The sequence below is a fragment of the Pinus tabuliformis genome, chromosome 8, assembly GCF_031772625.1.
Source record: "Pinus tabuliformis cultivar Carrire ecotype Pingquan chromosome 8, CPIR1, whole genome shotgun sequence".
NCBI lineage: Eukaryota > Viridiplantae > Streptophyta > Pinopsida > Pinales > Pinaceae > Pinus > Pinus tabuliformis.
In genome coordinates this window covers 18,680,057-18,968,414 of record NC_142294.1, presented here as the reverse complement: position 1 = coordinate 18,968,414, position 288,358 = coordinate 18,680,057, and the positions used below count along the sequence as shown (strand labels likewise).

Here is a 288,358-nt window from a genome sequence, read left to right as displayed (position 1 = left end):
CAAAGAGGGGGAGCAAGATCCCCCTGCAGACTGTGTGAAGGCGATCATGCCATCCACCGTTGTCCCTTCTTAGACGAAGCGAAGAGAGTTTTGGAAGATCTCCCGGTTTCACCGTTGAGACTTCCTCCTGGATACAAAAAACTCGTGCCAAGTCCTTCGTTGGTTGAAAATACAGCTGGCCCACTCAAGTGGTCAGCTGAAGCGTCAGTCATTGAAAATGAACCTACTGAACCCAGACCAGACGAAAGTCTAAAGGTCGATACGGCAGTTGACCCGGTTCTTCCTTCAGAGGTTTCATCTTCAAATGACACCCTCACTGAAGAGAATAAGGATGACACCATCCAGATTCTTTTCATCAACACAGATTCTGATGAGCATCAGGGCAATGCGCCCATTCCTTTATCGCAGGAAGGAACATCGTCAGGGTCACATCCGGCCGTATATTCGGTCCCACCACCAAGCAACCTGGTTGTGTCCTTTGATTGGAACCAACTAGGCAGACCCCGGTTACCAGCCAGTATACCGTTCAGAATCATAGTCCAAATCTACAGAATGGTAATGGCTGGAACTATCATTGATGAAGGGGCATCTGTGAGTATCCTTTCCTCTATTGCTTGGAAAGCACTGGGTTCCCCGACGCTTTTGCCTGAGATGAGAAATCTCTCGGGTTTTGATAAAGGAACCAGTCGACCGTTAGGGATCCTCCCCAATGTGCCTGTCACATTGAAAGGGAAGACCGTTCAAATGAACGTGATGGTCGTCCAAGGACCCTTGGATTATAACCTACTCCTTGGACGAGACTATATATATTGCATGGGAGCTATAGTCTCCTCACTCTTTAGAGTAATGTGTTTTCCACACGAAGGAAGAATGGTCAAGCTCGTAGACCAACTTTCATTTCCGGGATCACGCATCGCAAATAGTCACATACCAACCCTCAATGGTCTATTCACCCAAGAAATGTCTCCACCCCCAGTCCTCCTTCCCGATGAGTGCGAGTGATTCGGAAAGATAGGGCTGGAACCCAGGGGGCATGCATCCTGGTCTGCTTTGGGCAGAGAAAACCTTGGGTATAGAGTAGATTTCCGCGGGAGAATATGACTAGTCCGTACCCCGTCCGTCTAGGAAGAGGGGTTGTTCTGGAATAAGATTCTTTTGTCAAAGTTATGTGAGTGAAATAATCTGTTTTTCACCCACCTTTGTCTATTTCGGTAGACATCGCCGAAGAAGTGTTCAGTTTGAAAGATTAACAGAACAATCTTTGGGTAACCTGAAAGAGGTAAGCCTCACCCTTTAAAACAAATGTTTTATCAGATAAGTAGGGGCAGCCTTGAAATTGTATTTTATACCTGGGGGCATGCAAACCTTTTGGAGTGCAAGCAAAGAGTGGTTATTTATCTGTTTTTTGGATTAGTCGTTTCCTAACTTGCGTAAAGAAAGGATGTGGGGCAAAGGTCAAAATTCGCCAAATTAGGAGCATAGCTTCGTGAGATAAAGCTCCATAAAAAATAGCTATCTCACAGGAGACATTCTTATCTTACGACTGGTATAATCGAGCAGTTTTACCGCGGAATTTATGCTCGTTAAAAAATAGAAAAGTGAGATCCGAGCAGTTTTAACGCGGAATTCATGCTCGTTAAAAAATAAACATAAGCATTGAGCAGTGTTTTGGCACATTCAAGCTCTTTAAAAAATGAACCCAGTACCGGTAAATAACCATTTGTGATCGTAAATTTATTAGCCATAAAAAGCCTTGGTCGTGTTTACACCTGCCACCTCCATTTCATTTGGCCAATCGTTCACCTCCATATGATTGTTTACCCATTTTGAGGAACAGCTGCGAAGAGTGATTTCACTTAGCCATCCTTGTGACACTGCCGTGATTGGAAAATTCCAACCTGTACCTGGAATTTGCTGCTATCCCTGTTTATCACTCGTTCCTCAAAAGACGAGTCTTCTTTGAGCTCTTTTCATCTGACTCGTAAAATATGAAAAGTTTGCCGAGTTTTGGCCTTCCAGCTCGTTAAAGTGACCGGAAGAGCTATCCCTCCTCTAGATTTTAATCTTTTTGGACCTGAGGGATTATTGCACAAAAAGGTCGAGCGCTTGTTTTATTCGGCTCGTTAAAATTATCGAAAACTCATCCCTTCTGTATTGTTTTATACTTTTTCGGACTTAAGGGATTAGATGACGAAAAAGGAATTTTGGAGTTAACTTTCTGTACCTTTTCAGACTCTCTAAAAATGAAAAGGACCGAGTTTTCATTGTCGTTAGACTCGTTAAAATGATTAAATAGCGACAAACTTGTCTTTAGACGAGAACGAGTTTCCCTATCGCTAAGCTCGTTAAAACATAGCGATGGGCTTGCCCGAAGGGCAGGTTATAGAACAAGCATATGTTATCCTCCTCAAGCTTGACAAAAATAAAGAGGTACTGGTCAGAAATGATTGGGGAAAAATTGGGAGAACCTCAAAGCTTTAATGGTAGCAAGTCGCTCTTGAACATGACACTTTGTCCTCCGTATCACATCGGGTTGGGTTGTTTCATTCACCGGTCTCATCACCATGGTCCTCGCCAAACCATCCACATTTGGGGTAATGCTACCAATCCATCACATCAGTGTCGTTATATGTTCAAGAGATGTGTTCAGAAAGAGTCAACCGTGTCCCATCCACTGCCATACATTATCCTTCATCCACCCATGATCGCCACCCTGAATCATATTTCACAGATTGTTTTCACCTCCACTAAAATCATTAGCTCCGTTCCATGTCATTGATGTGGGATTCATTAAGGCCCTCCTTTGACGGATCGCTTCTTGTCGACTTCAGCTCATTATCCAAGAAGTTGATCTAGGAACAAACCCCCCCAGTACTTTGAAGCTTGCATGCCTCAAAGGCAAGTTTCTCACTTCCGGCGACAGGTATACATCAATGACCTTCGACCAGAAGATTTTGCGTGGTGTTCGACGCCAAGTCCTTTATTCACACCACGTGAATTGTACTGCAGTACCTTGAGGGTCATTATCATTATCGGTGATTCCTCTCGCGCTTGTTAACGGTTTACATTATTGACCGGTAATCAAGCGATGTCTTTCCATGTTCGAATTCAGCGCAATTCTCACATGGATCGACTTGTACTTAGAGTGAAGATCGAACGAGTTTGAAGACCCCGGATCTAGTTTCATCCATCCGGGCTGCGATATATATTCAGGAAATATAAAGACATTTGATATGTACATCATTGCAGCAGATGATCATCCTACTCAAAGGATGATAATTTCAGCAGATAATTATCAGTCTACCATCAGACGATCGTCTGTTCTATGTACCAAAATGAATTTATAAAGCTGAGCATGGGAATGCCCGCCTCAGCTAGATCATGAAAGCAGAATGAAAAATAATGTATTGTATTGTATTTTATTACAGGGCACCTCTCAGCGATTGAATGAACTTCGGATCCTCCTGATAAAGCATTTCACCTGATAAACGACCTCATACTTTAGGGGGCAACTGTTATAGACATTTTTGTGCCTAACAGCATGAAGCAGAAATGTCGATAATCTAAAGGATCCAAAGTCCCTAAATATGTTGTTCCTACCCCTAGAGGAACAAGGTCAGCAAACCACAGCACTGAAAATCAGTTCTCCACCTGAAAACACTCAAAAACAAGCTATTTCTGGATCATGTCAGCTGCTCCACTGAGCATCTGCGCTGAATGTCAACTGCTCCACTCTGTACCTACGCTGAATGTCAAAAGCAATGAAGGCTACCTACGTTGGGCGAGATTGGCCAAGTGGCACAGTCATTCTGCAAGGTGTCAAATGCCCAGGAAGCTTCCAAAATGACACTTGGATCAGGGAATTCGCCTTGTGATGAGTAAGAGGATCTAGATCTCCAAGTGGAAGCAAGAAACTCCAAGTGGACTCAAGAACCGAAGTATAACTGAAGTGGGAGAGGACACTAGTCAGCTTCATGCCAGCCTCAAGCTGACTCATCCTTTCTCCAAAACTCCTATATATAGAGCTCTCTCATGAGGTCTAGGGAGGCTGGAATCTTGTGAATGTAAGGAAGTGCTGTTGGTTTGAGTATAGAACTATTGGGTGATTGCTTTGAAGGAGGTGAAGAGGAGATTTCTTTCTGCTGGGAGGTGTTGCTGGATTGGGCCTCTTATGGTTGTAACACTCTCGGAACTTTACTTCTTCCGTTAATAAAGCATTTGAGGTTCTTCTATATGCATGTGTCTCTGTGGCGTATTGATGCTTGCATATTTGATTTATTCTAATCCTTGAATCAATTATGGGTGTATGCTTCTTGTAGTTTCCCTTTCTTGTGCTTTTGCAGGATCTTTGTGTAGCTGGGCCAGTGAAAGAGCAAGGAGCTGGGAGCAAGCAGCGAAGAGAGAAGATTGGATCAAACATTAGCGGAAGACAACGGTTAGTGGATCTCTTTCTCCCCTCTCTTACATCTCATAAAGAAGTAATCTTGAATAGCTTTGCATTCGGTTGTTGCTGAGGTACTATCACCCTTAGAGTGGGATAGGGTCATTCCGTATTGGATACTTTTCCCAACAACAGCTTGCACCAAGATACCTAGATACACAAGAACAAGAAATCACACATTTTGAGAACACCTTGAGATTGCTAGGGAATGAAATCCAACAAGCATGCCAAAGGATATGGAGCACACTACCATACAATCTAAGGATCAGGGAGTATCATTCTCCTGAGAGGATGAGAAATACACTAGAAAGGACCCCATTGTATAAGAATGCACTGCAGAGACTCAAAATCAATTGGATTGGTTTGAAACTCATTCCACCCTTACTATAGGGTATGCTAGGAGGTAGAAAGGAGGAAGAGGAAAGAAAGGAGTGGGAGGAAATAGAGAAACATACAGGGTTTTATCCACAAGAGGAAACTCCATCAACAGAAGCCTGAGATGTTAGAGATGCCACAAGAGCTATGAAAGATATGGACATAGACTAAGTTGCTTAGAGGATGAACAACACTTTCAGTAGGGGGGTGATGATGAGGCTCATCAATAGGTAAATAATATGGGCCTTAATTCCACTCTCTAGCTTATTAAGATAGACATTTCTCACATTTCTTAACATATTTTATTATATTTTTCTTAGTGAGAAGGGTAAAGGTGAGATGTTATGTCATGTGGCCTAATGTGCATTAATTGTAGTATTTGGAGCAATTTTGGGCTAATTTAAGTGAAAGAACTCGAAGTAGACAAGCAAGAGGGATTTTAGGAGATTGGTTCTCCCTCCTTAACTCCTCAATCACTCGAAGATTCCTCCACCAGATCTCATCAGCTCATAGTTACAAGCAGCGAAGCCCACTGAGTTCAATCACAGCGAAGCCAGTGATAGTTGAAGACAAGTCAATCTTGAGTTTGGGAGACAAACCTCCTTAATTTTAAGGAAGTTGTTGGTAGTTTCAGTTGTATAAATAAGAAGGCCTAGAGCCTCATCAGGATTCGACTTTTTATTTTATCCAAGAGGCAATTTCGAGCTAAGATATTGTGATTTTTATTCTCATGTTACCTTTAAAATTTTGGTGATAATGAAAAGGGTTTCTTTGATCCAACACTGAGTTGACTCAGAGGGATGAAGCTCTTGGGTTAGGGCACAACCCTAGAAGCAGAGGTTCCTCTTTTTGTACATGTATTCTTAGATTAGAATCATAGATTAGCTGCTGAATTTATCTTTGCTTTGTTTAATTTACAAGTCTTTGAATGATTAGTTAGTTTTGCTTCCATTAGTTGGAGAAGTAGATCAATGTTAGAAAAGACTTCAGAAAATCTTGTGACAATGCCTCATCCTCATCTCCCTCATGGGATCATGGTTTGAGGGCCCCACTATCATAGCCCCAAAAACATATTTATCTTTTGGTTATTACATAGCTTAGGATTTCTTGTTGAGTAGATAATTGTTGATAATTTCTTAGAAGCACCTGCAATTTTCATTTTGTTTTCTTGAGTTTGTTGTAGATTAGAAAGAATTCCATTCCATAGATTTAATCCATTAGCCATTAATAAATCAATTTCTCAAATTCAATTCATCTTTTCCACATTTACATAAAGTTGTGTATGAATGAAGAAAATAATATGTGTTGTTGTAGGAGTCGCTGATCTGCAGGGAGGAACTCATTCCACCAGCCTCATCTAAGTCTTCTCCACCCCTCACCCAATCCTACCAACCAGTAATTCAAATTTATATTTTGTAGCCACCGTGGACAGCCACCTTGATAAAATCCAACCATCCTGAATAGTTGGGTGATCCTTGGGTAGTGTGCACCTTCCACATACCTTATTCCACCATCATACATCTTCCTGACATGTCCTTTCACCTTCCCTACCTTCCTACAACTTTTAGCTAGGTTTCCTATAGTAAATCAGGACATCCTGTAGTAACTTCATGAAATTGTGTAGCAATTACAGGAAACCCTGTAGCGGCTTGTTTTAGACTGTTTTGGTAATAAATGATGATTAGAGCCGAGGGTAGGTCTTAAAATTGACTTCCATAACCCTCAATGCCATTTTGGACCAGTTTTCCCGTACCTTCCTCCCCTGCAAAATATCATCTTGTTTAGCTTAGAATTTACATTTCTAAATTGAAAACCAAAAGAATATTTTCTGCAATATTTAGCTAGTGCATGCATACATCAGTCATAGAAATGTTAGGATAATTTCTATGCCTACTTATTCTAAATAGCTATATGATAGAATGCAAGGTTAAATTAGGTCTCTTTTGAAAAGTAATGTGTGTTAATTATTAGCTAGGTAATTTCATGTAATTTCATAGCACTTTCTATTCAACACTTTCATTTCCTTAAAATAGTCAAGAATTTACTTTTTGCATCAAAGGTAGCTTTGCATTCATTGTCAGTAGTCAGCCTCCTTCTAGTCAATAGAATACTAGCTTGAAAAACCCTAGTGGTCTATCGCTCCAGTTGAAAAGTGACAAAAGTAGACTGTTGCATCTATTGTGGATATAACATTGTCACCTCCAAGTTTGTACAAACCCCGGGTTGATAAAGTAAATTTGGTCACCCTAGGAGTTGCAACATCCTTGCTGCAATACTGGGGCTCATCAAAGGCTACAAAGTAGACAAAGGAAATATGCTCCATTTATTCAAATTCCTTGGCATGCAGGTCCCTTGCCCGGAATTATGCCTTATTTTTAGTTGAGCAATACTTATTTCTCAAAGTAAAAGCCAAACAGTCTGGGAAAGCATATGAATTCATAAATGTACTGGATTTTATCACTACTTTCCATAAACAAGATGAGTACACAAAGTACCTTCTTTCTGAAGTATATATGCACAATTTATTTTTGGAGGAACATGTGAATGAAAATCTTGTTCCATTTATTGGAGACATTTAGTTCCAAGCCTTCATATCATTTTCCCGAAACTAGGTGAAATGGGAAAAATATTACCACACCTTCCAGAGGAGAGAGAATGCGCTTGATCTCTGGGTCAGAGGAGAGCCCCCAAATCCTTTTTGCACTCTTATTCATCATAATAATTTCATAGAGAAACCTGGACTTTCATCTGTGCTTGCACAAATTCATAATGATGTCCTACATTCAAGTTTTACTATCTGGAAGATGTTAGAGGTGAGGCTATTCGTGGATCCAAATTGAGATGGTAGGCATCATCTAATGAAGTAAAAGTAAAGAACCCTTTTGCTTCCATAATTTTTAGTTTTCCATGTCTAGAGTACATGACTATGTTCACATCGTATTGGAAAAAGGTAGAAAATCGATAGGGCACGGGTATAGATGTCCCATGATATGGTTCCCTCAGTCTTATCATAAATTTGACTATGATTTATCAGAGATAGGTAAGTATGTGGCCTTTAAGGAACTTCTAAGTAGGAATGGATTTATACATAGAGGAGAAGAATCTTATGAAGCTTACTCATTAACTGTCTTGCGTGTTAATCATTTGTTTGCATGAGGTCATGCAAAAATGTCAGTTGAGGGTCGATGTTGGGCCTCATAATTGTTATAATTTCCTTACCTTATTTCTTAGTTTTCATATTATTTTCTTGAGCCTTTATTTCATTAAGGATATGATAATTTATGTAATATAGATTCTATAACCCCGGATGCGGGTGCTTAGACAGATTACATTGTGGATGGGACAGAGGTGGTGCTAGGTGGCTCAACACATGCCCACACGGTACAACACCACCAACAAGCAATTTAATGAAGGATATGGAAAAACGGTTACTACAGAGTTCATTTGCTCAAAGTACATCGGCTCTGTAACACTACCCTTGTCCTGCACCATGTTCCATGCGCGCACACGCGCTGGCTCGCTTCACACCAGGGAAACATTCACTACGGCATTCAATTGGGATGATTCTCGAGACCTGTAGGAGATCAAGATTTTAAAGCTCAATTGCGAACCAGAGGGTGTGCAATTCTTGGTGTTTCAGTCGCAGAACAGTCCAAAAAATGGTTGGAACTTTGAGTTTGGCAAAGGATATGAGAGTCTCATCCTCCCTGAGGATAATGGTAGCTTAAATGAAAGGGTGACGCTGTCTCCAAGCTCAGAAAGCATGACAGGGTAGCCTCCGTCCTCATTTCGGTTGATTTCTTGGGCACCAGGCCTACGAATTGCTGTGGTCTAGTTATCAGATAGCCTGGTCCTTGTGGTCACGCGCTCGGCTGGCTCAAACTGCATCGCCTCTCCGCCTCGCTCACTCACCACTGTTTTGGACGTCCCGATGCCTCGATGTCGCCATCGTATGAGGTCCCGTCGGGGACAGCACAGGAGGGTGCCTTCCAGCCCATCCACTGAGTCGACCTCCCCCTCTAGCAACTTTTCTGTTGGGCATTATCCGAGCATGCGAAGCGGAAGAGGGCGTCCCACTTATGGCTCGACGATCTTTACATTCTGCAGTAGGCTAAATCGACCAAGGATTACGGTGCATATTTCAGTGGTTTTTCAGGAAGAAGCCCAAGAGGGCGAACCAAGTGCTCCTCAGGAAGGCCCGGTACCTGTTTCTGCTCAGGCAGCGAATATCCAGTTGGAGATTGGCAGAGAGCCTCTGCAGGCTCCTGAGGCTCCTGAGGCTACAACAAGCAACGTTCAGAATGTGGACATGGCAACGGATGACCCTGGACCATCCAACGCAGCAGCGGCTCCTGAAGGAAACATTTATGATACAGGTTGGTGCCGGATTATTGAAGAATCCCCTGATGTTTAGCTTGTTTTTTCATGTTATGACAGTTCGACAGGCGGCCCATACTATTGGGCATGTTTTTGTTCAGATGGTGAATGGCACTTCAGCTCTTTTTGCTTTTTGTAATCCCAGAAAAAGGTGCAAGACTGAGCTCCCTGTGCTGGAGCAGTCACATTCCATGTATATCTTGACACCTTTGCCTCTATGCAGGGCAATGTTTCAGACTTCGGTCTTGCTGTAATTTTATCTCCTTTGTTAATAGATTAATCATACTTAGAAAAAAAATATATAGATTCTATAAGTATTTAATGTACTTATATTATTCTATTTCTTTAATGAACTAATTTGATCACAAAAGCATTATTTACTCATAGTTGGATCCTTATTTTGAGCGAGAATCTAGCAATGATATGGCACCTAATGTTATTTCTTGGATTGATCATAAAATATCGGATAGCTTGATTTCGTTCTTACCATATTATAGTGATATTAATGGAGTTGATTTCTATTTGGAGAAATCGATTAAGGATAAGATTCAGACTTTGTTATCCAGGAAATATTAAGACTTTTTGTAGCTTAAAATGAGCATCTTTATCAAAAATATATTTAGTGTTCTTATCTTCTACAATCATAGTATAAAGACTAGGAATTGAGCCTCGAGAGAGGTTGTTCAGTTGTAGTATTTTTTGACATAAGTCGTGAACTTGCAGAGACATTGATTTTAATCGATCTTTTGTAAGTCAATGAAAGCTTTTGTTCTCCAGAGTTGATCTATTGCATCGATTCCTTGTATAAGACAGTTTGATCCCAGTTGTTTGGGCCCGATCCTAGAAGCAAAGTTTTCTTCACATATACTATTAAATCTGCATTTTGTTCTTTCGCTTTAGTTACTTATTTACTTAATAATTCTCAATTTGAAATTTCCCGTTAGTTAAATTAATTGTCAGATAGCATGTTTTTTTTTAATAGAAAATACAGTTGGTTGTTGAAGAGTTGGATTTACGTTAGATAATTTATTTGGGATTTTTGTTACTCCATTGCTGCCTCTCATAGATTATCATATGATCATTACTTTGTGTTTCTTACTCTAGAAAATTCCTTTTTGTAATATAGTTTTATAGTGTTGTTTATTTTGTTTTGTAGTTATTGTTCCTTAATTAATAACTAAAAACTTGGTAGTTTTCCTTTGCCGCTTCCTGTAGAAAGTATTTAGGGTTTGATGCTTTGAATGGTTTGGTTGATTTAAAAGCATATTTCTCAATTGCATTATGAATTGGTTCTTTTATCACTGCAGTTTCACTTTCCATTAGGACAATAGTGATTAGTCATACTAACATTTCTCTTGCATAAACTATGCAAATAACCTTGAAATAGATAGATGCGACTTCAGGTTAATAATCTAATATACATTGGTTAGTTGGTCCTTTGGGAACAATTAATTGGCTCAACAGTCATGCACACACTTCTTTAATAAAGACACATGAAAGACATTGTGTACTTTTATGTTTAATGGAAGGGAAAATTGTTAAGAAACTGGTCTAATTTTGGCTAAAATTTCAAAGGGTCCATAATATCTAGGTGATAACTTGGCACATTTTCGAAGTCTAGGTGTGCTTGTCCTTGGTTTCACTTTTAAATACACATGATCTCCCACATTAAATTCCTTTTAAATCCTATTCACATTTTCATAACTCTATTGTCGATCTTGTGCTATTTTTAAATTGTGTCTGACTTGTTTAACCACTTCCTCCATCTCCTTTAGCATATATGACCCCAATACCAACTGATCTTCAAGATGGTCCCAACTTAGAGGTACTTTGTATTTTTTTCCATATATTACTTCAAAGGGACTCATCTTCAAAGAAGTTTGGTACCCATTGTTATAGGCAAGCTCAACTAGGTGAAGGTGGTTGTCCCAATTAATTGGTTTGTCCATAACATACATTCTTAACATATCTTATAAGATCTGATTATTTCTTTCAATTTTCCCATTATCTTGGGGATGATAAGTTGTAACAAAATTCAACTTTGTCCCCATTTCTTCAAATAATCCTTTTCAAAATTTTGAAGTGAATTTGGCATCACGGTCTGAAATTACGGTTTTGGGCATACCATGAAGCCTAAATGTATCCTTCATGAAAAATTATGCTATGTTGATAGCTTTAAAGGTATTAACAAGGATAAAGTGTGTAACTTTACTAAGCTTGTTTAGCACTACCATGATTGAGTCATGTTTCTTTCTAGTCCTTGGTAATCTAGTAATAAACCCATGGATATGGTTTTGCTATTTCCATTCTGGAATTGGAAAAGGTTGTAATAATCTTGCTGGGTGTTGATGATATGCTTTCACTTGTTGGCATTCTATAGATCTGGCCACATATTTTACTGCCTCTTTTTTCATATTAGGCCAATAATAATTCTTTTTCAATACAATTATAGTCTTTGATATCTAGGATGACCAGCTATTGGTTTATTATGTAACCCATCTAATACAAATGTTTTTAATTCTAGTTCATTAGGCAAGTAAATTCTTCCTCTAAACAACAACAATTTTTCATCATTTACTAAAAAATCAACTTCTTTTGCATTTAATAAATCAGTTTCATCAAATTTTGTTGTTTTTATCATTTTAGTCAAATATGTCTACCAATTTGTCGTTGAAAGTGTGCATATTTGATGTAGTTTTCAAATCAAAGCATCAACAATTTTATTTTCCTTGCCTTTAATATGTACAATTTCAAAATCATACTCACTAAGAAATTCTAACCATCTAACTTGCCTAACATTTAGGTTTGGCTGGTCAAAAATATATTTGAGGCTAACATTGTCTATTCTTAGTTGAAATTTTCTCCCAATCAGGTAATGTCTCCACATTTTTAAGGCATGTATTATGGCTACCAATTCCAAATCATGTGTAGCATAATTCTTTTCATGGTCCTTTAGTTTTCTAGACTCATAATTGATTACATGGACCTCTTGCATTAAAACACCTCACAATCCTTCTTTACAAACATATGCACATTCAAAAAATTATTTACTTAGGTCAACTAGTTATAGGATGGAGTAGTGATTAATAACTACTTCAGCTTCTCAAAACTATCTTGACACTTTTGAATCCATTCAAATTTTGTCCCCTTCTTTTGCAAAGAAGTAATAGGATAGGCCAATTTAGAAAACCCTCTATAAATCTTCTATAGTAACCTGTAATCCCCATAAATAACCTAACATCAACTACATCTTTAGGCACTGGCCACTCAATAATATCTTTAATATTTTTTGGATCCACAGAAATTCATTCCTTAGATACTACATGTCCCAAATACCGAATCTGTTCTTGATAGAATAGGCACTTACTAAACTTAGCATATAGGCCATTCTCTCTAAGTGTTTGAAGAACAATCTACAAGTGTTGATCACGTTTTTCCTTACTCTTAGAGTAAACTAGGATATTGTCTATAAATACTATGAAACATTTGTCAAGAAAAGGACTCAACACACTATTAATCAAACACATGAAATTTGCTAGTGCATTAGTGAGTCCAAATGGAAACACTACAAATTCATATGCCCATATATTGTTCTGAATTTTGTTTTATGCATGTCTTCATCTTGATCCTTCTTTGATGATATCCTGACCTCATATAAATTTTTGAAAAGACCGATGCTCCTTGAACTTAGTAAAACAATTCATCAATCTGGGGTAGAGGGTATTTGTTTTTACTTTCCATTTTATTCAGTTGCCTATAATCAATACAAAGCCTCAATGTTCCATATTTCAGTTTCACAAATTAACCTGGTACATTCTAAGGAGACACACTAGGCCTTATGTACTTTTTATCCAACAACTCTTGAAATTAAATCTTCAATTCCATTAACTTAGGGATACTCATTTTATATGGAGCTTTGGACACCAGAATAACTTCAGGAATGAGATCAATAGTTAAATATATATCTCTCCTTGGAGGATGTCTTGGTATATATTTATGAAAGACACTGCTCTAAAACATGATAGTCTTCTAGCGATAGTTTTTGTTTATTTTCAGCTAAATCCTCAACTTGAACATCAAACATTTGGAAAACATTGTGAGCACATTTCTTCAGTTGTAAGGCTGAAATTTGCTTCATAGAAATAACTCTTTCACTATACAATCCTCCCCTTCATCATCGACATAGGTGAAAGACTTCTCAAAGCAATTCAAAATTATGTTTTGGGGTTCTAACTATTCAATTCCAATTAAGACATCACATGACCCTTGAGGTAAAACATTTATACCCAATTGAATATTCATTCCATTCAAGTTTAATAAACAATTTCAGTTGATTTACGTTACTTTTTTTTTCCCCTTGGATTGTTGTATTAACCAAGGTTTTGTTTAGTTTTTCTTTCTAAGTTCACACTTTTCAATTGTGGCAGGGGAAATGTAACTTAAGGTAGAGTTAGGGTCTGTTAATACTAAAACATTATGTTCAGAAATTTTACCTTGGACTTCCACAATTGTGGACTGGTGGTTTGCATGTCTTCCATTTAACACTGCATTGATCCTCAAAATATTGCAGATAATGCCATTAACTATTAAATCTTCTTGCAAGTTATTTACTATACCCCTTTTATTTGCTGGATTTTGTGGATCGTCTCTCCACAAATGATTTTTACTGCACCCCCAACATTTAATTGATCGTATGGTAATTTCTGCAAAAAAAATTATTTCCTGGTCCAATTCCTTGACCACTTTTCTGTCCAAAATTCCTTGGTTGGTTCACACTTCTACTATAATTAGTCCTTGATTATTGTCGAAAGTGTTTGAAAAATATATTTTCTTGAAACCTTTTTTCTTAGTGCTGAACTTTTCGAGCTTTTTTGCCATCCAACTTTTTGAATTGTCACCTTTCATCTATTTTGATTAAAACATAGCTTTGCCTTCCTTATAATCTCATCCATGGTATTTGGATTATAAAACTCAATTCTTTCTATGTATGATAAAGGTAAACAACTATCAAATCTTTGTATTTTGGCCATATCTCAACAACTAACAAGTATGGTACATATCTCAACAAACTCATAAACTTGTTAACAAACTCATCCATGGTAGACTATCCTAATATTAACTCATGAAACTCTCTATATTTTTCATCAAAATACTTTTCAATTAGATATTTCTTTTTAAATTCTTTCCTAAAGAGTTTCCAAGTCATATTTTTACTTTTGATTCTTTTAACAACTTTATTCTCCTCCCACCATAAGGTCACCTTACTAGTCAATTGGTAGGTTGATAATCTTGCCTTCAATTAATTGAATATTTATCGACCTCAAACTATTTTGACATATTAAGAAGTCATGCTTCTACTCCTTTGATTCACCATCAAAATTTGAAGGCCTAATATTTTTAAACTCCCCTTGCAACTGAGATGTAGTCCTCTTCTTTCTAGATGCAAAGGTACTACTTTCAGATTTCTGTTCTTCTTCCTCATCAAACTCATGAGTTATTCTTCCACTAGAAGTTATAGAATCTATTGTGCCTATTGAATCAATCCTAGCTTCCTTCTAATGAGTTTCTATTATTTTCTTATTGGTTCTATCTTCTTCTAATTTCCTTAATAGATAACCATTAATCTCCTCCTATTCTTCTTTAGCTTTGGATAACCTTTCTCGATTTTTCTTTATGTTAGTAACTCAACCTTCAAGCTACATAATACTTGCATCAACTCAGATTCTTGGTTATCTGCATTACTAGTTCCTTCACCCATCATTCCAATCTCAGTATTAGGTTCTTCACCACCTCTAGGTGATCCTATGGAATCTTGCCCATTGTATTCCTAGCCATACTTAAAACATTTTCTAACAGTCCTTTAAAATTATGAACATGACACATAAAATAATTTTTTTAGTTTTAGGATTCATGAAAGGTTCAATGTAGTAACCTACAAAACTTATACCACTTGCAATGTACCTCATATACAAAAAAGCTTTTTTTTCTCTAATATAGATCCATTGTTTTTATTAATACAATCATTCTTATCATTTTAATGAGAATTTTTCTCTCAATATATCCAAGATGTTGGAAATAATATTGATAGGGGGGGTGTGAATCAGTATTAGCAAGTCAATAATATTTCATTTCCATATTCAGATTCATATACGCTACTTCAGTTAATGAAACTTGCGTGTATACGCAACTGTATGTAAGGAAACTAGCGTATACCTTGTAAACTTATAATTTAGTTAATTCTTCATATGTTGATCTAAAATCTGTGCATCAAAACCATATAAAAAGTAACTAGGAGTAGTAAAAACAAAACATACAATCACAAACATGAACACAAGATATAATGTGGAAACCCAATGTGGGTGAAAACCACCTGCTGCAATCATCTCTATCTTCATTTTAATAAGAAACTTCTTTTTACAATTTTTATACTGGTGCAGTCTTATACCAGTACACAAGCTTCTACTTGCAGAAGGCTACAACCTTCTCTCATTCTCCAGCTTCTCTTGGAAGGGAGCTACAACCCCCTAGCTCTTGTACTAGCTGATGTGTTTACTAGTACGTAGGTGCTGGCCTACAGAAGGCTACAACCTTCTCTTTTCTTCCGGGGACCATGTTTCATAAATTTTCAGACTATATCCATTAATAACATCAATCAAACATCAAATATATCTGCATCAACCAATTTCATTTGCACGAACCAAAACTGAAACAAACAATCACTTCTCAGAATGCTGTAACCAGAATACAGTAACAGTAACCAGAACCCAAGCCAGATCCCAGAGCACTGCAACAACAAATAGAAGTAGCTAAAGCATATTTTATGAGGTGTACGCTACTTCAAAGTGTTGAACCTGTGTGCATATGCTCTTTTCTCAAGGCGAACCTGCGTATACACTATTTTGAAATGCCAAACCAATGTGTATACGTGTCTTTTCTATAGTGAACCTACATACAGATTTGTAAATGATGATTTAACCTTTTCAACTACTCAGACATCAGATATACCCAGATCATCATATTTACAGATTACGACATGCGCCAATTATTTCGATAAAAGATCAAAACCACACAAAGATACTTCACTTCAAGCCTTAAGATCTTGACCCATCAATAGATCTTATCCTTCATCAAGCGCTGAGGTTCATCCTTGATTCAGATTCAGCTGTGCAGAATAACCGAATGACCTTGTATTCTAGATCTTTCTCTTCATTAGATATCCAACTCATGAGTGCCTTTGCCTAATGATCTTCTCCTCCTTTTATAGTCTTAGGCCTTACTCAATACCATGGTCCAAAACCACTTAGAATCAATACCTTGGACCAAATACCTAGGGTCAACACTTTGGACAAGATACCTTAGACCAATACCATGGATCAAAATACCATGGACCAAATACCACGTACCAAAACCAAGTTTTCCAACATGTACACGCCTTTCCTTCCATGAAAGTGCGTGCATACGCTATACGCGCCTTTTAGTTTGTATACCTGTGTGTCAATGGGGAAACTGCGTATACCTTTCTTTCTTCATTCTGTGAGCCTGAACTATGATTTATCATCTGAGTTAGTTTCCATCAAGGACAACACCTATGTCATAGTGCCAAATCTATAGCATAATGCCAACAATCTCCCCCTTTGGCAACCCCAAGTCACTCTCCCCCTTTTTCATCAAGGGCAAAGGGTTATGCTCCCCCTGAGTACATGCTAAATTCTCTGATATGCTGAAGTGTTGTCCATGCTCCCCCTGAAAATAAGCAAGGTCTACAGAAAGATGACTTTATACATACATCATTAATGACTCATACATACATCCATCTCCCAACCAAGTGGGGATATACCAAGTTTGACTCATCCACCCAACCAAGTGGGTATATACCAAATGTTTATACATGTCAAAACAAGAACATTACATCATCCATCCCATGCATAGTGGGGAAACAAAATAGGTCGTTTCATGACCTTGACAATAAAAGATATACATGACATAGAGACCAAATATCTAAAACAAGACTATGATAGTTATTAGAAACTATCATCCGCAACATCTGTCAATCACCATCCAAACCAGTGACCATGTTTTCCCCCCAAACCTATTCCACCTGAATAAAAAACAATTGTGAAGTTGTACCAAGATCTTCTAAGATAATGCCAACAATGCATTACTATAAGTATATGCTCCCCCTGAACCTATGCCAGATGATCACTGTCAGACCCATATCAGACTCCTTTCATCCACTGTTTTTCTTCAAACCAACATATACGCGACTGTATCCATAGCAATCGGCGTATGTACGTGGATACACTTCATGAAACTCGCATACAACCACTTTTCTCTGAAATAGATAATTTTTAACAGCAAGATAATGCATCAACTACTCCCAGCTTCTGTCTGAGATATTCAAATGTCTCTCTGGGTAGTGGTTTGGTGAATATATCAGCCACTTGTTCTTTGGAGGGAACATACTCCAATTTTACTTTTTGTTCAAGCAGTTGTTCATGTAGAAAATGATATTTGATGGGTATGTGCTTGGTCTTGGAATTGCATGACTGGATTCTTTGAAATGCTGATTGCACTTGTATTATCACATAGAATGGAGATGGGTGGACTACATGTGATTTGAATGTCTTACAAAGGTTGTATCATCCAAAGGAGTTGTGTGCAGCAAGATGCAGCAGCCACATATTCTGCTTCAGCTGTAGATAATGCAATTGAACTTTGTTTCTTGCTAAACCAAAGCACTAATATGGAACCCATATAGAATCCACCACCACTAGTGCTTTTTCTATCATCCACGCTTCCTGCCCAATCTACATCTATATATGCATGAAGTGTAAGATCTGTGTCCCTAGGATACCATAAACCAAAATTCTGAGTTCCTTGAATATATTTGAAGATTGTTTTGATTGCCTGAAGGTGTGATTCCTTTGGATTTGCTTGGAATCTTCCAACTATTCCCACTGCATGTATGATGTCTGGTCGTGTACCTATTAGATAAAGAAAACTGCCAATCATGGATCTGTAAGTTGGTTGGTGTACTACTACTTATTCATCATTTGAGTTGAGGCTGCATCCTGTTACCATAGGGGTACATACTAGTTTAGAATCTTCCATGCCATATTTTTTCAAGATCTGCCTGAGGTACTTGGTTTGTGATAGAAAGATAGCATCTTTATTTTGTTGAACTTGTAAACCAAGAAAATATGTGAGTTCACCAAGCAGGGACATTTCAAATTCTTTCTGCATTACCAAAGCAAAGTTTTGACTCATGGCTTCTTCATTGCTACCAAAAATGATATCATCAACATACACAACAAGTATTAGCAATTTATCATTTTCTATCTTTGTATATAGATTGCTGTCAGCTGATCCTTTTGAAAAACCTTGTTGATGGAGGTATTTGTCAAGACGGTAATACGAGGCCCTTGGAGCTTGTTTTAGACCATAGAGAGCCTTTTTGAGTCTACATACAAGTTTTGGATCATTTCCAAGGATGAATCTATCTGGTTGCTCAATATATACTTCTTCTTCTAAGTCTCCATTAAGAAAGGCAGATTTTACATCCATTTGGTATACTTTGAATTTCTGAAAGCTAGAAAGAGTAAGGAACATTCTTATGGCTTCAAGTCTAGCAACAGGTGTAAAAGTTTCTTCAAAATATATATCTTATTCTTGAGCATACCCTTTACAAACAAGTTTGGCCTTGTTTCTAATAACTTCTCCATTTTCATTCAGCTTGTTTTTGAATATCCATTTGGTTCCTATGACATTCTTATCATTAGGTCTAGGAACTAATTCCTAAGTATTATTCTTTCCAATTTTCTCAAGTTCTTCATTCATGGCCTTGACCCAACATTCATCTTTGCATGCTTCATTTACATTTTGTGGTTCGATGGAGGAAAGCAATGCTAGATAGCTTGAAGCTTTTGTAATATTTCTTCTTGTCTCCACACCTGCCTCTTTCTGTCCCAAAATTTTAGTCTTTGGATGATTTTTCTGAACGTACCTAGATGGAGTATTTTCTTCTATCGTTATTTGTTCTTCTAGTGCTTCATTGGCTTCTTCTTCTTCAAAATTTGTCTGATTTAATGTGGAAGGACAATCCTCATATTCTTCACACTCTTTGATTTTTACCTGCTTTGGATTTTTACCTGCTTCATCAACCACAACATCAATACTTTCAATAATTTTCCCAAGTCTTTTATTATAACACTTATATCCTTTACTTCGGGAAGAGTAACCAAGGAGAATGCCTTCATCTGCTCTAGGTTCAAACTTGCCAAGTTTTTCATTAGTCCTTTTGATGTAACATTTGCTTCCAAAAACTTTGAAGTATTTTACAGTAGGAGTCTTACCATACCAAAGTTCATGTGGAGTTTGAGTGCTGTTTACCCGAACATTTGCTTTGTTGAGGATAGTGACGGCAGAAAATGCAGCTTCACCCCAGAAGGTTGCAGGAGTTCCAGACTCATCTAGCATGGCACGAGCCATTTGTTGAATAGTTCTGTTCATCCTTTCTACCACTCCATTTTGCCGAGGAGTCCTTGCGGTGGAGAATTCTCTTTTTATTCCATGTTCTTCACAAAAGTCAAAGAATTCATTTGAGGTAAATTCCCCTCCTCGATCAGATCTGAGGCATTTGATTTTGCGATCTGATTCATTTTCAACCAAAGCTTTGAAGGCTTTTAACTTTTCAAATGCTTCATCTTTATGCTTTAGAAGTCCTATCCAACACATTCTGGAAAAATCGTCAATGAACAATATAAAGTATTCTTCTCCACGAGGTGACTTTTTCCTTGATGGACCACATAAATCAGTATGAACAAGTTCAAGAGGCTTACTAGCTGATCCTTCCTTCTCAGGGAAATGTGCTCTGGTTTGCTTACCAAATTGACATGATTTGCATATTGTATTTTCTAGAATGCTGATATCTGGAAGATCACGAACAACTTGGAATTTACGAGAGCACATTTCCCTGAGAAGGAAGGATCAACTAGTAAGCCTCTTGAACTTGTTCATACTGATTTATGTGGTCCATCAAGGAAAAAGTCACCTCGTGGAGAAGAATAATTTATATTGTTCATTGAAGATTTTTCCAGAATGTGTTGGATAAGACTTCTAAAGCATAAAGATGGAGCATTTGAAAAGTTAAAAGCCTTCAAAGCTTAGATGCCCCAATATTCTGTGCCATAGCCAGTGTTCATCATTTTTGCTTAGATAACATTTTTGTTGTCCTCCCTTGAGTATGTATAAGTTGTTTTGAGTTCTTATGCCTTTGATCATGGTTTCTCCTGTATCAAGCTCACAAACAACACATCCATTTGATTGAAATACTACTTCATTTCCTTGATCACACATTTGACTGACACTCAATAGGTTATGCTTTAGACCATAAACATACATAACATTCCTAGCTTTAACCTTTTCCTTTTAGAGAACAAAACCTTTACCTTTTATGACAGTAGGAGTGTCATTTCCAAATGAGACCTTCTTTTCCTTTTCTAAGGCATTATATGACTGAAGTTTTTCTTTATCACCTGTCATGTGTTTTGAGCATCCACTATCGATGTACCACTGATTTGCTTGTCCTTCTGCATACAAGGCTATACCACATCTTTCTGTTTGCGGTTCTTTCTTTCTCCATGTTTTGTGACCCAATGAAGTTTGCTCCTTCTGAGATGTTTTCCGAAATTTACTCCTGCATTCAGAATCTTCATGACTGAAGTTGTTACAGATAGAGAATTCTATTTCATTTTCAAGAGGAGAAAAGTTATTATAAGTTCTTTTCATGATCCCAGTCACATTCCTTTGATTTTGTGCTTCTCTAGTCATGATGGTCTTGTAGGCAACACATTGAGTGGCTTTGTGTCCAAATTTATGACATGAAAAACATTGGCCATTAAAGAAGTTCCTGCGAATATCGAATCTACCAACTGGGTGATTGTAGTTTCCATTGATATTCAATCTTGAAGAAAATTGAGTATGGTTTGCCTGAGGTTGGTTGTAACTTCTGTTCATCCTTGAATTAGATTGAACCCGATTTACCTCGTGATCTACTTTATGCCTTTGCTGACGATTGTCAAATTGTTCACTTCTCTTTGCTGCATCAAGATAACTTTTAGTGGAGGTAGACGGCTTATGTGCTTGAGATGCTTCTTCATTATATGCAAGACCTATCTTTATCAGAGGAGAGTGCTACACTTTGATAATTTCATCTAAAGTTTCTGATCCTTTAGAAATCTGAGATTGAGAGCTTTTGTTTTCTCAATATCTTTTCTTAGACCCACAATTTCACATTCTAGTTTTTCATTGTGTTTTTCTCTTTCAACAAGCTGGAATGTCAGAGTATCTATAATCATATTCTTTTATTCTAAGAATACTTTGAGTTTAGAGATTTCTTCATAAAGGTCATCTTCATCTAAAGCATCCAAGAAATCATCATCTTCAAAAGCCATTAGAAGTCTATAGTCATTCATATTTTCATCTTCATCACTATTTGATAAACCATCACTATCTTCATGAGTATAGTAGCTCTTCTTACTTACACTTGGTTTTCTATTCCATTTTACTAATTCCTTACCTTTATCAAGCTTATATTTATGAGGAAATTTGGTATCATAATGACCGACTCTTCCACAAGAAAAACATTTGAAAGGTAGTTTACCTTTGAATCTCCCAGAACCCCGTTGAAGGTTCTTGACAAATTTTGCTTCCTTTTCTCCTTCTGAAATATATCCTGATTCATGGAATTATTCTCTTCCTGAAGCTATGAATGAGGCTTCTCTCATATATGATGGACCTCCTTTTCTCATTTCGAAGGCAATTAAGATTTCGTGCAGCTGTGTCATAGTAATGGTCGGAAGATCCTGCTTTTCTTCTATGGGAGATACTTTTGATTCAAACTTAGTAGACAAGGATCTTAAAACATTTTCAACTAAAGTAACTTCTTTTATCTCTTCACCCTAGTTATTCATGCAATTAACAATCACATCTATGCGTAAGAAGTAACTAGCGATACTTTCATCATTGTTCATTTTGAGAGTTTCATATTGAATTCTGAGAGATTGCAGTTTTGCACGTTTTACCTGATTGTCTCCTTCATAGCTTAGAATGATCTTGTCCCATATTTCTTTGGCAGTTTTGAGCTGCATAACTTTGACAAATTCTGATTGTGACAGACTCCCTAATAATGTATTGACAACCTTGGCATTGGTTTCATATTGCTTCTTACCTGTCGTATATGTAGGAATTGATGATGGAAATGTATATCCTCCTTCCAAAATTTCCCAGACATCTGTTCCAAGAGATCGAAGATAGGCTGTAGTCCTTACCTTCCAAAAAATCAAGTTTCTCGCATCAAATATTGGTGGTCTAATGGATCCCTCTCTTTCGTAGTTACTCATGATGATAGATCTTACTTCAAGCGATCAAGCTTCTTCTGAAGGACCTGCTTCCATTCCAATTGTTGGAAATAATACTGGGGGGGGGGGGCGTGAATCAGTATTAGCACGTCAATAATATTTCATTTCCATATTCAAATTCATATACGCTACTTCATTTAATGAAACTTGCGTGTATACGCAAATGTACGTAAGGAAACTAACGTATACCCTGTAAACTTATAATTTTGTTAATTCTTCATATGTTGATCTTTAATCTGTGCATCAGAACCATATAAAAAGTAACCAGGAGCAGTAAAAATAGAATAGACAATCACAAACATGAACACAAGATATGAGGTGGAAACCCAATGTGGGTGAAAAAAACCTGCTGCAATCGTCTCTATCTTCATTTTAATAAGAAACTTCTTTTGACAATTTTTGTACTGGTGCAGTCTTATACCAGTATGCAGGCTTTTAATTATATAAGGCTACAACCTTCTCTCATTCTCCAGCTTCTCCTGGAAGGGAGATACAACCCCCTAGCTCTTGTACTAGCTAATGTGTTTACTAGTAAATAGGTGCTGGCCTACAGAAGGCTACAACCCTCTCTTTTCTTCCAGGGACCACGTTTCATAAATTTTCAGATTGGATCCATTAATAACATCAATCAAACATCAAATATATCTACATCAAACAATTTCATTTGCACCAACCAAAACTGAAACAAACAATCGCCTCTCAGAATGTTGTAACCATAATACAGTAACAATAACCAGAACCCAAGCCAGAACCCAGAACACTGCAACAATAAATAGAAGTAGCTAAAGCATATTTTATGAGGTGTACGCTACTTCAAAATGTTGAACCTACGTGCATATGCTCTTTTCTCAAGGCGAACCTGCGTATACGTTGTTTTGAAATGCCAAACCAGCATGTATACGCGCTTTTCTATAGTGAACCTGCGTATAGATTTTTAAATGATGATTTAACATTTACAACTATTCAGACATCAGATATACCCAGATCATCATATTTACAGATTACGACATGCGCCAATTATTCCGATAAAAGATCAAAACCACACAAAGATACTTCACTTCAAGCCTTAAGATCTTGAACCATCAATAGATCTTATCCTTCATCCATCGCTGAGGTCCATCCTTGACTCAGATCCAACTGTGCACAATAGCCCAATACCCTGTGTTCTAGATCTTGCTCTTCATTAGATATTCAATTCATGAGTGCCTTTGCCTAATGATCTTCTCCTCCTTTTATAGTCTTAGGCCTTACTCAATACCATTGTCCAAAACCACTTAGAACCAATACCTTGGACCAAATACCTGGGGTCAACACTTTGGACAAGATACCTTGGATCAATACCATGGATCAAAATACCATGGACCAAATACCACGGACCAAAACCAAGTTTTCCAACATGTGTGCACCTTTCCTTCCATGAAAGTGCGTGCATATGCTATACGCGCCTTTTGGTCTGCGAACTCGTGTGTACACGCGGCTTGGTCAATGGGGAAAATGCGTATACCTTTCTTTCTTCATTCTGTAAGCCTGAACTCTGATCTGTCATCTGAGTGAGTTTCCATCAAGGACAACACCTGTGTCATAGTGCCAAATCTGTATCATAATGCCAATAGAAGATGGTATTTTGAGTCTTAACTTTAATTACACCACCTCATATAGTTCTTGTTCTTACTTTGAAATTTATCTCCTAGTTTACATATATGTATAACAAATCACTAAATATACATCTATCCTTAATTCTTCCCAACTCAAATATATAGTTTATAAATTTCCTATTTAAAAGCTTTAAACCTTTATAAGTTCTGTCATAGATTTATTTTAACCAATTCAATATTTATATTCTTAATATGGTTATTTGGGCCTCATAGATACATATGTAACTAATTAAATCCATGGTCACACCATATTAACATAAAATATGTTTCACCATTATATAACTTATACTTGAACTTACACTCTACCTTTGAACAATTCCACATATATGACCCTGTGCGTTAAACCAATTAAAAAAACATATATGCATCCCTATATTAAACCATATAACATCATATATTTAGGACCCTATATGTTAAACCATATATAAATACCCAACACATCTTGTTTCCTTGCATGCCATCTACAGTCTATGGCTTTATGTCCAAAATTATTGCAAGAAAAACAATATCCATGAAAAGGATTTTGATGAAAGAGGTTACCTTTTATTTGTAGGCTTTGTCCTTAAGTAGGAAAGGACCTCTGTTGGCTCTTCATGTGCCTTCTATGATAACTTTCATTTCTATCATGCACTCTTCCTTGTAGCTTCCTTTTCCTCTTCTGCTGCACTTCCTATTGTTGCCTCTTAGCCTTCTGTTATTGCGTTTTCTTCTTTTGTTGTTGTTGCTTTGCTTGTTGTTTATGTTGTCCAACAACCTTTGTTTCTTTGTTTTTGTTGGAACCTTGGAATCCCTTTACTTGGGAATTTGACCTTTCAACCTTTTCATTATCGGAACTAGTTTTTCCATTAAAAAACAAACCATTCTTGATGAGAGGGGATATTTTCTTGCCAAGCATCTCATCCAAGACTTTATTTCTCCCCTCAAGAGATAATGAAACAACTCTTTATTTGACTTTTCTAAGTTATGTCTCAATGAGACTACTTCATTTTGTAGTCTCTCATAGCAAGATTCTTTCTCGCTTAGTTGATTGGTTAACCTCCCATTCAATCTGCTAGCCTTTCCTTGTTGAGAATTTAGTTCAACCATTGTTCTGCTCAACTTCTCATTCTCAAGCTCATAGATTTTCAATTGCTTCTCTTGCTTGAGATTTTCCGCTGATAGGTCCTTGATCTCCTTTATAGAAAAGATCAACTTCTTTGTAAAAAATATCATTTCATTTAGATCCTTTTCTTCACTATCATAGGTGCTAGCTAAGTTACCAAAGGGATCTAAGCCTGTCTCTGTGTCCGTGGGGTCTTCCATAGGTCTAAGGGTTGTCCCTTATTCATCAATTTCAGTGATACCCTATTCTCTTCTCCTTCAGAGGGTTTGTCATTTTCTATTTCTACTAAAATAGGTCTATCTTCATTACAAATACTAGATGCATGGCTATCTCTATCTTCAAGTGATTCACATGAACATCTAGATAATGAATGACCTATTTCTTTACATTTATCAAAAAGAAATAACATACCTTCTAAGCAACATCATCTCTTCTCTGAGACATCTTCATCATCAACACAAGTGTGATGTGTAGAGATTCTCCATGTTCTGGTTCATTGCTAGAGCAGCAGGGCTCCTCAGCCTCTTCTTGGGCCACATGGCTATCTTCATCATGTAGACATTGTAATTTGTCCAACACTTCCATTGTTGACTTACAATTCCTTACTTTATCAGCATCTGGCTTAGACAACCCTTTCATGATGACCTCCTTGGATTTTTCATTATGCTCATTCTTTTCTCTACTCTCAATGGAGATATACATATCATCATCCCAGAGCACCAAATAGGCCACTATTCTAACCTTCCAGACTTCATAGTCGAAACCATGGTCTGATTCATTTAAGAATGGGACTCCTTCTGCTGTTAGCCAAAATTTATTAGCCATTGTTTCCCTTTGATATACCTTCTAGTGATTAAGATATTCTTGAAGTAACTTGGCTCTGATACCAATTATGGGAAACAATGATAATACTAAGAGGGGGGTGAATCAGTATTAAGGCTAATTTTAAACTTTTATGCCTATTTACTTTTCTTATTCAAGCTTGGCACCCATCCATATAATTAGCAGCAATATGTAATATGGAAGCAACGTGAAATCAACATATAAGCATGCACACCATGGGTATCATACAAATGAGAAACAAGTTTTTTCACGTGGAAACCCTTTCAGGAAAAGACCACCAAGATTGTTGTTGTTATTGATGTAAAATAAGAGCACCTACTCTATTACATCAATCTTTTTTGTGAGCACCCACCCACAGGAAGCACCAAATCCCTTTGGTCATTTACTAGCACCGACTAGATGGAAGCACCAACTCCCTCTTTTTCTAGACACCTATCAAGCTACCAGAAGCATCGTGTGAGGCTGTTGGCATTATGACACAGATTTGGCACTATGACATAGGTTTTGTCCTTGATGGCAACTCACTCAGATGACAGATCAGGGATCAAACTCGAAAAATGAAGAAATATAGGTATATGCAGGCTCCCCATTTACCAAGACACATGTACATGCAGGTTCGCAGACCAAAAGGCACGTAGGCATACACACACACTTTCACGGAAGGAAAGGTGCGTACATGTTGGAAAACTTATTTTTGGTCCGTGGTATTTGATCCATGGTATTGGTCCAAGGTATCTTGTTTGAAGTGTTGACCCTAGGTATTTGGTCCAAGGTATTGGTTCTAAGTGGTTTTGGTCCATGGTATTGAGTAAGGCCTAAGACTATAAAAGGAGGAGAATATCATTAGACAAAGGCACTCATGAATTAAATATCTGACGAAGAGAAAGATCTAATATACAGGCTATTGGGTTGTGGGGCATAACTGGATCTAAACCAAGGATGAACCTTAGCGCATGATGAAGGATAAGATCTAATGATGGGTCAAGATCTTAACGCTTGAAGTGAAGTATCTTTATGTGGTTTTGATCATTTATCTGTATAACTGGTGCATGTTGTAGTCTGTAAATACGATGATCTAGGTGTAACTGAAGTCTGAAATTGTTGTAGAGTTTAAATTGTCATTTACAGATCTATACGCAGGTTCACTTTAGAAAAGGTGCCTATACACGCTAGTTCGGCATATCAAAACAGCGTATACATCTTAAATTTGATTTGCAGATCTGTACGCAGGTTCACCTTGAGAAAAGTGTGTATACATGCAGGTTTGACAAAAGGAAGTAGCGTATATCTCACAAAATATATTTTAGCTACTTTTGTTTGCTGTTGCAGTGTTCTGGGTTTTGGCTTGGGTTCTAGTTACTGTATTTTGGTTACAGCATTCTAAAGATTTGTCAAAGTTATTGGTTGATTCAATTTTGGTTGGTGCAAAAGGAGATTAGTTGATGCAGATGATTGAATGATGCTATTTATGGATCCAGTCTGAAAATTTATGAAACATGGTCCCTAGAAGAAAAGAGAAGGTTGGAGCCTTTTGTAGGCTGGCACCTACGTACTAGTAAACATTTCAGCTAGTACAAGAGCTAGGGGGTTGTAGCTCCCTTCTAGGAGAAGCTCGAGAGAGAGAAAAGGTTGTAGCCCTCTGTAGGTAGAAGCTTGCATATTGGTATAAGACTACACCAGTACAAAAATTGTAAAAATAAGTTTCTAATTTAAAAATAAGATAGAGACAATTGCAGTAGGTGGTTTTCACCCACATTGCGTTTCCACCTTATATCTTGTGTTGTTGTGTGTGATTGTCTGTTATGTTTTTACTGCACCTGGTTACTGTTTATATGGTTCTGATGCACTGATTAAAGATCAACATACGAAGAATCAATTGAATCTTAAGTCTGAAAGATATATGCTAGTTGCCTTAAACACAGTTGCGTATACACACAAGGTTTATTAACTAAAGTAGTGTATATGAATCTAATTATGGAAATGAAAAATTATTGACTTGCTAATACTGATTCACCCCCGCCCCCCCTCGGTATTATTTCCAACAATTGGTATCAGAGCAGGTCCTTTAGAAGAAGCTTGATCACTTGAAGGAAGATCCATCATCATGAGTAACCACGAAAAAGAAGGATCCATCAGACCACCAATCTTTAATGGGAGCAACTTTTTTTATTGGAAGTTAAGAACCACAACCTATCTTCAATCTCTTGGAACAGATGTCTAGGAGATCGTGGAAGGAGGATATACATTTCCATCGGCAATTCCTACAGATGCGGCAGGAAAAAAGCAATATGAAACCAATGCCAAGGCTGTCAATACATTATTGGCTAGTCTGTCACAATCAAAATTTGTCAAAGTTATGTAGCTCAAATCCGCCAAAAAAATATGGGACAAGATCGTTCTAAGCTATGAAGGAGACACTCAAGTAAAACGTTCAAAACTACAAACTCTCAGAATTCAATATGAAACTCTCAAAATGCACAATGATGAAAGTATAGCTAGTTACTTCTTACGTATACATGAGATTGTTAATTGCATGAAGAATTTGGGTGAAGAGATAAAAGAAGTCACTTTATTTGAAAAGGTTTTAAGATCCTTGTCTACTAAGTTTGAATCAAAAGTATCTGTCATAGAAGAAAAGCAGGATCTTCAAACTATTACTATGACACAACTGCACAGAATCTTAACTGCTTTCGAAATGAGAAAAGGAGGTCCATTAGATATGAAAGAAGCTGCATTTAAAGCTCCAGGAAGAGAAGAACTCAATGAATAAGGACATATTTCAGAAGGAGAGGTAGAAGCAAACTTTTTCAAAAACCTTCAACGGGGTTCTAGAAGATTTAGAGGTAAACTACCTTTCAAATGTTTTGCTTGTGGAAGAGTCGGCCATTATGCTGCCAAATGTACTCATAAATATAAGCTTGATAAAGGTAAAGAATTGGAAAAATGGAATAGAAAACAAAGTGTAAGTAAGAAAAGCTACAATATGCATGAAGATAGCGATGGTCTATCTAACAGTGATGAAGATGAAAATAGTAATGACTATAGACTTTTGATGGTTTTTGAAGATGATAATTTCTTGGATGCTTTAGATGAAGATGATCTTTATGAAGAAATCTCTAAACTCAAAATTTGCTTATAAGAAAAGAATATGATTATAGATACTTTGACATTCCAACTTGTTGAAAGAGAAAAACACAATGAAAAACTAGAATGTGAAATTGTGGGTCTAAGAAAGGATATTGAGAAAACAAAATCTCTCAATCTTAGATTTTCTAAGGGATCAGAGCATTAAATGAAATTATCAAAGTGTAGCATTCTCCTCTGATAAAGACAGGTCTTGGATATACTGAAGAAGCATCTCAATCATAGAAGTCGTCAACCTCCACTAAAAGCTATCTTGATGAAACAAAGAGCAGTGAACAATTGACAATCATTAGCAAAGGCATAAAGAAGATCACCAGGTAAATTAGGCTCAATTTACTTCAAGGATGAACAGAAGCTACAACTAACCTCAGGTAAATCATACTCAATCTACTTCAAGAATGAATATCAATAGAAACTACAATCACCAGGTCAGTAGATTCGATAATTGCAGGAACTGCTTTAATGGCCAATCTTTTTCATGTCATAACTTTGGACACAAAGCTACTCAATGTGTTGCCTACAAGACCATCATGACTAGAGAAGCAAAAAATCAAAGGAATGTGATAGGGATCATGAAATGGACTTCCAATAACTTTTCTCTTCTTGAAAATGAAATAGAATGCTCTATCTGCAACAACTTCGGTCATGAAGAATCTGAATGCAGGAGTAAATTTCGGCAAACATCTCAGAAGGAACAAACTTCATTAAGTCCCAAAATATGGAAAAAGAAAGAGCCGCAACTAGAAAGATGTGGTATAGCCTTATATGCAGAAGGACAAGAAAATCAGTGGTATATCGACAATGGATGCTCTAAACACATGACAGGTGATAAAGAAAAACTTCAGTCATATAATGCCTTAGAAAAGGAAAAGAAGGTCTCATTTGGAAATGAAACTCCTGCTGTTATAAAAGGTAAAGGCTCTGTTATCTTAAATAAAAGGTTAAAGTTGGAAATGTTATGTATGTTGATGGTCTAAAGCATAACCTGTTTAGTGTCAACCAAATGTGTGATCAAGGAAATGAAGTAGTATTTTGATCAAATGGATGTGTTGTTCATGAGCTTGATTCAGGTGAAACCATGATCAAAGGTATAAGAACTCCAAACAACCTATACATACTCAAGGGAGGACAACAACAATGTTATCTAAGAAAAATGGATGAACACTGGCTATGGCACAGAATATTGGGGCATCTAAGCTTCTCTCAAATAAGGAAAGCATGCAAATTCCAGGTTGTTCGTGATCTTCCTGATATCAGCATTCCAGAAAATACAATATGCAAATCATGTCAATTTGGTAAGCAAACTAGGTTGCATTTCCTTGAAAAGGAAGGATCAGCTAGTAAGCCTCTTGAACTTGTTCATACTGATTTATGTGGTCCATCAAGGAAAAAGTCACCTCGTGGAGAAGAATACTTTATATTGTTTTTTGATGATTTTTCCAAAATGTGTTGGATAGGACTTCTAAAGCATAAAGATGAAGCATTTGAAAACTTCAAAGCCTTCAAAGCTTTGGTTGAGAATGAATCAGATCGTAAAATCAAATGCCTCAGATCTGATCGAGGAGGGGAATTTACCTCAGATGAATTCTTTGACTTTTATGAAGAACATGGAATAAAAAGGGAATTATTCATTGCAAGGAATCCTCAGCAAAATGGAGTGGTAGAAAGGATGATCAAAACTATTCAACAAATGGCTCATGCTATGCTAGATGAGTTTGGAACTCCTACAACCTTCTGGGGTGAAGCTGCATTTGCTACCGTCACTATTCTCAACAAAACAAACGTTCGGGTAAACAACACTCAAACTCCTCATGAACTTTGGTATGGTAAGACTCCTACTGTAAAATACTTCAAAGTTTTTGGAAGCAAATGTTACATCAAAAGGACTGATGAAAAACTTGGTAAGTTTGAACCCAAAGTAGATGAAGGTATTCTCCTTGGTTACTCTTCCCGAAGTAAAGGATATAAATGTTATAATAAAAGACTTGGGAAAATTATTGAAAGTATTGATGTTGTGGTTGATGAAACATGCAAAAATCCAAGGCAAATAAAAACCGAAGAGCATGAAGAAGATGAGGATTATCCTTCCACATCAAATCAGACTAATTCTGAAGAAGAAACCAATGAAGCACTAGAAGAAGAGATAACGGTAGAAGAAAAGACTCTGTCTAGGTATGTTCAGAAAAATCATCCAGAGACTCAAATAGTGGGACAAAGAGAGGAAAGTGTGCAGACAAGAAGAACTATTTCAGAAGCTTCAAGCTATCTAGCATTACTATCCTCCACCGAACCTCAAAATGTAGGTGAAGCATTGAAAGATGAATGTTGGGTCAAAGCCATGAATGAAGAACTTGAGCAAATTGAAAAGAATAATACTTGGGAATTAGTTCCTAGACCTCATGATAAGAATATCATAGGAACTAAATGGATATTCAAAAACAAGCTGAATGAAAATGGAGATTTTTTTTAAAAAGAGTTTCGGTGTAAATCACATGTAGAAAACACTTTGTCGACGCGTTTCAAACCAACTAGTGTGGTTCATCGTCAGGACAAGTTGAGGAGTCAGATCATGGTTTCAAGTTAAATAGGGAGAGCAGATCTTCCAAACATCTAGGTGTGACCATTAATGGCCATAAAAAACGGCTAGATTATATAATAGTAATATAATAATGTAGTCAAAGAAACCAATTACCTTCTTAATCAATAGTTCAATCATCTATATTATATAATAGAATCTCATTCTATTTCACTTTTATTTATAAATTATGTTATTAATTTATTCAATTTTTTTTAATTTATTTAATCAATCAAATAGGGATAAGATTCAAGTAACGGGGTTTGCTTATCATTTTATTAACAAATTTTATTTGGTTACTAGGTTAATTTATTGAATTCTTTTTAATAAATTTAATCATTTAAATCCAATAGGGAAAGGATCTAGTCAATCTAGGTGGTTATTATTAATTAATTGATTGATTGATTTATTATTATTATTATTATTATGATTTAATATAACTAATAATCAAATGGAATTAATAAATTATTATTAAACATTAGTTAAAAAATCTTTATTATTATTATTATTTTTATTTATTTATATATATACATTTATTAACATAATATCAAAATTATGAGAAAAGCCAACTAATGGATCTAGGGATGATAGCACAAGCCCGGAATGATCATATTAAGATATTATTGATAAGGTATAATTAAAAAGTACCTTATCCTTATTTTTAAGGTACTTTTTAATTGTACCTTATCAATAATATCTTAATATGATCATTCTGGGCTTGTGCTATCATCCCTAGATCCATTAGTTGGCTTTTCTCATAATTTTGATATTATGTTAATAAATGTATATATATAAATAAATAATAATAATAAATATTTTTTAACTAATGTTTAATAATAATTTATTAATTCCATTTGATTATTAGTTATATTAACTCATACAAAAAAAGAAAAAAAAAAGGAGAGAAATAATAATAATAATAATAATAAATAAATTAATTAATTAATAATAACCACCTAGATTGACTAGATGCTTTCCCTATTGGATTTAAATGATTAAATTTGTTAAAAAGAAATCAATAAATTAACTTAGTAACCAAATAAATTTTTTTAATAAAATGATAAGGAAACCCCGTTACTTGAATCTTATCCCTATTTGATTGATTAAATAAATTAAAAAGAATTGAATAAATTAATAACCAAATTTATAAATAAAAGTGAAATAGAATGAGATTCTATTATATAATATATTATAATATATAAATGATTGAATTATTGATTAAGAAGGTAATTAGTTTCTTTGACTACATTATTATATTACTATTATATAATCTAGCCGTTTTTTATGGCTGTTAATGGTCACACCTAGCCGTTTGGAAGATCTGCTCTCCCTATTTAACTTGCAGCCATGATCTGACTCCTCAACTTGTCCTGACGATGAACCACACTAGTTGGTTTGAAACGCGTCAACAAAGGTTTTCTACATGTGATTTACGCCGAAACTCTTCTTAAAAAATGTTATGGATCACAGAAGCCTCAATTCAACAATGGAGAAGTTATTAGATAAGGCCAGGCTTGTTTGTAAACAATATGCTCAACAAGAAGGTATAGATTTTGAAGAAACTTTTGCACCTGTTGCTAGACTTGAAGCTATAAGAATGTTCCTTGCTCTTTCTAGCTTTCAGAAATTCAAATTATACCAAATGGATGTAAAATCTGCCTTTCTTAATGGAGACTTAGAAGAAGAAGTCTATATTGAGCAACCAAACGAGTTCATTCTTGGAAATGATGCAAAACTTGCATGTAGACTCAGAAAATCTCTCTATGGTCTAAAACAAGCTCCAAGGGCCTAGTATTACCGTCTTGACAAATATCTCCATCAACAAAGCTTTTTAAAAGGGTTAGCTGATAGCAATCTATATACAAAGATTAACAATAATAAATTGCTAATACTTCTTGTGTATGTTGATGATATCATTTTTGGTAGCAATGAAGAAGCCACGAGTCGGAATTTTTCTTCGATAATGCAGCAAGAATTTGAAATGTCCCTGCTTGGTGAGCTTACATATTTTCTTGGTCTACAAGTTCAACAACATAAAGATGGTATTTTTCTGTCACAAACCAAATATCTCAAACAGATCTTGAAAAAGTATGGCATGGAAGATTCTAAACTAGTATGTACCCCAATGGTAACAGGATGCAGTCTCAGCTCAAATGATGAATCAACAGCAGTACATCAACCAACTTACAAATCCATGATTGGCAGTCAACTTTATCTAACAGGTACCCGACCGAACATCATGCATGCAGTAGGAATAGTTGGAAGATTCGAAGAAAATCCAAAGGAATCACACCTTCAAGCAGTCAAAATGATTTTCAAATATCTTCAAGGTACATAGAATTTTGGTTTATGGTATCCTAGAGATACAGATCTTACACTTCATGCATATACATATGCAGATTGGGCAGGAAGCATTGATGACAGAAAAAGCACCAATGGTGGTGCACTCTATATGGGTTCCAGATTAGTGTCTTGGTTCAGCAAGAAACAAAGTTCAATTGCATTATCTACAGCTGAAGCAGAATATGTGGCTGTTGCATCTTGCTGCACACAACTCCTTTGGATGATGAAAACATTGCAAGACATTCAGATCACATGTACTCCACCCATCTCCATTCTATGTGATAATACAAGTGTAATCAATATTTCAAAGAATCCAGTCATGCATTCCAGGACCAAGCACATAACCATCAAATATCATTTTCTACATGAATAAGTGCTTAAACAAAAGGTCAAATTGGAGTATGTTCCCTCCAAAGAACAGGTTGCTGATATATTCACCAAACCACTGCCCAAAGAGACATTTGAATATCTCAGACAGAAGCTGGGAATACTTGATGCATCATCTCGTTGTTAAAACTTATTTGTTTAAGAAAAAAGTTGTTATACGCGAGTTCCAGGAAGAGTATCCGCGTACATACGCTGGTTGTTGTGGATACAGTCACGTATATGTTGGTTTGAAGAAAAACAGTGGGCCAAACTCAGGATGAAAGGAGTCTGATATGGGTTTGACAGTGATCATCTGGCACATGGGGAGAATATACTTCTAATAATGCATTATTGGCATTATCTTAGAAGATCTTGGTACAAATTCACAATTACTTTTTATTTAGGTGGAACATGTTCAGGGGGAGATCATGGTTGCTGGTCTGGATGGTGATTGACAGATGTTGCTGATGATAGTTGCTGATAACTATCATGGTCTTGTTTCAGATATTTGGTCTCTATGTCATGTATATCTTTTAATGTCAAGGTCATGAAACGACCTATTTTGTTTCCCCACTATGCATGGGATGGATGATGTAATGTTCTTGTTTTGACATGTATAAACAATTGGTATATCCCCACTTAGTTGGGAGATGGATGTATGTATGAGTCATTGGTGATAGGAAGGTCATTTATGATGTATGTATAGAGTCATGTTCTTCTTTTAGAACATCTTTTTGCAGACCTTGCTTATATTCAGGGGGAGCATGGACTCGAGCATGGAGCTCAATCAACACTCTTCAGCATATCAGAGAATTCAACATGTACTCAGGGGGAGCATAACCCTTTTCCCTTGATGACAAAGGGGGAGAGTGACTTGGGGTTGCCATCAAGTCCAAAGGGGGAGATTGTTGGCATTATGACACAGATTTGGCACTATGACACAGGTGTTGTCCTTGATGGAAACTCACTCAGATGACAGATCATAGTTCAAACTCAAAAAATGAAGAAATATAGGTATATGAAGGCTCCCCATTTACCAAGCCACGTGTACACATGGGTTCGAAGACCAAAAGGTGCGTATGGCATACACACGCACTTTCACAGAAGGAAAGGCGTGTACATGTTGGAAAACTTAGTTTTGGTCCGTGGTATTTGGTCCATGGTATTTTGATCCATGGTATTGGTCCAAGGTATCTTGTCCGAAGTGTTGACCCCAGGTATTTGGTCCAAGGTATTGGTTCTAAGTGGTTTTGGTCCATGGTATTGAGTAAGGCCTAAGACTATAAAAGGAGGAGAAGATCATTAGGCAAAGGCACTCATGAATTGAATATCTAATGAAGAGCAAGATCTAATATATAGGCTATTGGGTTGTGGTGCATAGCTGGATCTGAACCAAGGATGAACCTTAGCGCTTGATGAAGGATAAGATCTAATGATGGGTCAAGATCTTAAGGCTTGAAGTGAAGTATCTTTATGTGGTTTTGATCATTTATCTGTATAACTGGCGCATGTTGTAGTCTGTAAATATGATGATCTGGGTATAACTAAAGTTTGAAATTGTTGTAGAGTTTAAATCATCATTTACAGATATGTACGTAGGTTCACTTTAGAAAAGGTGTGTATACACGTTGGTTCAGCATATCAAAATAGCATATACATCTTAAATTTGATTTGCAGATCTATACGCAGGTTCGCCTTGAGAAAAGTGCGTATACACGCAGGTTCGACAAAAGGAAGTAGCATATATCTCACGAAATATATTTTGGCTACTTCTGTTTGCTATTGCAATGTTCTGGGTTCTGGCTACTGTATTTTGGTTACAACATTATGAAGATTTTTCAAAGTGATTGGTTGATTTAGTTTTGGTTGGTGCAAAAGGAGATTGGTTGATGCAGATGATGGAATGATGCTATTGATGGATCCAGTCTAAAAATTTATGAAACATGGTCCCTGGAATAAAAGATAAGGTTGGAGCCTTCTGTAGGTCGGCACCTACATACTAGTAAACATTTCAACTAGTACAAGAGCTAGGGGGTTGTAGCTACCTTCCAGGAGAAGGTGGAGAAGGTGGAGAAGGTGGGTCTCTTACCTCTGCCTAAGCACTCTTAACCTTTCTGTACAGAACACGCTCCTTCGCCTCACAAAAAAATGCACACACACACAAAGCTTTTTCCACTTAGATCTTACTGGAAACTATGCTACTTCCCCCACATTGCTTATCTGAGCTTCTGGTTTTTTCCCTCTACTTCGCCCTAATTGATGCTTCCACTCTATCATGTATTCACAATGTGCGAGTGTAACTTCGCATGGATCTACCATTCTGTTGTCGTTTCTGACTTCATCTCTACCATTGGATTCGCCATGAGAATGGGCACCTGACTATTATTCCATATCGAGTATTAATTCTCAGTCCACCTGCACACTCCACTAGGAACAATCCTCTCTATGAACAAATCTCCTATCATTAAGGCTCTCCATGCTTATTCATGGTTTCGTAGTACTTCAGCATGGCTTTTTTGTTGATCATTTTCCTTGTTTCCTTATCTCAAATTTTTCTGCTGATCCATCTCACTTGGTTTCTGCCACTGCATTAACCATGAGAATGGGCACTTTGAAAGTCTCCATTTATTCCAGCGATCAACTCCTCTGCACTCATTTACTCTTAAGTTTTCGGCTCATCCAACTTTCAATACTCCTTTGTGTTGCTATATCAGAGATTATACACCACAGTGCAATTTTAGAGCCCAAACATCCTGTAACTCTATTAAGAAGATGTTACAATATTACAATATTTCAATTGGCCTTTAGCCCTTTCTACTTAGCTCCATATCGCATCTCCACCATAGGACCACTGCCTGTGACCATTGGTATAGCACTTAGGTGCTAATTCCTTTAGCATCCTGCCGAGGGCCTTTCTCCTCATGTTATTGCTCTATGCCCTTGGTTTTCTGGGTTCCACAACCAAGCCCCAACAACATCAAAACCTTTGTTTGTGCCATCATTTGATAGTAGTGCCAGATGATTGCAACATGGTGTGAAACTTGATATAATGTGGCAACAAGATATATTGATTCTTGATGCTTATTCATTCATGAAAAACTCAGTGCAGTGACATGCAGTGACAACCAGTAGATGTGCAGTGACAGTGGTTATGCATTGATGACTATTCATTCATGAGCAGTGACATCCATTGATAACCGGTAGTTGTGCAGTGATATATGTGTGTAGTGAAATTGATGTGCATTTGAGTAGTGACAGTGATGTGCAGTTGAGCAGTGATTTCAATGTGAAACATTGTCCAATGATCGATTTGAGTGTGCAATGGTCAGTGGCTACTAGGATTTTAAAGATATACAACATCTTCCTTACATCTATTCTACATTGATTCAGATTAGAAGGGATTGAGTGTGAAAATTGTGAAACGTGATCTACTGACTCTTCTGGGTAATTGGAATCACCTTTAGGTTGTGGATTGAGAACACTTCAGGGTAGCAGTCTGGTGATATCGCAAGTTGTGGCTTGCACAGAGCGTTGTGGCATCCATTAAGTTGTGGCTGATAAACTAACAGGGAAGTGACACATCCTTTCCGAAAGCAGCTGGTAAACAGAGTGTTGGTGCACTCATCAGGTTATGCCCTGATCTACAGGGCGTTGGGGCATCCTTCTGGTTGCAATAGGATATTAGGGTCTAGTAGTGTCCTACAGGTTGTAGCCTGCAAATTAGGGGGTTGACACCTCCCTCAGTTGGTGCTGAAATCTTGGTGTAACCAATTTTATTTTAACAGGGAGAAGACAATTACTAAAGAAGCATTCGTTGGTTTTTGACTTGGAGGGGGTTTTCCACATAAAAATATTTGGGTCCATTGTTTTATCTTTCTGCATTGTTGTATGGTGTTGTCTAATGTTGATTATTGTTTATGATCATCTGAAGAAGAACAATAATAATAACTAAAAATTAACTAATGCTCTGAAAAGGATTAAAAAGTGTTAATAGCTAAGAAATACTGATTCACCGCCCTCTTAGTATTTCCAATAATTGGTATCAGAGGGAGGTTCCTTCAGTAACAACATAACCACTAGAAGATATTTTTCAGAGCATAGAAATGGGAAATTCAAAAAGGCAGGTTGCAAGGACTTCAAAGGAAGGTACATGTATAACAAAATCTGAAGAAAGTGAGTATTGTGTACCAACCCCTAATTTTGATGCAGATAATTACTGGATATGGGAATCCAGGATGGAAGTACATTTGTAGGCACATGGCGTATCAAAAGCAATTGTTTATGGAGACACATCTACTGACGAAATTAAAAGGTACAATTCAAAGGCCATGAATGTAATTTTGAATGTTTTGCCAAATTCTGTGAAAACAAATGTTGGTCAATGTTCAACAGCTAAATCTATTTGGGAAAAGCTTCATAATCTCTATTCAACAAAGAAATCAGGTCAAGATGTTATTGAAAATTCAGATCCTTCTGAATATGATGAAGAAATTGGATAAATGAGTAAGACAAAATTTCAAAATCAAGTGATCAAGGTGATAAAGGAACTCAAAAGTCAAAAGGAAAATACAACACTTTTGGATGCAGAATTGAAAACAACAAAAGAACTCATCAAGGAAAATGAAGAGTATGAGAATATTATTAGCAGTCTTGGAATTCAATTGGAAGAAGTCAAGAATATAGAGAAACAAGAACTCAACACAGCTTTTTCAGAGATTAATAGGCTCAAACAATAGATGCAGGAAGTAGAAATTGAAAGGAAGGAATCTAATCAAAGATACATATCCGCAATTGGCCAAAAGAAAAAGGAATTAGAAACAACTTCAGCATAAATAAGAAGGCCCAAGATTGAAAATGAGAAGTAGAAGGAACAGATGCAAGTTCTCAATGAAGAAGTAAAGAAGACTACTCTTCTCAAGCTACAGGTTGAGGAGGTAGAAAAAAGAAGGGAGATCTAGAAAAGATGGTTTCAAGAAGATCTTGCTCAAAAGCAAGAAGAACTTGATGCAACCCATGATGAGATCAACAAACTCAAGGGATCACAAAAGAACACTTGCAAGATAAGATAGATGAAGAAAAAATGAAGGTAGTTAAAGTTGGTAAAGCTCCAGTTGATGAAGGTACAATCTCCACATCTTTACAGGATGATTCTAAGAAGGAAATTGATCTAAGTGAAAAACCAAAGAATAATGTTACAGCTCCAAAGAACAAGACCAACGCAGTTAAGTGCAAAGGATGACAACAGACTACAACATTGCCTCCAAACAAGAATAATAAATCTTCCAGGTATGTTCGTTTATTTAATGGTTATTGCTTTTTATGTGCTAACTATAGACATATAGCCAGGGATTGTAAATTTTTTGACAGGTTAAATTATCATGGACCATTGCATCCAAATGAATTATCTAAGTACACACGTTCATTTGATGGTTACTGATTTTTATGTGCTAACTATGGACATATGGCTAGGGATTTTGAAGCTTTTGATAGGTCCAATTATTATATGTAAAACCTTGGAAGCAAGTTTGTAGGATCACAAGACAGGTTCCACGATGATTTTTTCATAAGAGAATACATGCTAGATGGGCCAAACATTGAATTTTTCAAATACCATAACTATGGCCACAACGCTCGTGATTGCAGATGTCAGATGGAATCACCTATGTACAACATTGAATGATTCAAGTGTCATAACCTTGGACACATAGCTCATCACTGCAGGTACAAGATGGAATCAACCATGAATAAAAAGTTTGAGGACGAGAATAAGAAGTTTTGGGAAATAAAACAGGTATGAGATGAACAAGTACAAGATGAGCAAGAAAAGAAAGAAGGTAAGAAGGTCTTAGAAGTTAAGATTTAGGATTTGTAACAGGTCATAAGGAATCAACAGTTGCTTCAGTTAATGACTCGAGCCAAGATGGTCCATTAGAAGACTCACTATTCTTTGAACAATTCAGCTCATCAACTCCTTGAAATTTGAAGAGGATTCGTCTATGCAGCAATATATGGCACAAGTCAATGATTGACATACAGATAGTTTGAACAATATGGAACTTTCATTACAAGTTCAAGGGAAGCACATACATGACACAGGTTCATAGGGATCATCACTAATATACTATTACAAGAAGAATTCTCGTTAGAGGGAATGCAAGAAAATAAAAGGTCCACATGAAGAAAGCAAATTCTTAGGGGAGTAACCCTTTGCCATTGATGTCAAAGGGGGAGAGAAAAACCTGATAAGGAGATTGAAATCTCGAGAAGGAGGTGAAGCATGAAGGAAGGGAGAGTTGTATTCGCAGGGGGAGTACGTGTGTTGCCATGAATGACAAAGGGGGATCTTGTTGGATGGCATTGTCATTGATGTCAAACCATGGAGTTGACTAGGTTTGAATTTGACCAAAAACACCAGTCATTGATGTCAAATGGTTAATGAACGCTTCTTAGTAATTGTCGGATTACATCAAAATGGTAGTTATATTGTTGGATGGTTAAGAACCCACGTCTTAGGGTTTGGGTTCCCTGGACTAAGGATGTACCCCGACTTTGTCGAGGTTTTTTGGTAGGTCAAATAATTGAGTTTTGGTCTGAGATCTATGTCATTAGATTCTCCTCAAAAATATGTTTTTGTTTATATGTGATACACCCTGAGAAGCCTCCTAGTTTGAGAAATATTCACAATTGAAGTTGGTGACCCCACCTTTTGGGCTAAAACTTGAAGGGGTGGTGACTTGGCATAATTTTATTGGTTGTAGCTACAAACGCCACAAGGATAGTAACGTAGCATAAAACTATTAATTAAATAATTTGGATGTCTTATTAATGTAATTCCTAGAACATTTGATGATGTCGCACCTTTACATTGGCCTAGATGGATTTTATTCAAGGTTGTGCTTAGAATACACCTTAATAATTATTTGAAATTACGAAAGGAATTATACTCCATCAAAACATCAAACTCCCATTTCCTTAGTCAAAAAGCTTCTAAGAAATCTTAAATTTTAGTGAAATAATTTACTTGGAGGACCCTACAAATATATTTTAAAATTAGAAATCAAAATGTTAAGGGTGTTTAGGCCTAAAAGACAAACGATACTAGAAACTTAATCTTATCTTAGGGCTTAAGAAACCATTCAATAGCTTTTAAATAACACTCACTAAGAATTTAGTTAAGCCTAAAGCCTCTCCAATGTATATCCTATGAAGCTCTTACCAAACAATATTAAAACAGACCCAATACCTAAATGGCTTGCTTAGGAATAAAGACAATTATTTAAAATAATAAAATAATATTAATAAATATAATAAGAAAAGTGTGACCCTAACGGCTATCTCCTAAGTTCCTCTAGCTAGCTTCATCACACACTATAAAAAGAGACTCCTAATCTCCAAAACATAACATCTCAATGAATATTTTTATCCTTGATCTCTAAGGACAAAGAAGGTTTGTTTTTTGGTAAGGATCTTGCATTGTTATCTCTTGATCCTGTGTAGTTTAAGGTTAAGACTTTCCTTTGCTCCCCTTTACGAATTTGCAAGTTCTGTTCCTAATTTTATGGATCCGTTGGTCATGTTCTAGGCATAAACTTACTAGTCTAAAATCACTACAATTGTGGAGCTCCTGTGAGTCATTACAGACCTTGATCACTTTATAAAAATTCAAGACGTAGTCTTCAAGAAATCCACGACTTTTGTGGTGCAATTCTGTTGTAACTGGCTCTAGCATAAAATAATGTTAATTCTACCAATATTCATATATGTGTGCGAGTCATCCTTGTAAGCCGAAATCATTTAGAACCTACTCGGTGGGCATCTACAACACCTTTTTGTAAAAGTCAAATTTGAAGTCTCTTTGTTTAGACATTCATATCTATAGGAGCAATAATTTTGCAGTAGTATAGGTTTACTCCAACAATAGTTTAAGGCTAAGGCTTTTGTCATTGTTGAAGCATAGTACACACATTGGTTATTAGGATGATGATGCAATAATATTTGACACACTGTATCAGTGATCTAATAATGTGTATGGACAATGACATGTCTAAAAACACCGGTCCCCTTTTCAATATATGATGTTGATTCTTATCACAAGACAGTGGCAGTAAGCTCATATTAAATTGAACAATTTTAAGCATCATGCACTAAGCCAATGATTGATTCAACATCTTATTGAAAAACCTCTCATTGCAATTTTGAACCAAAACATAGACATACTTTATGTGATCTTACAAAGCAGTAAATGATATGACAGTAACTTAACATGACAAGGACACATAGATAACTGTGGTATATATATGGGCTTGTAAGTGACACTTAGTAACACAAATAACATAGCACTTATTTTATGTGACCTTGCAGTAATAGACTTAACCATGACTTGACATCTGATATTACATTGACAATGATCTATGCATCAAATTTGTGAACAACAGTGCACATACACAGTGAACCTATCTACCCTACAGTGATATGACCTCAACATTTGACTATACTTAACTGAGATATCATATTTGACTAAGAATGATACATTGACATATTGACTGTGACACTTGTTCATCAATAACCTTTATTCTATCTTGACTTCAGTGAACTGAACTTTGAAGTTAGTAAACAGTGGTCCACTTACCTTGTTAAGATATTAAACTTGTTGCGTGAAAAACCTAAGTAATCTAACTACTGTGACCTTGGTTCCCTTAATAACCTGTAGTTTGACATAATCCTCATAATTGACACTTGACATACATTAAGTATTGTTGAAGTTATCAGTTAATTGGACAAGGAAATTGTTCAAGCAGTGCAAGGGTTTAGTTTGGTCCTAGGGTCTAGAGTTTTATCCTAAGGTGTTATGTCCTAGGGTTTCATTGAAGAAAAGGGTTGCATGTGCTTAGAGAAACACTTGGGTAAATTTGGACATAAAACAAATTGGAGACATCTAGAATTCAATATAAGAAGCATATTATTTTGACATTGACTTGTAAACTTGTTAATTGACAAGACACTTGACAATGGTAAATAACTTGTCTGTAACAACGTATTGACATGGTACAAGGGCAGAAGTGTTTAGACATATGCTGGTAGTTCTCTATGGAAAAATCTTGAGAGCATTGGTAGCAGGTCATAGGGATGACCTAAGGCACCTTTGTTTGTGCCATCATTTGATAGCAGTGCCAGATGGTTGCAACATGGTGTGCAACTTGATACAGTATGGCAACAAGATATATTGATTCTTGATGCTTATTCATTCATGAGAAACTCAGTGCAGTGATAGTGGTTGTGCATTGATGACTATTCATTAATGAGCAGTGACATGTAATGATAGGCAGCAGTTGTGCAATGATTTATGTGTGCAGTGAAATTGATGTGCAGTTGAGCAGTGACTTCAATGTGCAACATTACGCAGTCATCAATTTGATTGTGCAGTGGTTAGTGGCTACTAGCATTTGAAAAATATACAACATCTTCCTTACATCTATTCTACATTGATTCAAAGTACTGGGATCTAATGTGAAAATTGTGAAACTTGATCTACCGACTCTTCTAGATTATTGGAATCACCTTTAGGTTGTGGCCTGAGAACACTTCAGGGCAGCAGGGTAGTGCTAGGGCAAGTTGTGGCTTGCACAGAGCATCATGGCATCCATTCAGGTGTCACTAATAAACTAATAGGGCAGTGAAACATCCTTTCTGATAGTAGCTGGTAAACAGAGTGTTGGGGTACTCATCAGGTTATGGTTTGATCTATAAGGTGTTGGGGCGTCCTTCTAGATGCAACAGAATATTAGGGTCTAGTAGCGTCCTACAGGTTGTAGCCTGTGAATTAGGGGGTTGACGCTTCCCTCAATTGTAGCTGAAATCTTGATGTAATCAATTTTCTTTTAACAGGGAGAAGAAAATTACTAAAGAAGCATTCAGTGGTTTTTGACCTGGATGGGGTTTTCCACCTAAAAATAGTTGTATCCTCTGTTTTATCTTTTTGCATTGTTGTATGGTGTTGTCTACTGTTGATTATTGTTTATGATCATCTGAAGAAGAACATAATAATAACTGAAGATTAACTAATTCTCTGAAAAGGATTAAAAAGTTCTAATTGCTAAGAAATAATGATTCATCCCCTTCTCAGTATTTCCAACAAAAACCGTTGATAATGTGATGCATCGATAATACGACTGTTGATATCTCTGACCTCCGATATGCGATCATCAATATCTCTGGAGATCTAATGTTGCACAATATACAACATATACAACATCTTCCTTACATATATGGCACAAGTCCACGATTGACAAACAGATAGTTTGAACAAGATGGCACTTTCATTACAGGTTCAAGGGAAGCACATACATGACACAGGTCCATAGGGATCATCACTGATAGACTATTACAAGATGACTTCTTGTCAGGGGGAACATAAGCAAATAACAGGTCCACATGAAGCAATAAAATTATCGGGGGGATTAATGCTTTGCCATTGATGTCAAAGTGGGAGAGAAAAACCAGAGAAGGAGATTGAAATCTTGAGAAGGAGGTGAAGCATGAAGGTAGGGGGAGTTGTACTCACAGGGGGAGTACATGTGTTGCGAGATATACAACATATTCCTTACATATATGGCACAAGTCTACGATTGATAGACAAATGGTTTGAACAAGATGGCACTTTCATTACAGGTTCAAGGGAAGCACATACATGACACAGGTCCATAGGAATTGTCACTAATAAACTATTACAAGAAGACTTCTCGTCAGGGGTAACACAAGCAAATCACAGGTCCACATGAAGCAATCAAATTATCGAGGGGAGTAACCCTTTGCCAATGATGTCAAAGGGGGAGAGAAAAACGAGAGAAGGAGATTGGAATCTCGAGAAGGAGGTGAATCATGAAGGTAGGGGGAGTTGTACTCATAGGAGGTGTTAGCCTCCTATTGCAACAAGTATTCATCTTTCATGATCGACATTTTTACATGCCAAATATGTCATACTTTGCATGCTGCAATGTTCCATATTTCCTTAAGAGGCCAAAGAAGAGGCCATGAGAGTGTGCTAGTCTAAATGCCACTGCTGTATTCCTAATTTTGATGAGTTAGTCCATTTTGATGAGTTTTTCAGCTAAGGGAAGTCCAAACAGCTTAATCTTGGCTTCCCTAGGTTTCAATTTCTTGTTGTAGAATATAGAGAATGAATATTTGTCCAAACAGCTTAATCTTGGCAGATTTGTAGATAGGTAGAGAAACAAGGGTGCTCAACAGCTTAATCTGAGCCCATGAATGCAATAAGTGTAGATTTAGATAGGAGGACAGCAAGAAGAAAAGAATGAAAAGTTGGGTATGCTAGTTCAAGTGCACCCAAACCAAAAAGAAGAGAAAATGCTAGGTGAGTAGGCCGGGTAGGTAGCTTTGTGGTTGCAGAATCATGGCTTGTGATCCATTTCATATTTTCAAGTGTCATATCTATTCACATCTCAAGCATGAGGCAGTTTTCCATTTGAAGGAGCTCAAGCGAGGCATGTCTAACTTCCCCTTCTTCCTCTTCCCCAAATCACTCACTAACTTCCCCTAAAGAGGTCAAGATCTGCTTGATATCTCTTAGTCTCATCATTTTCATATCAGTTGCCTTGGTAAAGATCTGCTTTACTCAAGGAATGTCCATACTTCCTCTATGAGTCATTTTCCCCCTTAATAGCCTAAGATCTCATACTTAGCACTTTTTCTTATCATTATCATGTTAACTACTAACCTTACTATGTAACTCACTATCTATCTCCCCTCCCCTTACTATAACAATGTTAATAACTCCATTAGATACTTATCCCCTCCCCTTGGTTGAAAAATAACCATAAGTGTGCCTGGGAATTGCTAAGTTTACCTAAAACTTAGCAAGAGCCCTCATTTCCCCCCTCAAACCATATTCTCATGCATTTTGGACTCCTTCCGATGCATAAAACCCCTCATCACTCCATACAACCTCCCAAATTCTTTGGGACTCCTTCCCAAAGCATAGATTTCCCCTCAAATGTATAAAAACCATCCTTTTTGCTTTGTTTTTACCTTCTCAAGGAATAAACCCCTTGTTTGGCCTTAAAACCCTCCTCAAAGTGCATAAAATTCCTCTTAAGTGCCTTTGGACTCCTTCCAAGGCATGAAAATCCCAAAAATCATGCAAAAAGCCATGAAAATCCCTCAAATGCATGAAAATTCCTCCTTTTTTGGGCCATCGGACCCCTTCCTGTAGGAATTTACAGGGTAAGTTCCACAGAAGAATACCAAAAGGACACCGCTCACAACCAGATCTCAAATCAATACACCAGTATTTTTGACGTGGTTAAAACCCTCAGAGTGCAAGGAGGGAAACAGTCCACGGCCTGTCCCAACGTGGGTACAGACAATTTATTAATCAAAGAATGAAAATTTACATAAGCTTCTCTCATGCACGGATTACCCGAACAATGACCCTCCATGCGCTTTAAATAGAACTCATGGACCAATCGGGTGTCAAGCCACGGATCAAGTGTCGGTAATACCGAGGTGAGAGTGAACCGTCGGATCACTACATATCGTGACCGTCGGATTGTAAGTTACAAAATGTACAACGGTAAAGAAACACACTTTACCTAACTCTAACCTAACTCTATACTAGACCAAGTTGAACTTAACTATATCCTATGTGTCGGAATATCCTAACATCCCTCCTTAAGAACAACTTGGGATAGGATTGAAGGATTTACAAATATGACACAATAGGAGAAGGAAGGAGGCACTAGAGCCTATCCCCCCTTAGTGACAACTTCCTGAACTCCAAGCATATATCGAAGTTTAGTGAACTTCGCCTCTGTGAGAGCCTTTGTGAAGATGTCTGCAACCTGATCATCCGTTGGACAATATTGCACTTCAAGAACATGGTCAAGAATGAGCTTTCTGATGAAGTGCATGTGTAGTTCAATGTGTTTGCTGCGCTGATGCTGGACTGGATCTTTGCATAGCTGAATGGCACTTTGATTATCACACCAAAGTGTGGTTGGATGCTGCTGCTCAAAGCCAAACTCTGATAGGATCTGACGAAGCCACAAGGCTTCCTTACTAGCTTCCACGGCACCACGATACTCTGCTTCTGCTGACGAAAGAGAAATGGCAGCCTGTTTCTTACAAGCCCATGTAATAGGTCCTGAACCAAGAGTGAAGACATAACCGGCAGTAGACTTCCGATCATCAAGGTCACCAGCCCAATCAGAATCAGTGAAACCAACTAACAGAGGAGCTGCTTTGGCACTGTAATGAATCCCAAACTGTATTGTACCTCGAACATAACGAAGTATTCTTTTAGCTGCTTTCCAATGACTTTCACGGGGGTTTTGCATAAAACGAGCAACAAGGCCAACAACAAAGGAAAGATCAGGACGAGTATGGGTTAAATACAAGAGTTTTCCGACAAGTTGACGGTATAAGGTAGCATCAACTTCAGGAGAAGTACAAGAGACTGAAAGTTTGACTCCAGACTGAAAGGGAGAAGGGGCTGGCTTACAGTCTTCCATGTGAAAATGACGAAGAATATCACAAGCATACTTGGACTGGGAAAGGAAAATACCCTCTTGGGATTGCAAGACTTGAAGACCGAGAAAATAGTGTAAGTGTCCTAAGTCTGTCATTTCAAATTTCTTTTTAAGGGTGGACTTCACATGGTTTATAAGGTTGGGATCACTACCAGTAAGAATAAGATCATCAACATAAAGAACAAGGATGATGAGAGAGTTGCCCACTTTCTTGGTGTAGACAGTATTGTCAGAATGACACCTAGAAAAGCCAGATTCTAAAAGAAAGCTATCCATTTTGGCATACCAAGCTCGAGGAGCTTGCTTGAGGCCATAAAGGGATTTCTTAAGGCGACAAACTAGGCTGGAGTCTGTTTGTATGAAGCCAATGGGTTGTTCCATATAGATTTCTTCCTGCAAGTCCCCATGCAAGAAGGCAGATTTAACATCCATTTGATGTACTTCCCATTTTAAAGAGGCAGCAAGGGAAAGAACAAGGCGGATAGAGTTCATTTTGGCAACTGGAGAGAAGGTTTCAGTGTAGTCAATGCCTTCAACCTGTGAAAAGCCCTTAGCAACTAGACGAGCTTTATGTTTGTCAACTTTCCCATCTGGTCCATACTTGGTTCTGTAAACCCATTTGCATCTAACAAGTTTGCGTCCCTTTGGTAGAGGAACAAGATCCCATGTATCATTTGTCATCAATGAATGATATTCTTCATTCATAGCTGTTTCCCACTGTGGATGGCCTGAAGCTTCTGCAAAAGTGTCAGGATCATGATTCACTGGAGCTTGAGCCAGTAAAGAAGAGGCTCTTTCAAACTGAGAACGTGTACGTCGCTGATCTGTAGGATCACCGGCAAGATCACCTGCTGCATCCCGAGTAGCACGGACCCATCTTGGAAGTTGAGGATCCTGAGAAGGTGGGGAAGGATTATCATCCTCGCTTTCATCATCAGAAGAAGAAATGTTCTCAAAGATAGAAGAGATGGGAAGAGGTGGCACATCCGCCGGACTAGGCTCGCAGGCCGATTTATTTTCATCAAATTTTACATCTCTTCTAATGATAACATTTTTGGACTTAAATGGAATAAGTCTATAGCCTTTTACATCTTCAGAATATCCAACAAAAGTACATTTCTCACTCTTAGGTTCTAAGGCTTTATGCTTTTCATCTGGAATATGGGCCCATGCTTCACTTCCAAACACACGAAAGTGACTTACATCTGGTTTAATGGAACTCCAAGCTTCTTCTGGAGTGATATTCTCTAGAACCTTAGTAGGAGTGCGATTGATTATATAATTTGCACAATTAATTGCTTCGGCCCAAAAACTAAGACTGAGTCCTTTAGATTGCAGCATACAATTAGCCATTTCCTTTAAAGTGCGATTTTTCCTTTCAGCTACACCATTTTGTTGTGGAGTGTATGGAACAGTATGTTGCATTTGAATTCCATTTTCGGTGCAAAAGGTGATGAATGCATTTTTAACATATTCTCCACCATTATCAGTTCTTAGCTTAAGAATTTGATGTCCAGATTGTTTTTCAACGAATGCTTTGAAGGCCAAAAAGGTGGTAAATACTTCGCTCTTGAGTTTTAAGAAGTATACCCAAGTGCGTCTAGAGAAATCATCAATGAAAGTTAAGAAGTACTTGCAGCCAGAGAAAGAAGCAACAGGAAGAGGACCACATAAATCACTGTGCACAAGCTGTAAAGGGGCTGAGGCGTGCCAAGAGGCACGTTTGTCAAAACTGTCCCGATGATGTTTTCCGAGTACACATCCGGAACAAACACCATCTTTGCAAGATACCATAGGAAGACCTGTCACCATGTTTTCTTTACATAGATGCTGAAGGGAGCGATAGTTTAAGTGACCATACCGCTCATGCCAAAGTTTGCTCACTTCATCATTATGAGCAACAAATACTGAGGGAAGATGGGATGACCCAAAGTTGTGAAACTTATACAACCTTTTGGAATCATCAGCAAGACCAGTAGCTAGAATCTGTTTAGGATCTTTTAGATCCTTGATTACAACATCATGAGGTGAAAATTCAACGATTTTACCTTCACCTGAATGAGTTATCTGATAGACAGATAGAAGGTTGCAGGATAAGTTTGGAACACATAATACATCATTGAACTGACCATTGTCTAGATGAACAGTTCCAGTCCCTACAACATTAAGAGATCTATCATCACCAACATATATATTTTTGGTGTTACAATCATTTAAAGAAGAAAACATGGCTTCGTTTTTGGCCATGTGACAAGAGGCTCCAGAATCAATGAGCCACTCATGAGAATGAGAAGAAGAAGAAGATACATTTAATGCATAACCAGACTGAGATGATTGACGATGACATGCAGAAAATGCCGTTCCGGAAGTTGAAGTTGAAGTAGGCTCCAGATGGATGTTATGTTTCTTCATTGCGGCTTCCAAGGCTTCCATCTTCTTAAAGCATTTAGATTCTAAGTGGCCATCTCGATTACAAAAGTTACAATGTCTATCAGTCTTCTTCCATTTGTTTTTATTGGGCTTATCATATTGCTGAAATGATCTTTCATCTTGAGGCTGAGTTGGTTTAGGACCATTCCTTTGAGGATAAGACTTCTTAGGATTCTTTGAATTTGGATACTGCTGGGCGGCTAACGCTTTTGTGGAAGAGTTTCCAAGATTAAGAAGACCAAGGTGTAAGAGTTTTTCTTGTTCTCTTATTAAGGAATCACAAAAGGAGTCAAAGGAAGGGGGCTTGTAGTCTTTGCCTTGACAAATGAAAGCTTCCCTGGTAGAATGGAAAGTGGAAACAAACACAGAGTAGGCTGGTCCTAACTTAGTGAGGATGGAATAAATAAGGTTACCATCATCTTTCTTAACTTTAACACCTTCCAAGAGATATCTAAGGTTCTTGAATTTTGACAAGAAATCTTCAATGCAAGAAAAATTATTAGGATCCAAAGTAAGCAGCTCATTTTCAAGTTGATGGGATCTAATTTCATTTTTAATCCCAAAAACTTTAGCAAGTTTTTCTAATGCTTCATGAGGAGTTTCAATTTCTGCAATGTGGAATCTAAGATCAGGAGAAACAGACATTCCTATCAAGCCTCGTGCTTGATCTTGTCGATTTTCCCATTTTTCGGCCTTGTCTTCATCTTTGGGTTTCTTCTCTTGGTCTGTGGCTATTCTGAAGAGACCTTTACTTCTAAGTAAATCTCCCATGTAGGCTACCCATTGGAAGTAGTTAGTGCTGTCAAGAATGACTTGGCATGGACTTTCCATTTTTGAAAAACAACTGAAGCTGAAGATGCTGAAAGTAAGTGGTCCAATGGATAGATCTCGAAAAAATAGGCGGTTTTAAAAAAAACGGCTCTGAAAAAGGCTTCCGGATGAAGAAGTTATGGCTTTTTGAAAAAAATTTGTTGACGTTGCCGGCAAAGTGCGCGAATGTGCGGGAATGAAAAAATCCGCCCCCACAAAATGGAGACTTGAACCCAAGACCTCTACTCTCTTAAAAGGTCTTTGAACCAATTGATCTATACAAAATATTTGAGAGAGAGAGAGAGAGAGAGAGAGAGAGGGGGGGGGGGGGGGGGGGGGGGGGGCGCCTCGATTTGCGTGCTTGCCTTGGGAAGACTCTTTTCCCTACAAAACACAAAACACAAAACCCAACACGAATATCCAAAGAAAAACGAACCTTACGGCTCGAAGTTAGCTTTAGCCAAAAAACTAGAAATTTAAAAAAAAATCTCAAAGTTAGCTTTTAGCCGAAAAACTAAATATTTTCCTCAATGTTTCTGATTTTCCGAGATCACACTAAGGTGCAGGGAAAAGAGCATACGCATGAGAAAAATCCTTTCTTTCTGTTTCTGATTTGCCCAGATCGCACAGAGTCGCAGGGCAAAGAGCATACGCAGAAATGAAAGGTATAGATCCGGGAAAAAAAAAAAGGTTAAATAAACCGAAACCGAAATAAGCAGAGAGAAAATGACAGTAAACTGCAAAAAAAAACACTGTATACCTCCCGATCTGAAAAATGACGCAGCTAGGGCTACCGGAAACCTTTTCGCGTGAAACGAAAGGGGTTCCTCACTGAAACAGATGCTCCGAATGCAACAGAGCAGTCCTCTCGGCCCGAAAGCAGTCAGAAACAGCAGATCTAGGAAACGACAGCCGCATGCAGTTCTACCGGCTTCAGATTTGGATCACCAACGGACGCGGCCCTCAAATAGCTCTGATACCATGTAGGAATTTACAGGGTAAGTTCCACAGAAGAATACCAAAAGGACACCGCTCACAACCAGATCTCAAATCAATACACCAGTATTTTTGACGTGGTTAAAACCCTCAGAGTGCAAGGAGGGAAACAGTCCACGGCCTGTCCCAACGTGGGTACAGACAATTTATTAATCAAAGAATGAAAATTTACATAAGCTTCTCTCATGCACGGATTACCCGAACAATGACCCTCCATGCGCTTTAAATAGAACTCATGGACCAATCGGGTGTCAAGCCACGGATCAAGTGTCGGTAATACCGAGGTGAGAGTGAACCGTCGGATCACTACATATCGTGACCGTCGGATTGTAAGTTACAAAATGTACAACGGTAAAGAAACACACTTTACCTAACTCTAACCTAACTCTATACTAGACCAAGTTGAACTTAACTATATCCTATGTGTCGGAATATCCTAACACTTCCGATGCCTTATAAACCATTCAAAATGTTAAAGAATACCCCTCCGACTTCACAAAACTTACCATTTTCAAAGAAATCATGGTCCGATTGCATAAAAGCCCCTTTTGGTCCCCCTCCGAAGCGATATCGCTATCGGGAGGAGGCAATCATACATATAAACATGATATAATACTCCTCCGAATGCATGGCCCTCCCTCCGACGCGATATCGCTGTCGGGGGTCGGGAAGTTATGAATGTTGACTATTTTTGCATATGCGATGAGGTCCGGCGCCGATGGGTTTTCGCCGATCGCATATCGGCGATCGGCGTGTCTCAAAACATCCACACCATATTACAATGCCCCGCCATTTTGCCGATAGCGATATTTGTTTTACATCGCATTTGTTTTATATCACATGCCATTTATATATATTATCGCATATGTTACCATATCGCATCGCTCCAACAATAAAGCACCGCACCCTCCGCCTCACCGATTAGCGATATGCCGATTGATCCAGAGCCGTTGGATCGGGCCCTCGGATCAACGACCCCGATCGTATCGCAGCGCCCCCATATATGGCTCCAACTAGCGGAGCCGAAATAACAAAAAATGCGGCATATATAGTTTTCGGGTCTGCGGACCCATTTTCATCAAATCCGCCGATTGGGTTCCGCTGATGGGTCGAACCCGATTTCAATAAAAGGGGACCTTAATGCATTTTCGGGTCCGCGGGCTGTATCACTCATTGGAGGTTTTTGTCATTGGATCTGCCGATCGCCGATTTAGCGCCAGCCATTGGATCAGCCCGCGCCGGATCCAACGACCACGATTTAATATTTTGAAAAGTGCCCGCCAGTGCTAAAATTTCAATGAATTTTCAGGTTTGCAGGCTTTCCACCTGTTTTAAAGGGAAAAGGGCATTTTTTGGAGTTTGTTCATGTGGTGCCCGCGCCCGCCCAATTGCAAAGGAACGATGCTTTCCTTAGCTTTTTTGAAATCGCTCCAGGTCAAAACATATCCAAATGCAGGTATTTCTCCTCAGTGTACCTCTAGAGCCCCTTTTTCCTCTGTCTTTGCAGCATTTTACCAGTTTTGAAGCATTTTTGGAGCGGCAAGGGCCGATAACAGCTCTTAAGGCAACAGAGGGCCAAACAACAACCATAAAGTGTCGATGGGACAGTTTAAAGCATTCGGAGGCTAAGAAGGGACCAGGTGCATGCCAAAGCATATCAAGGAAGCGACAAAGAGTATTAGTGAAGCATTTTCAAAGCAAATGAAGTCATGAATGCCTACAACAAAGTCAACAAACAGTCTTGGGCCATAAAAGGCTCACCCACTCATAAATTTTGGCTTTAAAGCACTTGAAGGCGCAGACAAGGATTCAAGGCACAGTTTTTAGAAGAACAATGCATCCAGCCACATTCTGGAGCAGTATTGTTGAGCCCCATGCACAGTTATGGCCATGAGGCCAGCGCATAGCTCAGAGGACAATTTTTAATTCATTTTGTGAGGTTGCAGGCCCAATGCGCAGCCTTGAGTGATCATTTTGTGAGGTCCCTGCCTCCCAGCGCACCTCAAGTAGATCTGTTTACATTTATTTCCAGCATAGAATAGGACTAATAGCATTGATTTCCACAGATTGATTTTAGATCTGTTTTGAGATATTTTGGGATATTTTTCTCCCTTGACATCTGTTCAAGGGCAAGTCTGTAAATATTTTTCTTTATATACCGCCCTATGCACTGTTTTAAGGGTTGGTTGGTTGATTCGCTCCACTAGAGACTCGCTCTGTATGTTTGATGATTTCTTTAATCAAAGACTACTGAAAGCTTGGAAGATGGATTGTTTGCTGTGTTATTAATGTTTTGAAGAGTGAATTATGGAATTCTTGTGCTGCAACATGACTCAATAAGTGTTTCCTACCTCTATTTTCCATTGATATATGCTCCTATCATACATATGTCACCATCTAAAATAGCAGGAAAAATGAATAGCTTAGACTTTGTTTAACTACACTCTATGCTCAATTTCTACTGTTTCTTTATGTTTTCATTTGAATTGGTAATGAATATGAATTCCCTTTGGCTCATATTTCCCCTAATTCACCCATGTTTGACAGTTATCTAGGGATTCTTTACTTTTCCTAGATAGAGTTCATTCACCTTCCCTCTCTTAAGCTGAACGAAAGATTCTTAATTGCCTCTCATTCCTTAGTGTTCAATCCACCTCCATTTAGCTTGAATGTTGTTTCATGTGTAGCTATCTTGCTCCATATTCCTCTTGTGACCAAGAAAACGCACCAGCAATCTTACTCCTTGACTCCATGCCCAATGGTTTGAAACTCTCATACTATACCTACCTCTCTACTTGAAAGCATCATCCTTCCCATCAAAACTTAAACAAAACCCCTTGAACTCAATAACTAGCCTAAAATCAACCCAAAACAAAGCTAAATTACAAAGAGAGAGCCCTCTCTGATTGCAGGTGGGCTAGAACCTGCAGTCCAAAGATTGGTTTGTGGTTACCTCGGTCGTATCCCTTAAAGAGATTAGGGACAACCTGATTGTTAATATAGTGGCGACTCAACTGGGGAAGAATCATTGGTTTATGACTGTAAATCCCCAATTTTGATCAATTTTCCTCTCAAATAAGTCTTAAACTTGTTTTGAAAAATTCCAAAAAATAAAAAAATCCCAAAAAATCTCAAAAGATTTTGTTTCCGGAAGAAAATTCCCCATTTTCTTCGAGTTTATTTCATATTTAGCTCTGGTCTATGTTGGTGGACAAAGATCAGACCCTTCAAAGTTGATTTATCCACCTGAAGACTCCACATAATCCTCATAATAAAGACTCCGCTAGAGAAATGAACCCAAAAGAAATATATGAGAAGATCAGGCTATTGACCCAGATTATTATCCAAGAGGTCATGTTCTTTCTCTTCCATAAAATTTTGCTGTGTATATTGTATTTTAAAGACGAATTTAAATTTGATTTTTATGATTTTCCTTCTGAAAATGTTGAGGAAAGCCCTCCTTGCACATTAGAAGAGCAGCCTCTAAATGTTGCTGAATATCATCATCCAGTCAAGGAGGAAACAAGTGTCAAATCAAATCATCCTATCCCTGTTCATATCGAGCCCATTCATTCAATCCCTGTACATAATCCCGTGCCTCGTAAGGTTCCTGATAGATATAAGCCTCTCATTTTTCCTCTCGTGCTCAATCCTTTGCCTAAAGATCATCCTGAGTATCTCCCAATATTTGATGGAGAGAATGGAATTACTGCGCAAAAGCATATCCAGGCTTTTGAGGACTATCTTAACATTTTTGAAGTAGAAGACGAGGATGTTAGTATTAGGCTGTTTGCCCTTTCTTTGCAGAGAGAAGTTAGGACTTGGTTTAAAGCATTGCCTGAGGCTAGCATCTCTAATCTTAAGCAGTTATTCAAACTCTTCCTTGATAGATGGATGATCAAAGTCAATTTCCTCATGCTCATAGAAGAATATAATCAGTTAAAAAGGCTTCCAAATGAATCTTTTCAGCAATTTTAAGACCAGTTCAATCAAGTTTATCATTCTATGCCTTTGAATATAAGACCTCCTCCTGATTTAGCTCTATTGCATTATCCAAGAGCCTTTGATGCAGAGATTGAATTTCGTTTGAGAGAAAGAGGCCCGTCCACCATGAAACAGATGCAAGACATGGCTGTGGACGTGGAGGCAAATCTGAAGATGAGGGAGGAGTAGCGCAGAGCAGAGGAAGAGGAAAGACTTCATAGTGTGTTACAAAAGTCAGAGGAAATGATGCAGCTGATCACAAAGAAAGTTGAATGCTTAGAGCACCTGAACACATCTGTTGTGCATGAGGAAAGTAGTGACATTCACGAACAAACCTACCACAAATCAAATGACATATTCATAGAGCCATATGTGAAGGAGCAGTCTCCTGATATACTGTGTGAATATAATAGCTTCTCTTATTTCAACTGCCTGCCCAAATATGATCTGTATGATGATGATTATGAGCCTAATGACCAAATCAGCCTTATAGAGGAGTCAGAGCTTATTTTGGCAGAAAGCACAGTTCAGGATCAGCAACTTGAATCCAATGATCAGCATGCCCATTTCAGCTATGAAGAGGAGGAGGAAAATGCAGAAAATTTTGATTTCAGAAAAGGAACTTTACCTTTGTGTTTTGAGTCTTTTCAATTTATTAAGGAGAATTATCATGCTGTGTATAACCAAGTGTCAGCAAGTGTCGATATTGACCGTCTGGAGGATAATCAAATCATTGTTAAAAATGTATTACCTCTAGATTTGCAGCCCCAAAGTACCACTGAATGTCAGATTGACGAGGAAGACTTGGAAGCAGTAGCATGTGATCAAATGATCCAAGTAGATCCCCTGCCTCTTTGTTTTCAGTCTTCTGAATTATTTGAAGAAAAAGAGGAGCAGCCTGCGCAAATCTTTCAAGTCCCTTCTGAGCCTGTTTGTAATGAATTACAAGTATCATTCCATGTTTTGTATGATCCATCAGCTGACAGGCTGAGTGATGGAATAAATCAATGTTCTTCTCCATTAGCAGGTTGTGAGGCTCAATATCAAGTTGCTGATGATCCCCCAATTCCAAAGCATGATAGTTGCCCCAAACCTTTGTACAATTCTTTAATTCAGTCCAACAATAATGTATATATGCTGCAGGACCCTTTTGTACAGTTTCTTGTTTCAGCAAAGAATATTAGGACCATCCTTGTCTTTGCAGGGATTAACAAAGCTATATCAGATTCCAAGATCTCCATCTCAAATACCAGCAAGCGCAAGCAGCAAAGCTCATTGATGTTTTTAATACTTAAGTGGCTGCATTGGCTGTTTCATTTCACCTAACCAGCAAAGTAAGTGCTGATTAGAGTAGGTAGGTAGGATTTCAGTTTTCTGTTTGGATAGCAAGCTTGCTGCAATTGAAGCCCGAAGTGAAGGCCCTAACCTCTTCAAGTCTGATGTCATGTTCATAAATAAAGCATCCAACAAAGGGAAGTTTTCAGAGTACAACAACAAATGAATATCAAGGCAATCTGACCTGTTGTTCTTGGCTTTTCACAAGGAAAAGCCATCCCCAAGTGGAGCCACTGTTAGCCTCCTGTTGCAACAGGTATTCATCTTTCATGATCGACATTTTTACATGCCAAATATGTCATACTTTGCATGCTACAATGTTCCATATTTCCTTAAGAGGCCAAAGAAGAGGCCATGAGAGTGTGCTAGTCTAAATGCCACTGCTGTATTCCAAATTTTGATGAGTTAATCCATTTTGATGAGTTTTTCAGTTAAGGGAAGCCCAAAAAGCTTAATCTTGGCTTCCCTAGGTTTCAATTTCTTGTTATAGAATATAGAGAATGAATATCTGTCCAAACAGCTTAATCTTGGCATATTTGTAGATAGGTAGAGAAACAAGGGTGCTCAACAGCTTAATCTGAGCCCCTGAATGCAATAAGTGTAGATTTAGATAGGAGGACAACAAGAAGAAAAGAATGAAAAGCTGGGTATGCTAGTTCAAGTGCACCCAAACCAAAAAGAAGAGAAAATGCTAGGTGAGTAGGTTGGGTAGGTAGCCTTTTGGTTGCAGAATCATGGCTTGTGATCCATTTCATATTTTCAAGTGTCATATTTATTCACATCTCAAGCATGAGGTAGTTTTCCATTTGAAGGAGCTCAAGCGAGGCATGTCTAACTTCCCCCTTCTTCCTCTTCCCCAAATCACTCACTAACTTCCCCTAAAGAGGTCAAGATCTGCTTGATATCTCTTAGTCTCATCATTTTCATATCAGTTGCCTTGGTAAAGATTTGCTTTACTCAAGGAATGTCCATACTTCCTCTATGAGTCATTTTCCCCCTTAATAGCCTAAGATCTCATACTTAGCACTTTTTCTTATCATTATCATGTTAACTACTAACTTTACTATGTAATTCCCTATCTATCTCCCCTCCCCTTACTATAACAATGTTAATAACTCCCATATATACTTATCCCCTCCCCGTGGTTGAAAAAGAACCATAAGTGTGCCTGGGAATTGCTAAGTTTACCTGAAACTTAGCAAGAGCCCTCATTTCCCCCCTCAAACCATCTTCTCATGCATTTTGGACTCCTTCCGATGCATAAAAGCCCTCATCACTCCATAAAACCTCTCAAATGCTTTGGGACTCCTTCCCAAAGCATAGATTTCCCCTCAAATGTATAAAAACCATCCTTTTTGCTTTGTTTTTACCTTCTCAAGGCATAAACCCCTTGTTTGGCCTTAAAACCCTCCTCAAACCACATAAAATTCCTCGTAAGTGCCTTTGGACTCCTTCCAAGGCATGAAAATCCCAAAAATCATGCGAAAAGCCATGAAAATCCCTCAAATGCATGAAAATTCCTCCTTTTTTGGGCCATCAGACCCCTTTCGATGCCTTATAAACCATTCAAAATGTTAAAGAATACCCCTCCGACTTCACAAAACTCACCATTTTCAAAGAAATCATGGTCCGATTGCATAAAATCCCCTTTTGGTCCCCCTCCGAAGTGATATCGCTATCGGGAGGAGGAAATCATACATATAAACATGATATAATACTCCTCTAAATGCATGGCCCTCCCTCCGACGCGATATTGCTATCGGGGGTCGAGCAGTTATGAATGTTGACTATTTTTGCATATGCGATGAGGTCCGGCGCCGATGGGTTTTCGCCGATCGCATATCGGCGATCGGCGTGTCTCAAAACATCCACACCATATTACAATGCTCCGCCATTTTGCCGATAGTGATATTTGTTTTACATCGCATTTGTTTTATATCGCGTGCCATTTATATATATATATATATATATATATATATATATCTTATCACATATGTTACCATATCGCATTGCTCCAACAATAAAGCGTCGCACCCTCCGCCCCGCCGATTAGCGATATGCCAATTGATCCAGAGCCATTGGATCGGGCCCTCGGATCAATGGCCCCGATCGTATCGCAGCGCCCCCATATATGGCTCCGACTGGCGGAGCCGAAATAACAAAAAATGCGGCATATATAGTTTTCGGGTCCGCGGACCCATTTTCATCAAATCCGCCGATTGGGTTCCGCCGATGGGCCGGACCCGATTTCAATAAAAGGGGGCCTTAATGCATTTTCGGGTCCGCGGGCTGTATCGCTCATCGGAGGTTTGTGTCATTGGATCCGCCGATCGCCGATTTAGCGCCAGCCATTGGATCGGCCTGCGCCGGATCCAACGGCCACGATTTAATATTTTGAATAGTACCAGCTAGCGCTAAAATTTCAATGAATTTTCATGTTTTCAGGCTTTCCGCCTGTTTTAAAGGGAAAAGGGCATTTGTTGGAGTTTGTTCATGCGATGCCTGCGCCCGCCCAATTACAAAGGAACGATGCTTTCCTTAGCTTTTTTGAAATCGCTCCAGGTCAAAACACATCCAAATGCAGGGATTTCTCCTCGGCGTACCTCTAGAGCCCCTTTTCCCTCGGTCCTTGCAGCATTTTATCAGTTTTGAAGCATTTTTGGATCGACAAGGGCCGATAACAGCTCTTAAGGCAACAGAGGGCCGTACAACAACCATAAAGTGTCGATGGGATAGTTTAGAGCATTCAGAGGCCAAGAAGGGACTAGGTTCATGCCAAAGCATATCAAGGAAGCGGCAAAGAGTATCAGTGAAGCATTTTCAAAGCAAATGAAGTCATGAATGCCTACAACAAAGTCAACAAACAGTCCTGGGCCATAAAAGGCTCACCCACTCATAAATTTTGGCTTTAAAGCACTTGAAGGCGCAGACAAGGATTCAAGGCACAGTTTTTAGAAGAACAATGCATCCAGCCACATTTTGGAGCAGTATTTCTGAGCCCCATGCATAGTTATGGCCATGAGGCCACGCATAGCTCAGAGGACAGTTTTTAATTCATTTTGTGAGGCTGCAGGCCCAATGCGCAGTCTTGAGTGATCATTTTGTGAGGTCGCTTCCTCCCAATGCACCTCAAGTAGATTTGTTTACATTTATTTCCAGCATAGAATAGGACTAATAGAATTGATTTCCGCAGATCAGTTTTAGATCTGTTTTGAGATATTTTGGGATATTTTTCTCCCTTGACATCTGTTCAAGGGCAAGTCTGTAAATATTTTTCTTTGTATACTGCCCTCTGCATTGTTTTAAGGGTTGGTTGGTTGATTCGCTCCACTATAGAATCGCTCTATATGTTTGATGATTTATTTAATCAAAGACTACTGAAAGCTTGGAAGATGGACTGTCTGTTGTGTTATTAATGTTTTGAAGATTGAATTATGGTATTCTTGTGCTGCAACATGACTCAATAAGTGTTTCCTACCTCTGTTTTCCATTGATATATGCTCATATCATACATATGTCACCATCTAAAATAGTAGGAAAAATGAATAGCTTAGACTTTGTTTAACTACACTCTATGCTCAATTTCTGTTGTTTCTTTATGTTTTCATCTGAATTGGTAATAAATATGAATTCCCTTTGGCTCATATTTCCCCTAATTCACCCATGTTTGACAGTTATCTAGGGATTCTTTACTGCTCCTAGATAGAGTTCATTCACCTTCCCTCTGTTAAGCTAAACGAGAGATTCTTAATTGCCTCTCATTCCTTAGCCTTCAATCCACCTCCATTTAGCTTGAATGTTGTTTCATGTGTAGCTATCTTGCTCCATATTCCTCTTATGACCAAGAAAACGCACCAGCAGTCCTACTCCTTGACTCCATGCCCAATGGTTTGAAACTCTCATACTATACCTACCTCTCTACTTGAAAGCATCATCCTTCCCACCAAAACTTAAACAAAACCCCTTGAACTCAATAACTAGCCTAAAATCAACCCAAAACAAAGCTAAATTACAAAGAGAGAGCCCTCTCTGATTGCAGGTGGGCTAGAACCTACAGTCCAAATATTGGTTTGTGGTTACCTCGGCCGTATCCCTTAAGGAGCTTAGGGACAACCTGAGTGTTAACAGGAGGAGTACATGTGTTGCCATCAATGACAAAGAGGGGGATTATTGGATGGTGTTGCCATTGATGTCAACCCATGGAGTTGAATGGGTTTGAATTTGACCAAAAACACCAGTCATTGATTTCAAATGGTTAATTAATGCTTCTTAGTAATTGTTGGATTACATCAAGATGGAATCTATACTATTTGATGGTTAAAAACCCAAGTCTTAGGGTTTGGGTTCCCTGGACTAAGGATGTACCCCGAATTTATCAAGGTTTTTTGGTAGGTTAAATCATTGAGTTTGGGTTGGAGATCTATGTCATTATATTCTCCTAGAAAATATGTTTCTGTTGATATGTGGTAGGCCCTGAGAGGCCTTTTAGTTTGAGAGATATTCACAATTAAAGTTGGTGACCCCATTTTCTAGGCTAAAACCCAACGGGGTGGCGACTTGGCACAATTTTATTGGTTGTAGGCACAAACTCTACAAGGATAGTAACGTAGCATCAAACTATTAGTTTAATAATTTGGATGTCCTATTAATGAAACTCCTAGAACATTTGATGATGTGGCACCTTTACATTGGCCTAGATGGATTTTATTCAAGGTTGTGCTTAGAATACACCTTAATCATTATTTCGAATTAAAAAAGGCATTAGAATCCATCAAAACATCAAACTCCCATTTACTTAGTCGAAAATATTTTAAGTAATCTTAAATTTTACTGAAAGAATTTACTTGGAGGACCCTACAAATATATTTTAAAATTATAAATCAAATTCTTGAGGGTCTTTAGGCCTAAAAGACAAACGATTCTCGAAACTCAATCTTATGTTAGGGCTTAAGAAACCATTCAATAGCATTTAAATAACACTCACTAAGAATTTACTTAAGCCTAAAGCCTCTCCAACGTATATCTTATGAATCTCTTATCAAACAATATTAAAACATACCTAATACCTAAATGGCTTGCATATGAATAAATACTATTGTTTAAAATAATAAAATAATATTAATAAAGATAATAAGAAAAGTGTGACCCTAACATATATCTCCTAAGTGCCCCTAATTAGCTTTACCACACACTATAAAAAGAGACTTCTAACCTCCAAAACATAACATCTCAACAAATCCATTTATGTTTGACCTATGAAACTACTCGATCTTCCTAAGGTAGATTAGCGAAATTTTGTGAGGAAGAAAGTGTGATTCCTATGGCAAGGGAAACAAAGATCTCTAAGAAAATAAAGTGCAAATCTCTAAGGACAATGAAGGTTTTTTTGTGGTAAAGATCTTGCCTTGTTATCTCTTGATCCTGTGTAGTTTAAGGTTAAGACTATCCTTTGCACCCCTTACAAAGTTGCAAGTTCCATTCTTAATTTTATGGATCTGTTGGTCAAGTTTTGGGCATAAACTTACTAGTCTAAAATCGCTACAGTTGTGGAGCTCCTGTGTGTTGGGTATACGACCAAAGTCCCACATTGACTAGAAGTGGGAAGGATCATGAGTATATAAGGATGGACAAATATCTCCATTGGTATGAGGCCTTTTGGGTTAAAGCCCAAGAGCAAATCCATGAGGGCTTAGGCCCAAAGTGGACAATATCATACCATTGTGGAGATATGTGGTGTCCAGAGCCCTTACACTGTGAACCATTACAAACCTTGACCACTTTATAAACATTCAAGATAGAGTCTTCAAGAACTCCATGACTTTTATGGTGCGGTTATGTTGTAACTGACTCTAGCATAAAATAATGTTAAGTCTACCCATATTCATATATGTGTGCGAGTCCTCCTTTTAAGATGAAATCATTCAGTATCTACTCGGTGGGAATCTACAACTCCTTTTTGCAAAAGTCAAATTTGAAGTCTCTTTGTTTAGACATTCATATCTATAGGAGCAATAATTTTGTAGTAGTATAGTTTTACTGTAACAATAGTTTAAGACTAAGGTTTTTGTCATTGTTGAAGCATAGTACACACATTGGTTATTGCAATGACGATCCAGTAATATTTGACACACTGTATCAGTGATATAATAATGTGTATGGGCAGCGACATGTGTAAAGACATCGGTCTCCTTTTCAATATATGACGTTGATTCTTATCACAAGACAATGGTAGTAAGCTCATATTAAATTGGAAAATTTTAAGCATCATGCACTAAGACAATGATTGATTCAACATCTTATTGAAAAACCAATCTACCCTACAGTGATATGACGTCAACATTTGACTATGCTTAACTGAGATATCATATTTGACTAAGAATGATACAATGACACATTGAATGTGACACTCGTTCATCAATAACCTTTATTCTATCTTGACTTCAGTGAACTGAACTTTGAAGTTAGTAAAGAATGGTCCACTTACCTTGTTAAGATATTAAACTTGTTGCGTGAAAAACCTATGTAATCTACTGTGACCTTGGTTCCCTTAATAACCTGTAGTTTGACATAATCCTCATAATTGACACTTGACATACATTAAGTATTCTTGAAGTTATCAGTTAATTGGACAAGGAAATTGTTCAAGACACCAGTGGCTCAATATTGGAGAAGTTCATCTCTAACTTCTCTTCTATAGCAGCTCCTCACAAAATTTCGCTAATCTACCTTAGGAAGATCGAGTAATTTCATAGGTCAAACATAAATGGATTTGTTGAGAAGTTTTTTGGGTGTAGCTTAATATTGGAGGAAGTTCATCTCTAACTTCTCTTCTATAGCAGCTCCTATGCATGCAGTAACAAGTGTGAAGCGTGCTTTCCAATGGGGAGGCAAGCAGCAAAAAGATTTTGAATCTTTGATAGAGAAGATTAGTTCAGCTCCAGTCCTTGCATTACTGGATTTGAGACAGCCATTTCAGATACAAATTGATGCTAGTGATTATGCCATGGGTGCAGTTCTTCTACAACATGGTAAGCCTATTGCTTTTCATTCTGAAACTTTTAATGGTGTTGTTGTAAATTATCCTACGTATGATAAGGAGTTGTATGCATTGGTACAAAGCGTCAAAAAGTGGAAACACTATTTGATGGGCAAAGAAACTGTTATACATACCGACCATCATCCATTACAGTACTTGCAATCACAAAGCAAGTTACAATAGTCACGACACTTCAGATGGATGGGCTTCTTGCAACAGTTCCATTTGGTAATAAGGTACAAGAAAGGTACTCTGAATAAAGTTGTTGATATGATTTCAAGGCCTATTATTGGTGCTGTTACTTTACTTAAAAATGATTCCATTATACATGATAGTTACATAGAACAATATGCATCTGATGATGACTTTAAAGATGTGTATGCTAACTTGAGTAAAGGGAATCATGTAGAGGAAAATGACTATCACATGCATAAAAATTTGCTGTTTCATTTGGGCAAGTTGTGTATACCACAGGGGAAGAGAATAAATGTCAAAAGAGAAGCTCATTCTTCTCTTATTGCTGGCCATTTTGGTGTAAGCAAAACATTTGCACATCTACAGAGGTATTGTTATTGGCCTCGCATGGTAGATTCTGTTTCAAGGTTCATTAGAGGTTGTTCATTATGTGCTACAAGCAAGCCTAGTAATAGGAAGCTTGGCTTGTATACTCCTTTGCCGGTACCTTCTAGACCATGGGAGAGCATCTCTATGGATTTTGTAGGAGGATTTCCAAAATCTAGAAAGTAGCATGATTATTTATATGTAGTAGTTGATCGTTTCAGCAAAATGTGTATACTTATGCCTTGTAAGAAAACTATAACTGCTGAACAAACTGCTGAATTATTTTTTCATCATGTATGGATTCACTTTGGTTTGCCTACTTCCATTGTTAATCACAGGGATTTTATATTTGTGGGGAATTTTTGGTCCAATCTATGGGAGATGATGGACACAAAGTTGAAGAAAAGTACTGCTTTCCATCCACAAATAGATGGACAAACAGAAGTTGTGAACAGAACCATTGTGCACCTCTTGGGAGGTTATTGCAGCAAGCATCCCAAGCTTTGGGATGAACATTTGCACTACATACAACATGCTTACAATCGTGCCAAGCACTCTTCCACAAACACCTCACCGTTTGAAGCTTGTTTTGGTTACTTGCCAAAATCACCTCTTGATTTCATTCTTGAGAAAGATGTCGCCATTGAGGGACATAGTGATATTGACAAAGCTCGTTCATTCATTGAAAGAATTCAGCAAATACATCAGCAAATTCAAGAACAACTTGAGAAGAGTCAAGGCAAGTACAAGGAAAGACACAACAAGCATAGAGTCGATCACAAGTTTCAAGAAGGGGATGAGGTATGGCTGTACATTAGTAAGGAAAGGATGCAAGGAGAAGGTAAAAAGCTGAAACCTATTCGTTATGGTCCATTCAAAATCCTGAAGAAGGTTGGAAATAATGCTTTTCAATTAGATTTGCCTTCCTACATGCAAATGTATTATGTTGTCAATGTGGAGAACTTACGTTTGTATGAACCTCCTTTGATCGTTGATCATGAAAGTGTTGTGTGTGGTCTAAAATGCATATGCAAATTAGAGTTTAATTTAATGTCAACCCGGGAAGGTAAACTTAGAAGTGCTTATCTAAAATATATAGATCTATAAAGATTCCTAATTTGTCCAAGATCTTAAAGTCCCCTTACAAGAACATATTCATTAAGATCTCTTTCAATAACTAATCAAACTTAGATCTAACAATTGTTTGAGATCTATTATTCTCTTACAAGAACATATTCTACAAGATCTCTTCCAACATTAGAACATCTAATAAGAAATAAAAAGCTGAAATAAAATAAACCTAGATCTAATAATTGTTTGAAATCTTACGGTCCTCTTACAAGAACACCTTCAAATAAGATTCTTCCAATATTAGAACATTTAACAAAGCTTGAAAGTTGAAATCAAACAAAAACATAAAATAAATTATAAACAAATAAGCTTGCAAGTGAGGCCATGGGGGCCCTCCACAACTCCACAAGCATACCACTTCAATGGAGACTCAGATGTAGAAGCAAAATTGAAGTATGATCCTTTATTTCAAAATTCTAAGATTACAAAAACTTCCAGATTACAAATGGAGGAGATTGTACTCCTATTTATACAATGGGATGAGTAACAAACTCATAATGATCATCCACTAATCTACTTTCCCATTATTACAAAATATGATCCCACAAATCTCTCAAGCATTTTTAACTACTTTCCCATTATTACAAAATATGATCCCTTTGAATCCTGCATAAATCTCTCACATATCTTGGATAAGATATGCCAACCAAATCATCCATGATCTTCTCCTTAGGAATTGGATAAGATATGCCAACCAAATCCTCCATGATTTTCTCCTTAGGAATTGGATAAGATATGCCAACCAAATCCTCCATGATTTTCTCCTTAGGAATAGGCTTGCATAATTATCTTCTTAATATGGTGTAGGGGGTATTAATTCTTCACATATTTCCTACACATCACAAATCTCACATATTCTTGAGATATATATAAAAATATGTATATTTTCTAATATTTAATCATAAATTCACTTGTAATACAAAAATGAATAAAATGGAAAATAAGAAGGTGAAACCCAAATGTATGTATGAAAATGATATGATAAAAGGTTAATGGGATGATGAAATGTAAGGAATAGTGAAGAAAAAGGTGGATGAAAATATGACATTTATGAGTCCCAACATGTTGTTCAGCTGCCATCTATAGAAGATTTCTCGCCAGAATTATTAGATGAGCTTAAAGAAGATACAATCCTTGACAGAAGGACATGCACTTCAAGGAGGGGAAATGTAGATTATGTTCGGGTTGGTTTCAAAGCCAGCAAACCGAACAAGGCAAAGTGGATGGAGATGGACAGAGTGAGGGAGCTGTACCCTCACCTCTTTGACAGGTAGTTGAAGGATTTTGGGGTCCAAAAGCCCAATGGGGAGGCATGATCAGGGGATCATGTCCCAAGTGTCGTAAAATGCTCAAAAATGAAAGTGCTTAGAACTAGTTCAAAATTGAATGACTGGAAAGAGCTTGTCCTCCTGATTCCGGCACTGTAAACGGTTCGAAAAATGGTCTCTGTATGAGGAAGTTATGCCAAAGAGAAAAATTGTCCAATAACATTGAAATTTTGAATTTTTTTCAAAAAAAAAAATTAAAATAGAATATTCCTTTTCAGGCAGCGAATGGCAGGCTACCACGTGGCAGGCCCGGAGGCCACCACATGGCCCAGGATGACATCATCATATCTATATTTGGCGCATATGTAAAACTTTTGGCGTTGGTAAGTTTTGAACACGGGACCTCCCTTGCATCAATGGACAGTCTTACCGATAGGGCAGCGCTATGGGTTTTGATATGGAAGCGGCGAATTTTTTTTTAAGTTTGAATTATTATGAGGTGGGGCCCGAAGGGGGCCAGCCCCTAAGGGCCAACCCCCATACATGTGACCACCATGCGCCCAAATTCAAACGGTCATTGCCGATGTGTTCACATATGCAAGAAATCCGGAGGTTAACACTCAATTTTATTAACTGTTCATTAAAAGGCATGGCACAGAATCCGATGGAGAACCTAACCACCACCGAACTTCGTTCACATGCATTAAATCAAACGGATAATTGGCGGGTAATGTGCGGTTAGACTGGCAGATTTTCGGCAAACCGCCAAATTTGGGCGGTCCCGCCATAATTGGCGGAGTTAACTGGACTCAACTACAGTTAGCTGGAGTGATTCTATGCCTAATTGGGGGAAAAATTTAATGAGCCATAACTTTGGCTAGGGAAGTCCTTTTTGGACGATTTTATTTTTGATTTTGACTATTTAGATGATTTGGAAGCCATTGGCACAGGTTAGAGAGAAATCATAGGTCGTTTGCAGGTGTTTTTTCTCTGTGGAAGTTCTAGGACCCATTAGGACCCAGTATTGTGGGAGCTGTATAAGGTTGCAAGTACCCATTGGAGGAGAATGAGTAGTCGTTCCTGACGGATTTGAGTGTTCTGAATCCAGGTTTACAGCCTATTTCACCTGTTGAGGCTTTTATTCAGCTGTATATTCATTTTGAGCTTTTAATCTAAGCGAGGACATGCCCATTTGGGAGCCTTGGACCCAACAGATGTAGCCCAGGAGGGGTGAACTACTTTATCAACTTCTTTTGCATCTGTGGTTGAGTTATTTTGCAGAACAAATTCGTTTTAGTGTGTTAAACAGTAAAAGGAAATAATTCTACTATACTTAAATGGGTCATAAACAGCTGAAAATTTCATTTGTTTTTAACTGCAAGACATGTACATCTTTTAAACATGTATGTTACTGAATTGAATACCTTGCAAAGCATTTACAAGTAGTTTCAATTCCAGATCACTCTTGGATCTCCTGACCTTTGCTGTGAATCCTGTGCCTGACCCTGATGCTTCCTGTTGTGCTTCCTCTAACAGATAATCTATCCCCATATTGTGTTCTTCCTTGTAAATAGTAGCTTTGACCTTCTGTTTCTCATATTTGTTTTTCCACATGTTTTTCTCTTTAAGCCACTTGAATGCCTATTTGCAAAGTATATCATTATTTATCTTTAGTTTGCCTACCTCCTCATTTAATTTTTCATTCTCCCTTACTAACTTTGCATTATTTTTCTTCCATGTTTTATTTTCTTTCTTTAAGTGATTTTCTAGGATCTTGTTTATTTCTAGTTGATCTATCAATTCTTTGATTTTTCTCAAGTGCAACTCTTTTTCTAGTTCCTGTGTATCTTTTGCAAATGATGTGGCTTCCACATTATCAAAATATGAGTCTTTTTCTAAAGCTTCTTTCTCCAATCTCTCAATTATGTCTTCTACCTGTTTCTTTGTAGAAAATGTTTCTACAATCTGTACTTCTTGGTCCTTGCTACTTGTTTCTATTGGGCTCTTTCTCATATGCCTCCTAGGAGTGGATATGAAGGATGTTTCCTTTTCAATCATAACATTGTTGTTTTGCTTCTTAGACCTGGTTCTTGGATAAAGCGGTGAATTCATGATGCCTCTGGTTTCCTGATCTGTTTTGTATGTTCTTATATTACTTGTTCTTCATGCTGGTTTTGGACTAAAAACTCTTTCCAAATTATACCCTAAGTTTTTACTTGATGCTCTACAAGAATTTTTATTAGTCCTTAATGATAAAATTGGGCTTCTCTTGGTTTGTTGTCATTTCTCACTGACTCTATCATCTTGATGAGATTTCGGGGGAAGAAATATGGAAAGTTTATTTTGATTTCTCCCTTAATGTGTTGAAGCATCCTGACATGGTACAAATGTGCCACATTATGTCCTCTATCACATGTGAAGAATTTTTGAATGATCAAAACTAACTCTCCCCATGGCTCGTTAAACCACTCCCTAGGTATGTATTTAGTTATGTCAAAGGCTCCCTTCCTGTTTTTCTCTAAGAAGAAATTCCATGCTTTCTCCTTGAAGTGTAGGCCTTTATGATAGTTTTCTCTTGTCAATGGAAGATCTAATGCTTGGGAGATGTATTCTGGAGTCAATGGAATGATTAAATTTCCTACCATTGTTTGATCCTGGGTATAGTTGTTTACAAACTCCCTGGTTATACTCTCACTGTGACCATTAAACCTCTGAAGAAAACTTATAAGCCCTGCTTGATATAATTTTTCTACTATTTCCTTCTTCCACTGTTCAATCTGAAATTTTGGTTCTATTCTGGTGGTCATGTTTTCTGAAAACCAATTGATATACCCTTCTACTGTCATTAACTTCATTTTTGAAAATGAAAATAACAATCATTCATGCATAAAGATATTTTTGATTCAATTAGTAGTAGGGCTTACCTTTCTCCTGATACTTTAGAAACAATAAAATCGGGCTTGTTTAATCTATGTCTCACTACAACAATAAATCATTGTTCTGTTCAAAACATTACCCTTTGTAATGAAAAACAAAAACAAACATCCTGCTTATGCTATGATGCAAAAACCATTATCGGTTATGTTCTTCTTTCAACAAAACTCTACTATGTTCATATAAATGAAGTGCATATCAATCATTGTATTCTCTGTTTATAAGAAAAGAAATGGAAAATCAAAACTCTGTTTTGATGTGAAAATTTTTCTATATATAAAAAAAAAGCATACCAAAACTTCTCCTTTCGGTTTTTTTCTTATAACTTTCCTATGGTTATCAAACTCATTTATATGTCAAACTGAAGTCATTCTCTCGTTCACTGTTTGTACAATTAAGGCCACTGTTTGTGCAATCAAACCATTGTTTGTGCAATCAAACTATAACTAATTCACTGTGTATTCAACCAACTCGGCGAAATCATTTGTTTTATGCAATCAAACTACAAATTTAACACTCTATCTTGTTAACCAATTTGGCGAAAACATGTGTTTATGCAACCAGACTTCAACTTAACATTTTGTCTCATCAACCAATCTTCGGTGAAAACATGTGTTTATGTAATCAAAACTACAACTAAACACTCTGTTTCATCACTCAACTCGGTGAAAGCATTTACTTATGCAATCAAACTTTAACTAACATTTTGTTTCATTAATCAATTTCGGCGATTTCATGAGTAAACATGGAGGATCTGAGTTGATTTACCTGTTTGCAATGGAATGCCATGATTCTCTCTATGTCGTGGCTCAATCAACCTGCATTTCATAATGTTTGCCACTATTAAACTTCATTCAAAAACCTTATTTATTTACTGATGGAAGACTTAATGAATGACAGCTTAACAAATAGTAAATGGTGGTTGGAGCACTCTCTTATATCTTGGAGTCAAACTTGTGTTTCATTTAAAAATCCTAAGATTTCCTCATCAAAACATCTGCTGCATTTATTGAGAGAAATTGAGTTTTGGTCTTACCTTCTTTCTCACGAGATCTTCCTTAGTTAACTCCGCTTGCTTTGCTAGTTTTCTCGGCTTATCCCTCAATCTACTCCACTTTTTCTTCTTATCGCTCTGATTTCCCACTGCTATATCTCTTTCCTTTCCTCTCTCGGTTTGATTTCCTTTGTTTCCGCGTTTTCTCTATCAAACCATTCACCTCAGGCTCTCGACTGTGTGCTAATAGCTTATGCAACACTTCATTGTTCTCCCTGAGCCTGCAAATGGCTGTGATGGTGGAGAGAAAGCGATTTTTACAGTGTTCTATGTGTAAAAATGGTGGAGGTGTATTGTATGAGTTCTGGTTGAATGCAAAACTCATGGTGTTTTTTTTTTGAAACGTTCACTACTGTGTTTTCAAATTTTGGTTTACCGTTCATACATGTTGCGTCCTCTGACTGCTTCCCTTCATGGTTGTCCTTCATTTCTTCGTGGTCGTCCTGCATACCTACCCACAGTACTTACCTCCACGTCTCAGCTTTTATTACTTAACCTTTGACTGTTATATTACTCATTTTATTGTATAGTCTGCCTACCATACGTTTCATTTCCACCGGCTCATATTGTTATTCCATTTCATTCTTATTCCCAATGCAATGCGATTTGATCACTATGCCTTTGAATTTCATTATAGTTTTATTACATGGATTATAGTTTTATTGAATGGCCTTATCCCCATTAACTGTCATCGTACCTCCTCTTCATATCCATTTCCCATGTCTTATACCTCTGAAACATTTTCATAATGTTTGTTTTCATTGCATGGTCATCACATTATTTGTATTATGATAACCTTTACACTTCATAGCATCATTTCTATGCGCTTTGATTATAATTTGTCGAAATAAATTATTTCAATTTCCTTTAGTTATCTTATTTCATCATACGCATATTTCAATATATGTATTTCAATATATGTATTTTAATTTTAAAATGACCATGTTTAGGTCATATTTAAAATTAAATTCATGATACTAACTTGTGTATGGTTTTGTAGGTTCTAGGGTTTCAACTATTGGACCCTCTATTTTAATCCATTTGCTTTTCAAAAGAAAAATACTTAGGGTTATGGAATATGAAATGAATATGGAATATGTGAATATATGAATATGAAATGAATATTTGGAGTATGTTTATGGGATTAAATGTAGAATAATGGGTATGAATATATGAATAGGATAATATGATGAATAGAATAATGAGGGTAGTGAAATGAATATGTAATAAAATATGCATGTCAAGTACTAACTTAATCTTGTTGGGTTGTGCTATATTCTTTCCACAACTAGCCCACATAGTTAATCAGGGGGTTAGAGGGGGGGCGGAGCCTCCCTTTGTTGCACCGATTGTGTAGCGGGGGGGGCTCACAAGGGGTTTGAGGCGTACCCGTAACCCCACTTTATGGGGTCCCTCGGAAAATTTTGGTTTTGTACCCTCTGTTAGGATGGGTGGACCCACCTATGGTTTTGTGCATGATTTTCACACATGTTTTTGGACACGATGGTTTTTGGTCCATGGTATTGGACGCGATGGTTTTCAACCCATGGTATTGGATGCTTCGGCATGTATAAATATGTATTATAACATTGAAAGGAACATAATGAAAAATCAATCTGGTAGTCTCGATTTTGGGAACCAGGGGAAAATCTCTGTGTATATGTGTTTTATGTGTTATGCTCTCATATTGTTTATTTTATGTGTTTTAGAATTCGTATGTAGGTAATTTCTGTACGGGGTTAAAACCTACATTTGGTATCAGAGCAATTTTGGCTTCAAGGGGATGCCTTTGTTGTTGAGGGGTTTCACTTGGGCCTGTGGTAGACCCTGTTCAGTGGGAGATCTGCAAGATCGATTTTGGTGGTGAAAGAAGATGGCGAGTAGTGGAAAGATAGAGATAGAGAAATTTAATTGTCAAAGTTTTGAGTTGTGGAAACTCAATATGGAGGATCTATTGGTGGGTAAAGATCAGTGGATCGTGGTAGATCCGGGTACTAAACTAATGGGAGTGTCCGATGAAGAATGGGAGAAGTTGGATCGGAAGGCAAAGAGCATAGTACGATTGTGTGTCTCAGATTCAGTATTGCTGAATGTATCAGGGGAAGCTACAGCGAAGGATTTGTGGGACAAGTTAGGGACTTTGTACCAATCTAAGTCTCTGGTGAATAAACTGCTCCTGCAGAAAAAGCTATATAACCTGAGGATGAAAGATGGAGACTCGGTGACAAAGCATCTGAACGCATTTAATACTGTGGTAAGTCAGTTAGCATCTATTGATATTAAAATTTTAGATGAAGATAAGTGCATCAGTTTGTTGTGTTCTCTACCAAATTTGTGGGATAGTCTAGTTATTGCGATAGGTAGCAATGCAACTGCCTTGCAGTTTGATGAAATAGTCTCATCCTTGCTGACGGAGGAGATGAGACAGAAAAATATGGAGAGATAAAATGGTGATGCCTTGTCTGTACGACGACGGTCCCAAAACAGAAACAAAAATAAGTCATCGAGTGGGATATCTAAATCTAGAGGGAGATCTAAATCTCTAGGAAAACCTGAAAAGGTTGTGTGTTGAAAATGCAGAAAGGAAGGGCACTAGAAAAGGGATTGTAAATCTAAAGCTCCTAATAAAGGAAAGGGATCTGATGATGCTCCTTCTGCAAAGGCGAAAACCACCTCAGATGAAGGTGGGGATGTGTACTTGGCTTATTCAAGTACACATGTAGATCATGAGGCATGGTTGATTGACTTAGGTGCATCCTTTCACTTCACTCCCCATAGAGAGTGGTTTTGTGAGTATGAGAAATACGATGGTGGTGATGTCTCCTTAGGGGATGATAGGAAGGATATAATCATTGGTCACGGAAAAGTAAAGTTGAAGTTGCAAGGTGGAAGGATTAGAAAACTTCTGGGTGTTCTGCATATTCCTGCATTGGCTAGAAACCTGATTTCTGTAAGCAAGCTGGATGATGCAGGTGTAAAAACAATGTTCGAGAAGGATACCTGCAAAAGGGTTCAGGGAGCATTGGTATTGATGCGGGAAGTTCAAATTGGAACTCTGCACAAGCTACAAGGTAGCACCGTTATTGATGGGTGCAATAGTTCTGTGGTTCCTGAAAGTGGAGCAGAAAATCTAGTGGTCTCTGGAGAGAAGACCATGTTGTGGCATCAAAGGCTTGGACATATTGGAGAGAAGGGCCTTCGAATACTTCATGGTAAAGGTATGGTAGAAGGTATGAGTAATATCTCTCTGGATTTTGATTTCTGTGAATATTGTGTATATGGGAAGCAGAATCAGGTGAGTTTCCCCTCTGGTGGTAAGAGGGCGAAACAGATATTAGAACTTGTGCACAGTGATGTGTTTGGAACTGTGAAGCTTCCATCACTGGGTAAGTCTATGTACTATGTATCATTTATAGATGACTTCTCAAGGAATACATGGATATATTTCCTTAAGAACAAATCTAAAGCCTTTGACAGGTTTAAAGAATTTAAGGCTCTCATGGAAAATCAGACAGAGAAGAAGATAAAGGTGCTGAGGATAGATAATGGTGGAGAGTTTTGCAACAAGGAATTTTAAGAATTCTGTAAGAAGTGTGGTATAGAACGACAGAATACTACTCCATATACACCTTAGAAAAATGGAGTTGCAGAAAGAATGAATAAGACGTTGATGGAAAGGGCAAGAAGCATGCTCAGTGGTGTTGGGTTAGGACAGGAATTCTGGGTAGAGGTGGTGGATATTGCATGTTACCTGGTTAACAGGTCACCTTCATCAGCATTGGAGGATAAGACTCCACAAGAGGTATGGATTGGTAAGAAATCCTCTCTTTCACATCTAAGGGTATTTGGATGTGATGCATATGTACATGTTCCAAAGGAGAGACGAACCAAGTTGGACAGTAAATCTAAAAAATGCATCTTTATTGGGTATAAGGATGGTTTAAAGGGTTATAAGATTTGGAACCCAGTCACACGGAAGGTTGTGTACAGCCGATATGTGGTGTTCAGAGAGGTAAAAGATGTTATTATACATGAAGTCCAACCAAAGGAACTTGTGAATAAAGAGTTTGAGCTTAAGAAGGAAGAATCAGACTCTACAGCAGAGGAGGAATCAGAAGATGAAGAGCCACAAAATCCGGGTGTGAGAAGATCAATTCGAGAAAGAAGGCAACCAGAAAGGTCTAGTCTAGCTAATTTCTATTCAAATTTTGCTTTATCTATTACTAACGATGATCCCAGAACTGTGAATGAAGCAGTAGATTCAGAGGATGGAAAACTCTGGAAAGAGGCTATGGTTGATGAAATGGCATCTTTGCAAAAAAATGAGGCTTGGGATCTGGTGGAGTTGTTGGCTGGAAGGAAACCCATTAGCAACAAATGGGTGTTCAAGACGAAGACAAATGCAGAAGGAAAGGTGTAGAAATACAAAGCTCGGTTGGTAGCAAAAGGTTATTCCCAGGTGCCGGGAATTGATTTTGGTGATATTTTTTCTCCTATTGCCAAGGTAACTTCTGTTAGATTACTTTTATCTGTTGTTTCTGCTTTTGATTTTGAGGTAGAATAGATGGATGAGAAGACAACATTTCTTCATCGGGATCTGGAAGAGGAAATATACATGAAGCAACCTGAAGGCTTTGCGGTGAAGGGTAAGAAAGAACTGGTATGCAAGTTAAAGAAGTCTCTATATGGGTTAAAACAGTCACCAAAGATGTGGTATTAGAACATTGATACATTTATATGGGGACTTGGCTTCACCAGAAGTAAAGCAAATCACTGTGTGTATTTTAAATTAATTGGTGACCGTGTTATTTATTTGGTCTTGTATGTGGATGATATGTTGCTGGTTGGAAATGACAAAGAAATTATCCAGGATTTGAAGACCTAATTGTCCTCCAAATTCGACATGAAAGATCTTGGTGCTGTAAACTATATTTTGGGCATGGAAATTAAAAGATATCAGGCAAAGAGGAAGCTCTAGTTAAACCAGAGGAAGTATGTCGAGACAATACTATAGAGGTTTAATATGCAGGATAGTAAACTGGTGAATGTTCCTATTCCTATAGGTGTGAGGTTATCTGTTGAACAATGTCTCATGACATAAGAAGAGGAAGATGACATGTCTCGTGTTCCATATGCAAGTGCAGTCGGTAGCCTAATGTATGCAATGGTCTGTACTAGACCAGACATTGCACATGTAGTGGGAGTATTGAGCAGGTTTATGTCAAAACCAAGGAAGGAGCACTGGACAGCAGTGAAGCGGGTTTTTAGGTATTTGCGTGGCACTAGTGATTATGGTTTGTGCTACCAAGGAAGATCAGGATTTGATAGAATGTTGGATATTCGTGGCTTTGTTGATGCAAACTAGGCTGGAGATCTGGATCAGAGAAGATCTACAAGTGGGTATGTGTTTAACCTATTTGGAGGTGCAGTCAGTTGGATGAGTAAGAAACAATCTGTAGTGGCACTATCAACTACAGAGGCAGAATACATGGTAGCCACTCATGCAAGCAAGGAAGCATTTTGGTTACAGAGATTGTGTTCAAGTATGGGGTTAGTACAGGGAGCTATAAGGATAGACTGTGACAGCCAAAGTGCAATTTTCTTGGCAAAGAACCCTGCATATCATTCAAAGAAAAAGCACATTGATGTTTAGTATCACTTTGTGAGGGATATGATAGAAGACAAAAAGGTGTTGCTGGTAAAGGTGGAAACTTTGAAGAATACTGCAAATGCATTGACAAAATCTGTGAGCTTTGAGAAGTTCTCTTTGTGTAGAGAGACAATGGGCATTTCAGGGCTGGAAAAATGACTAAGCTCTCTTTTGGCCCCTGTGGAAAGAAAACAACAAGTGGGAGAATGTTGGGTTGTGTTATATTCTTTCCACAACTAGCCCACATAGTTAATCGGGGGGTTAGAGGAGGGCAGAGCCCCCCTTTGTTGCACTGATTGTGTAGCAGGTGGGGGTCACAAGGGTTTTGAGGCGTCCCCGTAACCCCACTTTATGGGGTCCAGGGCAGCGCCCTAGAAAATTTTGGTTTTGGACCCTATGTTAGGATGGGCAGACCCACCTATGGTTTTGTGCATGATTTTCGCACATGTTTTTGGACGCGATGGTTTTTGGTCCATGGTATTGGACGCGATGGTTTTCGGTCCATGGTATTGGACGCGATGGTTTTCGGTCCATGGCATTGGATGCTTCAGCATGTATAAATATGTATTTTAACATTGAAAGGAACATAATGAAAAATCAAGCTAGTAGTCCCGGTTTTGGGATCCAGGGGAAAATATCTGTGTATATGTGTTTTATGTGTTATGCTCTCGCATTGTTTATTTTCTGTGTTTTAGAATTCATATGCAGGTAATTTCTGTACGAGGTTAAAACCTACAAATCTTAACAATCTCTACAAAATTTATAAAAAATTTGAAATTTCAAGAGCAAAACTTTTTACTCACTGTACTTTACTCCCTAATAGTATTTGATGATGTCTTTTGGTCAAATGGCTTTGATGGATCGTTTAGGATAGATTGAAATGTAGACTTTATTTCTGCTTCATGTTCTTGCATTCATCATTGATTCAAGATCATTGATTGTTGATGTCGTTCAAGTTCCTTCTGCAATTGGTACTTGATGATTCAGGTCCCTACTGTCATCTATATTTTTATGCAGTATTTGTCATATGATACATGTTTTTTTCTAACATTTCAGGTCCCTTCTGCACAATGTTTCCAATAATGTTTCAGGTCCCTTCTACAATACAATTCAAGTTCCTTCTTCAATTCAGCTGCTCAAACTTTCAACTACTCAAACTGAGTTTCTTTTGCAACTTCCCCCTTGCTTATCTAAAGACTTGTCCTCAAGTCTTGTATTGTTTTGGAGGTTCATTCTGCAAAATCAAACTGTCGTCAGAGTAAAACAAAAATTTGTGAATTCATACAGGCCAAACTAGTTGGTTTTCCTCCATGAATTCTTGTTTTCTTTGTGCTAGTTGCCTGGTTTTCACAAGCAAATTTATTATTATTATTATTATTATTATTATTATTATTTCTTGTTTTATATTTTTTATATTTTATTTTTTGTTATTCTTCTAGAGTACTAAAAGGCATATTGCTATGTTGTTCCATTACTTCCAGATCAGTGTCTTTTGACATTTGTTTCACAAAATCTTCTTTATTGATAGGCTTATTGTAGACTTTAAGCCTATGTCCATTAACTAGAAATGAAGTAGATTCTTGATCAATTGTTTTTATCTGAACAACTCCATTATCAAAGATTTCTTCTATCTCATATGGCCCCAGCCAATGAGTTGTAAACTTTGCCTTGAAATCTTTGAATTTGGAGTCAAACAATAATGCCCAGTCTCCTTTGTTGAATGTTTTGTTCTTGATGAATCGATCATGCCATTTCATCATTTGTTGTTGCACAAGTGTTGTGTGTTCCACTGCTTGTTGTCTCTATTCATCTAGTTGATTCAATTCCATTATCCGTTGTTGTTGTGCTTCAGACAATTCTAGTCCTAACTTTTCTGCTAACTTGAATGTGTGTATCTGAAATTCTATGGGTAACAAGACTTATTTTCCATACACTAACTGGTATGGACTGAACCCAGTTGTGTTTTTCCATGTTATCTTGTATGCCCATAGTGCATCTCTTAACTTTTCTGACTAGTCCTTCCTGTTCATTTGTACTGTCTTTGTCATGATATTTTCTAGTACTTTGTTTGTTGATTCCACTTGTTCGTTTACTTGAGGATGGTACGGAAATGATTTTCCATGTTTGATCTTGTACTTTTCTATAAGATCATGAACAATTTTGGAAGTGAACTATGTGCTTTGGTTAGTTACAATCTGTCTTGGCACCCCAAATCTCACAAAGATTTCCTCAAAGAGGAATGTGACCACTGTGTTTTATGTTTCTCTTGCTACTGCCTTTGCCTCAACCCACTTAGTAACATAATCAGTACATACCAAGATGTACTTCTTTCCATTTGATGGTGGATTTATTGGTCCCACAAAATCTAGAGCCCATTTCTCAAATGGTTCTATGAGCACTTGTGGCTTAAGTGGAATTTCATCTGATATTATTGGCCTTCCTATTCTTTGGCAACTGTCACACCTCTTAACATAGGCTTTGGATTCTTTGAATATTTCTAACCAGTAGTAGCCGAGTTGCAACACCTTGTAGGTTGTCTGCTTGTTTGAAAAATGACCACCACATGGCTCGTCATGACATGCTTTCAAAATTTCTAATATTTCGTCTTCTCTAACACATTTTCTTATTATCATATTAGAGCTAGTATAAAAGAGATCACCATTCACCCAACTATATCTAGAACTTTCTCTAATTATCTTTCGTTTTTGTTTCTTTGTGAACTGGGATGGTAATTTTCCAGAGGATAAATAGTTTGCTATATCTGCAAACCATGGTGTTTTGACAGTTATTGCAAACAGATGTTCATTTGGGAAATTATCTGAAATAGGATTTGGATCACCAGGTGTATGAAGCCTTGAAAGGAAATCAGCTACTTGATTGTCTTTCCCTGGTCGATCTTGAATTGTAATGTTAAATTCCTGCATTAACAATAACCATCTTGTAATTCTACCATTTGTGATTGCTTTGTTCATTAAGTATTTGATTGTTGAATGGTCTGTGTGAATGAACACTTGGTAGCCTGTTATGTAATGCCTGAATTTGTTTACTGCATGTACTACAACTAACATTTCTTTCTATGTGACTATGTAGTTCAATTTTTTTGGTGTTAAGTTTTTACTTATGAAATATATAGCATAATTAAACAGGTTTTCTCTCTGTCCAAGTGATGCACCTATAGCGGTATCAGATGCATTAGTGGAAATATGAAATGGCAAAGACCAATTCGGTCCTCGAAGAATGGAGGCAACTGATAATTTTTCTTTCAATATTTGAAATGCATTTTGACAATGATTTGTCCATTGGAATTCAACATCTTTTGCATGTAACTTGAATAGAAGTTGTGCTATTTTACTAAAATTTTCAATAAATCGCCTATAGTAGCCTGCATAACCCAATAAACTTCTTACCTTCTTTTGAGTTGTAGGTGGCATTAAATTCACAATGACTTGTATTTTTCCTAGATCCACCTTAATTCCTGATGAGGAAATATGGTGTCCCAACACTATCCTCTCTGTTAACATCATGTAACATTTTTCATTACTTAGGGACAGATTTGTCTCTATGCATCGTTTCAGAACTTTCTCAAGCTTTTTCAAACAATCATCATATGTGTTTCCATATACAGTGAAATCATCCATATAGACTTCTACACATTCATGGATCATATCAGCAAATATTGCAAGGACTGCTCTTTGGAAAGTAGCAGGTGCATTACATAGCCCAAAAGGAAAAACAATGTATGCATATGTTCCCCATGGGTAGGTAAATGTTGTTTTGTCCTAGTCTTCTATTGCTATTCTTATCTAATTATACCCACTAAAACCATCTAGGAAAGAAAAGAATGTATTCCCTGTTAATGAATCTAGGAAATGGTCAATAAATGGTAGCGGGAAATGAACTTTTAATGTTTCTTTGTTTAATTCCCGGTAATCTACACATATTCTCCACTTCCCATTTTTATTTGGTACAACCAATGAGGGTGAAACCCATTGAATATTAGAAATAGGATAGATGAACCCAACTTGTAGTAGTTTCTGTAATTCTTCTTTCACTATTTCCTTCATCATGGGGTTCATCCACCTTTGAGGCTGCCTTACTGGTTTAATCTAGTCATCAGTATAAATGTGGTAGATACATGTGTTGGGGTGAATTCCCGGCATATCTGTGTAATCCCAAGCAAAATATTTTGAGTACTTCTATAATAATGCTATTACCTCTTGTTCTTGTGATGATCGTAAGTTATTACCAATGTTCAAATGTTTTCCAGGATAAATCTCAATTGTTCTAGTTGTTGAATTGGTAATTATGTTTACATGAAAAATATTTGTGAACGATTCTTGCAGTGATTGAATTGTGTAGGTTTCCTGAAAAATAGTGGTTCAAAATATTACTTGTAGCTTCATACTGAGCTACTCTAAGCTGCTCTAAAATATCAGGTTTTGAAAAGAAAAGATCCAATAGATCTCCATTCTCATCTTCTTCTCTAAGGTCAAAGACTTGGTTAATACTCAGAACTGATTTAGTTCGCTATTGTTATTTTCCTTCAAGAAATGATACTAAAGAAGGTGCTTGTGCTGGAGAATAAAGTGTGATGTGCTTTCCCTCATCCCCATGTGCAATAATCATACTTCCCGATCTGCATCCTATAAAGGCATCAGCGGTGGCTAGCCACGGTCTGCCTAAAATTAGAGGATGTCCTCCTAAGTTTGTTTTTGGCTGCAAAATGGGGAAGTCTATAGGATACTCCCATGAATCCAGAGAGATTATGATATCTTCTAATATTCCTTCTGTTATAACTTTAGATCTGTTCGCTAACTCTAAGATGGTAGTAGTATATCTAATGTTGTTTAAATCTAAATGTTTCATTGTCTCTATAGTCATTACATTTATAGTTGCTCCCAAATCTATTAATGTGTTTGGAACTGAAAATTTGTTTATTGAAATAGTAACCATAGGGATACCAAGGTCAATATATTTTTCAACTATTGTCTTTGTAGACATGAGGCTAGCTAATTTTTCGATGACTTGGATTGTAGTAGGATCCTTCTTCTTTTTACCAGTTTTCTTGATGCATAATTCCTTCACTGTTTTAGCATAAATTGGTATTTATTTGATTGCCTACAATAAAGGAACTTTAACATAAGAATTTTTTAATTCATCCAAAATACCAATTTCAAGAAAGGACATTTGAGTTTTTTTCTTTAGTAACCTCTCTGGATAGGGTGGTGTTTGAGTTATTACAGTTTTTCCTTTATGAATTTGATTTTTTGAATGTGATGTTTCAAGTTGTTCTCCTTGTTTAGCTAGTTCTTCTATGATCAGAGGAGAATTTTTATGCAGTACTTTCCCAGGCCTTAAATGGACATCATTTATGGGAAGAATGGAGTATGTTGGAAAATATGTTGCTTCTTCCACATTTTATGCAGGTTTATCCATTTTGTTACTCAGATTTTTGTACTGGTTGAGCTGGTAGTTGAGTTGGTCTACGCTGGTTTGAAGGCAGCTGTAGCTGCTATGGTTTTTTTACTAATGGTGCAGGATTCTGTTGTGGAAATGGCATGGACTGTGGATATTGTTGGAACTGTTGGTATGGGAATGGTTGTTGATATTGTTGCTAGTATTGGTATTTTTGAGGATAAATTTGTTGAGGTGGCTAGTTTCCATAACTATATCCTCTCTAACCTTGTGCAAGTTGGTTTTGATATTGTTGTGGAGGCCAAGCTTGCCACGGCATTGGAGTATTCCAAGATTTTTGAGGAGGATACTGATAGTTTTGTGAGGGAATTGTTGAGGAATCCTTGGTTGCCAAGGCCTTCTTGGTGCCACATAGTAAAAACCTTCTGCTCCTTGTACTTCTTCCATTGGATTCATTTGCAATTCTTTCAACTTTAGACAGTTTTTTGTTGAATGGTTTTCTGTGCAAAGACCACATACCTGAACACTATCTAAAGGACATTCTCTTAATGCATGCTTCTTTCTACATTTGGGACAAAATATTGCTAAGATTTGTTCTTGTTCTTCTTTCTTTTTGTTTGCTTTCAGAACATCTACTTGTGTCCCTAATGTACTTAGAAGATCAGTTTTGAAGTTTTCCAGCAAGCTCCCTATCTCTGCTCTTGTTACCCCTCCAGCTGCTGATTTTGCTACTTTTGAACTAATATCTCTCCTTCCAGTTTTTGATCTTCCTCTTGAATATTTTTGACATAGATCTGCAATTTCATGGAATGGAAAGTTTGAAATATCACCCTTACCCATTACATTCAAAATGTCAAGATATTCATCTCTTATACCTTTTAGAAAGATTGTACAGATGGTGTCTGAGTTTAGAGAGTGTTGTTTAGATTTTTTAAGGTTGTAAGAAAATCTTTCCAAGTATTCTTCTAAACTTTTGTCTTCTTGTTGTTATTCTAAAAACATCTTATTTCGAGTCCCTAGGCCTACAATAGGCTTGATACTTTTTATTTTTCTTCATGTCATCCCAAGAAGTAAGTGTACGTTCTCCTAAACCCATGAACCATTTTAATGTTGCTGCTTTCAAAGTAGCAGGAAAGAGGCGAAGCTTGTGTGTGTCATTTGTGTATCCATAAGTTCTACATAAGATATCGAATTCAAACATAAATGAGTCAGTATCTTCTGTTGACATTCCATAAAAGTTAGGTAATACAAAAGGTGGAATGTTTTTCATTTTCACTTCTTCTCCTAATATTGCACTTGTGTCTAATATCGGAAAGCCAAATAGCTTCCTGATCATCTTGTTCATTATCATTTAATCTTTTGTTGTCATACTCTGTTTTTCTTTCTTCTTCTCTCTTTCTACTAGCTTCTCTTCTTGCTTCTTCCTCTCTTTGTCTTCTCCATTCTCTTTGTTGTCCTTCATATTCAAGTCTCTGTTCTGGAGTAAGAATAACAAATCCTTTCCCTTCTTCTGTTATAGTTTCAACTATTTCGATGGAAAATTGAGATTCCTTGTTTAATAATTTTCCTTGTTTCCTTTTGTTTTTCTGAAGTAGATGTTGCTTTTGGAGTTTGTTTTCTTTTTACCTCCCAAGCTAACAAAGTTTGTCTTTTAATTAAAGTTAATCTTTGTCATGTTATTTGTTTTTCTTCTAATTCCTCTATTGTTGGTTTACCAACAACTGATGTAGTTAGTCTTGATGGTCCTACTTCTATGGATGGGGGTTTTGTTTAATAAATCTACCTTTCTGATCTCTATTCCTAGGCATAAAGAAGCATAACTAAGAGAAACATAACATAACTGAATTTTTATTGTTTTGTTTTCTCATTTTTTTTAGATTTTTTTTTTTATCTTCTATTGACTATGTTGATGAATGCCTCCTCAACAACGGTGCCAAAATGTTGGGCTAATTTATTAACACAAGTATTTCATTATCAATCCAGGTTTGTAAAACTTGGAGACATGTCCAAATGTAGGGATATTAGATGTAGTCAAGTTTAGAAGATACAATATGAAGAACTAAGGAAATACATATTATAAATATAAATCTAATCAAATAAAAACTAATTCACTTCTGCAATATATGTGAGATGAAGTAGCTCCTAACTTAGGAGATCCATTTATGTCCTTCTTCTACAATATTACTTGATGAATAGAAATAAAAAATCATTAATTGACAACAGCTTAAGATGCATAAATAAACAATGAAAGAGGCTCTTAACTTAAGATATCCTTGATATTCATCATCACAAATTCATTCATTATTATGATATTGTTAGAAAACTGGAATTGCATAAAACTATTTGAAAACAAGAAAGATGAACTCTAGTTTTTATTCATTAATCCAATAGAAGGAGGGTTCAACTTGAACATTGTGTTGTCCCTTCATATCAAAATGATAAATAAACCAAGATTCATCAGAAAACATAAATTATCACACATCAATTCAAGTAAGAAAATCTGAAGAAAAACAAGTAAACAAATATGAAGCAACTAGTTCATGAAAATCAAGCTAGTTTAACAATGAAGTGTACTTAGCTTGGAGTGGGGGTCCTCCACCCTTGCCTTGCACACTTGAAGAGATTATCAACTACTGCAACTTCAGTCAATCATCCACACCATTGAACAACAAAATGAAAGTAGAACAAGTTCTTCAAATTAACTTCAAATATTCAAATGTCTCAACATAAAATTATACAAATTCTACATACATAAGCCTTCAAAGTTTTGGCTTAAATAGAAGATCATGAAACAAACTGATCTAAAGTATCTCTAACAAATATATATATCCATATCCACCTATCCAAGTCAAATTCATCCAACCTATCACTAAAAATATGGAAAATCCCATGAAATCATAAAACTGCCCTATTTCCTAGGGATTTTCTGAATGACTAGTCTTGTTTGACTAGCTTTGACCGGGCCTGATTTAGCTTGGTTTGATCGAACCAATTGGAGTTAGTTCAGTCCTAGTTCCCAAGCTTTCCATAAATGTATCCAGCTTGTGCCTAGGTGTCCTGAAAATATGACATCCATATAGCTATTATGGGAATTTCTGATTCTGTCCAAAAATTGCACTTGAAATTCAATTTTCATAAAAACTTCTAGAAATTGCAAAATTAAATTTAAATACATGAATATGCATAAAATACATCAAAATGAGGTGGATGTGATGGTAAATGGATGGAAAAGATATAAACTAAGTATGTTTTCTTAAACAAAACTGGACCAAAAATGAGGGCCAACAATGTAATCCAGGTGTCATAATATTTTCACTTTTGTTTCTTTGACATGTGTCACATTCTGCTACATACTTCTGAATATCGCAACTCATCCCCTTCCAAAATAATGATTGACGTGCATTGTAGTAAGTTTTAAAGAATCCTACATGTCTGGATGACAGTGAATCATGTGACTCCTTGAGTATCTTGGATTTAAACTTGGAGTTTGCATTCAGATAGATTCTTCCTTTGTACCATAGAATATCATTCTTCCATTCAAATTTTGAGTTGTCTGGAAGGTTATTGATTATCGCAGTTATTTCTAGATCCTTGGCATACTCACTTCGAATCTCATTAAGCCATTCAGGAACAACAATCGAGACTACAAGTAGTGTTGGTTCTTCATCTTTCCTAGATAGGGCATCTGCTATTACATTGTCCTTTCCCCTTTATGTAGTATCTCCATGTCAAAGGTGACAATTTTTTTAACCATTTTTGTTGTTCTTCAGAAAGTGTCTATGTTGAAAGAGGTGTTGGAGATTTTTATGGTCTATTCGTATGGAGAACTTACTTCCCAAAAGATATTGTCTCCACTTAGCCAGTGTGTGCATAATAGCGAGCATTTCCTTATTATATGTGGACTTAACATGTTCTCTTTTATTGAGCTTCCTACTTTCAAAAGGTATTGGATGCCTTTCTTGCATTAACATTGTGCCTATACCGAATCCAAAAGTATCACACTCGATGATAAATGGTTTAGATAAATCTAGAGTTGCTAATACCAGGGCATTAGACACAACTTCCTTCAGTTCTTCAAAACACCTTCTTGCTTCCTCATCCCATTGAAATGAATTCTTCTTTAAAAGGTTAGTCAGAGGTGCAGTTATATGTGCATAGTTTTTAATAAATCTTCGGTAATATCCAGTCAATCCTAAGAATCCTCTTAGCTTGGATATATTAATCGGTCTGGTCCATACCTTTATAGCTTTGATTTTATTAGAGTCCACTTTTACACATTCATGGGATATAATGTGTCTGAGGTATTCTACTTCTTCCTTTACAAGGTGCATTTGGATTTTTTTGCATAGAACTGATGCTCTTTCAGTAGTGTAAGAACTTTATCCAGATGTTGTAAGTGCTCCTTCCAAGTTTTACTGTAAATTAAAATATCATAAAAAAACACCAATACAAACTTCCTAAGATATGGACGAAATAATTCGTTCATAGTGGCTTGAAACGTTGTTGGTGCATTGGTTAACCCAAATGGCATTACTTTAAATTTATAGTGACCTTCATGTGTTCAAAATGTCGTTTTTGGTATGCCTTCCAACCTAATTCTGATTTTGTAATAGCCTGACCTTAAGTCCAATTTTGAGAAGTATTTTGCGCCATGTATTTCATCCAACATTTTGTCGATAAAGGGGATTAGGAATTTGTTTTTAATCATTATTTTGTTTAATCTTCTATAGTCAATGCATAGCCTGAATGAACCATCCTTCTTCCTTACCAATACCACTGGAGCAGCATACAAACTTTTACTTTTCGAGATGATCCCACACTTTAAAAGATCTTGGATTAATCTCTCAATTTCCGTCTTTTGGTGATGTCGATATCGATACATCTTGATGTTGATGAGGTCTAACCCTACTTTGACTTCTATTGTATGCTCAGTTTCCCTGTTAGGAGGCATTTTCATAGGCAAGTCTTGAAATACCTTTTCATGCTTTTGAATTAGATCTTGTACCTCTAGTGACTCTTCGTTGATCATGTTTGCAGATAACATTTATAATTAGTGACATTGTACTACATAAGCTGGTGATCCTTTCCGAATCATCTTCATCATCTGAGCTGATGATATAATTTGATTCTCTGGTGCTTGGAATCCGTATAACTTGTACCTCTGCCCTTCCCAATCAAATCTTATGAAATGTACTTGATGGTTAGTAGCATAAGTGCCTAGAGTTTGTAGCCATTGGATCTTTAAGACCACATATACTCCTTGATGCAGGAGCATCCAACTAAGGGCATCATGACCAGGTGTTGGTCTCAGCCAAGAAGGACAGGTTCAAAGACTTCTCATTTCATTTACGTTTAATGAATAAAACAGTGTCTAGAAACTAGTTTGTTTTATTATTATTAGTTAAGGAATATTAGGAATAGTACAGTTAGGATAGTGTCATAACAGTTACATTTTTTTGTCATTTTATTAGTCCATCTTACAGATGTTTGTTCATAAACAAAAGTATAATATTGTAAATCCTACAGCACAAGAAAACCCAGCATGATCATCGACTATGTAACTACAAAGAGTAATTGTATGGTAACCGAGAACAGTTTGAGTAACTGTTTAAACATAACATAAAAACCAATGTAATACATTTTGGAGGGGTTCAGTACATGAGAAGAGAAAATACAGTACACAGAGTAATTTCTTTCATCCGCAATATTTGAGTCCATCTGTAACAGCTTGTTGTAACATTTATTTACTTTTTCCTTAATCATGGAGTAAGCAACACTAAGCAAATATTGTGCGTTCCTACCTATTACATTTTATTTCCTTCCTAAAGAACAGAAAGCGAACAAAGAAATTGGACAAGCATTCCCAGCACGGAGTCTGGCAGCAAACATACGAAGTTCCACAAACAAAAGCCAATCACATTATGGGCAGTTTGAAAAAGAATGCGAATGAAAACGTTGAGCAACGACCCCAGGATAGAGGTAAACGAAATATAACCAAATTTCCTGTTAATTCTTTTTCATTACCAACAAAAAAATATTTACATTCAACAGTCCTGAGACACCCATTCAAACGGTGGAAAGAATATTACGAACCAGTAGAACCCTAAGGGTGAGGGTTTGGTCGGCCACCGTCCAGAAGGTGGTTCATAATTACAAATTTCCCAGAATACAAATAAGGGTTCTTGTACAAGATTGAGCCGGGTCGTACAACAACAACGGGGAAAATTGAATGGAGGAGAACTGGGACTCTGCCCAGTAAACTGACAAAGACCACCTAACAAAAACAAATTGACAACAGTAGCAAAGAACGAGCCTACCGAAGAAAGGCCCATAGTAGTTTCATTGACCATGCCAGTGAACGAACCCCCACCTGCACAAGCAAGCCAAAGGAGCATTGTTAGCCATATGCAAACAAAGTAAAGACAAGAAGTGACCTAAGAATGAGAAACTGAATGCATAGTTAATAAAATTTATTTACCTGGAGAGTAGTCACGTGGGAAGAGTGAAACCCCATTGAGCCACAGCCAATGGTGACACCTTGAGACTAAGGAGCAGACCTTGTTAGAGCCGGAGGAAAACGAAGAGGGTAAGCAAATCATGGAGGAACAACTTACCTGAACAGAACTGCAAAGCTGAGGAGGCCACCGTGACCGTGACCTGTAGAACGTAGCACATGCACCCATTAACCAAAGCTAATAACCAGAAGAACTACAATGAAATGAAAACAGTGGAGCAGGGACAAGTATGGTAACCAAGCAGACGGGAACAGCTGAAACCCTCTTACACAGATGAGAAGAACCTTCACACTGTGCCCAAGTAACCAAGCAACGAAGTCACCAGAACAAACGAAGGTGTCACACCAACAAACAGCATAACCCATAGCTGGGCGCACGCAGAGCCTGTTACCAAACTCCATACAGTCGCAGCACAAACCCTCACTACCAGTCCAAACCCTCAGCGCAGAGAAAATACAAGTGCAAAATGAAGAAATGACAAAGAACGCAGGGTTTTGGCATAAACCAAGAGCAGGAAACAATAACCGAGGCAAGTACCGCCAACACAACATCATTAAAATATGACATAAATGCCATCCAATGAATATCCAGAACAATCCTATGATTAGCGCCTAATCACATGTATTAAAACCCAAATCATTTACTAATCATTCAATTGTTGATTAGAGCACTGTTATATCATTGTTAAATATTATATAGTGGAATTACGGGCTGGTCCCATCATAGTGGTATCAGAGCAAGGTTTTAGAGTTTTTCCGAGAGATGGAAGTTGGAAGACGAGGACGTGGAAGGGGTGCTCAGAGAGCAGCAGATGAAGGATTGCGGGAGGAAATCAGGATCCTTACTGCCTGTTTGGAGGCAGTTGAAGCAGGAAGGAGAAGGGATCCAGAGGTAGGAGATGATAGCAACGAAGAAGCTGTAGTGACAATAGATGGATCAGATGAAGAAGGGCCGGAAATGAGATTGTTGAGGTCGATCCTATTGGCGAGTAGCAAGCCTAAACCAGAAATCCCAAATTATGGCGGCAGCTTGTCCACAAAGGTTATGTTGGACTGGATTAGCGAACTTGAAAAATATTTTGAGCGTGAAGAGGTCAGTGAAGATCAGAGAGTTAAGTTCGCAGTGACAAAGTTGAAGGGACACATAGCCTTGTGGTGGGACAGTGTCCAAGCAGAGAGAAGAAGGATGAACAAATTGCCAATAAAGAAGTGGCCAAGGATGGTGGCCAAGTTGAAAGGCAGATTTCTGCCCAAGGATTACCAGATTACACTATATCGACAAGTACAGAATTTGCAATAGAAAGGGATGACAGTAAGAGAGTACACTGAAGAATTCTACTGGGTAAATTTAAGAGCTGGTTATACGGAGGACACCCCAGAGAAAACAACAAGGTATGTAAATGGTTTGAGATTAGAAATATTAGATGAAATCAACATTCTTTCCTCGAAAAACATAGAAGAAGCATACCAGAGTGCTATGAAGGCAGAGGAGAAGATCACCAGAAAACAAAATGCTAGGAGAGGATGGGGAACTGGCAGAGGAAGAGGACAGTCTTATGGTAGAGGGCGAACTACCAGCAATAGTGAAGAAGGTAGCAGTTCCAAAACTTCTGGGACAACCAAAAAAGGTGACAACACTAGAGGTGGCAGGCCATATCAGTGAGGAAGAGGAAATGGCCAAGGCAGAGGAGCTAACTATCAGTGCTACAGGTGCCACAAGTGGGGCATAGATCTTTTGAGTGTCCTGAAGCAGAACAAGCTGGACAAAGAGGTGCATATGTCGCACAGCCAGAGGAAGCGGAGGCACCTCCCCAAGAAGCAGAAAATGTGCCGGAAACGAGGGAAGCCTTAGTTTTGAACAAAGTGTTGTTGAAACCAGCCAAAGAAACAACTGAACAAACTCAAAGGAAAGCATTGTTCCGGACAGTTTGTAAGTCACATGGAAAATGCCATAAGCTGATTATCGATAGTGGAGCATGAATAATCTGGTTGCCACGGAGATGGTAGAGAAGTTGGGGTTGAAGCGATTGAAGCACCCCACTCCTTACAAGGTATCATGGCTGCAAAAAGGCCATCAGCTGTTGGTGGATGAACAATGCGAAGTTAAGTTCCATATTGGCAGATATAAGGATAAGGTTATGTGTGATATAATGCCGATGGATGTATGTCATATATTGCTAGGCAGGCCATGGAAGTATGACAGGAAGGTAGTACATGACGGTAAGACATATTGTTATAAGTTTGTCAAATATGGGATTAAGCACACGCTTGTGCCCATCAAGGAAGAAGAGACAACGGAAACAAGCGGGACGAGAGTGTTACTAATGGGTGGAAAATAGTTTTTGAAGCAGATGGGAGATAGTGAAGTGAACTATGTTGTTGTTAGAAGAGCAAAGATGGTGTTGTTACACACAGATGTGTCAAATTTTCCTACGGAAATTCGGCAGATGCTGCAAGAATTCAGCGATATAGTAGTGGACGACTTACTAGATAAATTGCCTCCCAAAAGAGGTATAAGTCATCATATTGACTTTATACCCGGAGCAAGTCTACCGAATAAGGCAGCGTATCAAATGAGCCCCAAAGACAATGAGGAGATCAGAAAACAAGTGCAGGAATTGCTAGATAAAGGGTTGATAAGGGAGAGTTTGAGCCCCTGCACAGTTCCAATAGTTCTCACTCCCAAGAAAGGAGGAGAATAGCGAATGTGCATAGACTCGAGGGCCATCAACAAGATTACCATTAGGTATAGATTTCCACTGCCACGGATGGATGACATGATGGACTGCCTGAGCGGGGCAACATATTTTTCAAAGATTGATTTAAAGAGTGGGTATCATCATATTCGAATCTGGAAGGGGATGAGTGGAAGACGGCCTTCAAAACCAATAAAGGACTGTATGAGTGGCTGGTAATGCCATTCGGACTGAGTAATGCACCCAGTACCTTTATGCGACTGATGAATGAAACACTGAAAGAATTTATGCAAAGTTTGTAGTAGTGAACCTGGATGATATATTAATTTTCAGCAAGACGAGGGAGGAACACTTTCAACATGTTCGAGGTGTGCTAGAAAAAATGCAGTAGAATAAGTTGCTGATAAATTTGAAAAAATGCACTTTTCTACAAAAAGAATTGGTTTATATAGGTTTCGTGATTGCAAAAAATGAGTTGAAGATGGAAATAGAGAAGATTGCAGCAATTGTCAACTGGCCATCCCCAAAAAGTTTGTTTGAGGTACGTAGTTTTCATGGGCTGGCAAGCTTTTACCGAAAATTTATAAGATATTTCAGTGAAATCTACGCACCTATGTTGGACACTATAAAGAAGGAAAGTCAGCCTTTTCGTTGGGCCGAGGCAGCAGAAAGGAGTTTTCAGCTACTGAAGAAGAAGATCACAGAGAGACCCATCTTGAGATTGCCAGATTTAAAAAAAAAAAATCAGGTTCGTTGTGATGCAAGCGATATGGCCATTAGAGCTGTACTTAGCCAAGAAGACAAACTTGTTGCATTTTTCAGCGGGAAGTTGAATGAAAGCAGGCAGAAGTATTCATCCTACGACAAGGAATTTTATGCTGTCATCCAAGCACTGAAAAATTGGAGACACTATCTGCTGGGGAATGAGTTTGTTTTATTCTTGGATAATTCTGCACTGCAATATGTGATGCAGCGACACAAGTTGAATCACAAGCATGCTAAGTGGGTGGAATATTTGCAGAGTTTCACCTTTGCGTTGAAACACATTAGCGAGTAGGCCAACAAGGTGGCGGATGCGTTGAGCAGAAGAGCCTTACTTCTGTAGGAGAGTACGATACAAGTGTTGGGCTTTGAGCATTTGAAAGACTTATATCAGACCAACATGGATTTCAAAGAGGCTTATGAAGCCTGTCGAAATCATTTGCTAAGAAACAATAGTCCGTGGTTGGACTATAATTTGCAGGAGAAGCTATTGTTTAAAGGGGGACAGTTATGCATCCCTGATTGCTCAATGAGAGAGAATATCATTTGGGAGAAGCATGGTGGAGGTCTAGCAAGACATTTCGGCATAGACAAAACATTAGAACAGTGCAACCATTTTTATTACTGGCCAAAAATGTGAAGGGATGTGCAAAGATTTGTGACCAGATGTAAAGTGTGTCAGTTGGCAAAAGGACACAGTCAAAATACGGGACTCTACACGCCATTGCACATTCCAAGTAGACTGTGGGACTTAGTCAGCTTGGACTTCGTCTTGGGTCTACCAAGTACACATCAGGGTTCTGATTCAGTGATGGTAGTAATAGACTGGTTTTCAAAGATGGTGCATTTCATCCCTTGTAGAAAAACCAGCGATGCCACTCATGTGGCTCACTTGTTCTTTACAGAGATCGTCAGGCTACATGGTCTACCTAAGTCCATTCTCTCTAACAGGGATGTGAAGTTTACAGGGCACTTCTGGCGCACCTTGTGGAAGAAGATGGACATGTAGTTAAGTTTTAGCTCTACTCATCACCCGCAAAACGACAGGAAAATAGAGGTAGTAAACAGGAGTTTGGGGAACCTACTACGAAGTTTGATCGGTGAAAATTCGCGAATGTGGGATCGAGTACTTGCCCAGGCAGAGTTTGCTTACAATGACTCGCCCAATCATAGCACGGGTTACAGTCCTTTTCAGATCTTATATGGCATGCATCCTTGCGGAGTGCATGAACTACGAGATCTAGGACAGCAGGAAAGACGAAGTGCTAATGGGGAAGATTTCGCCAAGGCAATGAACGATCTCCACGAGTAGGTGAAAATAAATTTGCAGGACAGCGATAAAAAATATAAGCAGCGAGCAGATTTGAAATGGAGAGAAGTTCAATTTAATGTGGGGGATGAAGTCCTCACGCATTTGCACAAGGAGCATTTTCCTAGAGGTGCATATAACAAGCTGAAGTACAAGAAGATAGGCCCCTGCAAAGTTCTCCAGAAATTTTCAGCAAATGCTTATGAATTACAGCTGCCACCAGGAATAGGCATCTCGCCCATCTTTAATGTGGCAGACCTGTTTCCATACACTGCTGATCTAGAGGAAGACAGTACCGCACGGCCTACATGGGACACACAGGAGGGAAGTGATACTTGGATGAGACAAATGCCTTACGCTCAACCCCTCGAGATCGAGAGGATCCTCGACACTCAGGTGGCCAAGCGAACTCGGCGGAAAGAGTATCTGCAATATCTGGTCAAGTGGAAGAACCGTCCTATTGAGGACAGTTCATGGCTTAACGCTAGACAGATAGAGCAAGTGGGTTATTCAGTCAAGAAGCTCATGGACTGGAGTCATGAATTTTTCTTACCCCGGGAGCCTGATGCAGGAGCATCCAGCTAAGGGCATCATGACCGGGTGTTGGTCTCAGCCAAGAAGGACAGGTTCAAAGATTTTTAATTTCATTTACGTTTAATGAATAAAACAGTGTCTAGAAACTAGTTTGTTTTATTATTATTAGTTAAGGAATATTAGGAACAGTACAATTAGGATAGTGTCATAACAGTTACATTGTTTTGTCATTTTCTTAGTCCATCTTACAGATGTCTGTTCATAAACAAAAGTATAATATTGTAAATCCTACAGCACAAGAAAACCCAGCATGATCATCGACTATGTAACTACAAAGAGTAACTGTATGGTAACCGAGAACAGTTTGAGTAACTGTTTAAACATAACATAAAACCAATGTAATACATTATGGAGGGGTTCAGTACATGAGAAGAGAAAATACAATACACAGAGTAATTTCTTTCATCCGAAATATTTGAGTCCCTCTGTAACAACTTGTTGTAACATTTATTTACTTTTTCCTTAATCATTGAATAAGCAACACTAAGCAAATATTGTGCATTCATACCTATTACATTTTATTTCCTTCCTAAAGAACAGAAAGCGGACAGAGAAATTGGACAAGCATTCCCAGCACAGAGTCTGGCAGCAAACATGCGAAGTTCCACAAACGAAAGCCAATCACATTACAGGTAGTTTGAAAAAGAATGAGAATGCAAATGCTGAGCAACGACCCCAGGACAGAGGTAAACGAAATATAACCAAATTTCATGTTAATTCTTTTTCATTACCAACAAAAAAATATTTACATTCAATAGTCCTGATACACCCATTCAAACGCCGAAAAGAATATTACGAACCAGCAGAACCCTAAGGGTGAGGGTTTGGTCGGCCACCGTCCAAAAGGTGGTTCATAATTACAAATTGCCCAGAATACAAACAAGGATTCTTGTACAAGATTGAGCTGGGTCGCACAACAACAATGGGGAAAATCGAATGGAGGAGGACTGGGACTCTACCCAGTAAACTAACAGAGACCACCTAACAAAAACAAATTGACAACAGTAGCAGAGAACGAGCCTACCGAAGCAAGGCCCGTAGCAGTTTCATCGACCACGCCGATGAACGAACCCCCACCTGCACAAGCAAGCCAAAGGAGCGTTGTTAGCCATATGCAAACAGAGTAAAGACAAGAAGTGACCTAAGAATGAGAAACTAAATGCACAGTTAATAAAATTGCTTTACCTGGAGAGTAGTCGCATGGGAAGAGTGAAACCCCACTGAGCCACAGCCAATGGTGACACCTTGAGACCAAGAAGCAGACCTTGTTAGAGCCGGAGGAAAACGAAGAGGGTAAGCAAGTCATGGAGGAACATCTTACCTGAACAAAACTGTGAAGCTGAGGAGGCCACTGTGATCGTGACCTGTAGAATGCAGCATAGGCACCCATTAACCAAAGCTAATAACCAGAAGAACTACAATGAAATGAAAACAGTGGAGCAGGGACAAGCATGGTAACCAAGCAGATGGGAACAGCTAAAACCCTCTTACACAGACAAGAATAACCTTCACACTGTGCCCTAGCAATCGAGCAATGGAGTCACCAGAACAAACGAAGGTGTCACACCAACAAACAGCATAACCCATAGTTGGGCACATGCAGAGCTTGTTACCAAACTCCATACAATTGCAGCACAAACCCTCACTGCCAGTCCAAACCCTCAGCATAGCAAAAATACAAGTGCAAAATGAAGAAATGACAAAGAACGCAGCGTTTTGGCATAAACCAAGAGTGGGAAATAGTAACTGAGGCAAGTACTGCCAACACAACATCATTAAAATCCGACATAAATGCCATCCAACGAATATCCTGAACAATCCTATGATTAGCGCCTAATCACATGTATTAAAACCCGAATCATTTACTAATCATTCAATTGTTGATTAGAGCACTGTTATATCATTGTTAAGTATTATATAGTGGAATTATGGGCTGGTCCCATCACTCCTCCTAATGGTACAATGAAGAACGGGGATTCTAAATTAAAGTCTTGCATTTGCAATTTAACCTTATGGCATTTCCTTACCTTTTCAATCTACTTACCATCAGCTACCACCACCTTCATGTTTGGTGAGGAAAATGAGAAAATGTTGAGTCTCTTTGCCACAGTTGCATCTAAAAGATTGTGGGTGCTACCAGAGTCGATGAGAACCACTACGTTGTTCTTATTTATATGTCTTTTCAATTTTAGAGTCTGAGGTTGTGATATACCTGTCATAGCTGATAGTGACACTTGCAGAATACTTCCATCATCTAATTCTGGAGAGAATTCTAAGGCACCTTCTGTTTCTTCTATGTTGGAATCATCATTGTTTGAATCATTAGTTGCTTCATAATTATATAGGTTCTTTGATTCTTTTCCTTTAGCACTTCTATGTTTAGGGTCCCACTTCTCACCACATTGTTTTCATTTGCCTTCTTTTATCTTTTGTATTTCCATGTTAGATTTTTCACCTTCACGACGATGTGGTGGAACATATCTTGTATTATTCGTATCCACAGACTGGGGCATTCTTCGTCTCGAATATACTTTTTCCAGTTTTGACCACAGTATTTTTTCAAATTTCTTTTCAACGGTTTTTGCTTTTCGTCTTTGCTACTTCTATTGATGTAATGTCATGAAGCTCAAGTTCTACTTGTATATGAGTTTTAAGTCCGGAGATGTATGATTGAATTAGACGAAATTCTAATAACCGAGGTACTTGTGTTGCTAAGGTCTCCCATTCTCGAGTGTACTCATCCACACTTCCTTTTTGTCGTAATCTGATGAGTGTTGAAAAGAACTCTTTTTCCTTTACACCTTGGAATATTTTAAAGAATGCATCCTTAAATTTTCTCCAATTGATGGTGATTGTCGTCTTCTTCCACCACATATACCAATGATATGCTTCTCCTTCCTTTTTCATGGCAGCGTGCCTAATCTTTTCATCATCATTGTCGATGTTGTAGAACTCGAAGTATTCTTCTGCTTCATTCAACCACGCAACGTTGCATTTTTTGTTCCCATGGAATTTGGGCAGCTCGATTTTTTCCTTTCATTGATACGTTGCTAATGGTGGAGCGAAAAGAGGGTGTTGATTGGTGAATGTATCCCAGAGTTTCTTATTTGAAAAAGTCGCATTATTATTTCCTTGATGGTGCGTGGATGATTTTTTTGGAGATTCCGCTTTTTCATGAGAATCTGCTGAATTTGTTGAATCTGATGAATTATGCGGTTGATTACCTCCATCATCTTGAAGTAGTTGTTCGGGTGTAACCTTCATCCTTCCACACAAAGTGTTCAACAATGCTATTGTCTGATTATGATTCATTTCAGATTGGATATGGTTCTGCCCAAGCTGTAATTCTATCCGATTTGTCGTATCCTGAAGCTTCTTGATATTGTCAGAATGTCTGATAACCTTACTCTCGAGATTGACTAATTTTTTGTTGAAATCATCAGAGTGGCTAGTAATCATATTCTCCAAATCAATCAATTTTTTGCTGAAATCGGCCATTGACATTGACGACATTGAATGAGTTTGTGGGGGTGTATATTTGTCTGCCAGCTTAAATTTATTTTTTTTAATATGTATTTTTTTTAATTAGTAACTTTTTTTAACTATATATTATATAATTATATTAGTATATATAGTTATTTAAATATTAATTATTATATAATTAAGAATTACATAACAATTAATAATCAACTATATAATAATTAATGTATATGTATAGTGTATGCAACTATATAATAATTAGTGTAATCAAGTGGAGAGTCATCACGGTGACTGCCGAGGTCAATGCCCACCGAACATGAATCGAGCTAGCCATCATTGTAATGCCCATAAACTGGAAAACAGGAAGCATGAAAATATAATTTGCACTTACCTGAATTGCTAGCTGATCCCGTGAAGTTGTCGATACCGCTGATGTTGAGCTCCAATTACCAGGAGACCAATTCCACCCAGCCTGATTGAGCAGAGGCTGGTTGCTCAATCCAGCAAGCTTCTCACAGAAGCCCACTGTCCCCCGTGCCCAAAACCTTAGACGGATTCAAGTTCTTCTGATAACAAATCTCTCACACTGAATTCCTCCTCTGGTTTCACTGTTCCATCTCCCCCCCTCTGCCTGGCTCAGCCCTGTGGTTTTATAATTTGCGGGCTTGGCGGTGGCCGCCCTCCCCTTGCGGCCACCGCTCTTCCTCCTTCCGCCACGCCTCTGCATGCATTTTCCGACTCACTGCTATTTATTCGCCTCAGCTATATGGTATACAAGCATTTGTTACATAGCCATGCGATATATGCGTCTTTTATATAAGGTCTGAATTATTATTTTCATTATGAAGGTTAGGTCTATTTTTATTATAAATTTAACTTTTATGAAGTTTAAATTCTATATATTTTATAAAGTTTTAAATTTATATTTATTATAAAGTTTAATTTTATATATTTTATAAAGTTTTAACTTTATAAAGTTTAATTCGTATATTTATTTTAAATATGAAGTTTTAGAACTTTAATTTAGATGGCTCATTACAATCATGGTGACTGCCGTGGTCAATTCCCACCGAACGAATTGAGTTAGCCATCACGGTGACCGCCGCAGTCAATGCCCATTGAACATGATGTAACATTCCGAACATGTTCGATGTCCTCCGAATGGATGTGACTACCGATGTAATAAATTGTTGAACGGTTTAACAAGAACAAGATGCGACAAGGAACGAGGTGGACAAAGATCGAATACAGACAGGGTTGCAAATGCGGGTAGCGGAAATGGATGGCGGGTACGGACAATGGTGTGGTGTTGAGGAACTTCTGTGTAGCATCTGCGGGAGAACCAAACTTGCTCTGATACTAGATGGAACACTGAACTTAATAATTGACAACCATGATAAATATTTTATTAATAATTGAATAGATGATGTTTACATTTTGTGGGAGGCCCTAACTATACACTGCCTTGGGTGCCTCTTGGTGAATGGGAGATCATGCCCTTTGCCTAATAAATTATAAACTAACTATTTTTTTATATAGCCCCAATCAAAGTCCAGGTGTGTGACTGCTTGGTAACAACATGGGCTCTCATTAGACAATAATCCAATTTTCACCTCTGACTATGCTTACATAATTTTGACAAATAGCAACCACAATCAAAGTCCAAGTGTGTGATTGCTTGGTAACCACATAGGCTCTCATTTTATAGACAATAATCCAAATTTCACATCTGACTATGCTTACATGATTTTGACAAATAACAACCCCATTCAAAATCCAAGTGTGTGATTGCTTGATAACCACATGGGCTCTCATTTTATAGACAATAATCCAATTTTCACCTCTGACTATACTTAAATAATTTTGACAAATAACAACCCCAATCAAAATCCAAGTGTATGATTGTTCCGTAACCACATGGGCTCTCATTTTATAGACAATAATCCAATTTTCACCTCTCACTATACTTACATAATTTGCCAAATAACAATCCCAATCAGATTCCAAGTTTGCCAAATAACAATCCCAATCAAATTCCAAGTGTGCGATTGCTGGGTAACCACATGGACTCTCATTTTATTTATTTTAAACATATGCATATTTGTAAGTTTATATCATATTGAAAAATAACAACATTAATCAAATTCCAAGTGTACGAGTCCTTGGGTGACCACTTGGCATGAAGTCGACAATTCACGTGGAAAGCTTGGTTGAGAACGAGTCAAAATACATGTAAGTACTAGAAGGAACGTGCATACGAGAATGCGGTGGAACCTAAAATTCCATGAGAATCAAATGAGGCGTGGATATTTGGCCTCCAAAGACATGTGTGATATTTGCCCACGTCGATGTTGGATAGCCCTCGCCATCTCCGAACCTAACTCTCGTGTGACTGCAGTGCTTCGCCCTATCTCCCAACCAAAAGCCACGCCCTATAAACGCAAGCCCGTCGCCTCCCTCTAACTTCTCTCAAACTGGATTACAGATGCACCGCATGTCTTTCCCAGGCGGCTGAGAACCAGAAAAACGAATTAAGCTACCGATTTTAAGTTCAGATTTGGTGTCAATTATTTGCGAGCAATGGCTACAATTTCCAGCATAGCAGCACCAGGGAACAACGTGCTGTGGCGTGGAATGACGATTAATGATGGGAGCGGGTGGAAGAAGACTTCCATGGCGGGGGATGGTTCCGCTCAACTGAATGCGCGCCTATGGTCTTACAGGACGTCGGGCAAGGCCGTTCGAGCTCAGCCTGTAATGGGCAATAAAAATGAAGGCAAAGGATTATTCGCTCCTCTGGTGGTGCTCGCTCGTAATATCATCGGCAAAAAACCCTTCAACCAATTGAGAGGAAAAGCTATTGCCTTGCACTCACAGGTAATATTACCCTGTTTCCTCAAAAATAAAATTGGGTCCACTCTGAAACCGCACATTGGAAATTTATATGAGTCTTATTTCATTAATTTTCTGTCCTCCCCTTTTTTTTTTTCTTCTCTAAAATCAGAAAAGAATGGCGCATATTTCCTTATATTATGTTGGGAGAGATTGAAATTAAAACTTGTTTTTCTTATATTATTGTAATTTTTATAAACAATAAATAATAGTAGATATCATTTTGGGATTCAAAGTCGGGATTCAAAGTCATTCACGTATGATCATTTCCATGAGAAGTAGTAGTAACTGACTAATTTTTCATGATTTTTGAATAGTTCACGTATCACTGCGTAAACCCTTCTACTTAAATTCAAAAATAAATAATAATAAATAATATTTTATTGATTTTTCCTTATATTCTGTTTGGAGAGATTGAAATTAAAATTTGTTTTTCTGTTTGGAAAGATTGAAATTAAAAAATGTTTTTGTGTTGGGAAAGATTGAAATTAAAAGTTGTTTTTCTTAATAGTGGGAGGAATTGATTTTTTCCAATAATAAAGAGGATGATTGGAGTAATTAAGTTTAGGATGATTGGAGTAATTGAGTTTTTGATAAAGAGTGTTTGGTATCCTCCCATCAAAATGGTGCAATTTTCATAAATGGCAAGTTGAGCTTATATGGTTGTAATTTTCATGAACCTTAAAGAATATTTTCATTAATTTTTTCTTTTTTATACTCTGTTTTGAAAGTTTGGAATTAGAAGTTTGAAAAGTTAGTTCTGTAGCTCTCATCCTTAGTTCAGCTGTTTCAGATTAAACTGATTCATGGGTGGATTAATACTGAATCTGTTTCTCTTATAAGTTTAATCCTCCTAACTGGTTTTCATGCATTTCATCTGGAATACCATTAGATTCTCCATCAGAGCTGAGAGTTCCAATTTCTTCCTTTAGTATACATATAAAACAGCTCCCATTTTCTTTCTGGGGCTTTTTCTTGCTTTTCTTCTTCCCTGTCAACAGACATCAATGTGGTTTAAGAAAATCGTGGTGGTCTCAGGTTTTATGGTACTCTACTCCTTTACTGTGTAACCAATGATATCATTTAAACTTAAAGATCTGTTATATGTGAACATATATTACATTCTCCTAAGTACCATCTCAATATATTGCAGTCATACAAACTAATCTACTTGGCAGAGTGATTTGATATCTTGGACACCTGAGTTTTGACTTGGACAATCTTGAATTGAAACTAAGCTGCAATTCTGAATAACACATTGTCAAAGAAACTCCATATATATATAATTTCTGAAACTGGCCAAAATTGAGAACTTATTAATGTGTTGTTGTGCTGGTGATGAAATAGGTTATTACGGAATTTTGCAAATCCATAGGAGCTGATGCCAAACAAAGACAAGGCTTGATTCGTTTGGCTAAGAAAAATGGTGAAAAGTTGGGGTTCTTGGCGTAGCTGCAACCTGCAGTTATATTCATATTCGTGGCAGGAAAGTCATGGCCTGCTGAGTTCGAGAAACCATGAGTGTGGAATGTTTTGGGTTCTGCATTTGGCAGAAATGGGCTAAATTCATTTTTCTAAAACAGCTTATCAATAGTGCTTGTAAGCATTTTACTGTGGTATACAAAACAGTGAGATCATGTGATATTATTTCAAATTTTAATGAATACCGTATCTTATTATCTCACTCTGAGCAGAATGGGTGGACAAAATTGTTTGTACAGGCCCTTTGTATTTTCATTTTAGCAATTTTGGAAAACATGGCAGGAAGTGAAGACATTGTTTCTGAACGTTGCTTTCTAATGAGAAACTTCAAAGAAATATATACATAATGTTTTTGAAATAATGTGTGCACAGAGGTTGATTAATGTTAAAACTATATCTATATTAATTTTACTAATGTTTGATTATATTAACATTGAGGTAGGCCAGGTGTATTATATATTTTGAGTGCAAATGGGTGATCTTGCCTAACTAATGTAATTAGGGGATGTATTGATTCATGTTAAAAAACTGTCAATAAGACACGATACGATACATGAAGATGGGAAAATAAGATGCGATGACAAAAAAAATTGATATTTTCCAACAATATATTTATTGTTGTAGTATAACCATGGATACATGAAATGAATATTTTTGGATTTACGTATATTTTGATATGGAATATTTATCAATAAATGTTAAACTTTCCACATTTAAAAAGTGTCAATAACTAAAGAAAATTTTCAATTATTTTTCATTAGATTTACGTATATTTTGATATGGAATATTTATCAATAAATGTTAAACTTTCCACATTTAAAAAGTGTCAATAACTAAAGAAAATTTTCAATTATTTTTCAATAATGAAAAATAATTAAAGAAAGATAATCAATATTAATAAATACACCCTATGAAGAAATACACCCTATTAAGAAATATGAATTGCAACTTATAAATGGATGATCTAAAATTCTATGATTATATTTTTTTCTCAATTATAATTTTATAATTATACCAATAAGGTAGAAGAACTAGCGTATAAATTGGTATATTTTCAATTTTCAATATGAAAAAACACTAAATATGAATGTTGATAATTTGAAAAGTCTCATTGTTTGAATATATCAATTTCAAAATATATAATATCCACACGAATTCGATTATTTAATGAGTGAATTTTGAGAAATGAATGATCTTTCCAATTAAATGTCAACCAACAATAATAGGTGTAATAATCATGAGAGCAAAATGTCCATAATGTCAATGTCCATAATATCCATAATATTGATCTCATAAAATGACACACAAATAGTGTTAATCAACATCTTATGTTTGATTCAACTAAACCATAAGCAATGAAATAGTTGAAACTTGAAGTTTGAGAAAAAATTTAATATTCACTTATTTGTTAGTTAAAAGGTGAGAAGTATGTTGAAGGGGTCCAAGAGTGAGCTTTGCAGTTTTTTTTAGTGTTTTTTGTTTTGTTTTGTTTTTGATATCATGTATTTAGTGGTTTTGGTTGACCACCAGCGATTTTGAGTTCATCAATGTATCTAGTAATTTTGGTTGACCATTGCACACTTTGACTTGATCAATATACACCCCCACTCTAAGGTGCAAGAGAGTTTCATTTTATCTCGGCTTTACTCCTTCCCTTGAGGTAAAATAAAGTACCTTTTTCATTTCATTTTTCCCTCATTTAAAATGCATGGAAGTACCATTTTGGAGTTATAAACTGAATTTTCAATCAAATAATTTATTTATTTAATTTTTTATTTTTGTTTAAATTTAAAGAATGACCCTTAGTAATGCCCAAAATTATTGTCTATAGTAGTTGATTGAAAGCCATTTCTTTTTGTAACTTCTTCATGTAAATATGTCTTTACCTACACCTAAACTCAATGGTAAGACTTATGAGAAAACTTGGTCCCTAAACGTGCAAATAACTTATTTAAAAAAAATGAATTCTTTCTTTTTTAACCCTCTTCTTTTATCAACACTTTTTCAAAATATTATATGTCTACCATAATGAAGACAATGATCAATATTGGAATACTATATCTCCATATGGCCAGCTTGATGATAATGCTAACACTCATCTAGAACTTTATGAATCTTTCTATCATCAATTATACTATCATAATCATTGGCTCATGTATCAACTTGTGAAACAATTGAGTCTTCCCCTTTCAAATATTTGGCCATAAATCTGACACTCACAAACTAAAATGGTTTGGAGTATCATGGAATATAAACACTAATGTCTTTTTCATATCCTAAGCTACGTTTTTTCAGCAAATATCCTAAGCTATGTTGGAATCTCCATTCAATCATAATTTTTACCGAGTAAGGGCAATGATTTTGGAAAATATCATTGTACTTGTTGATGTTCATGAATGTTTTCATTTGACATTTTTTGCTTGTGATTTATCTTCAACAAAACTTGTCTTTATTAATTCATTGTTAATGAATAATTCCCTTTCATAATTGATTAAGAAATCATCAATCATATCTTTTTTTGCTTCTGTATCAACCACTTCTACTAGGTCATTTGTGTCACAAGTAGCATCAACCATTTCCTTGTCTTACTTTAGGTTATGAATTTTCATTGCTATAAAATCGTACTCTTTTTCACTTATTGTTTGAAGTGATTCAATCAATTTACCCTTCCTATCCATTTTCTTATTGTTGGGTTGTGCAAGCCAAAATTTGAGAGAATAAGTGTGCATGTATTTCATTAAACAAATATACATAGAATGCAATTCACTGACCATTGGATTCATCTCTCAAGGTCCTTTAGAATTCTTATGATGATTCATATTCCAAACTATAAAACTTATGGATTAGGTGTCTAACATTCCCCCATTAATCCGAAGGGGTGTATCTGAACCCAAACAGAGAGATGAAAACAACTACTAATGGTTGAAGTGCTCTTTAAATCTAGTGGCTTAAGGAAGACCACAAACCAATCGGGTAGCAGAAGCTAAAGTATTCTATTGAATAGTGGTTTAAGGTTGAATATCAACTATGGAACTCAACTAGAAGGATCAACAACTCCTAGAACATTTCCAAATTCGGCTAGAAGTTGATGTCTTATGCTGATTGGAAGTGATCACAAATGGTGATTTGAAGATGAATGAAAATTTTTGGAACTTGGATCTAAGGCTCAATAGTTCCCAAATATTTTCTGATTTACTTGGAAGTTGATGGATTCTTCTAATTGGAAGTGATCGCAAATGGAAATTTGAAGATGACAACAAATTGATGTTGGTTTGAAAATGACCGCAAACTATGTTGGTTTGAAGATGACCACAAATCGATTACATTTGAATATGACCAAAAATTGAATCATGATCATGACTTCGATTATGGATACAACTTTGGTTCTAGCTCTTTCTCTTATCTCTAGTTATGGAATTCTTGTACATGTCCAATTGATAGGGATTAAAAACTAGAAGCTTCATTGTCAATCACTTATATCAATCCCACCACCCCACCCCCACCTTGAAAAATAATAGGTGAGAAGATGATTTCCACATTTATTACATGGATGAAGACCAAAAACTATGATCACCCATGTGGCTAACTCTATGAGGGTGTTGACTCCTGCAAAAAACGCACTCATTTACAATGAAGTACAAGTAACAAGGCCAAGTGTCCCATGAAGCTATTCATCCCTCTATAGATGAAATTAGATTTAATTTCCTTTATGATACTTCGAGTTTGAGTGATATCCTTCCCTAAATTATTCATAGTTTCATAGAGTCTAGCAAGTTGATGTGTTCTATCTATCTTAGAAAATGACACCTTGTCATTTAGGTCATAGATTGAACTAGAAGAAGCCCAAACAATAGCTAATTGTGGATTAGTTGCTTTACAAGCTTCTAGAAAGGTGATAAGGGCTGAAATGTGGCTATGAACATAAGAAGATAGGTTTTCCATGGCATATTTGACACTAGCCTAGGCTACTAAATGCAAAACACAAGTAAACGGAATAACATCCACAACATATCTAACACCAACCTAGGATACTAAATGCATAACACAAGAAAATGGAATAACATCAAATCATTTATCTAATAATGTACTATCATTTATGCCTTCTATAACAAACACCCCATGCTTACTTAATAAGTCTTCCCTAGCGCTTTTAAAATATGTATCATAATAATCAATAAATTTATTCAATCCAAGGACTCCATCTCCTATTTTCTTCCAAGCCAGAGAGATATGTGTTCCCACAAACACATTCGTTCAAAATGTATTTTGGCATAGATTCGGGTGCAACCCACCCCAAAACTCTTTCCAAATTAAAATTGATTCACATGATAAATTATTGAATGATGCTTATGAATCTAAAATACTTTATTCACATTCAACTAGTGTTGTTAACCACAACTACTTTTGAAATTTTGGCAAGCTACAACCCTGCACACAATCTCTCTCCATATTTTCTAGGACTATGAAGATTCAGTAAAGTTGCATGAGAATTGAAAAAGGGAGTTGTATGTATATGATATATTATATATTCAAAAAGAAACCATGAGGAGGTTCTGGAAAGTTTGTCTTCACCTTAGGTTTTTCCTTCTAGCAAGACTTATTTGGTTGGGTTGTGGGAATTATAAGAGTAAGATTTCATATTCCCTGTCCTAACGCCATTGAGATTATACAAACACCTAAGGATAATATATTTGTGGATCAAAACAAAAATAGTTGAACTCGAAATGCTTGGACATGGGGAATATTAGAACTGCAATCTCCACTTTTTCTCCCCACCAAAATTTCCATTTTAAAGGAGCCTATTGTGGTGGTTCCAAGGAGCGTTATCCACAACACAATACGCTGAGGGGGAACTATTTATGAAACATAATAAAAAAAATTGCAGTCATGAGGATTTCCATTTTTTTGGGACCATGGGAAGAGAAATGACCAAGAGAGAATAAATTGTTAAGACTGCTCAAAACCATATTTGATGGGTTTATGAGTGAAACCCTACACTAATACCATTATTGAACGAAGTTTATGAAGGAACAAAATGAAATACAGATATAAACAGAAACACAAAGATACATCAAAAACAGAACTTCAATTCATTAATAACAAATACTGAAAATTGTTTACATGCATAATGTAAACGAACTAGCTCAGGCGATGGTAGTTTAGCTCTGAGAAAAGATGTGGTGTCTACGTGCCTTCTAAACTGTGTTACAATGAGGATCGAAGGCCTACTTATTATTGAGAAACAATGGAAAACCCTAAACATCCAAAAACTAACCATAAAACCTAACCATAAGAGATGAAGTGCCAAAAGTCTTTGGGCCCCGTTGGGCTAAATTGATACAACAAATTCTCAAGGTCGTAACTTTGGCATATGATATTTGTTTGACGCATACGATACCTAGTTAGAAAGATCTATCTGAGGACTACAAATTTGTAGGCTTTAACCCCATACAGAAATTACCTGCATACGAATTCTAAAACACAGAAAATTAAACAGTGCGAGAGCATAACACATAAAATACATATACATAGAGATTTTCCCACTAGATCCCAAAATCGGGACTACCAACTTGATTTTTCATTATGTTCCTTTCAATGTTATAATACATATTTATACATGCTGAAGCATCCAATACCATGGACCTAAAACCATCGCATCCAATACCATGGACTGAAAACCATTGTGTCCAATACCATGGACCGAAAAACCATCGCGTCCAAAAATACATGTGCAAAAATCATGCACAAAACCATAGGTGGATCCACCCAACCTAACATAGCAAGGAAAATTTTAAGGATGGAAAATTTTCTTGAAGTTTAAAAACATTGGCGAATCTCACTAATCCCTAATATGCAAACTATAAAATGTGTATTGATATATTTGTGAAATTATTCAAATCTATAGTGATTTTATATATAGTCTCTATATAATGTTGGCGATTTTTAAGGTAAAATAATTTTATATTCTAAAATTTGGGCGAATCATATTTTATAAAAATTGGTAATTGGCGAATCTTTTTTTGGAAAAATCAACGAAAATTAGCCCACTGGGCGAACATTAGCCCCTAAAATTTTCCATGTAACATAGGCTCCAAAATCAAAATTTTCCAAGGCGCTGCCCTGGACCCCATAAAGTGGGGTTGTGTGTACGCCTCAAACCCCCTATTAACTATGTGGAAAGAATATAACACAACCCAACATTCTCTCACTTGTTGTTTTCTTTCCACAGGGGGCCACAGGAGAGCTTAGTCATTTTTCAGCCCTAAAATACCCATTGTTTCTCTACACCAGGAGAAATTCTCAGAGCTCACAGATTTTGTCAATGCATCTGCAGTATTCTTCAAAATGTCCACCTTTACCAGCAACACCTTTTTGTCTTCTATCATATCCCTCACAAAGTGATATTGAACATCAATGTGCTTTGTCTTTGAATGATATGTAGGGTTCTTTGCCAAGAAAATTGCACTTTGGCTGTCACAATCTCTCCTTATAGCTTCCTGTATTAACCCCATACTTGAACACAATCTCTGCAACCAAACTGCTTCCTTGCTCGCATGAGTGGTTGCCATGTATTCTACCTCTGTAGTTGATAGTGCCACTACAAATTGTTTCTTACTCATCCAACTAACTGCACCTCCCAATAGGTTAAACACATACCAACTTGTAGATCTTCTCTGATCTAGATCTCCAGCCCAATCTGCATCAACAAAGCCATGAATATCCAACACTCTGTCCAATCCTGGTCTCCCTTGGTAGCACAAACCATAATCACTGGTGCCACGCAAATACCTGAAAACCCGCTTCACTGCTGTCCAATGCTCCTTTCCTGGTTTTGACATAAACCTACTCAATACTCCCACTGCATGTGCAATCTCTAGTCTAGTACAGACCATTGCATACATCAGGGTACCGACTGCACTTGCATATGGAACATGAGACATATTCTCTTCCTCTTCTTGTGTCTTGGGACAATATTCAGCAAATAACTTTACACCTATAGGAATAGGAACCTTCACCGGTTTACTATCCTGCATATTAAACCTCTGCAATATTTTCTTGACATACTTCCTCTGGTTTAACCAGAGCTTCCTCTTTTCCCAATCTCTTTTAATTTCCATGCCCAAAATATAGTTTGTAACACCAAGATATTTCATGTAAAATTTGGAGGACAATTGGGTCTTCAAATCCTGGATAATTTCTTTGTCATTTCCAACCAGCAACATATCATCCACATACAAGACCAGATAAATAACAGGGTCACCAATTAATTTAAAATAAACACAATGATCTGCTTTGCTTCTGGTGAATCCAAGTCCCTGTATAAATGTATCAAATTTCTGATACCACATCCTTGGTGACTGTTTTAACCCATACTGAGACTTCTTTAACTTGCATACCAGTTCTTTCTTACCCTTCACTGCAGAGCTTTTAGGTTGTTTCATGTAGATCTCCTCTTCTAGATTCCCGTGAAGACATGTTGTCTTCACATCCATCTATTCTACCTCAAAATCAAAAGCAACAACAACAGATAAAAGTAATCTAATAGAAGTTACCTTGGCAACAGGAGAAAAAATATCACCAAAATCAATTCCCAGCACCTGGGAATAACCTTTTTCTACCAACCAAGCTTTGTATTTCTCCACTTTTCCTTCTGCATTTGTCTTCCTTATGAACACCCATTTGCTGCCAATGGGTTTCCTTCCAGTTGGCAATTCCACCAGATCCCAAGCCTCATTTTTGTGCAAAGATGCCATTTCATCAACCATGGCCTCTTTCCAAAGTTTTCCATCCTCTGAATCCACTGCTTCCTTCACAGCTCTAGGATCATCGTCAGTAATAGATAAAGCAAAATTTGAACAGAAAGCAGATGGATTATACCTTTCTGGTTGCCTTCTTTCTCGAATTTATCTTCTTACACCCGGAGTTTGTGGCTCTTCATCTCCTGATTCCTCCTCTGCTGTAGAGTCGGATTATTCCTCCTTTAGATCAAACTCTATCTTCTCAGGTTCCTTTGGTTGGACTTCATGTTTAGTAACATCTTTCACCTCTCTAAACACCACATCTCAATTGTACACAAACTTCCTTGTTACTAGGTTCCAAAGCTTATGACCCTTCAAACCATTCTTATACCCAATAAAGATGCACTTTGCAGATTTACTATCCAACTTGGTTTGTTTCTCCTTTGGAACATGTACATATGCATCACATCCAAATACTCTCAGATGTGAAAGAGAGGGTTTTTTACTTGTCCATGCCTCTTGTGGAGTCTTATCCTCCAACGCTGATGAAGGTGACATGTTGACCGGGTAACATGCAGTATCCACTACCTCTGCCCAAAGTTCGTGTCCTAACCCGACACCACTGAGCATGCTTCTTGCCCTCTTCTGAGCATGCTATACCACTGAGCATGCTTCTTGCCCTCTTCTGAGTCTCCATCTTTCATCCTCAGGTTATATAGCTTTTTCCGTAGGAACAGTTTATTCACCAGAGACTTATATTGGTACAAAGTCCCTAACTTGTCCCACAAAGCCTTTTCCATAACTTCCCTGATACATTCAGCAATACCGAATCTGAGACACACAATCGTATCATGCTCTTTGCCTTCCAATCCAAATTCTTCCATTCTTCATTAGTCACTCCCGTTGGTTTAGTACCTATATCTACATCGATCCACTGATCTTTATCCACCAACAGATCCTCCATCTTGAGTTTCCACAACTCAAAACTCTGACCATTTAAATTTCTTGATCTCTATCTTTCCACCACTCGCCATCTTCTTTCACCACCAAAATCGATCTCGCAGATCTCCCACTGAACAGGGTCTACCATAGGCCCGAGCAAAACCCCTCAGCAACAAAGGCGTCCCCTTGAAGCCAAAAACAGCTCTGAAACCAAATGTAGGTTTTAACCCCATACAGAAATTACCTGCATACGAATTCTAAAACACAGAAAAATAAACAATGCAAGAGCATAACACATAAAACACATATACACAAAGATTTTCCCACTGGATCCCAAAACTAGGACTACTAGCTTGATTTTTCATTATGTTCCTTTCAATGTTATAATACATATTTATACATGTCGAAGCATCCAATACCATGGACCGAGAACCATCGCGTCCAATACCATAGACCGAAAACCATCGTGTCCAATACCATGGACCGAAAAACCATCGCATCCAAAAAAAACATGTGCAAAAATCATGCATAAAACCATAGGTGGATCTGCCCAACCTAACATAGGGTCCAAAATCAAATTTTTCTGGGGCGCTGCCTCGGACCCCATAAAGTGGGGTTACGGGTACCCCTCAAACCCCCTGTTAACTCCGTTGAAAGAATATAACACAACCCAACAAAATTTAGACTAAATGCCTCTGCCACAAGCTATGGGTTTTCCTGTTTTCCAAAAGAATGTCGTTTAGGGCCTCAAAACGGCTTCAAATATTTAGGACCCAAAAAACTGCTAAAATAGTAAATTGTGCTATAATTAAGCAACTTAAAGAAACAATGGTGGGGGTCCAAGTATAATAGGTTGATGGCCACCAATATCCACCTACATTATTCCTCCCCCCTCAAGAAGCAATGTTCCTCATTGTGTTGAGTGCCTCCATGAGATGGGGAAACTTATGTTGAACTTGGTCCCTGATGAGACACTTTCCTTGGTGCAGGAATTGGACAACTTTAACAGTCCGATACAGTTGGATCTTATGTTGGCGAGTGTTTTTGATCTGTGTCCATGATTCGATCAATTGTTGTATGTTTCATGAAATATGGGTTTAGCTATGTTGGTGTGAGTTATTCTGCAATGTATGATGTGTCCATTAATGGTGGAAAGTATGATACAAAGATGTCCACATTAAACACTGGGTCCAGGCCAAGGAATGGGAAAATTTTGAGATCAAAATAATTATCTCCAATAACCTTGGTGATTGTGTCAGGCCCATATCGAAGTGGTTTAAGGTTCTGATGGGCTCCAGTAAGACCGTTTTTCTGCAAATGTGACCAAAGTTTGTCACCCCCCTAAAATTGGTGCAGCACCCGATGTTGATCATGTTGTTTCTTGTACTTGTAATTGGACTTCTCCAATATGATATTAACTTGCTAGCAGATGTGTTGTATGCATTCAATAAACTTGATTGCCTTATTAGCCTTGGACTGTACATGTGTGGATTGTGTCTATGTAGTCGCATGACGCATGGAAACATTAATCAGACATAATGGTTGAAATCCCAGACCCACTTGAAATGGATTGTGACCATTCGAGTTACGGAGAGATCTGTTATAGTTGTGTTGCACATAGGGAAGGCTCTCATCCAAAGTTTGTGGATGCTTGGAGTTGAACATGCACAGTGTATGCACTATCATCCTGTTGACGACTTTTGTTTGGCCATCATTCTGAGAATGGAATGCAGTTGCCTTTGTAAGCTTGGTGTCCAATAGTGTCAAAAGGTTCGACTAGAATGCACTCAAGAATTTTCTATCCTGATATAATATAATGGTCTAAGGGATCCCAAAATGTACTGACAGTCATTCAAAGAATATTTTGGCAGTGTCTTTTGTTGTGATACTCTTCTTGCAGGCCACCAATATAGCCATTTTAGAAAATTTGTTCACGGCCACAAATACATAGTCATTACCATGCTTGGTAGAAGGGAAGCCAAGCAAATAGTCCATGGAGATGGATTTCCAAGGTTATTTGGGAGTAGGAAGAGGAGTGTACAGGCCTTGCTTCTTGATGGTTGGCTTGGCGATGGCACAGGAAATGCAAGATCTGATATATTTTCCAACATCCTATTAGAGTTTTGGCCAATAAAAGTACTTTGGAAGTATGTCAATATAGCCATTTTAGAAAATTTGTCCACCACCACAAATACACAATCATTACCATGTTTGGTAGAAGGGATGCTAGAAAAATAGTCCATGGAGATGGATTCCCAAGGTGGGCTGGGAGTAGACAAAGGAGTGTACAAGACTTGCTTCTTGATGGTTGGCTTGGCAATGGCACAGGTAGTGTAGGATCTGATATATTTTCCAACATCTTGTCGAATTTTTGGTCGATAAAAGTACTTCTAAATTACAACCATAGTTTTCTCCGCACCATATTGTCCTACAACTCGACTGTAGTGCGCCTCCCAAATCAGCTTGGCACACTCACTTGAAGGAACATAAAGGTGGCCCAAGTAGTATAATAATGCATCCTGGAGGTGGAAATCGAGAACTTGCTTTCCATCCACTAGCATCTAGTATATGGTGGCAAACTTTGGATCATTTTTGTACAGTTGCGACCATTCAAAGGTCTTGTGGCCACAAGAGTTGAAAACAGTAGTCAGTGACGCAACTGGGGACCAGTTGAGGAAATATGCAACATGCATTAGGGGAATTTTGAGGTCTAAAATGGGCCCCCTAAGGAAATTATAAAATAATAGTGGAAATAATAAAATAGGATTACATTACATAATAAAATTTTAGAATGAAAAAAGAAAAACTATTTTTTCAACTCATATTTTTAACCTATATCCCTATGGGTTTACTCAAATTTCGAGCAGAAACACTCATTGGATGAAAAATTTGATTCCTCATCCAAGGAATGCCCATGTTTCATACTTTTGATGGACCCTACTACACGAAAAATGAGAAATGCATGAAAAACATGATTGCAATCATGTTTTTTCATGTATTTCTCATTTTTCGTGTAGCAGGGTCCATATAAGGTATGCAACATTGGTACTCCTTGGATGAGGAACTAAATTTTTCATCCAACGAGTACTCCCACTCGAAATCTGAGTAAAATCTTAAGGAGATAAGTTGAAAATACGAGTTGAAAAAGTAGTTTTATTATTTTATTACTTTTTAATATTTTTACTTTTTTACTCCAAAAATGGTGAATCATCCCCCATGGTTGACATCATCATCTTGAATCCTTTTGGTTCTTATAAAGTTTATTTTGGTTGTACATTTTCTTAGGAAGCCCATTTTAGACCTCAAAATTTCCCTAATGATTGGTGTATTTAATTTTGAAGTGGAATTGTTGCAGATATGTAGACTACTTATGATGGCGATTGTTCTGCAACTTCCCTTGTGTCTGTATAAATTAAAGAGGTTGGTGATTGGTGTGGATGATTATCTCCTTTCCCCGAATGTAATGTTTCCATCGCTGGTAAGCCTACTGTTAAAATTGGCAACTAGGGCCAAACTCCATGTGGGTCATCTTATTCATGCCTGATAATATGTTTACTAGATTCCTCTCATCGAGAGGTGTAGGATTGATATAACGATCATCCGATTCTAATAAATATTTATGGAGATATGAATTTATTTTGATTATGGAATAATTATCAAGCCGACCTGCAATTCATGTAGGTTCAAAAGCCCAATAGTCGTATCTATTCAATCATCAACATTTGTGTATAAATATAGGAGGACTTTTCCTCGTTTGCATTGATCTCATATCATCTCTCTCTCTCTCTCACCCGAGCCGAAAAAGGTCAGCAAAATCTAGCACTGGTGCGCGGCGAAATCTTGCACTAGTGCATGGTGAAATCTCTCTCTGGTGCGCGGTGAAATCTGGCACTGGTGCGCGGAGAAATCTTGCATTGGTGCGCAACAAAATCTTGCACTGGTGTGCGGTGAAATCTTGCACTGGTGCGCGGCGAAATCTTGCACTAGTGCGCGGAGATATCTTGGGCTAGTACACGACGAAGTCTCGGACTGGTGCACGGTGAATGACTCACCGGTGGAGACTTGACAAGTTTGATCTAGGGTTTTCTGCCCTAGTTTAGGGTTGATCTGGGGTTTTCTACTACTGATGTAAATCAAATTTATGTACTATTTCTCTCTGTTGAATTATTGAAGATAAAGGAAGATTTGATCAAAGGGTTTCCCCACATTGGGGTTTGTCCCTGGATAGCCGCTACATCTTGTGTCTCTTATCTTGGCTTGTTTTCTGTCAATCGTTTAATGTTCTATCTGCACTTTACTTTATGTACATGTGATTGCTAGTCTGTGGATAATAATAAGAAAAGGAAGTAAATTTCTCTAAACATAGAACATACCATAATTTAACATGGTATCAGAGCTGAGGTGAAGACAAAGCCCGAGCAAGAGCAAGGGAAATCACAGAAGAGAAGATTGGCAGGCTATCCAAAAAGAATTCATGGGGTCCTCAACACACCTCCCTACTAAAGACAAGCTTCATGAGAAGTCTGACTACCACGGATGGAATATGTCTCTCGATCTAACATTAGAAGAACATGAAGTGTTGGACCATGTGAAAGGTAGAATTGTTGAGCCTCCATCAAATGCATATGCTAATGCTAGGAACAAATGGACCTAAGGGTGGAAGAAAATGTCGATGTTACATTTGCGATAAAGCAGGTCACTATGCAAGGGAGTGCCCTGATAGAAGGGACTCACACTGGGACGATGATCAAAATCCCTCTCATGGCAATGAAAGTAATGGCAAATCTAATAGCATAAGAAAAAGGAGTGCTGGAAATCAAGGAAGAGGAAAACCATTCAAAAAGGATAGAAATTCCAAGTATGAATCTAACACTGTTGAAAATAAGCAGGATGAATATTATCTACCAGCTGCTCTATCTACCTCTGCTCCTTCAGACTCAATGGGAATTTGGCTCATTGATAGTGGTGCCTCAAGGCACTTCACTGGTTACAAAGAAGTTCTCCATAATTTGATAGAGAAAGAAACTAACTTGGAAATTGTCCTTGGAGATAATATGAAATGTCTCGTGAAATGTGTAGGCAATGTCTCTCTTAAATTGAATCAAGGCAATATGATCCACTTACAGGATGTATTATATGTACCTGACCTCAAAAGGAACCTGGTGTCCATTTCAGCTATGGAAGACAAAGGCTACAAGGTGGCCTTCAGCAATGGCAAGGTATGTATATGGAAAAATAATGTTAAATATGCCTTCACTCTTGGATTTCGAGTTGATTCATTATATCAAGTCGGTGAAAGTCTGCTAGGTGTCATGTCTTGTGACGCATCTCTTTAGTTCGAACTTTGGCATTGGAGGTTTGACCACCTTCATTATAAATCTCTACCCAATGTAAGACAGATGGTAACAGGGATGCCAGAATTCCGAGTAGAGAAAGAAGGTGTATGTCTGGGATGTGCCGAAGGAAAGCTAAAAAGGGGACCATTCCCCTCAAGCTAAAGCAAGACCTCCGATATATTACAACTGCTTCACTCAGACATATCTGGTATGATGCATGTGAACTCCTTGGGAGGATATTCATATTACCTTACTTTTATAAATGACTATTCTCGAAATACTTGGATATACTTCTTGGAAAAGAAGGATGAAGTGTTCTCTTGGTTTCGACACTTCAAAGCCTTGACCGAGAATCAAACCGAAAAGAAGATCAAAATCTTAAGCACTGATAATGGGATTGAATATGAATCTAACGAGTTCCATGATTTTTGTAAAGAGGCTGGCATCAAGAGGGAGACTACTACACCATATAATCCTGAACAGAATGGTGTGGTGGAAAGGAAGAACCGTACAATTGTGGAAGTTGTCAGTGCCATGCTCAATGATCAAATACTTCCGAAGTTTCTATGGTCCGAAGTTGCAAACACCACCATATATGTACAAAACCAATGCCCTCATCAAGCATTGGGTTCCAAGACTCCTGAAGAAATGTTCACCGGTAAGAAACCTGACATATCTCATTTTATAATTTTTGGAATCCCTGTATATTTTCATGTGCCGAAAGAGAAAAGGAATAAATTGGGTGCATCTGGAAAGAAAGGAATCTTCATGGGCTATGGTGAAAATACTAAGGGCTATAGAATCTATGTAGCCGATGAAAGGGAAGTCGTGATTAGTCATGATGTCACCTTTGATGAAGATATGGCTCTCAGCAAGGTGAACAATCTTCCAACAATGAGGAGCTCTCAAGAAGCTGACACCAAGAAACCAAAAGAAAAAGAGTATGACAAGATATTTTCACCTGTTACCAGATATACCACCATCCGCTTGATCATAGCCCTTGCGGCTTCACAAGGATGGAACCTACATTAGATGGATGTCAAGACAATGTTCTTGCATGGTTCGATCAAAGAAGAGGTCTATGTGGAGAAACCCAAAGGATTTGAGATTTATGATAAAAAATCTCATGTGTGCAGGTTGAAGAAGGCTCTCTATGGGCTGAAGCAAGCAACCTGAGCATGGTATGGGAGGATAGAAAGCTACTTGATGAAGCTGGGATTCACTAGGAGTGAAACCGACCCTAACCTCTACTTTAAGGTTGAAGATGACAAACCTCTCATACTAGTGTTGTATGTGGATGACCTCTTCCTAACAGGTGCAGACCCTTTCATTCACAAATGTAAGAGGGAGTTGGCTTCTGAATTTGAAATGAAGGACCTAGGATTGATGCACTATTTCCTAGGACTTGAAGTTTGGTAGAAGCCAAGGGAAATTTTCCTATCTCAGGGAAAATATGTGGTGAAGATATTGGAAAGATTCAGTATGGTAGACTGCAAGCCTGTAACTACCTTAATGGAGCTTGACTTCAAGAAGTTAATCCATAATGCTCCTAGACCTGTTTTATGAAATGCTACCAAGTATCGGCAACTCATCGAAGCATTAATGTCCTTGGTGAACTCCCATCCAGATATATGCTTCGTAGTTAACACGTTGAGTCAACATATGGTTGAACCTCACCACATACATTGTATTGGTGCCAAGAATCTGTTAAGATATCTTCGTGGCACAATTACATATGGGTTAAGATACACTGCCAGAGATGTGAGACTACTTGGATACACTAATGCTGATTGGGCAGGCAGTGTGATGGATCATAAGAGCACTTCTATGTGTTGTTTCTCCTTGGGATCTACTTCGATATCCTGGATGAGCAGGAAGTAGAAGTTAGTGGCTCTGAGCACCGCCAAGGTAGAGTATATTGTTGCTAGCATGGCCTCCTGTGAGGTAGTCTGGTTGCGAAAGCTCTTCAGTGAGCTGTTTGGATTTACATTGGATACCACCATGATCCTATGTGACAACCAGAGTGGGATTCGTTTGTCAGAGAATCCCATATTTCATGATCGCTCCAAGAATATCGATATCAGGTACCACTATATTTGAGATATGGTGCAGCAGGGAGGTATTACGCTCCAACATATCGGTACAGATGAACAGGTCGCTGACATTCTGAAAAAACCCCTAGGAAAGGTCAAATTTTTTACTTTCCAAGAACGACTTGGTGTGATTCAGAAACCATCTGATGAGGGTCCTATATGATGTATGGAGCTCTTGTAGCTCCGAGGGGGTGCAGGGTACTTCTTGGAGCGACATATGATCACAAGGTAAAAGAATCAAAACTTTCCCTATAACACCATGTGGTGACTATGTAGCAGGATGATTAGTTCTCCTATGAGGTCTAAATGATGTGTTCTCCATGACGATTATGTAGCAGGATGATTAGTTCTCCTGTGAGGTCTGGATGATGTGTTCTCCATGACAATTATGTAGCAGGATGATTAGTTCTCCTGTGAGGTCTGGATGATGTGTTCTCCATGATGATTATGTAGCAGGATGATTAGTTCTCTTGTGAGGTCTGGATGATGTGTTCTCCATGACAATTGTGTAGTAGGATGATTAGTTCTCTTGTGAAGACAGGATTGATTAGTTCTCCCGTCAAAGCATCCTACCCATGCAGTTTGGGACTCATGGGAAGTACCTCTCATCTGATCTATGAGTAGGGAAATGAGGATAGGGACCATAGTAGTACCGATGGATGCATTATTGTATCTATTGTACTCCCTATGCTAGGATGACCTTCATTGATCTGGGATCAATGATACTGGTCTGGGACCAGTGGTAAGAGTTGTACCCATTATGACACTGACTTCGGGTCGGTTGAGGACTGGTCTGGGACCAGTGGTACACACACTGAGATTGACTTTGAGTCAATGGAGGATGGCATGATACATCCTCGATCATTGATCTAGGATCAATGATACTGGTATGGGACCAGTGGTAGGAGTTGCACCCACTATGACACTGAATTTGGGTCGGTTGACACTGGTCTGGGACCAGTGGTACACACTATGAGACTGGCTTTGAGTCAGTGGAGAATGATATTGGTATGGGACCAGTGGTAGGAGTTTTACCCACTATGACACTGACTTCGGGTAGGTTGAGACTGGTCTGGGACCAGTGGTACACACTATGAGACTAACTTTGAGTCAATGGAGGATGATACTGGTCTAGGACCAGTGGTAGGAGTTGTACCCACTATGACGTTGACTTCGGGTCAGTTGAGACTAGTCTAGGACCAGTGGTACACACTCTAAGACTGACTTTGAATCAGTGGAGGATGATACTAGTCTGGGACCAGTGGTAGGAGTTGTACCCACTATGATGTTGACTTCGGGTCAGTTGAGACTGGTTTGGGACTAGTGGTACACACTCTGAGACTGACTTTGAGTCAATATGATACATCCTTGATCATTTCTTCCTCTTCATAATTCAAACAAAGCAGAGCAGAGCAGAACAGAGCAGAGCAGAGCAGAAAAGAGCAGAGCAGAGTAGAGAAAAACAGAGCAGAGCAGAGAAAAACATAGCAGAACAGAGAAAAATAGAGTAGAGCAGAGCAGATCAGAAAAAGGTAGAACATAACAGAGCAGAGCGGGCAGGATAGAGCAGAGCAGAGCAGGGGTTAAGCTATATAGGGCAGTGCATTTGATGGATGAATAATAGCGACCGATAGACAGATTGCAGATGAAGTTCTCCCTAGCTAAGAGGGAGTGTTAAAATTGGCAACTAGGGCCGAACTCCATATGGGTCATCTTATTCATGGCTGATAATATTTTTATTAGATTCCTCTTGTCGAGAGGTGTAGGATTGATCTAAAGATTATCTGATTTTGATAAGTATTTATGGAGATATGAATTTATTTTGATTATGGAATAATTATCAAGCCGAACTGCAACTCATGTAGGCTCAAAAGCCTAACAGTCGCATCTATTCAATCATCAACATTTGTGTATAAATACAGGAGGACTTTTCCTCATTTTCACTGATCTCATCTCATCTCTCTATCTCTAACCTGAACCGAAAAAGGTTAGTGAAATATGGCACTAATGCAAAATCTTGCACTGGTGCATGGTGAAATATCTCTCTGATGCGCGATGAAATCTGGCACTAGTGCGTGGTGAAATCTTGCACTGGTGCACGGTGAAATCTTTCACTGGTGCGTGGAGAAATCTTGTACTTGTGTGTGGCGAAATCTTGCACTAGTGCACGGCGATATCTTGGACTGGTGCACAACGAAGTCTCGGACTGGTGCACGGTGAACGACTCACCTGTGGAGACTTGACAAGTTCGATCTAGGGTTTACTGCCCTAGTTTAGGGTTGATTTGGGGTTTGTTATTGCTGATGTAAATCATATTTATGTACTATTTATCTCTGCTGAATTATTGAATATAAAGGAAGATTTGATCAAAGGGTTTCCCCACATTGGGGTTTGTCCCTGGCTAGCCACCACATCTTATGTCTCTTGTCCTGGCTTGTTTTCTGTCGATCGTTTAATGTTCTCTTTACACTTTACTTTATGTACATGTGATTGTTAATCTGTGGATAATAATAAGAAAAGGAAGTAAATTTCTCTAAGAATAGAACATACCATAATCTAATAGCTACACAATAGAATACATTTCTTTTTCATAGGTGGGGTACTTCTAAATTATATCAGAAAGTGTCTCACTATGATAGACTATTCGATGCCCGTGTTGGGTGAGGACTGCACCAATAGCATAGTCATAGGTTTTAACTTAGTAACTGGAGAACCCATAGTAAAAACCATTTTTCGTCAACGTTTCAATCCCAACAGGGATCCATCCTCAGGACTTCTTTGAACGATGATGGATCCCTGTTTGGATTTGAAATGTTGACGAAAAATGGTTTTTACTGTGGGTTCTCCAATTACTAAGTTAAAAAATAGTCATAGGTCTCTGCCTCAATTTCAAATGGTTGTTACAGGTCTAGTAATGTGAGTACAGGTGAAAAGCAGAGGTGGTTCTTTATTTTAACAAACACCTTCTATTGGGACTCAGACTAGGAAAAAATTTCTTTTGCTCCATCCTTGCTAATCTGACTCAAAGGCCAAGTGATATGGGAGAATCCCGACATGAATCTTCGATAAAAATTTGCAAGGCCCAAAAAGATGTGAAGCTTTGTTAGTGTTCGGGCCAGCCAATTCTAAATGACTTGGATCTTAGCTGGATCCACATGCACGCTTTGCTCATCTATGATGTAACCCAAATACTGGACCTGGCTCATGCCAAAGGTGCATTTCTCCAAGTTGGCACACATTTTGTGTTGCCACAAGGTTTGAAGGACTTGTAGAATGTGTTGCAAGTGCTCCTCCCAATTCTTGTTGATATTGAAATTCTAATGTTCTATTTTGTTACAATCACTTAAATCCATAACTTCTTTATGCTACAAAATAAGTTAAGTAGTCGTAGATAGAACATAAACCCTATAAATCATATGCACAATGGAAGATAACCAAGAAACTCAATGAGACACATAGAAGTTAGGTCAATGACCAAGGAAAAACCCATAAGGGGAAAACCCAACTAGATTCTTCTTCTATTACAAATCAATTGTTCAGAAAAAATACAAAGTGCAATGAAAGAATGAATAAGTTCACCCAAATGTGAAGAACATCTCTGTTAGCAGTAACTGATGCAAACAATGAATCACTTTGGCTCTATAAGAAATGTTATTTCTCTTCAAGACTCTCTTTCTCTCTCTCTCAATCTTCCACTAAACTCTCCAACTCTCTCTTTCTCAAATTTGAATTATCCTTTCATAAGCACAAATAAGTGTGCCAAGTGAGGATGAGAGGCACAAAAATATAGGAAGAGAAAGCAGGTCAAATTCATGAGGGATTAACTCTTATGCCTTTAGGAGGAGTTACATATGCCAAAATAGGAGTGTAACTTATGCATTAAAGAGGTGTAAGAGGAATATTTTTATGACAAGTCATTAAAGTGTGTAAGAGGTGTGTAAGAGAATTAAAGAGAGAGAGGAATGAATACATTAAGAGAGAGAGTAACATATGCATTTATTGAGGGGAGTTACATATGACATGATTGAGTCTCATGATTAAGAGAATTGAATTTTGTTTTAATAATAATATAATAATATCATAATAATAATAATAATGATGATGATGATTAGGCAAAAAAATGGATGTCGATGAAATTGTTGGAAGAAGCATCGACAAGGCCATCGTTGGAGATGTCGAAGATAGCATCAAGAATTCACCCTACCAAATCATCATGTGGAAGCTGAAGATCAGCGAGGAGGCGAGGCCTTGGTTGGAAACATTGAAAAATCACACAGGAAGACAATATTGGGAATTTGATCCAGATGCAGGCATTCCTTAGGGAATGCATCGCTGTAGAAAATGCTTGTGCCGACTTTTATAAAAATAGATTTCTCTATTGCCAAAGTCGTGATCTTCTCCTCAAGGTCGAGCATTGGGTGACAGAAAGGCTCAAAGCTCTGTAGATTCGTTTATGGGAGGAGATATGAGTGGAAAACAATGATTTTTCTTCCATTGGGACAACCTACAAATATGCACAATGGACGTGCAGTGGTCAGGAGCTACATGCAAAGCAAAAGGACATCTCCAGTAGCAAAAGGAAAATTTTTATGGAATGAGCAGAGACCAAGACTAGCATGGTCCCATACAACCTGAGGTTTTGGACCCAATCATCAAAAGCAAAGCAAACTAGCACGAGTTTAAATAGGGGATCAAAATCTAGAGGCAACGGTAGTTGGGGGACCCAGATACAAAGGATTCGTATCAAGTTTTTATCAAACTATTTATGGGAGATCGATAATGTTATGGGTCCGAAGTATGGATCAAGTGACAGATCTAAAGCAAAATTCCCAAAATGTCACAGGTATTTCTCCTTCATTACAAAGTTTGATTTTTTCCAGGAAAGTGTTGCAGGAAGAGATCTCTTTGAAAGACTATGGTATTCAAAGGAACTCTACCATCATCTAGAATCTACAGCTACAAGGAGGTGCCCTAGGAGCAAGCACATCAACTAGATCAACACCTACAGACAAGGGTTGGGCTTCTTTCAAAGATGTATTAAGAGGGAAAGCTGGCAATCAAGACAAACAAATCCCAAATTTGACAATTCTAGGTCTGTACATAGTAGAAAAGATGAAAAAGCTCCAGATTTGTCCATAGAACTACCAGAAGTAAGTGGTCTCTTCAATACTTTACAAGAAAAAGCTATCATTTTTCGATTTAATGGTTTCTGGCCCAAATCTGAATACCTAAGTGAGTGGATCTACCTCAAATGGACCAGATACTGTGACATTTATCTGTGTGCAAAAGTATTTTTTGTGGTTCAGTTTGATAACCAAAAATATTACAATCATGTCATAAATGACGAACCATGGTTCTAGGGAAGGGTGAGTCTCTTCGTAACCTCATGGTTCCCTATTTTTAATGAAAACTTAATGGTGGTTTCAAAAATGTCAGTTTGGGTCAAGCTATATAATCTCCCACTACATTTTTGGCACCATCTGGTCTTAGAAGGCATCAGAAACTCTCTGGGAAGATTCATAAAGCTAGATCGAGAAAGAATGGACAAAGGGATCTTCACTTTTCCTGAATTTGTGTGGAGATGGAATTAAGAAAAGGCCTTACATAATGTATTCATCTGACACACAAATATTTTAAGTGGACACAATGGTTAGATTTTGAAAACACCGCCTTTAAATGTCGGGTTTTCCACCAAACAGGGCACTTGCAAAACACATGCAAACAAGCAAAGAAAAAAACAAAGAAGTGATTGCAAAAACAAAAGGATGGAAATTACTAGAACCCCCATCGTCAGATGATGAGGATGAATATATGGATGAAACCCAGCAACAATTGAAGACAGAACAACAACAAGGCTCCCAAAAGGAGGGAGAAAAAAAAGGTGGAAGAATAGAACAAACAAGCAGAGAATCCAAATAACTCAACAGTTGTTTTGAACATTGAAAACCCATTAGAGGAAAAAAAAAACAATCAAGGCACTTGTGGAGTTAAGCGATCTCATGTATCTGAAAGTTATAAATAAGATAAAGAAGTTCCAAACATATCCAAAAATAATGAACTGGCAATTGTCTCTACTACTCATCAGTTGGGATCTCACAAAAAGTCCAAAAGAAAAAATGCAAAAAAGAAAAGTCCAATTTATTTAGCAATATGTAATTTTATTTTTTATTTCTATTTTTGGTAGGTTTCTACTATGTGTGTGTCTTGTACACGCATGGGTCCCTTGGGACAATTCCTGAATACTTTATGCATCTACACAATGTAACTTTCAATTTTTATTAATAGAAAGTTACTGATTTTTTTCTTTGGAAAAGAAATAATATTGATGATTAAGTCGAAATTGAACTATTAATATTGATTGATGATCAAAGGGATTTTCCATCAACAATGATTGATTACCAATTGATGCGAGGTGATTTAATATTTTTGGAAAGTATACTTGAGACTTTCTATTTTTAGGAATTCTATTTTTGGACTATATTTTTAGAAAATCTACTTTTCTAAATTCATCCCCGAGCTGCCAATTTTCAACACTCCCTCTCAGCTAGGGAGGAATTTCTTTCTGCAAAAAAGATATTTTCTTTCTTTGCTCATCTTTCTTCATTTATGCTTTGTATCATCTGGAATAATGATGTCTCACTCTAATGAAGAAGAATCATCATAGGGGAGATTCATCCATCACCCTATATTCACTTGGGGGCAATGCCACTTTCCAACATATGACAAGGACCTCGCACAAACAAGTCTTATCTATGCTTGGAGGGATCCACTTGTCAACACATGACAAGGATCTCACACATCCAAGGCTCATCTCTGCTTGGGGGGATCCACTTGTCAACGATGACAAGGATCTCACACATACAAGGCTCATCTCTACTTAGGAAGATCCACTTGTCAACACATGACAAGGATCTCGCACATCCAAGTTTCATCACTACTTGGGTAGGTCCAATTGTCAATACATGAAAAGGATCTCGCACATCCAAGGTGCATCATTTCTTGGGGGGATCCACTTATCAACACATGACAAGGACCTCACACATCCAAGTCTCATTAAATGTCAAGTGTTGGAACACTTGCATCCTAGACAAGTCTCACTACACCTATTGGCGAGATAGGTGGCTCTTCCCACATCCCCAACAATGATTCAGATGCATATTGATTCATACTCTTGTGCCACACACTCCACAAGAGGTCCCTCATCCTCAAGAGCTTCTGGGCATCATTCCCTAATCCCGTGAGCTCTGACAGGGGGGAAAGACAACTCAGTGTTCTCGATCAGTTGTGATCGCTTCCCAGAAGGGTCACATCCATAAGTCCAAGATTCTTTCTAAAAACCAAGAAATTTCCTTTCGATAAAGGTTTGATCATTAGTCACAATATGATGGAGCCTCATTGCTCCTCTCTACACCATACCCAGGATATATTGATATTTCTATTGGAATTTCGAAGTCTAACTATTAGAAATCCTTCCTGTACTTTCTGATTTATTTCCTCCTACTCATTCTGTTAATTAAAAAAATTTATTTACCATGTAAATAATGAAAATAAATACAAGTACAGTCTCAGCACATACAAATCATCAACTAAAGGAAAAAACAAGCACACAAGTGACACCGTTATTTTGGGACTAATGTCCCCGGGAAAACCGGTGCAACTAGCTGAGGGTTTTATTATTAAGCAGTTTCAAAATACAATCTAGGTGCCATAAATGGCTCACCCAACAGAGAATGCCCTCAACAGTAGTACCTTGAAGTCAGAGATAGATATCAGCCCCAATCTACCCCATGAAATCTCCAAGCGTAAACCTCTTTGGCCCAGTATGAACCTCTCGGGGCTCTATGTTAGCCTCTGGAGCCTTTGCGTCTCCCAAGCTGGCCCTCCTAAGGCTCTATACAGCTCCTGGTTGCCTCAGCGTGGCCTCTTGCTGCTTCTACATGGCCTCTAGCTAGCTCTATGTCAACCCTCTCCTGGCTTCTGCACTGATGCTCCTGGTACTATATCTGCCTCTTTACTACTGCATTCACTACCCCTCAGCTGCAACTATGATCACTCCTTTGATTTCCTCAGCAAGCCTTGCCCCAGAAAATTGAATTCTTGATCAACTCGGTGTCTTGTCCAAGTGACCCTCAAGCCTCCTCTTATACTTTTCTCGTTGACAATTCAACGACTGAGATTAAGTCCCTAATCAATGGATAAGACTAGATCTGGCTTGATCCATAACTTTTGGCCCATTCTAGCTAAGTTTTATATTAATTCACATTAATATTTTATTTTCCCTAAGTTTAGACTTAGGGACTTCATTAAAAATAATAATTATTTTAATATCTCCCAAACTAGTTAGATTCTGCCCAAGCCATTTCTGGGTATTGGAGATCTCATGTGCTTTAGCCTCTCCACCAATTTTCATGGCTAGAGTAAATCTGATGCTACCCTAAATCAACACTCCCTCTTAATGAGTACTGTGCTCTAATAATACTCCTCATTGAGCATCACCCTGATCATCTGACATCAGTCCCTGTGCTGATGTTAGGCCTGCTGCCCAACATCCTCTGCACCACTGCATCATGTACTACTACCCATGGCCCTACCACTACCACTGCTACATCTATACAGAAGCTCCCTCTGCATCCATGTTACTGCCCATGGCCCTGCCACTACCACTGCTACATCTGCACTACAACCCCTCTCATCATGTTGCATTGTGCTACCCATAACACTGCCACTGCTAATTCTTGCACTGCAACTCAGTTACTGAGAATTAAGTAACTAATCTCCCAACTCTGACATATTTGTCAAGCTAGAAACACTCACAATGTTGAAGCTCCCTCTGTCACTAAAAACTGCTCCCTCTCCAACCTCTGCACTATTACAACAACTCTGTACATCTTGCGTTGCTGCCTCATGTCGTCCTCGAACTCCTGCACTATAGCTCCCTCTATCGCTCCATCTGCATTTGTCGCTACCGACATCTTCCAATCCTGCTATTCCTCTTCGAGGCTCTCATAGCAAGGTATAATCCAAGAGGTTGGGTACCTCGAGGATCCTGCCCCTCATCGCTTGTAGTCCATCTGACCACAGCTCGATGTCTACCCACTTCCTCTCAAGTGGCACATGAGCACTCATGGCACAGTCATCATCTGTCTCCACTTCTTTCTATGCCCTTTCTGGTGTAGCCTTGGTCTTAGAAGCCTCTCCCTTGCTCTTCTTCCTTTGACACTGGCTCGCATAGTGACCCAATTCCCCGCAGTGGAAGCATTTGACCTTGGAGGAGTCCTTCTTCTTCTGTTTCTCCTACTTTCCCTCAGATGCTAAGGCAACATCCTCCTCTTCCTCCTTCTTGATTTTGACCCCCTTGTCGCTACTTCCCACCTTGGTTAGCCTTCTGATCTGTTCTTGATGAAGAGTCACCCATAGTTCCTCCCAATCTCGAAGGGTCGACCTACCCAACATGCTCTAGAAAAATACCTCCAAATCCTCTGAGATTGTGTTCAATACGGTCCTCACCAACATCTCCTCATCCGGCGTGGCCCCTATGGAAGTCAGTTAATCCCAGATCTCCTTCAATCGACCGAGGAAGGTGTCTATATGTTCTTCCTTCTGCATCTGGTATGACCACATCTGATTTTCTAGTAGCATATTCCTCTGCACGGAAGTATGTTATTACAATTTCATCAGGGCCTCCCAAATCGCATTTGCCATGTCCTTTTCGACAATATGTGATACTACATGGTCCTTAACCCCGTCAAGGATGATGCTCTTGGCCCTCACTATTACCTCCTCATACATTTCGTTCTCAGCTGAGTCAACTGGGATCACTATCATGTTCATGGTGAAGTGCTTGAGACGATTCCTATCTAGAACAGACAAGTTCCTAGCCCTCCAGACTATGAAATTTGATGCTCCATCCAGTCTGTCCTAATCTCTTACTGTATTCATTGCCATTTTGTTGCTCCTCTTTTGACTCTTCCGAGTCTCTCTACTTCCCTCCTGGAAGTTCTAGGTGAGACTCCCTCTGAGCCTCGATTTCCCTCCTAGAAACTCCTCTACCAATGTCGATATGCCCCCACTCCGATCATTAGTGCAGCTGCACCACTGATCCAGATTTCTTAGCTAGAAATCCTCGGTAGCAACTCCCTCCTCCTTGGTCTTTCCTTGTTAGGTACCGTTCTAACCAAAGTACCCCACCAGATTCACTCTGCAACTTACCCACAACCTCCTATGCCTCAGGAAACTGAAGGTTAGAGCCTTTAGGCTTTGTGTAATCCTCGCACTAGAAAAATATGCACCGTCTGGCCATGGGCGTCAATCCATGTTGACTAGGAAAGGTGACCAGGCATTGCGTAGGTCAAGTATGCTCCTCTCTACCACTGCGCTAATCCTCTTCCCAACTCAAACTGATGACACAGGCACTGCATCACCCCTTCCTTGCTGCTTTTCCACTAGGAACAACTTTTGTCACTCAAGACATTTGTTTCTATTGTTGCTGCTCTGCTCAGCTGATGTCCCTAGTTATCCTGTGATCTGCAACCACATTCTAATACCATGTTGGAATTTCTAAGTCTAATTATTAGAAATCCTTCTTGTACTTTCTGATTTATTTCTTCCTACTTGTTTTATTAATTAACAAGTTATTTACCATGTAAATACTGAAAATAAATAAAAGTATAGTCTCAACACATGCAGATCATCAACTAAAGGAAAAAACAAGCACACAAGTGACACCATTATTTTGGGACTTATGTCCTGGAGAAAACCAAATGCGGGAAACCGGTGCAGTTATCTGAGGGTTTTATTATTAAGCAGTTTCAGAATACAATCTGGGTGCTATAAATGTCTCACCCAACAGAGAATTCCCTCAGCAGTAGTACCTCTCAGTCAGAGATAGATATCAACCCCAATCTGCCCCACAAAATCTCCCAACGTCACCCTCTAGGGTTTTCTTCAGCCTATCTGGCACAACGTCAGCCTCTCTGGCCCAGCGTCAGCCTCTTGGAGCTCTACGTCAGCCTCTGGAGCCTCTGTGTCTCCCACGTTGGCCCTCCTTAGGCTCTACGCAGCTCCTAGCTACCTCTTCGTGGCCTCTCGTTGCTTCTGCGTGGCCTCTAGTTGGCTCTATTTCAATCCTCTCCCGGCTTCTGCACTGATGCTCCCAGTACTGTCTCTACCTCTTTACTATTGCATTCACTACCCCTCAACTGCAACTCTGATCACTCCTTCGATTTCCTCAGCAAGCCTTGCTTAAGAAAATTGAATTCTTGATCAACTCAGTGTCTTCTCTAAGTGGCCCTCAGCCTCCTATTATACTTTTCTCGTTGACAATTCAACGGCTGAGATTAAGTTCCTAATCAATGGATAAGATTAGGTTTGGCTTGATCCATGACTTTTGGACCATTCTAACTTAGTTTTATATTAATTCACATTAATATTTTATTTTCCCTAAGTTTAGACTTAGGGACTTCATTAAAAATATTAATTATTTTAATATCTCCCAAACTAGTTAGATTCTACCCAAACCATTTCTGGGTATTGGATATCTCATGTGCTTTAGCCTCTCCACCAATTTTCATGGCTAGAGCACATCCGATGCTACCCCAAATCAACAATTTGATCTCAATGTGCTTGGACTTGTCATGGAACATAAGATGAATCCCACTCTTATTGTCACAATATATAATTGCTTTGTTTCAAACTTGCTCAAATAGCTCTACAAATATCTTCCCCATCCCTGCTGCCTCCCAAGTAGCCATGCTAGCTTTAGCTATACTCAGTGCAACAAACTTCTGATTTCTACTCATCCAAGAGATCTTGGTAGATCCCAAGCTAAAGTAGCACCTAAATTTTCTATTTCTATCATCAGAGTTACCAACCCAATCAACATCAGTATATCCATGAAGTCTTACATTTTTAGTAGTATATCTCAATCTAAGATTGATGGTCCCATGCAAGTATCTCAACACATGCTTTGCAGCAATCCAGTGTGCATGTGATCACTTAATCGTATATTGGCTTAGAGTATTGACCGCAAAACATATGTTCGTCCAGTGTTCTATAAGAACATGAATGCCCCAAACAGTTGACGATACTTAAAAGGATTTTCCAAATCACGCCCCACAACTTCACCACATAACTTCTTAAAACTCATTTCCATTGGAGAATACATGGACTTGCATTATGTAATACAAAATCATTCCAGTAGCTTCACAACATGTTTTCCCTGAGAAATGAAAATCTCACCAGGTCTCTACCATACTTCAAGACCTAGAAAGTAGTGCTTCAAATGAATATCTTTCATTTCAAATTCAAAATCTAACTCCCTCTCACATTGGAGAATAAGTGGTTCATCACTAGTCAGAAATAAATCATAAACATATAATACCAAAATAAAAATGCATGCCTTGCACTGCCTTGAAGTAAACATTTGGATCAACATTACTTCCAATAAAGCCAAGCTCCATCAAGAAGCTACCAGTACGGGCATACAAAGCTCTTGGAGCTTGCTTCAAACCATAAAGGACTTTCTTCACTCTGAACACATGAGTTTTTTTATCATGTACTTTAAAGCGTTATGGTTTCTCCACAAACACTTCTTCCTTGAGGAAACCATAAAGAAAAGAAATATTCTCATTCATTTGGTGAAGGGACCATACTTGGCTAGCAGCTAGAGCCACAATAGATTTGATGGTTCTATAATGGGCAATGGGTTTAAATATTTCATCATAGTCTATTCCCTCTTTCTAAGTGAACCCTCTAGCCACAAATCTAGCTTTATATTTTTCAATATTGTCATCAACACCATGTTTAATTTTATACAACCATTGCATCTTTCCACACTTGATATTTCACTTCTTCTCCAAAAGTGCATGGTTCAGCCTAAATAATGTTGCTCATGGTTACCACGTATTCCTGGAAACGAAATGGTTTCTTGTTTTCTCTTAAGGTTCCTCGAGGAGCAACATGTTTATCAGCATCATGTAAAGTGTCACGAAACCATAATCATCTTTTTCTAGCACATGGAAAAGGATCCAAGGGGTCCATGGGATCCATGGGTTCATTGGCAAGATTAGGTTCAATCTTCGGATCTTCTTGTTCATCCAAATCATCATCATGTCTTTCAACATTAGCAGGAGGAGGGGTGTCTATGGCTTTTCAAAGAGTTGCATCTTCATCAAATGTTATATCTCTGCTAAGCTCTATATTTCTTTGTCTAGGTACATATATTCTATAAGCTTTAGAATTTTCACAATAACCAACAATCATACCTTTCTTCGCTGAAGCTTCCATCTTGGTACACATTTCCTTTGGCACATGAAAGTAAATAGGGAATTCAAAGATCCTTAAGTGCCCATTTTGTTTTGGTTTATATCACACGATGGTCACTTTCTCAACTCCAACTTCTTTGCAAAATTCTTGAGATCTTGTCCACTCAAGTCATGGAATGGATCGACACCTTCCTCAATCTCGATACAAAGTACTTGGTTCTCACATTCACCAATTGTAACTGTTGATCCCAGAACAAGAGCAACAACAAGAGTAACAAAGTAAATGAACATAATCAAAGCATATCATATACCTGGTGATGAGGCAGATGTTCCTTTTTTTCTAGATGTGTGAGTGGCTCTTTCATTATACTTACACCATTTTGCTCTTAGAGTTTACTCTTCCTGCACTATTCTGCACCCTGATGGTCTTCATGAACTGTTTTTTCTTTGCATTCTCACTAAGAAGTTAGTGAAAGAATCATTCAAATACTCATGCAGGAAAAATAACCAATGATATAGAAAGATAAATATAAACAAGAACATTGACACAAATAAACACCATAAGACTTCACAATACTTTGGATTGAAGGGAGTTCTTATCTCCCTCTTGATCCGACCTTTATAGGTTACCATTGCCCATAAGTCATATGTCATTGGTAGAAGAAATGCATCTTCTTGATCACCACTTGGAAAATTCCATCATGATCCACTCTAATCTCAGGTAATTTGGAAACCATCTTTCTCACATGAGGTAATGCTTTATAATGAAGTTGGGTGAACTTTTGGTGCCATAGTTTATATTGATAATTACTTACCATGAATCAATGCATGGATAAGTCTTCCATTGATTTTATATAGATCTTCAAATCTTGATCCTAGAGAGAAGACATGTAATATTAATTATGCATATTGACTTCATTGTCTACAATGATATTAGTTATAATCCATCTTTGATCACTGCACAAGAGGTTAATTTAGAAAACTATCATTCCATCTTTTGCAAAATTCATGATTCTTACCTACAACCACTATTTTTAGTCAACTTTAATATTAAAATTACCAAAACCCATATAATTATGACCATTCTCATATACCATGAGAGAGTCAAAATCCCCCTATCTTCAACATTTAATTTCCATCAGTGATTCTTTCATAACCTTTAATGCATTATACTTCTTTTCAAGACAACACTTTCTTGCACATGCATAAACAGAAATAAAACCACTTTTTACTTTTGCATGCATTAACAAGTACCAAAACCACAGCTATTAAACACATGCAACACCTTAATTACTATATTGAAAATTACTATCGTATCTTAGGTTCCTTAAAATCTTGGAAGAACAGTAGCAATAAAATTTCAGCAACAAAATTTCAACAACAAAATTTCAGCGGTAAATTTCAGCAATAAAATTTCAGCTATAGAATTCAACAAGAAAAATTTAGTTGTAAATTTTAGCAATAAAAGAGGAGATATTTCAGGAAAAAAATGAGCATCAAGTAAAAGGAACAACAAAAGATCTTTCATCAAAAAAAGAGTTTCGAATGGAGAAGAAAACAAGAGATATTTCAGAAAAAAAAAAAAAAAAAAAAAAAAGAGTTGTCAATGGAACGGAAAACAAGAGATATTTCAACAGAAAGAGAGTTTCAAATGGAGGGGACATCAAGATATATTTTGGAAAAAAGAGAGTTGGAAATGGAGCAGACAACAAGATATATTCCAGTAGAAAGAGAGTTGGAACTAGAGCATAAAGCAAGAGATATTTCAGCATAAAGAGAGATGAAACTAGAGCAGACAACAAGAGATATTCCAACATAAAGAGAGTTATAAATGGAGCATATAGCAAGAGATATTCCAGCAAAAAGAGAGTTTGAAATGGAGATTTTCTTCACCAAAGCTCGAATACCATGTTTAAAATTATGATGTTCTATGTTGTTGTTAGCGCTTGAATTTGGCCTCAGGCTGAAAAAGACAAAATCCAAGGCAACATCAAACCACTTAGCCTCGTAGCTAGCCCTACGGGGCAGGAGAGGGCTCTCTCCGGGTCTATCTCGGCAAAAGGTTTTCAAAGGGCGGAGATGACCAATAAAGAACACTGATTTTAGGCTAGTAAACTGATTGAGAAAGTTTGATTTCAGATTTTTAGGGTTTTGGTGGAAAACAGGAGGAGAGCAATTTTGGGTGCGGGGATGGGACACAGCTTTTGCAGAGGTCTTTTTGGGGCAAGGTAGGAGATTGTCTTGATGCCTTTGATTTAAGTGAATGAATAGGAATGACCGGTGAGGAGCTAAAGAGAGCAAGAAATTTTCAAGAGTTCTCTTTAGACAGAGGAAAACATAGATCTTAAGCAAACTTAAAGGCAGAGCATACAAATTATGAATTCTACCTTAACACTTCATTTACTTAATGTGCAGAAAAGAAAAGTGGGAAAATGATACATATAACACACTTACAAGTACATGAGAGAAGCACACCATCAACACAAATAACCACAGGAATCCCAAAAAGTGTTGCAAAACCCTGGTCTTTCCTTTGCCAAAATTGCAGAGATACAAAGTGTAATACAATAGAAGCTTATCACTCAAGAGTCCAACCATGAAAATGACTAAGAAAATACATAATATAGGCAAGCTAACACCTTTCCTTGCCTCTAGGGTTCGAGCTCATCATCCTAGAAGCTGTTTCAACTAATTCTAAACTGAGCACTACAATCTAGGCAATCAAAACAACTTGCCTCTATAAGCTAGGAAACCAATTCATTCATTAAATTTTTGACTTTTTATGAATGAATCTTCTAGAAGAGATAAATAAGTGCCATGAAATCATAAAATTACATCAATTACATCAAGGAGGATAAAAAATCACTCCAATAAGTCAAAACTAGTCAAATCTGCGTTTTGCTAAGCTGTAGGTGAAAATCTGGCAAACTTCCCTGATGCATAGCGCCCCAATCGTCAACGCGTAGCGCGCATTTGAGCCAACTTTTGAGGCACTTCCCGGCATCCAAATGAGGTAAACGTAGGCTTGTTGGAAAGGTATGGATGTCTACTTTCCATCCCAAGTGGAATTTTGCAATTTGGTGGTCATTTGCCCCTCCAAAATTGCAATCTCCCAAGACTGCTCCCTGTGTGTCCAAAAAGTGGCAGAAAGTCATTTTTTGCATGTTTTTTGACCTTCTGAGGGCTCAAAACCTGATGAAATGTCTTGGTAATTGCTGAAAAAGTGTAACTTGTCATGAGAAATCCAAAAATGCTGAGTTTTTTAGGAATGGACTTGCCCATATTCAGGGTAGCGCGCGGCGCGCTACGTGTTGAGAGCAAAAACCTGTGTGTGGCACAAAAAAGTCAAAATTGACCAACGTTGCTCAAAATTTCCTGAAATTTGAGCTAGAAGTGCATCATTGAGCACCATGCTCCTCCAAGGAAGCCTCAGCCAAAATATGAAGGGGATCGGGCCTTTTCCTCCGTTTTAGTGTTTTGGCCAACCGTCCTTTGAGCACCTTCATTCTTGCTTTACACACATGCATTCGAGCCCAATAGTGATTCTTCATGTGTCAGAGCATATCTTTTTCCGTGTTTTCCTTGGCCAGCAACTTTTCCAAATGAGTATTGACCCGAATGAGCATAGCCTCTCGCTCAATGGGTGTCAAATCACCGGGTCTCTTGCGAGCCAAGTTGCGATCTTCGTGAATCCTCCGCAACTCATCAAGAGAATGTTCATCCTCTAATTACTTGTTGCGCTGCTCTAAATAAGTAATTGTCCAATTTGCCATCTCCAACTTTTGTTGCAATAAGTCATTTTCAGCCCTTAATTGCTGGATGATCTCCTTTGACTCTAGGCTAGGAGAAATGATATCAAGGTCAACAACATCTATGCCTGGAACACCTGATGGCCCCTCATCAATCTTGGGTTGTTTTCCTCTCTCTAGTACCTGTGCTGCTGTCGAAAGCGAGGCCCCTTCCACCTGATGTGGAGATAACACTCGTTGTTCTGATGAAGAAGGCGAGACCCCTTCCACCTGATGTGGAGATAATACTCGTCGTGCAGATGCAAATAAGACCCTGTGGCCTCTCTGATATGTAACATAAGGAGGAGTGCTGACATGCTCGGGCTCTGGAAATATCAAACTGATGTGAAGGCCCTACCTCATCACGGACAACCTCAGGAGGTGGCTGTGGCACTGTGAACAAGTCACGAGAAATGAAATCCTCTCATGGAATACCCTGTTGTGCCAACTGATGCATGACCACAATCTTGATCAGTGCATAATGATAAATGCTCATGTGTTGCTGTGCTGGGCTCTTTCTTTGCACCAAGGGCACCATCCTCTCTATATTTCGGCACATGAAAAATGGAATGTTCATCATTTGTACCCGTGTGAAATGCATCAACAAACGGATATGGTACGAATACAAACGTGAAAATGTGCCCTCAAAAGTGAAATAGTGAATGATGATCTTCATCAAAGGTGCATACTCGTCTCTTAAGAATCTGAAGGGAAAAACACCAGTTAGGTACCTCATATATGCAGGTTTGATATATGGATCATAATGAAATTTGTCCAACTGCTAGTGCTTGTTCCATTCTTCTCCAATATTGGGTATCCCTGTTGCTTGAGCAACAATCTCAGGTGACAATGTGAAGTCCACTCCTGCAAGATTCACATGCCCATTGTGAAAATGTAGGACAAACAAGCGGGCCAATTCCTTGTGGTATTGAATTTGGGAGATTCTCTCACAATATTCATAGCATGATAGATATCGGAAACATGACACTGCAAGTGGACAAGCTTGTAGATAAGCCAAAGAGGTGGGTTCCTCCCTGACATGCTGTCCACCCTTACCACCCCTGTGATGCCTCCTTGGCACCTCTACCTCTGGTGTTGATTCACGGTCATCACTTTGCTCATAATCTGTTTCGGTTTCTGACATGGTTTTGGAGGCAAGTGACTGAAAAATAATGTTGACTGTGCACCCAATGAACTGCTGTTTTGACTTGTTCAAATGTTGTTACCAAGGGGACAAACACACATGGGAAATGTTAGGGAAAAGGGAAAATTGAGGGGATTAGGGAAAACAAATGTGAAAGGAAATTTTAGGAAAGGAATATGGAACATATACAATCATAATTTGTAGGATTGTAATGGGAAGTGGGGTTTAGGAAATTTACATAGGATTTTAGGAATTATTAGGGTTTAGGGATTTTAATGATTTTTAGTAGGGAAATTATATGATTTGCATGGAAAATGTCAAGGAAAATGGTGAGGAAAATATGGGGAAAGAGGAATGGGAAAATGGGTAACCTTGGGCAGAAAATTTCAATGAAACCCTAGCACATTTGCATTTTTAATATTTGATACAGCAAGGTAGGGTTTTACTCCATATTAGCATGGCATTTTTGCATTTTCATTGCTCATTCATCTTAGCCAAACCAAAACCACCATGGATTAGAGGCCTACCTGAAAAGATTTGGAGAGAGAAGCAGCTTTGATGGCTTGCTGGCGATTTCCTGAGCAAGAAACCCAACGCATAGCGCGCCCATCCTGATGCGTAGCGCGCCTCCAACGCGTAGCGCCTGAGCTAATTAACACTGGAAAATGCGTACTGATGCATAGTGTTACACTAAAAAATTTCACCATGGCTATTTACAGTCGGTATGGCTCAATCAACAGTCATACTACCCTTTTGAGCAAGTCTTATGCCTCTACTATTCATATCAAACTCCAAGAAAGAGAGAAAGTCTTTATAAAACATGTTTATCTCTGGGTACGCAAGTTCTCTCAAGCCTTGCCTGCGGGTACGCACCTTTTGTTCAGAAAGGTCTGCGTCCAAGGACGCTCTATATCTAAAGGGGCAGGTGCGTCCCTCTGAAAACGTTAAAATGCGCAAGTTTTATCTTCAAAAACTTACTTGTGGTCATTTCTAGAGCATTCTAGAAGATTCTTGGATGAGTATTGAGCGCCTCCAGATGGTTCATGCACTCCTATCAAAGAGGAACTTATCCCATCAATAAGGGAGTGATCCCATCCAAAGAGGGGACTATCCCATTGATGGTGGACCTGATTAACTTCCTCTTGAGCACTATAAAAAGAGGCATTGAGCCATAAGGAAGAAGGTTGAAAGCTATAGATTTCTAAGGGTAAATGCTGCAGGAATTAGGACTCCCATTTAGAAGCTTGTGAGGAGAGATTGTCATCTTTACTTGTTCTATTTGGAAGTGGGTGAGCTTTGTCAAAGTAGAGGAAGACTCTTGTGGACCCTGGAAGGAGCTTGCACAACACCAAGGCTCAGGTTGTAATGGTTCCTTTTGATTACCTTTAATGCAAATTGGTCCATTCTTCTCAATAGCTTGTTGTTAATGAGTTATTTCATGTACTCCTTGGTCTATATGTTGAATATGCTTTGTTTTATGTTATAATCAGGTGCTATTTAATTGTTTGACTGTTGGTGATTGCAGGTTTTGGAGAACGGGAGGAGCTCATCCGGATCAACAAAGCTTGGACTTCTACAACAACGTTTGGACAGAGGTAAGAACGAAACACTTGATTTCTCATATCATAATGTATGTTTAGAGAAGGATAGCTCCAGTTTGTTTTGTTTGTCATTAGAATGTCTTAGACTTCTAGGAAGGTCAGCTGTGTCCGCACCCTTGACTGATTCCGTGTGACAAATTGGCGACTCCACTGGGGATAGTTTCCATTAATGAGAAGAGTCCTTTCTTTTGTTTGAACTTTGCTTTGAGAAAATTGGTTTATTTTTCTGGTTTTGGCTCTGTGATCTTGTCTCTGGGTGGGTTAGCTTAGGATTAGTTTTATTTTTGGTTTTCTTGAGTTTTTCAGTAGGACGCACCCTCTGAGTGCTACACAGTGCGTCCCTGGACGCACTTTTGCTGTGTGCACAGAGCGGGCCCGCACCTGTGCTAACGGGTTGCCTGCGTCCCCTGCCAAAATTTAAGAAAATTCCACTTTTTGCCTTTTTTGCTCCTAGATTCTGTTTTTTCTTAGTTTTTTCTGCCCACATTCATCAGTCCCTTGTCCAGAATCTTCACCTGAATTGGTTTCATTAGCATTAAGTGTTTTAGTGGATTTTGTCGAAGTGTAAGCCCTAGGGTTTGATTTTGAGTAGGTCTTGTAGTGACTTTCGTGGTAGGAATTGTCAAGCCTTAGATATCTCTGGTTTTGTCAACTTTCTAAGAAGTCAGACCTGTTCTAAAGTCTACCTGTAGAAGTAACTTACCATCAAGTTGTCTTTTGGGCCATTTTCGAAGTGCTTGTTATTTAAGTCTTGAATTCCATTTTACGAAAAGAACAAAAAGATTTGAGTTTTGTTTTGGCTAGTCTTTTGATTCTGCATTAGCTAGTCCTTGATTTGATTTTTGATCAAGTAAAACATCCTAGAATCGCCTTTATGAGCTTTTGCCTTGTTAGGTTTACTTAGAGTAATCTCTCTTTTGGTTTGCTTGTGAGTCAAATTTTCATAGTTTTGTAGATTTTGAGATTGTTTTTTGTTAAAGGTAGGTTTACATGCTTTATTGAAAAGAGAAAATACAAAAATATCTCCTTTGAATAGTTTTGTTTCAAGTAGCTTTAAAAGTTTTTGAAAGAAAAAGAGTTTTTCGTGCAAGTAAAGAGTGGTTATGTTTGTGTGCTCGAAAAGAAAAAGAGAAATGTTTCTTTGATTGTCTTTTCTAAAGGAAGTTGTTTTCTTTAAAAATTGCATTCTCTCAACTCTCTTAGTTAAAGATTTTCATTGAAAAAGCAAAAATAGTATAGATCATCTTAGGTGCATTTTTGTAGTGGTTGGAGTCGAGTCTGCACACCATTGGTTTCACTTCCATCACCTTGTGACTTTAAAGAACAACCTTAAAAGTAACGCTTAAAGTAAAATTGAACTAGTAACTTTTATTTTCTAGGGCTCTAAAGCACCAACATAGCTTAGGCTAGTGTCTTGGAGTAGGTGAGTACTTAACTCTCCAAGGCAGTAAAACAAACAAGTAGTCGATCTTGTGATAGAATCAAATCCAATTGTTACATTTACACTCTGGGAAAGCTCCTCTTAAAGGAGAAGCACGAGCTCGTGTCCGAACCAGTGAGGGGATCATTCCCCCCTCGTTGGGAACGACGCCAGACAGTACGTATTAAAAACGGTAAACCTCGGATTAACCATTGTCGAGGAGCCAGGGGTCACTTATCGGTAAACCTTGGATTACTGTCAAGGAGCCGGTAAGGGGATTGAGCTTGTTACTCTGCCCTTGCGTGCTGTCGGAGTTTAGACTGTTCCCCCAGGTGTACTTGTGGCCGTTGGTAACCTTAGTGACCATAATCTCTAGGATTCTACCCAAGGTGACGGTGGAGGGAAGGTCCCACTGTACCTGGAGCAGACGTCGGCTATACTCACTTGGATTTTCTGGGGGGTTCACTTCACTCGAGACGGTTAAAGTGGAGGAACTTGGTCCAGTCTATTCATTAAGCAGGTTGTCGGAGTAACTGTTCCACCCGCCATTTCTGTACTAAATCCTGCGAGGTTGGACCTAATCACCAACTAGCGCTTTTGGTCCGGAAGATACTGTTTGTGTTTGGTTTGACGCCCTAGATTCTTTAGGCGTGTGATTCAAATTTGTTTGGTTCTTTAGAGACTTTAGGTGGTTTGATTTGAAATTTTATTTTGTTTTCGTGTGTAGTAGTTAAAAGTTTTTAGCTGTGGCGGAATTACCGAGACAGTCCCGTAGAATTCGGGGCCAGTCTCCTGAAGTTGTTTATGTGGCCGAATTGTTGAGAAGATCCCGTAGACTTAGGGGTGAACCTCCTCGAGGCGACCCCAGTAATTTAGAAGGTTTAAAGGTCCTTGTAACTCCTCCTAGTGGCAGTAGAGTAGGTTCACCTGAAGAAGGAGAATCTTCCTTGGTAGTCCATCCAGATTACCAAAGTTTAGAGACAGGTTATAATCCCGAAGCTGTTACAGTTTCTGAACTTGTTTGTAGTTTTTCGTCTGCTAGCGATACAGGCGAAGAACCAGAAATATCCGAACCTGTTACTCCGACTCCTAGTGTTCCTGATTCACCGAGAATAGAAAGAATTATCACCAAAAATCTTCCTGTTGGTTTGATTGCTATAGAAGAACTTGTTCCAGAGGAAGAAATAGGCGTCTCTGATCCTGAAGATCAAATTACCCTTGATCTAAGGGAGCGTGAATCCATTTTTTACAGTCCTCCTAGAAGTACCACTTGGTACCTTTCGTTAACCAATTATTTAGACAACTTTGGGATAGGTTTTTCTACACCTCGTACTTCTTTTCCACCTGGAGGAATTCATACTCCTGTAAATATGTCTGGTCAGTCATCTGTGTTTACACAAAGTCCTGAATCTTTTTTACATGGCGGTCCTTCTGTTCCTACTGGGTATCAATCTCTTTCTGGTACCTTTGCGGGAGCATCTCCTCAACCCATTGATCATGGGTTATTAGTTGGAAACAGTGGTAATGTACCATTGAGTGTAGGAGACATTTACATGATGTCAGGATCAGTTCCCGTTACCCAACCTCAAGGTGGCCAATTACCGCCTGCGGGGCAACCTTCGTTAATGCCTGGGGGGCAACCTCAAGGTACTTCATTCGTGTCTGGGGGGCAACCTCAAGGTCAGTACGCTCCTATGGGGCAATACATACCTCAAGGTCAACCCCAACCTCAATATGTACCCCAAGGTCAACCTCAGTATCAATATCAACCTCAAGGATGGCAACCTCAAGGATGGCAACCCCAAGGGTATCAACCCCAAGGGTATCAACCTCAAGGATACCAACCTCAAGGTCAAGGTCAACCCCAGTACCCGTATTTACCTCAAGGTTATCAACCTCAAGGTCAATACTCAGGTCAAAGTTATCAACCACCTCAAGGGCAATCATATGGGACTGCACCTTACAATTATCAACCCTATCCTCAATCCGGCTATGGATCTCAGTACCCTCAACCTGTTATGGGTCAATACCCTGGAATGTTAGTGTGGGATCCGTCACAAGGTCAACAGATGTTGCAGCCAAGTATACAGTCGGTACCTCAAGCAGGACAACCTGTAGTTCCTGGTCCACCCCAGCAACCGCAACCTGTCCAGTCAAGTGTTCAGACCCCTGTAACTTCGGTAGTTACTCAGCCGCCAATTGCACCTAGTACTCCATCTCAAACGGCTGCAGCTACTACCGCCACATCTACCATACTTACTTCTGGAGTATCGACGGCTCCGGTTTCTACTGTCTCTGTAACCACTCCTCAGACATCTGTACCGTTGTCTGGATCTACGATTCAAACCACAGTCCAGATGCCTGTAGGCCAACCTGGTATAAGTACGGTTGTTACTACTCAACCTCAATTTGTTCAACCTCCGTACCAGGGACAGTATCAACACGGGCAAGCTGTCCAACAACCGGTTTACCAGTATCAACCGTATCCTGGGTACACTTATCAACAACCTCAGCAACCCCAGTACGGTCCGGTTAATCCTGGTTTTCCAGGAGGATATAATATCCCAAATGCGACTCTTGTTCCTAGTTATCTTGGATATCCTCCTCCTGGGGCCGGTATTGTGACCCAGAGTTTTAGAGATCCTAACCGGCAGTTACCGTTTATCGCAACTTTGGATTTACCAGACTTGACGCGCCTAACGAACGATCCAATTCAATATCTTCCGTTCTGGTCGTCAATGCCAAATAAGTTGCCCAATGATATACCCAAGTTCGAAGGTAAGTCTGGAGAGGATCCGTCCAATCACGTGATGACTTACCACCTCTGGTGTGCTTCAAATTCCATCTCGGATGATTCGATCCGTTTACGTCTTTTTCAGCGTACACTCATTGGTCTCGCGGCCAAGTGGTACATTGAGTTACCACGGGCCTCTTTTTACAATTTTAGCCAGTTAGCTACCTCGTTCTTAACTCATTTTCAGTTACAGGTCAGATACGATAACGGTACGAAGTTATTAACTTCACTAAAACAATCAACCTCCACGTATATTTCAGATCACATTCATGAGTGGAGACGTCGAAGAAGGCTAGTGAAAGTTTTTATCCCGGACCAAATCTTAGCTGAATGGTTTGTTAAATCATTATTACCAAGAATTACTGAAGATGTAGCTAAGGCCGGAGTAGTTACTGAGGAGCAAGTCATTGCTCAGGCACAATACCTTGACTTAGTTTACACGCAGTCGGGTACATTACACGAGAAGATTCCAGATCTTCCAAAGTCGAACCAAATCGCTGCTGCTCCTTCGGGATCTCATGCCGCTGATGGTATGATTGGTATCGTGAATACAAAGAGCAAGAAGAAGTCTTCCAAGGCTTCAACTACTCCTATTATCACTTTGCCCGATTCCCCGACAGGAGAGTCTTCTCCTGAACTTACCGCCGATATTCACGCTGTAGAGTCATCTACGGCCAAATCAAAAAACGGTGGGAAGAAGAAAGGAAAGAAGAAGGCTAAAGCAGACAAAGCTCCAAAGGAGAAAACTGAAAAGTCGGAAACCAATGACGAAAAGCGCAAACCTCGATATCCTTGTCTTATTTGTGAAGAGGATCATTTTACGAGAGATTGCCCTCATCGGGCCGAGGTAGTGAAAATAGTCAAAGGTTCTCCCACTCCTGCTGTGTTAAAAAATCCATTTTCGGAGCAGGAGAATAAGATGATAGGTTCTTCCTCGAATGCCAGTGAAGAACCCATTTTGATGATGTCTCATGTGAGGATTGCGACTCGATCGCAAGATTATGGTAGTAAGAATCCTGTTGATGGTAAGGAAGCAGAATCTTCTCACTCTAACCCATCAACCTCAGCTCCTGGTTCCGATCCACTACAGATCGAGAAACCTAACCCAGACTTAGTAATTAAACCGCCCGCCAAGGGTGTACTTCGAAGGTCTGCTTTCAATCCACATGCGAGAGCGGCCCAGAATTACAACATTGTTGAGGACTTAGCTGTTTCACCCTCAGCAATGTCGGCGTTAGAAGTGCTGCAATCATGTCCAGCACAACGAAAATTGCTTTTGTCGGCTATAGGAGCTGTTGACGTTCAGGATCCGAATCTAATGATCTTCGATCTAGAAAATAGTACACCACGACTCCCCCATCAAATGGCTTTCCAAATTCCAGTGATAGTCAAAAACAGGCCTATTCATCGAACTGTGATTGATGAGGGAGCTTCTACGTGTATTATGTCAATTCAATGTTGGAGATCCCTTGGTTCTCCTTCGTTGAACCAATCCCCCACCATCCTTAAGGCCTTTGATGGCCGTGGGTTCCGTCCGTTTGGTATTTTACAAGAATTGCCTATAGGGGTAGAAGGTAAAACCGTTAGTCTGGATGTGGAAGTGGTTGATGCCCCTCTAGACTACAACCTTCTTTTGGGTCGAAGTTGGTCATATGCTATGACAGCGGTCGTTTCATCGGTCTTCAGAGTAATTAAGTTTCCACACAACGGTAAGATCGTGACTATTGATCAGTTGACATACTTTTCATCCGACCCAGCCTCTTCAAAGAGTATCCAGCATGTCGGTAAGACGACAATCCCTTATAAGGACGTTGGTGTAGGTTTAGTTAAGGATTCCGGTTTACTGGGAACTTTTCCTCTCCCTCCACTCAGCGTAGAACCTTCGTTTGCAACGATTCATATGATTACGTCAGAAAACATTATTTATGATGATCCTTGGTATGTTCCATCTGACTCTGAGATAGACTCATTCGGTAATGCTATGCCTTTGAGTCCATATGAAATTGCTTATGAAGCTCTTCTGTCTTTTACCGAATTTCATTCAACCGAAGTCGACCAAATGAATGTGGTCAGTGAAGAATCACTTTTCACCTCAACCTTAGAACGGATAGCGTTTCCCGAAGTCGTGTCATCTGACGAACAACTTCGCGAAATCCTAAGTGTAGACGATCTACCATGGGAAGATCTCCATCACAGATCTTCGTTTTTACCTAAGGATGATGCATTTGAAAATGATTTTTCATCTATCTTTACCGCTGAATATGTCAAAGACGCTCAGGATCCAACGAAACATTCTGATTCAGAGTTGAATTTAGGGAATATTTCTCGTACTATTCCCATTGATATTTCAGTGAAGCCCGGAATTGAGGAGAACATTCATATAGGTGCCTCATGTACAGAAGAAGAAATCCAAACTTACAAGGCCCTATTCCAAGAATTCCGCGATGTGTTTGCATGGTCTTACGAGGAAATGCCAGGAATCGATCCTGCCATTGTTGTTCATGAAATCAAAACCTACCCGGATGCTAAACCCGTTCGGCAACGGTTGCGTCAGATTCACCCTCGAAAAGCGGCTGCGATTAAAGCAGAAGTCGAAAAGCTGTTGAAAGCAGGTTTCATTTATCCGATCCCGTTAACGGATTGGGTATCGAATATTGTTCCGGTCAACAAGAAACAAGGAACAATAAGAATCTGTATCGACTATAGGGATATCAATCGAGCTTGTCCAAAAGACAACTATCCTACGCCTTATATCGATCAAATTATTGATGATTGTGCCGGAAGTGAAATGTTTTCCTTCATGGATGGTTTTTCGGGCTATAATCAAATCAATATTCTACCTGCCGACCAACCAAAAACGGCATTCATTTGTCCATGGGGGACATTTGCTTATTGCAAATTACCTTTTGGGCTCAAGAATGCCGGGGCCACTTTTCAACGGGCGATGTCTTACGCATTTCACGACATCAAGCACATTGTGCAACCGTATCTCGATGATTTGCCTGCTCATTCTTTACGACGAGCTGATCACCTTGACCACCTACGAGCAATCTTTATGAGGTGTAGGCATTATCGAATTCGGTTGAATCCCCACAAGTGTGTTTTCTGTATAGAAACAGGTCGATTGCTGGGATTTGTTGTTTCAAAAGCCGGCATTCGCGTCGATCCCTCGAAAGTCGAAGCGATCATCAAATTGCCTCCTCCTTCGAGTTTGCGCCAACTCCAAAGTTTGCAAGGGAAAGCGAACTTTTTACGCCGATTCATCCCAAACTACGCCGAGGTCACTAAAGGTTTTACACGGTTGTTGAAACAGAACGTTCAATTCTTTTGGGACGAGATTGCCCAACAATCTTTTGATGCACTTAAACACGCGTTGACCCATGCACCGTTGTTGCATCCTCCCAACTACAACCAGGACTACTTCTTATACCTCGCAGCTTCATATTCCACTATTGGAATGGTGTTAGTTCAAGAAGATGAATTCGGAGCAGAACATGTGATATATTATCTTAGTCGAACCTTAAATCCCACTGAGTTAAAATATTCGCATGTGGAGAAATTGGCCCTGGCAGCCGTTCAAGCTGTCCAGCGTTTTCGTCACTACATTCTTCTCCGTAAAACTACAGTTATTTCGGATTGCAACCCTATGATTTACATTTTGACAAAACAATTGCTAGGGGGCAAGTACTCTAAATGGATCGTTATCCTGCAAGAGTTCGACTTGGAGTTCGAGAAGTCCAAGTCTAAGAAATCCTTAGTTTTTGCGGAATTGATGTGTGATTTCCCGCGTACTGACACAGAAACTGTGGCAGAAGAGTCCATTGCGGACGAATCTTTGTTTCTTATCAGTACTTTAGATCCGTGGTTCGGGGATATAATCATCTATCTCCAAACCCAAACCTTTCGGCCTGAAGCTTCCAAAGAGGAACGGCGAAAAATTAGGTTTCAATCCCAGCAATACAAAATTATTGGAGATACACTTTATCGCCGGGGGGCAGACTTAGTTTTTCGACGTTGTCTAACTCACGAAGAGGCTGAGAGAGTTTTGAATGATTGTCACTCTGGAGCATGTGGCGGTCATATGTCTGGGTATGCCACAGCTCAGAAGGTGTTGCGCGCTGGTTACTTCTGGCCATCTATGTTTAAAGATTGTATCATTGCAGTCCAGAAGTGCCACAACTGCCAAGTGTTTGATCGAAAGATGCGCGCACCACCTGCTCCTCTCCACCCTATAATTGCCGTTGGTCCATTCGCCAAATGGGGTATCGACTTTATTACTTGTAACCCTCACTCGGCCGGGGGGCATGCGTATATCATCCTCGCGGTTGATTATTTCACTAAATGGGCCGAGGCGATGCCTACATTCGACGCAAGCGGCAAAACAGCTGCAGTTTTCATATTCAATCATATAATAACTAGGTTTGGTGTCCCACAAGCAATTATTACTGACCATGGAAGCCATTTTCGAAACACCATGATGACTGAACTTACAAGCCAGCTTGGTTTGCGCCATGACAGCTCTACTCCTTATTATCCGCAAGCCAACGGTTTGGTTGAGTCTATCAACAAAGTTCTGGTTATCATGATCCGACGAACCATTGGTATTCATCGGTCGAATTGGCACAACATGTTATTTTCGGCGCTATGGGCATACCGAACCTCAGTGAAAACCTCAACAGGGTTCACTCCTTTCCAGCTAGTTTATGGCTTAGAAGCAGTGTTACCCATTGAATGTGAAATCCCATCACTTCAAATGGCTGTCGAATTACTTCCAGCTACTTCCGAAGAGGAGAAACGTTTATTGTACTTAGCTAAATTAGATGAGACTCGACGTGACGCTACATTGGCAATCGAGACTCACGCGAAGCGAATGAAAGCTCAGTATGATAGAAATGTGACCCCTCGAAATTTTTCGGAGGGAGACCTAGTGCTCTTATATGATCAAGCTAACGATAAGCTAGGTGCTGGAAAATTCGTTCCTATGTGGCATGGACCCTATATTGTAAAGCGAAAGCTAGCAAAAGGGGCTTATGAGCTAGTAGATTTTGATGGGGACTCTTTGGATAAACCCAGAAATGGACTTTACCTAAAGAGGTATTATGCTTAAATGGTGGGTATGGAGAATTTTTAGTTAGGTTAGGTTTTCTTTCTAGCTAGTTTGATTGTTAGTTAGTCAGTGTGCTTAGCTTAGTGAGTGTGTTTTTCGTCGTTATTCTGGCTTATCTTGGTTTTGCTCTTGATATTGTAGATGTCGACGCCCCTCCAAACATACATTGGATTTGCTGATGGTGCTTGTCGTAATACACGGAATATCTCTTCCGCAGCTTGGGTTATCTATTCACCCTCTGACGAGTTAGTTTCTATGCATGGGGTAAGCCTCGGTCAAACAACGAATAACATTGCAGAATACAGTGCAGTGGTTGAATTATTATCCGAATCTATTTCATTTGGAATTCGACGTTTGATAGTGAGGTTAGATTCTGAACTTGTTGTATTACAGCTTAATAGAGTTTATGCCATTAGAAATCCTGTGTTATTAAGGTTGTTTTTGAGAGTGCGTCTCTTGGAACGTGAATTTGATTACATTGAATATCAGCATATTCCAAGGTCCTTAAATACATTAGCAGATGCAATTGCTTCTCAAGTGTTGGACAGACATTTACTATAATCATGCAAGTAAATTTAAAAAACATTTCATCATACATGTTAAACAAGATAAGCCGGTAATAGTGATATATATATAGATAGGAGTGTGTCAAAAAATATACATCGTCTTCGATCATAGGTTGAAAAACACCTTATGATCGGCAAAATGATAAGTACAAAAAGACAAAAATGTCACATGTGTCTACAAAGTGACTAGCCAATCACTGGTGGTGCTCCCTGTACGACACCACTGCACGAGCTACTTTGCGCAAAAATCTCCTCAACGGTCCAGGGACCGCGACTACGTAGCGCTGAAGTCTGATAGGAATATCATCCATAGATGTCTCCGGTATATCCGCCGTCAGACGCTGTAGATCATGCTCCAACTCAGTCAGTACCTCCGCAGCCACCGCGTCCTGTGGGGCCGGTAGCGGTGCAACTGGATGTCGCCTCTCGAAAAGCCGGAGGTTGGCTGGACGCTGTGGACCAACATCTGCATTTTGAAAATTTTACTGTCAGTTTGAGACGATATATATAAAAAACAAAAAAAAATACATAATTTGAAAACTCGTGAAAAATAAAGTACCTCTGTCATCCCATTGTTCTCCCTGTGGAAGAACCATGTCCGGATCACCTCGAAAATCTATTCCGGCATACGGAAAATCCTGGATCGCGAACACCTGGTCCTCTAACCAGTGAAAATAACTGTCAGTGAATCGAACAACTGCCGCACCCTCGTCCGGATGCCGGGCCATCACAGCAACCCATCGTACCAGCTTTGGCTCCTGAGGACCCGAAATATCAACAGTGAGATGCTGAGGGATCAGCATTGGTATCCTCTCTAAGGCAAAGCTCATGACTATAGGCCCATATCCAAAGGTCTTTAGTCTGCTGGTCTTTGCCTTGGTCAGTTGGACTTTCAAATTAGCCAACAGTGCATCACACCAGTTGAAAATGGTGCCTTGGAGACAATCAATTGCCATCAGAAATTGAGACCCAGTAGCAATATGTAAAGTGGCTGAGCCACAAATCCTGGTCACAGTGAAAGCCAAGACCATGAGTTCACGTTGAGAGACATATTTGATCTCTATGCCTTTCTTGTGCTCTCGATCAGGTAGGCACCAATCTGCTCGGAGACTATGAAGGGATTGGCCACCCGGCCTAGTCCCAGCCAGATTGAGTTGCTCACCTCTGTTCGGCAAGCCAGTAAGAAAGTAAATGTCAGCAGGCTCTATCTCGAGTTTTTGCCCGCCGATATAAAATCATTGTTCCTGAACGTTCCATCTCTCGACCAGCCACTCCAAGAACCTTACCTGAGCTCTCATACCCGGAATGGACCAGTATTTGTATAAACCACATCCTCTTAGGGCATCGAGGGAGGGTTGATGATTGATTGCAGCTTCATCAACCTCCTCATGCTCTCTTTCTCTCCAATCCAGCATGATAAGTGCCCTACACATGAATAAACAGGCATTAAAATTAGTTTTGAGGATTTTCAATGGTTGGTTTGGGAGTTTGGGGTTTCAAAACCCGCGTTTTGCGGAGGACGCACCCCGCGTTTGGCACACAGTGCGCCGGGACGCAGGTGGCCTGAAGGCAACCTACGTCCCCCGACCTTTTCCCTGTGTAGGAAAAAGTCGGGGGACGCAGGCCAGCCTTTAGGAAAGCTGCGTCCCCCGCAGGGCGGTTTCCAAAACCCAAAACCCCCTAAAAATCAAAAATGAAACTTAAAAAAAAATTCTAAACGGATGAAATTGACAAGGAGGATGTTGTGAAATACCTAGAAGAGACGGCGTTCGATTCTAACGGTCAGATTTTCCGCAACGACCACGGGAAGTTTCTTGTCAAAAGCTCCTTTTTCAACCTCAACAGTCAAATGGTAAAAATGACATGGTAAAAAGTCTTTTTATAGGTTTTTTGGATGAATTTGTTCATTTTTCACCCTGGAAAGATGTTTTTCGATGAATTTTTGCCTATCTTAAACAGGTATGAGTAATGTGTCGCTTTTGTGCAGGACAAAGGGACTTAGAGGGAAAATTGTTATTTTTCACAAACAAAATATCAGAGTCATCTTTTAAGCCCTTTTCTGGCTCCTAAAACATGAAAAGATTGCCGAGCGTTTCTTTTACACTCGTTAAAACGGAATTAAAAGACGGTCCCCTTATAGCTCTTTTCTGACCGTAAAATCAGGAAAAGGTTGCCGTGTTTTTGTCGTTTCAAACTCGATACGGAAATAAAATGACGTGTCCTTGATCGCTTTTTACTTTTCAGGTCAATGACACTAACTATGAAAGTACTCCTTGGTCGCAAGATCAAGCGGTTCCCCCAGGTATTATTTTATACTTTTTCGGGCTTCAGGGACACAAATTTACGAAAAAGTTCAACTTGGAGTTTCCTTAAGTTTTTCAGACTCTCTAAAATTGAAAAACGCCGAGTTTCTCCTATACTGGGCTCGTTAAACATTTCACAGTAAAGGACCTGTTCAATTACAAACAGGAACGAACCACTCCTTCCTAGGGTTCGAATCAAAACTGGGTTGGACTCGTCCGAAGGATGAGCTTATAATCAAGCATATGTTATCCTCCTCAAGCTTGTTAAAAATAAAGAGGTACTTGCCAGAAATGGTGGGGGAAAAGAGAGAAGAATGAGCCTATTTGTTACCTTTTGTCTCAAAAGAAACTTTATTACCACTCTTGGACACGACACTTTTCATTCACCTGGGTTGGGAAATCTTTTACCTCACAGCCAATCAAACCACTTTTGAAAGTCTTCAACCGGGTTCCGGGGATTAACTTTGAGTTATTTAGCACCAAACCATCTGTCATGTCGTTATGTGTTCAAGAGGTCTGCAAACAAAACTTTCATCTGCAAAATACTTGTCATCCATTTGACCATCCCTGAGTCAGTCCTTACAGCAATATTTCTTCAACTTGAACAATGATTTCGTGTTGTAGGCTTGCCTGCAACGAGTCTCTTTCTATCGACATCAGCACATTATCTAGAGAGATGACTTAGAAATCGTCAGTGCCTTGAAGTCTGCATGCATCAATGGCAGGTTTCTCGCCTTTGACGTCAGTTTACATCATTGACTTTCGATCGAAGGATTCCGTGAAATGTTCGACACCAACTCATTCATTCATATCTCATGGATTGTACTGGGTACTTTGAGAACCATTGACATTATTGGTGGTCTCTCTCACGCTTGTTAACAGTTCACATCATCGACTGGTAATCAAGTGGTTTCTACCATGTTCGACATCGACTCATTTATTCGCATGGCTAGAATCGTACCAATTCGAGAAGTAGGAATGAAGACCCTGGATCAAATCTTTACCGTCCAGGCTGCGAGGAGTTTTGTATTCATTATCTAAATAGACTAATCATAAACAGATGGCTGCGCCCATACTGTGTCTACAAAAGTCTATGATTATGATGTTCTACAAGATCATTTCTGTATCAGAGTAGTTAGTCTGTTAGTTAAAAAATTTTATCTGAGTATGGGAATGCCTACCTCAGTGATGATATAATCTTATCCATGTATTTTGTGTTGAAAATTGCAGGTTCCAACCAGGTTCTCCATAAGATAATCCTCGAAATGATAAAGCGCTTCACCCTTCCTAGATAATACAAAACCCTAATCTATTCCAGGCTTCGCACTTTAGGGGGCAATATGTTACACTAAAAAATGTCACCATGGCTATTTACAGACGGTATGGCTCAATCAACAGTCATACTACCCTTTTGAGCAAGTCTTATGCCTCTACTATTCATATCAAACTCCAAGAAAGAGAGAAAGTCTTTATAAAACATGTTTATCTCTGGGTACGCAGGTTCTCTCAAGCCTTGCCTGCGGGTACGCACCTTTTGTTTAGAAAGGTCTGCGTCCAAGGATGCTCTGTATCTAAAGGGGCAGGTGCGTCCCTCTGAAAAGGTTAAAATGTGCAAGTTTTATCTTCAAAAACTTACTTGTGGTCATTTCTAGAGCATTCTAGAAGATTCTTGGATGAGTATTGAGCGCCTCCAGATGGTTCATGCACTCCTATCAAAGAGGAACTTATCCCATCAATAAGGGAGTGATCCCATCCAAAGAGGGGACTATCCCATTGATGGTGGACCTGATTAACTTCCTCTTGAGCACTATAAAAAGAGGCATTGAGCCATAAGGAAGAAGGTTGAAAGCTATAGATTTCTAAGGGTAAATGCTGCAGGAATTAGGACTCCCATTTAGAAGCTTGTGAGGAGAGATTGTCATCTTTACTTGTTCTATTTGGAAGTGGGTGAGCTTTGTCAAAGTAGAGGAAGACTCTTGTGGACCCTGGAAGGAGCTTGCACAACACCAAGGCTCAGGTTGTAATGGTTCCTTTTGATTACCTTTAATGCAAATTGGTCCATTCTTCTCAATAGCTTGTTGTTAATGAGTTATTTCATGTACTCCTTGGTCTATATGTTGAATATGCTTTGTTTTATGTTATAATCAGGTGCTATTTAATTGTTTGACTGTTGGTGATTGCAGGTTTTGGAGAACGGGAGGAGCTCATCCGGATCAACAAAGCTTGGACTTCTACAACAGCGTTTGGACAGAGGTAAGAACGAAACACTTGATTTCTCATATCATAATGTATGTTTAGAGAAGGATAGCTCCAGTTTGTTTTGTTTGTCATTAGAATGTCTTAGACTTCTAGGAAGGTCAGCTGTGTCCGCACCCTTGACTGATTCCGTGTGACACGTAGCGCGCCCCCAACGCGTAGCGCACCTCCTCTGATGCGTAGCGCGCTGCTGCAACTACTCAATTCGCCCAATGAACTTTGAAATCGACTTGAAAAGTATTCTCTTGAAGTGTTGAGAGGCAAATGAGTTACTAATGAGGAGTGGTATGCTTTTAAAGGATTCCTTTTAATTTTTACTTGTCCAAAACCCACTTTGTAATGTTTTGAATGTTGACACTTTTTGCTTTAATTGGCTCTGACCTTTAATTTCATTTCTTTGAAAAATTGGTTGAAATGATGATTTCTTCTGAAAATTTTTGCAGGGATAGCTTCTGGGATGCTTTGGAAAAGGAGACCAAGGCTAAACTTCGACATTTCAAGAATTTGAAATTTTGGGAATTTTTACAAAAATGAGATAATGACCTTGTTTTCAAAAACAGAGTTTTTGAGAACAAGGCAAAAATTAAGCTGTACAATGATAAGAAATGTTTAATGAAGGACATCCCTCTAGCCTGCTGGTCCTTGATGACCTCTCAAGACAAAATTAGACTCAACACTAGACCTAAGACCTTAAAACTTAAAGCAAAATGAATGACCCTTTGAGGAATTTATTTATTTGAACAAACCTGAACCAGTAGTGCCAAACAAGAGGGGAATAACGACATAAACTCCTTCCACCGAGATTATGGCATGCCTAACGGAATGCAACATGATCACACTGATGAGACACCTAACTATGAAATTCAAAGAGCTTTTGATCTCTGGTGGAGGGCTACTAGACCGACTCTAACATTGGCTCCAATGGGGATGGTAGCTCCTTGGAGGTGCCAAGAACCGCAGACCTCTAGGAGAGCAGACCAATGCTTTCAACCATTGGGCGATGGAGTCATTATTTACATATTTGACCTAAGCTTGGACAGCTTTATTGACTGGACATCTGACTACAAATTGGACACAACTTTGACCCAAACTAACTCAACTTTAGACAGAAAATGGACTGATAAAAACACATGACAAACCGCACACCAAGTAATATTCATCTTCAGAATTATAGCCTTCACCACGGGCCCCAGACTGAGGATGAAAGATCAGCACACACATGCGATAAAACAAAAGTAAAATGGTATATACAATGATGGTGAGAAGAACAAAAATGCTCAGACATGGTACCTCTTCAGCAGTCGACCATTGATCGACCCTCCGGGATAATCATCTCCGTTCATTTCCTTGAGAAGAAAAGCATTTTGGCCACGATATGCTCCGATCTTATTGGGACCCTTCCATAAATTATCAAATTTGTCGTGCTTCCCTTTGTCTTCATTCCGAGCATCCCACTTCAAAACCACATCATCTATTTGAAAGTCATCTGATTTTGCTTTCCTGTCATAAATCTTTTTTATGCGCTCTTCCAACTTGAGAGTATTGTGAAGAACCTCCTCCCGTGTCTGCTGTAAATGAATCATTTGATTAATCCACCTCTGCATGGGATCTTCCTCACTATCAATTTCTTGAAGCAATTTGACCATCGGAATAGCAAGCGAAGTAGGAAACACTGCATCTACCCCGTAGACCAGCTCAAAAGGAGACATGCCAATTGACTTTTTATGACTTACCCTATCAGCCCATAGTGCATTCACTAACTTTTTATGCCAGCTCTTCTTATTGATTTCCAGCAACTTTTTAATGATATTTACCAAGGACTTATTTGAAGATTCTGCCAGACCATTTCCTTGTGGATGGTAGGCAGTAGAATGCCCCAAGCTGATATTATACTTGTAGCAAAAATCAACCATTCTCTTTGATTTAAATGTTGTTGCATTATCTGTAATTAACTTACTTGGACAGCCAAAACGTGACAGTATATTATTTTCAAGGAACGAAATAATTACCGCATCTGTGACCTGTCGAGTGGGAATGACTTCAATCCATTTTGTGAAGTAATCTGTGGCTGTCAATATCCATCTATGCTGTCCTGACGATGCCGGATGAATCTCACCGATAAAATACAAGCCCCACTACTGAAATGGTGCGCTGACTTCAATTGGTTTGAGAGGCAATGGCTACAATTTCTGTTTTCCTTGAAATATTTGGCACTCATGACAACTCTTAACAGCTTTATATACATTTGAAAATAATGAAGGCCAATAAAAACCTGCTCTTAGGATCTTATTTGTTGTAGTCTTCCAAAACAAATGACCCCCACAATCACCTTTATGAAAATCTTCCACCACTGTTTTGGCTTCCTCCTCAACCAAACAATTCAGCAATATTCCACCGGGGTCTTTCCAATATAGTGAAGATTTAAGAATGCAAAACTTGGCTGCTTTCAACTTCAATGCCCTACTTTTATTTCGAGGCATCCCAGGAGGTGAAGAAAAATTTTGAAGTACATATACAATATCAGCATACCAAGGAGAAGAAATAAAGATGTCAGATACCTGTTGTGTTGAATTCTCCTCATCTTCATCGGACACGGCAGCTATCAGATTGATGTCTAGGACATGTAGATTTGTTTCAGCCATCAACTTGGAAAGACCTTTCCCTTTGATCAACTTAGTGGGTTTAATCTCCAGATCATACTCTAATAATGCAACAATCCACTTTCCCCGCCTTCCTTCTGGTTCTGTCTGTACCAACACATCCTTTACTGTCGCATTAGGAACATAAGCTATAATGTGGGAATGCAATACGTACACACAGAAATCCTTCAGGGCCTTCACAAGTGCAAGTGCTTGTTTTTCAATGATGTTATACTTTAATGCTCCATCTCTAATAATACGGCTGAAAAAAGCAATATGCTTCTCAACTCCATCTCTCTTTTGCATTAGTACAGCTACCAATGTGTGCTTAGAAGCAAATGAAAACAAAATAAAATCTTGTGTGTAATCCGGACTGATTAGAGTAGGGGGTGAAGATAAAACCAACTTTACCAAATTGAAATATTTTACCGCCTCTTCAGTCCACTTTAGATGACTGTCCTTTTTTAGCATGTTTGTGATTTCTCTAAGATGCTCGGCAAGATTTGGAATGAAGCGACGCAGAAAATTCAGCTTACCATTAAAGGAATGTATTTCTTTTTTGTTCCAGGGCTGCTCAAGTTGCTGAATAGCTTCAACACGTGCAGGATCTATACGGATGCCATCTTTGGAAATGATGTGACCCAAGAGCTTGCCTTCACTCATGGCGAAAAGACTTTTCTTTGGATTCAGCGAAATACCATATTTTCTGCACTTTTGAAAAACAATTTGCAAGTGATATAAATTTTCTTCATCGGATTTTGAAAATACAGTCAAATCATCAAGGTAAACAACTAAAAAGACATCTTTCTCATTGGCAAAATCCATGTCCATCGCATGCTGAAAAGTGGCACCTGCATTTTTCAAACCAAATGGCATTTTTGCATAATGAAATGTACCCCATGGAGTAGTGAATGCAGTTTTATCACGATCATCCTCATGCACCAAAATCTGATTGTACCCGGAATAGCCATCGAGTAGCGACATCCATGATGCTCCAACTACTCGCTGCAATATGTGATCCATTTTGGGCAGCGGATAATTGTCCTTTAAAGATACGTTATTAAAATTTCTGAAGTCAATGCATAAATGGATCTCACCGGTCTTCTTTCTTACGGGCACCAAATTTGATATCCAATCGGAAAATCGGATAGGTATTATGATTCCAGACTTGTACAACCTATTCACTTATTTTTCTATCAATGGCAGCAATTTAGGATTGATTCTCCTCAACTTTTGGCAGAAAGGCTTTTGATTTGGCTTTATAGGAATAGTATGCTGAATGATATTAGTATCATATGTTTTCAGATCTGAATAGTCCCATGCAAAGATATTAGAAAACAAAGACAACAATCTGACATACTCCTTCTTTACCTTTGGTGACAATGACTTAGATAACTTTGCTATCTTAGGATTCTCAGCTGCTCCAATGTTTACCTCCTCAACACCTTCGGTAGGTCTCAATGTCGGCTTGCGGGCCACATCATCTTGATCAAACAGCTCTTCCAAAGGAATCAATCCTTTAGGAATAAAATTATCCTTAAGTTGCAGCACATCCATTTGATTCACTTCATCAGGTTCTGTATCTATGGAGATGTCTTTAAACTCCCCTTCAACTTGCAGAAAATCTTTAATTTCTTCATCATCCTGGAAGACTTGCCAACACCTTTGATTATCTGGAACTGTAGGACGGTGCTTCACATAAATCTAAAACTTGTTGCTGGAATTCATGTGAATTTTTAAGTTACTTGCTGCCTTAGCCAATGCATCAGCAACACCATTTTGTATGCGGGGCACACATGTCAAAGTATGTTCAGAAAACAGTTTCAAAATATCTAGGACAACATTCCGATATGCTCTCATACGAGGATGCTTGGCTTGAAATTCACCTTTAACTTGCTCTATCACCAACTCAGAGTCGCCATAGACTGTAATCTTCTTTGCTTTCAGCTTTCGAAGAATTTTAAGGCCAGCAATGAGAGCCTCATATTCCGCCTCATTATTTGAACAATCGAATGCTAGTTTATAAGAACATACTCTCACCTTGCTTGGAACTTTGTCTTGGGCAGAAAAGGGACTTCGAATACACACACCAATACCAGCACCATCACTGCCCACAGCGCCATCGAAATCCATGGTCCAAAGATCATCTTCATCTTCCTCCAAGTGCTGAAAATGTGTTGCCTCTGTTTTTTCTGCTTGCTGCCCATTAGCTTCAGTTTTTCGCTCCATGGCAGCTGGCGTTTCTTCTCTTTCCTTTTGCAAAACTTCTCGAAAATTTTCGGTAATCTCTGGTATATCTTCTTCTTGAACTAACTGACTATCTACCTCATTAAAATTATCAGCAAACAAAACAAACGATTCCAAATCTGTATGTACATAATTTACAGGATGATTTATTGGCTTTTCTTTGCTAGTTATCATGTATTTCATCTTTTGTTCCCGATATAACTTTCTCATTTGACCGAAGACTAGAATTGTAGCATAGGAAAAATCTAGCTGAAGTGTACCTTTCAACTTAGCTCCCCAAGATCTTGAAAGCAACATACCAAACCGCGGAGGAATATCCGCCACAACCACATCCATCAAAACATTTTTAGCTGGAATTTGATCTAGGCTTACCACCAAGTCCTTGATCAATCCGATGCACTTTACCCGGCTGGAATCAAATGAATACAAATCATGATATTTTCTTGTGATGTCCAATCCCAGCCTTTCCATGATTGCTTTCGGCATCAAATTGTGCGAAGCACCCGAGTCAAACATAGCATTATGTAAAATATACTCATGCAACCTCAAACTGATATAGAAGGGAGGAACATCATTTTCAGGAGACTCACCATTCAAAGCAGGCCCAAAAATTAATTCCGGTTGATCATCTTCTACATTTACCGTGTCAAGCATTGGATCAAAATTCAGCATTTTGGAGATTTGGCCTCAGTAACTGTTGTTCTTCATGATTTCCGTCAAAGGAATGGACACTTTCAACTTTGAAATTTCATTCTCCAAACTAAATGCTGAAACTTTTTCACCTTCTTTGGCCAGAACTTCTCTTCTTTCGATTTTATCCTTCATTATGCTTGGTGGTTGATTTACCTTATCCGCTGAAGATGATTGACTTACTGAGGGATCAATTATGTCTTTTCCTTTTGGCTGTGGGGAAGCTGAATCATTTTTTGCTGAAGTATCTTTCTTTCTCTGAATGGGATTTATGGGAACAGCTCGGTTTCTTAATTGTCTCTGCTGAGCGGACAAAGCATTGAGATATCCTCTTTGGTATTCCTCCGATTCTTCCTCAAGTGCTGCCTCATTTGATAAGATATAATTCTCATCCTGATGTATGATGGAATTTCTCACAAATTCTTCTTCTTCTGTAATATAGGTAGGCAGATCATCAAGAGTGAAAAAATGATTTTCCTCTCCTATAGTATCATCTTCATCCTCGAATTCTTGGCTAACAAAATTCTGCTGAAGCGAAGGTTTTACTTGTTGTTGAACTGCTGTTTCTTGTGCCCTAGTTTCACGCTTCTTGATTCTATATTGTGGCTGTTGTGGACCTCGGAAATTAGGATTATGGATCTGCGGTTCCGGCTTGCTGAGATGAGTATTTTCAAGCAACGTAGCTACCTTGCGAAGGAGCTGATCTGATGTAGAAGCTTCTTCTTTGATTGTCACTCGCTTTTCGGCTTTCATCCTTGCTCTCTTATCATTCAAATTCGCTTCAACACTAACAACAATTTTTTGCATATCCTCCAAGGTAGGCGGATCTCTATCTCGCAATGAATAAGCCATCTCCGGATCAAAGCCATCCGAGAATTTGAGAAGTGTTGATTTTCTAGATGGCCTTAAATCATCTGGAATAGCATTGTAAACTGTGTTAAATCTGATAATGTAATCTTGGACCGACTCACCATGATTACGTTTGAGATTGTTGTACTCAGCATTGATCTGAAGTGGATCCTTTTTGATTTCCCATCGATCTAGAAACTGCTTCTGAAGTTCTTCCAATGTGGGTATGCTTCTAGCTGTCAAACCTCTGAACCATTTTCTTACTTCTCCATCAAATGTTTGTACAAACAAACGCATAGTTACATCCTCTTCATCTATCTCATATAGATCAAAGAAAGTTTTCATTTTTTCTATATGCTGCTGAGCAGAAACACCCTGAGGAGTGCCATCAAACATGGAAATTTTACTCTAATAATCAGCTGGCATATCATGCAGATTTTGAGGAAGAGCAAGTGGGGCAAACTGGGCAGCCATCGCTTTAGGTAGATTGGGTCTAGGAGTAGCAGGTGGAGTAGGTGTAGCTGTAGTATGAGGGGTATAGGGAGGTGTAGGCAGAGGAGAAGCGGTATGTGATGAGGAAGGAGAATTGACTGTTGATTCAGGATGTGTGACTATAGGGGATATAGAAATAAAAGGAGGATTGGTCTGTTCGTGCGGAGCTGAAGCCGTGATAGTAGATCCAATATTGCTAGATATAGTTTCTAGGAAATCAGCAAGATTAGTGACTTGGATATCTGTCTGAAGATGTCTTAGGATGAAATTTTCAACCAATTTATTATGTCTCTCGATTTCAAGAGCAGCTGCAAAATCAGGGTTGGGAACTAGAGAATCAAGTGCACTTTCAGATTTGGTTTTGAACAAGGACAACTCAAAACTCTCGTCAAAATCAATGTTTTCAAGATACTCAAAAACAGCTGGACATGAATGAGATTTGAATATGTGATTAGAATCTGAAGCCAGTTTGGATATCGAGGAACAAATAACCAATCAGCCTGTGAAAACTCTTAACTAATCATCCAAAAGCTCAGAGTTTACAAATGAACTGGGGTAAAATGCAATCGAAGTAGCCGTATTCACAAGCTCACAGAGATTGACTGAAGCAGCGTTTATCTACTTCCGCTTATGCAAAGCAAAAGCATTTCGAAGGCTACCTGGCATAACTTCAGGCTCCGTCTAAGACTTATGAAACAAACATATCAATCCACAGAAAAGTTTGTTCTCCCTAGTATGGTCGCCAATATGTTAGCGCTTGAATTTGGCCTCAGGCTGAAAAAGACAAAATCTAAGGCAACATCAAACCACTTAGCCTCGTAGCTAGCCCTACGGGGCAGGAGAGGGCTCTCTCTGGGTCTATCTCGGCAAAAGGATTTCAAAGGGCAGAGATGACCAATAAAGAACACTGATTTTAGGCTAGTAAACTGATTGAGAAAGTTTGATTTCAGATTTTTAGGGTTTTGCTGGAAAACAGGAGGATAGCAATTTTGGGTGCGGGGATGGGACACAGCTTTTGCAGAGGTCTTTTTGGGGCAAGGTAGGAGATTGTCTTGATGCCTTTGATTTAATTGAATGAATAGGAATGACCGGTGAGGAGCTAAAGAGAGCAAGAAAATTTCGAGAGTTCTCTTTAGACAAAGGAAAACATAGATCTTAAGCAAACTTAAAGGCGGAGCATACAAATTATGAATTCTACCTTAACACTTCATTTACTTAATGTGAAGAAAAGAAAAGTGGGAAAATGATACACATAACACACTTACAAGTACATGAGAGGAGCACACCATCAACACAAATAACCACAGGAATCCCAAAAGTGCTGCAAAACCCTGGTCTTTCCTTTGCCAAAATGGCAAAGATACAAAGTGTAATACAATAGAAGCTTATCCCTCAAGAGTCCAACCATGAAAATGACTAAGAAAATAAATAATATAGGCAAGCTAACACCTTTCCTTGCCTCTAGGGGTCGAGCTCATCATCCTAGGAGCTGTTTCAACCAATTCTAAACTGAGCACTACAATCTAGGCAATCAAAACAACTTGCCTCTATAAGCTAGGAAACCAATTCATTCATTAAATTTTTTACTTTTTATGAATGAATCTTCTAGAAGAGATAAATAAGTGCCATGAAATCATAAAATTACATCAAGGAGGATAAAAAATCACTCCAATAAGTCAAAACTAGTCAAATCTGCGTTTTGTTGAGCTGTAGGTGAAAACCTGGCAAACTTCCCTGATGCGTAGCGCCCCAATCCTCAACGCGTAGTGCACCTTTGAGCAAACTTTTGAGGCACTTCCCGGCATCCAAATGAGGCAAAAGTAGGCTTGTTGGAAAGGTCTAGATGTCTAATTTCCAGCCTAAGTGGAATTTCTCAATTGTGTGGTCATTTTCCCCTCCAAAATTGCAATCTCCCAAGACTGCTCCCTGTGTGTCTAAAAAGTGGCAGAAAGTCATTTTTTGCATGTTTTTTGACCTTCTGAGGGCTCAAAACCTGATGAAATGTCTTGGTAATTGCCGAGCAAGTGTAATTTGTCATAAAAAATCCAAAAATGCTGAGTTTTTGAGGAATGGACTTGCCCATCTTCAGGGTAGTGCGCGATGCGCTACGCGTTGAGAGCAAAAACCTGTGTGTGGCACAAAAAAGTCAAAATTGACCAAAATTGCTCAAAATTTCCTGAAATTTGAGCTGGAAGTGCATCATTGAGCACCATGCTCCTCCAAGGAAGCCTCAACCAAAATATGAAAGGGATCGGGCCTTTTCCTCTGTTTTAGTGCCTTGGCCAATCGTCCTTTGAGCACCTTCATTCTTGCTTTACACACATGCATTCGAGCCCAATAGTGATTCTTCATGTGTCGGAGCATGTCTTTTTCCGTGTTTGCCTTGGCCAGCAACTTTTCCAAATGAGTATTGACCCGGATGAGCATAGCCTCTCGCTCAATGGGTGTCAAATCACCGGGTCTCTTGCGAGCCAAGTTGCGGTCTTCATGAATCCTCCGCAACTCATCAAGAGAATGTTCATCCTCTAATTGCTTGTTGCGCTGCTCTAAATAAGTAATTGTCCAATTTGCCATCTCCAACTTTTGCTGCAACAAGTCATTTTCAGCACTTAATTGCTGGATGTTCTCCTTTGACTCTAGGCTAGGAGAAATGATATCAAGGTCAACAACATCTATGCCTGGAACACTTGATGGCCCCTCATCAATCTTGGGTTGTTTGCCTCTCTCTGGTACCTGTGCTGCTGTCGAAAGCGAGGCCCCTTCCACCTGATGTGGAGATAACACTCGTTGTGCTGATGAAGAAGGCGAGACCCCTTCCACCTGATGTGGAGATAATACTCGCCATGCAGATGCAAATAAGAACCTGTGGCCTCTCTGATATGTAACATAAGGAGGAGTGCTGACATGCTCGGGCTCTGGAATATCAAACTGATGTGAAGGCCCTCCATCATCACAGACAACCTCAGGAGGTGGTTGTGGCACTGTGAACAAGTCACGAGAAATGAAATCCTCCCATGGAATACCCTGTTGTGCCAACTGATGCATGACCACAATCTTGATCAGTGCATAATGATAAATGCTCTTGTGTTGCTGTGTTGGGCTCTTTCTTTGCACCAAGGGCACCATCCTCTCTATATTTTGGCACATGAAAAATGGAATGTTCATCATTCATACCCGTGTGAAATGCATCAACAAACAGATATGGTACGAATACAAACGTGAAAATATTCCCTCACAAGTGAAATAGTGAATGATGATCTTCATCAAAGGTGCATACTCGTCTCTTAAGAATCTGAAGGGAAAAACACCAGTTAGGTACCTCATATATGCAGGTTTGATATATGGATCATAATGAAATCTGTCCAACTGCTGGCGCTTGTTCCATTCTTCTCCAATATTGGGTATCCCTGTGGCTTGAGCAACAATCTCAGGTGACAATGTGAAGTCCACTCCTGCAAGATTCACATGCCCATTGTGCAAATGTAGGACAAACAAGCGGGCCAATTCCTTGTGGTGTTTAATTTGGGAGATTCTCTCACAATATCCATAGCATGATAGATATCAGAAACATGACACTGCAAGTGGACAAGCTTGTAGATAAGCCAAAGAGGTGGGTTCCTCCCTGACATGCTGACCACCCTTACCACCCCTGTGATGCCTCCTTGACACCTCTACCTCTAGTGTTGATTCACGGTCATAACTTTGCTCATAATCTGTTTCGATTTCTGACATGGTTTTGGAGGCAAGTGACTGAAAAATAATGCTGATTGTGCACCCAATGAACTGTTGTTTTGACTTGTTCAAATGTTGTTACCAAGGGGAAAAACACACATGGGAAATGTTAGGGAAAAGGGAAAATTGAGGGGATTAGGGAAAACAAATGTGAAAGGAAATTTTAGGAAAGGAACATGGAACATATACAATCATAATTTGTAGGATTGTAATGGGAAGTGGGGTTTAGGAAATTTACATAGGATTTTAGGAATTAGTAGGATTTAGGGATTTTAATGTTTTTTAGTAGGGAAATTATATGATTTGCATGGAAAATGTCAAGGAAAATGGTGAGGAAAATATGGGGAAAGAGGAATGGGAAAATGGGTAACCTTGGGCAGCAAATTTCAATGAAACCCTAGCACATTTGCATTTTTTATAATTGATACAGCAAGGTAGGGTTTTACTCCATATTAGCATGGCATTTTTTCATTTTCATTGCTCATTCATCTTAGCCAAACCAAAACCACCATGGATTAGAGGCCTACCTGAAAAGATTTGGAGAGAGAAGCAGCTTTGATGGCTTGCTGGCGATTTCCTGAGCAAGAAACCCAACGCGTAGCGCGCCCAGCCTGATGCGTAGCGCACCTCCAACATGTAGCGCCTGAGGTAATTAACACTGGAAAATGCGCACTAATGTGTAGCGCGCCCCCAACGCGTACCGCGCCTCCTCTGATGCGTAGCACGCTGCTGCAACTACTTAATTCGCCCAATGAACTTTGAAATCGACTTGACAAGTATTCTCTTGAAGTGTTGAGAGGCAAATGAGTTACTAATGAGGAGTGGTATGCTTTTATAGGCTTCCTTTTAATTTTTACTTGCCCAAAACCCACTTTGTAATGTTTTGAATGTTGACACTTTTTGCTTTAATTGGCTCTGACCTTTAATTTCATTTCTTTGAAAAATTGGTTGAAATGATGATTTCTTCTGAAAATTTTTGCAGGGATAGCTTCTGGGATGCTTTGGCAAAGGAGACCAAGGCTGCACTTCGACATTTGAAGAATTTGAAATTTTGAGAATTTTTACAAAAATGAGATAATGACCTTGTTTTCAAAAACAGAGTTTTTGAGAACAAGGCAAAAATTAAGTTGTACAATGATAAGAAATGTTTAATGAAGGACATCCCTCTAGCCTGCTGGTCCTTGATGACCTCTCAAGACAAAATTAGACTCAACCCTAGACCTAAGACCTTAAAACTTAAAGCAAAATGAATGACCCTTTGAGGACTTTATTTATTTGAACAAACCTGAACCAGCAGTGCCAAACAAGAGGGGAATAACGACATAAACTCCTTCCACCGAGATTATGGCATGCCTAACGGAATGCAACATGATCACACTGATGAGACACCTAGCTATGAAATGCAAAGAGCTTTTGATCTCTGGTGGAGGACTACTAGACCGACTCTAACAGTTGTTACAATCACTTATATCCATAACTTTTTTATGCTGCAAAATAAGTTAAGTAATTGTAGATAGAACACAAACCATATAAATCATGTGCATAATGGAAAAAACCAAGAACTCAATGAGACATAGAGAAGTTAGGTCAATGAGAAGGGAAAAATCTGAAAATGGAAAACCCAACTAGATTCTTCTTCTATTAGAAATCAATTGTTCAACAAAGATACAAAGTACAATGAGAAAATGAAGAAGTTCACCCAAATCTAAAGATTATCTCTGATAGCAATAGTTGATGCAAACACTGGATCACTTTGGCTTTCAAGATATGCTCTTGCTCTTCAAGACTCTCTCTGTCTCTCAATCTTCCTCTAGACTCTCCAACTCTCTCTTTCTCAAGTTTGAATTCTCCTTTCATAAGCACAAGCATGCCAAGTGAGGATGAGAGGCAAAAAAATTAGGAAGTGCAAGGAGGTAAAATTCATGAGGGATTAACTCCTACGCCTTTAGGAGTTACATATGTCAAAATAGGAGTGTAACTTATGCATTAAAGAGGTGTAAGAGGAATTTTTTTATGACAAGTCATTAAAGTGTGTAAGAGGTGTGTAAGAGCATTAAAGAGAGAGAGAAGAATGAATCCATTAAGAGAGAGAGTAACATATGCATTTATTGAGGGGAGTTACATATGACATTACTCAATCTCATGATTAAGAGACTTGAATTTTTTTTTAATAATAATATGATAATATCATAAGAATAATAATAATAATAATAATAATGATTAATTTGAAATTGAACTCTTAGGATTGATTGATGATCAAAAGGGATTTTCCATCAACAATGTTTGATTACCAATTGATGCAAGGTGATTTACTATTTTTGGAAAGTCATACTTGAGACTTTCTATTTCTAGAAATTCTAATTTTATACATTCATCCTGGAGCTGCCAATTTTCAACAGTTGAAGATGAGGACGTCATCCAAATAAACAACCACAAATGAGTTGGTGAAGGATCGTAAGATTTCATCCATCAACCTCATAAAAGTAGTAGGGGCATTTGTCAACCTGAAGGACATGACCAACCATTCAAAAAGGCCTTCATTAGATTTGAAGGTGGTCTTCCATACATATGTGGACTCTATTGGAACCTCGTGATAGCCAGACTTCATATCGATCTTGCTAAAATGCTTGGCCCGCATGACTTGGTCCAAAATGTCATCAATTTGTGGGATTAAATACCTATTCCTAACAGTGATTTTGTTTAGTGCTTGATAATCAATGCAAAGCTTCCAAGTTCCATCCTTCTTCTGTACAAGTACAATCAGGCTCCCACATGGTGAGGAACTTGGTCGAATGTGCCCTTTTTTCAGCAACTCCTAGATTTATCACTTGATCTCTTCATTTTCTAGAATGGAGCGACACTTTGTCGGCCCATTGGGAAGAGGTGCTCCAGGAGTCGGATTGATCAAATGCTTGACCTGACAGTGCAATGGTACCCCTGTGGATGAAGAGAACATGTCCTTGTAGTCTTCCACAACCTTATCCATCTGCTTTTTCTACATGGAGGAACCCTTCCTAGGGACCATGGATGTGGCCACGATCTTCCCCTTACTTTGAGAGCGAATCATAAAGAAAACAAATTTCCTAGTCTGGGAGATTATCTTACTACATTTCTTAGCAGAGATCGAAGAGATGGCAGTAGGTGGGGCTACCTTTGGTATCATGTATAACTTATTTCCCAAAGTAATAATAAAAGTGTGAGGCCTAGACTCATACACAACATGACGCTTCCACAAGTATTGTTAACCTAATAATACATCACAAACTTCAAGAAGAGAAACATCACATAGTACCTCATTTTTGAAGGGCTTGATGTTATAGGGAAGGTGAACTAATGGCTGATGCAAAGATCTCATCCTTGGTGAAGCCACCTGATGGTGTATGACTATGGGTTTTGTGTGGTCGATAATCCCAACCGCTTCACGACCTCTACTGAAATAATGTTATTTTTGCTTTCGTTGTCGACAATGAACTACAGTGGAGAACCCTTCACCCACATCTGTGAGTGGACGAGACACTCCCCCTCCTCTAGATCTTCGAGCTCAACCTTCTAGACCTTGGTGGTGGCAACGATGGCATTGGGCTCTGCATCAATAATTTGCTTCCCTTTATCCTTCCCCTTGCTAGGTTCTGACTTAGACTCAGAAAATGCATATGACTTTGACGCCTTCAGCTTGGCCACCGGTGACTGCTTGGCTCAACACTCACTTATGTTGTGAGTGGGGCTCTTATGTAACTCACACCACTTTCATTTGTCGTTTTTCTTCGTTGTGTTGTTATTTTCTTGTGGCTTTACCAGGTTGTCTTGCATCACCACACCTTAGCTTTGTCCTTTGTTCTGCGGTTTGGGGGAATATTTCCCTTCCTTCAAATTAACAAATCCACAGTCTCACTTCTTCTGTTTAAATTCATGCTTGACCTTGAGAGCATATCAATAGATGGTGCCAAGTGAGGAAATGTCCATGAAGTCTATCTCGTCTTGGATGTATTTCTGTAGACAGTCACAGTATTTGAGTACCAGATGTTTCTTACAATCCTTAATACCCAACTTCATGCGAAGGGTATGAAAAATATTTGTGAACTCTGACATATCTTTGTCTATTCCCTGTCGTAGTGTGGTCCACTTTACGTACTTATCTTCATAGCTCCTGACAAGGGAATATTCTTCCTTGATGCGGTCTTGATAAGAATTCCAAGTGGGTGTGGCTGCAAATAGTGAGGGATCCCTCTCATCCCTCTACTCACAGTAGGTTTCCCACCAGTCCTTGACATGGGGGGAGGCTTTGAGGAGTGCAAAAGTAATCTTTTCCATATTGGAAAATCATGAACCGAAAAATATCCTTCCAACAAATTTAACCATTTATATATGACATTTTCATCTATCTAGCATTCAAATATGGAATGTCAAAGTTGACTTGTACCTTAAAGGGAGTGGCGCCTCTAGAGTTGTTACCGAATGAAGATGTGTCACTTGTGGGCATCCGCTGAACGATCTGGGCAAATTTGTCCATCATTGTGTTCATTTGTCACTCCAAGGATTCTTCAAGCAATATTTTGAAAGAATTTCCTGCTCCTTCTTCTTTCTTTTCTTTTGCCATGGGAGGTCAGTCTTGTAAAGGTTCAACTAGTTCGAGCCCTAACTCCTTATACCCCGACCTCGTTGGGGACATGCACGGAAAAACAAAAAAAGAGAAGACCGCTCTGTTATCACTGATCCAAATTTATGAAGGAATGAAATGAAATATAGATATAAACAAAAGCACAGATATACAACGAAAACAAAACTTCAATTCATTAGTAACAAATACTGAAAAATGTTTATATGCAGAATGGAAATAAACTAGCTCAGACGATGATAGCTTATCTCTGAAAAGAGATATGGTAGCTACGTGCCTTCTAAACTATGTTACAATCAGCCTCAAAGGCCTATTTATTATTGAGAAACAATTGAAAACCCTAAACATCCAAAAACCTAACCCTATGAGATGAAGCACCAATACCCTATGGGCCCCGTTGGAGTAAATTGGTACATCAACTCCCTAGGATCATAACTTTGGCATATGATCTCTGTTTGATGCGTATGGCACCTCATTGGAAAAAAAATTCTGAGGAATACGAATTTTGATTGCAAACTTATGCTGCAAACTATAGGTTTTCTCATTTTCCGAAAAAACGTTGTTTAGGGCCTCAAAACGATTCTCGAAATTCAGGACCCGAAAAACTACCAAAAATAGTAAACTATGCTACAATTAAGGAGACTAAAAGAAACAATGGTGGGTGGCCACTAATATCCACCTGGATCAATTGTTGGGCTCTGCAAGCCAAAAATTGAAAGAATAAACATGAATATATTTCATTAAACATATGACTCGTGATTTAAAAGATTCAGAAATTTAAGCCTTCAAGTATCCACTTATATTTTTCACAAATATTTTAATAAAACTTTTGAACTAAATAATGACTAATTAAATAATATAATTATCAACAATATATTACGTTTAATTTGAATTTATTACTTTTCCATTAGGTCTAATGCACCCAATTCTTTCGTTTTTTTTATAAAACAAAATAAAAGAATTGTCTAGAATTCTAGGGCTTCAAGATTAGGTGATTTCTCTATAAGGATAACTACTTTTTAATTATTTTTGCTTCTTTAGATTAGGATCTTCTCTTTACTTACATTATTATTATTATTTTCTTCTTCAATAATAGCTACCAATGCATAAACAATAGAGAGACAAGAGTCAAATAATGTAGGTGATCAGCAGGACCAAAACCTCTCCAACTTGAGAGGGAAACTCAAACAAATTTTTCTTCTTATAGAGACTTCAATTAACGAATTCCAAGACCAAGACCCTTGAATTATTCACCTCTCCAAGACTAAGTCACAAGGCTTCTTAGCTTTACCTTTCCCTCCTTGAGTCAACAATGATCAAACAACTAACTTTCCTTTCCTTTTCGACTACTCTTCAGATTTTGGCCTCCTACAATTTTTGGCCTCTTTTAGAAGCCTTAGTTGTAGCATGTGTGAGGTGCCACATCCTAGTTGTGTGCCCATGTTTCCTTCTCTTTACATGTAGACTCCATTTTCTTCACCTCAGCTTCTTATTTGAATTTTCTTCTCCCTAATTCAGTTACCTAAGATGACTGCAATAATCTTGACTTCTCCTGCAATAGATGATGCCTCTCTTCTTTTCACGTGTGACAATAAATAGCCCTAAAATAGATCCAAAATTGACTCGGCTTCTAGTCGCTTATGCTTCGCTTGTATGGAGGCTCCTCTCGTGATATTACTGCAATTCTTCTTCCTTCAAACCTTGACAGAAATTTTGTCCTTCAAATGAGACTGATTTTCCCTACATATAGTGTTTTATGCATCCATAATAAGCTAACTTGAACTAGAGCCTAGGTCGACATGTCATTTAGTGGGGCTTCATTATTTCATTTAAGGTCAACATGTCATTTGGTGTGGCTTCATTATTTCATTTAAGTTCGACTTGATGGAGGTGCTTGATCTTGGTCTTGGAGGGTCTTTTGACTCTTTCAATGACTCACTTACATATGTAACATGCCGAAGAAGAGTCTTCCATACATGACATTGACTAAATAGACTTTTATGAGATGATGACTCATCCTAAAGGATCACAATGGGAGCCTTAACTAAAAATAAAATTATTTGCTCATGAAACCCATGAGACAAGCATTAAGAAATTAATTTTATTTTTCTTCTTTGCAGAAATTACATAAAATCATAATTACACATGTCTTTAGGTTTTAACCCCGTACAGAAATTACCTGCATACGAATTCTAAAACACAGAAAATAAACAATGTGAGAGCATAACACATAAAACACATATAAACAAAGATTTTCCCCTAGATCCCAAATCCAGGACTACCAGCTTGATTTTTCATTATTTTCCTTTCAATGTTACAATACATATTTATACATGCCGAAGCATCCAATACCATGGACCGAAAACCAAAAACATGTGCGAAAATCATGCACAAAACCATAGGTGGGTCTGCCCAACCTAACATAGGGTCCAAAACCAAAAAAATTTGGGGCGTTGCCCTGGACCCCATAAAGTGGGGTTACGGGTGCCCTTCAAACCCCCTGTTAACTACATGGAAAGAATATAACACAAACCAACATTCTCCCACTTGTTGTTTTCTTTCCATAGGGGGTCACAAGAGAGATTAGTCATTTTCTCAGCCCTAAAATGCCCATTGTCTCTCTACACGAAGAGAACTTCTCAGAGCTCACAGATTTTGTCAATGCATCTACAGTATTCTTCAAAGTTTCCACCTTTACTAGCAATGCCTTTTTATCTTCTATCATATCCCTCACAAAGTGATACTGAACATCAATGTGCTTTGTCTTTAAATGATATGTAGGTTTCTTTGCCAAGAAAATTGCACTTTAGCTGTCACAGTCTATCCTTATAGCTTCATGTACTAACCCCACACTTGAACACAATCTTTGCAACCAAATTGCTTCCTTGCTTGCATGAGTGGCTGCCATGTATTCAGCCTCTGTAGTTGATAGTGCCACTATAGATTGTTTCTTACTCATCCAATTGACTGCACCTCCAAATAGGTTAAACACATACCACTTGTAGATCTTCTCTGATCCAGATCTACAGCCTAGTCTGCATCAACAAAGCCACGAATATCCAACACTCTGTCAAATCCTAGTCTTTCTTGGTAGCACAGACCATAATCACTAGTTCCACACAAATACCTGAAAACCCGCTTCACTACTATCCAATGCTCCTTTCATGGTTTTGACATAAACCTGCTCAATACTCCCACTGCATGTGCAATGTCTGGTCTAGTACAGACCATTGCATACATTAGGCTACCGACTGCACTTGCATATGGAACATGGGACATGTCCTCTTCCTCTTCTTGTGTCTTAGGACATTGTTCAGCAGATAACATCACACCTACACGAATAGGAACCTTCATCAGTTTACTATCTTGCATATTAAACCTTTGCAGTATTGTCTCGACATACTTCCTCTGGTTTAACCAGAGCTTCCTCTTTGCCTGATCTCTTTTAATTTCCATGCCTAAAATATAGTTTGTAGCACCAATATCTTTCATGTCGAATTTGGAGGACAATTGGGTCTTCAAATCCTGGATAATTTCTTTGTCATTTCCAACCAACAACATATCATCCACATACAAGACCAGATAAATAACACGGTCACCAGTTAATTTAAAATACACATAGTGATCTGATTTGCTTCTGGTGAAGCCAATTCCTCGTATAAATGTATCAAATTTCTGATACCACATCCTTGGTGACTGTTTTAACCCATACAAAGACTTCTTTAACTTGCATACCAGTTCTTTCTTACCCTTCACCGCAAAGCCTTCAGGTTGCTTCATGTAGATCTCCTCTTCCAGATCCCCATGAAGAAATGTTGTCTTCAAATCCATTTGTTCTACATCAAAATCAAAAGCAGAAGCAACATATAAAAGTAATCTAATAGAAGTTACCTTGGCAACAGGAGAAAAAATATCACCAAAATCAATTCCCGACACCTGGGAATAACCTTTTTCTACCAACTGAGCTTTGTATTTCTCCACCTTTCCTTCTGCATTTGTCTTCTTCTTGAACATCCATTTGCTGCCAATGGGTTTCCTTCCAGCCGGCAACTCCATCAGATCCCAAGCCTCATTTTTGTGCAAAGATTCCATTTCATCAACCATGGCCTCTTTCCAAAGTTTTCCATCCTATGAATCCACTGCTTCCTTCACAGTTCTGGGATCATCATCAGTAACAAACAAAGCCGATGGACTATACCTTTCTGGCTGCCTTCTTTCTCGAACTGATCTTCTCACAGCGAGAGTTTGTGACTCTTCATTTCTGATTCCTCCTATGTTGTAGAGTTTGATTCCTTTCGTTGGAATTCATGTTTAATAACATCTTTCACCTCTCTGAACACCACATCTCAGTTGTACACAACCTTCCGTGTGATTGGGTTCCAAAGCTTATAACCCTTTAAACCATCCTTATACCCAATAAAGATGCACCTTTTAGAATTACTATCTAACTTGGTTCGTTTCTCCTTTGGAACATGTACATATGCATCACATCCAAATACCCTCAGATATGAAAGAGAGGGTTTCTTACCAGTCCATACCTATTGTGGAGTCTTATCCTCCAACGTTGATGAAGGTGACCTATTGACCAGGTAACATGTAGTATCCATCGCCTCTGCCTAGAATTCTTGTCCTAACCCGGCACCACTAAGCATGGTCCTTGCCCTTTCCATCAACGTCTTATTCATTCTTTCTGCAACTCCATTTTTCTGAGGTGTATATGGAGTAGTTGTCTGTCGTGCTATACCACACTTCTTACAAAATTCTTCAAATTCCTTACTGCAAAACTCTCCATCGTTATTTTTCCTCAACACCTTTATCTTCTTCTCTGTTTGGTTTTCCACCAAAGCCTTAAATTCTTTAAACCTGTCAAAGACTTCAGATTTCTTCTTAAGGAAATATATCCATGTATTCCTTGAGAAGTCATCTATAAATGATACATAGTACACAGACTTACCCAGTGATGGAACCTTCACAGGTCCAAACACATCACTGTGCACAAGTTCTAATATCTATTTCGCCCTCTTACTACCAGAGGGGAAACACACCCGATTTTGCTTTCCATATACACAATTTTAATAGAAATCAAAATCTAGAGAGCTATTACTCATACCTTCTACCATACCTTTACCATGAAGTATCTGAAGGCCCTTTTCTCCAATATGTCCAAGCTTTTGATGCCACAGCATGGTCTTCTCTCCAGAGACCACTAGATTTTCTACTCCACTTTCAGGAACCAAAGAACTATTGCACCCATCAATTACAGTGCTACCTTGCAACTTGTACAGAGTTCCAATCCGAACTCCCCGCATCAATCCCAGTGCTTCCCAAACCATCTTGCAGGTATCCTTCTTGAACATTGTTTTTACACCTACATCATCCATCTTGCTAATAGAAATCAGCATTTGGCTAATGCAGGAATATGTAGAACACCTGGAAGCGTTCTAACCCTTCCACCTTGCAACTTGAACTTTACTTTTCCATGAACAATGATTCTAGCCTTCCTGTCATCCCCCAAGAAGACATCACCATCATCATATTTATCATACTCACAAAACCACTCTCTATGGGGATTGAAGTGAAAGGATTCACCTGAGTCAATCGACCATGCCTCATGATCTACATGTGTACTTGAAGAAGCCAGGTACACATCCCCACCTTCATATGAGGTGGTTTTCGCCTCTGCAGAAGGAGCCTCATCAGATCCCTTTCCTTTTTCAGGAGCTTTAGATTTACAATCCCTTTTGTAGTGCCCTTCCTTTCCACATTTCTAGCACACCACCTTTACAGGTTTTCCTGGAGATTTAGAACTCCCTTTAGATTTAAATCTCCCACTCGATAACTTACTTTTGTTTCTGTTTTGGGTCCGCCCTCGTACAGAAAAGGCATCACCATTTTGGCTCTCCACATTTTTCCGTCTCATCTCCTCCGTCAATAAGGATGAGACTATTTCATCAAAATGCAAGGTAGTTGCATTGCTAACTATTGCAATAACCAGACTATCCCTCGAATCTAGTAGAGAACACAACAAACTGATGCACTTGTCTTCATCTGAAATTTTAATATCAACAGATGCTAACTAACTTACCACGGTATTAAATGCATTCAGATGCTCTGTCACCGAGTCTCCATCTTTCATCCTTAGGTTATACAGCTTTTCCACAAAAACAGTTTATCCACCAGAGACTTAGATTGGTACAAAGTCCCTAACTTGTCCCACAAAACCTTCTTAGTAGCTTCCCCTGATACATTCAGCAATACTAAATCTAAGACACATAATCGTGTTGTGCTCTTTGCCTTCCGATCCAACTTCTTCCATTCTTCATCAGACACTCCTGTTGGTTTAGTACCCAGATCTACGGTGATCCACTGGTCTTTATCCACCAACAAATCCTCCATCTTGAGTTTCCACAACTCAAAACTCTGACCATTAAATTTCTCGATCTCTATCTTTCCATTTCTCGCCATCTTCGTTCACCACCAAAATCGATCTTTCAAATCTCCCATTGAACAGGGTCTACCACAGGCCCGAGCGAAACCCCTCAACAAAAAAGGCATCCTCTTGAAGCCAAAACAGCTCTGATACCAAATGTAGCTTTTAACCCCATACAGAAATTACCTGCATACGAATTCTAAAACACCAAAAATAAACAATGTGAGATCATAACACATAAAACACATATACACAGAGATTTTCCCCTGGATCCCAAAACCAGGACTACCAACTTGATTTTTCATTATTTTCCTTTCAATGTTACAATACATATTTATACATGCCAAAGCATCCAATACCATGGACCTAAAACCATCGCGTCCAAAAAACATGTGCGAAAATCATGCACAAAACCATAGGTGGGTCCGCCCAACCTAACATAGGGTCCAAAACCAAAATTTTCCGAGGCGCTACCCCGGACCCCATAAAGTGGGGTTACAGGTGCCCTTCAAACCCCCTGTTAACTACATGGAAAGAATATAACACAACCCAACAATGTCATTATGAAGAGCAAACTCAATTGCACTTTTAAACATTCCCTCTTAACTAGGGAGGTATTCATAATCCATACAAGTTACTTAGACATTCTCAATCTGAAGAATTCTCATAAGAAGAGTTGGATTGGTAACCAATCTGTATAGCATCATATCAACCAATATTTTCACATAGAAAGGCCTTGAATAATAGCTCTATCTCCCCACAAGATCAAAGCTTATTGTTGGCGAGGCCATTGATGTGTAGACACCCTCATCATTGTTTCTCTCAAAACATACCCCACCCAGGTTCACTTAGAGTATGTTCCACCACGGCTATTCTTATCTTGGATTCCCAATCCTTAAAAAATATTAGTCCTCTATGACTAATCTTATCTTGGATGCCCGAACTCATCCTCAAAGAGCATCAGATGCTAGACGTTTACCCAATCCTTCACTCTGTCTTCCCAAGTGAAGACAAAAATGATGTGTCTATCGCTCCCTCTTAATTAGGGATGATGTATCTATTTCAATGATGGAATGTACTCATTCCTATGGAACGAATGTACCTAAGACCCCTCTTGGCTTAGGAATTTTCTTCCAAGTTTCTACCAAGTTAGAAACTTGTTTTTAGGCTCCCTCTTAATTAGGGACCTACTACATCTCTTTAGGTGGAGATGATGGGACAACTAGCTGCTTGAAGAACTCCTCCTCGCAATGTCATGAACTTCTTTTCTTTATTTATGAGTCTTCATGTTTTGGGAATTCTTCGTAGGGCACAAACCATCCATCACTTTCATCCATGAGTCATTCATGTAATTATTCCTTTCATCGAAGAGTGATCCACCAATTCATATTTGGCCTTCCTTCATGCCATGTTGCCTCCATGCCATGTTTCCTTCAGGATTTGTTTTCATCTTACTACATGGACATCATTGGTGGAAGATATCCATAACTCTTCCCTTGGCAGACCTACATAAGCCCATCCAAATATCATTCAAAAACAAGGAATGAGCATTAAATCAAAATTACTTGTGTGATGGTCTTTCATCGTGACATCTTCTAGTTTGCATCAGCATCATGCATATACATTGAAACATCTCCAAAAGATATATAGTTTCAAGGGTATATTTATTTTTCCAAACTTCATCAAAGTCTTCATATCTTTCATGGAGATATCCTAGTCAATTCTCTCATTCCTCGGATGTTGATTGTCTTTTTTCATAGTTTCATATTTCATTATCTCGTCGTTTCTTTCCTCGCACATTTCCTTCTAGGAACCTGCAGTCATAGTTCCTCCAATTTTTTCAACCACCTCATATTTCATATGAGGACATATTATGTTGATTTCATCTGGACAATGTGTGATATATGCCTTCCTGCATCTTTCAAAAGGGGATATCCCTTTCTTTTGATCATGCTCTCAAGATAGAGAATATGTCCATATTACCTGCAACCATATGACATGACTCTATAAAATCCAATACAAGCATAAATACCTAATTTTCCTTTATGTCATCCAGACTTCCTTCAATAGCTTCCTTAATTAAAATAAATTCAATCCCTTAATCTTCTTTACCTCTTTTGTCAATACCATCATCCCATGAATTCCCACAAGTTGGAATTCTTGATGAAACACTTGCTTCATTTTGATTGGTGAACCTTCTGATGAAGATTCCAATAGAGGATCTTGAGTATACTCATCCAACATATGTCTCCTTTTGACTGATGTATTATGAGCTTTGTGCTATGTTAACACCCAGGTTGTTCCCTATGACTCCCAAGGGAATACGGCCGGGGTAACCACTAACCAATCTTTTGATCACTGTTTCTAGCCAAACTATGATCAGAGAGGGCTCTCTCTTTATAACTTGTATCTGTAATGATACTGTTTAGGCTAGGTATTAAGCACAGGTTTTGTTTATGTTTTGGTTGAAGAATTTCTTTCAGATCTTTGTGATGTATTATTCAGAGAGTCAAGTATCATTGGGCAATGGAGTCTATGGCTGTAGGTGTCTAGAAACTTTGAGATGAACTGGTGAAACTTACAGGGCCATTTGGGTGCTTTATAGAACAAACTTTTGATTAATAACATGAACAAGCTAAACAAGCAGTGAAAGCATTTAAGAATTTTCACTCAGTGTTTAAGTATTCCCACCCTACTAGTTACGAGAAATGGATAGATGTCTCAGGGGCAATCTCGAATCCCTGGAAATGTCTATCACTGTGAAAGATATAGTTTTAAAGTGCAGCAATTAAGAATTACACTTCTGTTACTGTATCTGAAGAAAACATGGATAATAGCTCAGTTTGAGTTCAGGGTAATCATAAATTAAATCCTGGAACCATTCTTCTACTTTGCTATTAAGTGTAAAACATTTAAACAACAAAAGAGAACAAAAGACTCGAAAAACATGAAATACAGAGATTTAAGAAAACTTATTGTTTTATGAAACACTCTGGAATCCTGCAACATTCACCATTCATCACAACGCATCAAATACACCAAGCTTTTGGAAATTCCATTCTCCCTTTGTATTACTTCTCTGAGGATCTTACAGCAAGTGAGACTTCCAAAAGGAAAAATAACAACCCCCGCTCTATTATGCGGAGGGGTCTATATAGTACTCTGTATACAAAATATCTCAGGTATTGAGTCATCTGAGAGAGAGAAAATATCTTCAGTAGTGTTCAGAAAGTAGGCCGGAAGTTATTACAACGTTAAATGCAGAGTAAATGCCCTTTATGTCTGTCAGATGATTGTTTTGACTTTAAGGAGTCACTGAGTCGGTTACATTACTATGTATCGATCCTGTAGGTACGCATTTACTTTTGCCTGCGCAATGAGTTTCTCGGCTTTGCCAGCTGCGTTTGTCTTTCTTGCTTTGTTGGCTGCTTCATCTGCTGAGTTGGCTCAGCTTTGAATTTATGATGCCTGCTGATTTTGCTGACTGTTCTTTCCATCTAAATTTATAGAAGAAACAGGAATTGATGCATGGCCTAATGTTTACAAAATTCTTTGGATGGCATCTGTCCACCATTCCTGTGTAGGGAGCTGATGCCTGAGGATGGCCTGCATTGTCTCTTCAGCTTCTGTATACTTGAAAAAGTTGGGAGCTACATCAAACAGATGATTCATTTCATTCATTATAAAGAGTAGATTTTCTATCTTACCATAGAAAATCTGTCCTGTGATAGGCCCTGTGTCTTCTGAGGTGCTGGCCTTCTCATTTACCTGTGATGAGGCAAAAACATTCACTCTCTTGGCATATTCTTCATGGGTGAATAATCTCCCTCCGTTGTTCAACAAGCTGGGGAGTCCTTTACTTTCCAATACCCGAAACCTCTCAATGAACCTGTTTACCTCAGTTTGCATATCCTAGGTTCTTCTGTCTAACGTTTGCACCAGACTTCTAAGAGTAAGAACCCTCTTGATCATTTGGATAGTATCAGTTCTGTTTGCTATTCCCATGATGGTCAACTGAGAACTTGTCTTATGATTGAGCACATTGATCATTTTTGTTGCAATTTCAGGCATGTTCCCTAATAAGGCCCTTGATGTTCTGATTTCCCTCTGCGCCTTTGGAATGAGCTCCAGTTGCTCATGGATTGTCTCAATGTATGGCCATTGGTTATTGATGGATTTACCAATATTGGACCATATCATTGCTCTGATTTCGGCTATGATTTTATCTAGCTTTAGCTCTTTCTCAAGCTCCTTGATTTTGTCTTTAAGAGCTTTGATTTCCCTGGCCTTCTCTCCTACTTCTCTCTTTGTTTTGTCATGCCTTTCATTAACCTTGGCCAGCTGCTCCTTAGTTTCATTTAGCTGCATCATTTTTGCTTCTAGAGCTTGTATTTCGCTTTTTAGCTTTTGCATGTCTAAGCTCTGATCTGTGCTGGTGGGTGCTGCTGAAGTAGATGTGGCTGGTTGTTCAGCCTGCTGAGGTGGAGGTGCAGTAGTAGGAGCAGTCTCCTCAAGATTAATGACCTGTGGAGGGGGCTGAGATGTTTGCCCCTCTTGCGCTTGTGTTGATGATCCCTTCAGAGGTGCTTGTGTGGCCTCATATTGCCCCAATTTTTCTTGTGCCTTTATAAGTTCTTTGTAAACAGAAATTAATAGAGCAGTGGAATCCTGCTCATACCTTTGTTTTGCCACTTCATCGGTCTGTGGATGGATAGTGGCTGGAAGTTTAACCTTCTTCCTTAGTGCAGCCATATCAGCATCTCTGATTTTTAAGATCTCTTGTATCCCTTTGATATCATTGGGATTGTGCCCAATTTCTATGATGATTTCTTCCAGGGTTTTGATCCTGTTGTCTTTGGCCTGAGAAGAGGCTCTCTCTAGCTCCAGCTGGGAAGCTGTAGCATTCAGACTGCTTGTTAACTTGTAATTGTCCAAGGTCTTATCGGCCAATGAAGCATACACCATTTCCCCTGTTTGTTTATGCAACTCAATTTTGTCCATGGGGTGTATGTCTTTGGCAAGGACCTCTAAATTGGTCCTGAGATAATCAGCAGAAGACTGTGGCTTGAGTGCCGTAGGCATAAAATGACTCAATGTCAGTTTGCCCTCACCTACATCAAAAGCAGACATGAGTCTCTGCTGATTGGAAGGAGCCATGTTAAGTAGGTGATTATATAATTGAACTTTGATTGGGTCACTCCTCCTCTTAATGTCTATGAACTGCTGCTTTATGCTCACTCTTTCCTCTTTCTGCTGGCTGGAGGAGCTGACTTCCCCTCCCATTGTCCTGTCTAGTTCCTGCTGGGAGGAACTTGCTGAAATTTCTTGACTTGGTGGGCCCATGCCCAGTGCTTCTCTGATGGCTATATCCTCTTCTGGAAAATTGTTGAGTCTTTGCCTTTTCTCTCCTTGATTTATAGAGGATGTCAAGGGAGTTTCTCTTTCCCTCTTCCTAAAGACAAATGTGTCCTCCTTTTGAGGGGTTTGGAGGACCGAGGCATCAGATGTAGTGTCTTGCCTTGTAGGCATGACTTTTTCAGTGGTCTGAGGAGTATCCACTGTTTCTTTTTGCTGAGCAGGTTGCTCCTGTCCTTGTTTTTCTTGCTGCTGTTGCTGTAGCCCTTCTGCTTGTTCTTGTGCTTGCTGACTTTGATTTTGCTGCTGTTCCTGCTGTTGCTCTTGCTCCATCTCTTTTTCTGCCTCCATTTCTTTTTCCTTTCCTTTTTCTGATACTTTTCCAGCAACTCTTGTAGTTTGATGTGGAGTAGTTGAAGAGGAGGCTGCTGGTCCAATTTGTGTGCTTGGCAGTGAGGGGACCTGTGCATAAAATTCAAGGTCAGCCATCTTCTTTTGATTGTTCAGAGCTCTTTGATTAAGCTCTTCTTGAGTCATATTTTCTTCTAGAGTTCCCCTTTTCCACTTGCTTTGATTGGCATATTTTTCAATTTGGGGGAGGCTATAATGACCGTAAGCAGACAGTTTATATTTGAGTCTCCTCATTGTGATGAAGTTGTTGGGGTCATAGGGTTTCCATATAAAACTGTACTTCAAACCAAATCCCCCCAGTATTCTATCTGCCTCCTTCCACCCTTCATCCCTTTCATTGTAGACTAAATGGCCAAGTTGGCTCTTGATTTTCAGCTGTGCTTTCTTGCCTCTGCCTGAGAAGTGGAACATATCCACATAGCCAAACTGCCTGAAGTATTCTAAGGCAAATAGCCTCATGGGCACAAATTTGGGTAGTCTAAATGGGGGTAACTCACACCCATATATTCTGATGACGGTGTGGTGTTGGTAGAGATACCAATCCCCAATACTGTATACTTTTGACAAATGTAGGCACCTTTTCATGTCATCTTTCAGTCTAGGAGGAGGTGAACCAATCAGTAGAGTCAAGGCTGGATGGATGAAAAGATCAATAAACTCACAGTAGGTGTATGGAGAGTAGCTTGATACGTGGAAAACAGATGTCCAATATACTACTGATCTCAGATTGCCCTGTGCATCTACTCTCTTCTTTGGGAAGGAGAATTTATCATGCTAGAAGTATATGAGCAGATGATATAGGTAGGAGGTGTACCTAAACACTCTTTCTCTTGACAAATTCATCAACTGTTCATGCATTTTGTCTGATATGTATGTTGCATAATCATAGTGGATTGGCTTTTTTCCTGGGGAAAACATAAGCATCATTTGTATAATTGTTTCATCCACATGTTCTATCGAATCATATCCCAGGATGGGACTGATCATGTCAACCAGGTCTAGGCCCAACTGGTTAAGATAAACACAGTTGATAGGAGGAACTTGCAGAGTGCCAGCCTTGATGAAGAGCTGGTTGACCTTAATGATTTGGGCCTCTGTGGTTTTGGCTCCCTGTACTATTAGATCAGCTAGTGACAGTGGGACCAACTTTTGCTCTGTCTGGAATTGCAACATCTCCCTGATGGCTTCAGGGGTAATGAGAAACAGAATTGAACCTTCAGCATCTAGCACTGCCCTCTGGGATGCATCATAGTGTTCAGCAACTATGTGCACAAGCTCAGGGAATTGATTAACCTGAGGAAGCTTGAATATTGGGAGGAATGAATCCCAAATTCCCAGGATGTCTGTCCCCCTCTCATGTTTGATCTTTATCTCGTTTAATATTTGCAAATGGAACCTACTTCTGCTCAGCATTTCCTCTGTTATCTTGTAGTCCAAGTCTGCCAATGCTCTGGTATCAAATGTTCTATTAGGAACATTCAGGGGAGCCACATTGAGGGCTATGGGAGCTACAGGGGGGTCCATGACTTTCCTTTGCAAATTTTAATCTTACTCAGGGACTGTGTTACTATGCAGAGTAACAACAACAAAGCTTCTTTGCAGCAGGATGGAAATGCAAGTGGAAGGTGTAATTATAGCCGCAGCGATTGTAATACTGCCTCAGTATGAGTCTGTGAAATTGGACCGGTCTGAGCTTGCTGGCGTTGAAGGGATGGGCGCTCTGGTGGTTGGGAGACAGTTTCAGCGGCTGGCGCAAGACTGAACGTATTTTGCATGCAGAGCAAAATAACGATGAATACACAAAAATGATAAAAAACGCGAAATTTTGGGTGAAATAGACCTTTTGCGGTATTTGGCGCGAATATGTGCTGACGTCAGCATGACGTCACTGGTGGGGTCAAGGTCGGATGACGTCATGCTGACGTCATCGGGTGATGTGGCAGGGTCAGGTTGGTCCACGGTGGCAGTGACATGGCAGGGCGGGTGGACTAATAACAGGGCGAGGAGCTGACGGGACAGCGTACCCGGGTGGTGGGGCGCTGACGTGGTGCTGACGCGAGCAGGCGGGATAGGGGAAACCGGAAACCAGCGCTGGTTTTATATCGCACCGCTTCCTGTACGGGAGCGGTAACGGTCAGTGGTACCTCCGACGCGTGGTGGTGAGGACACGTAGCAGCGGGATGACGTCCTCCAAATACGGACGTCGGGAGATAAATGTCGGCCATCGGATGAGCTCCGACGTCACGATGATCGTTGGATCTGCGGGTGTTGATCGGACGGCGGAAGGACAGCAGAGGTGACGTGGGGTTAGTACAAGTAACGGTCAGACGTCAGATGGAGTCCGACGCGGTCAGGGCCGTCGGATCTGTAGGCCTTTGATCTGACGGTCGTCGGGGAGGTAACATGTGTGGAATATACGGATGAGGGCGGAGGCAGATAAACGTGGTTTTAAGCGCTTTTCTAATGTATTTTGATGAAAATAATTTCATGCGCTAACCTTGGCTAACGGGCGGAAAGTGGGTTTTTATGCTCTTTTGGCCCTTTGAAGTGGGTAAGGTGGGGTTTAGGGCCCTCTTTAAAGATTTTATGTGTAAAAGGGGGTAGAGATAGAGGAACTGGCTCATGAGGAAAAGGGGTATTCGGCATAGGTTTATCAACATGACCTGATGTCATTTGATCCCTGATTTGTAACTTTATTGGCTATAATGCCAAGGGGATGGAGTATTTATAAGATTTGGGGCTTTATACACCATAGTGTTAGTATTATTAGGGGAAGGGGTAAGATAAGGGAGCTATATAGTAGAATTAGAGGATAATATGAATGAGGGGGGGCAGATGAGGGGATTTTACTGAGTTTATCTGAAATTGACTTGGTTTTGAGAGTAGATCAAAATGAAAAGATCTTAGACCAGAAATGTAGATTCTGAATGAACTAGAACCACCATAAAACCATGATCTCTCTTCATAAATCTCAGCTAAAAGAAAGGGAGTGTTAGTAATGGAATAGAGGGGAAGAGGGAGGTTAGTCATGCTCCTTGCTGTAATATGATGGAATTAACCACTTTGTCCATTGATAGATTTTGCCTTGGCAAAACACCTCTTGACATATGTGTAATGGTGAAAATACCCTTTCTGCAACCTCACTACCTACCCAGCTATTTTCCTAGCATTTTTTGTTTCTCCTTGGAGGGTGCACTTGGACTTGCAAACCCTTGCTTGCCTTTTCTTTTCTTTGGCTTTTTCTTTATTCTTTACTATCTACTTCTACCCTTATCTCTTCCAAGGTCCCAGATTAAGCTGTTGGGAACCTTTACTTCTCTACCTAGACTACTTGTCTGCCAAGATTAAGCAGTTTGGACAGACTTGTTTCTCTATTCTATAACTCAAAATTGAAACATGGCATGATCCAGTTTAAATTGTTGAATCACCCACAAAATTGAACTAAGGTCCTCGATACTTGAAACACTTTACACACCTCTTGCTTTCTAGGAAATATGGGATCTTTGTGAACTCAAAGCAGAGCATATTTGGCCTTTCTCTTGCCAATCATGAAATATGAAACCTATTGGTATAGGTATCCAACAGTGGCTCCACATGGGGATGGTTTTTCTTTTGAAAGACCAAGAACAGCAGGTCAGATTGCCTTGTTCCTTGACTGCCCATCTTATCTTCAAAACTAGCTGCCTTAAATGTGTCAAAATTGTGTGCTTCTTTCTTGGAAGACCTCTGATTCTATTTGCCTCTTGCTGGTTGGTGAATCACTTGAAAAACTGTATTTTACTATCTAAAACAGAAAACAATATGTACATCTGCATATATACAACGAATCCTTGGATTTCACTCATAGTGAACAGTCAAAGTAGTGCTTCAGCATCCTGCCATTGACAGGACCTTCATCCAAGTCAGTTTCGGTCAAACTTTTGAGGAAGTAGGTGTTATTACCTTGCACTGCTTGGACAGCAAATGGTCCTATCCATAAAGAGTCAAACTTTCCATGCTTCCCTTTCTCTTCTCTTCTTGCATCCCACTTTAGAACTTTGTCCCCTACACTGAAATCTTCTGCTTTGGTTCTTCTATCAAAGGCCTTTTTCAGTTTCTCTTGTAGTATCTGCACTCTGCTGAAAACTTGTTCTCTGGTCTGCTGTAAACAAATTATCTGGTTAATCCTTCTTTGCATGTCATTTGGCTCTTCTTGGCTTTCTTGTAGAAGTTTCATAACCGGCACTCCTAGTGATGAAGGAAATCTGGCCTCTAATCCATAGACTAACTCATATGGGCTGGTCCCAATTGATCTTTTAGTTGTTAGTCTGTCTGCCCATAAAGCATTTACTAGTTTCTTATGCCAGTTCTTTTTGTTCTCTTCCAGCACTTTCTTTATGATATTTATCAAACTTTTGTTTGATGATTCAGCAAGGCCATTTCCTTGAGGATAGTAAGCTGTAGAATGGCCCAAAGTAATGTGAAATTTATGGCAGAAGTTCACCATCTTCTTGGATCTGAAGGCAGCAGCATTGTCTGTTATTATCTTGTCTGGGCAGCCAAATCTAGCCAGTATATTGTTTTCCAAAAATTGAATGATTACTGAATCATTTGCTTGTCTGCATGGGGCAGCTTCAATCCACTTGGTGAAGTAGTCTGTTGCTGTTAGAATCCATCTGTGTTGCCCTGAAGATGAGGGATGAATTTCCCCAATGAAATCCAAGCCCCATTGTTGAAAAGGTCTCTCTGTTGTAATGGGCTTCAAAGGAAGTGGCAGCAGCTGTCTTTTGCCTTCAAACAGTTGGCATTTGTGGCATGAGGCTGTGAATTTCTTAACATCAGAGAACATAGTAGGCCAGTAATAACCAGCCCTCAATATCTTGTCCGCAGTGGACTTCCAGTACAAATGTCCACCACAGTCTCCAGCATGGAAATCTTGCATGATATTGTTAGTTTCATTCTCTATTAGACAGTGCAGCAAAATACCTTCATGGTTTTTCCAAAGTAGATTTCCATCCATCAAACAAAATCTAGATGTTTTCATTTTTAGGAACCTACACTTAGTTCTGGACAGTCCTGGGGGAGCACACAGGTTTTGTAACACATAACAGATATCAGAGTACCAAGGAGATTGTTCAAAGGCTACATTGATCTTTGGAGTCGCCAGCTCTGTTTCACTGTCCAGTTGGTTGATATCTAAGGCTTGGAAATTTGCTTCTGTCATTAATTTGGCCAAACCTTGCCCTTTTATCAGCTTTGTAGGTTTTATTTCAATGTCAAATTCTAGTATGTTGGCAATCCATTTTCCTCTCCTACCCTCTAAGTTTTCTTGTGTGAGAATGTCTTTGACAATAGGGCTTGGTACATAAGCCACAACATGGGAGTAAAGGATGTAAATCCTAAAGTCTTTAATAGCTTTGATCAAAGCATAGGCTTGTTTCTCCATTATTTGGTACTTTAGGGGGGCATCTCTAAGAGCTCTGCTGAAAAAAGCAATGGGCTTTTCATTCCCTTGGTCATCTTTCTGTAATAATACAGCAGCAATAGTATGCTGGGAGGCAAAAGAGAAAATTATAAAGTCTCTGTCAAACTGAGGATTAGTTAACACTGGGGTTCGAGTCAAGGCCAATTTTATACTTTCAAAGGCTTGTTTTGCTTCAACAGTCCATTTGACCTTTGAATCCTTCTTTAGCATATTGTTTAGTAATCTGACTAATTCTGCTAAATTCGGGATAAACCTTCTTAAAAAGTTGATTTTTCCTAAGAATCCTTGCAGCTCCTTGACATTCCTTGGGTGAGGCATTTGTAGGATAGCTTGTATCCTATCTGGATCAATTCTTATGCCATCTTTTGAAATAATGTGTCCTAAAAGTTTCCCTTCCTCCAAACCAAATAATGACTTCTTGGGGTTTAAGGAAATACCATATTTCCTGCATGTTATGAAAATCTGTCTTAAATGTTTCAAGTGTTCTTGGTCAGATTTTGAAAAGGGTGTTAGATCATCTAAGTAAATGACCAAGAAGTCATGAATCTCTTTTGCAAAAGCAATGTCCATTGCTCTTTGAAACGTTGCCCCTGCGTTTTTCAATCCAAAGGGCATTTTCACATACTTGAAAGTTCCCCATGGGGTAGTAAATGCAGTTTTGTCTTGATCATCAAGGTGTACTAGGATTTGATTGAAACCTGAGAATCCATCAAGCAATGATATCCTTGAAGCCCCTACTACTCTTTGAAGAATGTGATCCATTTTGGGTAAGGGGTAGTTATCTTTGAGTGATACTTGGTTCAAATTCCTTAAGTCTACGCAAAGTCTAATCTCACCAGTTTTCTTTCTTGTAGGGACCAAATTTGAAATCCACTCTGAGAACCTAATTGGTGCTATGATACCAGCTTTGAACATTTTATGCAACTCTTTTTCAATGGAAGGAAGGAGCACAGGATTGATCCTTCTCAATTTCTGTTTGAATGGTTTTTGATTAGGCTTGAGGGGAATGGTATGCTGGATGACAGAGGTATCATAAGACTTTAAGTCCTCATAACCCCAAGCAAAAACATCTTGAAATTCTTTAAAGAGATCAATGTATTTGGGCTTTTGATCAGGGGGCAAAGAGGCAGATAGCTTTATTATTTTGGGCTTGTCAATAGTACCAATGTTGCATTCTTCAATTCTTGCATCTAATGGCTGCATCTTTGGCTTTCTAGGGATGTCATTTGAGTCAAAAATATCCTCTAGTGGGGTAAGGCCTACTGGAAGGAAATTGTCCTTGAGTTGTATGATTTCGGCTTCAACGTTACTCATCTCTTCACAGTCAATTTGGTTAATTTGCTGAATGTTTTCATTGTTGAAAATGGTTGGACTGAGTAGTTGTTTTGCTGTCCTAGGTGACATTAGGTGAGCAGACTGTTGAAACTGTATTTGTGATGGACATGCTCCATCAAATATTTGTGATTGACTTGCTGACTCAAGGTCAATATTTAATCCTGTGAACTCTTGTTGCAAGGTTAAAAAGTTGTTTATTTGCATGTCATTCTCAAATACTTGCCACTCTTTGACATTGTTTGGAATAGAAGGCCTATATTTGACCTCGGCTGTGAAACAATTGTTGGGTTCCAATGGAAATTTGAAGGTGCTGGCAAATTTTGCCAAGCTGTGTGCATGGAGATTGTGGCCCCTTGGAATTTTTGTGATAACAAACTCAGAGAAGGTCTCTAATATCTCAATTACAGCAGACCTGTAGGACCTCAATCTTTTGTCATTGGTGACAAAATTTCCTTTTACTTGTTGAATTACTAGGTCAGAGTCCCCCATGATGGAGAGGCTAGGTGCTTGTAATGATTTTGCAATCTTGAGGCCTAGTAACAGAGCTTCATATTCTGCCATGTTGTTAGTGCATCTAAAATTCAATCTGTAAGCCCTACCTTCTGTATAATCTTTCTCTTTATTATGTATCCATACTCCAGCCCCTGCCCCTAACTTGTTAACTGAGCCATCAAACTCTAGCACCCACAGAATATCTTGCTGAACAGAAGATTTAAGATTCTGTTCATGGGATGGCAATGTGAGCATGAGTTGGGGTTTCTTTTCCCGTTTATTTTCTAGGACAATTTCATCACTTGTTTGACAATCTTTGACAACTGGAGGAGGGTTAATGTGTATTGTTGGGCTGATTGAAGTTTGGTAGGTGCTATTTGCTTGATCAATGTTTTGCTCTTGTATGAGTGTTTCGGTCCTAATGTCATTGTTGGAGAGGTCTGCGCTGTCATTGAAGAGGATGAAGGAGTCTATGTCCGAATGAACAGCGTATATTGGAAAATTTTGAGGCTTTTCTTCACTGCTGACCATATACTTCATGAGTGTTTCCCTATAAAGTCTTTTTGGTTGCCCAAAGACAGAGATAGTTGCATATGACATGTCCAATTGCAGGGAGCCTTGGAGCTTGGTTCCCCATGATCTTGATAACAGCATCCCATATTTGGGTGGGATATCAGCGACTACAACATCCATTAGAATGGTTTTGTTGGGGAATTGAACCAGGGACACACATAAGTCTTTTATTAGGCCCAAACATTTGACTTGACTAGAATCAAAGGAAAACAGGTCTTTGTATGGTCTTGTTATATCCAAGTTCAATCTTTCCATAACTGCTTTTGGCATAAGGTTGTGAGAGGCACCTGAGTCAAACATAGCATTATGCAGTATTTTATCATGAACATGCAGGCTGACATAAAAAGGTAAAACCCCTGTGACTACTGTTTTTCCATCTACCTCTGGGCCAAACAGTAATTCTGGAGTGTCATCTAGCACATTTACATCATCTTTGCTATTGGTGAGCTGTAGGGATTTCTTTATCTGTTGCTTGTATATGTCATGCTTGGCTAGCTCTGAGAGGGGGATCGCTATCTTTAACTTGCCAATCTCTGTACCTAGGTCAAAAGGTTTGTCAACTTGGGTTTCAGAGTCACGGATAGCAGTCTTTTCTTTGTTCAGTAAATCTTCTTGTTGGATTTCATCTTGATTTCGAAACCTGCCCCTCATACTCATGTCTTGAGGGGTAATGTTTGGATTAGGGTGAGAGGAAGAGGTTGCCATGGGCTGTTGTAGTGGGGACAGTAGTTCAGTAACCTCCTCAACCACTACTTCTTTAGTAGGCAAGTTTATTTTGTCATTAAGTTCTGTGAGGTTTCTCTAGACTGCTGTTTCTCTTTTGTCTTTTCAGGCTGATTTACATTCACAGTCCTACTCCTTAGTTTGTATTGTTTGTGGACTTCATAGAAAGAAGTATCATATCCTTGTTTAAAGTCAAAGGATTCTCCTGATTTAGTTTGGAATGTTTTGCTTTCATCCTCCTCATGGTCTTCTTGTGTTAAGAAAACATGGCTTTTACCATCCAGACCCATTAAGTTGATTTCAGGATCTTCATTGAGCTGATTGGCTGAGGAAGTTTCTGCATAGTTTTCTTGAAAAGGGGGTCTGATATCTTGGTCAGCACTTGTTTTTCCTATGTTTGGGTTCTGAGTTCTCCTAAAATTTGGGTTTCTAGGAGGGTTGCTTTGTGATGCCTCCCATGATGATTTTCTTTCAACTGATTCCACTCTCTCACCCAGTCTCTTCATGTTGTTTAGTATTGCATCCAACTTTTGATCAAAGCCTGAGGGCTCTTCTCTGAAGCCAGCCTTCTTTTCCAGCTTTGCCCTATTTCTCTTGGCAATTAGGTTTGCCTCTACAGTGACTGCAACTCTTTGGGCTTCTGCAAGGGTTGGAGGATCTCTTTCTTTCAACTGATAGGCCATATCAGAATCAAAACCATCAGGGAAGTTATACAGGGCCAAATCAGGAGGGGGCCTTAAGTTCTGGGGGATAGCGTTATATACATTGTTAAACGTAGCACAATATTCCAAAACTGTTTCTTGGGGACCTCTTTTAATAGTGTTATATTCACCGAGTATGTGGAGTGGATCTTTCTTTTTCTCCCATCTGTTGGTAAACTCTTGGTACAGGAACTCAGGGGTTGCAATGGAATTTGCATTCAGGGATCTAAACCAAGTTCTGACATCCCCAGTTAAGCTTTGAACAAAAATTCTCATCCTGACACTGTCATCATCTATTTCATAGGTCTCAAAGTGGTCTTGCATCTTCTTAGCATGCTGGACAGCTGTCAAAGGGCCATGGGAGTCAAAAAATGAGATTTTGGTTTGGTAGTCTTGGGGTAGAGCTGGAGCATTGGCTGGTATCTGCAGAGGTGCATATCTGTTAGCCATGTTTATGGGGTTTATGGGGTTAATAGGAACAAATGGGACAGCTGGGATTACAGGTGTAACAGGGTTAATAGGATGGGTAACAAGCGGGGGGCTGGTTAAAAGAGTATGTGCAGATGGTGAAGATGGAAGAGGAGGACTTTGAGGGGTTGATGATGAACTAGGGGAATTAGGTGTGGAACGGAAAAGGACTTTGCAAGGAGTTGGAATGAGGATAGGTTGGTGTGAACTTATATCTGAATCAGCAGGCTTCTCCTGCTTTTGCTGTCTCCTTATGTTCTTTGGAATGATATTTGGGTTATCAACAATGATGGGTTGATCAGGGTCAGGGTTTGCCCTAGTGTGCCTTGGGTTTCTTTTGGGAGCCAGCTTCTAAGTATTCTTTTAGAACTTTATACAGGAGGCTTTATATGCACAAGGACTAGGTAGGAATTCTGGAATGACTATATATGTTTCAACGCTAGGATGAAGATTCCCTAGTTAGCTCTTCCCTAAAGCTGTCCCTGTGTTTACAGAAACAGTCCTAAGGCCTCTTGGCTAGTTTCAGGCTTGATGGTAGCTTTGGAAGATAGATAGTAATTGAAAAGTCTTAATAGTCCCCAGCGGAGTCGCCAATTATGTTAACACCCAGGTTGTTCCCTATGACTCCCAAGGGAATACGGCCGGGGTAACCACTAACCAATCTTTTGATCACTGTTTCTAGCCAAACTGTGATCAGAGAGGGCTCTCTCTTTATAACTTGTATCTGTAATGATACTGTTTAGGCTAGGTATTAAGCACAGGTTTTGTTTATGTTTTGGTTGAAGAATTTCTTTCAGATCTTTGTGATGTATTATTCAGAGAGTCAAGTATCATTGGGCAATGGAGTCTATGGCTGTAGGTGTCTAGAAACTTTGAGATGAACTGGTGAAACTTACAGGGCCATTTGGGTGCTTTATAGAACAAACTTTTGATTAATAACATGAACAGGCTAAACAAGCAGTGAAAGCATTTAAGAATTTTCACTCAGTGTTTAAGTATTCCCACCCAACTAGTCACGAGAAATGGATAGATGTCTCAGGGGCAAACTTGAATCCCTGGGAATGTCTATCACTGTAAAAGATATAGTTTTAAAGTGCAGCAATTAAGAATTACACTTCTGTTACTGTATCTGAAGAAAACATGGATAATAGCTCAGTTTGAGTTCAGGGTAATCATAGATTAAATCCTGGAACCATTCTTCTACTTTGCTATTAAGTGTAAAACATTTAAACAACAAAAGAGAACAAAAGACTCGAAAAACATGTAATACAGAGATTTAAGAAAACTTATTGTTTTATGAAACACTCTGGAATCCTGCAACATTCACCATTCATCACAACGCATCAAATACACCAAGCTTTTGGAAATTCCATTCTCCCTTTGTATTACTTCTCTGAGGATCTTACAGCAAGTGAGACTTCCAAAAGGAAAAATAACAACCCCCGCTCTATTATGCGGAGGGGTCTATATAGTACTCTGTATACAAAATATCTCAGGTATTGAGTCATCTGAGAGAGAGAAAATATCTTCAGTAGTGTTCAGAAAGTAGGCAGGAAGTTATTACAACGTTAAATGCAGAGTAAATGCCCTTTATGTCTGTCAGATGATTGTTTTGACTTTAAGGAGTCACTGAGTCGGTTACATTACTATGTATCGATCCTGTAGGTACGCATTTACTTTTGCCTGCGCAATGAGTTTCTCGGCTTTGCCAGCTGCGTTTGTCTTTCTTGCTTTGTTGGCTGCTTCATCTGCTGAGTTGGCTCAGCTTTGAATTTATGATGCCTGCTGATTTTGCTGACTGTTCTTTCCATCTAAATTTATAGAAGAAACAGGAATTGATGCATGGCCTAATGTTTACAAAATTCTTTGGATGGCATCTGTCCACCATTCCTGTGTAGGGAGCTGATGCCTGAGGATGGCCTGCATTGTCTCTTCAGCTTCTGTATACTTGAAAAAGTTGGGAGCTACATCAAACAGATGATTCATTTCATTCATTATAAAGAGTAGATTTTCTATCTTACCATAGAAAATCTGTCCTGTGATAGGCCCTGTGTCTTCTGAGGTGCTGGCCTTCTCATTTACCTGTGATGAGGCAAAAACATTCACTCTCTTGGCATATTCTTCATGGGTGAATAATCTCCCTCCGTTGTTCAACAAGCTGGGGAGTCCTTTACTTTCCAATACCCGAAACCTCTCAATGAACCTGTTTACCTCAGTTTGCATATCCTAGGTTCTTCTGTCTAACGTTTGCACCAGACTTCTAAGAGTAAGAACCCTCTTGATCATTTGGATAGTATCAGTTCTGTTTGTTATTCCCATGATGGTCAACTGAGAACTTGTCTTATGATTGAGCACATTGATCATTTTTGTTGCAATTTCAGGCATGTTCCCTAATAAGGCCCTTGATGTTCTGATTTCCCTCTGCGCCTTTGGAATGAGCTCCAGTTGCTCATGGATTGTCTCAATGTATGGCCATTGGTTATTGATGGATTTACCAATATTGGACCATATCATTGCTCTGATTTCGGCTATGATTTTATCTAGCTTTAGCTCTTTCTCAAGCTCCTTGATTTTGTCTTTAAGAGCTTTGATTTCCCTGGCCTTCTCTCCTACTTCTCTCTTTGTTTGGTCATGCCTTTCATTCACCTTGGCCAGCTGCTCCTTAGTTTCATTTAGCTGCATCATTTTTGCTTCTAGAGCTTGTATTTCGCTTTTTAGCTTTTGCATGTCTAAGCTCTGATCTGTGCTGGTGGGTGCTGCTGAAGTAGATGTGGCTGGTTGTTCAGCCTGCTGAGGTGGAGGTGCAGTAGTAGGAGCAGTCTCCTCAAGATTAATGACCTGTGGAGGGGGCTGAGATGTTTGCCCCTCTTGCGCTTGTGTTGATGATCCCTTCAGAGGTGCTTGTGTGGCCTCATATTGCCCCAATTTTTCTTGTGCCTTTATAAGTTCTTTGTAAACAGAAATTAATAGAGCAGTGGAATCCTGCTCATACCTTTGTTTTGCCACTTCATCGGTCTGTGGATGGATAGTGGCTGGAAGTTTAACCTTCTTTCTTAGTGCAGCCATATCAGCATCTCTGATTTTTAAGATCTCTTGTATCCCTTTGATATCATTGGGATTGTGCCCAATTTCTATGATGATTTCTTCCAGGGTTTTGATCCTGTTGTCTTTGGCCTGAGAAGAGGCTCTCTCTAGCTCCAGCTGGGAAGCTGTAGCATTCAGACTGCTTGTTAACTTGTAATTGTCCAAGGTCTTATCAGCCAATGAAGCATAGACCATTTCCCCAGTTTGTTTGTGCAACTCAATTTTGTCCATGGGGTGTATGTCTTTGGCAAGGACCTCTAGGTTGGTCCTGAGATAGTCAGCAGAAGACTGTGGCTTGAGTGCCGTAGGCATAAAATGACTCATTGTCAGTTTGCCTTCACTTACATCAAAAGCAGACATGAGTCTCTGCTGATTGGAAGGAGCCATGTTAAGTAAGTGATTATATAATTGAACTTTGATTGGGTCACTCCTCCTCTTAATGTCTATGAACTGCTGCTTTATGCTCACTCTTTCCTCTTTCTGCTGGCTGGAGGAGCTGACTTCCCCTCCCATTGTCCTGTCTAGTTCCTGCTGGGAGGAACTTGCTGAAATTTCTTGACTTGGTGGGCCCATGCCCAGTGCTTCTCTGATGGCTATATCCTCTTCTGGAAAATCGTTGAGTCTTTGCCTTTTCTCTCCTTGATTTATAGAGGATGTCAAGGGAGTTTCTCTTTCCCTCTTCCTAAAGACAAATGTGTCCTCCTTTTGAGGGGTTTGGAGGACCGAGGCATCAGATGTAGTGTCTTGCCTTGTAGGCATGACTTTTTCAGTGGTCTGAGGAGTATCCACTGTTTCTTTTTGCTGAGCAGGTTGCTCCTGTCCTTGTTTTTCTTGCTGCTGTTGCTGTAGCCCTTCTGCTTGTTCTTGTGCTTGCTGACTTTGATTTTGCTGCTGTTCCTGCTGTTGCTCTTGCTCCATCTCTTTTTCTGCCTCCATTTCTTTTTCCTTTCCTTTTTCTGATACTTTTCCAGCAACTCTTGTAGTTTGATGTGGAGTAGTTGAAGAGGAGGCTGCTGGTCCAATTTGTGTGCTTGGCAGTGAGGGGACCTGTGCATAAAATTCAAGGTCAGCCATCTTCTTTTGATTGTTCAGAGCTCTTTGATTAAGCTCTTCTTGAGTCATATTTTCTTCTAGAGTTCCCCTTTTCCACTTGCTTTGATTGGCATATTTTTCAATTTGGGGGAGGCTATAATGACCGTAAGCAGACAGTTTATATTTGAGTCTCCTCATTGTGATGAAGTTGTTGGGGTCATAGGGTTTCCATATAAAACTGTACTTCAAACCAAATCCCCCCAGTATTCTATCTGCCTCCTTCCACCCTTCATCCCTTTCATTGTAGACTAAATGGCCAAGTTGGCTCTTGATTTTCAGCTGTGCTTTCTTGCCTCTGCCTGAGAAGTGGAACATATCCACATAGCCAAACTGCCTGAAGTATTCTAAGGCAAATAGCCTCATGGGCACAAATTTGGGTAGTCTAAATGGGGGTAACTCACACCCATATATTCTGATGACGGTGTGGTGTTGGTAGAGATACCAATCCCCAATACTGTATACTTTTGACAAATGTAGGCACCTTTTCATGTCATCTGTCAGTCTAGGAGGAGGTGAACCAATCAGTAGAGTCAAGGCTGGATGGATGAAAAGATCAATAAACTCACAGTAGGTGTATGGAGAGTAGCTTGATACGTGGAAAACAGATGTCCAATATACTACTGATCTCAGATTGCCCTGTGCATCTACTCTCTTATTTGGGAAGGAGAATTTATCATGCTGGAAGTATATGAGCAGATGATATAGGTAGGAGGTGTACCTAAACACTCTTTCTCTTGACAAATTCATCAACTGTTCATGCATTTTGTCTGATATGTATGTTGCATAATCATAGTGGATTGGCTTTTTTCCTGGGGAAAACATAAGCATCATTTGTATAATTGTTTCATCCACATGTTCTATCGAATCATATCCCAGGATGGGACTGATCATGTCAACCAGGTCTAGGCCCAACTGGTTAAGATAAACACAGTTGATAGGAGGAACTTGCAGAGTGCCAGCCTTGATGAAGAGCTGGTTGACCTTAATGATTTGGGCCTCTGTGGTTTTGGCTCCCTGTACTATTAGATCAGCTAGTGACAGTGGGACCAACTTTTGCTCTGTCTGGAATTGCAACATCTCCCTGATGGCTTCAGGGGTAATGAGAAACAGAATTGAACCTTCAGCATCTAGCACTGCCCTCTGGGATGCATCATAGTGTTCAGCAACTATGTGCACAAGCTCAGGGAATTGATTAACCTGAGGAAGCTTGAATATTGGGAGGAATGAATCCCAAATTCCCAGGATGTTTGTCCCCCTCTCATGTTTGATCTTTATCTCGTTTAATATTTGCAGATGGAACCTACTTCTGCTCAGCATTTCCTCTGTTATCTTGTAGTCCAAGTCTGCCAATGCTCTGGTGTCAAATGTTCTATTAGGAACATTCAGGGGAGCCACATTGAGGGCTATGGGAGCTACAGGGGGGTCCATGACTTTCCTTTGCAAATTTTTATCTTACTCAGGGACTATGTTACTATGCAGAGTAACAACAACAAAGCTTCTTTGCAGGAGGATGGAAATGCAAGTGGAAGGTGTAATTATAGCCGCAGCGATTGTAATACTGCCTCAGTATGAGTCTGTGAAATTGGACCGGTCTGAGCTTGCTGGCGTTGAAGGGATGGGCGCTCTAGTGGTTGGGAGACAGTTTCAGCGGCTGGCGCAAGACTGAACGTATTTTGCATGCAGAGCAAAATAACGATGAATACACAAAAATGATAAAAAACGCGAAATTTTGGGTGAAATAGACCTTTTGCGGTATTTGGCGCGAATATGTGCTGACGTCACTGGTGGGGTCAAGGTCGGATGACGTCATGCTGACGTCATCGGGTGATGTGGCAGGGTCAGGTTGGCCCACGGTGGCAGTGACATGGCAGGGCAGGAGCTGACGGGACAGCGTACCCGGGTGATGGGGCGCTGACATGGTGCTGACGTAACAGTGATGCGGGCAGGCGGGATAGAGGAAACCGGAAACCAGCGATGGTTTTATATCGCACCGCTTCCTGTACGGGAGCGGTAACGGTCAGTAGTACCTCCGACGCGTGGTGGTGAGGACACGTAGCAGCGGGATGACGTCCTCCAAATACGGACGTCGGGAGATAAATGTCGGTCATCGGATGAGCTCCGACGTCACGATGATCGTTGGATCTGCGGGTGGTGATCGGACGGCGGAAGGACAGCAGACGTGACGTGGGGTTAGTACAGGTAACGGTCAGACGTCAGATGGAGTCCGACGCGGTCAGGGTCGTCGGATCTGTAGGCCTTTGATCTGACGGTCGTCGGGGAGGTAACATGTGTGGAATATACGGATGAGGGCGGAGACAGATAAACGTGGTTTTAAGCGCTTTTCTAATGTATTTTGATGAAAATAATTTCATGCGCTAACCTTGGCTAACGGGCGGAAAGTGGGTTTTTATGCTCTTTTGGCCCTTTGAAGTGGGTAAGGTGGGGTTTAGGGCCCTCTTTAAAGATTTTATGTGTAAAAGGGGGTAGAGATAGAGGAACTGGCTCATGAGGAAAAGGGGTATTCGGCATAGGTTTATCAACATGACCTGATGTCATTTGATCCCTGATTTGTAACTTTATTGGCTATAATGCCAAGGGGGTGGGTATTTATAAGATTTGGGGCTTTATACACCATAGTGTTAGTATTATTAGGGGAAGGGGTAAGATAAGGGAGCTATATAGTAGAATTAGAGGATAATATGAATGAGGGGGGGGGCAGATGAGGGGATTTTACTGAGTTTATCTGAAATTGACTTGGTTTTGAGAGTAGATCAAAATGAAAAGATCTTAGACCAGAAACGTAGATTCTGAATGAATTAGAACCACCATAAAACCATGATCTCTCTTCATAAATCTCAGCTAAAAGAAAGGGAGTGTTAGTAATGGAATAGAGGGGAAGAGGGAGGTTAGTCATGCTCCTTGCTGTAATATGATGGAATTAACCACTTTGTCCATTGATAGATTTTGCCTTGGCAAAACACCTCTTGACATATGTGTAATGGTGAAAATACCCTTTCTGCAACCTCACTACCTACCCAGCTATTTTCCTAGCATTTTGTTTCTCCTTGGAGGGTGCACTTGGACTTGCAAACCCTTACTTGCCTTTTCTTTTCTTTGGCTTTTCTTTATTCTTTACTATCTATTTCTACCCTTATCTCTTCCAAGGTCCCAGATTAAGCTGTTGGGAACCTTTACTTCTCTACCTAGACTACTTGTCTGCCAAGATTAAGCAGTTTGGACAGACTTGTTTCTCTATTCTATAACTCAAAATTGAAACATGGCATGATCCAGTTTAAATTGTTGAATCACCCACAAAATTGAACTAAGGTCCTCGATACTTGAAACACTTTACACACCTCTTGCTTTCTAGGAAATATGGGATCTTTGTGAACTCAAAGCAGAGCATATTTGGCCTTTCTCTTGCCAATCATGAAATATGAAACCTATTGGTATAGGTATCCAACATGCTAGATGACTTTTTCTTCGTTTTCCCATCAGTGCCACTTATGCTTCTAATGAGGTTACCAAGATCTATATCCTTCCATAGACTTCTATTTTAGCCATCTTTCATTCTTCTCTATGATGATGTTACGAGCTTTTTATTTTAATGATTCTATGATGCCATGATGCATCCTATCATTCTTCTAATGATTCCTATCATGATAGTTATATTCCATAATAAAAAAATAGAAACTTGAGAGGAACTAAGTGAGGAAAACCTATCTCAATAATAATAGAGATCTTTTACTTCCTCCTTGAATTTATTATTTTCATCTTATTCCTCTTCTTTAGTGATATGGGCTTCTTCCCTTCTTCATTTTCTATTTTCCTTCTTGAGCTTAGGACATTCTCTCTTGAAGTGCTCATATCCTTGACATCCATAGCATTGGAACTGAGACATATTGATCTTCTTCTTTTTCTGAGGACCAAACTTGCCAAATATCCCTTTTCTTCTTGACACGACAACAAATGTTTGACCTTGCTCATTTGTATCACTTTTTTACTTTAACTTGTTTTCTTCACTCTTTCATAGTGACCACATGATAGCTTTCTCCTCTTCATAGGCCTTTGATACAAGGTTTCCATGTTCATCATCTAGAGCATTTAGAACAATGGTAATCATTTATTTATTGGATATCATCTCTCCTAGATCTTGAATTTGATTCCTTTTTAGAGATTCTTTTGTGAGACATGTATATATCCCTTCATCCTTTAATGCTTTCAATTTGCATAGACCATATCTCACTGATACAATTTTTCTTGTCATGCTTTCAAAGAATAGTTCTGCTAGCATATCATATATCCCTTTTGATGTCTCCAACTCTATTATATGGGATGAGGGGATCCTTGATGGATTCTATAAGGATCCTTTGAGCCCTTAGATCTTTTTTCATATATTTAGATAGTTCTTTCCCTTCAAATGGTTTGGAGACTTTATCATTGACATGATTAATAACTTCATTTTCTGTGAGGACTAGATCTATCCTCCTTTTCCATGCGAGGAAGTTCGATGACCCAACCAACTTGTTGATCTCCTTGCAAAATGAAGGCATTTTACTAAATTTAATTTATATAAATAAATATACTTACTTGTCAAGTGAAGATGAACTCTTCAACTTGATCCCTTTGTTGATGATGATTAATGAATTCTTGATGATGTCCTTCAAGGATAAGGATTTCCTTTTGAGATGAAATCATTTGCTTCAGAGAATCTCTAATGATGTGTTGTGGCCACAACCACCACCCTATTAAAACATGCTCTGGTAGAAAATTTGAATGGGCCCCCTAGAAGTTCGATCTTTTATTTCTCATAATGATAACTCTCTGAATGCTCTATTTTTATCCCAGGGATTTTAACTCTCTGGGATGTCAAATCTTCAATTCTTAATGGTTAAGGCCCTCTTAATAAATCTTTGCCACATGATTCATTGATAACCCAGTCTAGCCCTTCATTCATACCTTTCATCGGGACCTTTTCAATCCTCATAAACCTTCACCAATCCCCCCACTCTCTACTATGGTTGTTTTGAGATCCAACCTGCAAAACCCTCTATCACATCTTTATTTCTATCTTAACGCTTTTGCAATAGAAATACTCTGCAAGCATCCTTAACTTAACTTTTCCACACTTTTCAATCTTTACACATTTCCCTATGCACGACTTTATCACTATCGTAATATCACAATTTCCGCAGTCACACTACGCATTCCCCTCTTGCATCCGATATGTGATGACCTTCCGGACTCCAAACATAATTAATTGCATCCATATCCTATCGGGTCCACCATTACATCGCTTATCACAATCACTTGCCTGCCCCATCGCATATCACGATCACGCTTCCATGAAACCCAAGGTCCATTCACTCGCCATTGAAACATTTCGATGTGATATGACGGAGCCGTCGGCATTATTAACCATAGTGCATATATATTTCGGGTCCAGCCTATCGCAAATCGCATTCGATGAAGCCCAAAGCTTAAGCATAAGGCACGATGCGATATGGTGGACCCGACGATAATTATACATCCGAGTGTATGGTGTTTGAAGTCTGGCCTTATGGTCGAATGTGGGTTTTCCTGTGTATTCCCATGGTTTCTTTTTTGGTCAAGTAAGAATGGAGCTTTCTATTAACTGAAAAAGTACATTACATATGTTACAAGGTAAACCAAAATTCCTTTCATTTACCAAGAAATGGTCCATAAAACCTATCGGAAGCGTTATTGGCTTTAAACCTTTAAAACTCGGAACCATTCACACTATCGGAAAATATCCATTACATAGGAAATACACAAAAACTTGTTCGCAACCCATAAGGTCGGACTTCAAAAATATTACATCCACGACCATAAAAATTGGCAAGTCCGCACTTCTAGTCCAACAACCTCCCACTGCACTCACCGAACACCGATCTTCGACCAGTATGGAATCTGCTATCCAAATCTTTCAATGATCCAATGGTTATCGTCGAATCGCTTAATCACATATCAGCGAATGGCAATTCCAACTCCTCCTCCTTCCTCTGATCGCCGAACAACCACTTGCACCACTAAAACTCCACTATTGATGTACCCTTCGTGGATCCAACAATCCACGCTGATTTCAGGTGGACAAGTAGCACGAGGATTAACCGCCTGAAAAGCGGTTTCCTCTCTCCTCCTTGTTGCTACGTGTCGCCTGAAGAGTGGAATCGGAGGCCTTCCTTGAAATACCGGTTACCACTTAGACCCCGCTCAAAATACCACTTGTGGTTCAAGAAACCATTTCCTCACGAATTAACTTGCGCGCTCTTTTGCCAAGCAATGATCATTGATCTCACCCATCGAACGGTTCTCGATACTTCCTCCCTATGCCATTGATCTTCTGCTTATCAATGGATTTACACTTAAACCCTAGTTTCTCTACCATACTCCGTTTAACACGCAAACACTCATATATAACAATATTTCGTTAATCAATGTGTCGCCATTGATCCATACAGTGATCGAAGGTCGATCAAACATGCAACACTTCCATAATCAGTCTTCATGCCACTGCATCCTTGGTTTCGATAAAATGTTGTGATCCGGGTTTTCAAAGGAAAATCCAATATGGCGAACCCGCCAGAACTATCAACTGCAGCACATATATATTTTGGGTCTGCCTCCCTAATCATGAATCGCAATCGGCAGAGTTCAGTGTTTATATTTAAAGCACAATGCGATATGGTGGACCCGCCAGCAATATTAACCGTGACACATATATATTTCGGGTCTAGCCTATTGCATATCACAATCAGCAGAGCCTAAGGCTTAAACATAAGGCACGATGCAATTAGCATACCCGACAATGATTCTAAACCCGGGTGCATAATGTTTGAAGTCCGGCCTTATGGTCGGCCGCAGGTTTTCCCGTGTATTCCCATGTATTTCGATAAAATGGTGTGGTCCAAGTTTTCAAAGGAAAATCATGTAAAGTGAATGGTATACTTTTGAAGTATTGTTAAGGAAATCCTTGAGTAAAAATGAATATTATGGGCAACGAGAATACGTGTCATAGTAGGTTCGGTGGTTTGATAATTATAGTTGCTCTACGTTGCAAGATTAAATAGAAACTGTGGCTGAATGCAAGGTTTGTTTGTGATCATGTTTGTCATATTTCTCATAATCATAGCTAATAGTGCATAATTGTTAAGTTTAGGTATGTTCTATGCTAGAGCAATTTATTTAAATTTTCACAGTTAGCAATCACATCAACATTACGATAAACTGCAGATAGAACATAAATATAAAATGCAAAAGACAAGCCAAGGCAAGAGGGCACAAGATGTGGCGCGAGCCAGGGACAAACCCCAAAATGTGTGGGGAAACCCTTTGATCAAATCTTCTTTTATCTTCAAAGTTTAGCAGAGAGAGAGAGAGAGAGAGTACATTTACAACAGAAGTCAACACTTTGACTTTATCTAGATCTAAGCATAGATCATCTCCTATAATGATGAGATTAGTTGAAGACATTTTGCTTCAACTGATACCTATCATCATGCTGCATCTAGTTCTCTAGTTGCACCACAACATACTACATCATGCGGTTGTCCGTGTCCATGATCTTATCTATCATAACGCTGCTCAAACTAATGTGTATCATCATCATGTTGTTGCCCCTACTAATGTATCATTGTGCTGCCCATGCACATGATCTCATAGTGCTGCCCATCATGTTGTTGCCCATGCTCCATGTATTCGTTGCACAACCCATGCACAATATGTCATGTTGCTACCCAAGACTGCGTTATATATATGTGCCCAGATCACACAATGTTCTTATCTCTATGCCACCGAAGTTTATATACCTAAGCAACATCACTTTATGAACACAGTATATAATCCCTGATGACTGCATTCCATTATATATATAAATGTCTACTACAACATATGTCTATGACTGTGTACAACAGCATATGTATATACTCTCGTGTTTCATACATCATCAATTGTATCATGCTGCATTCCATATAGTTGATGTCGTTCCATAATATATGACCGCGTTCTTATATGACAACGTTTATAATGAATATGACATATATACTTGTGTTCCATTATCTATCTACATACAACTTTTGTCCAATATATATTGGCATTCCAACATCTAGCTGTTGTCTATTTGCGTTCCAATATCTAGCTGTTGTCTAATAGCATATGTATTTGCATTCCAATATCTAGCTACTGTCCAATAGCATTTATAATTGCGTTCCAACATCTGTCTGCATACAGTTGTGTTCCATGGCTGCGGTTTTCATCTACCGTGGCTCCCTTCTACTGCAGCTTCATCATGAATAGTCTATACCCAGCATATGAATGTAGCCATGAACACTTCCATTATCTGCGTGTAAGCATCTCCAGGATCATGACTGCGCAGACTATGGATACATCTCAGGACTGCAGCTAAGTGCCTCATGAGTAGCGTTTGTCATTGACTGCATTGATGCGTATCCACGAGCAGCATATCTCACTAACTGCATTGATGCGTTGCACAAGCATCGTATCTCATAGACTGCGTTGATGTGTTCCACAAGTAGCGTATTTCATTAACTACGTTGATGCGTTCATTACCTGTACAATGTATAGGGTTCCAACACAGGGTATAGGGATAGTTGTGCGTATATTGTCTTACGTTTACAAACACGTTTATAAAACTGTCTAGCATATATGCAACTGTCCAACATTTACAAACACATTTATAAACAGCGTATATGTAAGACTGTCCAACATATATAAAATTGTCCAGTGTATATGCAATACTATCCAGCGTATATGTAATACTGTCTAGCGTATAAGTAATACTGTCCAGTGTTTGCCCAGCGTCCAGCATTTATATTAATGTTTATATTAGCATATGACTATCCAACATCTACGGCTTAAGGTATTTGTTGCGGTCATCTTTATTCAGCGTATAAGGATCCTTCCATTCCAACGTATGAGATATCTCCATTTGACAACATATAGGTGTCTCTGTTTGCTGCATAGATCGACCTGTGGCTTGGGCATCACCATAAGGTCAGAGTATTACTCTTGGTGTCTCACTCCTCCTCCAAAAACCCAAGACGTGGAGAGGAGGAGATCACTCAAGAATGTGTGTGTAAATGACATCAAATCCTCATCTATTTATACAAAAAATGAGGATGATGAATAGACACGTCGGCTGGGCTTCTAGAGCCTACATAAGAGCTGGTTGGCTTGATAATTATTAATAATTACATAAAAAAATTAAATTCATATCTCCATAAATACTTATCAGAATCAGATGATCTTTGGATCAATCCTACACCTCTCGACGAGAGGGATCCAATAAAATTATCAGCTTCCATAAATAAGCTGACCCACATGGATTTTTGCCCTAGTTGCCAATTTAACACTCCCTCTCAACTAGGGGGAACTCCATCTGCTGATCCATATGTCCAACTGTACTATCTCTGCCATCAGTGCCCTGCACTGCTCTGCCCATCTTTGCTCAGCTCTGCTGGCTCTGCTAGCTTTGCTCTACTCAGCTCTGTTGGCTCTGCTAGCTCTTCTCTGCTTTGCTCAGCTCTGCTGGCTCTGCTTTGCTCTGCTCAGCTCTGCTGGCTCTGCTAGCTCTGCTCCGCTGGCTCTGCTAGCTCTGCTCTTCTCAGCTCTGCTGCTGGTTCTGCTAGCTCTACTCTGCTTAGCTCTGCTGGCTCTGCTCTGCTCAGCTCATCTCAGCGTTGTTGGTTCTGCTAGCTCTACTCTGCTCAGCTCTACTGAACTATGAAGAAGAAGAATTGATCGAGAATGTCTCATACCATTCTCCACTGACCTGAAGTCAGACTCAGAGTGTGTACCACTGGTCCCAGACCAGTCTCAACTGACCCAAAGTCAGCGTCATAGTAGGTACCACTCCTACTACTGGTCCCATACAAGTATCGTAGTCTCAGAGAGTGTACCACTGGTCCTAGACCAGTCTCAGTGGACCCGAAGTCAGCGTCATAGTATGTACCACTCTCACTGGTTCCAGACCAGTCCTGCACTGACACGAAGTCAGTCTCGGAGTATGTATCACCGGTCCCAGACCAGTCTCAGCCGACTCAAAGTCAGCGTCATAGCATGTACAACTCCTACCACTGGTCCCAGACCAGTACTATTGATCCCAGATCAATGGAGGACATCCTAGCATAGGGAGTACGGTAGATACAACGATGCATCCATCGGTACTACTATGGTCCCTAACTTCATTTCCCTGCTCATTGATCAGATGAGAGGTACTTCCCATGAGTCCCAGACTGCATGGGTAGGATGCCTCGACAGGAGAACTTAATCAATCATGTCCTCATAGGAGAACACATCAATCCTGCTACAATCGCCATGGAGAACACATCAATCCAGGCCGCCATGGAGAACACATCAATCCAGGCCTCACAGGAGAACACATCAATCCTACTACACAGGAGAGAAAATCATCCTGTTCCACAAGAGATCGAATCATCTTGTCCCACAAGAGAGCGAATCATCTTGTTCCAGTGCGCACCACCAGGGGAGGGTGAGTCACCCTGTGGTCGTATGTTGCTCCAGTAAAACTGCAAGCCCCCCAGAGCTCCCAGAGCTCAATGTATGCAACATGCAGAACCCTTTTACAAAGGTCTCTCGATGACTCCAAGTCATTCGGGGAAATCACAAATTTTATCTTTCCTCGGGGCTCTGTCCTGTACATCATCTCAGTGAGATGGAGCCTCCTTGATCATCGACTTACCATATCCCAGATAAGACAGTATTTGATGTCTATCTGCTGGAGCAATTTTTGAATACGAGATTCCTCAATAATCGAATCCCACCTCTAGTTGTCATAGAGAATCACAGTGGTATTCATCATGTGTACAAATAGCTCACTGAAGAGCTTCAACAACCAGACTGCCTTACAGAAGGTCATACTATCAGTGATGTATTCTGCCTTGGTGGTGCTTAGAGTCACCGAATTCTGCTTCCTGCTCATCCAGGATATCGAGGCAGATTGCAAAGAGAAACAACACTGAGAAGTGCTCTAGTGATCCTCCATACTGCCTGCCCACTCATCATTCGAATAATCATGTGGTTTCATATTTCTGGCAATGTATCTCAATTCATGAGAGATTGTGCCTTGAGGATATCTTAGAAGATTCTTGGCACCAATCTAGTGAGGCTCAACCAAATATGAGCTCACCATGCTAACTGCAAAACAGATGTCCAGAAATAGGTTCTCCAAAAACATCAACACGAATGAGTTTATGAAACTCAGAGGCGTTTCCCAAATCTGGTTCGACATCATTACCATATAACTTCTGGAAGTTAAGATCCTCGAGGCAGTCAGAAGCTTGCAGCTTATCTTCCCACATTCATAATCAAACTCCCTCTGTCTCCTATAAATGAGAGGGTCTGCACCTGTCAGACATAGGCGTCGGTACGAGAGGTTTATCATCCACAACCTTTGAGTAATGGTTTGGATCGGTTTCACTCCTAGTGAATCTCAGCTACATTAGATAGTTGTCAATCCTTTCATACTATGCTCGAGGTGTTTTGCTTCGAGCCATAGAGGGCTTTCTTCCACCTGAATTCCCGATCATGAGTCTGAAATTCCTCCAGTTGTTCCAAGCCTGTGGACCTGCTGCATGAGGGGAATGATCCCCTTATAATATTTTCCTTCGGTACATTTCAGACATGTACCTTCATGCTCCTTTTTGAATTCAGGCATCCTAGTCACCATCTGACTCACAGACCTACAGTGTTGAGTCAATGGACATGGTCCCTAGTGGACTTCCTGCAACTTGATACAACCCTGAACTCAAAAACATCTTTGAAAGATCTATTTTCAAACACGTACCTTTCAATCAATAAGTGCCACCCTGTAACTTTTGACTTCCATTTCCGAGATGGGCATCAGGTTCGATCAGGTACATAAAAGAGATTTTGGGGTTCCTTGCTTTCGTGGAAGAGTCGACCATTTCCTTGATGACCTGCATTACCAGTCATTCTTTTGATCATAGAAGATGTCCCAGGAATGATTGTTATCTTTATCAAGAGATGAGTATCTGCCATTCGGGCACTCCTTCGCATAACGACCGAACTTATTTCAACAAGGCATCTGCCTTTCCTTCCACCCTTAGATCTGAACTTCTCAATGAAGTGATCTTAAGATGGACCATCAGAATCTTCCGCTGCGCCATTCTGATAATATTCTCTGCTTTGAATTCACCCTAGGTGAATTATGAGGAACCCATTGATCCTTCTTTCTTGTCCCAACTGTCTTCGGTGATTGCTCTTTCACTCTTGCTTGGGCATTGTCTTCACCTCAGCTCTGATACCATTTTAAGTTTAGGTATGTTTTATGCTAGATCAATTTATTTAAATTTTCACAGTTAGCAATCACATCAACATTACTATAAACTGCAGATAGAACATAAATATAAAACGCAGAAGACAAGCCAAGGCAAGAGGACACAAGATGTGGCGCGAGCCAGGGACAAACCCCACAATGTGTGGGGAAACCCTTTGATAAAATCTTCTTTTATCTTCAAAGTTCAACAGAGAGAGAGAGAGAGAGAGTACATTTACAATAGAAGTCAACACTTTGACTTTATCTAGATCTAAGCATAGATCATCTCCTATAATGATGAGATTAGTTGAAGACATTTTGCTTCAACTGATACCTATCATCATGCTGCATCTGGTTCTCTAGTTGCACCACAGCATACTACATCATGCGGCTGTCCATGTCCATGATCTTATCTATCATAACGCTGCTCAAACTAATGTGCATCATCATCATGTTGCTGCCCCTGCTAATGTATCATTGTGTTGCCCATGCACATGATCTCATAGTGTTGCCCATCATGCTACTGCCCATGCTCCATGTATTCATTGCACAGCCCATGCACAATATGTCATGTTGCTACCCAAGACTGCGTTATATATATGTGCCCAGATCACACAACGTTCTTATCTCTATGCCATCGAAGTTTATATACCTAAGAAACATCACTTTATGAACACAGTATATAATCCCTGATGACTGCGTTCCATTATATATATAATTGTCTACTACAACATATGTCTATGACTGTGTACAACAGCATATGTATATACTCTCGCGTTTCATACATCATCAACTGTATCATGCTGCGTTCCATATAGATGTTGTCGTTGCATAATATATGACCGCGTTCTTATATGACAACGTTTATAATGAATATGACATATATACCTGTGTTCCATTATCTATCTACATACAACTGTTGTCCAATATATATTTGCATTCCAACATCTAGTTGCTGTCTATTTGCGTTCCAATATCTAGCTGTTGTCTAATAGCATATGTATTTGTGTTCCAATATCTAGCTGTTGTCCAATAGCATTTATAATTGCGTTCCAACATCTGTCTACATACAGTTGCGTTCCATGGCTGCGGGTTTCATCTACCGTGGCTCCCTTCTACTACAGCTTCATCATGAACAGTTTATACCTAGCATATGAATGTAGCCATGAACACTTCCATTATCTGCGTGTAAGCATCTCCATGATCATGACTGCATAGATTGTGGCTAAATCTCAGGACTGCCGCTAAGTGCCTCATGAGTAGCGTTTGTCATTGACTGCATTGATGCGTATCCACGAGCAGCATATCTCACTAACTTCATTGATGCGTTCCACAAGCATCGTATCTCATAGACTGCGTTGATGTGGTCCACGATCAGCGTGTTTTATTAACTACGTTGATGCGTTCATTACCTGTACAATGTATAGGGTTCCAGCACAGGGTATAGGGATAGCTGTGCATATATTGCCTTACGTTCACAAACATGTTTATAAAACTGTCTAGCATATATGCAACTGTCCAACATTTACAAACACATTTATAAACAGCGTATATGTAAGACTGTCCAGCATATATAAAATTTTCCAGTGTATATGAAATACTGTCCAGCATATATGTAATATTGTCTAGCGTATAAGTAATACTGTCCAGTGTTTGCCCAGCGTCCAGCATTTATATTAATTTTTATATTAGCATATGACTATCCAACATCTGCGGCTTAGGGTATTTGTTGTTGTCATCTTTATTCAACGTATAAGGATCCTTCCATTCCAACGTATGAGATATCTCCATTTGACAACATATAGGTGTCTCTGTTTGCTGCATAGATCGACCTGCGGCTTGGGCATCACCATAAGGTCAGAGTGTTACTCTTGGTGTCTCACTCCTCCTCCAAAACCCCAAGACGTGGAGAGGAGGATATCACTCAAGAATGTGTGTGTAAATGACATCAAATCCTCATCTATTTATACCAAAAATGAGGATGATGAATAGACACGTCGGTTGGGCTTCTAGAGCCTACATAAGAGTTGGTCGGCTTGATAATTATTAATAATTACATAAACAAAATAAATTCATATCTCCATAAATACTTATCGGAATCGGATGATCTTTGGATCAATCCTACACCTCTCGACGAGAGGGATCCAATAAAATTATTAGCTACCATAAATAAGCTAACCCACATGGGGTTTTTCCCTAGTTGCAGGCGAGTTCGAGTGGACCCGGTTGCGGATAAAGGCGATTTATATCAAGATGACACCTCTGCACTACTGGTGTTGATATTGCAAAGACATGTTCTGCAGAAAGGGATATGAACCGCCATAGTGCATAATGGAGGCACGGTCCAAGTCAAGAGGAAGCATAGCACTGATACAACAAGATGTTATTACCTCCAAAGACACCTTCAATCATGCCAAATGTGGGATGATGAGCGCAGTGTCTTCAGTTTCCTTCAGGAAATGATAGGGAATAACGTCCGCTCAATACAGGTGTGAAGAGATGGCACGCAGTCATGGTCTTTTAATCAACATCTATCCATTTCCCCAAGAAATGAAGCACTGCAGTAGATATTCCCTCTACATGTCAGCCGTTTCACCAATCGACTCTACATCTGTATATTTTAATGTGTATATGGAAAAGAGAAGGAAAGGGAAAAATCGGGGGGAAAGATGGAGGGTCAGTCTTTTGTGCATAATTATTACCTCCACAGATGGGTGAAGGACTTTTTTTTTTGGAGAGAACAACTTTTGATTTATTGTGCTAATAAAGAAGACTGTTTGGGTCAAGAAGGAGCTTTTTTCATGCTCATTTTGTTGCATAGCATAAATATAAATGTGTTTTGTTTTGTGCATATTGATAACAATATAGCTTATGACTAGCCTTGCTTATTTGAATGTAATTCTTTATCATGGTCAATTCATGAGCAATCCCTGATTTGAAACTTTGTTAAACATCAGTTGCAAGTGTTATTTGTATATAAAGGAATGTGTATTCCTGTATGAGTAATTGGATTGCAATTAAGATTTAATACAGCCTTGTTCATATGTGAACCAGTAATTGATTCATTTGGACTTGGAATCTATATATGATGTTTAACCTCTTTTTGTTATGCTCCTGCAGGATAGATTAGAATAGTTAGGACTAGCATAAGTAGTAAGAAGTAGTGTAGATAGGATTTGATACATATAGGTTAGCTATTTCTTTTGTTGATTTAATTGAAGTCTTCCTCTAGGAAGAAACCTCTCAACACTTATAAAAATTTACGAGATCCTTTAAAACCTGTTGGAGCTAGCCACCCCAAACGAAAGCAAATCTAATTGGGGTTTGCGATTGGGTTAGTTCCCCTTGTTGGTATAGCGAAAATTCTCCATGTCAACAAATTGGCACTAGAAGGAGGGCCTGAACCACCATCCACAGCTTTTTATGATTTAATCTATAAATGTCATGCATGAATTCAAAAAGATTAATGCATGGATCATAAAGGTCGAAAATATCCTTCCTCCCATTTGGAAAAGCCTCATTTCAAAGAAACAGAGATCCCTCTAAGTCCCGTGTTTTGGTCACCCAAGGAAGAGAGACTATGGGAATACCCTGTCACTCAAGAACAACCAGTCAGAGTACTTACTCGTGCTTATGCTCGTTCCCTATCACAGCTCCCTATCTTTCAGTCTTTACCTCCGACAGCTAAAAGAAAGCCAAGGATCTATCACATAAACGAAGAGACATCTGCAGCCCCTTCTCTTGAAGATATTGTGCTAGAGTCTTTGCAAAGTATCGACACTCCTTGGGAAGAAATTCCTAAGGATCCCCCTTCTAAAGGTAATCCCTGGCCTGATTTGGAAAATCCTAACGAAGAACACTTGGGGGAAACCTTCAACCAGGACCTCCATATCCATACTATGGCTAATGTTCCACCTCCAGGTGGGAATCCACTTCTACCGCCTCCTCTGGGTGGGAATCAACCCCCACCTCCTCTGGGAGCACTCCCTCCCTAGCTTGCACAGGATGTCGTAGTGGTACCTGGGTAGCAGCATGCCTTACCCAAGAATGCAGAAAGAGTATTGCCTAAATTCGACCCTAAGTGAGGAGACACTACTGATAATGATACTCACTCTTTCTTCCTAGTCGTGCACATGTTGGGGGTAGCCGATGAGGATGTGGTATGTCGCTTGTTCCCTTTTACTCTGATTGGTACGGCTTCCACATGGTACTTTAGCTTGAGAATAGGATCGATCACCTCATGGGGTTCCTTTCAGCAAGCCTTCTTAAACAAGTTTGGCGATGAAAAAACAACTGCAACCCTAGTTATATAACTATCCCATTTAAAAATGGAAGCCAAAGAAAAGGTCAAGGATTTTAACATCCGGTTCAACACTTTGTTCAATAGAATCCCAGCTAACGCTAGACCTACTGATGAGGTGCTCATGGAATCCTACATCACCGCTCTCCCTATCCCTACTGTGATGTGGGTCAAGAGAAGTAATGCACAAACCTTACAAGGTGATATCGATGAAGAAATAAAAGTTGAGAATGAAATAGAACAGTCCAATATAATTCCCAAGTCAGTTGTCAAGATGGAGCACTTGTATGACCTGCATGATATATTCAAGAAGTTGACAAACTACAAAACGCATAGCTCATTCATGAAGTATGAATCAGTCAAACTTGGAACCAAAGAAGTCCCAAAAAATGTCAATTTGGGCTTGGGGTGCTCTCCACAAGAAAAGGCTACATTTGTTAAGTTGTTTAAATAGTACAAGGACGTCTTTGCAAGGACATATGGCGACTTAAAAACCTTTGATACTAGCGTTATGTAGCACGTAATTCCTTTGGAAAAGGAGGCTAAGCCCTACCAACAAAAGCTTCGTAATATGCATCCAAGCCTAGAACCATTGGTGAAGAGAGAATTAAACAAAATGCTGGATGCTAAAATCATTTTTCCAGTCAGACACACCTGCTAGGTAGCCAATCTCGTGCCAGTGAGAAAGAAAAATGGAGACTTAAAATTATGTATCAATTTCATAAACCTGAACAAAGCATCGCAGAAAGATAACTATCTTGTCCCTTCTATGGAACACATTCTTCAATGCGTTTCTGGGTCTGAAATGTTGTCCCTATTAGATGGGTTTTCAGGATATAATTAAGTAATGGGGATCAGCTTAAGACAACCTTAAATAGTAAATGGGGAACTTACACATATCATAAAATGCATTTTGGACTTATTAATGCAGACGCCACATTCCAGAGAGATATGGACATAGCTTTCCGAGGATTCATTAACAGATCAGTAGTAGTGTACATGGATGACATTACTATGTATTCGTATCAAAAAAGGGATCATATCTATCACCTGAAACAGATTTTTAAAAGATGTCGAAGGTATGGAATATCGTTGAATCCCAAGAAGAGCGTTTTCGCAATTATAGAAGGGAAACTACTGGGTCACATTCTCTCTAAAGAGGGGATTGTCATTGATCCCAAAAGAATAGAGACCATCATGAGAATACAACCCCTTGCAAATAAAAGGGCAATGCAATCTTTCTTTGGGAAGATTAATTTCGTTAGGAAATTTGTCTCAGGTTTCTCAGAAATAGTGCACCCCATGCAACTAATGATGAAGAAAGACGTTGTGTATAGGTGGAGCGATGAAGCCAAGAAATTGTTTCAGCGAATTAAAGAGGCCATCGCAGAAGCCCTTGCGTTGGTCAGTGTCGATTTCGACAAGGAATTCCTCTTGTACACTTTTGCTTCTGATGTCTCATATGCCGCAATCCTCACCCAAAAAAATGACGATGGCAACGAATTCCCTATTTTTTATATCAGCTCTAATCTCCAGGGAGCAGAACTGAACTACCCAGATGTGGAGAAACAAGGCTTTGCCGTTTTTAAAGACATAAAGCATTTCTGCACTTATTTATTAAAGGCCAGGACTAAAGTGATCGTTCCCCATCCTGCTGTAAGAGCCCTCTTCATGCAGAAAGAAATGGGTGAATGGAGAGGGAATTGGATAACCACCCTTCAAGAATATGACCTCGAGATTAAACCAGCAAAGATAGTTCGAGGGCAAGGATTATGTGAGCTCGCGACAGAAACCTTAGTAGATAAAGAAGGGGTGTTCGAAGAACCAAAAGCACAGAGCCTACAGAATGCACAAGCATAATTTAGGGAGGAGCCTCTATGGATTAATGAGGTGCTGATGTGTGAGCGCGAAATGCCGGAAGTCCCTTTGGACCCTGAGTCATGGTAATATGACATACGCTTTTATTTGACACAGGGATCATGTCCTGAGAACATGGATGCATCATGAAGGAGAGCGCTTAGATTGAAATATAATCAGTATCACTTGGCCAATGACACATTATACAGAAAAAATTTGATGGATTTTGGCTGAGGTGTTTGGAAAGGGATGATTTCGATCATGTCTTGGAAGAAATGCATAATGGCCCAACAAGTAGTCACTATGGATGCGATACCATTGCTCACAAAATATTAAGAGCTGGATATTATTGGCCCAAAGTGTTCAGAGACTCGCATGCCCACGCTCAGAAATGCAAGGTATATCAAACTACCGCAAGACGAGAAAGAAAGCTAGCCATCCCCCTTAGGCCCGTTATGATTCAACGCTCGTTCCAACAATGGGGACCAGATGTCATAGATGAGATCACTATGAACTCCTCACAGCAGCATAAGTATATACTCATGGCAACCGACTACTTTACTAGATGGACCAAAGCCATCCCGTTTCAGAAGGTCAACGAAGACGAGGTAATATCGTTTATTGAGAAATTTATTATCAATAAGTATGGCATCCCTGACGCTCTCATATTTGATAATGCTTCTTATATTTCATCACTAAATTGACTGAATTTTATATCGATAAATCAATTTTCATAAAGTATGCATCAAGCTATTACCCCCGGGGAAATGGAGTTGCAGAGTCCTCAAATAAAAACCTCATCCACATAATCCATAAATTTGTCACCGACAACTAGAGGAATTGGCACAATGCTCTAACAAACACCCTTTGGGCCGATAGGGTCACCCCAAAAGTGGCCTTAGGAAACTCCCCATACTTCCTCATCTATGGACAAGAAGCCATCTTGCCTCCCAACGTTACCCTTCCCTCTTTATAGCTCTCCCAAGCTTCGAGAGGAACCCCTTCAGCCTTACTTCAAAACAAGATCAACCAACTGGTGAGGTTGGAGGAATTGAAAGATAAAGCCAAAAATAAATTTAGAAATCATCAAATGATTGTGAAGAGATTGTTTGATCGCCATCTAGCAGGAGATAAATATTACCAAGTAGGAGAGCTAGTCTTGAAATGGAACAAGTTGAGTGAGCCAAAAGGTAAGCACACGAAATTTCAACACTTATGGTTTGGCCCGTTCCAAGTTGAGGAAAAAATTGGTCAGGTAACTTATAGATTGAAAACTTTACAGGGAGAAACTGAAAAACTCCCTGTTAATGGCCAACATCTTAAGAGATATTTCCAATAACCACCACATGGTGGTTACCTCCTGAGTAGGTTAGGATTCATTTATTTTTTCTGTTATCTTAGTTATATTTTCGTCCTATCCATTCTTGTTTTTCCAAAAAGTTTATTTTCCTTCTGTTTTGAATTTTGGTCCTTTTTAATCAATTGATTATGGTCCTTCAGTCTTGTCTTCACCTTTATAAGCCTCTTCCAATTGCCCTCATTCACTATCTTCAGCTTTTTGCTTCCCTCATTAACCTGCTAATGAGTCTGCCAATCCTAAATTCATCGTTACCTTGCAAATCAAGCAAACTTTAAATGAGCCTATGAGAACTGGAAAATCAGCGGTGGAATTCAAATCGAAGCCACTCATTAGCATCTATTGGGAACTAGGTAGGATCTATTGATAACCTGGATACCTGGAGCATGTAGGGGCATCTTTATAAAACAAAAAAATGTGTAACCACAGTTGGATTGGCATGGCGGAACGCTGCATTTTTAAATCCCACTTAGACCTAGCCTATACTTGCCTGTAAGGTTTGCAATTATTTTCCATTGGTCACGTCCACCACACTAAGTTTTCCAATACCTATCATCTGCAAGTAAACCTTCTTTCATGGACTAAGCTCATTGTCATATACCCTGTGGCAAATCCAATTGTGTTATATTCCTTGTGCCTAAAACTGCAAGGACTTATTTAAAATAAAATGAAATGTCGAGTCCTTGTGCCAATCTAGAAGGACAGGTTGTTTGGGAAGCCGGTTGGAGTAGGGACTGTTGTTGGGCTCAGAGTACCGGTTGACACAGCAACCCCAACCTCGCTTAAGCGGTTTAAAAATATGGCATGATCCATGACTGTGCCCCATTCAATCATACAAAAATATAGCACTAAAATCCTTACATAAAGTGCAGATAAACATATCTACATCAAGTTTGATGAGCGATAAAGAGCTGAGGTACACACCTAAATAGGTATTGACAGACCAGTGATGGCCTCGAAAGGATTTTTGAAAGTAGAAAACAAGTAAAGGAAGGTCAATAAATCCCATAATACTACCATTGGAGAATGCCTGTCAAAACCATATCATTAAGTAGAAGCTATTTGTCTTTATCCTACTTGAAGCAACTAATGTTGAAGTGGAACCCATGCCTATCCATCTATATAGTTTGCATTTCAAGTTTATCTTAACACCCTGATGTTCTATTGATCCAAGGTTTATTTGGAAATAGAGATAATTGGTCCGCCTAACAGTTCACCATTTTTTGTGGCCACAACCACCACCCTATTAAAACATGCTCTGGTAGCAAATTTGAATGTACCCCCTAGAATTTTGATCTTTTATTTCTCATAATGATAACTCTCTGAATGCTCTGTTTTTATCCCAAGGATTTTAACTCTCTGGGATATCAACTTTTCAATTCTTAATGGTTAAGGCCCTCTTAATAAATCTCTGCCGCATGATTCATTGGTAACCTAGTCTAGCCCTTCATTCATACCTTTCATTGGGACCTTTTCAATCCTCATAAACCTTCACCAAAACCCACACTCTTTACTATGGTTGTTTTGAGATCCAACCCGCAAAACCCTCTATCGCATATTTATTTCTATCTTAATGCTTTTGCAATAGAAATACTCTGCAAGCATCCTTAGCTTACCTTTTCTGCACTTTTTCAGTCTTTACACATTTCCCTATGCCTGCCTTTATCACTATCGCAATATCGCAATTTCCGTGGTCACACTACGCATTCCCCTCTTGCATCCGATATGCGATGACCTTCTGGACTCCAAATATAATTAATCGCATCCATATCCTATCGGGTCCACCGTTACATCGCTTATCGCAATCGCTTGCCTGCCCCATCGCATATCACGATCGCACTTCAATGAAACCCAAGGTCCATTCACTCGCCATTGAAACATTGTGATGCGATATGGCGGACCCGTCGGCATTATTAACCATAGCGCATATATATTTCGGGTCTGGCCTATCACAAATCGCAATCGGCGGAGCCCAAAGCTTAAGCATAAGGTGCGATGCAATATGGAGGACTTGACGATAATTATACATCCAGGTGTATGGTATTTGAATTCTGGCCTTATGGTCGGATGTGGGTTTTCCCGTGTATTCCCATGGTTTCATTAAAACGTTGTGGTCCGAGTTTTCAAAGGAAAATCTCATATGGCAGAATCGTCGGAACTATCAACTACAGCACATATATATTTCGGGTCCGCCTCCGCAAGCGTGAATCACAATCGGCAGAGTTTAGCATTTATATGTAAAGCACGATGCGATATGGCGGACCCACCAGTAATATTAACCGTGACACATATATATTTCAGGTCCAGCCTATCACATATCGCAATCGGCGGAGCCTAAGGCTTAAACATAAGGCACGATGCGATTAGCGGACTCGATGATGATTATAGACCCGGGTACATAATTTTTGAAGTCTGGCCTTATGGTCAGTCGCGGGTTTTCCCATGTATTCCCATGTATTTCGATAAAATGGTGTGGTACGGGTTTTCAAAGGAAAATCCCGTAAACTGAATGGTCTGTTTTTGAAGCATTGTTAAGGAAATCCTTGAGTAAAAATGAATATTATGGGAAACGAGAATACATCTCACAGCAAGTTCGGTGGTTTGATAATTATAGTTGCTCTGTGTTGCAAGATTAAAATAGAAACCGTGGCTAAATGCAAGGTTTATTTGTGATCATGTTTGTCATATTTCTCATAATCATAGCTAATATGAATTATTTTTTGCAGGCAAGTTTGAGTGGACCCAGTTATAGATAAATGTGATTTATATCAAGATGACACCTCTGCACTACCGGTGTCGATATTGCAAAGACATGTTCTGCAGAAAGGGATATGAACCGCCATAGTGCATCGGAGGCACACTCCATGTTAATAGGAAGCACAACATTGATACATCAAGATGTTATTACCTCCAAACACACCTTCAATCATGCCAGATGTGGGATGATGAGCGTAGTGTCTTCAGTTTCCTTTAGGAAATGATAGGGAATAATGCTCGCTCAATACAGGTATGAAGGGATGACACGCAGTCATTCTCTTTTAATCAACATCTATTCATTTCCCCAGGAAATGAAGCATTGCAATGGATATGCCCTCTACGTGTCAACCATTTCACCAATCGACTCTACGTCTGTATATTTTAATGTGTATATGGAAAAGAGCAGGAAAGGGATAAATCGGGGGGGAAGACGGAGGGTCGGTCTTTTCTGCATAATTATTACCTCCAGAGATGGGTGAAGGACTTTTTTTTGGAGAGAACAACTTTTGATTTATTGTGCTAATAAAGAAGACTGTTTGGGTCAAGAAGGAGCTTTTTTCATATTCATTTTCCTCTTCTTTCATGTGTTTGGAATTAGGGTGTTGTTGCTGGCATAAATATAAATGTGTTTTGTTTTGTGCATATTGATAATGATACAACTTATGACTAGGCTTGGTTATTTGAATGTAATTCTTTATCATAGTTAATTCTGAGCAGCCCCTAATTTGAAACTTTGTAAAACATCAGTTGCAAGTGTTATTTGTATATAAACAAATGTGTATTCTTGTATGATTAATTGGATTGCAATTAAGATTTAATACAACCTTGTTCATATGTGAACCAATAATTTATTCATTTGGACTTGGAATCTATATATGATGTTTAACCTCTTTTTTTTATGCTCCTGTAGGATAGATTAGAATCATTAGGACTAGCAGAAGTAGTAAGAAGTAGTGTAGATAGGATTTGATACATATAGGTTAGTTGTTTCTTTTTTTTATTTAATTGAAGTCTTCCTCCAGGAAGAAACCTCTCAGCACGTATAACAGTTTACAGGATCCTTTAAAACCCGTTGGAGCTAGCCACCCCAAATGAAAGCATATCTAATTGGGGTCTGCAATCGGGTTAGTTCCCCTTGTTGGTATAGCGAAAATTTGCCATGTCAACATGATGAAAATACCCTTGATATATGTACCCTTGGATGAGCCAATCTCTTCCCTTCTTGAGTGGAAATAGAGTCTTTGAGGTCCTTCTCTTTGATGATGTCTTTGTTGGTCAATAATTATCATTGATGAAAATACTTGTGAAGGTTACACTCATGAAGAAATTATGATGAAATTGACATGATATTATGACATGGTTGAAGACATGACACACTTGCATGATGGTTGGAGATAATTATGTCCCAATAAAGCTTATACATAGAGAAAATTCAAGAGAAATCACAAAGAAAACTATTTTTGTCACCTTGGAGACATCTTATTACATTGGCTCCTTATCCACTTTGAAGATGACTCTTTCCTCTTTCCAATAAGCCCTCACTCAACTTTTAACTCCAAATACTCTAAGAGAAATCGATTTTTTAAGATCATATATCCTATTCTCTACCCTAGCCGACCTAAGCTCAGTTATCCTTGTCGGCCTCCCTCCAAAAGACATGTCCCTTCATCCAAATCGAAAATTTGTATAAATACAAGTGAAAACCCTTCATTTCCATCATCAATTCAGTGAAGACAAACCACAAGAGTTGAAGAGAAGATCTAGTTCACAACTCGTGAAATAGAAATGCTAAAAGATGAGAAGAGGTGGATTTTTCTAAATATGATTGGATATATCTTTATTTTGGAAGCTCAGATTGATAATCATCTATGGAGATTTGAATTATAATTTAGTGAGAGTACCTTAGACCTATGGAACTCCACCTTGATGCAGTGGATGTATTACACCTCGAACTGTGGAATCACACCTCGGAGCTGTGGATAAACTACACCTTGGATTTGTAGAAGTGTACCTCAGAACTACAGATGTATTACTCCTTGAACTTGTGAACTTATATCTCGGTATGTGGTAGAATTACACCCTTAACTTGTAATCACTTTTGAAGGCTCAGTGATACACCTGTGAAGGCTCAGAGGCTCAACATTTCAGGCTCGAACTTGTGTTTTAGGCTACCCACATCACAAAACTCGGATCTGTATTTCATCCCTGTAACAAGGGACGGATCTGTGATCTATGATCACTATTTTAGTGACCTTTGAAGCTGCCACATGTGGAGGGATCAAACCTATCCTATTATCTGTGATTCGGTCTAGGGTAACCCAGTGATACTAAAAAGAATATTATGAAGCAATCCATTGACATCCTTTGGAGCAGATTATAATCATTATTTGGAGCAGAATTTGAAGGAAAGAACTTAGCCTTGGACAGTAAAGATCTTGGAGCCATGTACAATGAAGAACATTTTCATTTAGATCTTGACAGTGAACATTTGAAGCCGCCTTGTGGAATAAATGAACAACTCTTGAAGTAAGTACATTCATACACTTTATTTATTAATTTGAAGAGTTTGAACCCTAGGGGTTGGAGCCTATAAAACATGTTTGAATCCTTGAGGAGACAGGGTTGGTGCCCTTGAGGTTGGAGCCTCATTAAAGCAAAATTTGGAGCTTGGCAACAGGTTGGTGCTTGGTAAACTGAGGGGTTGGTGCCCTCATCATTATTGTACTCAAAATATTAAGGATTAGTGTCCTCACTTGTTCATAATAAAATTCTTATTGATTATTTTTTATATAATTGTCAAGAATCTTAACTAATAAAACATAACAATTGAAAAGAAATATTGATTCACCCCCCTCTCAGTATTTCCAATAGTCTTGAACAAGAATCCCAAAACTTATTATGTTGAAGACTTCTTCTTCGATCTAAGGTTTTGACACTTCTTTGTAGATCTTGATTTCAGGATGATATTCTAGATTCGCTTTGATGCCTTCCTCAAGATTTGTTCCTTGAATGCTTGAGTGTCCCTTGATGAGACACCCTTTCCATGATTTTGTCACCTTAGCTCTGATACCATGTTGAGAATTCTAGAGCATCAAGATTAGGTAATTTCTCTATAATGATAACTTCTTGTGAATGTTTTTTACTTCTTTAGATTAAGATCTTCTCTTTACTTAGATTATTATTTTGTTCCTATTCATCAAACATCTACCAATGCATAAACAATAAAGAGACAAGAGACACAAAATGTAGGCAATCAGCCAGGGCCAAAACCTCTCCAACTTGAGAGGAAAACCCAAAAATAATCTTCTTCTTATAGAGACTTCAATTGACGAATACCAGGACCAAGACCTGTTGGGATAAAATCCCACCTCCCTATTAACTTTTTTCTAAGTCTTCCTCTCTTTCAAATTTAAATAGTAGGGTAAGTGACCTTTTATAAAGAGCAATCACGTGTGAAGAGTGGATCTCATTTAATTAAATATCAATGACTTATAATTGCCCATCGCATCCCAACTCATGCACTATTCTTCCTTCCCGACAATCCCCGACATGTTTAACACTCGTTCGAGTGCCTGAGCGATCATTAGCAGTGATTTGATCTAACTACTCACATGTGCGCTTGCAGCAAGAATAACACGTGAATTAAACACAATTGTTTAACTCGATCATCCACGATCGTCCGATCCATCTTGATCTGATGGTTGTCTCTGCTCATCGCATTCAGATATGTCTGCGTGTTAACGTTACCTCTTCTACCTGATGATGCGAAAGTCGTTGATTTCCTCCAAATCAACAATTGTTTCACATGAACCTGTCTACTAGTTAAACATTAGCTCCCATGCGATGAGTGGGACTCGCCTTTTGTAGTTGTCGGCTTGATCAATTAGAATGCAACATGTAACCCCTGCATTTATTAACTTACTAATTATTCCTTAAACCTCGTGGGCGCCATCTTTTTTCCATTATCCTATCCAGTTTATCCTTCCTCGCGCTCTTTTGTAAAACATGTCCACAATCATTTTGAATTTCAAGGCAATTCTTTGGTCGATGCACTCACCATTACCGGCTAGTAAGTCATTTCTTCCATCCGCTTGTTTTTACACCTACATTTCGACCTTACTAGCAGTTATGGCCAACCCATCCAACAAGGAAGACCTGGTGAATGAGTTGGTTGCGCTTCAGGACACCAAGGTGTGCCTGGACATCCTGAGATGAAGAGGACCCTTACCCCTTCAACCGCCACGTCAACTGAAGACCTATGCCTGCCTAGAATCGGGATTCTACATGTAGCTTTCCCTCCTATCCACTTCGACCTTGACTTGATTCTACTATTGGTTGAACATTTCAAGTCGCAACAATAAGTGATTTACTTTAAAAACAATTTCACATTGTTCCTCGGGGTAGACATAGGGATACTAGCCAAGATGTTGGGTATCCCAGCCCAAGGTGCTGACATAATGAAGAAAGGATTAGATAGGTAGTTTATACTTGGGCTGAAGAGGACAAGATTGAGTTCCTTAAAACCCTTTTTGAGACAACTGACTTGTTAAATCTAAGTTTTCATTGATATCAATATGGAAATATTTTGGACAGTAAACAATGATGTGAAACCAAGTAGAGTAGATCCATGAAGCAACAAGAGTATGTCAATATGGAAATGTTCTAGGATACTAAATGATGATATGAAGCAAAGGATAAGTAGAGTAGATCCATGAAGAAACAGGAGCAAGAAGCCATGAGGAGAAACCAGAGGAAAGCTAAGACAATCAAGCCATTAGAGCGGTATTGGAAGCCACAGGAAAGCCAAGTTAGTGTAAGAGTGGGAGATTAACGAGGAACTATATCGGGAGTATCACATGTAATATATGCCAAAGAAGAACTGCAGAGTATCAGAGGAGTTAACAGAGGAGCCATATCAGACCAGCGAAGAGCGGAAAGTCAAGGGAGCTGAGATGATTAGTTTTTGAATGAGAAGCGAAAGGTTGAGTATTACAGGGCATTTGAGACAAAGGTCAATTTATTGTTGTAATTGAGCCGAGAGGGCAAGACTCGTGCTTGGTGTGGACTCTCGTTACTCTGTGTATCCATGTTCAACAGTTAATCAGGTATTTCTTTGTATTCCCACTGAAAAACATAAAACTTAGTGCTTAACGCTTTTATTCAAAAATCATGATTATCTTATGATTAAGTGTCAATCTCGTGGTTAAAAGATTAAGCGTTTTATTTAAGTGATTGATTAATGCACGTGGTTATATTCCAAAAAGCGGGTTTGTAATAGTGGCAATGGTATTTCAGGCAGAAAAAAAGCTGTAAGTTGTATTGAATGGTAGTCCCCCGATCCCATTAAGCAATTGACACATCGCACATTGGAGGAGAGAGGAAACCGTTTTATCGGGCGGGTAATCCTCGTGCATGTAGCTCACCCGATATTGTTGTCAAGCATTGGATCAAATGCGGTTTTGATCTACGGTGTAGAATCACCGAGCAGCTTTGTTGGTCGAGTGTAATATCAACCGTCGGATGAGATGGTAAGATCTACGGTTGAGGATTGATCCGAAAAAGGAAAACATCGGAAAACGTGCAAAGGCTATAAAAAGGCGGAAAAGGTAAGTTACGCATGATTATTGTGTATTTCTATTATATAAACATTATAATATAAATAACACGGATATAAGGATTTCATGTGGTTAAATTCCATATAACCAATGTTATAGAGTGGGAAGGTTATATATATATATGGACCCGACGGGTGTATTAACTTCTGTTTATTGAAATATCACATCCACCATATCGCAAGACTCTTGTAAAGCCTTGCCACATTGAAAGTTCCGATTGCGATAATACATGGACCCGAACATGTTATAGCAAAGAGTAGAAGAGTATATAATATATAAATGTGATATATATGTGGACCCGCAGCACCATTATAAACTGCCCTATTGTTATATCGCATCCACCTATCGGAACTCTCATAGCGCAAGTTATAAAGGGTTGTCACCCACAAGCCACTGATTGCGATATGTATGCAGACCTATTGCAACATTATAATACGACCTATTGAAATATTGCATCCGTTGAATCGCAATGTTCAAAAGAATTGACACCACTGGATTACCGATTGCAATATATATTATAGACCTGAATGCACCATTTAACGTGACTAAATGTAATATCGCATTTGTTGTATCGCTAGTCTCTAAGGAATGTCAAACCACCGATTTCGATTGTGATTGTGACGTGGCATATGGGAGCTCCCTGTTGGTACAGTCTCTCCAATGAAATCCGTCGTAAATAATGAAGTATAATGTATGAATATTAGTAAAGGAAAAAGGACCTCTGATATTTTTCATAAGCAACATTTATTTGTATTTCGGCCTCTCTTCCTCCTGAACGTGTCTTGTGAGTATTGGAACACTCGAATAGACAGAGGAAGCCATGGATCAGGAAGCCAAAGTGTCAAGAGAGCATAGATGGTTGAGTGAGTGTAGAGGAAGCTAAAGCGACCATAGGAGGGAAGCCAGAAGGTCGAGGAAGCTTAAGCTCAAGCAAGCAAAAGCGAAGCCAAAATTTAGGCACATCAAGATAAGAAAACATAGAATTGTCTTCATGCAATTGTCGTTGGTGAACTGGAAGAAAGGAAGAAGCGGTAGGTCTAGCAGGACAGGAGGAAACCAAAGTTCCAATAGGACAGGAGGAAGCCGAAGGTCCAACAGGATAGGAGGAAACCGAAGGACGATAAACTCAGTTGATTCGATTCACCTTGGAAAAGATTAGACCGGTGTTGGGTTAATAAATCACCAGCACTAGCATTGAAGCGTATGTGAATTTGTTTTCTGGGAAGTAAGAGATAGCTAGAACAATGAGAAGCAGTCACGCCATAAGCATTTATAGTGACATTGAGAACAGAGGCCTAAAACTGAGAGTTGATTCTTGTGTAGAGCTTAGTGTAGTTAATTGTAGACACACTGAATTTGTGTGGAGACATTCTTGGAGATCATGATGGCTATTTGATATCATCATGAGATAACTTTTTGCAAACTCTGTGTGGACAGTATGAAGAGTGCAAAGACTCCTTCATATGAAGATTGGTTGTCATTGATGTTGTAGCATGGAGACTACAATGAAGCTGTAAATAGACAGAATTCAGTAAAGAAGAGTTTTGGGAGCAGAGAATCACTATCAAACATGCCTTGACAAGATTGGGTCAGAGCCCTTGGGGTTGGAGCCTCAGAATTGGAAGTATTGGTATCCTTGAGGTTGGTGCCTCAAAACTGAAAGGATTGGTGTCCTGGGAGTTGGTACTCCTAAGTCCAAGTTTGGTGCCTTGACAAAACAGAGTTGGTGCACTGGAGGTTGGAGCCTCACAAAAGTCCAAGTTGGTGCTTGGCAACAGATTGGAACCACATATACATTGTATCTATTTTACTACAAATATTATATTATGAAAATCATTTATTCTTGTTGTTCATCTTGTGTTCTAAATATAAATGTTTTAACTGGTAAAATAACAATTGAAAAGAAATACTGATTCACCCCTCCTCTCAGTATTTCCAGCAATTGGTATCAGAACCAATACCTTGATTCAAAGCCTAATAGCTTGAAGGTTGATCTTTAGAACACAAATGGCGAATTCAAGGAAGAAAGTCTCCAATCCTCCTAAGGATGTGTCTCCCTCTGCCACTAAAATAGAAGATAATCAATTTGAGGAGGCTCCATCGTTCAATGGGAACTTTAATATATGGGAAGCAAGAATGAGGAATTTCTTAAAGACTCAAGGCATTGAAATATGGAAATCAGTGATTATTGATAGCATGATGGATGGAGAATCCAAGGAGTACAATGAAAAAGCAATGAAGGCAATCTTGAATGCGCTACCTGATTCTATAAAGAGCAATTTAGGAAAATGTTCGTCAGCAAAGGGTATATGGGACAAACTTCACCACCTTCGCTCAAAAGGAGCATTGACCATGACCATCGATCAAGAAGATGATGGAAATCAAGAAGAAAATCCAGAACCCATCATAGAAGCTGAAAATGAGAACGATGACATCAAGGCTAAAGAAGACCTAGAAGATGAAGAGAATGAAAAATATTTTGTAGAAGATCTCCTCGCTCAACTTACATCTGCCATGGAAGAGATTATCAATTTGAAAAAGTAAAACAAGGAACTTAATAAGAAAGCACTAACTGGTGACCAAGACCAAACAAGGAAGAAATTTGACCTTGTCCAACTTCAAATACAGGAAAGGAATGAAGAGCTTGTCAAGTTTAAGAAGGAATTTCATCAAAGCAAAAGAAAGCATCATGAAGAAGTCATATCCATGAAAAATCAATTGGATAAAGCAAAGAAATGGGAAGATACCTTGTCAAGTCAACTTGAACAAAGGCACAATAGTTTGAACAAACTTGAAGAAGAGATTGGTCAGTACAAGGTAGAGGTATCCTCTCTCAAATCTCAACTACAAGAAGCAAGAAAGTTAGCACAAGGAGCTGAGAAGACAATGGAAGCATTAGCAATCATAGAAGAACAGGTCGATGAAGCAAAAAAGGAGAGAAACACCATGATATGTCAACTAAAAGCAAAGGATGAAGAAATCTTCAAATTAAAATCTAACATGAAACTTCTCAAGTTCGAAACATGTAAAGCTACAAGGATCAAGGAAGAAATGGAGAGCAGTCTAGCAAAGGAAAATGAAGAAATCTTCAAAATGAAGTCAGATATCATCTCCCTTAAAATAGAAGCAAATGAAGCTGCTCATATCAAGGAAGAAACTAAGAAACAACTTGCTAAGAAGAATAATGAGTGTGAAATATTGGAAGAAGAGATTCTCTTCCTCAGGGAAAAGGTTGAAGGGATGAATACAACCTTGAAGAGCTCTCAAGCCTTGGATGACATGCTCAGCCATCAAAGATTTCCATTTGATAAATCAAGTCTCCGGTATGCAGGTGAATCCTCCAACAAGAATGATAATGCTTCAAACAAAAGGGATGTGAAGAAGCTAGAAAGAAATGGTGATGCTCCCAATTCCAGCAAAGGCAAGGAGAAAAATCAAGGCAACAATGGAAGAAATCCTGCTCTAAGAAGAAATGTAGATAATTTCAAGGATGCTAGAAGTAATGGTTATCATCAAAGGACCTTAAGACAGAAAGACTTCAGAAGTACATCAAGGAAATCTCCATCTCCCAAGTACCAAAGTTTATTTATTGGTTATTGTAATTCCTGCACAAACTTTGGTCACATGGAAAAAAAATTGTAAAGCATATCATAAAGATAGATATTATGGTCCCCAACAATCTCCAAGGAACAATTTTGCAGGAAGAAACCATGAATTCTTATTCATGAACAATGTATAATGCTTCAAGTGTCATAACATTGGTCATATGGCACATGATTGTAACTTAACTTTGGCTCTTACACAAGCTAGAACCATGCAAAAAAAGAAAGTTACACATGTATGGAGAAGGAAGCAAATACAATCTGAAAGTCCCTTGAACTCTCCAGCCAACAACACATGTTGTTGACCTGATCTTTGACAATCTGAGCATTTGATAGGAAGATTCTGCCAAAAGAGAAGATGCATACAGTTAGGGAGAGCCTGTGATTCTTGATCATCATTGCAGAAGCTATTAGTGAAAGGGTCCTTATGAAATCCTTGTTGAGCTATATTAACAATCATTCATTAATAAGGATCATTTCTCATGAGCACTCCATTGAAGAACTTGATCTCTTAATTATTCCTTGGACTGGTGTTGAAGATGTTTTCCACTAGATCATTAAGTAGAAATTGGAACAACAGAGAATGTCATATAATACTAGAGAAATAGGGCAAATAACCATGTTTTTGTTATTACATAAGTTTATGTCTCGACTCAAGGATTGAATGTGAGAACAGGTAAATTATGGACACAAATAAAGGCAACCTTCAAACAAACAGATACATCTGGGAATGAAGTATGAAGCAAGAGAATTTGGCAGCATCTAACAAAACTGAAGTATTGGTGAAACCATGATAAAGTAGTTATGAGACATGAAGAGGGGATAATGTTCTAGTTGCAGCAATCCTTCTATCTTGAGTAAAAAGAAGAGCACTACGATGGGGGGGTAACAAACTCATGAAGATCTACTATTCATGAAGAAGAGTAGCAGTTCGATAGGGGGAGTCCTTGTGCACTCCTTTTCCGTTGATGTCAAAGGGGGGGGAGAAGAAGAATATTGTCATTAATAACAAATGGGGAGATTGTTAAATCTAGGTTGTCATTGATGTCAATATGGAAATATTCTGGACAGTAAACAATGATGTGAAGCCAAGTAGAGTAGATCCATGAAGCAACAGGAGTATGTCAATGTGGCAATATTCTAGGATACTAAATAATTATATGAAGCCAAGGAGAAGTAGAGTCGATCTGTGAAGAAACAGGAGCAAGAATCCATGAGGAGAAACTAGGGGAAAGCTAAGACAGTCAAGCCATTGGAGCAGTATCGGAAGCCACAGTAAAGCCAAGTTAGTGTAAGAGCGGGAGATTAAGGAGGAACTATATCGGGAGTATCACATGTAATATATGCCAAAGAAGAACTGTAGAGTATTGGAGGAGTTAACAGAGGAGCCATATCAGAACAGAGAAGAGCGGAAAGTCAAGGAGCTAAGATGATTAGTTTTTGTGTGAGAAGCGAAAGGTTGAGTATTAGAGGGGGGTTTGAGACAAATGTCAATTTATCACTGTAATTGAGCCGAGATGGCAAGACTCGTGCCTGGTGTGGACTCTCGTTACTCTGTGTATCCGCGTTCAATAGTTAACCAGGTATTTCTTTGTATTCCCATTGAAAAACATAAAACTCAATGCTTAACGCTTTTATTCACAAATCATGATTATCTTGTGATTAAGTGTCAATCTCGTGCTTAAACGATTGAGCATTCTATTTAAGTGATTGATTAATGCACGTGTTTATATTCCAAAAAGCGGGTTTGTAATATTTGCAGTGGTATTTCGGGTGAAGAAAAAAAAAAGTTGCAAGCTGTATTGAAGGGTAGTCACCCGATTCCATTAAGCAATTGACACGTCGCACGTCGGAGGAGAGAGGAAACCACTTTATCGAGTGGGTAATCCTCGTGCACGTAGCTCACCCGATATCGTTGTCGAGCATTGGATCAAATGCAGTTTTGATCTACGGTGTAGGATCACCAAGCAGCTTTGTTGGTCGGGTGTAATATCAACCGTCGGATGGGATGGTAAGATCTACGGTGGAGGATTGATCTGAAAAGGGAAAAAATCGGAAAATGTGCAAAGGCTATAAAAAGGAAGAAAAGGTAAGTTACGCATGATTATTGTGTAATTCTATTATATAAACATTATAATAGAAATAGCGTGGATATAAGGATTTCATGTGGTTAAATTCTATATAGCCAATGTTATAGAGTGGGAAGGTTATATATATATATATATATATATATATATATATATATATATATATATATATATACCCAACGGATGTATTAACTTCTATTTATTGAAATATCGCATCCGCCATACCGCAAGACTCATGTAAAGCCTTGCCACATTGAAAGTGCCGATTGTGATAATACATGGACCCAAACAGGTTATAGCAAAAAGAAGAAGAGTATATAATATATAAATGCAATATATATGCGGACCCACTGCACCATTATAAACTGCCCTATTGTTATATCAAATCCACCTATCAGAACTCTCATAGCGCAAGTTATAAAGGGTCTTCATCCCCGAACCACCAATTGCGATATGTATGTGGATCCGCTGCAACATTATAATATGACCTTTTTAAATATCGCATCCGTTAAATCACAATGTTCAAAATAATAGACACCGCCGAACTATTGATTATGATATATATTATGGACCCAAATGCACCATTTAACATGACTAAATGTAATATCGCATATGTTGTATTGCTAGTCTCTGAAGAATGTTAAAACGCCGATTACGATTGTGACGTGGCATGTGGGACCTCCTTGTTGGTATAGTCTCTCCAATAAAATCCTCCGTAAATAATGAAGTCTAATGTATGAATATTATTAAAGGAAAAAGGACGTCTCTGATATTTTTAATAAGTAACATTTCTTTGTATTTCGGCCTCTCTTCTTCCTGAATGTGTCATGTGAGTATTGGAACACTCGAATAGACAGAGGAAGCCATGGATCAGGAAGCCAAAGTGTCAAGCGAGCATAGATGGTCGAGCGAGTGCAAAGGAAGCTAAAGCAACCGGAGGAGGGAAGCCAAAGGTCAGGCATATCAAGATAAGAAATCAGAGAATTGTCTTCATGCGGTTGTCATTGGTGAACTGTAAGAAAAGAAGAAGCGGTAGGTCCAGGAGGACAGGAGGAAGCTGAAGGTCCAACAGGATAGGAGGAAGCCAAAGGTCTAGCAGGACAGGAGGAAGCCGAAGGAATAGCAACTCAGTTGATCGGATTCACCTTTGAAAAGCTCAGACCAGTGATGGTTTAATTAGTAACCAGCACCAGCATTGAAGCGTATGTGAATTTTTTTCTGGGAAGTAAGAGATAGCTAGAACAGTGAGAAGTAGTCACACCTGAAGCATTTATAGTGATAGTGAGAACAGAGGCCTGAAACTGAGAGTTGATTCTTGTGCAGAGCTTAGTGTAGTTAATTGTAGACACACTGAAGTTGTGTGGAGACATTATTGGAGATCATGATGGCTATTTGATATCATCATGAGATAACTTTTTGTAGACTCTGTGTGGACAATATGAAGAGTTGTAAAGACTCCTTCATATGAAGACTAGTTGCCATTGATGTTGTAGCATGGAGACTACAGTGAAGCTGTAAACAGACAGAATTCAGTAAAGAAGAGTTTTGGGAGCATAGAATCACTATCAAACATGCCTTGACAATATTGGGTCGGAGCCCTTGGGGTTGGAGCCTCAGAATTGGAAGGATTGGTGTCCTTGAGGTTGGTGCCTCAGAACTGAAAAGATTGGTGTACTGGGAGTTGGTACTATTAGCCTCCTATTGCAACAGGGTTTCATCTTTCATGATTGACAATTTTACATGCCAAATATGTCATACTTTGCAGGCTGCAGTGTTCCATATTTCCACAAGGTGCCATGAACTGTGCTAGTCCAAATGGCACTGTTGTATTCCAATTTTGATGAGTTGTTCCAGTTTTGAAGAGTTTTCATTTAAGGGAGTTCCAAACAGTCTAATCTTGGTCTCCCTAGGTTTCAATTTCCTGTTTAGAATATAGAGAATGTATCTGTCCAAACAGTTTAATCTTGGCAGATTTGTAGATAGGTAGAGAATCAAAGGGACCCAACTACTTAATCTGGGCCCTTGGCAGAAATAAGTGTAGATTTAGATAGGAAAGCATTCAAAAGAAAAAGTGTAAATCGGGGTCTTGTTGTGGCCAGCAACAACCCCCCCCCCCCCCCTTTTTTCATTTAAGTGTTATCCAAAATACTAAATGAATGGGGACCCTTAGTTAAAATTCAAGAAAATCAGGAATTTCCTTCTTCAGAATAAGGTTACCATCATAAATTTAGGAAGACCTTTTGAATACTTTAAAACCTAAGTCTATGATGAGGGAAAAATATTTAAAATCGCGTTGCAAAAAAGATAGGAAGTTGCCTCCATTTCGCTATAATATCGGTAGGCGCAAGATTCTCGTGCTAAGCAATATATCGCATCGCAATAAGGTAATGCCAATGAGAAAAACTTCAAGATTCACTGATTTGCGATAACACCGATTGCAAGATCACATATCGCAGAAAATGAGCTGACAAGATTTGGCAAGCATAAAACTTCTGCGATATGCGATGTTGCAATATCGCGATAAAATGATGGTTGCGATATTAAGCCAGACCAACGCTGCGATGTTATATTCGTGTATTTGCGCGATCTACGATGTTACGTAAGCAAATCATAAAATCACTTCATCACGAATCCTTCGGCCACGCTATTCAAGTAAAGCCACTTACCATAATCTGGCTCAAGATCATGCGCTTTTAATGATAGTAAAGGAATTAGTTGTCAGCTATTAAATGAAATGAAGACGCGTGCTTCTATAAAGAATTACTTCACGTAAGGTGGCATATTTGATATATCTGTTGCATTTAAAACTCTCCCATCACCTTTCTTGATCAGTCATTTCCATTTCGCTTGTGAGCTGCAGGAACGAAGAACGAAGGACGATTCAAAGCCAAACGCAGGAAGAAATGGGAAAGAAAAATAAAGCTCAGGGCTCTGAGGCGAAGGAGAAGGCGAAGGAAATGGCGCCTTTGTATACAGACACAGCATGCAACAGAGACGCAGGGATATCGACGTGGGAAAGCATGTACAGACTACTTGAAGAAGAGAATCCCAGAATAATGAAGGCTACTGCTGTCGCGGGCTCACAGCGCTCTTCCGAAGCGTCCTTAGAAGAGCTAGCATGCTCATTTCTTCATCGGATAGCAGCAAGGCCCAAAATTCTACCATATACAGATATGATCAAGTGGATACTTGACAATGCAGAGATGAACAACAGACAATTCAAGATTCAAGGACATGGGCTCATCGGATCATTCGTTGCACAAGACTTAAAGCTTATGTATCATCTTCCTGAACCACAGGCGACTTACAATGCACAATTCGTTAAGAAATTTATGGCGGAGAACCCAAACTTATCAGAGACCACCAACGATTGGTCCAGAAAAGAGGAACCACTCAAGAAAGACAAAAACAGTATGTACAGCACTGGTTCCCTCACCTCTCCGTATTGTTTTGCTAAATGAATGGGGACCCTTAGTTAAAATTCAGGAAAAGCAGGAAATTCCTTCCTCAGAATAAGGTTACCATCATAAACTTAGGAAGACCTTTTGAATACTTTAAAACCTAAGTCTATGATGAGGGAAAAATCTTTAAAACCGCGTTGGAAAAAATATAGGAAGTTGCCTCCATTTCGCTATAATATCGGTAGGCGCAAGATTCTCGTGCTAAGCAATATATCGCATCGCAATAAGGTAATGCCAATGAGAAAAACTTCAAGATTCACCGATCTGCGATAACACCGATCGCAAGATCGCATATCGCAGAAAATGAGCTGACAAGATTTGGAAAGCATAAAACTTCTGCAATCTGCGATGTTGCGATATCGCGATAAAATGATGGTTGCGATATTAAGCCAGACCAATGTTGCGATGTTATATTCGTGTATTTGCGCGATCTGAGATGGTGCCATTTGCGATGGTGTGACCTGCGATGTTATGTAAGCAAATCATAAAATCACTTCATCATGAATCCTTCGGCCACGCTATTCAAGAAAAACCACTTACCATAATCTGACTCAAGATCATGCGCTTTTAATTATAGTAAAGGAATTAGTTGTCAGCTATTAAATTAAATGAAGACATGTGCTTCTATAAAGAATTACTTCACGTAAGGTGGCATATTTGATGTATCTGTCGCATTTAAAAATCTCCCATCACCTTTCTTGATCAGTCATTTCCATTTCGCTTGTGAGTTGCAGGAACGAAGAACGAAGGACGATTCAAAGCCAAACGCAGGAAGAAATGGGAAAGAAAAATAAAGCTCAGGGCTCTGAGGCGAAGGAGAAGGCAAAGGAAATGGCGCCTTTGTATACAAACACAACATGCAACAGAGACGCAGGGATATCGACGTGGGAAAGCATGTACAGACTACTTGAAGAAGAGAATCCTAGAATAATGAAGGCTACTGCTGTCGCGGGCTCACAGCGCTCTTCCAAAGCGTCCTTAGAAGAGCTAGCATGCTCATTTCTTCATCGGATAGCAGCAAGGCCCAAAATTCTACCATATACAGATATGATCAAATGGATACTTGACAATGCAGAGATGAACAACAGACAATTCAAGATTCAAGGACATGGGCTCATCGGATCATTCACTGCGCAAGACTTAAAGCTTATGTATCATCTTCCTGAACCGCAGGCGACTTACAATGTACAATTCATTAAGAAATTTGTGGCGAAGAACCCAAACTTATCAGAGACCACCAAAGATTGGTCCAGAAAAGAGGAACCACTCAAGAAAGACAAAAACGGTATGTACAGCACTGGTTCCCTCACCTCTCCGTATTGTTTTGTTGCGGCCATGCTTTGTAGATTATTTGGGATGCCAGATATCAATAAGTTTTCGTCTGAATGGTTACCATTAATAGATGCTGCCACAAATGCCGATATTATGGATTGGGCCAAAATCTTTTCTGATAATCTATACACGGCTATTATCAATTACCAGTCTAAGAGATCCTTCTCTCAAAGGATCTATCCTCCTTTTTATCTATCTGCATATGTTATGGATTCTATTTGTTATGTGTCTAAATTTCCCATTATGGGTTGGAAATGGACTACCCAGGACCCATTACCTATCCATGTTTATCATAAGATATTATGGGATTCTCAGTTCATCCCACATTTCTACTAGATTTTTCACGGGCTTATCTTACCCTTGTATAGAATGATGTATGATGAAGAACCCCCGAGGTGCTCACCCGAGGCACAGATAGATATCATCCCCATCGCAAGATGGTTCGGGGAAGAATGGTTCACCTATATTAAAGTATTTGGAAGGACCGTCCCTCCTCATGTCCTGCCTTTGTATATTCCTGACAAACTATTGGCTCGAGAAATTGCATATCAAACTTGTTCAAATGGCGGCCTAACTAAAGACCTAAAAGACAAAAAGAAGGCCATATGGCCTCAGTTTCCTGTAGCTTGTGAGGCCTTTGCATTGTTCGATGTAGGTCACGCATTCACTGAAGTGGAGAACGTGACGTGTCTGCAATTATTTAAATTCCCGGCAAGGCCATTTGACCCAAATGAAGTTGCCCAAGAGTTCACAACGAACATCAAAATAAAAGTATTCCTTGGAAAGAAAGATTTATTTGATGATTTATTTCAGAATAAAAGCTCACTCCAGGAAATTTTGCGGGAAGCTCAGTTGAAATTGTCTACAGATGACCTCCAAAGATTCATGTTATACAGGGAAAGGAGACTAGCCAGTGTTCCTCTAGAAAAGCTGCGACTGCCTGACAGAGAACCAACTCCAAGCGTTAGACTCAGTGGGAACTCAAGCACTTCCAAATCTAAATCTAACACTGCGCAAGGAGTACCTAAACATTCTAAAGGGCCTGGAAACGACCAAGGAAAGAATGAAGAAACAGCTAAGGACACGGCTCAGTCAAGTGCAATGTCGCAACAACAGGTTATCGCCTCCCCGCCAAGAGATGTCCCCCCTCTCGTCATTAAAGCACCACCCGTCACAACAGAATTAGACAAATAATGGGAAACCTTCAACGAGCTGATCAATCTTGAAGGGCAAGCCCCAAGAACGCCTGTGAGCAATACTTAGGTAGCACAAGAAGTGGTTTCGACCATAGTCAGCAGTGTCACAGAAACGGAGCACATTCCTATCGCTCCACCTTCTGAGCTTCTACTTAATGTAGAAGAAATTCCCCCACTAGACGTATTCTATAGTCCCCAACATAAATCAGTTGTAAGAAGACATAGAAAGAAAAGAAAACTATAAAATACACAGTAACAAGATGCTGAACAATTGGACGTCTTATGGAAAGACCCCAACAATAACCCAACTGAAAATCTCACTAAATTGTCTCAGATCGCAGTAGCATATGCTTCCGCAACTATTGACAAGGCATCGAAAGTTCAGCAACTGTTGAAAGAAAAAGAAGATCAAATACAGCTACTACAATGAAAATTGCAACAAGCCAATGCTAATATTGAAGTTCACAAACAGCTCGAGAAGTTGCAGGAAGACTTTCAGCAGATGCAGATAGGCTATCAAAGAAGTCTAGACGAGAAAGGAAAACAATTACAAATTTTACAAGAAATGCACAAAGATGAGCCTAAGCTTACAGAATTTATTTCAGAGTCTGTTAGCTTAAATGAACAACTACTGTAGCAATAGGAAGAATTGGGACGGAAGATATCACAGTGGATTCATTACTACGAGCTGAGTGATAAAATCACCAATCAAGTGGTAGACTTGCGAGCTGACTATGATCAGATTGACAAACGAGTGACGGAGTACTTGGCTTGGTAGGACAAAGACGAGGGAAAAAGAGCAGGTGCACCCAGAATAAACAAAAGTCATAAAGAGCTGCTCTTTAACAGGTGGGACGATCAGATCAGAGAGGCGGAACAAGCAGCGGAAACAGCGGCCACGCAAGCAAGCATTCTTATCGACTGTGTAAATGAAAATTTGCACAGAGCAAATTTAATCAAAGAGACCACCCCGGGGTATCTACCAAATAAATTACGACTGGAAGCAGAATGGAAGCAGAAGGCACAGGAAAAGGGAAAAGCGATCCAAGCACTAAACAGGTTAGATTGGGAGTGTTACTGGGCATAATTAGTGAAGCCGCATAGTCAGCAGATGACTGTGAAATGTATCATAAATGCGACCGAGAAAGTAGTGCAAGCTCTCATAGATTTTGTTTTCTCAGCCCAGCTCAAAGAAGAAGTCAGCCAGCCGACTCTCCTCAAGCCCATGATGAACATTTGCAGCTTTAAAGATCAGATTCAGAAATAGCTTTATTTAGAATGTTGTTTTTTTTTTAAAGGTTAGATTAGAAAAAGGACGGTCATTTGAAAACCGCATCCTAAAATTTTGTAAATAAACTATTATTAGAATTAGGAAGTAGTATTTTAACCCTTCTCATGCATTTAGAGAAGGGTCTAGAAATTTGTCAAAAACTTGTCCTCGGAACATGCACTTTTGCACCCTCAGAGGAGGTTTTGATGAATGGATGGATCGAGGTTTATTAATGTTTGCATTTGATATCTGCTACTGATGTTGCACTTCTGTAATCTTAGTAGATATTAGAACAAGTAGAGATAAATCATTTTTGCTTGAAGCTTATGAGTAGGATCAGTCATAAATGGTACTTTTATCTCTTGGCCATTTCTGCTTATATTCTTAAAGTGATATACAGTTTTAGTTGTTTATATGTTGTTGCATGAATGTCTGAGTTACCATTTGGAACTTTTGTACGGTGGAATCATTTATTTATGTTTGATATATGAATAACTTATTATGCGATATGTTGTTCACAACTGTTTTGCCTAACTTTTTATGCAAAGTGGTTCATCTTAAATTGATTTCCATTCTTATGATGGTTGAATGATCTTTATTACCAGTTATTGTCTGAAATATTTTTAGATTGCATAATAGAAGAAATATACCCCGGGTTAGCATAGATTAGATGTGTTGTTTCTCATTAGATTACAATAGCATAGAGTTAGTTTAAAAGTTTGAATTAGTAAGGAATTTAGACTTCTGTGATCCATAACATTGTCTGAATAATCTTCGGCAAAATCACATAATCAATCTTTTGTCGACGCGTTTCGAACCAACCAGTGTGGTTCATCGTCAGGACAAGTTGAAGAACTGATCTGGCTTAGCTTGATTAAATAGAGTGTGCAGAGACTCCAACGGCTATATTGCAACGGCTAATTTTGACCTGAGGATCAAAGTCAAACCCTTGATTTTTATTAATAGAAGCATATAATTAATTATTATTAGTTAATTGAGTAATAAATTTATTGTTTAAATATAATGGTCATTATATCATCATATTTATTAAATAACCTATATTTATTATTATCCCCAAATTATTTAAATATAATTAAATAGTATTAAATTACTATTATTCTTAGAATTTAGTTACAATAGGTAAGTGTGTATTAATTTAATAATAACTGTTTAAATCAAAGGGTCCAAAGGAAACTAGATATATTGGTCATTAATAAATTATGGTAGACTAAATATAAAGGTCATTAATAAATTAAATCTTCAAATAACCTAAATTTATTATTATTTAAATATAATAAATAGTATTAAATTACTATTATTCGTATAATATAGTTACAATAGGTAACTAGATTAAATCATTTTTATTAATTAATTATAATAAGTTCATACAATCATTTATGTTTATTAAATAATCTATATTTACTTAATAATTTTAATCTTATAAATAGTATTTTAGTTAAAACATTATTACATAAATACCCTAAAGTACATGTTTATCTAACTTAGTAATTTATATACAATCAATATTTATTAAAATTTTATTACTTACAAGGTTTAAAAAAGGTTTATATATGAATTCAGTTAAAGGAAATAACTAGGTTAAAAAACAATGCAAAGAATCTAATCTAATTTTAAATTACCCCTTGGGATAGGATTAAAACCATAATTGGCCCGAAACTCCTAATACCATAATACTCCTCCTGTATTCCAATACACACCCGCCAAAAACAGAATTTGAGGAGAGGGAAGACAGAAACCCTAAGACCTAACCAAAGGGGAATGAGGAGGCTAGGAAGACAAGGCTGGGACCCAGCAACTGCTAATCTTCCAGCCATCATACCTATTAAGATTGTTCGGCCTTTTCGCAATCTCCAGGGCCTCTCTAAATTTGCGATGGTGAAACTGCGCAACTTTGGCAATGACTTGAGCATCCTCTATACAAACATGATGCATAGTCTTCCCTGCATGTTCAGCTAGGGTGGAGGACTTGGTTCTACCATGTCTTAAGTCAGCCGAATGCTCGCTAATTCGTTGATTGATAGAGCGACCAGTTTCACCAATATAAGGGGTCCCACAGGAACAGGGAATGACATAGACGCCCTTCATGTCCTTAGGGTCAATAGGGTCTTTCACAGACCTGAGGGAGCTACGGATCGTGCGGAGAGGTCTAAAAGTTGCAGGCACATCGTACCTCCTCAGAACCCTCACAATCCTATCTGTGGTCCCTTGGATGTAAGGAAGGTTCACACCCCTGATATGGTCTTTAGGGACTCTTCGGATTGAAGGCTCCTTTTTAGCCCTAAGGAAGGCTTTTCGACCTAGTTGCCTATTGTAACCATTCTTCTCGAAAACATCTAAGAGATGAGCCTTCTCCACTTCCAGGCTCTCCTCATCCGAAATTCTTACAACACGTGTGGCAAGCGTGCTAAGAACCCCTAACTTCTGAGCGGGGAAATGATGCGAAGATGCATGCAAATATTGCTCAGTATGCGTCTTCTTTCTAAACACCTGATGAGAAAAGGAACCATCCACCTTCTTAGAGACGAGAACATCCAAGAACGGAAGACAACCATTATCTTCTTTTTCCATCGTGAATTTAATGGCGGTGGACTGGTTATTGAGGTGACTGAAGAAACGCTCCAGCTCATCAAGACCATGAGACCAGACAACACCAGTGTCATCAACGAACCTTTTCCAAAGCTTCGGTAAGAGACGAGAGGAGGCCAAAGCCTTAGACTCAAAATCCTCCATGAAGAGATTAGCGACGACAGGGGACAAGGGGTAGCCCATGGCAACATTGCATGCGTCTTCGCATCATTTCCCCGCTCAGAAGTTAGGGGTTCTTAGCACGCTTGCCACACGTGCTGTAAGAATTTCGGATGAGGAGAGCCTGGAAGCGGAGAAGGCTCATCTCTTAGATGTTTTCGAGAAGAATCGTTACAATAGGCACCTAGGTCGAAAAGCCTTCCTCAGGGCTAAAAAGGAGCCTTCAATCCGAAGAGTCCCTAAAGACCATATCAGGGGTGTGAACCTTCCTTACATCCAAGGGACCACAGATAGGATTGCGAGGGTTCTGAGGAGGTACGATGTGCCTGCAACTTTTAGACCTCTCCGCACGATCCGTAGCTCCCTCAGGTCTGTGAAAGACCCTATTGACCCTAAGGACATGAAGGGCGTCTATGTCATTCCCTGTTCCTGTGGGACCCCTTATATTGGTGAAACTGGTCGCTCTATCAATCAACGAATTAGCGAGCATTCGGCTGACTTAAGACATGGTAGAACCAAGTCCTCCACCCTAGCTGAACATGTGGGGAAGACTATGCATCATGTTTGTATAGAGGATGCTCAAGTCATTGCCAAAGTTGCGCAGTTTCACCATCGCAAATTTAGAGAGGCCCTGGAGATTGAGAAAAGGCCGAAGAATCTTAATAGGGATGATGGCTGGAAGATTAGCAGTTGCTGGGTCCCAGCCTTGTCTTCCTAGCCTCCTCATTCCCCTTTGGTTAGGTCTTAGGGTTTCTGTCTTCCCTCTCCTCAAATTCTGTTTTTGGCGGGTGTGTATTGGAATACAGGAGGAGTATTATGGTATTAGGAGTTTCGGGCCAATTATGGTTTTAATCCTATCCCAAGGGGTAATTTAAAATTAGATTAGATTCTTTGCATTGTTTTTTAACCTAGTTATTTCCTTTAACTGAATTCATATATAAACCTTTTTTAAACCTTGTAAGTAATAAAATTTTAATAAATATTGATTGTATATAAATTACTAAGTTAGATAAACATGTACTTTAGGGTATTTACGTAATAATGTTTTAACTAAAATACTATTTATAAGATTAAAATTATTAAGTAAATACAGATTATTTAATAAACATAAATGATTGTATGAACTTATTATAATTAATTAATAAAAATGATTTAATCTAGTTACCTATTGTAACTATATTATACGAATAATAGTAATTTAATACTATTTATTATATTTAAATAATAATAAATTTAGGTTATTTGAAGATTTAATTTATTAATGACCTTTATATTTAGTCTACCATAATTTATTAATGACCAATATATCTAGTCTCCTTTGGACCCTTTGATTTAAACAGTTATTATTAAATTAATACACACTTACCTATTGTAACTAAATTCTAAGAATAATAGTAATTTAATACTATTTAATTATATTTAAATAATTTGGGAATAATAATAAATATAGGTTATTTAATAAATATGATGATATAATGACCATTATATTTAAACAATAAATTTATTACTCAATTAACTAATAAAAATTAATTATATGCTTCTATTAATAAAAATCAAGGGTTTGACTTTGATCCTCAGGTCAAAATTAGCCGTTGCAATATAGCCGTTGGAGTCTCTGCACACTCTATTTAATCAAGCTAAACCAGATCAGTTCTTCAACTTGTCTTGACGATGAACCACACTGGTTGGTTCGAAACGCGTCGACAAAAGATTGATTATGTGATTTTGCCGAAGATCATTCAGACAGTTTGAATTAGACTAGCTTTAAGTATTCTTAGATCAGCAAACATCCAACTCTGCACACACACACACACCCTTAGATTGGGAAACTGGTCCCATTATCCCTAGTCGGACCCGCTATACTAAACGGATAAGGAGCTGCCAACCAAGGTCCGGACCGGGTGGGTATCCCCCTTGTTGTCGACCCGATTTTCGAGGCTTCAACATATTTGGCGCTAGAAGGAGGGCCTGAAGCATATTTTCTGTTGGAATGGTTTTAAATCATAACATTTGAATTAGGATGGCTGCTCACAAACTTACCATTTGGAGTTGCATCCATGTTCATGCATATTCCAACACTCCACCTGAAGTGGTAAGACTCTTGTCTCAGGTAAAATTCAATGGTAAGAATAATTCTTCTGCTTTTAAGCATGCTCTTCAATTTATTCAAAGAGTTTCAAGTTCAAACGTTCAAAGAATTGATGAAGGCATTTTATGCAGAATTTTTACTCTTACATTCACGGCGGAAGCTAGAAAATGGTGTAGAACCCTCCTAGTTGCCTCAATTCACAGTTGGGACCAATTCGTCAAGGCTTTCATTTGTAAATTTGATTGTTATGACTATGACCAGGTATATGATGAAATTGATTATCTACGGAAACAAGATGAATCTGTTAGGGATTTTAACATGCGATTTCATCTTAATTGTCTAAAGTATGATCTTGAAAGTGAACTCATAGATGAAGAATCTTCAGTTTATGCTGAGCACTCCCTGCCTCCTATGTCTGATCCAGCAGAAATTAGTCCAAGCTTTGTCTCATTTTCTTCTAATATGAATGAAAATTCCAATTTGAATATACAAATCAGCCATGATGAAGAAGATTCCCAAAGCCTAGGAGACATGCATGCTCTAATGCAAGAAGACAAAAGTGAGAATGTTGGAGGAAAGCCTGCCTTGGAACCAGGAGATGACTTTGATACAAGGTCAGATAATATCGTTGCAAGTCAACAAATGCAAATGCCAAGGTTAGAACAGAAAACTAATTCTCTTTCGAAAAGTATCAGTACACAAAGGTATGATCTAAAGCCTGATGTCTATGATGAATCTGATGAACAAAGATTTTTCCACGATGATATTTTCAAATGCATTGTTCCAGAATCGCATTTTTCTCTTTATCCTGATGTTTTTAGTGATGATAATTTTTCCCCTCTCAATATTAAAGATATCTCAAAAAGTACAGAGGGTTATTCAAATGAGTCATCATTAGGTTTTCAAGATAAAAAGACAGCTATAGAACATCCTTTGATCATTTTCAAACAAGAACCACTTGACCTTCCTTGTCTGAAAATATTCGATGAAAAAGAGAAATCTAGGGAAACCTGTAAAATCATTTATGATAGCTACTTTGATGACGATCATGTTGTTGATTTATCTCAAGTAACTCAACAAAGCTCAGATAATGAGAGATATTCTAATTCAAGAATCATATCAGTCAATCCTCATTCCAGAGTGACGGATCATTTACATGATTTTACTATCCAAGACAATATTCCGATCTATGATTCATATCATGAGCAAACCCCCATGCATGTCCCCAACCATAACTTGTTTTCTGATTCACAAGATGGAATTCAAAATTGCTCGGATCCCATAATTTTGGCCAGTTCTTTTGAAAAAGAATATATTTCAAGTCAATCCCAGTTGTGCTGTAAAATTATTTGTACAGATAATCATTTCATTCTTTCTCACTTGCACTCATTTTGTACAAAATCAGATTGTGTTTTAAATTTTCAGACTTTTGATAGATTACTATGGTATATTGAGCACCTTATCAAAGAACATTCGAAATATATGCTACCATTTTGGAAAACTAGATTGTGTCAAGTATAGAACTTTGTCAATTCCAAGATCAATCGATATCAGACTTCCTTAAAAAACTCCTTTGGCATCCAAAGCATCATCAACGAAAGAAAGTACTTTTGGAAACTTGCCAGAAATTTGCGCTAATTGATAAATCTCTTACCAGAAATTTCCATCTATTCTTCGTTGATTTATTTAGCGATCTATATGTGGAAACTTTCCTTTTACGAGAAATTGTTAAAAGCTTGACCTTAACGCATGGTAGATTATAGGCCATTAAAACCAAAAAATCTTATTCACAAACTGGCTTGTCATCTTTCCTATTGCACGATCACCAATACATAACGAAGATTCATCCTGATTTTTATGATCCAATAGATATCCAGTTGGAAAAACGTTTTCATAAGAAAGAAATTTCAGACAGAATTCCAACTGAAGTTATACATTCGTATTCCACATCCAACGTTAACAGTCCAAGAAAATTTGTGTTCTTAACACTGATGTTTGAAAGTCACATACGTGTAGGAATAAAAATGAAAAGATGGTTCCACTGGAAATATCATTTTACCTAGTTCATTTTTTTGTTTATAGTTAGAATGGGAGTAGGAGTAGGAGTAGTTTAGCTAGGATGTTAAGTGGATAATTTAGTTTTTAAATACTGATAGGCAAAATAAGAGAAGAACTTATCCCTATCATGTACATAATCCTAGGGAATGTCTACCTCTCATTTCTTTAAATGTTTTTGTTTCCTAATAAAATTTGTTGTGGTTAACAGCATTTGACATTTACTAAAGACACCTTTTCTCTATCAAGATTTTGAACTTCTGCTTCTATAAATAGCAAATCTCTTGGAAACTTGATCTTTATTATTGATAGATACAGTTAACTTTAACCATGATATGATACTAGTTTCAACTTCAAGAAATTTGATGAAAGCAATCTTAGTGAAGAAATTGTTTTATATCAGTACAATGAAAGGTATCAATAACAAAATAAGGATTCCCTGTAGAAACAGCCATTTCCAAAAAGCTCTATTATTGTCGTCCAGAGCTTTCTTAAGGAAAGCGATGATATCCTCCCTGATTAGAGAAAATCGCAGCATTCAGAGAGACAATCCAAGAAACACTATATCTCAAAGAATAAGAGGTCTCATCACGAGCCGGCTTATCATGATCACAGATATTATAAACTTTGTTGACTTTGCCAAACATTGTCCATCAAAACAGGGCAATGACTCAAGATTATTAAAATCAAAAGACAAGGGGTCTCATCACGAGCCAGCTTGTTCAGCAAAAGTGTAAATCAAGTGAATGAATGTGTCATAATTTGGCTACCAAACCAAGACATTGTTCTTTGAGAATAAAAAAAATAAAAAAAATGTGTCAATATGGGTTTTTCTTTGAAAAGTTGTAGATGATTCAAGCCGACCTGTGCTTTTCCTTAAAAATTTTATCCTCATGGGTATTTATTCTTTCCATTCTGCTCTTCTTTTATCATCATTCTCAATCCCTGATGGTGGATCCCATTTGGGATTTGAAACGTTGGTATAAAAATGTTCATACTGTGGATTCTCCGGTCAATGGTTCAAAGGATAAAGGATCATTACTGGGTAATAGGTAACCCTGTCGAGGCTATGGACGCCTGCTGGCAGCAGAGGCTCTACCTGCGACAAAGGAGCATATTTAAAAAGCTGCTACACAGGGAAGGCTTTATTTTATCTTTACAAGACCAAGTAATGGCTGATGTAAATGCAAGGACAAGCTGAGGAAACAAACAATTAAAATAGAAAGAAGTTGAAACAAAATATCATTGACAGTTTGGAGTATAATATACTTTATCTTTTTATAATAAAGTTTAAATTTTCTGAGAAATTTTTATTTTTTTTTCGGAAGTTTAAAAAAATCAATATAAAATGCAGAGATAACTGGTTCTCCCAAGTGAATCGCCAATGGTTGTGGCCAGCAACAACCCCCCCCCCCCCCTTTTTCATTTAAGTGTTACCCAAAATACTAAATGAATGGGGACCCTTAGTTAAAATTCAGGAAAAGCAGGAATTTCCTTCCTCAGAATAAGGTTACCATCATAAACTTAGGAAGACCTTTTGAATACTTTAAAACCTAAGTCTATGATGAGGGAAAAATCTTTAAAACCGCGTTGCAAAAAAGATAGGAAGTTGCCTCCATTTTGCTATAATATCGGTAGGCGCAAGATTCTCGTGCTAAGCAATATATCGCATCGCAATAAGGTAATGCCAATGAGAAAAACTTCAAGATTCACCGATCTGCGATAACACCGATCGCAAGATCGCATATCACAGAAAATGAGCTGACAAGATTTGGCAAGCATAAAACTTTTGCGATCTGCGATGTTGCGATATCGCGATAAAATGATGGTTGCGATATTAAGCCAGACCAACGCTGCGATGTTATATTCGTGTATTTGCGCGATCTGCGATGGTGCCATTTGCGATGGCGCGACCTGCGATGTTACGTAAGCAAATCATAAAATCACTTCATCACGAATCCTTCGGCCACGCTATTCAAGAAAAGCCACTTACCATAATCTGACTCAAGATCATGCGCTTTTAATGATAGTAAAGGAGTTAGTTGTCAGCTATTAAATTAAATGAAGACGTGTGCTTCTATAAATAATTACTTCACGTAAGGTGGCATATTTGATATATCTGTTGCATTTAAAACTCTCCCATCACCTTTCTTGATCAGTCGTTTCCATTTCGCTTGTGACCTGCAGGAACGAAGAATGAAGGACGATTCAAAGCCAAACGCAGGAAGAAATGGGAAAGAAAAATAAAGCTCAGGGCTCTGAGGCGAAGGAGAAGGCAAAGGAAATGGCGCCTTTGTATACAGACACAGCATGCAACAGAGGCGCAGGGATATCGACGTGGGAAAGCATGTACAGACTACTTGAAGAAGAGAATCCTAGAATAATGAAGGCTACTACTGTCATGGGCTCACAGCGCTCTTCCGAAGCGTCCTTAGAACAGCTAGCATGCTCATTTCTTCATCAGATAGTAGCAAGGCCCAAAATTCTACCATATACAGATATGATCAAGTGGATACTTGACAATGAAGAGATGAACAACAGACAATTCAAGATTCAAGGACATGGGCTCATCGGATCATTCACTGTGCAAGACTTAAAGCTTATGTATCATCTTCCTGAACCGCAGGCGACTTACAATGTACAATTCGTTAAGAAATTTGTGGCGGAGAACCCAAACTTATCAGAGACCACCAAAGATTGGTCCAGAAAAGAGGAACCACTCAAGAAAGACAAAAACGGTATGTACAGCACTGGTTCCCTCACCTCTCCGTATTGTTTTGTTGCGGCCATGCTTTGTAGATTATTTGGGATGCCAGATATCAATAAGTTTTCGTCTGAATGGTTACCATTAATAGATGCTGCCACAAATGCCGATATTATGGATTGGGCCAAGATCTTTTCTGATAATCTATACACGGCTATTATCAATTACCGGTCTAAGAGATCCTTCTCTCAAAGGATCTATCCTCCTTTTTATCTATCTGCATATGTTATGGATTCTATTTGTTATGTGTCTAAATTTCCCATTATGGGTTGGAAATGGACTACCCAGGACCCATTACCTATCCATGTTTATCATAAGATATTATGGGATTCTCAGTTCATCCCACATTTCTACCAGATTTGTCACGGGCTTATCTTACCCTTGTATAGAATGATGTATGATGAAGAACCCCCGAGGTGCTCACCCGAGGCACAGATAGATATCATCCCCATCGCAAGATGGTTCGGGGAAGAATGGTTCACCTATATTAGAGTATTTGGAAGCACCGTCCCTCCTCATGTCCTGCCTTTGTATATTCCTGACAAACTATTGGCTCGAGAAATTGCATATCAAACCTGTTCAGAAGGCGGCCTAACTAAAGACCTAAAAGACAAAAAGAAGGCCATATGGCCTCAGTTTCCTGTAGCTTGTGGGGCCTTTGCATTGTTCGATGTAGGTCACGCATTCACCGAAGTGGAGAATGTGACGTGTCTGCAATTATTTAAATTCCCGGCAAGGCCATTTGACCCAAATGAAGTTGCCCAAGAGTTCACAACGAACGTCAAAATAAAAATATTCCTTGGAAAGAAAGATTTATTTGATGATTTATTTCAGAATAAAAGCTCACTCCAGGAAATTTTGCGGGAAGCTCAGTCGAAATTGTCTCCAGATGACCTCCAAAGATTCATGTTATACAGGGAAAGGAGACTAGCCAGTGTTCCTCTAGAAAAGTTGCGACTGCCTGACAGAGAACCAACTCCAAGCGTTAGCCTCATTGGGAACTCAAGCACTTCCAAATCTAAATCTAACACTGTGCAAGGAGTACCTGAACATTCTAAAGGGTCTGGAAATTACCAAGGAAAGAACGAAGAAACAGCTAAGGACACGGCTCAGTTAAGTGAAATGTCGCAACAACAGGTTATCGCCTCCCCGCCAAGAGATGTCCCCTCTCTCGTCATTAAAGCACCACCCGTCACGACAGAATTATACAAAGAATGGGAAACCTTCAACGAGCTGATCAATATTGAAGGGCAAGCCCCAAGAACGCCTGTGAGCAATACACAGGTAGCGCAAGAAGTGGTTTCGACCATAGTCAGCAGTGTCACAGAAATGGAGCACATTCCTATCGCTCCACCTTCTGAGCTTCTACTTAATGTAGAAGAAATTCCCCCACTGGACGTATTCTATAGTCCCCAACATAAAGCAGTTGTAAGAAGACAGAGAAAGAAAAGAAAACTAGAAAATACACTGTCACAAGATGCTAAACAATTGGACGTCTTATGGAAAGACCCCAACAATAACCCAACTGAAAATCTCACTAAATTGTCTCAGATCGCAGGAGCATATGCTTCCGCAACTATTGACAAGGCATCGGAAGTTCAGCAACTGTTGAAAGAACAAGAAGATCAAATACAGCTACTACAACGACAATTGCAACAAGCCAATGCTAATATTGAAGTTCACAAACAGCTCGAGAAGTTGCAGGAAGACTTTCAGCAGATGCAGATAGGCTATCAAAGAAGTCTAGACGAGAAAGGAAAATAATTACAAATTTTACAAGAAATGCACAAAGATGAGCCTAAGCTTACAGAATTTATTTCAGAGTCTGTTAGCTTAAATGAACAACTACTGCAGCAACAGGAAGAATTGGGACGGAAGATATCACAATGGAGTCATTATTGCGAGCTGAGTGATAAAATCACCAATCAAGTGGTAGACTTGCGAGCTGACTATGATCAGATTGACAAACGAGTGACGGAGTACTTGGCTTGGCAGGACGAAGACGAGGGAAAAAGAGCAAGTGCACCCAGAATAAACGAGAGTCATAAAGAGCTGCTCTTTAACAGGTGGGACGATCAGATCAGAGAGGCGGAACAAGCAGCGGAAACAGCGGCCACGCAAGCAAGCATTCTTATCGACTGTGTAAATGAAAATTTGCACAGAGAAAATTTAATCGAAGAGACCACCCCGGGGTATCTACCAAATAAACTACGACTGGAAGCAGAATGGAAGCAGAAGGCGCGGGAAAAGGGAAAAGCGATCCAAGCACTAAACATGTTAGATTGGGAGTGTTACTGGGCATACTTAGTGAAGCCGCATAGTCAGCAGATGACTGTGAAATGTATCATAAATGCGGCCGAGAAAGTAGTGCCAGCTCTCATAGATTCTGTTTTCTCAGCCCAGCTCAAAGCAGAAGTCAGCCAGCCGACTCTCCTCAAGCCCATGATGAACACTTGCAGCTTTAAAGATCAGATTCAGAAATAGCCTTATTTAGAATGTTGTTTTTTCTTAAAAGGTTAGATTAGAAAAAGGACGGTCATTTGAAAACCGCATCCTAAAATTTTGTAAATAAACTATTATTAGAATTAGGAAGTAGTATTTTAACCCTTCTCATGCATTTAGAGAAGGGTCCAGAAATTTGTCAAAAACTTGTCCTCAGAACATGCACTTCTGCACCCTCAGAGGAGGTTTTGATGAATGGATGGATCGAGGTTTATTAATGTTTGCATTTGATATCTGCTGCTGATGTTGCACTTCTATATTCTTAGTAGATGTTAGAACAAGTAGAGATAAATCATTTTTGCATGAAGCTTATGAGTAGGACCAGTCATAAATGGTACTTTTATCTCTTGGCCATTTCTGTTTATATTCTTAAAGTGATATAGAGTTTTAGTTGTTTATATGTTGTTGCGTGAATGTCTGAGTTACCATTTGGCAGTTTTGTACGGTGGAATCATTTATTTATGTTTGATATATGAATAACTTATTATGCGATATGTTGTTCACAACTGTTTTGCCTAGCTTTTTATGCAAAGTGGTTCATCTTAAATTGATTTCTATTCCTATGATGGCTGAATGATCTTTATTACCAGTTATTGTCTGAAATCTTTTTAGATCGCATAATAGAAGAAATACACCCCGGGTTAGCATAGATTAAATGTGTTGTTTCTCATTAGATTACAATAGCATAGAGTTAGTTTAAAAGTTTGAATTAGATTAGCTTTAAGTATTCTTAGATCAGAAAACATCCAACTCTGCACACACATACACACCCTTAGATTGGGAAACTGGTCCCATTATCCCTAGTCGGTCCCGCTATACCAAACGGATAAGGAGCTGCCAACCAAGGTCCGGACCGGGTGGGTATCCCCCTTGTCGTCGACCCGATTTTCGGGGCTTCAACAGGTCTGCAAGTCTAAGTGTGCCCACCCAAAAAGAAGAAAAAATGTTAGGAAGGTAGGCTGGGTAGGTAGCTGTGAGGTTGCAGAATGATGATTCATGATCAATCTTGTGTTTTAAAGTCTTATATCTTTTCAGATCACGATTATCTGGAGGAGCTCGAGCTAGACATAACTAACTTCCCCTTCTTCTCATTTACTAACTTCCCCAAAGAGGTCAAGATCTGATTGATTCCTCTTAGTTCCATCATTCTCCATATCAGCTGCCTTGGTGAAGATCTGCTTCGCTCAAGGATTTCATTTATTTACAAGTTATTTTCCCCAAAATTAGCCTAAGGACCCTTAACTTAGCGCTTTCTGGTAATCTCCATATTAACTACTGACTGTGTTATCTAAATCCCTAATATGTATCCCCTTCCCCTACTAAAACTATGTATATAAATCCCAAAAATATTAAATATCCCCTCCCTGGCACTATAGCCATATTTCCCCTAAAGTCCGGGGAAAGGCAATCCATCTGCGGCTGTTTTTAGCCCATCCGAGTCTTACAGGAATTAGCCTGGCACCTGGTCAGGATAATAACCGTTGTTTCCTAGTCCTAACCCTCAAAAACCCTCTTTCCCACCCCTAACCTAAAGTTTTGTGCACAAATCATTAAACCCCCGCTCATAAACCCTCAAAAAACCACGTTTTACCCCTTATGCCAAAGTCCCGAGTGTAAATATATTAACCCGCCCGTTTATAACCCCCATAACCCACATAAACCATAGTTTTGACCCCCCCCCCCCCGCCGCACTTTATTAAATTTGGAATATTCGGTGTATATTCCCGCCCCTTATCCCTCCGCCGCCTAACCTTCGTCGTCGACCGTCCGATCACCCGCCCCACAGATCAATGGTGGGCGGGCTTTCCCCTCTCCCAAGTTGCCTGAAGGTTAGCGTCCGGGAGATGGGCGGTATTCCCGCCGTACTCCCCCACGCGTCGCCTTCTGGGCTGTGACGGAGCCCCCTTTGACAAAACCACCCATGCCCAAAGGCGGTGCGCCCAGAAACCACTTACCACCCTCCCCCCTGTGACGTAAGCCCCACGTCATCTGCCTGCGTGGCCTCCTGCCACGATACCGCCGAGTCACCCTGCCACGTGTCCTGCCACATCATCAGACCTGTCGTACTGCCACGTCACCTCCGTACATAATGACGTCATCCTGCCACGTCATCCACCGTACGAGGTCCGTCATGCTGACGTCATCATCAATTTTGGCGCGAAGGGCGAAAATCGCACTCTGGAGCCCCGGAATCAGTTTCTGAGGCAGTTTTTGATGCATGATTTGCGAAATCGCGCATCGCTGGATAAAATGAGCCAAAATGGGTAATCTTCTCATCGCGCAGCCCCCAGCAAGCCCAAAAGGCACCGAATGACCTTTTTTTCTTCACGAAGCATTCAGAAAGGAGCAGAAGACAGTTTTGAATGAAACCGAGGGTCGAACAGTGGCCATTTAATGTTGATTTAACGCACAGCACATCAGAGCAGCAGCCCAGTTTATTTCCAAAGAGTATCAGAGGAAGAAAAGGACGTCAAAGAGCATCAGTCAAGATTTTTAGGGTCTCAAAATAGCTAAACATTGATAAGCCCCTCAGCAAAGTCAAATCAATAAGTGTAAGCCCATCCCTGCCTTCAAGTCAGAGCTAAAACATTTAAGGCGGCCGAACAGCAAAGAACAGAAACCCATGCACAGTTATTGCAGAGGCAACTGCACCAAGCCCACGAGGACAAGCACATTCACTTCATTTGATACGGCAGCCCTCATCGCAGCCAAAGATATTTTCATGAATTTATTTTCAGATAGGATTAGGTCAGATTAATTATTCTCTAAGACCTATTTAGGTCAAGATGTAATAAACAAATTGTAGAGAGTTTTCCCTATATATACCGCCCTCAGCATTGTTTCAAGGGTTGGTAAATTGGTATTTTTCACTAGAGACTCGCACTGTATACCTAAAGTTGTTTCTGTAATCAAAGATTGCCGAAAGTTCTGAGAAGAGACTGTTTGATGTGTTGTTAATGTTTTTCTGGAGACTGAAGATGGAATTCTTGTGCTGCAACCTGATACAATAAGTGCTTCTTACCTCTGTTTACTGTTTACCATTATCTAAATAGCAGAAAGAAAGATTAGCTTAGAATTTGTTTAAATACACTCTATGCTCAATTTCTGTTGTTTCTTTATGTTTTCCTCTGAATGAATTGGTAATGAATATGAATTCCTTCTGGCTCATATTTACCCCGATTCACCTGTGTGTGCCGATTATCTAGGGATTCTTTACTGCCCCTAGGTAGAGCTCTGTTATCTTCCCCTGTTAAGCTGATTGAGGGATTCTTAACTGCCCCTCATTACTTAGCATTCATCCCATCCTTTAAACCTGAAACATTGTTTCACTTGCAGCTACCTTGCTCCATTTTCTCTCTTGGGACCAAGAAAACACACCAGCAGTCCTCCTTTTCGACTCCATGCCCAATGTTTTGAAACTTCAGACTATGCTCCGCCTCTCTACCTGAGAACATCAATTTTCCCACCAAAATCATAACAAAAACCCCTGAACTCAATAACTAGCCTAAGATCCTTTTCAACAAAGCTAAATCTGAAAGAGAGAACCCTCTCTGATTGCAGGTGGGCTAGAACCTGCAGTCCAAAGTTGGTATGTGGTTACCTCGGCCGTGTCCTTTTCCGGAGCTTAAGGACAACCTGAGTGATAACATAATGGCGACTCCACTGGGGAATTTCCTCAGCTAGTTTCATGAAGAAGGTAAGAAAGCTCCGCTGAGACCATAAATCAACCTTTTCAATTGTTGTTTACCTCTTAAAACTACATATGAAGCCTGAATGTCAGCCAAGAAGCCTTTGAAACTGTTCTTTGCTTTGCATTAACAGGAGTAAATAAATGTCACTTTAGTCAATCCTCATGCTAGTTTTAAATAGTTGTCCCAAATTTTGATTAAGTTCTTTGCTATTTCTAAAAACATTCCCAAAAAAATACCAAAAACAAATTCAGAAGCTGGCTCCCAAGAAAAATCCACGATATACAAGGTCAAATCCAGACCCTAATCCCCCAGCTGTTTTTGAAAATCTGAACCTAATCTCGAAGATCCTTAGGAAGCAAGAAAGACAGGAAAATTCCACTGATAAAACTCTTGAAACAGCTTACCCAAGTTGTGTTCCAACTCCTGTCAAAGTTTTATTTCGTTCAACTCCTACTTCCCCTGGTTCATCATCCACATCTCATAGCACTCCTTCCACACCTACATTCACTGCACATACCACAACTACCACTACTGATGTTCCTGTTATCCCTGTTATCCCAGTTATCCCTGTCGCCCCAGTTGTTCCATTTGTCCCCGTTGTTCCACTTATCCCTGCCAATATGGCTAACATATATGCACCCCTGCAATTACCTGCTAATGCTAGGGCTTTACCTCAAGATTACCAATCGAAAATCACGTATTTTGATTCCACTGGTCCTTTCACAGCCATTCAGCATACCAAAAAGATGCAAGACTATTTTGAAAACTATGAAATAGATGATGATAGCGTGAGAATGAAAATTTTTGTTCAAAGTCTAACAGGTGATGTAAGAACTTGGTTCAGATCACTTGCTGCAAATTCCATAACCACCCCAGATGAGCTTTACCAATCATTTACCAACGGATGGGAGAAAAAGAAAGACCCCTTACACATACTAGCTGAATACGATACAATTAAAAGAGGTCCTCAAGAAACTGTTTTGGAGTACTGTGCAAGATTCAATAATGTTTACAATGCAATACCACAGAATCTAAGGCCTCCCCCTGACCTTGCCTTGTACAAATTTCCGGATGGTTTTGACCCAGATATGGCATACCAGTTAAAAGAAAGAGCTCCTCAGACCCTTGCAGACATGAAAAATGTTGTTGTCAGCGTTGAGGCCAACTTAATTGCCAAAAGAAACAGAGCTAGGATGGAAAGAAGAACCACCTTTAAGGAAGAACCCTCAGCCTTTGACCAGAAGCTTGATGCTATTATCAATGGCCTACAAAGGCTGGGAGAAAGAGTAGAAAATGTTGAGAGAAAAGCATCATGGGAAGGACAACAGTCCAATACCATGAGGAACCCAAATTTTAGGAAAACGCAGAACACAAACGCTGGTAGATCTAGCCAAGACCATGACATAAGACCTCCTTTTCAAGATAAATATGTTGAAGGATCCACTTCTAGGCAACCCACAGAAGACACTCACATGAATTTGATGGATCTAAAGGGTGAGCATCAGACTTTCCTGAGCCAAGAAGACCAAAATGAACTTGATTACAATCAGTTTCAGACTAAGTCTGGTGAGTCTTTTGATTTTAAACAAGGATATGATACTGTTGTGTATGAAGTACACAAACAATATAAGCTGAGAACTAGGACCATTGACATCTCTGAACCTGGTAAAACAAAGGAAGGCAAATAGCCCAACAAGATTAAAAATAAAGCTGTCATGACAGAACCAGCTGATACAACTGTCCCAAACCCGCAACAAGTGACTGTAGAAGACATAACAGACACGCAGCCTTCTGTTGAGCAGCCTCTACCACCTCCTTCCTCAAAAGAAAATTTGAACAGCGTTCCAAAAATCCCTCCTGAAACTGTAAAACCGCAAGTAGTCAATCCCCACAACGCTGATAAACAAGAGCGAATCGCTGATAATTCAAATGAAACAGAAAAAACTGCCATTATCAACACCAAGACTCCATTGGAAAAACCATTTAATTTAGAGGCAGAAATAGGTAAATTGAAAATACCTGTTCCTCTTTCAGAACTTGCTAAACACGATGTATATAGGCAACAAATTCAAAGGTCACTTCAGATTCCAGAAAACAAAGACGATGTAAATGTTTTGGATGATTCTCCTGAACTGCTATTCGGTCCAGAAGTCAATGGAAAATCAACACATGGACCTATTCCACCCTTTTATGTCAGTTTGCATATACATGACAAAGTTTTGCACAACGCTATGTTTGACTCAGGAGCCTCACACAACCTTATGCCCAAGGCAGTCATGGATAAACTGAACCTCGATATCACAAGACCTTACAAAGATTTATACTCATTTGACTCAAGTCAAGTCAAATGTTTAGGCCTCATCAAAGACTTGTGTGTCTCCTTAGTCCAATATCCCAACAAGACCATCCTCATGGATGTGGTGGTGGCTAACATTCCACCAAAGTACGGTATGCTCCTATCAAGATCATGGGGAGCAAAGCTGCAAGGATCCCTCCAACTGGACCTCTCCTATGCCACCATTTCTGTCTTTGGGCAACCAAAGATACTGTACAGAGAAACGCTGATGAAATATGTGGTGAGTAGTGAGAGCAAGCCTGAAAATTTTCCCATTTACTCAATACACTCTGACATGGATTCCTTTATTTTGTTCAATGATGACACAAATTCTCCAACTGAGGATGAGCCTTTGGCTCTAGAACAACGTACATTAATGAAGAATCGGTTGCACACACTGATAAGACTGTCACAACGGTTAATGCAACCAGCATGCTAGAAGAACTTCCCCAAACAGAAACTTTAAATCTGCCCAATCCTATAATGACTCAAACTCTTAGTGCTAATCGTGAGCAAGAAATCTCATGGTATTTAGAGTTTGATGGTTCTGTCAACAAGTTAGGGGTAGGGGCAGGTGTCTGGATTCACAACACACATAACAATCATGCGCAAGGCCATGCCTATAGATTGAATTTCAAATGCACCAACAACATGGCAGAGTATGAGGCTCTACTGCTAGGCCTTAAACTGCTCAAAGCTCTAGGAGCTGCAAAGGCATCTATTTTAGGTGACTCTGATTTAATCATACAACAGATGAAGGTAATTTTGTTACCAACGACAATAGAATGAGAGCTTATAGGACTGCTGCCACTAATATACTCAATGCATTCACGGAATTCAAGCTTGATAAGGTTTCAAGAAATCACAACATTCACGCTCACAGCCTAGCCACTTTTGAAAGTACATGTAAGCTTCCCTTCGACCCAAACCATGACTTCACAGCGGAAATAAAACATAGGCCCGTTGTCCCAAATAACATTAAAGATTGGCAAGTGTTCGAAAATGATGCCCACATTAATAATTTCCTTACCCTTGAGCATGAATTTTCAAATATTAACATTGACTTGGATGCTATGAACGACTCCCAACAGCAAGCAACTGAAAATCAGCAGGCTGTAACAACCGCAATAGCCAAACAAATCCTGAAACCCATGGTTTTTGACAAAGAAAACATTGAACAGCTGAAACAAATGCACTTGGAAGAAATAGACAAAACAGAGGCAGAGATCATTGACTTAAAGGATAATTTTCTGCCTGCTAGCCTGACCTCACTAGAAGACATGTTTGACGCTAATGATGTGCCCAGAAAGCCAAAATTGCAGCCCATAAACACTGATATAGAAGAACACAACATTAGGACAGCAGAGAATCCCAAAATGATCAAATGGTCCAAAAATATGCCACCAGATCAAAAGCCCAAGTAGATTGATTTGTTCAAATAATTCCAAGATGTATTTTCTTGGAGTTATGAGGATTTGAAATCCTATGACACCTCGGTGATCCAACACACAATTCCCTTAAAACCAAACCAGAAACCCTTCAAACAGAAACTTAGAAGAATTAACCCTATGCTTCTTCCCCCGATTGAGAAGGAAGTAAAGAGGATGTTTGAAGCAGGCATAATAGCACCCATCAGATTTTCTGAGTGGGTGTCCAATCTTGTTCCTACAAGAAAAAAGACAGGTGAAATCAGACTTTGTGTAGATCTCAGAAATTTAAATCAAGTCTCCTTAAAAGACCACTATCCTTTGCCCAAAATGGATCACATCCTACAAAGAGTAGTGGGGTCATCTAGAATCTCTTTTCTAGATGGCTTTTCAGGTTTCAACCAAATACTTGTTCACCCGGATGACCAAGACAAGACGGCCTTTACCACACTGTGGGGAACATTTAAGTATGTAAAGATGCCATTCGGTCTTAAAAACGCTGGTGCTACCTTTCAACGAGCAATGGATATTGCTTTTTCCAAGGAAATACATGATTTCCTAGTTGTCTACCTGGATTACTTAACCCCATTTTCCAAATCTGATGAAGAACACCTCAAGCATCTTAGGCAAATTTTCATGACATGTAGGAAATATGGCATTTCCTTGAATCCCAAGAAGTCCCTATTTGGCCTAGAAGAAGGCAGGTTACTTGGCTACATTATATCAAAAGATGGGATTAGAATTGATCCTGAAAGAATCCAAGCCATCCTCCAGATTCCATTTCCAAGAAACATTAAAGAGCTACAAGCATTCCTTGGGAAAATCAACTTCCTAAGAAGATTTATTCCAAATCTAGCTGAACTAATACGACTGTTAAGCAACATGTTAAAGAAGGATGCCAAGGTAAGATGGTCCCTGGAAACCAAGCAAGCATTTGAAAGTATCAAAATTGCATTAACCCAAACCCCTATCCTCACTAGCCCACAGTTTGACAGAGATTTTATCATATTTTCCTTTGCATTTGATCACACAATAGTCACTGTCCTTTTGCAAAACGATGAACAGGGAGCGGAAAAGTCAATCGCCTTTTTCAGCCAAGCCTTAAGAGACGCCCCTTTGAAGTACCCAATCATGGAAAAGCAGGCATACGCACTTGTTAAGGCCATCAAGGATTTCAGAATCTATATATTATATTCACATGTGATTGCCTATGTGCCACACGCTACTGTAAAAGACATATTGACACAAGAAGGATTAGAAGGCAAGAGAGGGAAGTGGATTGCAAACATCCTTGAATATGACATAGAAATAAAACCAACCAAGCTGATAAAGGGACAAGGTTTAGCTAAATTGATGTCTGAAACAAACTTTCAAGCCTTAGACATTAACAAGCTGGACAATGAACAGGAGTTGGCGACTCCACAGATCAGTGAAATATTTCTGCAATGCCCCTGGTACGCTGATATATGCTTTGTATTGTTAAACCTGTGTGCTCCCCCAATATTATCCAGGACCAAGAAAAGATTCTTGAAAATGAATTCTTTAAAGTTTTGTGTTATAGATGGTGCATTGTTTTGGAGAAATCATGAAGGTATATTGCTTAATTGTTTAACCATGAATGAAACTAACAATGTCATGAAAGAATTCCATGCAGGTGACTGTGGAGGACATCTATATTGGAAGTCCACTGCTGATAAAATTTTAAGGACTGGTTTCTATTGGCCCACTCTTTTTGCAGATGTAAAGAAGTTTGCCATGTCATGTCACAAATGCCAAATTTTTGAGGGAAAGAGAAAGTTGTTACCCTTGCCCCTTAAACCCATCTCAATCGAACAACCTTTACAACAATGGGGTCTTGACTTCATTGGAGAAATCCATCCCTCTTCCTCAGGCCAACACAAATGGATCCTAACAGCCACCGACTATTTCACTAAGTGGGTTGAATCCATTCCCTGTAGACAAGCAAATCACACTATCATTATCCAATTCCTTGAGTGCAATATCCTTTCTAGATTTGGCTGCCCTGAGAAAATCATCACTGATAATGCCGTTGCCTTTAAGTCCAAAAAGATGATCAGTTTCTGCCATAAGTTTCATATCACCTTGGGCCACTCTACAGCCTATTACCCTCAAGGTAATGGCCTAGCAGAATCTTCAAACAAAAGTCTCATCAACATCATAAAGAAGGTTCTAGAAGAAAACAAGAAGAACTGGCACAAAAAACTGATAAATGACCTATGGGCAAATAGAATTTCAAGAAAAAGATCAATTGGGATGAGCCCTTATGAGCTGGTATACGGCATGGAGGCCAGATTTCCTTCATCCCTGGGCATTCCTACTATCAAGCTATTATAGTAGATTCAAGCTGAACCAAATGACATTCAAAGAAGAATCAATCAGACAATTCATCTTCAGCAAACCAAAGAACAAGTTTACGACAGAGCTCAAATTTTGTAAGAAAAGCTCAAAAGATGTTTGATAAGAGAGTTAAGGCTGAGGATTTCAGTATTAGTGACAAAGTTCTAAGGTGGGATTCAAGAAGAGAAGACAAGGACAAACATGCTAAGTTTGATTTTTTATGGAAAGGGCCATTTGTTGTCTCTGTTGTTCAGGGAGATAACACTTATTTTCTCAGGTCTATAGAGGACAGCACTGTTGAAGAAGGCCCTATTAATGTCCGTATGCTGAAACATTGCCATGATCCCTTTTAAGGGACACAATGCAAGCTTTGTATATATCTTTGTGCAGTAATATTTGTATATATTAGCATTCTGTTTTTATTTTGTGTAAGCAGATCGATTATTTAAGGAACAACAGTAAATTTTATGAAGACACAGTCGATGCGAGTTTTCCAGTTTTAAAGGTTCTGTCTCTACACCAATTTCAACAAAAAAGCAAGAGGAAAATTGTCACATTACAAGCAAATCATGGTAGAAAAGAACTATTTTGCAGTCAAAGGCATGTTCCAGCAGCGTTGTACATAGTTATCAGGCACGCAGAAGAAAGCAGGCAATGTTATACAGTTCACAGTAACTCAGATGAGGAGAGAATGTTTTAGATTTCAAAGTTTCACATTTTTAGCAGCCAGAACAAAGAAGTGTTTCCAGTCTACAGCAACAAATAGAAAAATCAAGGCAGTCTGACCTGTTGTTCTTGGATTTTCACAAGGAAAAGCCATCCCCAAGTGGAGCCACTGTTAGCCTCCTATTGCAACAGGGTTTCATCTTTCATGATTGACAATTTTACATGCCAAATATGTCATACTTTGCAGGCCGCAGTGTTCCATATTTCCACAAGATGCCATGAACTGTGCTAGTCCAAATGGCACTATTGTATTCCAATTTTGATGAGTTGTTCCAGTTTTGAAGAGTTTTCATTTAAGGGAGGTCCAAACAGTCTAATCTTGGTCTCCCTAGGTTTCAATTTCCTGTTTAGAATATATAGAATGTATCTGTCCAAACAGTTTAATCTTGGCAGATTTGTAGATAGGTAGAGAATCAAAGGGACCCAACTACTTAATCTGGGCCCTTGGCAGAAATAAGTGTAGATTTAGATAGGAAAGCATTCAAAAGAAAAATTGTAAATCGGGGTCTGCAAGTCTAAGTGCACCCACCAAAAAAGAAGAAAAAATGTTAGGAAGGTAGGCTGGGTAGGTAGCTATGAGGTTGCAAAATGATGATTCATGATCAATCTTGTGTTTTAAAGTCTTATATCTTTTCAAATCACATTTATCTGGAGGAGCTCGAGCTAGACATAACTAACTTCCCCTTCTTCTCATTTCCTAAGTCATTTACTAACTTCCCCAAAGAGGTCAAGATCTGCTTGATTCCTCTTAGTTCCATCATTCTCCATATCAGCTGCCTTGGTGAAGATCTGCTTCGCTCAAGGATTTCATTTCTTTACTAGTTCTTTTCCCCAAAATTAACCCAAGGACCCTTAACTTAGCGCTTTCTGGTCATCTCCATATTAACTACTGACTGTATTATCTAAATCCCTAATCTGTATCCCATTCCCCTACTAAAACTATGTATATAAATCCCAAAAATATTAAATATCCCCTCCCTGGCACTATAGCCATATTTCCCCTAAAGTCCGGGGAAAGGCAGTCCATCTGGGGCTGTTTTTAGCCCATCCGAGTCTTACAGGAATTAGTCTGTCACCTGGTCAGGCTAATAACCGTTGTTTCCTAGTCCTAACCCTCAAAAACCCTCTTTCCCGCCCCTAACCTAAAGTTTTGTGCACAAATCATTAAACCCCCGCTCATAAACCCTCAAAAAACCACGTTTTACCCCTTATGCCAAAGTCCCGAGTGTAAATATATTAACCCGCCCATTTATAACCCCCATAACCCACGTAAACCATAGTTTAGACCCCCCCCCCCACCGCGCTTTATTAAATTTGGAATATTTCGTGTATATTCCCGCCCCTTATCCCTCTGTGGCCTAACCTTCGCCGTCAACCGTTCAATCACCCACACCACAGATCAACGATGGGCGCGCTTTCCCCTCTCCCAAGCCGCCCGAAGGTTAGCGTCCGGGAGATGGGCAGTATTCCCGCCATACTCCCACCACGCGTCGCCTTCTGGGTTGTGGCGGAGCCCCCTCTGACAAAACCACCCATGCCCAAAGGCGGTGCACCTAGAAACCACTTACCACCCTCCCCCTGTGGCGTAAGCCCCACGTCATCTGCCTGCGTGGCCTCCTGCCACCGTACCGTCGAGTCACCCTGCCACATGTCCTGCCACATCATCAGACCCGTCGTACTGCCACGTCACCTCCGTACATGCTGACGTCATCATGCTGACATCATCCTGCCACATCATCTGTCGTACGAGGTCCGTCATGCTGACGTCATCAGCAATTTTGGCGCGAAGGGCAAAAATCGCACTCTAGAGCCCCGAAATCAGTTTCTGAGGCAGTTTTTGATGCGCGATTTGCACCTAGCTCAAATCGCACATCGCTAGATAAAATGAGCCAAAATGGGGAATCTTCTCATCGCGCAGCCCCCAGCAAGCCCGAAAGGCGCCAAATGACCCGTTTTTCTTCACGAAGCATTCAGAAAGGAGCAGAGGACAGTTTTGAATGAAACCAAGGGCCGAACAGCGGCCATTTAATGTTGATTTAATGCACAGCACATCAGAGCAGCAGCCCAGTTTATTGCCAAAGAGTATCAGAGGAAGAAAAGGACGTCAAAGAGTACCAGTCAAGATTTTTAGGGGCTCGAAACAGCTAAACATTGATGAGCCCCTCAGCAAAGTCAAATCAATAAGTGTAAGCCCATCCCTGCCTTCAAGTCAGAGCTAAAACATTTAAGGCGGCCGAACAGCAAAGAACAGAAACCCATGCACAGTTATTGCAGAGGCAACTGCACCAAGCCACCGAGGACAAGCACATTCACTTCATTTGATACGGCAGCCCTCAGCGCAGCCAAAGATATTTTCATGCATTTATTTTCAGATAGGATTAGGTCAGATTAATTATTCTCTAGGACCTGTTTGGGTCAAGATGTAATAAACAAATTGTAGAGAGTTTTCCCTATATATACCGCCCTCAGCATTGTTTCAAGGATTGGTAAATTGGTATTTTTCACTAGAGACTCGCACTGTATACCTAAAGTTGTTTCTGTAATCAAATATTGCCGAAAGTTCTGAGAAGAGACTGTTTGATGTGTTGTTAATGTTTTTCTGGAGACTGAAGATGGAATTCTTGTGCTGCAACCTGATACAATAAGTGCTTCTTACCTATGTTTACTGTTTACCATTATCTAAATAGCAGAAAGAAAGATTAGCTTAGAATTTGTTTAAATACACTCTATGCTCAATTTCTGCTATTTCTTTATGTTTTCCTCTGAATGAATTGGTAATGAATATGAATTCCTTTTGGCTCATATTTACCCCGATTCACCTGTGTGTGCCGATTATCTAGGGATTCTTTACTGCCCCTAGGTAGAGCTCTGTTATCTTCCCCTGTTAAGCTGATTGAGGGATTCTTAACTGCCCCTCATTACTTAGCATTCATCCCATCCTTTAAACCTGAAACATTGTTTCACTTGCAGCTACCTTGCTCCATTTTCTCTCTTGGGACCAAGAAAACACACCAGCAGTCCTCCTTTTCGACTCCACGCCCAATGGTTTGAAACTTCAGACTATGCTCTGCCTCTCTACCTGAGAACATCAATTTTCCCACCAAAATCAGAACAAAAACCCCTGAACTCAATAACTAGCCTAAGATCCTTTTCAACAAAGCTAAATCTGAAAGAGAGAGCCCTCTCTGATTGCAGGTGGGCTAGAACCTGCAGTCCAAAGTTGGTATGTGGTTACCTCGGCCGTATCCTTTTCCGGAGCTTAAGGACAACCTGAGTGATAACATGTACTCCTAAGTCCAAGGTTGGTGCCTTGACAAAACAAAGTTGGTGCTCTGGAGGTTGGAGCCTCACAAAATTCCAATTTGGTGCTTGGCAACAGATTGGAACCACATATACATTGTATCTATTTTATTGCAAAGATTATATTAATAAAAGAATTTATTCTTGTTGTTCATCTTGTGTTCTGAATATAAATATTTTAACTGGTAAAATAACAATTGAAAAGAAATATTGATTCACCCCCCTCTCAGTATTTCCAACATGACCCCTAGCTTAAATTACTTTTTCCCATTTCTACTTGGTTGCTTAAGCCTTTTTATCAAACCATGACTTCTCTTCCTTCTGTTATTTTGGGTCTTGCCAACGACTCCCAATTGGACGAGTCGATGTTTTTGGCTATTCATCTTATTACCCTTCATCCTAACTACAAAACCGTATATTTTTCAAAATATTGAGCCCACACTCTAGAATATACTTATCTACCTCTCTTCATTTCAGCTCTCGCTGCCACTATTCTTTCCTTGTACATTTGGTTCTCTACAATTACCTTGCATATTTTTATGAGTTTCAAACTCCGAAGCACCACCGACATTGATGACAAGGAGAAAGATGTATTTTGTTGGATGAATGATATCTACCCTCAGTGCCTCCCTCTAGCTTATTCTCAATACATTGAATTTTTTGCTTACCCTTTAAGGGCTAAAATAACAAAAGCCAACGTGGGTAGAATTTCCGAAGAGCAGACTAAGATTCTAAGGCCGATTGAACAAGAAAGCAATGTGAGCTAGTTTTTATTTCCCGATTATATAGTGATACGCATGTATGCATTTGTTAAGCCATCTTACTAGCTACCTAAGTATGTTTCTCCTTTATTGTTTGCATATGAAGTTTTAAGGCAAAAAAATTCAGTTAATGAATTTCATTTTGTTTCTAAAAAGAAAGGAGCATTGTTTGGTTACCCTTATGCTATTTCTCCTTTAATCGCTAAGAAAAAAATTCCATTGATAGTTTGGAAAGGGATATCTCTTCTTTTGGATTCATGCAAGATGATTGTTGGCACTATGACCCTTTGGGTGTCATTTCGTGACTCAACAAGTAGGCTGGATTGTCATCTTACATTCACGAAAGCAAGCTCGAGTTGGAAAAGTTAGTAAACTTACCAGTACTAGTTGAGGAAAGCTTACAGCTAACGTCATCTACGTGGACGATTGAGACAGTTGCACAAATTGACTATAGCCAATCCAAAATTCAAAGAGGTGTTGAAGAAATCGAACCCACGACGTCGTGTTCTGTTGTTTCTTCAATCAAACGAAAATTTGAAAGCATGACTCAACCTGATATGATTCGGTCGATGAACCCCAAAGAAAGTGATGTAGATGTCGATGTGTTTGACCAACAGGTAGAGCAGTTGGATGCAAAAATCAAGCAGACTTCGAAGAGTGTCGAACCGAAAGACTCAGGGGCACAAGCCTTGGACATCCAACACTCATTCACAAAGCAAAGAGAAGTGATAGTTTCCGGAGTAGAATTGACCGCACAACTATATATTTCGGGTCCGCCTCCCCAAGCGTGAATCGCAATTGGCAGAGTTCAGCATTTATATGTAAAGCACGATGCGATATGGTGGACCCACCAATAATATTAACTGTGACACATATATATTTCAGGTCCAGCCTATCACATATCACAATCGGCGGAGCCCAAGGCTTAAACATAAGGCACGATGCGATTAGCAGACTCGACGATGATTATAGACCCGGGTGCATAATGTTTGAAGTCTGGCCTTATGGTCGGCCGCGGGTTTTCCCATGTATTCCCATGTATTTCGATAAAATGGTGTGGTCCGGGTTTTCAAAGGAAAATCCCGTAAAGTGAATGGTCTGCTTTTGAAGCATTGTTAAGGCAATCCTTGAGTAAAAATGAATATTATGGGCAACGAGAATACGTCTCACAGCAAGTTCGGTGGTTTGATAATTATAGTTGCTCTGCGTTGCAAGATTAAAATAGAAACCGTGGCTAAATGCAAGGTTTATTTGTGATCATGTTTGTCATATTCTCATAATCATAGCTAATATGAATTATTTTCTGCAGGCAAGTTCGAGTGGACCCAGTTATAGATAAAGGTGATTTATATCAAGACGACACCTCTGCACTACCGGTGTCGATATTGCAAGGACATGTTCTGCAGAAAGGGATATGAACCGCCATAGTGCATAATGGAGGCACGCTCCATGTTAATAGGAAGCACAACATTGATACATCAAGATGTTATTACATCCAAACACACCTTCAATCATGCCAGATGTTATGAGTTTCATACTCCTTCTAAGCACCACCGACATTGATGACAACGAAAAAGATGTATTTTGTTAGATGAATTCTATCTACCCTCAGCGCCTCCCTCTAGCTTATTCTCAATACATTGAATTTTTTGCTTACCCTTTAAAGGCTAAAATAACAAAAGCCAACATGGGTAGAATTTCCGAAGAGCAGACTAAGATTCTAAGGCTGATTGAACAAGAAAGCAACGTGAACTAGTTTTTATTTCCCGATTATACAGTGATACGCCTGTATGCATTTGTTAAGCCATCTTACTAGCTACCTAAGTATGTTTCTCCTTTATTGTTTGCATATGAAGTTTTAAGGCAAAAAAATTCAGTTAATGAATTTCATTTTGTTTCTAAAAAGAAAGGAGCATTGTTTGGTTACCCTTATTCTATTTCTCCTTTAATCGCTAAGAAAAAAATTCCATTGATAGTTTGGAAAGGGATATCTCTTCTTTTGGATTCATGCAAGATGATTGTTGGCATTATGACCCTTTGGGTGTCATTTCATGACTCAACAAGTAGGCCGGATTGTCATCTTACATTCATGAAAGCAAGCTCGAGTTGGAAAAGTCAGTAAACTTACCAGTACTAGTTGAGGAAAGCTTACAGCTAATGTCGTCTACGGGGACGATTGAGACAGTTGCACAAATTGACTATAGCCAATCCAAAATTCAAAGAGGTGTTGAAGAAATCGAACCCACGACGTCGTGTTCTGTTGTTTCATCAATCAAACGAAAATTTGAAAGCATGACTCAACTTGATATGAGTCGCCCAGTGAATCCCAAAGAAAGTGATGTAGATGTCGATGTGTTTGACCAACAGGTCGAGCAGTTGGATGCAAAAATCAGGAAGACTTCAAAGAGTGTCGAACCGAAAGACTGAGGGGCACAAGCCTTGGACATCCAACACTCATTCACAAATCAAAGAGAAGTGATAGTTTCCGAAGCAGAATTGACCGCAGTTCTGAAACAATCTCAATCCACAAACAGCTCAACACTTAGAGTAGTGTTACCTATGGGTGGTCCCCATTTTTTCGCAACAACTGATTTCAAGGAAAATTTCATGAATCTTAAAGTGGTTCAATGGGAGATAGGGGAAAACCAACATATGGTTGGAGCCAGGACTATCGCCCTTACTATAATCCCAGGCAAGGTATCAGACATTGAGATGATAAATTTACATAGATAGATAGGTGAAATAGTGGCGTGGAGATTGTTGGAATCCTCAGCAGGAAATAAGAAAATGCAGGCTATGCTCTAAAAGGTTTTTTAGCAATTGCATATAGCTCGGGTAACCCTGCATACCAAAACAAATCGAATCCGAGAATTGGAAGATATCATCGTGTTAATCTGGACAGCCCCAAGATACTGCTCAGCTAAAGAAATTACTGCAGGAAAGGGATAAGGAGATCAAAGTATTGCAGACGATCCTAAAAATCCCTGAACATGATCCCCATGTCCTGATACAATCTTTTGAGAGGAGAGAGGATATCAAAGCCAGTATCCATAAAATGGAGGTCGCCTTGCGGGTTAAGAAATGGGAGTGACAAGATGCTTTCAAATAGCTAGAGATGCTCAAGACAGAATCTCGTGAAAAAAAAGAGCGATATCTCAAGCTCTTGACAGAATATAAGGCTGCAGTTGAAAAAGCTCTCAGTTTGACCCCGACTATTGAGTTAGATTATCCCAAGTTATTGCATGTCAAGATCACTCAGTTGGAGCAGGATTTGCAAACACTCACATAAGAGAAGGCACAGGTGACTCGTAGGGCTAAAGGCGCGATAAGGCAAAAGAATGTCGAAATAGAGCAAATTCAAGATGCTTTGAAAAGCAGAGACATCGAAGTCAAATCTTTGCAGGAAAGACCTTCATGCCACTATGATGGGAATGACTATACTAGTACAGGCTAAAGAGGAGATATGGAGAGAAATTTGGCAAAAGATTACTACAGTGGAGGCGTACGTGAAGATTATGGGGGACTACGAAAAAACTCAATACAAAGTGCTAGACTGGAGGCCAAATCTACAATTGAAGCTCTAGATAAAAGACAATAGCACCTTGATGCCATTATAGATGTAGTCAATACCTTAGAAGATGTTGCCTTAAAACAAATGGGATTACCTACTAGAGAATACTGCATTTATTCTTTGTGTATGTTAAAGGAAAATTATATTGTTGTCCATGTTATGCGAGATGAATTTGATAAAGTCATCAAGGAGATAGGTCATTTCAAAATCGAATGGAACTATCTGGGACGATTCAGTGTGCTTTCATTCTAGCATAAAGAAAATTGGGTGATATCATGGCATACTTTCTCTGATTAGTTGAAATTAATAGAGCAGGATCTAGGTTGTCTGAACATGTTGGGGGAAGAAACCATTGGCCCTTCCATAGTCATCAATGCTCTTTACCGAGAATTTACAATTCTAGCTGGGATAAACAAGATTATACAAAACCTACCCACTACCAGGTACCAGATAAGGTCATGTTTGATAGTAGTGATCACCAAATACAAAAGTGTGCCTTGGTTACCTACTGTTGAATAGGACAAGTTGGTAAAATTAAAAAGTAGTTACAAATGCAACGCCACAGTTGAGCAACTCGCCACTACTTCAGAGTCTGCTAAGCCTATTCAGCCTATGTAGTCGGTTAGGGACCAACCTAAGAATTGGGACGAAATCCCCTTGATTACAACACATGCACCATGTGTTAGAATGTGGGGGGCACACACTCTCTCTCCTAGTGAGCTTACTAAGAAAGCCAAAATTCCAAAGTCGTGACGACGCCATAATGTTTAATTATTTTATTCCCAAACTTTCATTTTATTTTATTTAAGTTTATTCAATTCAAATGTCAATTGTTTAAGAAAAGACAGTTACAGAAAACAATTATACTTTGACGACTATTATGTAAAGCCATGTTTCATGTTATGGGGGGTTTGTTGGCAGAAGCGAGAACTTATTTTACATTGAAGTTGATTGTACATGTTACACCGTTTTTATTTTCAAGTCTAAAATTCTATTCTAGCGATCTCATGTTTCTTTTTCTTGTTATTTTGATTTACAATCACAAAGAACTAAATCCAAGGCTTGCCCTCATTTAGAAATTAGATTGTTTGGTTTTAGTGCTCCAATATTTATACTATCAGCATAAATGCTAGATGATCAATTATGAGCTACGATAGTTGAAGGTTTAACTTTCATTTAAATAACTCTTATTTCCATTGTGATTACAAAATTGTTTATTTTCTCTATTTGTTACTAATTGTGTTTTATTTGTAATGTTTTCATTGTTCTCCCAAATTATGAAATTTTGCTTTCGGTTAGCAATGTTAGTAATGATATTTACTATTAACTGTTTTCATTTACATACTAGAGCAGAATAATTATATGTTTGTACTTGATGCACATGTTATGATTTAAATTGGGTGAACAGTCCCCATGCTTGTATTTTCCTATCTTTCCCTTTCTGTTTTTCCTTTTCTTAACAACTGTTATTAGTACTTCAGTCCCAATTATCAATTTCCTTCTCGGTTGCTCAAATTAGGATCTCAAAATTGAGACCCATTGAATTTTATTTCTCTTGTCTATCAAAGCCAATCTTTATTACAATGACATGTTATCTTAATCTGGCCTAAATCTGTTTGCCCATTGAAAAATAGATATTTCAGATTTCATGGTTAGCCCCTGTGGTGTGCTGGAGGTCAACAATGACACCTAGAGCGAGAGGATTGTTCGTTCCTCACTGAATGCGTACTTAAGTTGTTTCCATGTGGGAACAATTTAAGCACTAACAATACCCTTGACTTATTCACCTATCCAAGACCAAGTCACAAGGCTTCTTAGCTTGACCTTTCCCTCCTTGAGTCAACAATGGTCAAACAATTTTCTTTCCTATCCTTTTCGGATACTCTTCAGATTTCAGCGTCCTACAATTCTCGACCTCTTTCAGAAGCCCTAGTTGCAGCACATGGGAGGTATCACCTCCTAGTTTTGTGCCCTTGTTTCCTTCGTGTTAGATGTAGACTCATTTTTCTTCAACTCATCTTCTTATTTGACTTGTCTTCTCCCTAATTCAGTTACCTAGGATAATTGCAATATTATCGACTTCTCCTGCATCAGATTATGCCTCTCTTCTTCACACGTGTGACAGTAAATAGCCCTAAAATAGATCCAAAACTAACTCGTCTTTTAGTCCCTTCTTCGCTTGGATGGAGGCTCCTCTTGTGAGATTATTTCACTTCTTCTTGCTTCAGACCTTGAATGAAATTTTCTCCTTCAAATGAGCCCGACTTGCCCTATTTATAGCATTTTTTGCATCCATAATAAGCCGACTTGAATTGGAGTCTATGTCGACATGTCATTTGATGTAGCTTCATTATTTCATTTAAGGTCGACTTGATGGAGGTGCTTGAGCTTGGTCTTGGAGGGTCTTTTGACTCTTACAATGACTCACATACATATGTAACATGCCTAAGAAAGGTCTTCATACATGACATTGACTCAATAGAATTTTATGACATGATGACTCATCCTAAAGGCTCACAATGGGAGCCTTAACTAAAAATAAAATTCCTTGCTCATGAAACCCATGAGAGAAGCATTACAAAAATAATTTTATTTTTCTTCTTTACATCAATTACATAAAATTATAATTACACATGGCATTATGAAGATCGAACCTAATTACATTTTTCAACGAGAAATACATGACTACATTTCTTTGAACAAATATACATATTAATACGATGCTCTGATTGTTGGGTTAGGTGTCTAATACTTATGACTATCAATAACCCAATCATTTATATTATGTTCGGAGGCTTCTAGTTATTTAATTTTTTATTGAAATATTGTGAATGTTTTTCTTCTTTACTCATTTTGGATTTGTAATTGTCACACTTGCTTGTACTTGCTCACTTGCACTTATTACTAAAAAACGTTAGTATCGGGTACTATTATTCATGAACCTTAAAGTATTCTTTTATAATTATTAAAAATTGATGAAATGGCTTCTTGATTCAATTTTAGGAAGGCCTTTTTCATTTTTCACAATTGAATTTTGAATTGAAAAAAACCTTAATTACTTTGAAATGGTTTCACATAATTTTTGTTTTGTACAATTCAATGAGCCAACTAATTATAGAAATATTGATATGAATGGATTTACTATTTGTCACTTCATATGAGATATTTTGAAATAACACGTGATATTTTACCACTTTAGATGATAAGTTTGATAGGACTCAAACACTATAGTACTTCATGAGCATTTTAATTTGTCTTTTTTTTCCAAAATATTCATCAAATATCCAAGATAAACATCCACCATCACACAAGCATATATGTACCACAGGCCCTTGTTTAATTTTAGATGGCTCTAGGATCCAATCACATCCACTTATCACACACAAGCATATATATACCATAGACCCCTTATTTAATTTTAAATAACTCTAGAATCCAATCACCATCCAAACAATTTTATTATGGTTGTTATAACTCATTATTTAGTACTACACAGCTTAACAAACTATTCACTTTTCCAATTAAAATTACACCTTTATCTTTAAATATCATTGCAGACTCAAAATACATTTTAGCTTTGCGCCAAAAGCAAAAGCATGAATCAAAGAACCATTTTACAAAGTAAGCTCTCACTAATTTCTCACACTTCAAACGTTCAACTTTTACCAAGCTTTTAAACAAAGTTTATAACTTTTTAATCGAAGTACAATCAATTCCATATTAAGTTGAATGCTTACAAAATTAAGCTTTCAGACTTCTAATTATATTTTTCACAAATTTTCTAATAACACTTTTGACGCAAATGTTAAATAAGATAATTATTAACAATATGTTAATTGAAATTTATTAATTAAGTCTCAATTGAATCTATTAATTTACCAATTATGTCCAAGTCACTCAATTCTTTCATTTTGTTTCCCACCAAAAAAAATTTGGTACCTCAAAATAATGCCACGCACACTAACACATTACACATTATAATAGTCCATTTACTAGACATTGTATTCTCATCTTCACCGGACATTGTATTCCCATCTTGAAAGGAGAAACCACCATTAAATTTCAATAATAATGGCTTAGCCTTTATCGAATCAACCATCCAACACTAGTGCCCAACTACATTAGTTTTGTTTCACTAAATTAAAATTAAATACTATGTTAAAGATTATAGAATGAGACAGCATAAGAAAATGGGAGAAGGGATTTCAATTACTCTCAAAAATATGCATTCACCCTAATGGTATCGATATGTGATGCATAAATGTAACCCCTTGTAATTTTAAATATAATTTTATATTAATAAATTATTAATAAATAAAAATGACATTTTACTAATGCATAAATAGAAAGAAAGAAAGAAAAAAATTATTTTAACGTCCACGAGGCTAAAGATACTCAATGGGACAGATTGCTTCTTCATTTGCTTGATGTATTCGGCCCTTTTTCTGTGCAGCTTCACAATAAATGCTCCCAACTTGTCGACAAACCCCTCCCTAAATAGATTAGGCCAGGAGCTAGCTGCCAGCATATCTGCATAACTTTTTGTGTTGTCTTTGAATGCCTCACATTCTAAAATGAAATGTTTTTATGTTTCCACTTTTCCGGAAGAGCAAAAATGCATACCCTTTCCTCCTATACTTCCTTTGGCCTTTTCCAACGCCCTGTTTCACAACAGAGTTGATGAGAATTAGTCCTTAACTGAGCAATAAGAATTTTGGCTCTCCAAGAGATATTGGCCTCTATGTATGCTTTTGGTTAATGATTAGAGTGGGATTAAACACTTCAATATGGTAATTTTTCTTTCTTCCTAGCTCCTTATCCCAAGTACATTTGTGGAACTTTTCCATAACAAAAGCTTTTATCTATTTGTTGTTTATGGGACACACATTCAAGCAAATACCCCATTTACTAAAGCATTTGTTATTTTGTTGCATCCAAGTTTTTTTGCTCTTGCACACTTTATCATTAAAGACAACCTTAGGTCATCTACCCTCTTCCATTTGCTCATTTTTTTTTAAATACCTTATGATAAAAATTTGTGATTTTATGAGAATTAACTCATTCATGGTAACAATTAAGCAATGTTAAAAATATTTCTTGCATTGAAACCTTAACCCTATGTAAGCGTGAGTGGAATTTTAGCTGAAGTTTGATGGCAGTGGTTTCGGTAGGGGCCTCTGCCCTTCCCTGCAATGAGGTAGCAACTTTTTGTGCATTGGCTTCGTCAATGAAAAATAACCCCCAACCCAAGGAGCAAGAATACTCCATTTGTTGTCCTCCCTTTGAGCTTCGAAAGAACCTCCATGGTCTTTTCTGACAAGGCTTTGGTCGGGAAGTTCATCGAAATGTGACCCTCACCAAATTTCGTAGAGCAATGGGTTGATAAGAACCGGAAATCCATGATGAAAGGGAATCTTGGTGTTTATACTATGGGCAACAATTTTTTTGCTTTGCTTTTCAAGTATAAGGAGGACCAGGATATAGTGTTCAGAAACAGGTTGTATTTTTTTTGGTTCTAAAGGTATGTACCTAAATTCCTGGTCCTTGGATTTTGACCCAAAGAAAGATATTCCAACTGGTGTGCCTGTCTGGGTCAAGCTTCCACGCATGCCTCTTTCCTACTAGAGAAATGAGTGTTTGAATGTTATTGGAAACGACGTTGGTCGCTTCCTTTAATGGGATGAGCTTGCTTGTGCTAAAATTTGCATCAAAGTGGACCTCGAGAAAGGTCTGCCTTTAGAGATCATTCTGACCCAAGGTGAGTGGAGTTTCATTCAAATGCTAGACTATGACCAACTTCCATTCAAGTGTAAATCTTGTCATGAATATGGACATTTTTCTTGAGACTACAAGAAAGATAAGAGTGGAAATGGAGATGGGTCAGGTCCTTTTTAGGAAGAACAATGGAACACCAAAACAAGGGGACCTTCAAAGGGAAAAGTGAAGTAAAAAATATCAAGTCCTTTGCCCATAATATCGCTTTAACATCAACAAATTCATTTGATATCCTATCTCAGGAAGGGAAAGAGCATATCGAACCAGTGGGAGCTATTGAAGAGTCATCTTTTGAGGAAGAAATGGGAGATGAAGAAGACAAGGAGTTCCAAGAGGAAGAACCAACAAAGGAAAATCATACTGAAAGTAATGTTCAAACAAAGATTCAACATAGTGTCACGACTCCTCCAATTATTGGAAGGTGCGACAAAGGCTCTGAAGGTGCATCCCTGGAATTCCAAGCCATAGATGAAGGGGCAGGGAAGGTCCTTATGAGAAGTGCCAGGAAGAGATCAAGAAACTCTTCTAATCATGAACTGGAAAACCACAAAGCCAAAGGAATACCCTCTAACAAAGATGTAAGGGAAGCAAAAGTGAAACAAAATATTGAGATGGTCAATCATCTTCAGATCATTGAAATCCTTAAGAACGTGAGTAACGATAACAAGGAACAAGTGAATTCCACATCTGGAGGAGGTAATTCAAAATCCTCTAAGTTAAGATGAAATTAATATGCTAGAATATAAGGGGACTAGGAAACCTATTAAATCCCAGGCGAACAAAGATATAATATGAATGGAAAATCCTTATGTTTTTTTCTTGCAAGAAACTAAGTTAGTTGATGAAGAAATCTTAGTGTTATCTAGGCCCTTTTCGAGAAGTAGTTCTAGTGTTTCTCAAAGCTCCTGCAAAGCCTCCAGTGGAATGAGCACTTTTGGTCAGAGTATTTTTTTACGTTAAAAGTGAATTATGAATCAAGATTTTGGATAGCTATCAAATTAGAAGGTAAAAACAAAATAAGTTTTCTTATTTGTTAATGTTTATGCTCCGGTGAATTATAGTGAGAAGGGAAAATTTTGTTGGCATTATGACAAATGTGTTGTCTGTGATGGAAACCTACTTGATGAAGTTTGTCAACATGATGCTAACAGGATGATTTTACAGGCTAGTACACATGTGACAAAGAGTTTGGACAAAGGCATAACAGTCTAGAGGTAGAAGAGTGATGAAGGTGAAGTTTTGATAAATACACGTGGGTTCTTTGAAGCAAATCTGTGTACATATGCAGGTATGGAGAAAAGAAAGAGTGTACAGTTTTCGCACCATGGTATCCTAAATACTAGGGATCTTTACCATGGTATTGGCCCATAGTAATGAGTGTGGCAATGGATATTTGATTTTGTCTAAGGATACCATCGGCATTACTAATGATTTGACCGTGGTATTGGATAAGGCCTAAGCTATATAAGGAGATGAATATCAAAGTGTTTGGTGTGCAAGTAATGGGTTATTGATGAATTGCTTAATTTGAAATAATGTTGCACAAGGAATGTGATGTAGGATCGGATCTTGTAGATCTGAAATGAATACATGATTTTCTTATGGGTTGATTTACGATAACAATGTTCTAACGTATTTTTGTTACTGGGTTTGTCGAGATTTGGGTTAGACTGAAGTTTTGTGATGCAGTGAAGGAATAATTCATTAATTACAGATCTGTGAGCAAGTTTGTCTCAAGAAAGGCACATACATACGTGGGTCTAGCTATAGATAAGTCACGTGTCAATTCTGTGGGATGGACAAATATGTACATGAGTGTGCTTCATAAAAGGCACATGCACACACAGACATATTTTATGAGGGTTGCATACATATGCTAGGGCTTATGAACCATGTGCAGTGAATGATGTCTGATCAGTTTTGTTGATGTCTATTGATGAGGTCTTCTTCATAATAATTTGTATATGATAGTTTTATTGAAGTTGAATGACTTGTGAATGAAATATTGAACTATATTGACGCTGGTATGTAATGATCTGTAGGTAGCTTAGAGATCTGTGATGAAGGATATATGTGTTTTTGATTTATTTCAAAAGTGCAGTGATTTAGTTTCAGGGTTCAATGTTTTGAGATATGTTTTGAGATCTGTACGTAGGTTATAAGAAGATAAAGCGTATAACTTTTGACATATTGTTGATCAAGGTTTGCAGTGGCAAAAATTGATTTCAATGAAAGTTAACAATGTATGGCTTGATGATTGACAATGCATTCACATGATCTGTTCTGGTTTAGTTTGATTGGTTGCAATGAGATTCAATGATCGATTTGTTTTAGTTGATTCAGTGATTTGATGATGGTAGTGGGTCCAATATAAAAAAAATGATGAAAGGTGGCATATAGGTTGTAATGTTTTGATCAAGTGGATCCAGTTTGAAACATTCTAAAAGGTGATCCACAAGGAATTGAAGATAAGGGCGTTGTAGCTCTCATCCAGTAGGTGTTGGAGAACGAAAGAAGGTTGTAGCCTTCTGCAGGTGGGTGCTTGCGTACTATTATGAGTCTATGCCAGTATAAGATTGTAAAAAAAGAAATTTAAGAAGAAAGAGACGAAACAATGGTGGTTTTTTTTCCAACATTGGGTTTCCACCTAAAAATCTTGGTTTCCATATGTGTTGACTATGTGTGTTGATTTATTATGTTCTTACTGCACTTTCTTATTGTTTAACTATTTCCTAATGAAGGAATAATACATTGGTTCAAGTTAAAATGGTGAAGAATTAATTGAAAAGATAGTTAACTGGATATATGTTTGTTGTCTACATAACAATAACGTACATACGCAAGTTTACTTCATTAAAGTCGCGTACGAAAATTTGAAAATAAAACAAGATGGTCAAGTAAATTTTAAATATTGATTAATGCCCCCACTCTCCACCCTCCACCCCCATAGTATTTTTCCTAACAAATTCTAGGACTCGTTAATCAACTTAAAGTAGGAATAATGACATATTAACACCATAGTTTGTGAAAAGGTTGCAGGGGAGGGCCCTCCCCCCCCCCCACCTCTCGCTCCCACTCCCAATTCGCGCTCTCTAAAAAATAATGCTCCCTGCCTTTTCAAGAGTGTTTAGCCTTTTTTGAAAAAAAATGCAGTAATGTTCCAAATGCAATTTTTTTTTTAAAGAAACGAATCATTTTTGAGTGGGGCAGCTTAATAATCAGGCCTATGGCCCTAGTATTGATATGTGATTCATGGTAATGTTAAATTCTTAAAGTAAAAGTGACATTCTCCTTAATCTTCATTTTCATCCTTTTACTTAAATTTTTAACATTACCATGAAATGACTCAGGATGTTTGAGAGTGGTTCCGACCTCATTGGATTTCATATGGAGAAAGTAGAATTTTAAATTTCATTCAAAATCCAAAAAACTTATCAGTGTTTTAGGATTTCAGGATTAGGGTATTGCAATGTTTCCATTGAATTTTGTCATGTATTAGGGTATGGAACTCGTATTTAATCAATATCATCAATCCCTCTATGTACCTTGATGTTAGTGACATTGGTTGTCGAACTCCTCTATCATGACCCTCCTAAAAACGTACACATCACTCAACAAAATCTTGACTTGACATGCAATGTTTTTTCTATCTTATGTTAATGCTTAGAGGGTGATATTAATGACAAAGATCCCTATACAGATCCAAAGGTAATGACAAAGATACCTCTGGATATTAATGCTTAGAGGGTGATATTAATGACAAAGATCCTAATTTTCCAACAAGACTAAAAAATTAGATATTTCTCGTGGTGGCAAGAGGCCCAAGCATTAGCATAGATAATAGATTTACTTGTTTTTTCTAGTTTCTAGTAGTTTTTATAACTATTGACTCTTTCATATTTATTATGATATTTTTTAAAACAATATATGACAATTTAAGTTTTAAGTTTGAAGTTGGCAATTATAACTCATTTGTAATGAATTATGAATATGATGCTTCATGAAAGTTGAAAGTTGTTTCATTTCATCTCATTTTATAACATTTCAATTCATGTTAGATATTATTTGTTGTAATGGTTACACTTAGCTTACAAGTACAACTTTGGTGATCAATGATGATAAATGTTATATATTGAACTTTAAAAGCTTGAAACTTTAAGATTGGTGAATCACGAGACTCAATATGTTGCATGTTACTATGTTACTAGTGGACGTGGTTTATAACTTCTAGATGATTGTTGTTATATGGCTCAATCTATGTTTTTAATGTTTTTTTATATCTAATTCATCATTCTACATGTTTTTGTTGACATATATGTATCAAAATAACAAAAAATATAACGCTCTGGGATTCACTCCCAAACCGGGAGCTTCTGAAAATTTCTCTCCCACTCCCAAGTAACCTTGGTTTGTGGAGATTTTAACGTTGTTCTCCTCTCTTCAAAGAAATGTGGAGGATCCTTTGTTAGAGATCCCTATTGAGAAAGGATGGAAGATCTTCTCAATGAGGGGGACCTTTTGGATATTGCTCCAAAAAGAAGGAAAGTGATGGAAAAAGTAACTATGTTCGGTCTTCAATAATGTACTTGTCAAAAGAATAAAGAAAAGAAATTTTATTACTATTGTTGTGACTTATTAAAGCATGGATTTCATGCTTGGGCTACCACGTTTTAGGTTAAAGTCCCCATTGAGGACTTCTAGGATTTATTCCGAGTCTATAGAATTATTGTACATTTAAAGAGACCTTTCTTGGGCTTTTGAATCATGTAAAAATGTTAAGTATTGAGTCAAATATGAATTATGTAACCTCCACACCATGTTGGCCTAAGAGAATATCAAGTCCGCCTAAGGACCCATTCGACCCCTCAAGAAGCCTATAAAAGGAAGCACATCGAATTCATTTGGAGCAACATTCTCTCATCAAGTTCGAACTCCCTTCTTGTTGGGTAGAAGTGTGAAGTTCTCTTGTAGCTGGAAAAAAGTGGAAAGTCTGTTACCGGGAAGCCAAAGTGAATGCGAGTTTGGGTGAGTTTAAGGAGACAAGGAAAATCAAAATTTTGGTGGTGGTCTCTCTTTGTTTCGTGCTTTGGATTGGCAGATCGAAGTCTTCCAAGTTGGACTGTTGTCGGAAGCTATCAATTGTCGTGAGTTGCTGCCTTAGTCGAAGTTACTGGAAAGAGGTTGAAATTATGGGAGGCTAACTTGGTGTGGAGGGAAGGTCTAGTCAAGGTCTAGGGTGAAGAGTCTCAAATAATACTATTGAAAGCAAGAATTATCTTGAATGGGTTTTTCCCTGGCATGTCCCTACATCTTGTGTCTATTGTTTTATGTGTTGCTACTTTTGGTAATTTCTTGATGAACAAAATAAATAAGATATAAAGAATCATAATAATAAGAAACATAACAAGTAATTATCAAGATCAAGAAAATATTTACTGTCTTTCTGATTTTCTAACATGGTTTTAGAGCTTTAATGAAGAAGGAAGAAAAAGGCAGTCTCACGCACTTGATTCATTCATAGGTACTATCTCGGGGAAGGAGTCTATTATATTCAAGGTGGATGTCTAACTTAATTAAGGGTGAGAACAAACTTGAAGGAGCATCGAACTTCGGATCCTGGAAGAAGAGGATTGACCTAAACCTCGAAAAGAACAAGGTATTGGATTTTACAAAGGGAAATGTAAAGAAACCTACAGAAAATGCCAGTGATGTCAACAAAGCGAAATTCAGGTATTTAGAATTGGTGGCTGTGACTCTTATGGTAGAAGGTATAAAATACAATCTTGTCCCATTCATAACTAACATCGATCGTGCTCAGGATACGTATGAAGCCTTGTGGAAGCTATTGACTATTAAGAACATTGGTCAAGTGAAGTCAATATGGCAATATTCTAGATACTATAAGATGACATGAAGCCAAGGGGAAGTCAAGCAGATCCATGAAGAGACAGGAGAAAGGCCATCAAGATAGCCAAGCCATAAGCAAGAGGAGTTACCAAAGGAGGTCTTTGAAAGAAACTGCCAAGCCAGAGGAGCCATATCGAAGGAGCATTGCATGTAATACATGCCCAAGAAGAACCAAGAGGAGCTACAGGAGGAGCCATATATATATATATATATATATATATATCTATATATATATATATATATATATACTCCAAAACAAAGCAAGTAGAACAGAGAATATATAAATGCCAAAGAAGAACAGAGCAGAGGACGCAAACAGAGCCATCGGAGGAAGAAAAATGAGCCATCGGAGAGCATATCGGAGTGCAGACATATATATGCATGCATTTAACAACTATCGGGAGCTATTGGAGCCATATATGCCACAAATAACACTATGGGAGCATATATCATATATATGGATGCATTTACACTATAGGGAGAAATATATGCCACAAACTCATAAAACTCATGTATATAGGGCTATAAACACTATCGGTGGCCAAAAACGTAGTTATATGGAAAATACACTATCGGCGCGAACTCACGGCAAATACACTATGTGCATTTACACTATCAGAGGCACAGACTTTATATATATCTATATATATATATATATATATATATATATATATATATATATATATATATATATATATGCATTTGCGCTATTGGCGGCATAAACAGATATATATATCTATATATATCTATATATATATATAGGCCATATACACTATCGACGGCAAAAAGCATACATATATATCAGAGACAGTGCTAATCGGCGGTTTGGCTATGCGCCATCACCCCAAAGCCACGATTGCGATAAAGCATGTGGACTCGTTTAAACATTGTAACATGGCTTAATATAATATCGTGTCTAGTGGAGGATCGGTCGTCGGCCATTGGCGATGCCATGGTCTCGATGTATAAAGGACCCCCGGAGGTCTTGAGCGTCAATTGCGATTATAATTTGGATCTAATACAGTATAAATGCGGGTGTATTGATTCTTGAAGTTCGCCCTTTAGCCTTTTTCCCTGTTTTTGCTCATATTTCCTGTGTAATTGAATATTTGGCTTACGCGCAGTTTGAAGGCAAAAATGCAATATAAAACACACCCGATAGTTCAAGAGGCCTGAACAATAGTTCAGTGCACTGAATCAAGCCGATTGCTATTGCGATTAGGATGTGGCATGTCCGTTAAACAATGTTGACTCTATGTATGCCTGCCATCATTAAAAAAATGGGAGCATTGTTACAGTTTTTAAAAAATGTGTTCTTTGTGTATGATTCGATCCTCACCGATTAATAAACGTGTCTCAGGAGTGCTGGTGAGCATGAAGAGATAGAGGAAACCACAGAGACCGAGGAGGAAGCCAAAGGGCCAGCGAAGAGAGGAAACCGGGAGATAGAGGCATGGGGAATGAATAAAACAGGAAAAACAGAGAACACAAGGTTGGTTGAAGATTATGGAAATGAGCTTGAGGAAACAGAGGCAGCAGCAAGGTCCAGTAGAACAAAAAAAAAGGGCCGAAGGACCAATAGGACAGGAGGCATTCGATGGAAGTAGCCAGCAGAGAAACAGTCATGCTGAAGTATTCATTGTGACAATAAGAACACATGCTTGAACATAACGCAGGTTCTTATGCATAGTTTAGTGCAGCTATAGTGGACTCACTAAAGCTGTGTGGAGATATGATCAGAGGTCAGCTATTGGAGACTCCGTGTGGACTATATGAAGAGTTGTAAAGACTCCTTCATGAGAAGACTGGTTGTCATTGATGTTGTAGCATGGAGACTACGGGGAAGTTGTAAACAGAAAGAACTCAGTAATGAATAGTTCTAAGAGCAGAACATTACTATCAAACGTGCCTTGACAAGATTGGGTCAGAACCCTTGGGGCTGGTGCCTCAGAAGTAAGAAGGATTGGAGTCCTTGGGGCTGGTGCCTCAGAAGTAAGAAGGATTGGAGTCCTTGGGGCTGGTGCCTCAGAAGTAAGAAGGATTGGAGTCCTTGGGGTTGATTCCTTAAAAGTAGGAGGGATAGGTGTCCTTGGGACTGGTGTCTTAGGAAATGGAAGGATTGAAGCCCTTGGGAGTTGGTGCTCCTAAGTCCAAGATTGGTACCTTGGCGAAATAGAGTTGGAGCTCTAGAGGTTGGAGCCTCACCAAAGTCCAAGTTGGTGCTTGGCAACTGATTGCAACCATCTATATATTGTATCTATTTTACTGCAAATATTATATTAATAAAAGCATTTATTCTTGTTGTTCATCTTGTGTTCTGAATATAAATGTTTTAACTAGTAAAACACTAGTCGGAAAAAGAAACACTAATTCACCCCCCCCCTCAGTATTTCCAACAATTGGTATCAGAGCCAATACCTTCATTCAAAGCCTAACAGCTTGAGGGTTGATCTTTAGAACAAAAATGGCGAAATCAAGGAAGAAAGTCCCCAATCCTCTTAAGGATGTGTCTCCCTCTACTACTAAAATAGAAGACAATCAATTTGAGAAGGCTCCAAGGCTCAATGGGAACTTTAATATATGGGAAACAAGAATGAGGAATTTCTTAAAGACTCGGGGCATTGAAATCTGGAAATCAATGATTGTTGATAGCAGGATGGATGAAGAATCCAAGGAGTACAATGCAAAAGCAATGAAGGAAACCTTGAATGGGCTACCTAATTCTGTAAAGAACAAACTAGGAAAATATTCATCAGCAAAGGGTATATGGGACAAACTTCATGAGCTTCACTCATAAGGAGCATTGACCATGACCATCAGTCAAGAAGATGATGGAAATCAAGAAGGAAAGCTAGAACCCATCATAGAAGCTGAAAATGAGAATGATGACATCAAGGCTAAAGCAGACCTAGAAGATGAAGAGAATGAAAAAGATCTTGTAGAAGAACTCCTCGCTCAACTTATGACTTCCATGGAAGAGATTAACAATTTGAAAAAGGAAAATAAGGAACTTAAGAAGATACCACTAGCTAGTGACCAAGATCAAACAAGGGAGGAAGTTGACCTTGTCAAGCTTCAAGTACAAGAAAGGGATGAAGAGCTTGCCAAGCTTATGAAGGAATTTCATCAAAACAAAAGAAAGCATCATGAAGAAGTCATATCTATGACAAATCAATTGGATAAAGCAAAGAAACGGGAAGATACCTTGTCAAGTCAACTTGAACAAAGGCACAAGAGCTTGAACAAACTTGAAGAAGAGATTGGTCAGTACAAGGTAGAGGTCTCCTCTCTCAAATCTCAACTACAAGAAGCCAGGAAACAAGTACAAGGAGCTAAGAAGACAAAGGAAGCATTGGAAATCATAGAAGGATAGGTTGATGAAGCAGGAAAGGAAAGAAACACCATGATCTGTCAACTAAAAGCAAAGGATGAAGAAATCTTCAAATTAAAATCTAACATCAAGCTTCTCAAGGCTGGAAAATGTAAAGCTACAAGGATCAAGAAAGAAATGGAGAGCAGTCAAGCAAAGAATGTAGAAATCTTCAAAATGAAGTCAGATATCATCTCCCTTGAAATAGAAGCAGATGAAGCTACTCATATCAAGGAAGACACTAATAAACAACTTGCTAAGAATAATAATGAGTGTGAAAGATTGGAAGAAGAGATTGTCTTCCTCAGAACGAAGGTTGAAGGGATGAACAAAATCTTGAAGAGCTCTCAAGCCTTGGATGACATGCTCAGCTATCACAGATGTCCATTTGATAAATCAGGTCTCGAGTATGTAGGTGAATCCTCAAACAAGAATGAAAATGCTTTAAACAAAAGGGATGTGAAGAAGCTAGAAAGAAATGGTGATGCTCCCAGTTCCAACAAAGGCAAGGATAAAAATCAAGGCTACAATAGAAGAAATCCTTCTCCAAGAAGGAATGTAGATGATGTCAAAAATGCGAGAGGTAATGGATATCATCAAAGGATCTCAAGGCAGAAAGGCTTTAAAAGTACATCAAGGAAATCTCCATCTCCCAGGTACCAAAGTTCATTTTTTGGTTATTGTTATTCTTGTACAAACTTTGGTCACATGGCAAAAGACTGTAAAGCATATCATAAAGATAGATGTTATGGTCCCCAACCATCTCATAGAGATAGATATTATAGTCCCCAACAATCTCCAAGAAACAATTTTGCAGGAAGAAATCATGAATTCTTATTCATGAACAATGTAGAATGCTTCAAGTGTCATAACATTGGTCATATGGCACGTGATTGTAACTTAACTTGGGCTCTTACACAAGCTAGAACCATGCAAAAGAAGAAAGTTACACAAGTATGGAGAAGAAAGCAAATACAATCCGAAATTCCCTTGAGCTCTCCAGCCAACAACATATGTCATTGGCCTAAATTTTGACAATCTAAGCATTAGATGGGAAGACTCTGCCAAAAGAGATGATGCATACAGTTAGGGGGAGCCTGTGATTCTTGATCATTATTGTTGAAGATATTAGTGAAAGGGTCCTTATGAAATCCTTGTTGAGCTATATTAACAATCATTATTTGATGAAGATCATTTCTCAGGAGTACTCCACTGAAGAACATGATCTTGTAACCATTCTTTGGACTGTTATTAAAGAAATAGGGAAAACAACTATGGTGATGTTATCACAGAATTATGTCATGACTCAGGGATTTAATGTGAGAACAGATAAATTCTGGACACTAATGGAGGCAATCTTCAAACAAATAGATACATATGGAAAGGAGTTTGAAGTAAGAACAGCTGGCAGCATATAACAAATTGAAGCATTGCAAAAAGATGCAAATCAACAGAATGATTTTAAAAGACAATCACAGATTGGATATCTAAATCTGCTAGGGAAATAACTTGTTGAGATATGTACAAGAACACAAGGAAAAGATGGCTCATAGAAAGGAGAATGTTGTGCAGTCAAATATAACTTATGCTAAGACTGGTCACTGAGAAAATATAGCAACAGTAAGGCACAACCTCTCACCACTTCATCCAAATGTAGGAATGTTGAATACTAGATGGCAGTGACTTAAGGAGAAGCACGGAGATACAAAGGAACTCAGATCTAAAGAAAGATAGCAAGAAAGACAATCTCAGTGGCATTTTCTCTTGATTCGGACTATGAAGGTCTCTAAACTCTGCCTATGGAGACAACAATATGGATTGAATCATAAAAGCTTGTACTTGGACACTTGGTGTATGGCCACTTGCAATCTGAATGAAAGCATTAAAGTAGAGCATCTTTAAGCATTGTTGAAGCCATGATAAAGCAGTTCTGAGACATGAAGAGGGAATAATGTGAAAATTGATGATAAAGCATCAATCCTTCTATCTTGAGTAAAAACAAGAAGAGCACTATGACAGGGGCAGTCACAGACCCATGAAGATCTACCATTCATGAAGAACATAAGTAGTTTGATAGGGAGAGTCCCATAGCACTCCTTTGCCATTGATGTCAAAGGGGGAGAGAAGAAGAATATTGACATCAATAACAAAGGGGGAGATTGTTGACCTAGGTTTTCATTGATGTCAATATGGCAATATTCTAGATACTAGAGGATGACATGAAGCCAAGGGGAAGCCAAGTAGATCCATGAAGAGACAGGAGCAAGGCCATCAAGATAGCCAAGCCATAAGCAAGAGGAGTTACCAAAGGAGGTCTTTGAAAGACACTGCCAAGCCAGAGGAGCCACATTGGAGTAAGAGGAGCCATATCGAAGGAGCATTGCATGTAATACATGCCCAAGAAGAACCAAGAGGAGCTACAGGAGGAGCCATATATATATATATATATATATATATATGCCAAAACAGAGCAAGCAGAACAGAGCATATATATATGCCAAAGAAGAACAGGGCAAACAAAGGACGCAAACATAGCCATCGGAGAGCATATCGGAGCACATACATATATATGCATGCATTTAACAGCTATTGGGAGCTATCGGAGCCATATATGCCACAAATAACACTATGGGAGCATATATCATATATATGGATGCATTTACACTATAGGGAGCAATATATGCCACAAACTCATAAAACTCATGTATATAGGGCTATAAACACTATCGGCAGCCAAAAACGTAGTTATATGGAAAATACACTATCGAGAGCAGAAATACTGAGTTATATGGAAAATACACTATCGGCGCAGACTCACGGCAAATACACTATGTGCATTTACACTATCGGAGGTGCAGACTTATATATATATATATGAATTTGCACTATCGGCGGCATAAACATATATATATATATATATAGGCCATATACACTATCGGCAGCAAAAACCATACATATATACATATATATCGACGACAGTGCTAATCGGCAGTTCGGCTATGCGCCATCACCCAAACCCCCAATTGCGATACATATATGTGGACCCGACGACATATATGTCCGGATATATAAACATATGTAGTCCGGGTAGTATTTCATATATATGGTTATGTATGCGGGCCTTAAGCAATTGCAACATATATATATATATATATATATATATATATATATATATATATATATATATATATATATATATATATATATATAACAGACCCGCTGCGCATTATGAAACATTGTATTGTATATTGCGTCTCCCTATCGGACCTTGCAAAGCGCCGATTTTGATAAAGCATGTGGACCCATTTAAACGTTGTAACATGGATTAATATAATATCACATCCAATGGAGGATCGGTCGTCGGCCATCGACGATGCCATGGTCTCGATGTATAAAGGACCCTCGGAAGTCTTGAGCACCGATTGCGATTATACTGCGGACCTGATATAGTATAGATGCGGGTGTATTGATTCTTGAAGTCCGCCCTTTAGCCTTTTTGCCTGTTTTTGCTCATATTTCTTGTGTAATTGAATATTTGGCTTGCACGTAGTTTGAAGGCAAAAATGCACTATAAAACACACCCGATAGTTTAGCAGTTCTGAACGATAGTTCAATGGGCTGAATCAAGCCGATTGCGATTAGGACGTGGCATGTCCATTAAACAATGTTGACTCTATGTATGCCTGCCATCATTAAAAAAAGGGTAGCATGTTCTCTGTGTATGATTCGGTCCTCGTCGTTGAATCAACGTGTCTCAGGAGTGCTGGTGAGCACGAAGAGACATAGGAAACCACAGAGACCGAGGAGGAAGACAAAGGGCCAACGAAGAGAGGAAACCGGGAGACAGAGGCATGGGGAATGAATAAAAATCAGTAAAAATAGAGAACACAAGGTTGGTTGAAGATTATGGAAATACGCTGGAGGAAACAGAGGCTGCAACAGGGTCCAGCAGAACAAAAAAAGGGCTGAAGGACCAACAAGACAGGGGGCATTCGAAGGAAGTATCCAGCAGAGAAACAGTCATGCTAAAGCATTCATTGTGACAATAAGAACATATGCTTGAACAGAAAGCAAGTTCTTATGTAGAGTTTAGTGCAGCTATAGTGGACTCACTAAAGTTGTGTGGAGATATGATCAGAGGTCAGCTATTGGAGACTCTGTGTGGATTGTATGAAGAGTTGTAAAGACTCCTTCATGAGAAGACTGGTTGTCATTGATGTTGTAGCATGGAGACTACAGTGAAGTTGTAAACAGACAGAACTCAGTAATGAAGAGTTCTGAGAGCAGAACATTACTATCAAACGTGCCTTGACAAGATTGGGTCGAAACCCTTGGGGCTGGTGCCTCAAAAGCAAGAAGGATTGGAGTCCTTGGGGTTGATGCCTCAGAAGTAGGATGGATAGGTGTCTTTAAGACTGGTGTCTTAGGAAATGGAAGGATTGAAGTCCTTGGGAGTTGGTGCTCCTAAGTCAAAGATTGGTACCTTGGCGAAATAGAGTTGGAGCTCTAGAGGTTGGAGCCTCACCAAATTCCAAGTTGGTGCTTGGCAACTGATTGCAACCATCTATATATTGTATCTATTTTACTGCAAATATTATATTAATAAAAGCATTTATTCTTGTTGTTCATCTTGTGTTTTTAACATAAATGTTTTAACTGGTAAAACACTAGTCGGAAAAAGAAATACTGATTCACCCCCCCCTCAGTATTTCCAACATTTTACCTATATGATAATTTGAGATTTGTGAAGATTTTGTTGAAATTTGAATTTATGATTGAGACGGATGATTGCTCAGAAAATATAGGGTTTGCAAATGATGCAGGGTTACCCCCGCTTATACCCACACTATGCATATAAAAATGCATCGACTTATTAGTCCCAGGTATTTAACTCATAAAGGAGTCCATTCTTCAACCATACATGGTAAAGGCCCTTTTTTCCACAGATCCTTTTATATCAAAACTCAATTAGCCTACTAAAACCTCCTATTGGGCTTTAAACAACCCTCAAGCCTTCGATTATGACTCTATTAAAGTCATTCGCTAAATCTTTCCTATCGGGACTATTTAAACCTTCATAACCTTCATTATCCCCTTTAATGCCGCATATATGTATCCTTCCCTTTCAAAACATTGGTTCATATATGCTATATCGCATGAAATGCTCTATCGGCGCTATTTTCCTTATAAAACCCATTTACAAAGGAAAATGCTACAAAACATGCCTTTTTCCGCCTTATACGGCCTCTGCACAATTTCTGAGGCTACCTTTATCGCAATCGACTATCGGCTCCTCCACGGCCACGTTACATATGTGCCTCATCACCCCTTCCCCTCTGATATGCGACTCTCAGAGACATTAATATATATTTAAGTCTTAAAAGACTCGGCAACACATACATTGTAATACAAAGGAAATACATTGAAATCCTGCTCCAACCTGTTGGACACAAATTGTCATTAATGTCAATATGGCAATATTCGAGGAGCAAACGGAGCCAAGAGGAGCAGAACTCAAATATATGCCAAAATAGAGCTATCGGAGATACAAAGGAGCCATATTTGTGTATGTCATATATATATGCCAAAGAAGAGGAGCACACAGAGCAAACAAAGGAAGCAGAGAAACAGGGTCATCGGAGAGCTGATATGCATGCAATTAACAGGGTCATCGGGAGCCATCAGAGGAGCAATGGAGGAGAAATGAAGGAAGCAGATGGATGCAAGATGTGTATATATATGTATTTACCCATCAGAAAAACCATATGTATATGCATCTAACACAAACGGAGGCAGAAAGACTTGGGTATATATGCTTTAACACTATCGGCGGGAAAAATTATGCATATACAGTCAAATACACTGTCGGAGGCGGATTTCGGACTTGAAACCTTATACACGAGAGCGTTGAGAAATATCAGGTTCAGTGCCTCATATCGCATCGCTATAAAGGAGTGGTCTACGTTAAGGTCTAGACCTAGACCTTTGCGATGTGCGATCGCTGATAGCGATATCGCATTAGACCTCCACCAAGGGCAACCCCCAATTGTGATGAACACATGCAGACCTGCTGCTACATTACAATATGACTTAACCTTCATCGCATCCGTCACAGATCGCAAGCCATGAAGCCTTGCTGCATGAAAGTATCGATTGCGATAAGGCTATTGACCCGACGAGCATATAAACGATGGTTTAATACCATACCGCATCTGGTTCATCGGAGCAATGGAGGATTGGCTGTCGACCATCGGCGGAGTCATGGATCCAAAATATAAATGATCCCCGGGAGTCACAAATCGTAGATTGTGATTTAATCGTAGACCCGATGCAGAAATAAACACGGGTGTAACACACCGTAAAGTATGCCCTTTAGTCATTTCCATTGTTTTGCCCGTGTTTTCCTGTGTAATCATGTTTTAGGCCTACGCAGGGTTCTTAGGCCGAAAGGCCTATGATAACTGGTCCATAACTAGTTCGATGATTCAGGAGGGTGTATCAGAGCGATGGAGAGTGCGATTGGGGCATAACGCCTCCGTTTAAACCAAAGACAAAACTTTGTGCATGCCCACAATCATTGTCAAAGGAGCGTTGTTACAGTCGTAACTAGTAAGATGTGTTCTCCATGGAGTTTTGGACCTCTCAAATGAATCTACGTGTCCTCAGAGAGTCGGTAAACTTGCACAGCACAGAGGAAGCCACGACGACCGAGGAGGAAGACAAAGAGGCAGTGGTAAGCAGAAATGAAGAGACAGAGGCATGGGGAATGAAAAAAAACAGTAAAAACAGAGAACTGTTGCAGTAGTTGTTGTGGTGAAGAACCAGAGTGTGAGGTAGCAGAAGCAGCAGAGGCAGAAGAGATAGTAGAAGCAACGGAGGCCGTAGAGGCAGCAGAAGCAGTAGAGGCAGGAGAGTAGGGGTGAGAGAACCTCAGCTGAACAAAGTGTAGCTGCATACCAGTTTATACCAAGGTTGGGTTGGAGCCTCAGAACTGAATAGGACTGAAGTCATTGGGGGTTAAGTGCTCCTAAGTGCAGAACCACTGCAAAACAGAGTTGGTGCTCTGGAGGTTGGAGCCTCACTGAAGTCCAAGTTGGAGCTTGGTAACTATTCACAATCAGATATATACTTATATTGTATTTATTTCATTGCACTGTATTGACTTTTAATAAAAGCATTAATTCCAGCTGTTGATTTTTGTGTTCTGTGTATACATATAAATATCTATATATGCTTTTGGTAATCACTAGAAAAATTAAAAAATAAATACTGATTCATCCCCCCTCTCAGTATTTCCAGCACAACCATATATAGCCGATCTCAAATTCTATGCACTCGCATATATGATTATCGTCAGGTCCGCCTCCTTTGAGCCTTTCTGCTATAACTTCCAATATGTGATAAGCGATCACTTCTGGATCGTCGATCTGGACTCTTGATCTGAGGATCCAGGATCCATCGCCCAATTAACAAAATAGAACAAGGAACCTCCGTCGTCGATCTTCCTCCTTCAAATCTGACAGTTGTTAT

At 38.9% G+C, this 288,358-nt stretch overlaps 1 protein-coding gene across 1 annotated transcript; it reads left to right on the top strand.

The window, feature by feature from the left end:
* The first annotated feature begins 100,596 nt into the window (after positions 1-100,596).
* LOC149233939 (protein PROTON GRADIENT REGULATION 5, chloroplastic-like) lies at positions 100,597-102,718 on the top strand. Its single transcript, XM_089371690.1, has 2 exons — positions 100,597-101,019; positions 102,382-102,718. Exons 1-2 carry the CDS (start codon positions 100,723-100,725, stop codon positions 102,484-102,486), a joined length of 402 nt encoding a protein of 133 aa, XP_089227816.1. The 5' UTR covers positions 100,597-100,722; the 3' UTR covers positions 102,487-102,718.
* Positions 102,719-288,358: the final 185,640 nt, after the last annotated feature.

What these genes read in the sequence shown, in the direction of transcription:
- LOC149233939 (XM_089371690.1), top strand. Translation starts at nt 100,723, where the DNA reads ATGGCTACAATTTCCAGCATAGCAGCACCAGGGAACAACGTGCTGTGG. An exon ending in CTATTGCCTTGCACTCACAG is followed by an intron (nt 101,020 to 102,381) that starts GTAATATTACCC and finishes GTGATGAAATAG; the next exon opens with GTTATTACGGAATTTTGCAA.